Source organism: Elephas maximus, chromosome 2 (genome assembly GCF_024166365.1).
Source record: "Elephas maximus indicus isolate mEleMax1 chromosome 2, mEleMax1 primary haplotype, whole genome shotgun sequence".
NCBI classification, from domain to species: domain Eukaryota; kingdom Metazoa; phylum Chordata; class Mammalia; order Proboscidea; family Elephantidae; genus Elephas; species Elephas maximus.
The window spans coordinates 186537070-186825427 of record NC_064820.1 but is presented as its reverse complement, the minus strand read 5'-3'; the positions used below and the strand labels follow the sequence as shown (position 1 = coordinate 186825427).

The window sequence follows — 288358 nt, the reverse complement described above, 5'->3', positions numbered from 1 at the left end:
AAGAAACCCGAAACTCCACACCCATTGCCCTCGAGTTGCTTCTGACTCATAGTGACTTCTTAGGACAGAGAAGGTTTCTAAGGCTTATGGAAGCAGGCTGCCGCGTCTTTCTCCTGTGGAGTGGCTGGTGGGTTCCAACTGCTGACCTTTTGGTTGGCAGCTGAGCGCTTAACCACCTTGCTATCAGGGCTCCTCTTCCTAGAAGAAACCCCAGAAATCATCTGTACTTTCTCCTTTTCTAGAATAAGAAATTAAGATTCAGACATTTATTAGCTTATCCACACTACGAATCTGACAAATTATGTACAAATTCCTTCAAACAGCCTGAAATCTAAAATCCTGTACACACATGTACAAAAATTCAGTGAGTTTAACTGCAGTCCCCTTCAATTCATGTGTTTACCTTTTGCAAGCACCATCTATACTTCCCTCATGTAACTGTTGGCCAGTATGGAAATACAAAACCAAACAACAAAGCAAAGTTTTTATCTCTGATGACCCCCATGTATGCACACTAACCTCAATGAACATTCTAGGGCTCCAAACTAAAAAGAAAACAGTTGCCATCAAGTTGATTCCAACTCATAGTTACCCTATAGGACGGTAGGCTTTCCAAAGGAGCGACTGGATGACTCGAACTGCCGACCTTTTGGTTAGCAGCTGAGCTCTTAACCACTGTACCACCAGGGCTACTCTGAGGCCCAAGTGAATATTATTTGACCATTTTTCTAGGGTAGTTGCTGACTATTTTGGGCCAACAAGTCAAAGACTGACAGGGAAAAATTAAAGTGAAATTTACATTTAAACTGACACATTTTAACAGTTAACTTTTTTTTTTTCATTAAAATCAATTTCCATCATCTGATACCTGTAAGAAATTCCAAAGGTATCATCAAGGGGTCAGCAATTAACTTTGAGTGACTCTTCTCTGATACTATTCTTGCCCTACTTTAATGCCTCTGCTTTCTAAGAACTTTTTGTTCAGTGGGAAAAAAATCAAAACTGCCAGCTGACCTCTCATTTCCCAATGTATCATAATCTCTCTGTGACCCAGTTTGTATCACTGGTTCCCTCTGCTTTCTAAGAATTTGATAGTTAGAGGAGTCCTTGGGTGGTGCAAAAAGTTAACATGGTAGGCTGCTAACCAAAAGATTGGAGGTTCAAGTCCACCCAGAGGCATCTCAGAAGAAAGACCTGGCCGTCTACTTCTAAAAGATCAACTCTTGAAAACTCTATGGTTTTTCAGATCTACCCTAACACACATGGGGTCGCCATGAGTTGGACTCAGTGGCAACTGGTACTGGCATGGAAACCTCAAATAAAGGTATAAAAACGAAAGCAACACATTTTGAGTTCTGTTGCTCTCACAGCTCCTCTTTGACCCCAGCAAACTTTAAAATAACTTCATTCTTCCCTCATGGATTTCTTCATCTCTCTAGAAATTTCTTGTTTTGTCCGTGGGGTCAAATCAGAGCCAAATAGAAAATTTCTTCTTAAATAACCCCATGATTCCTTGTTAACCCCAAGTATCTCTGACTGCAATTGAACTCCATTTATCACCTCATTTTGGCATCTCTGCTTTTTAGGAATTTCTAGGAGGATGGGAGAAAATCAAAAGCTTCCAAAATGATATAATTAGAAGGAAGTTGGTCCCAGTCTTGTCTCTACTTCACTGCTGACCCCAGGATGATGCCTTTGCAGGTCCTCACAGGTGTCAGAAGATGGAAAGTGTTTTCAATGAGGGGGGGGGGAACTTTACTAAGACAGACATCATTTCTTTTTCTTTTAATAATTTGTCCTTTATTTGTGTTGCAAGGGTGGGTATTTATCAGGCAATTGTTACAGTTGTTAGGTGCCATCAAGTCAATTCAGACTCCTAGTGACCCTCTAAGACAGAGAAGAACTGTGCCATAGGCTTGCAAGGCTGTGATCTTTACAGGAGCAGATTGCCACATCTTTTTTCTGCAGATCAGCTGGTGGGTTCAAACTACTGTGCCACCAGTGCTTCAATTTTTTTTTCTTTTTTATTACATATTTTTAAATGCACTGATCCTGCCTGCACACAGTACCTTAATTCAACTCTTTAATTCAATTTCCTCGGTCACAATGTCAAATTGTGTGGGAAAAAATATTAAAGTTCCCCAAACAGGCTATTTTTTTTTTTTTTTTTTTGAACAGTGCCTTTTATGCATTCTTTGCGTTTCCTGGCAAGGGTGAGTCCTTTTCCAGAAATATCTGCTTTGTCTTCAGTGACTGAAGGTGGCTCTAACCCTCAGGAGCCCTCAGCTCTCAGGCATCCACACATGTTGGTGTACTACTTAGGATTCTGTGCCCTGCAAAGAGAGAGCAGATGACATCCCTTTCAGCACACAAGGTACAGGTTAATGGGAGCACGTGACCTGGAACCATGGAACCCTAGACCATAGACCATGGACACCCATGGCATGGTGCAAAGGCTAGCTTGAAGTCCAGTGGGAGGGGAAGAGGCTAGAAGAAAAATAGGGAATCTGAAAAGTAGTAGAGGAGAAAGAGAAAGAAAATTAGAGTGGGAAAATAGAAAAGGAAAAACATATTTGGAGGGCAGACAGACGTGGGTCCTAGTTCTGGCTCTATGAATTGCTAGCTCTGTATTCGCAAATTGTGGTCAGGGTTATAGAATCTTACAACAGGTGCTCAGTAAAGTGTAGTTCTTATCAAGCTATTAAAGGAGAGCAGGTACAGAAGGGCATACGGTGTTGAAAGCATGCCTTTGCTGCTAGATATTGGTACATCTTTATTTAGCTATGCTTACAACCTCTTGAAAAGCCAAGAGAAGGAAAGTAAGTGGTTGAGCTGGGTAAAAACTAGCCCATGTTCTGTGAACTCCTTGATAGCTTATATATTTATATTCTCTTGCAGAGTTAAGGTGCAATGATTATTTGTAGGCTGGTTACTTTCCCCAGCATTAACCTTGCATTACCAAACCTTGAAAATGTGCCAATATCCAACATTGGCAAGGGTGCAGGGACATAGAATTTCTCATTCATTGTCAACAATATATTCCATACATTCTCTCTCTAGGAGCAGTTTGGTAATGTGTGTTGAATTCTTAAATATATGCATAACCTTTGACTCAACAATTCCACTTCTAGGCCTTCATTTGAAGGAGATGATTGTGGAGATGCCCAGAGATTTTGCTCTAAGAATATTCCCTGCAGTTTCATTTAAAAAAGCATAAATTAAGAAATAAACTCCAGGTTGAACAGTAAAAGATTAACTAAATAAATTCTAGTGTATTCATACAACCCATTGTATGAATCCCAATATATTTGGCTATAAATTTGATGTTTGGAAGAATACACAAAACCATGGAACAAGGCCCATTAAAAAAAATTTGGTTAAAAATATGCTTCTTTGTCATTAAAAATGCACACACATATTTGAATACATTAACACCATTTATCAATGGGCATTAGACTTTTTGGTAACTTTTCTGTCATTTTTTTTGTTAATTCTATTTTCTAAAGTTAGTTTTGTAGCAGGAAAAACAACCAAATTATTTCTTTAAAAGACCAGCTATATTGCCTCTGAAACTACTTCGATTAAAACAATTTGGGTATCCACAGAAACGAAGGGACTATCACATTGGCATGGGGTCAATAACAAGATAACGAAAAATTAATCCACATTCCAGCTTCAGAAAAATGGGTTCCAGTTTTTCTCTAATACACTCACCATCCCTGGGGACAGGAAACGGCAACATAGAGTTCAACCAGGATGCAAAGCTGAGCCAACTGAGTAGTTTGCAAAAAAAAGGAGAACGCTTTTAAGAGCTGGGAGTTTCTTGAATGGTTGACTGGAACTCTCTGATAAGTTTGCCCATCATGTTTGGCAAATTCTTTATACAAAACGAACCAAGGAGAGAGTATGCCGGTCTAGGGGTTCAAGGAAGCCGCGGTTAGCAGACAGACCTCATACAGTTCCTTTTAACTCACAGTTTCTATTTGTCACTGGCGCTCACTGGGAAAGGTGGAAACAATGGTGAAGCTAACTGGAGGGAAGGGAAGAATGGCGCTCTTCTTCCATTCTTTCTTACGCAAGGAAGGTGGGAAAGGGTGGCGCGATCTGAACAAAGCAAGGGTTCCCCAGGGGGTGGTCTAGAATGGGATCTGCCCTTGGGCCCCCGCCCACCCCCCACTCCTCCCCCACCCCCCACTCCTCCCCCACCCCCACTCCTCCCCCACCCCCACTCCTCCCCCACCCCCCACTCCTCCCCCACCCTCCCCCCCCCCCCGCAGCCAGGGCACTCACGTCATTTCCGGACTTTACTGCCTCAGGCAGGCACCAACACGGGAGATTGGTCCCCATACTCCTGTGGTGTGGTGGCCTCTCAGTCCACTGAAGTGCATATTGCCTGTCTAGCCTCTCAGTCCAATGAAGAAGACGATTACCAGTAGCATTCTTTGGGGGTGGAGTCTGCCCTTCCTTCCACCTTCCAGGTTTCAGGAAGAAATTCTGGATGGCCTTCTTTATGCCCCAAATCTCCCTTCTGTGCCAAATGAGACGCAGTTCACATTTTCTGAAAAGTATGGGAATGTTTGTCTCTGGTCACTTTTTACTGCCTACCAAGTTGTTGGTTGCCATCAGTTGATTCCCACTCATAATGACCCCATGTGGCAGAACAGAACAGAACTGCCCCATAGGGTTCTTGGCTGCTGTAATCTTTACGGAAGTAGATCACCACACCTCCCCCGACCCCCAAGAGCTGCTGGAAGGGTTCAAACCTTTTGGTTAGCAGCTGAGGGCTGAAGCATTGCGCTCCCAGGGCTCCTTCCCTACCAGGTTAACTGCATCTACTCTGCCCTGTATGTCCCTGTTCAAGCCTCTAATCTCCAAGATTGCACCCTCCTCCTGCTCTGTTCCTGCCTCTTTATACTTTTGTATTGACATGTATATACATATATGCCATTGGTATATTTTATAATATGCTTACCACCCCTTTCTAAAATGAAGAATTTTTGTTCAGATCTATTTTGAGGAAAGTGAGAGAGAAGGGACACCTTCAACCTTACTCTTTACCTCAAGGTTGAAGCCTTAGACCTTTTAAAATAATGCATTTATTTATTTTAATCTATCTATTCATTTAAAAACTAGATTAAAATCTATCTAATCTATTTTTTAAATAAAAAAGTGCCGTCGAGTCAATTTAAAGGAATAGATAGATTAAAAGAGATACATGCATTATTTTTAATCTATCTATTCATTTCTGGGAAAGCCTGGTGGTGTAGTGGTTAAGTGCTATAGCTGCTAACCATGAGGTCGGCAGTTCGAATCCACCAGGAACTCCTTGGAAACTCTATGGGACAGTTCTACCCTGTCCGATAGGGTCGCTATGAATTGGAATCGACTTGATGGCAATGGGTTTGGTTTTGGTTTATTCATTTCTGATCTGGTTCTCAAAAGTTCATAAGCAGTTTAAAACATCCCTTAAAGAGAGATGTCAGAAGGGGATTGAGAGAGTCTGCAATGTAGTTAAGAAGTCTTGGGTCTTCTGGAGCCGTTTCCTATGTCACGCTGCCCCATTTCAACCAGCAGCTCCTTGATGTCTGAGGTTCTAGGTTACCCCGGAGTAGGTGCTCTATAGATGCTGTCAGCCGCACCTGAGTGCACTCAGGCACTGCAGTAATGAGGCAAAATCACTCCCCTCAGACTGCTTTTCACTAAGGAGAGTTTTGCAGTTGTAGAGTACACCTGCAGTATCTCTCAGATCATGTAGTGAGGAAAAGCAGGTATCACTGCACCCATTTTAGAGATGAGAAACCAGAGGCCCTGAGAGCTTGGGTGCTTTGCAAAAGGTACACAGCAGAGCTGGAAACAGAGTTCAGTCTCCTGACTCTTGATTCCTGCTCTGGCCTCTAAAGTGTGCCACTCTGTCTCAGAGATGGGCACAGCCTGCCCAAGTTCAGCTGGAGCATGAAACCTCAGGGAACAAATGAAGAAGTCCAATGAGACTCTGAGCAAGGGCATTCTGCCCACAGAGCACATGGACAGAAGAGACTAGCTGTAGTAGGCTCAAAAATGTCCCCCAGAGATACCAAGTCCCAATTCCTGGAACCTCTAAATGTTATATGGGAAAAAGATCTTTGCAGATGTGATTAAGTTTCTCGTGATGGAGAGATTATCCTGGGTTATCCAGGTGGGCCATAAGTGCAATCACGTGCATCCTTGTAAGAGGAAGACAGAGGGAGATTTCACAGACAGAAGAGGAGAAAACAACGTGACCACAGAGGCAGAAATTGGAGTGATGCAGCCACAAGCCAAAGAACACCCAGAATCACCAGAAGCTGAAAGAGGAGGAATTTTCTAACTCATTCTATGAGTCCATAATTACCCTGATACCAAAAACAGAAAAAGACGTCACAAGAAAACAATAGGCCAATATCCCTTGTGAATGTAGATGCAAAAATCTTCAACAAAATACTAGCAAACCAAATCTAGCAGCACATTAAAAGAATAATATACCATGACTGAGTGGGGTATTCCTGGATACAAAGGTGTTTTAACATATGCAAATTAATCAAGTAGTACACCATATTAGAGTGAAGAGGAAAAAACCACATGAACATCTCAATAGATACAGAAAGAGCGTTTGATAAAATCCAATCCCTTTCATGATAAAAACACTCAACAAACTAGGAATAAAAGGGAATTTTCTCAGTATATTAAAGGTTATCTATGAAAAAGCCATAGCCAGCATCTTACATAATAGTGAAAAAACCCCTAAGATCAGAAGCAAGGCAAAGCTGTCTACTCTCACCACTTCTATTCAACATTGTACTGAAAGTTCTACCAGGTTAATCAGACAAGAAAAAGAAAAAGGCATCCAGATTGGAAAGAAAAAGTAAAATTTTCTGTATTCACAAGTGATATTATCTTGAATATAGAAAACCCTAAAGAACTCACACACACAAAAAAGTATTAGAGCTAAAAAATGCATTCAGCAAAGTTGTTGGATATGAGATTATTGTACAAAAATTAGTTGTATTTCTATACACCAGCAATGAACAATCAAGAAATGAAATTAGGAAAATAGTTCCATTTACAATAGCATAAAAAAGCAAACAAAATACTTAGGAATACATTTAGCTGAGGAAGTGAAAGACTTGTACACTGAAAACTACAGAACATTGCTGAAAGAAATCAAAGAAGACCTAAACAAATAAAAAGACATCCAGTGTTCATGGATTGGAAGACTTAGTATTGCTAAAATGGCAGTATTTCCCAAATTGATCCACAGATTGAGCCTATCAGGATTCCAGCTGACTTCTTCGTAGAAGTTTACAAACTTACCCTAAAATTATATGGAATCTCAAGGGTCCCCGAATAGCCAAAACAACCTTGAAAAAGAACAAAATTGGAAGACTCTCATTTCCTCATTTTAAAACTTACTGCTGTTGCATATCTCTGGTTCCATGTCCTCTTCTGAAGGCCGCATTCAGAAAAGGATGTGGAACCCTGGATATCATTGCTGATGTCAGATGGATCCTGGCTGAAAGCAGAGAATGCCAGAAGGATGTCTACCTGTGTTTTATTGACTATGCAAAGGCATTTGACTGTGTGGATCATAACAAATTATGGATAACATTGCAAAGAATGGGAATTCCAGAACACTTAATTGTGCTCATGAGGAACCTATACATAGATCAAGAGGCAGTCATTCGCACAGAACAAGGGGATACTGCATGGTTTAAAGTCAGGAAAGATGTGCATCAGGGTTGTATCCTTTCACCATACCTATTCAATCTGTATGCTGAGAAATAATCCAAGAAGCTGAACTATATGAAGAAGAATGGGGCATCAGGATTAGAAGAAGACTCATTAACAACCTACATTATGCAAATGGCACAACCTTGCTCAGTGAAAGTGAAGAGAACTTGAAGCATTTACTGATGAAGATCAAAGACCACAGCCTTCACTATGGATTGCACCTCAACATAAAGAAAACAAAAATCCTCACAACTGGACCAACAAGCCAGTTGTGATAAACGGAGAAAAGATTGAAATTGTCAAGGATTTCATTTTACCTGGATCCACAATCAACACCCATGGAAGTAGCAGTCAAGAAATCGAAAGATGCATTGCTTTGGGAAGATTTGCTGCAAAGGACCTCTTCAAAGTATTGAAAAGCAAAGATGTCATCTTGAAGACTAAGGTGCACCTGACCCAAGCCATGCGGTTTTCAACCCCATCATACGCAAGTGAAAGCTGGACAACTAATAAGGAAGACCAAAGAAAAATTGAAGTCTTTGAATTGTGGTGTTGGCAAAGAATATTGAATATAGAACGAACAAATCTGTCTTGGAAGAAATACAACAAGAATGCTCCTTAGAAGCAAGGATGGTGAGACTGCGCCTTATATACCTCGGACATGTTGTCAGGAGGAATCAGTCCCTGGAGAAGGACATCATGCTTGGTAAAGTGCAGGGTCAGTGGAAAAGAGGAAGACCCTTAAGGAGATGGACTGACACAGTGGCTGCAACAATGGGCTCAAGCGTAACAATAATTGTAGGGATGACACAGGACCAGGCAGTGTTTTGTTCTGTGGTACATGGGATCACTATGAGTTGGAACCGACTAGACAGCTCCTAACAACAACAACTGTTGAATAATTTCTAAGCGTCGGAACAAAGTGAAAGCAATGCTGGGAATTTATTAGTGGATCATAAAATTCTCGAACTGGACAACACACACCATGAGACTGGGTGTTGCACCTGAGATGAGGCAGTATGGGGTTTTTGTAGTCCAAGGAATAAAGAAAGCCAGGGAAGTCCAAGCGGTTTCGATGAATCTTTTGGACATTGATCAAAATGTCTCTTGAAATACTGTCTTCCTCAGAACTGTGTTTGGCTAAGAAGACAGACAATGCAAGTCTGAGGGGCCAGTGTCTGCTGACCAGGTTTCCAAATAGCTAGACACCAGCTTGTCTGGAGTGTGGGGCGGTTAGTTACGTGTAAACTTAAAGAGACAAGCTAGTTATTATCTCTTAAGGTTTAGGTTACTTAATATCTTAAAGGTTTGCCCTGTGAAACCAAATAGCTGTCGTGCCCTTCCGGGCTTGGCATAAGTGACTCCATCTTGTTTTTAGTTTCCACAGCCACACTACAAAATTACAGTAATCAAAACATACTGGCATAAGGATATAGGTAAGGTATAGATCAAAGGAACAGAATTGAGAGTCCGGAAATAAACCTATACATCTACAGTCAATTGATTTTCAACAAAGGTACCAAGACCATTTATTCAATGGGGAAAGAATAGTCTGTTCAACAAATGGTGCAGGGACAACTGGATCTCCACTTACAAAATAATGAAGTTGGACCCCTAATTCACACAGTGTACAAAAGATTATCTCGAAATGGATCAAAGACTTAAATATAAGAGCTAAAACTATAAAATTCTTTTGAAGAAAATATAGGTGTAAATACTCACAGTGGTTTCTTAAATATGACAAAGCATAAGCAACAAAGGAAAAAATAAGTAAACTGGACTGCTTCAAAATTAAAAACTTTTGTATAGCAAAGTATACTATCAGAAAGTGAAAAGACAACCCACAGAACGGAAGAAAATATTTGCAAATCATATATCTGATAAAAGAGTCCTAGTGGCACAGTGGTTAAGTGCTCAGCTGCTAACTGAAAGGTCAATGGTTCAAACCCGCCAGCAGCTCCTTCGGAGAAAGATGTGACAGTCTGCTTCTGCAGAGATTATAGCCTTGGAAATCCTATGGGGGTAGTTCTACTCTATTCTACGTGATCACTCTAAGTCTGAATTGACTTGATGATGGCAATAGGTTTCAGTTTTTATATCTGAAAAGGGTTACTAGACCCTTATCAGATATAAAAGGTTTCAGTAAGGACAGTCAGGAGGGTCTTCATTGGTCCAACAAATCTTACTACTCACTGAATGCTAATAGAACAAAATAAGAGTGGGAAGTATGTGGGTCTTTTGTGCTCTGTTTTATTAGTTTATGTGAAAGATTTCCTAAAAGATATTTCCCAAGATTGTCTTTATACCTCATGGCCCAGGTGATGTGTCCTTGTGAGTCCGGCTCCAGCTGGGTCACATTCTTTATACTGAAGGACAGGGAATAATGGGGTCCAATATTATCTCCTAAATTGCTAAGATGTGGAAAAATTGGAACCTTCACACATTGCTGGTGGGAATGTAAAATGGTGCAGTTGTTGTGAAAACATTTTGGCAGTTCCTAAAAAAGTTAAACAGGTACCGTATGACCTAGCAATTCTACTCCTAGGTAAATGCCAAGAGAGTTGAAAGCAGGTGTTCACTCAGAAACTTGTACACAAGGGTTCACAGCAGCATTAATCATAATAGCCAAAAAGTGGAAGCAAGCCAAATATCCATGAATGGCTAAAAGAAGTGTAGTGTGTACATACAATGGAATAAGGAGTAAAGAGTAAGGAGCCATAAAAGGAATGAAGCACAGATAATGCTGCAAAATGGATGAACCTTGAAAACATTATGCTAAGTCAAAGAAGTCAGACACAAAAGGCCACATATTGTATGATTCAATTCTATGAAATATCCTGAATAAGCAAAGCCATAGAGACCAAGAGCAGATTAATGGTTGCCAGGGGCTAGGCGGAGCCCTGGAGGTGCAGTGGTTAAGAGCTCAGCTGCTAACCAAAAGGTGGACAGTTTGAATCCACCAGCCACTCCTTGGAAACCTTGTGGGGCAGTTCCATTCTGTCCTATAGGGTCGCTATGAGTCAGAATTGGTTTAGGGGCTAGGGGAGCAGGGCATGAGGTCTGCTTAATGGATACAGTTTCCTTATGGGGTGATGAGAGTGTTCTGGAATCAGATAGTGATGATGGTTGTGTAACATTGAGAATACACTAGACACCACTGAATTGTAAGCTTTAAAATGGTTAAATTGGTGAATTTTATGTTATGTGAATTTTACCTCAGTTAAAGAAAACCTTTTCTAATCCTTAGTGACTGTTTTTTGTCTGATTGTTTTATCAGTTGCTGACAGCAGTTTGTGAAAATCTCCCACTGTGCTTTTGGATTAGTCTATTTCTCCTCTCAGTTCTGCCCAACTTTGCTTTGTACATTTTGAAGATATATTTTTTTTTTTTATTAGATATTTAAAAATTTAAATTGTTGTATCTTGCTGGTGACTTGATTTTCTGTCATTCAGAAATGTTCCTCTGGACTGTACAATCTCCAGTGGGCCCATGTAGCTCTAAAACTCACACGCGCACACACATACACGCACACACACACAGGCATCATTTCTAAAATGGCAATGCTGCTGGGTAGGCAGCCTGCAGTTTCTGCCCATGGAGCACGTATTCCTTTATAATAGCCATGCCCTCATTCCTTAGCATACAGTTCACTAGGGCTGTTGTAACCAGTGACCACAAACTTAGTGACTGGAGGCCTTCTCAGGTCTTGAATATGTAGACGGTCCTGGCCATGCACACGGCCTTCTAGATTCTCAGGAATATGCAGGGGCTTCTCAAAGCCTTTATTCCCCAAAGCATCTCATTCCTTATCTTTTCCTCCTAAACTTTGTGGTTAGTCTATTGTTTGCCACAACTGTTATCTATTACTCCAGGTAGCAGCAACTAGTACATTTGCCTGTATATGTGTATGTTGATAAATGGGTCCTAGGTGACTCTTCAGGACTGGAGAGTTCTGAGATAGGCGAGACAAAAGCAAGCCCTTTGAACCGATCCTCCAGAGAACCACCAAACAGGCCAAAAGACTTGCAATTCTTTGTGAATGAGGCCTGTGCTGCACCCTCAAGTACTGGTACCTGTACCAAGAATGCAGGCTATTATTTTCAAGGCCACCACTGAGCTGGGGAGCAGGAGATGGGACCAGGATAAGTTAAAATGCCACAGAGCTCTCTGTTCTTACTGAGATTCATCTGGTTTTCTTCAATGTTTTCCCTTGGTTGCTGCAAGGTTTTGGTTTACTTTCAGAGCATTGAAAAAGTTTATCCCGACAGCTTTTGTCAGCTTCTTAAAATTCCTTTATGGAGGGACAGACTTTTGGAGTTTCTTACTCTGCCATTTTTGCTGACATCTGGATAGAAAAGATTTAAATAACAAGAATAACAAATGAACTAATGGATTTACTGTATTGAATAGGGCATCCAACAAACTGCAGAAATCATATTCTTTTCAAGTGTGCACGGAGCGTTTACAAAAACTGAACACTTGCTGGGTGGTAAAGCAATTCTCAGCAAATGTCAATGGATTGAAATAATACATTTCAGAACAGAAATGTGTAAGTTTTCCAACAGTAGTAGAATTCAAAAAAGAACTTGATAACCAAAAGACAGCTAGAATCTGGCACTCAGTCATTTACTAAACCTGGTTTCAGAGGCGGTCATGGACAAGATGACTTCCTGGGGCTCTGGTCATGTTCATGTCAGAGTCACCAGATGTCAGGATTTGAAGGGAGGGACATTAGAGGCTGAGGTCCAAATGTCACAGAGGGAGCTGTGTTGTGTCTATTTCTCAGCCTCAACCCATTGTCAAGAAAAACTAGAATGCTGTTTCAAGTTAAGTCAGACAGGTTTATTATGGGTTTAAAACAATTGCAATTGGGGAACCACGTAGCCCATTGAAAATGCAACCGGGTAGTCCTAGAGCTGTTTTGTTATACAAGTACTTTTATGGAATAAAAAGAGGAACCAAACCATAAAAAAAAATTCAGGAAAATCAACGAATATTGTAGTAACCACACTCTGGTTAGTGAGTATTCATAGTATAGTTAGTGATTACAGATAGTTTCACAGGGTGCTTACTTACGTCATAGTCACCAGAGAGTTACAAGTATTTTGTCTGTCTTGCAAAACTATCTTGTTGGCAGCAGCACCCAGTCAGCACTCTTCCTGAGTACGTGTATTTTGAAGGATGCAGAGGGTCACTTGGGTAAGACACCTCAGGGCGTATGGTTTCACACCCTGGTTTTGACCATGAAGGAAAAACATGTTTTTCTCAAAAAACAAAGCCGTTAGTCTAGAAATCTTGATTAAAACTAGATAACATGGTCAGCATATTATGCCTATCTCACTGACTACACGGAACGTTGTCTTTTCCTGAGACATGGTAAACCAGTTGTCCAGTTGACTCTGGTTCATGGCGATTCCATGTGTGTCAGAGTAGAGCTCTGCTCTGTAGTCTAAAAAAAAATTTTTTTAAATTGTATTTTTGGTGACAGTATACACAGAAAAACAGGTTCCCATTTAACAATTACTCCATAGTTTTCAGTGGCTGATTTTTCAGAGGTAGATTGCCAGGTCTTTCTTGTGAGGCATCTGTAGTTGGACTCAGACTGCCAAACCTTCAGTTAGCAGCTGAGCATGTTAACCATTTGTTAACCTCCTTCTCAGGCTCAAACCTTCTGTAATCCAGAAAAGCTTGCTTTGCCAGTCATTCTCCCACAGCCCCATGCCCCTCACTGAGAAGTCTAACCCCTAACCTGTATCTTAACATTTTAACACTTCACAGGACTGCTGGCGATCACACAGTTGGGTTTTTAAGTCCTTGCTTCAAAAAACTCATAGTTCTGAGTCGGAATCGACTCGACAGCAATGGGTTTGGGTTTTTTTTTTTTTTTTTGGCTTCGAAAAAAATCTTGTCTTCTCTCCAGCTGGAGGGGTGGGGTGAGAGGGAGAGGGAGGAGTCTTTGGGCTCAGAGGTGATTAAGTAAATTACTTGGTGTAAGAAGTCTTCAAATTCTTGTGGTCTGGGAATCTTTGCAAAGGAAAGAACCTTGGCTTTCAGAGAAGAGCAGCCATGGATATTTTCCAATTTTTCCCCTTCTTTTTGCAAATGTGACAAAATGTTAAGAATCAGTGAGTCTGAGTGAAGGGTGCAAAGGGGCTGTTTGTGCTATTGTACTTTTCAATACATTTAAAATTATTTTATACTCTAGAGTTTAAAAATTTGTTGTTTCATAAACTTGAGTTTTGCCTAAAATAATTTCATATTGAGACCAGGAAATTAAATGATAGTCGAATGTAGAGAATTTGTGTTTGTATGCAAAAACCAGAACCCACTGTCATCCAGCTGATTCTGAGTCCTAGTGACCATATAGGACAGAGTAGAACTGCTCCAGAGAGTTTCCAAGGTTGTAAATCTTCACAGATGCAGAACGCCACATCTTTCTCCCTGTGAGCGGCTGGTGGGTTAGAATCTTTCAATTAGCAGCCGAGTGCTAACCACTGTACCATCAGGGCTCCTTTATGCTTGTATATTGATCTTGTTTAAAAGAAAATTTTAAAGCCTTTTCTTGAGAACACCTGGTAGATCCTTCAGAGGTAACTGAGTTCAGGTGGTCAGTGGTACAGAGCAGGCAACACTGGGTTACCATGTGGGGCATTTTAAGTGCTGAGATCATTTCAGGTCAGCTTCTTTTTCTGACAGTCTTCTATTTCTTTTACTGACCAGCAATCATCTAGAAAGCATAAGGGGCTGACAGTGAGGCCACGAATGGAGGAGGTTAACTATAGTCCATGAAGGGACGCTACATCAGACCAGGTCAAGGTTTTCCTCGCAAAGTTTATTTCCCTCATTTACTATTGTTTCATTGATCCTAGGAGGCACATTTCAACATCTCTGAAGTTGGGATGTACCTTACAATTGCCATTAGCCTGGTAATGGTTGTAACATGTTTGTCACCGTCACATCAAAACCCAAAGGCATCAGTGATGTAGAAATAATCCTAAGGACAAGACTGGAACATTCCAAATGCTGCATCATCAGTGTTTGGATAGCAGAGGATGATATTATGTAAAAAAGACAGACACTGAGGACTGCGTCAACCGAGGTCTGCATCCCAGCTGTCACAGAGGAGTGGGACACTGATGGTTTAGGACTACTTTAACCAATTTCCTTTAATGGAAATTTCCTTTTCTTTTAAAACCAATGATTGTTATAAAACTATAAAGAACACAACAGCTGGCAACTCAACATTTTTCACAGGTACAATTCAATAAAATCATGTTATTACAGCTATCATGTTGTACAACCATCATCATTATCCACGGTTAAATTTTCCATCTCAATAAACACACGCTCTATGCTATCTAAACAGTGCCTCGCCCTTTCCTCATCCCTCCTGCCCCTGGTAACCACTTCTAAACAAATACCTTTGCCTAGTCTAGGTATTTCATGTTAGTGATATGTCCTTTTTTGATTGACTAATTTCACTCAGCCTCATGTTTTCAAGGTTCATCCATGTTGTGGCATGTTATCAGGACTTGCTTTCTCTTTACGGCTGGGTGATATCCCATTGTATGTATGGACCACTTTGTTTATCCGTTCATGTGTTGATGGACATTTGGGTTGTTTTCACCTTGTGATGATTGTGAACAGTGCTGCAGTGAACCCTGGTGTACACATGTCAGTTTGCATCGCTGCATTCAAGACTGTTGGGTATATACCTAAGAGTGGAATTGCTGGATCTTATGGTAGCGCTATATTTAACTTTTTGAGGAACCACCATAGTGTTTTCCAGAGTGACTATATCATTTTGCATATGCTAAAAACCCAAATGTAAAAGGCTTGTTTTATTAAGTATAAAATAAAAATTCTAACTTAGGTGGAAGTTGTGTCAGTTTAATTGGCCAAGTTTTCTTCTCAGTGGTGGGAATAAAAAAAATTGTCTCACGATCCATGGTATTTTAGATCTGATGACTTTACAGTACTGTAGTTTCCTAAACTGAAGAATTGATGCCTTTGAATTGTGGTGTTGCTGAAGAATATTGAATATACTATGGACTGCCAGAACGAACAAATCTGTCTTCGAAGACGTACAGCCAGAAGGTACCTAAGAACCGAGAATAGTGAGACTTTGTCTCATGTACTTCGGACATATTATCAGGAAGGACCAGTCCCTGGAGGGCATCATGCTTGGTAAGATAAGAGGGTAAGTGAAAGAGAGGAAGACCCTCAACAAGATGGACTGACAGTGGCTGCAACGATGGGCTCAAGCATAGCAGCGATTGTGAGGATAGTGCAGGACCAGGCAGCGCTTTGTTCTGTTGGAACTGACTCGGTGGCACCTAACATTTTCCTAAAAAGCAGAAGTAGGCTCGGGCCCACAATATCTCAGTCTCAGGAGGTGTATGGTTATGGCTAAGTTTTCATGGCTGTTACCCCTGTGTGCACTATTGCATACATGGGTATATTCACAGCATATCCACATATATATATATATATATGTATGTATGCCCTCCCACCCCCAATCAGCTTATGTATCTATGTATCCACTCATACATTGTTACTACTGTTACTGCAGGATCGTTATCAGTATTTACTGTCGTTGCCTTTTACTCTTGCGTACCTTTCAGTCTTTCCTTACCTTGCCACGTTGTGCTGATTTCCCCCATATCGTGTATTCTCTCTCCCTTTACTATAGTATGCGTCTACTGTCTAGTGGTCCCCGCCTCAATCATCAAAGAATGTTTGTGTGAAAACCTTGACTTTTTCTAATCATGGCCTCATACAATGTTTGTCATTTTGTGGTTGACTTATTTCACTCAGCATAATATCCTTAAGGTTCACCCATGTTGTGAGATGTTTTGTGGATTCGTCATTATTCTTTAACGTTGTGTCATATTCAGTTGTACCAGTTTGTTTATCCATTCATCCATTGGAGGGCACTTAGGCTGTTGCCATGTTTTTGCTATTATAAATAATCTTGCAATGAACATGGCTGTGCATGTCTATTCGTGTCACAGCTCTTATTTCTCTCGGATATATACCTAGGAGTGGGATTGCTGGATCATATGGTATTCCTTGCTTTTTGAGGAAATGCCATATAGTTTTCCGTAGTGGTTGTCCCATTTTACATTCCTACCAGCAATGTATGAGAATTCCAATTTCCCCACAGCCTCTCCAGTATGACTTTTTTTTTTTCCTATCAGGCCATTACTACCAGTATGAGATAGCATCTCAGTTTTGATTTGCATTTAATGGTTAACAATTCTGAGCATCTTATATAAATGTTGGCTGCCTACATATCTTCTTTGGTGAAGTGTCTGTTCATGTCCTTTGACTGTTTTTGAACTGGGTCATTTTTCTTTTTCCTGTTGAGTTGCTGGAGTTCTCTATTTTCTCCTATACTTCATTGAATCCTGTTTTTAACTCAATCTCCAGGATCTTCCTGACCCATGGACTCAATAGCATAGACAGCCTGTCTTCTTTATAGTTTGAAGACTAAGAGGAAACTGCTTAACCTCTTCAGGTCTGTTAGAGGGAGCAGTGATCTACTACGAATATGTCATATTTTTACATACAGGTGTTTGTAAATGGCAGCTATTATTATAACTCATTAAGATCATCTCTAACATTCCTTTGAGCTTGGAAGCCTCTGGAAACAGCATGATACAATAGTTTGTTTACTAAGCACTTATCTCTCCAGGAATTATGATAGCTTCTTTACATGAATCTCATCTCACATTTACAAAATTCTGAGATAGAGTTGGCAAACTGCATTAACTACTGACTCAATAATTGTTATCAGCACTCCCCCGCCCCGCCAGCAACCTCCGGCTTGTTTTGCTAAAAAAGCTCAAGTTTCATGGAGTGAGACAATGTGCCAAGCCCAGGGGATGATTCTTCATTGTCCAAGCAAATGATGGCAATCCTATTCTTTGCTTATTCATGTTTCACCTTTCTTTGCAAATAGGATTGGACACGTGACCAAGTTCTAGCACTGAGATGTTAAAGAGTTACTCTTCAGGAAACTGTCCTGCCTCATACTTCTTTGTCTCCTTCCCTTGAGCCCTGGTCTGTTATTTTGCCAATGTCATCTTCTGCTAAAATGGAAAAAGCTTGAATTTGGGAACCAGACACACCTGGCTATACATCTTGATATTGTTCTGAGCAGTACAGGCCAAGTTACTTAGCTCTGTGGTGCCTCAGTCTCCTCACTGTAGGACAGGGATAGTATCTACCATAAAGCAATGGAATGAGGAATAAATGGAACGTTGTTGTTGTGCGCCATTGGGTCGATTCCAACTCATAGCGACCATACAGGACAGAGAAGAATTGCTTGACAGCGTTTTCTAGGCCGTAAGCTTTACAGAAACAGATTGCTAGGTCTTTCTTCCACACAGTTGCTGGGTAGGTTCAAACTGCCTACCTTTCGATTAACAGCCCAGCACTTAACCACTGGACCACTAGGGTCCTTAATGGAACAATAAAGGCGTGTAGTTTCTGGAGTCTAAGATAGGGCTCAATAAATGCGATTCTTTATCTAATTAAAATGAACAGAAAACATACCCCTGCCAAGCCAGTAAACTCTCACTCTCACTGTGGTACACAAATCCTATGTTACTTCATGGCCTCCTCTAAGCCCTTTCGGTTTAATACTCAGTAGAAATAAGCGTATTTATGGAAGTGTTTTTTTCCTTTTCAGAGCACTGGTTGTTACAAAGAACCACATTTTATAAGATAGTTGACAAATTTTCTTTACTTGTTTTGTATCCACGTGATTGTAAAAAAGCAAACAGTGCTAATGGCCACTTTGGTAAAAACACACAGTGTTCAAACCTAAGAAGGATCACATCCTTTCGACAGGTTTTATTCCCAGGATATCAAAGCCCTTGGCCATGACAGCAGCTACTGCTTCACACAGCAGCATACGCCACATGTTCACCTTCAGCACTTTCCCTGAGAAGAGAGAAAAAAGAAGGTATTAGGTTTATTTTTCCACTTGAAAATCACTATTAAAGAATCTGTTATTTCTGGATTTTACTGAGAATAATAGCCCAGCCCATAAATGTTTTTGGGCTTTAACTAGGAATACCTTCACCTTACACTAAAAAGAAAATCTAAGAAATAAAGGTATTTCTATTCAAGGAATCGGTTTTTAGCTGATAATCAAGACAATGATAATCTGCAAGATTAGAACTATATATTTTACATTTCTTTATAAAATTCAGAGTTCTTTCCTAGGCTTCACAGTCTGAAATGGTAACTACAAACTGTAACACCATAATCGTGGTGAGATTTTTTTTCCTAATAAAGTTTCAGTTCTCAGGCATGACCCTCAGATGCCAATCTGCCCTGCAGCACATTCATTTAGTCTACTTCATTACCAATTTGTAACATGACACAGAGCAGAAAGCCTAAGGTAAGAAAAGATTTTTTCCAAGGTTGGTTTTCATTATAAAGAAGCCCCAAAGAGTCATTTTTAACATTCTGGGACCTTTCTGTTGGAAATGTCCCATTCCCAGTGGTCTTCCATGGCTTTCTTTGGAGCCTGAAGGTTCTATTCCATGTGCCCGAGGGTGGGGGGACAGACAAAGTGAGCAGAATGTTATTGCTGCTTATATCAGAGCTAGTTCAAATTGTGTCTGTTATATATGATACGGTTCACGGTGCAACTGCTTGGAAAAAAAGCATGTGTTTCCACAAATAAAACACCTTTGAAAACCACTCCCACTTATTAAATGCCTCGATGGTGCCCTATCGCCAATACAGCCAGTGGGTGAGACACTCACCAGTCTGCCGATCTTTCTCCACACAATAACAGCTATCATAAAATTCTGTGAATGTAGTTGCCAGCTCATAGATATAATCACAGAGCGTATGGAGAAGTAAGTCATCTAAAATCTTTTGCAGAATCTCAGGGAACCGTAAAATGCACCGCCCTAGTTTCCATTCCTTCTCATGGTCCAAGATGATCTTGGTCTCTTGAGCAGCTTTCTGGAGCATCTCGTCGTCGATACTGGCCAGACGGGCAATAGACCTGAAAAACCAGTAACAAGAGATGACTGATATAAACCAGAAATTATCATCAATTAAAAGGGAGTTCTTATAAAATGGATGAAATATTTTATTACAGAGCACAGTATTAGATAAAATTAATACTGTGGTCTAAAGCATTTCATAATATTAAACATGGGAGAATATAATCCTTTTACAGGGTCCCTTCCCTGGTACTTAAACCAAGAATGCCTGGGAGAATACCTGCCAGAGCACACAGGGATGGGTTAGGGATTCTAAAAGAATCCCTAAGGTAAAACTTGTAATTCTAAAAGAGAACATATTAGCAAAGATGCTCTCACACAGCAAAACAAATTGGGTAAAAAAATCTTTGGAGCCCCTGAGTATCCACAATCACCTGATTCTAGTGAAGGCATACAACAAGTAAGCAGCTGTATTTCCTCTGTCATCTAGCATTTTGTCAAAGGAGAAGATGTAGTCATTCAGTCGGTTATGGGAAAGATCAGCGTATTTGATACAGCCATAAGCAACAGATGTCTGAGCAGCCTTCAGCTCCTCTGGGGTTAAGACCTTTGGGAAAAACAAAATAAAGACTTCAGAGCTTACTGATCCTGCCTTGGTTTCAGTGTCTCACAGGGCAGAAGACTGAGGCAAGGGGCATCTAGTGACACTGTTTCATCTATAAACTTTAACGAACACTGACATTGAAGTAATACAGTACAGGCCAAAGTACAAAGAAGAGAATAATGAAAGTATAAAACTTATCAGCTCTGCACAATGAAGGATGTTTCTATAAGAAACTTGATTTGTAAAATGTCAAGTATCAGCTTGACTACTCCCCCTGCCCCACCTCATGTAATCAGTAGATGCGAAACTAAAAGGACCAATTAGTAGTTTATATTCATTTCATCCTGGGATTCTGAGGTAGCTTACAGGGAACAAAATAATATAGTACAATAAAAACAAAAAATTAGGGTCAAGTAATTAATTGACAAGACCCTGAATGGTGCAAATGGTTAATATGTTTGGTTGCTAACCAAAAGGCTAGAGGCTTGGGGATACTCAGAAGTGCCTAAGAAGAAAGGCCTGGCAATCCACACCCAAAAATTCATCACTGAAAACCCTATTTAGCACAGTTCTACCTGACACACATGGGATCACCATGAGTCAAGGTTGACTTGACAGCAACTTTTTTTTTTTTTAAATTAATGCAATTAGGACAGGATGTGAAGAGTAGAAGGAAGAACTTATACACTGTTTTGTTAATATTTGGTCATGGACTCTGAAACATTATTAGGTACATATAAGTGATTAAAAGTTTCTGTTCTGGTTTATAGCAGACTAACCCTTAAAGTAACTATTTAACCCAACTATTTAAAAGCGGGATAAAAGAGTTCCAGCCAACATGGCGCCACAGACAGAAACACCACGCCGTCCCTCCACCGCAAAGACCCGGAAAACTAAGTAAAACTGGGACAAATGTCATTCCTGGAACCTGAAGCGTCAAATGAAGAAAGAAAGAACTCAGCCAAGCACCAAATGGAATAAGAAACTGACACAAGACAGACAGTGAGGACAGAGATGTGCAGAGGACCCCAACAGCTAACGCAGCACGGATCCGCCATCTTGGACTCCTGCTGGGGACGGCAGACAGGTAGCACGGTGGGAAAACAGCTTCGCAGAACTCCCAGCAGGAAAGAGCGCGCCCGGCAACCAGCACTATGTGCGTTCCCACCTTCCATTCTCTCCTCGCAGCTCCGCCTCTGAGCTTGCTGGCTGGCTGTGGTGGCTCGGCCGGCTGGGAAGTGCCGCATCCGTGCGGCTTGGATTTGCCCCACCCATGTCGGAGATCAGTGGACAGGAAGTATGGGAAAGCAGTTTCACAAAGTTCCTAGCAGGAGACAGAGCACTCGCTGGACCTGCCCTGCTGCACCATAGCTGAATGACTGACCCTGCCCACTGGACAAGGAGGTGAAAAGTATGACTACAGACAAGCAAACAACAAAGAACACACAGACCGCCTGCTCAGACGTAACCAAATAAAACAAAGAGGCAGGACGAAACAAATCTACAATCAAGAAATGAAGAAAATAACTACCGAATGTCCCAAAGACAGCAGATAATGTCAAAACATAAAAAAAAAAAAAAAACAGGACAGGATGGTTCCAGGTGGTGTCCAAAATAAAACACCAGATGACTTTCCAGTAGAAGAAAAGGCCCTAGAACTACCTGACAGGGAATTCAAATCTCTAAATTCACAGCTAGCCAAGAGTTGAAGCAAAAAGGAAACAGAAGAGAGGAAAAAATAGACAAATTCATGGAAAATACAGATAAAAGCTAGATAAAATATATTAAACAACTGTTTGGAGACAATGAAGAACATCCGCACAAAGAAAGTTAGAGGAGCTATAACCATGAAAAAGGCAAACACTGAGCACTGAGAGGGCAAAAAAATTCCAAGGTCATTTTCCCAATCACTGTGTGGCTGGGTGAGGGGGAAGAGAATCCAAGCAGAAACAAGTGGTCTTACTGAGATAAGGAGACAAGTCAGAGTATGGCATTGCCAAAGAAGCTAGGACAAAAATCCCAAGAGAAGGGAATCCCAGAAAAGAAATGAAAAACTCCGTGAATAAACTTCCTTCACGTTGTCATATGGCTGACACGCACAAGGTGTGATTACAAAAAAAAAAAAAAGTTCAGCAGGAAAGAGAAGCTGGGTGGTTGAAAAGCTGAACAGAGATGTGCGTAGTTGTGTGAGCTGGGGTGCTAGAACTTGGGGGCCTGGCAGTGGAAGAGCACCAGTAAATACTCCGGGCCTTTGGTTTTGAAACTAAAATGGCCAATTCAGGAGGAAGATCTTTGCCCTAGGCAAAAAACAAAAAAAATCATTGCCGTCCAGTTGATTCCATCTTTTAGTGACCCTATAGGACAGAGTAGAACTGACCCATACGTTTCCAAGAAGTGCCTGGTGGATTCGAACTGCCAAGCTTTTGGTTAGCAACTGTAGCACTTAACCACTACGCCACCAGGGTTTCCCTTTGCCCCAGGATGAAGATAACAACATCCAAAACTCCTATAATTTTTTGCCTCACAAAGCCTAGCATCCGATTAAAAAAAAAAAAATGATGCTTGCTAAAAAAGCAAGACCAAATAATTGCAAACCAAGGGAGGAATGGGGTGCAAGAACAAAACAATAGAAACATTGGGGAAAAAAAGACAATAGCAACTTTACAGTATGAAATTGTTTTAAAAAATTATTTTAACATGTTTGTCTCCTGATACAACAAATTGGGAAGGGCCATATGTCTATCCTTGTTAAGATATATATAACCTGAATTTAATCACAAGGAAACATCAGACAAGCCCAACTGAAAGACATTCTATAAAATAAATGACCAGTCTTCCTCTAAAGTGCCAAAGTCATGAAAGTTAAAGAAAGACCAAGAAAGTGCCTAGATTAAAGATAAAGGAGCCCTGACAACTAAGTGCAACATGTGATCCTGGAGCAAAAAAGGGCATTAGTGAGACAAATGGTCAGCCCTGAATCAGGTCTGCAGACTAGTTAATAGTATTGTAGCAACGTTAACTTCTGATTTTGATAATCGTGCTGTGGCTGTGTAAGACATTACTCTTTGGGGAAGCTGTGTGAAGGACATACGGAAATTCTTTGTACTCTTCTGCAGCTTTTTTGTGAGTCTAAAATTATTTCAAAATGAAAAGTTAAACTATGATTAATATGTTCAAGAAATCAGAAAAGATTAACAAAAATGGATAAAAAGTAGCAAAATTCCAACAGATATTTGAAATACATAATAGCAAAATATAACATCTGAAGTAGAAAACATTCAAAATGAACCAGACAGAAAAAAAGTCGGAGTGTAAGAGATGTGTTGTTGTTGTTAGGTGCTGCTGAGTCGGTTCTGACTCATATCAACCCTACGTACAGCAGAACGAAACACTGCCCAGTCCTGCACCATCCTCACAACCGTTGCTATGCTTGACCCCACTGTTGCAGCCACTGTGTTAAGCCATCTTGTTGAGGATCTTTCTTTCACTAACCCTCTACTTTACCAAACATGATGTCCTTCTCCAGGGACTGGCCCCTCCTAATAATATGTCCAAAGTATGTGACATGCAGCCTTGCCATCCTTGCTTCCAAGGAGCACTCTGGCTGTACTTCTCCTAAGATAGACTTGTTCATTCTTTTGGCAGCCTATGGTATATTCAAAATTCTTCGCCAACACCATAATTCAAAGGCATGTTCTAATAATACATGTACTTAGGGTTTTTTAGGGTTCCATTTTTTTTTTTTAAAAAGAACATTGTATCTGAAGACATAATGGCTGAGAGTTTTCCAAAACTAATGAAAGAACACAACTTAAAGGTTCAAGGAAGCTTAGCAACTTCTAACTAGGTAGGAACTTCAAAACAAATAACAACCAAAAAACCCCTAAACCACATTTAGGTACTTCTTAGTCAAAGTACTGAAAATAAAGCCTAAGAAAAGTATTAAAAGTAGTCTGAGAAAAAGAGACATTACCTACAAAGAAGCAACGAGACTTAGCACTGATTTTCAAAAGAAACTATGGAAGCTGGAAGATAGTGGAATGCCATCTTTAAAATGCTGAAGAAAAACGGCTGCCTACCTATAATTCTATATCTAATAAAATACTGTTAAAAAATATAAAGGCAAAATAAGATGTCTTCAGACAAACAAATGCTGACAGAATTTGTTACCAGCATACCTGCACTACAGAAACACTGAAAGGAGTACTTCAGCGTGAAAGTTTAAACAACCCCAGATGGAAGCAAAGAATTACGAAAAGGAATAAAGTATACAGGAAAGGGTAAATACATAAGTATATATAGAATGGGTTATATATAAATTATATATACATAAATACATCATTTATATATAAATATAAATGAATATTGTTTAAAACAAAAACGATAATACAAAATGGGCAAAATACCTGAACAGACCCTTCAGAAAATAGCCAAATGGCACATGAAAAGGTAATCAACATCACTGCTCATCAGAGAACGTACATTTAAACTACAAGCAGATACCGCTATATACTCACCAGAAAGATAAAAAAAAGCTCACAAAACCAAGTATTGGTAAAGACACGGAGCAACTGGAACTCTCATGTATTAGTGGTGAGAATGTATGACTTAAGTTACAACTTTCTACTTGGCAATTTTTAATAAAGTTAAGTGGTAGAATTCTCGCCTCCCATGCAGGAGACCTGGGTTCGAATCCTAGTCAATGTACCTCACGTACAGCTACCCCCAGTCTGTCGGAGGAGGCTTACATGTTGCTATGATGCTGAATAGGTTCCAACAGAGCTTCCACACTAAGATGGACTAGGAAGAAAGGCCTGGCGATCTACTTCTGAAATCAGCCAATGAAAACCCTATGGATCACAGCGATTTGATCCACAGCCAATCATGTAGATAGTGCAGGACCCGCCGTGTTTCATTCTGTTGGGCATGGAGTTATCAGGAGTTGAGGTTGACTGGAAGGCAGCTAACAACATCAACGAATGAGCCAACCCTCTGAACCAGTAATGTAATTCCTAGATATATATCTGAGAGAAAAAATACATGTGTCCAAAAACAGGGTTGAAAAACAATGATCTAATTAGCTTTTCAGTCATAACAGCCAACTCTAATGTCCACTAACAGGAGAATGGATAAACAAAAGTGGTACATTCATACAACAGAAGACTGTTCAGCAATAAAAATAAATTAACTATTGATACACATGGAAAAGAGCACATACTATGATTTAATTTACATAAAGCTCCAGAATAAACACAAAAACTGATCTAAGGTGGAGTTAACTTCGTAGGGTGATGAAAATATTCTGTAACTTGATCTAGGTGGTGGTTACCATGTGTACATATGTGTAAAAATTTATCAAGCTGTGTATTTTACTGCTTGCAAATTAACTTAAAAAAACAAAAACTAGCTGGATTGGTCAAATAAAAGAGCCAAAGCAATTTTTGTCATTAGGCAAACTAAACAAATTGGTCATATGACCAAATTTTCCACTTTTCATCTGACTGTGCTGGATGTGCCTGAACAAAAACCAAACCCACTGCCATCACGTTGATTCCAACTCATGGTAACCCCTTATGTCACAGAGTAGAACTGCTCCATAGGGTTTTCTTGACTGTAATCTTAATGGCACCAAACTGTCAGGCCCTTCTTCTATAGTGCCGATAGGTGGGTTCGAACTGCCAACCTTTAAATTAGCAGTCCACTGCAAACTGCTTGCGCTGCCAGGACTAAAAGGCAAAACTACTTTGGAGATACCAGCGGGGTAGACTTGGCTACCACCTATCGGAAGTAGGGAGAAAAGCTACATTTCATTTTGCCAGCAATGGAAATGGAGCAAGTAGAGAGGATGTAGCTATTACTGCCTACCTTCAAGTTCCCTGCTTGCAAGTTATCTTTGAACCAAACGAGAGTGTCTCCTCAAATGATCTTTTTTTGTGTTTGGCTCTTTCATGTTTATATCTCATTCTATTTTGCTTCTCCTGCAGTTTTATTCTTTTGTTTATGGTAATTGTGTTCATTCAAAAAATATGACTTCACTTGAGGGAAAGTAAAAGACATAAGAGCCTCTGACTCATTCCCTGACTTCTGTGCTACACCCATCTTAAAAAACTTATTAAAAATTTTTTTTATTTTGTGCAGTTTTCATTTTGATTTGTTGTTGTTAGGTGCTGTCGAGTTGGTTCCTACTCATAGCGATCCCATGCACAACAGAACCAAACACTGCCCGGTCCTGTACCATCCTCACAATTGTTGCCATGCTTGAGCCCACTGTTGCAGCCACTGTGTCAATCCATCTCGTTGAGGGTCTTCCTCTTTTTTGCTGACCCTCTACTTCACCAAGAATGATGTCCTTCTCCAGGGGCTGATTCCTTCTGACGACATGTCCAAAATATGTGAGATGCAGTCTCGCCATTCTTGCTTTCAAGGAGCATTCTGGTTGTACCTCTTCCAGGACAGATTTGTTCATTCTTTTGGCAGTCTGTGGTATATTCAATATTCCTCACCAACACCACAACTTAAAGGTGTCAATTCTTCTTTGGTCTTCCTTATGCATTGTCCAGCTTCCACATGCATATGAGGAGACTGAAAACATCATGGCTTGGTCAGGTGTACCTTAGTCCTCAAGGTGACATTTTTTATTTTTAACCCTTTAAAGAAATCTCTTGCAGCTGATTTGCCCAATGTAATGTGTCTTTTGATTTCTTAACTGCTGTTTCCATGAGTGCTGATTGTGGATCCAAGTAAAATGAAATCCTTGACAATCTCAATCTTTTCTCCGTTTATCACGATGTTGCTTACTGGTCCAGTTGTGAGGATTTTTGCTTTATGTTGAAGTGTAATCCATACTGAAGGCTGTGGTCTTTGATCTTCATCAGTCACTGCTCTAAGTCCTCTTCAAGCAAGGTTGTGCCATCTGCATAACACAGGTTGTTAATGAGCCTTCCTCCAATCCTGATGCTCCATTCTTCTTCATAGTCCAGCTTCTCAGATTATTTGCTCAGCATACAGACTAAGTACAGTGAAAGGATACAACCCTGACATACACCTTTCCCCGCCTTAAACCATGTAGTACCCCCTTGTTCTGTTCGAACGACTGCCTCTTGATCCATGAGCACAATTAAGTGTTCTGAAATTCCCATTCTCCACAATGTTATCCATAATTTGTTATGATCCACACAGTCGAATGCCTTTGCAGAGCCAATAAAACACAGGTAAACATCCTTCTGGTATTCTCTGCTTTTAGCCAGGATCCAACTGATATCAGCAATGATATCCCTGGTTCCAGGTCTTTGCACATGTCATCATAATACTTTTGTCTTCTCATGCTGTCCTTTGAAATCTTCTATTCAGCTTGTACTTCACATTTTTTCCTTTTGCTTTAGCTACTAGACTTTCAAAAGCAAGTTTCAGAGTCTCTTCTGACATCCGTTTAGGTCTTTTCTTTCTCTCCTGCCTTTTTAATGATCTCTTGGTTTCCTCATGTATGATGTCCTTGATGTTATTCCACAACTCGTCTCGTCTTTGGTCACTAGTGTTCAACACGTCTAATCTATTCCTGAGATGATACCTAAATCCAGGTGGGATACAGCAAAGGTCGTACTTTGGCTCTTGTGGACTTATTCTAATTTTCTTCAGTTTCAACTTGAACTTGGATACGAGTAATTGATGCTCTGATCCACAGTTGGCCCCTGGCCTTGTTCTGACTGATGATATTGAGCTTTTCCATCATCTCTTTCCACAGCTGTAGTCGATTTGATTCCTGTGTATCCCATTTGGCGAGGTCCATGTGTAGAGTAGCTGTTTATGTTGGTGAAAGAAGTATTTGCAATGAAGAAGTCATTGGTCTTGAAAAATTCAATCACATGATGTCCACCCTTGTTTCCATCACAAGGCCATATTTTCCAACTACCAATCCTTCTTTGTTTCCAACTTTTGCATTCCAATCACCTGTAATTATTAGTGCATCGTGATTGCATGTTTGATCAATTTCAGTCTGCAGAAGTTGGTAAAAATCTTCGATTTCTTCATCTTTGGCCTTAGTGGTTGGTGTGTAAATTTGAGTAACAGTTGTATTAACTGGTCTTCCTTGTACGTATATGGATATTATTCTATCGCTTTCAGCGCTGTACTTCAGCATAGATCTTCAAATGTTCTTTTTGATGATGAATGCAACACCATTCGTCTTTAAATTGTCATTCCCAGCATAGTAGACTATATGATTGTCTGATTCAAAATGACCAATATCAGTCCATTTCAGCCAACTAATGCCTAGGATATTGATGGTTATGTGTTCCATTTCATTTCTGACGATTCCCAATTTTCCTAGATTCATACTTCGTACATTCCATGTTTCGATTATTAATAGATGTTTGCAGCCATTCTAATTTTGAGTGGTGCCACATGAGCAAATGAAGGTTCTGAAAGCTTGACTTCATCCACGTCATAAAGATCAACTCTACTTTGAGGAGGCAGCTTTTCCCCAGTTGTATTTTGAGTGCCTTTCAACCTGAGGGGCTCATCTTCTAGCACTACATCAGATAATGTTCTGCTGTTATTCATAAGGTTTTCACTGGCTACTTCTCAGAAGTGGACTGCCGGGTCCTTCTTCCTAGTCTGGAAGCTCAGGTGAAACCTGTCCACCACGGTTGACCCTGCTGGTATCTGAATACCAGTGGTATAGCTTACTGCATCACAGCAACACACAAGCCCCCATGGTACAACAGACATGCGTAGGGGTCATTTTAACATAGCTCCTCCAAATTCCACACAAACTCAATCATAGCTCTTTCTATGGATGCTCAGAAAGTCCATCACGTTGCCTGCTCTGATGGCTCATCAGGAATTTGGGTGGTGGGTGCTGGCTATTGCGACTACTCCACACATGCCCCCACAGGAAGGAGTTCAGCAAATGTAGACTCTAATGTGGGCTAAAAATCACACCTTCTCAGTCTACAATGTTCTCCCATCATCAGTTGAAAGTAGAAACAGGTGAAATGGCATTAAGTAGCAGAGATACTATGCCACATTAACAAAGGAGGAAAAAGTCATTGCCTTTTGTAAAAGCCAAAAACTGTTATTTTCAAAATATACTCAGCAGTTCACTAAACACACTTACTGTGCAATACAACTGAGCAGCATACGCCTGCCCTACGAGGATTCACTCCTCCAGTTCTCTTGGTGAGAACAAAAATGAGAAATCACAACACAACGCATGGTACACATTATGCAAATAAAGCCTATGATTACCTTGTCTCTTTCTTTTTCCTTCAATTTGTCCATGGATCGTTTCAGTCCTTCTTCCAAAAGGTCCATGAGGCGCACTGTTTCACCTGAACGTGTCTTAAACTTCTTCCTAAAAACATTTAAAAGCCCTGATTCTGATTAGATTCTGAAACAGATCTTCTGACTCAGAAATCTCTGAAATTAAAGGTTTGAGGAATCTAACCATGAACTGCAACATACGCCTGCTTCAAGTTTTCAAGGTATACATTCCCTGAGAGCTACTAGAGAGGGTTTGAAGTCAGTGGTGACACTCACTCCAGTTGGCAACCAGGGAAGGTGCCTAAAGAAGGAAATGGGGTTGCTTTCGAGGGTCTCTCACCTGAGCCCTCAACTCAAAGCATCCTATGCTTCAGGGTTCTTAATAGCACCCTCTAATTGTTTATCTTTAATAGTCCCTGAAAGAGAAATAAACACTTATCCGTTAGTTTGCTCATTTTCCTGGAACACAAAGTTCAGCTTGTTTCATCCTTTGAGAAAAATTAATACAATGGACATTTATTTGTAGAATTGTTTGGAAAGGGAGCAAATTCTTAACTAAAATCTCATTCACATTTCTCTATAAAATGATGCCTCTTATTCAGTGGTAACCAAGCCTGGATACACATTAGAATCAGCTGGAGAACATAAAAGACTAGGATGCCAGGGCCCCATTCAGATCTACTGAAATCAGTGTATCTGTGGATGGGGCCAGGTCACTGATAAGCACTGCCCTGGGTAACTTTACTATAAAAGTGTGTTGAAAAAAGTGGATTTTATTTATTAAACAGAATGGAGGTTCACACGGCTCTATGCACATAATTTGTCTCTTTTTTCCTTTTTAAGTTAAAAATCCTTCAAAGGTATCAAGGGTACAAATTAAGCATGCTTTTCTATCTAACCTACCAAAATAATGGCAATACTTGTTATTAAAGTTATATATTCAGAGCTTGGTTTAGAAAAGACCTACATGCTTTTTATCACAGAATTAAAACTGCTTTATTATTCCCAAAATACATAAACTACTTCTGTGGCTTTCCTTAGGCTATCTATTCCCTGGAGTGTTACCTAACCTCCAGATCCATCTGAGGGATGCCTTCCTTAATGTCTCTAGTTCTCAATTCCTGGTTCCTTCTGATACTCCCTACCTATGCCTGCCTTATATTTTCACTTTTTGCCTGTCTATCCCTCTGACCAGTGGTTCTAATATAAGCGATGCATATCAGAATACAAACAGAGTTTTTTAAAAAAAGAGAGATGCCCAATATCCATGTTAGCCCTAATAAATCAGTAACTCCCAAGACAGGGACTGGCATATTTATTTTAATAGGTTACACAGGAAGCTGCTCTGCTTCAGGAAAGGTCAGGCTTTACGTTGTATTTATACACACACTTGTAGCACCTAGCCAATATCATGAACAGGTACTCAGCAGGCAGTTGTTCAAGGAATAACAGAATGATGATGAAATAAACAGATAAATTATTTATAGTAAAAAACCCGAAAACAGAAAATTTCACTACCAAATTGGCAGAACCTGTTAGCATTTTAACGTAAATATTTTAAATATCATAAACTGCCACTGGTTAACTACCATGTAAATTATTCATCTGAAAAAAGGCGCAAGGATGGTGTAATTACATGGCTTTAAGAGTGCAGAGACAAAAAAAATTATCAAGAAAAGCATACCTTAGCCATTACGCAATGAGTTAAATGCCAAGATACGAATGTTGTGATAACTGTCAGGTATAGAACGTAAACTTGATAATTTCACCCAACTGTCGAACTAATCATCTAAATGTTAATCCGAGTTAAAAAATTGAAACTAAGATACTATAAACAATACTGAATTCTCTGGTTAGTTTTTAAGTACTTTCGTAGGACCATGAACACCATATAAGGACCCAGTATGTCTTGTCTTTTTTTTTTTTTAATTTTTATTGTTTTAAGACAGCACACTCCTTCCGTCCACTCTCTATTTTCATGTCCACTCGGCCAGCTTCTGACACCCTCTGCCCTCTCATCTCTTCTTCAGGCAGGAGCTGCACACATAGTCTCATGGGTCTACTTGGTCCAAGAAGCTCACTCTTCACCAGTATTAGTTTCTATCCCATAGTCCAGTCCAAACCCCGTCTGAAGAGTTGGCTTTGGGAATGATTCCTGTCTTGGGCTAACAGAAGGTCTGGGAACCATGACCTCCAGGGTCCTTCTAGTCTGTCAGACCATTAAGTCTGGCCTTTTTATGAGAATTTGGGGTCTGCACCCCACTGTTCTCCTGCTCCATCAGGGGTCCTCTGTTGTGTTCCCTGTCAGGGCAGTCATCGGTTGTAGCTGGGCACCATCTAGTTCTTCTGGTCTCAGGCTGATGTAGTCTCTGGTTTATGTGGCCCTTTCTGTCTCTTGGGCTCATAATTACCTTGTGTCTTTGGTGTTCCTTCTCCTTTGCTCCAGGTGGATCGAGGCCAAATGATGCATCTTAGAAGCCACTTACTAGCGTTTAAGACCCAAGATGCCTCTCTACAAAGTAGGATTCAGAATGTTTTCTTAATAGATTTTATTATCCAAATTAACTTAGATGTCCCCTGACACCATGGTCCCCAAACCCCTGCACCTGCTACACTGACCTTTGAAGCATTTGGTTTATTCAGGAAACTTCCTTGGTTTAGTCCACTTGTGCTGACCTCTGTGTATTTTGTGTTCTTTCCCTTCACCTAAAATAGTTCTCATCTACTATCTAATTAGTGAAAACCTCTCTCCCTCCCACCCTCCCTGCTCTCCTAATCATCAAAGAATGTTTTCTTCTCTGTTTAAACTATTATTCAAGTTCTTATAATAGTGGTCTCATACAATATTTGTCCTTTTGCAACTGACTAATTTCACTCAGCATAATGCCTTCCATATTCCTCCATGTTATGAAATGTTTCACGGATTCATCATTTTTAATGATGAGTAGTATTCCATTATGCGAATATACCATAATTTATCCATTCACCCACTGATGGGCACCTTGGTTGCTTCCATCTTTTTGCTATTGTAAATAGTGCTGCAATGAACATGGGTGTGCACATATCTGTTCGTGTAAAGGCTCTTATTTCTCTAGCATATATTGCAAGGACTGGGACTGCTGGGTTGTATGGTAGTTCTATTTCTAGCTTTTTAAGGAAGAGACAAATTGATTTCCAAGTGGTTGTACCATTTTATATTCCCACCAGCACTCTATATGTCTTCCAGTCTCTCCACAACCTCTCCGACATTTATTAGTGTTTTTTGGATTAATGCCAGCCTTGTTGGAGCAGGATGGAATCTCGTTGATTTGCATTTCTCTAATGGCTAATGGTCGTGAGCATTTCCTCATGTATCTGTAAGCTACCTGAAGGTCTTCTTTAGTGAAGTGCCTGTTCATATCCTTTGCCCATTTTTTAGTTGCATTATCAGTCTTTTTGTAGTTGAGTTTTTGCAGTATTGTGTAGATTTAGATTTTAGAGACCAGATGATCAGAAATGTTACAGCTAAAAACTTCTTCCAAGTCTGTAGATAACCTTTTTACTCTTTTGGTGAAGTCTTCGGATAAGCATACGTGTTTGATTTTTAGGAGCTCCCAGTTACCTAGTTTCTCTTCTGGTGTTTGTGCACTGTTACTGCTTATGCCATGTATTAGGGCTCCTAGCATTGTCCCTATTTTTTTCCCATGATCTTTATAGTTTTAGATTTTATATTTAGGTCTTTGATCCATTTTGAGTTAGTTTTTGTGTGTGGTGTGTGGTATGGGTCTTGCTTCATTTTTTGCAGATGGATATCCAGTTATGCCAGCACCATTTGTTAAAGAGAGTGTCTTTTCCCCATTTAACTCACTTTGGCCCTCTGTCAAATATCAGCTGCTCATATGTGGATGGATTTATGTCTGGATTCTCAATTCTGTTCCACTGGTCTGTGTATCTGTTGTTGTACCAGTACCAAGCTGTTGTGACTATGATGGTGGCATGATAGGTTCTAAAATCAGGTAGAGTGAGGGTTCCCACTTTGTTCTTCTTTTTCAGTAATGCTTTACTTATCCAGGGCCTCTTTCCCTTCCATATGAAGTTGGTGATTTGTTTCTCCATCTTATTAAAAAATGTTGTTCACGTTTGGAATGGAATTGTGTTGTTTCTATAGATGACTTTTGGTAGAACAGACATTTTTACAATGTTAAGTTTTCCTATCCATAAGCAAGGTGTTTTTCCACTTATGTAGGTCTCCTTTGGTTTCTTGCAGTAGTGTCTTGTAGTTTTCTTTGTATAGGTCTTTTATTTCTCTGGTAAGATTTATTCCTACGTATTTTATCTTCTTGGGGGCTACTGTAAATGGTATTGATTTGGTGATTTTCTCTTCAATGTTCTTTTTGTTGGTGTAGAGGAATCCAACCGATTTTTGTATGTTTATCATGTATCCTGAAACTCTGCTAAATTCTTCCACTACTTTCAGTAGTTTTCTTGAGGATTCCTTAGGGTTTTCTATGTACAAGATCATGTCAACTGCAAACAGACATACTTTTATTTCTTCCTTCCCAATCTGGATGCCATTTTTTTTTTTTTTAATCTAGCCTAATTGCTCTGGCTAGGACCTCCAGCACAATGTTGAATAAGAGTGGTGATAAAAGGCATCCTTGTCTGGTTTCCGATCTTAATGGGAATGCTTTCAGACTCTCTCCATTTAGGATGATGTTGGCTGTTAGCTTTGTATAAATGCCCTTTATTATGCCGAAGAATTTTCCTTCTATTCCTATTTTGCTAAGAGTTTTTTTTTTAATCACAAATGGGTGTTGAACTTTGTCAAATGCCTTTTCTGCATCATTTGATAAGATCATGTGGTTCCTGTCTTTTGTTTTACACATAAAATATATTACATTAATTGTTATTCTAATGTTGAACCATCCCTGCATAGCTGATATGAATCCCACTTGGTCATGAACTATTTTTTTGATATGTTGAATTCTATTGGCTAGAATTTTGTTGAGGATTTGTGCATCTAAATTCATGTGGGATATAGGTCTGTAATTTTTTTGTGGTGTCCTTAACTAGTTTTGATATCAGGGATATGCTGGTTTCAGAGAATGAGTTTGGGAGTATTCCACACTTTTCTATGCTCTGAATACCTTTAGTAGTAGTGGTGTTAACGCTTCTTTCAAAGTTGGTAGAACTCTGCAGTGAAGCTGTCTGGGCCAGGGCTTTTTTATGTTGGGAGTTTTTTAAATTACCTTTTCAATCTCTTCTTTTGCTATGGGTTTATTTAGTTGTTCTAAATCTGTTTGTGTTACTTTAGGTAGGCAGTGTGTTTCTAGAAATTCATCCATTTCTTCTAGGTTTTCAAATTCGTTAGAATATAATTTTTCGTAGTAATCTGACACGATTCTTTTAATTTCAGTTCAGTCTGTTATAATATCACTAATCTCATTTCTTATTTGTGTTATTTGCTTCCTCTCCTGATATTCTTTTGTCAGTTTGGCCAATGGTTTATCAATTTTGTTACTTTTTTCAAAGAACCAGCTTTTGGTGTTGTTAACTCTGTCAATTGTTTTTCTGTTCTCTATTTCATTTAATTCTGCTCGAATTTTTATTATTTGGTTTCTTCTGGTGCCTGAGGGTTTCTTTTGTCGCTCTCTTTCTATATATTCAAGCTGTAGGGAAAATTCTTTGATTTGGGCCCTTTCTTCTTTTTGGATGTGTGCATTTATTGATATAAATTGACCTCTGAGCACTGCTCTTGCTGTGTCCCAAAGGTTCTGATAGGAAGTGCTTTCATTCTCATTGGATTCTATGAATTTCTTTATTCCATCCTTGACGTCTTTTATGACCCAGTCTTTTTTTAGTGGGGTATTGTTCAGTTTCCAAGTGTTTGATTTCTCTTCCGTGCTTTTTTTGTTACTGATTTCTACTTTTATGGGCTTATGGTCATAAAAGATGCTTTGTAATATTTCGATGTTTTGGATTCTGCTAAGGCTTGCTTTATGACTTAACATGTGGTCTATTCTAAAGAATGTTCCACGTGCGTTGGAAATGAAAGTATACTTGGCTGCTGTTGGGTGGAGTGTTCTGTATATGTCTATAAGGTCAAGTTGGTTGATTGGGCATTTAGATATTCCGTGTCTTTATTGAGCTTCTTTCTGATGTCCCGTCCTTTACTGAAAGTGGTGTGCTGACGTCTCCTACTGTAATTGTGGTGTTGTCTGTCTCACTTCTCAATGCTGTTAGTTTGTTTTATGTATCTTGCAGCCCTGTCACTGGGTGCATAAATATTTAATATGGTTATCTCTTCTTGGTGTATTGTCCCTTTAATCATTATACAGTGTCCTGCCTTATCCTTTATGATGGATTTAACTTTAAAGTCTATTTTGTCAGAAATTAATATTGCCACTCCTGCCATTTTTGATTGTTGTTTGCTTATTTTTTTTCCATTCTTTGTGTTTTAGTTTTTGTCTCTAAGTCTAAGGTGTGTCTCTTGTAGTCAGCATATAGACGGATTGTGTTTTTAATCCATTCTGTCACTCTGTCTCTTTATTGGTGCATTTAGTCCATTTACATTCAGCATAACTATGGATAGGTATGAGTTAAGTGCTGTCATTTGATGTCTTTTTTTGTGTGTGTTGTTGACAGTTTCCTTTTCCCACTTAATTTTTTGTGCTGAGCAGTTTATAGTCTTTTCCTCTTTTTCGTTGCAATTGATTTTGTTTTGCTGAGTCTCTATTTTTTTTCTTGTTATTTTATTTTGATGAGTACGATAGTTAGCGTCCTTTGTGGTTACCTTAATCTTTACCCCTATTTAAATTTAAACCTACTTTTTATTTCTTTATATTGTCTTGTTTTGCTCTTCATGTGAAAAATCTATGACTACATTTCTTAGACCCTCTTTGTTTTAATGTTGTCTTCTTTTACATAACGACATCGCAGTTAACCTGCTTTGAGTGTTTTTACCTTGATTTATTTTTGTGATTTCCCTAACTGGGTTGACATCTGATTGCTCTGTCCAGTGTTCTAGTCTTGGGTTGATATCTGATGTTATTGATTTTCTAACCAGAGAAGTCCCTTTAGTATTTCTTGGGTTTTGGTTTGGTTTTTAAGAATTCTGTAAACTTCTGTTTATCTGGAAATGTCCTAATTTCGCCCTCATATTTGAGAGACAATTTTGCTCGATGTATGATTCTTGGCTGGCAATTTTTTTCCTTCAATGCTTTATATAAGTCATCCCATTGGCTTCTTGCCTGCATAGTTTCTGCTAAGTAGTCCGAGCCTGTTCTTACTGGCTCTCCTTTGTAGGTGACTTTTCATTTATGCCTATCTGCTCTTAAAATTCTCTCTTTTATCTTTGGTTTTGGCAAGTTTGATTATGTCTTGGTGACTTTCTTTTAGTATCTACCTTATGTGGAATTCAATGAGCATCTTGGGTAGACATCTTCTCATCTTTCACAACATCAGGGAAGTTTTCTGCCAATAAATCTTCAAGAATTCTCTCTGTATTTTCTGTTATCCCTCCCTGTTCTGGTACTCCAACCACTTGTAGGTTATTTCTCTTGATAGAGTCCCACATGATTCTTAGGGTTTCTTCATTTTCCAAAAATTCTTTTATCTGATTTTTCTTCGAATATATTGGTGCCAAGTGCTTTATCTTCAATCTCACCAATTCTGCCCTCCACTTGCTCAATTCTGCTCCTCTGACCTACTGAGTTATCTAATTCTGCAATTTCATTGTTAACCTTCTGAATTTCTGACTGCTGTCCTTCTATGGATTCTTGCAGCTTATTAAATTTTTCATTATGTTATTGAATAACCATTTTAATTTCTTGAACTGTTTTATCTGTGCGTTCCTTGCCCTGCTGGGCGTACTGCCTGTTCCGGGCTTCTAGCTTGTCATAACTGTAATCGTTTCACTTGGTTTTTTGGTTCTTTGTTGTAAGAAGGTTCACCGGAAACGTCTTACTACTCCTCCACCTTGGCCCCACCTCCCCCAGCATGTCTTTTGATTCAAAAAAACTGCTACTCCATGAAAGAGTCACATATTATAATGAGGAAACGTATGTGTAATGAGATCTCTGACCTCCAGATAATGTGTATCTAAAATTATACCATACCACAGCTAATCTGCCTTGTATATTTAAATTAGGGCTTTTGTGCATTGGCTTTTATGCTTTTCTTACTAGGGGAAAGTCTGATGGAGGACTTTATGGATAGACAACGTTCTTTAAGAAGCTCTACAACCGTTGTATGATGATAACATTTGGGCCTTGTCACCAAATCCAAAATGCCACAGAGTTTAAGAGGCATGCTAATTAAATACCTAAATAATCCTAAAATACTACTGAATGTAAGGCATTCAAATGTGAAAAAAAGGTTTGCCTTTGAATTGATGAATACTGTATATAAATATTTGATTATACTTACATTTTTATTTTATAAATATGGAGCAGAAAATAAGAAATGATTGGAAACTAGAGAAACTGAAAGCATGGGTATCAGTATGTAGGCCTCAATAAACTTAATATATTTGAGAGGAAGATTAAAATCTTTAGGTGTGTTGAAAGCATAAACCTCAACTGGAACCTCAATGAACTTTAACCCTTTGACCAGGTTTTCCAACTGTGAATAAAAAAACAAAGACATTTACATAACGCTTGAAAAAAATTCTTGAATATTTTGTCTGAAACCTGAGGAGGTACTGTTACAGATTTTATGATTCAGATCTGTGGAAATGGAAACCCCTTATAATCTGTTAAGCTTACAGTCTGGCTTTCATCCAGCTTTTGTACAAATTTCCGTAATGGGCTATTCTCTTGGTAGTGATGAGACACAGCACAAAACAGCTCAGTGGGGCTCACCATTATCGCATATTTAAGACTAAAGAAAATTAAGAACTTTCTCATTTCTAGTATTGTATCAAATGAAACATGGATTCTCCCAAAGAAATCTGGGAGGCTGGTATATCATTGACATTTTCAGGTTTTCCAGACTTACTTGTCTTCCCCCAGTACCACACCAAATCCAGCATGGGACACACGAGTCACTTTAGGGTCATACCAACCAATCATCTGAGCAGCAGCAAATATTGTCTGGAAGTGCATGGACTACAAAGGAAAAGAAAAATAAAGTCACTTGCTAGATTTTCTAATAATAAAAACTGATTTAAGGCTCTGTTTGTGCTTAGGAATAAAGGTTTATAAAATTTAAATCATTCACCAATCTTGTGAGGCAATTATAATTATAAAAGCTCTTTTAGTCCCTACATATGGGAAACAGTAAAAGCAAGGCTGTTATCACAATGTCTATGTTCAAAGATGCCACAGAGTTTAAGAAGCATGCTGATTAAATGGCTAAGTAATATTAAAATATTATTGAATGTAAAGCATTTAAATGTGAAAAAAAACTGAATTAAGGCCAGGATCACATGCAATAATTTGAATTAAATTTTAGGTGTGACAACAACCCTATCAGATAGGGAATGGTCACTGAGGTTCAGAGAAGTAACCTTTTCCAGCTTACGACCCCAAGCTGGGAAGTGTCCAATTTGCCTGAGTCCAAACCCTGTTCATTCTTCTAAATCTTGGGCTTTGGGAGAAATTTACACTTTCCCAGTGCCAAATGCCACCAACCCCACCACAGTGTCTGGCCTCCAATCAGACAATTTATGAACATATACAAATCTACAAACTCACTTGTCCATTGTCCACCACATATATAATCATGTCTGCTTTTTCCTCTAATAGTCTTTGTTTAATTGCAGCCAGGTCAGATGTATCATAGGTATAACCTCCATCTGATTTTACTATGGTTAATGGTACAGAATACCCTGGGACAAACACAATCTTTCTGCCATCATCTACTTGTACAAATCCTAGGGGAAAAAAAAAATATTAAAAATGTTAAGAGAACCCTGAAGACATATATATGCTTAGTCATTCTAGGGTATCTATTAGAGCCGATAAAAATCACAACTTTTTTTTTAATCACCACGACCTACTACGAGCCTTGGAAAATGGCTGTCAAGGTTGCTGGGGGTACCTGGGTGTTTTCTGGGCCTACCCAGATATCCCGGCAGCTTTCTGGGCTAATACCACACCTTTGCCCCTGCACTCCTAACACATCACTGGAGCCACCTGCTTGCAGACCCAGAACATGGAAATCTGTGGATTGCTTTTAAGCTGGAGCCATAACCTTCCTCTAAGATGCAATTTTATAGCTGCTTTGTACACTGTACTAAAAAGAAATTAAAAACTACAGGGTTCCAGGAACAAACATGGCAGGATTTAGCATTTGAGTGCGAAGTGGAGAAATGGCTAAAGCAGAAACTGTACAAAGTGAGCCTGGAATACTGTACACCAGAAAACAAGGAACTATCAAAGGCTGTAGGGGTCAAGGGGAAAAAAACAGGACTGCAAATTTGAGGGGGCTATCATTGGCCAAAAATGGGCCAATTTGAGCACTGAAAATAATAAAGGCAGTTGATTAAAAAATTTATTAAAACCCATGAGTTCATAATAATGCTGAAGTCAAACAACTCACTTGTCAGATACCAGGAAACTAACTTATTATTCCAAAGACTGACTAATAATAGAAAAGAATCAAGCATTTACACCGCATGTCTCATATGAACTGTACCTCAGGATAACCAAAATAATTATGTGACGTTCTGCATAGGAGAATTCCAGGTTAACAAACAGAGAAGGAAATGACGGAACACTACCATTTTCTGGCCTCTAATGAAATAATGGATCAAGTAATGAACATCGATAGCTGCTAAAACCACTAGGGGAAAATCTGAAGGGGAACTTAACTTTATGGATATATAAGGATGACAACACCTGGGCCCACTAATTCAGCTTAATATCACAAAAAAACAGCCGACCAGACACTGTTTGCCTTCTTGCAAATAAACAGAGTAAAACAAACAAAATAAAACACAAGCCGGAAACTAATCAAACTTGTTCAGAAAACAGATGATTATATTAAACGAAACTCTATGGAAAATTCTATAGGGAAATGGCCCAGTTTCTTCAATAATAAAAGAGGGAAAAAAGGGAGGGGGAAACCTATGGATTTACAAAAACTTAAAAGATATATAGCAAGCAAATGTAATATGCGGACTTTAAACAAGTTAACAATTAAAAAAATTATGAATCAACTTGGGAAATTTGAATTCTATTTGATATTAAGAAATTATTACCAATATTTTTAGTGTGATGATGGTACCGTGGTTGGTGTATGTGTGCTGATATTTTAGAGATAGGTATGCGAGAAGTTACAGATGAAATTATAGGATGTAAGCAGTGTGTATGGGAAGGTATAGATGAATAGGGTAGCCTAGAACTCATAACTGTTGAAGCTGGATGATGAGTACGTGGAGCTGGGGTCACTATTCTTTCCACTTTTGTCTGTTTAAAAATTTCAATAACAAAAAGTAAAAAAAAAAAAAAAAAAAGCAATAATGCCTACCTTTATCTTCAAATTCCTTTACAACATCATTCATCCTATCTTGATAGAAGGATTCTCCCCTCTCTATTAAAGAGATGTCCAACGCATTATAGATTTTATTAAACTCTAGGGAAAAATTTTGACCAAATAAAGAAAATGTATTAGAATTTAAACAAACAGGAAATATGCATCCTACATTAAAAGCCAATTATTTAGTTAATTGGGACATTTGGAAGGAAGGAAATTAATTACATAAAAAGCATGATATAGAGTCATTACATACAAACTCTATGTTTGGAAAATATGAAAGATACACACCACAAATATTGTCAGTGAGTGGGACTGTAGATAATTTTTCTTTAATTTTTTCCTGCCTACATTTTTTTTCTACAAGGAGTATGTACTTCTGTAACTTTAAAAAACGTAAATGAGAGAAAAAAGCTCTTTCTATTTGAGGATCAAATATTTACTAAAATTTCTTAAGTTTTTCCTAATCTGTACCATTTACCTGTCTGTCTAGCATTACGTACTGTAGCATTATAAAACATTTCAATACCTAGTGCTGCAAATCAGTCTTCTTTTCAAAGATCTACTGATTAGTTTATCCATTTATTCTTTAAAGTGACTTTGTCAAGTTTGCGAATTTTGAAACTGTCTTTAAACTATAAATGAACTTACAGAACAAGGGAATGTGGAATGACACTCCATTGAACGTTCTATTATCTCCTGTTGTATATTTCTGTTCATTTTGGTTTTACACATTTCTTGATACTCTGTTTTACAAATAGGATCTTTTCTGTTCAATTCTATTTTCTAATTAATTTTTGCTGACTTGCCAGAAAGTTAAATCTTGCACCCCCATGTCTTACTAAACTTCCTTACTAGTTGTTTCAGTTTTAGAAAAATATTTTAAGGAAAAAAAATCTATTTCCTAACACTTAAAAGTTTAGAAATGTCATTCGAGGTCAAATAATGACTCTACGAAGGTATATGCAATCGTGTTTGCTACTGCTATGGGAACAAGGAGCCCCGGTGGGTCAGTGGTTAAGAGCTTGGCAGCTAACCCAAAGGCTGGCAGTTTGAATCTACCAGGCATTCCTTGGAAACCCCATGGGGCAATTCTACTCTGTGCTATAGGGTCGCTATGAGTTGGAATCGACTTGACAGCAATGGGTTTGGTTTTGGTTTTATGGGAACAAAGTCCAGAAACTCACCTTGGCGGGAAACATCACAGATGAGCTTCCAAGCTTTTATGATATCTGGATTTTTACTCTGAAGCAGAACCACACACTGATATGCTCGTCTCTTAAACTCTTCCTCTGTATCAAACCTCTTTTTGGATTCCTGTGTTTTAAAAAAAGTCAGGTTTATAAAAAGGTCCAACTTTGTATTTCCAGAGGTAGGGGAAGAATATCATTTCTTGGAAAAGAAAGTGAAAACATAGAACACCAGAACAAGTGCTCTACCTCAGTACTCAAAGTTAAGAACGACGTTACAAATGACTGTGCCAAAAAACATACTATTATTTCTGTGAAATCATTTTTCTTGAAAATACAAAAATTTCACCATAGTCCCCTCTCCACTTTTCCAATTCACAAATGGCTACTTCAAGTACTTTTGTGTTCAAGGAGTGTAATAAAGAGTAGCTAACAGGTACAGATAATTTTTTGGGTGCTCCACTCCAAATATGGTCCCAGATGAGTAATTTTTTTTTTAATTAAAAGAAAATTGTTTTCATTATTTCTATTTTGAAAACAATACGTTTATTGCATGTTAAAAAAAAATCATTGTTAATCCCACACTATTTTTTTTTACTACCAACTAACCAATGATAATATTTTAATGCATAATTCCAGACATAATTTTAAAAAAGTACACATAGATGTATTTTAACAAACACTGGTATATCTTTTCTTTAAATTAATAATGTATTATAAACATTTTCTTGCATTAATAGATCTGCCTCATTATATTCAAAGCACAGAATTCAGAATTCAAATGGATGATCACAACACTATTTTGCCAATCTAACGTCAGTGAACACTTAATTGGTTGTCAACTTTCCTTAGAAAATACCAAGACAAAAACAAACCAAAAGAAAAAAAAAAAAAACCCACAAAAGTTTACTCTTACAATAATCCTATTCCTGGAATGCTATCTGTCACGAGAAAATAATCTTAAGGGAAAAAACCTATAAAATATGTACCTACATATTCAGTAATATATCTATTACTGAAGAGATAAAATTTGGGGAAAAAAAATTCAGCAAAGAGAATTAATGTAAACTACTTTGGTATACCAATCCAACAACACAATGTATAGTCATGCTACGCAGCAACATGAAAAAGTTTATAATAAAATGTCAAATAAGCACAATACTAAAATAAAAAACCACAAGTGATTTAATAAATGTTGGTGAGTGGTAAGTTAAGGAGTCAAAAAAAGCTAACAACATTTAAAATTGTGGATTATGTGTAAATTTATCTTTTAAAAAACTATTCTCACATTAACGTTTCCAAAATACTTAAAATAAAAAAATTAAATAAAAAACACATTTTAATTAACAAATTCCTAACTCCACGTAACGATAGGTAATGTCACAGAACTGAATTTTTAGCATACATTAATAACCACAGAAGATGTAAGTGCACGTGTGTGTGTGTGAGGGAGTGGTGTGATGGCTGCTCCTATATACACTCAAATAGAATGGGTCTCGTAATAAAAGCTAACTCAGTTTTCCAAAGAGGTTAATTCAACGAAATGGCCTTTATTTTCATCTGTGTGATTCAGTCTCGTTATGGCTAAGCCAGTGTACGTGAGCAAAGTTTATACATTTATTAAGTAATTTAAATTCAAGAGTGTCATTTATGTCAGGAGAACAGGATATGGGTGGAACAAAAGCCTTCAGAAGATTAGCAACTTTAACCCCATAGTAGCCTTAAATCCCATTTTAAGCTCCTTAAGGAAAATAATTATGACGAATGGTAAACATACAATTAAGATAATAATAAATGGTATCACACCCTATAAAAGGCCTGAAGATCCCCAATAGGAGGTGAAACTGTTAGATAATCTGGAAATTTATCTTGCAGGTGAGCGATGAGCATGCCAAACTGTGTTCCCCAATCTCCAATGTGGTTTAACCTAGTAACAGAGAACATAAAATCATTTAAAAAATGATAAACATGTTTAAACGAGAAGAATTATATTCCACCAGGAATCACCAGGAAACCCTGGTGGTATACTGGTTAAGTGCTACGGCTGCTAACCAAAAGGTCAGCAGTTTGAATCCGCCAGGCACTCCTTGGAAACTCTATGGGGCAGTTCTACCCTGTCCTACAGGGTCGCTATGAGTCGGAATCGACTCGACAGCAGTAGGTTTGGTTAGGAATCATTAACATTTAAGTGCTAGTATATCACATTTAGGAGCCCTGGTGGCACAGTGGTTGAAGCCCTTGGCTGCTAACTGAAAAGTTGGCAGTTTAAACCTACCAGCTCCTCTGCAGAAGATGTGGCAATCTGGTTTCATAAATAAAGATTTACAGCCTCGGAAGCCCTATGGGGCAATTCTACCCTGCCTATAGGGTCACTGTGAGTTGGAATCAACTCAATGGCAATGGGTTTTTTCTTTTTTTAAATATTACATTCAGTAATAAGTTGTTTACTTCATTGTTTCCACAATTAGTTTGCAAGCTTCAAATGACAGGCAAAGACTATGTCTGTTATGTTTAGCAAGAGCCCACGAACAGCGGCTGCATGTAGCAGGCAGCCAGGATTTGCTGAATGAATGACGTTCCTATCAATGAACCGTGATCTGTTCACTGTGTAGCTAAAGCTGAAGCCAATGTCGTCATTACTACAATTTTATGGAAATTTAACTTTTCAATCAATTATCTTGGTGAATTTAGATCAGTAGTTTCCAAATATCCATGGACAAAATTTTTCAAAATATGCGTCAATCCAACCACTTCTCATCCCTCTTTATCTCATCCCAAACCACCAGATGATTTGTGAAATGGATGATTACGAGAGCCTCCTAACTTATTACAAGAGTTTCCCTTCTTTGCCTAGCTTATTCACAGCAGCCAGAGTAATCTTTCATTAGATCACACTGCTCCCCTAATTAAAGCTTTCGAAGGCTTCCCATTACAGTGAGAATAAAATCGCAATTTCCAATCATGACCTACAAAGCCCAACATAATATTCTTCTTGCCTACTTCTGCCCCTATTAGAATCAAAGCTCTTGGTATACAGGAGGCATTCAATAAATATTTGTGGAATAAATGGGAGAGCTTTTTCCCTCTTCCACCCTCACAGAATCTGAAAAATCATTAGTTCAAAGGAGGGGCCCAGGATATGATTTATTTAAAAAAGTTTACAGGTGATTATGAAACAGAACCAAGCTCAGGAACCACTGAGGGATATTCGCTCAAATGAGACCCTTCACTGTCTACAGAAACCTCTGGACAAAGCCGAGCGCATACCTGAGCACGCTATAGCCTGCGAATTCGAAGAGGCGGCACATGCTCTCTCCTATGATAGTTGACCTGAGGTGGCCCACGTGCATCTCTTTAGCTATGTTGGGAGATGAAAAGTCAACTACAACCTGGGACAGACAATAAAAAAAGAGATTTTGAAAAGGGGATAACATTTTATTCTAATACAAGCACATCCTTTTTTTATTTATGATATCATCCTGTTTTTTTTTCTATTAACTTTTATTGAGCTTCAAGTGAACGTTTACAAATCCAGTCAGTCTGTCACATATAAGTTTACGTACATCTTACTCCGTACTCCCACTTGCTCTCCCCCTAATGAGTCCGCCCTTCCAGTCTCTCCTTTTGTGACAATTTTGCCAGCTTCCCACTCTCTCTATCCTCCCATCCCCCCTCCAGGCATGAGATGCCAACACAGTCTCAAGTGTCCACCTGATATAATTAGCTCACTCTTCATCAGCATCTCTCTCCCACCCACTGTGCAGTCCCTTTCATGTCTGATAAGTTGTCTTCGGGGATGGTTCCTGTCCTGTGCCAACAGAAGGTCTGGGGACCATGGCCGCCGGGATTCCTCTAGTCTCAGTCAGACCATTAAGTATGGTCTTTTTATGAGAATTTGGGGTCTGCATCCCACTGATCTCCTGCTCCCTCAGGAGTTCTCTGTTGTGCTCCCTGACAGGGCAGTCATCGATTGTGGCCGGGCACCAACTAGTTCTTCTGGTCTCAGGATGATGCAGGTCTCTGGTTCATGTGGCCCTTTCTGTCTCTTGGGCTCTTAGTTGTCATGTGACCTTGGTGTTCTTCATGCTCCTTTGATCCAGGTGGGTTGAGACCAATTGATGCATCTTAGATGGCTGCTTGTTAGCATTTAAGACCCCAGACGCCACATTTCAAAGTGGAATGCAGAATGTTTTCATAATAGAATTATTCTGCCAATTGACTTAGAAGTCCCCTTAAACCATGGTCCCCAAACCCCCGCCCTTGCTCCGCTGACCTTTGAAGCATTCATTTTATCCCGGAAACCTCTTTGCTTTTGGTCCAGTCCAATTGAGCTGACCTTCCATGTATTGAGTGTTGTCCTTCCCTTTACCTAAAGCAGTTCTTATCTACTAATTAATCAATAAAAAACCCTCTCCCTCCCTCCCTCCCTCCCCCCCTCGTAACCACAAAAGTATGTGTTCCTCTCAGTTTTTACTATTTCTCAAGATCTTATAATAGTGGTCTTATACAATATTTGTCCTTCTGCCTCTGACTAATTTCGCTCATCATAATGCCTTCCAGGTGCCTCCATGTCATGAAATGTTTCACAGATTCGTCACTGTTCTTTATCGATGCGTAGTATTCCATTGTGTGAATATACCACAATTTATTTACCCATTCATCCGTTGATGGACACCTTGGTTGCTTCCAGCTTTTTGCTATTGTAAACAGAGCTGCAATAAACATGGGTGTGCATATATCTGTTTGTGTGAAGGCTCTTGTTTCTCTAGGGTATATTCCGAGGAGTGGGATTTCTGGGTTGTATGGTAGTTCTATTTCTGTTTAAGATAACGCCAGATAGATTTCCAAAGTGGTTGTACCATTTTACATTCCCACCAGCAGACAAGCACACTCTTTAATAACATAACAACTCAGACAAAAATTAGCTTGGGTTGTAATTCAACTGTGTTAGATTTCCTGATGAATCTACTACTACATTAACTGAAAAAGAATCAAGTTCACTTATACAAATTATCTATTTCGGTGTTACTTCATAAATATCAGTTGGCTTTTCAAGTGCCTTTATAAAAAAAAAATCCTAACAAGACCCAAGAGAAAGGCTACATTTCAGTTATGGTCATAATTTCACACATTAATGATAAAACCTCGATATAAAAAGTGAAAGGCATTCCCAGTTACAGGACTTTCCACACAGTTCTAAAGTATTAATATTTCAATAGAAGGTTGTACCCATACCTTTTTATTCTCTCCAAGAGCAGGTAGCTGAACTCCATTCACCAGGAGACTGGTCAACTGTTCTGATACAAAATCCTTCCTTAAGTGGACATTAATAAAACCTAATGGACAGCAGATGAGAGAAAACATCAGGCAGCCTCATTTTAAATGTCTTTCTCAATTTCACAGCTGTCTCCAGAGCGCTGATCTGGCTCTGGCAAAATTCTCCACGATTCCAATACCACTTGGGGCCTTGACTTCAGCCCTTCTGTAAGCTCCCTATTTCGGCATCCATTTCAAACCTCACCATTCTCCTGAAAACTTCCTACTTAATTCAGGGCCCCTTCACTCTCAGCAAATGATGTTTGCCTCTTACGAGAAAATAGGGGGCCCCTTTGCCAGAGATTTACCTGCCATTATCCATCCATTCTTGCTAATGAAAAAACTGAATCACGGGGAGGCAAAGCAACTCACCAAGATCAGGAAGCTAAATGGTAGCTAAGTCTAGACTAAAACTTCAGTTTCCTAACTCACAACCCAAGGTGCTTTCAACATCTTGTTCAGTACAGGTAGCCCCTGACTTGTGACGGGGCTCCGTTCCGATGACCCTCTTATAAATAGGTTTGATGTAAGTTGAATCCCTTTTTCAGTTTTCACTATTATTACCTTTTATTACCAGCATCTTTATAAATCCAATCTTTTGTCAGCATCAGTGTTGTAACAATGAACTCAAAGTCTTAATGGCTGTTGGGTGCGTGCACAGTTCAGTTGTTGTATGTCATTTGAGTTGAACACTGCCCAACTTTCTATCTGCTAGGACACCCTACACCAACAAACTTCACTGTAGACCCGGCCACAGCCTGCCACATGGCAGTGTTTTGATCAGTAAATGATAACGGCGAACATATGTGAGTGAACATCTGAAAGTGATATCTTCAGCAAATTATGAGCTGCGACACTGTATATGGTACATAACACTAATGTAAGATGTACGAGAAAAAAAGAAAATGGACGGTTTTAAGTGCAGTTTGCTGTAACTCAAACATGTCATAAGCTGGGGACTATCTGTATACAAGTTTTTACCCTGCATTGATATTTAAAAAAAAAAAATTGTTTTTTGTTGTTTAAATTTCAAAAAGGAACTAGCCATCAGTACAACTACATCAGAAGTATAACATACCAGGGCCAGCAATTTCAACTTTTTCAATACACTCATTGGGTGGAAGGTGCTTGGTAATGTTTTCAGCAATTTCTCTTGGGTTAACTTTCTGTTCCTTGGTTCTGAGCATCTACAATACAAGGTAAAAGAATTCATTACACAATAGGTTTTAGCAAATTCCTGGGAAATGCACAACTGACAAAGCCATCAAAAGGCAGAAGCAGAGACGTCCAACCATCCTATAATGCACAAATTTAAGTATCAAGAGTGCCAAGAGGAAGACCAAAGTGCTAAATCCATGATCTCCATTTCAAAACGGGTTGTGGCATACACACTTTTGTTTTATTAAGGCATAACCAAACCTACAGTTACGAAGCCTGGTTTGGCACATCTACATTTCTTACTTTCAAGTCATTGAAGCTGCAATTTCAAATCTGGATGCTAAATACCTGTTGCTGTGGAGCTGACTCTGACTCATAGCAGCCTACAGGACAGAGGAGAACTGCCCCACAGGGCTTCCACAGACGGAATCTCTACAGAAGCAGGGGTGATAAACTGCACTCTCTTAATACCTAACCCTAATGAAGACACATAAAATTACTCAGGAAAAAATCCAGACTCTTTTAGGTTAACTCTCTTCTATTCAGCAAAGGAAAGAAAATCAAAACACCCAAGCCAGAGGCAATTAACCACTAATACATGAGACAATGTTCCTATTAAAAATGGAGAAATCTTTTGAGTGCAAATGAAAGATGTAAGCACCACCTCAAAAACACCACAGTGGCATCAAATATTTGCCAGGCATGCCACCTGATAGATGGCTAGCTTTTAATCGCTGACCTTCTGACACTCACCAATAAGACACAGTGATCCCGAACACACGAGGGAAGTACTGAAACTTAGGGAGTGGTTTGAATCCCAACTATTGCCCTCAATTGCTCAAACTTGTCTGATTTTATTGTGAAAAGGTAACTCTAGGTTTTGAGTAAAAAATCTGTAGTAATAGAAGAACAGGATGATGATGGTATAAGACAGTCTCATATCTTTACACTGACACCTAGAAATTATATGTTTAATTTAAAATAAAAACGGGAAGCATACACCTTTGGGTAATAGAGCAAATTTAAGACCTCGAATTAGCTCCAATTATATGTAATTACTTTATAACGTTATATTGAGAATACATGCAAAACTTAACTAAAAATTCAAATTTGTGTTTTTTTAATTAAAAGCATACATCCCCTTCTCTCAAATTTTTCAGAACTGTTGAAAATGCCCTTTTCACTGAGGATTCAGTTTGCTATTACTTATACGATGATAATGATAGTAATGATGATGATAATACTTAATGAGATCTAATCACCAAGAGTGATACATAATAATACGTCACCTGAGAAATACCCATAGCACTGTTACACTGATAGTCTCCGAACTTGGGCTGTTGACTTGGTGTGACTATCAGAGGTGGATTTTCCAAATCTGGATATGCCACCTTAATGGCACAACCAAAGACCTCTTGTAGGCGGCTATTGATGTTAATCATATTTTTAGTTGGTTTATTCCTTTCTGCTTGAAGACTCTATAGGGAAAGAATGGAAATATGTTAATAAAGTGCTACATAATCACCCAAAACTTTCTCAAATATTCTGAGAAGCCTCCAAATGTCTTGAGAAGAACCAAAAGATAACATGCACTCATAGTGCAATGCTCTTATCTGGGATATGCTGAGACACTGCATAGAATAAGTCCATCCCACAGCATCTACGACGTACGTGGGAAATGCCCTGAGTTTCTTCTTTCTATGTTTGTTTTGTCAGAAGACAAACTGAGTAGGGAGTAAAAAGGGCTGACTGAATCTTCTTTTTAGATATTCTTTCCAAACTCTGAGAAAACAATAGTATAAAATCAGTCCTAAATAACTTCATATCAAATGGTGGAAACCTCAATGGACAGAAACAAATACACATTCTATCAAAACGTTGACCTCTTTAAGGCATGACATGAAAGGGAGCAGCGCTGGTAGTATCAATACAGAAACATCAGAAAAACAGTTTATCTTACTGTTCGATAATCTCCTAACTACCTGTTCTCCTCCTCCTCCTGCCTCCTGTTTCTCATTTTCTTTGGAGTGCAACATATTCATTTAACATGGCTTATAATTACCCCTACTATTGCACTTATCATCTCAAAATTATTTGTCTCCTCACTAGACTTCTGGATGCAGGGAAAGTATCCCGCTCATGGTTCTATCCCTGACACCTACCATAGGAGCAGCCATGTAGTAGGTTATCAAGAAATGGCGAAAAAACATGGACTGAATTATGTCCTCCAAAAAACATGTGTATCAATTTGGCTAGGCCAGGATTCCCCGTATTGTGTGGTTGTCTTCTATTCTGTGATTGTAATTTTTTTGTTAAAGAGGATTGGGGTGGGCCTGTAATACCGTTACTAAGGTCACATCACTGGTCCAATGTAAAAGGAATTTCCCTGGGGTGTAGCCTGCACTACCTTTTATCTTATAAGAAATAAAAGGAAAGGGAAGCAAGCAGAGAGTTGGGGACCTCATACCACCAAGAAAGAAGCATCAGGAGCACAGCACGTCCTTTAGACCCAGGGTTCCTGTGCTGAGAGGCTCCTAGCCCAGGGAAGATTGACAAGAAAGATCTTCCTCCAGAGCCGACAGAGAGAAAGCTTTCCCTGCAGCTGATGCCCTGAATTTGAACTTCTGCCTGCTAGACTGTGAGAAAATACATTTCTCTTTGTTAAAGCCATCCACTTTATTTCTGCTACAGCAGCACTAAATTACTAAGATGATGGTTATATCCCTGGTACCTACCATAGTAGCTGCCATGTAGCAGGTTATTGAGAAATGGTGAATGAACACTTACATGCTTTTTACAGAACACAAATGAAAATACTGCCTACACGAACCACAATTTGGTGTTAACCACAACGTCAGTGATGTGTAGTATTAATGGCAACAACCAAGGAAAGCTAATATTAGAGTAAGGACTGCATCAAGAACCGAGCAAAGCGTTTTATATACATTATCAACAAAATTGAGTTTGTTACTATTATCACCATTTTCAAGAGGGCTAGATTAAGAAACATGCCAAAGGTAAAAAAGACTAAGTGACAAAGTCAGGATTCAAAAACTCAGGTCTACTGAGATACAGAGCCCAAGTTCTCTGCTCCCTCATCATCCCTCTCTGCTGTATGAAAGGCATTATACTCTTAAAACGCTGAAAAAAAATTCTTACTCTTTTCATAAACAAAGTCAGTCAATAATTGACTCCCCTCTGTAGTGACATACTCAAAAAAAGGGAAGACTGCATTTCACAATCTGGAGATCTCCAACAGCAAATGCTAAAGTTATTTAGATATAATCATAGGACCACAAACCTATGATACTAAATCTTAATCCCTGTAATTTTAATGAACAGGGTACAGGTGTGTGCGTACGTGGGTGAATACATGTATTCACCCACATACACATATGAAATCCATTGTGCTTGATTTTTGCACCACGCAATTTAACATTTGATTATAATCAATTTAACACTTTTTCTCTACTTCTTTTATATACTGAAGTCTTTTCTTCCCCAAAATGATAACCTCCACGAAGTTAAAGAATATTACATACAGCATATCTCTGGTGTATCTTGTTAAGCATTCAGAAAACTTCACATTATGAAAAAAAATTACATTCTAAAAATAACACACCTTCCGAGCAAAAAAAGAAAAAAAAAGGATTGAAGACTACTCAAAATCTATGTGATTCTGTACCAAAAGCACTACCACAATAACAATTTTAATTAAAATAAAAAATCATCACTGTTAAGCATGTGGCCAAAGTGAGCCAGGCGAAGAAGGTAGGGATGAATGGGTATTACACACAGGGCTTGAATCCTCTGTGGATCCTTTGTTTTCAGGTGTGTTTGTGGCTCTAGTTTTTGTTTTTTTTTGTTGTGGACCTTGGGTTCAGCGGCTGTTACTCAGTGGGGCAAAAATATTCGTGAAAGAATTAATGTGCCTTTCACGTTACATTGGCAGCATTCCCCTATTCACCAATCACACGTGACGGCTAACTGGCATTACAGACACATGTGTAATAGAATAAACTGTACTTCCTTTTGTATCTTTTCCTTCATAGCTCTTGCACATATTAAAAAACAAAAACAGCTGCCATCAAGCCGAATCCGACTCCTGGCGGCCCCCTGTGTGTCAGAGTAGAACTGTGCTGCAGGGGGTTTTCAATGGATGATTTTTCAAAAGTAGATCACCAGGCCTTTCTTAAAGATGTCTCTGGGTGGACTTGAACTGTTAACCATTACCCCACCCAGGGACTTCCGTGCAAGTATTAGGCATTTAATACTTGCTGAATTGAAATAAAATAACAGAAAAAAAAGTAGAAACAAATGCAGAATGAATGAGGTAATCAGAAAGGTGAAATTCCCGTGGGAAGATTCCATGAAAAGGGAATTTCATGATTCTAGAAGACTCAAAGACAAAGCTATTTCAAGCACAGCAGATCACAAAACTGCTAAAAAAATCCATTGCTGTTTAGTCAATTCCAACTCATAGCAACCCTACAGGACAGAGTAGAACTGCCCCACAGGATTTCCAAGAAGTGCCTGGTGGATTCGAACTACTGACCTTTTGGTTAGCAGCTGTAGCTCTTAACCACTATGCCACCAGGGTTTCCATCACAAACAGGTAATAAAAGAGATTTCATGGGTAGGCAGTCTATGAGTGAATGAGGTCACTCTGGGATAAAGTCATAATGCCAGTACAGCTTGGCCGAAAGCAGTATACGTATACAGAACAATTACGGGCGTGAAGCCACGCTCTGGGATGTGTCATTAGCAGACCTGAAAGACAGGCCAAATAACCCACACACCAACCGAAGCACTTTTTTGACAAAAATGTGATACTAGTTTAGATTAAGAGATCATTATGTAACAAATACAGCACAGGCTACATCGAAAAAAATATTTATTTTGAAATATTAAGCGAAAATGTAACGAATATAAAAATAAGATTGTAAAATAAACAACGTAGGGCAGAGAAGGAATGTAGGTGTATTTTAAAGTATTTTCTTTAAAATAAAAGTAATGACTTAATAATTAAAAAAATACATAATTTAAAAAGGCACAAGCATAAGCTGGTGAAAGAATGTCTCAACTCTACTAGAATCCTACTCTAAAAACAGCTTCAATGCCATTAATTATACTGTTTGGTAAGCCTAAAGCTTACTAAACTAGCCAAACAGTATGAGGTAACATTTCAAAGGGCCCCAGACAACATTAACTTCTCCATTATATGAGCCAACTAATAACTGTCATAAAACCTGCCTAATGCAGAGAAAATACTGGCTTTTTTCTAATTCTGCAGGGTACGCTTTCAGACTTCTCAATGACAAGGGTTTTAAAAGATATACGATGGAAATCGCAGAATAACCCAGAGTACTCACCCTTCGAAGAATATTCAGTCGATATTTTAATTTTAAATTCTCTGCTCGCAATTGCTCCAAATCTGGTGAAGCTTCTAAACAGCCACAGTTTTTCAACCGATCAATTTCAGCAGTCAGAAACTTAATCTCTTTCTCCTATGAAAGAAGTGTAACTTTCTTCGGTCCAATATAATGACTTCCATGACATAAACTGTACCGTAAACTATATTGCCCTATTCCCCCTCTCTGTCAGAGCATGGCAGAGGTGGTTAAGACTGATGGACTTTCCCTTTCAAATACTGTGATTTTTTTTCCTTCAAAGTTTTTACTGAAATCAGAGTATTATCCTTGATATTAAAAAAAAAAAAAAGTATATGTGTTGGGGAAAGAAATAGGAACACTAAGCATATAATGGGATAAACCTCTCATTCCTGGTTTCTTCCTTGTCTCAAAAACTACTTTGATTTAGAGTACTAGTTAAGTTTAAGGGTGACCAACCTGCTTTTAAGGAGCTCTGGCAGTGCAGTGGTTAAACATCTGGCTGCTAACCGAAAGGTCAGTGGTTCCAACCCATCAGCGGCTCCACGGGAGATGTGGTGATTTGCTTCCATAAAGATTCAAACTTGTTGCTGTTGAGTTGATTCCAACTCACAGAGTCCTTACGGGACAGAGTAAAACTGCCCCATAGGATTTCCAAGGCTGTAATCTTTACAGAAGCAGACTGTCATATCTTTCCCCCCTGAAGAGGCTGGTAGATTCGAACCGCCAACCTTTTGGTTTGCAGCCCAGCGCTTAACCCCTGCACCACCAGGACTCCTTTCTGTAAAGATTACAGCTTTGGAAACTCAATGGGGCAGTTCTACCCTGTCCTTATAGGGCCACTATGAGTTGGAAATGATGGCAATGGGTTTTATTCCCAAATTCTATGACTTGGGATCTTTTAAAAAGCAAATGCCTTTTGCAACATTCAAAATAGCTCTAGTACATGCCTTTTGGCTTTTCTGGGACTAAAGGATTTCCCTATTTCTGCCTGTCCTCTTTGTTGCCATTGTCTCAGGTCCTAGACTAGGCTTTTTACTCTAATACCTAAAATTAACGACATGTCAGTTCATCAGGAAATAAAACTTCCAACCCAACTGCAAAACTTAGAAGGAGAGTCCTCACCTGAAATTTCAGAATGTTTAACAGCCAGAAAAAGTGGCCATAAATGAACATGTTTCAGACACTCATCTAATTAAACACTTTTTGAAGAAAATTTCTTAGTAATTCTTATCACAATCCAGTGAAATGATAATTATATCTCCATGCTGACAAGAATATGTGACTCTGAATAGTTAAGGAACTTGCCAAATCACCTGGCTAATTTGTACTTTGAAACTGCTGATTTTGGTTTAAAGCAGCTCCCACAATATAAAACAACTGTAAACTACCTTTCTGTCACCTCTCCCCACCAGGGCATAAAAGATAATGGATCTACTACTTTTTATTAGCTGCGAGTGTTCTCTCCCTATAAATACTGAAGGCAGAAAACTTCCATTTGTCTGATGATGAAGCCTGCTCGGCTTTTTAGGAATTCTTTTGCTCAGTGTCATATAGAGAACGACGGCTGAGCTGCAAACCGGACCCAGGTCTACTGATATCCCACTGACCAAGCTCCCCCTCTCCTCCGTCCCCTAAGAATGTGTGTGTGTGTATATACAGGGAACGGGGCTGTGGACAGATATGCACACCAGATTCCTGCCCATCGGAGACAATGGATTGGGGAGGTCTGGGTGAGGTCGGGACCCTTCACTTCGCTGCAAGTCACAACCACACGGATCTCGGAATAATGAGCTCTTCCTCTCCCACCCTTCCCTTCTCCGTCAGAAGAGGAAACTGGGTTCCGGGGAGAGCGTGCGCCTCCAAACCAGCGCAGGCCCGGGTCTCGAGGAAGCCCTGCCCACGTCTGAGGGGACCAGGACAGTCCCCGCCTCGCTGCCGGCGCCCTCGACGCTCCTCGGACCAGAATCTAGGCCAGTTCCCTTCCCTCCCCGGCTTCCCCACCGTCCCAAGTGGCCTGACCTGCTGCAGCAGCCGCGCTGAGCACTGAGCCACTTGCTCGTCCATCCTCTTGTTAGCGCCTCACAGACCAAGTGGCAGGAAGCGGAAGCGGCTGGTCCTGCCCGGAAGCGGAAACCCCCTCTAGCCCCGCCGTTTGGGTGGCACCAGGTGGCTTCGTCTCTGCTGCCCCCTGGTGGAATCCTGGAGCCACTGCGAGGAGAACCAGCGGGAATGTCTGTCTTGTCTGGAGCCGGGGCTGTAGCCCTTGAATTCCCTTGTTGGGTAAGGGAAGAATAAAGAGGAATCAGATCAGAGTTCCCTTGTGCTTGGACTGCTTGGACAAAGATTCTCTCTCTCTTGAGCCTCAATTTGCCCCTCTGTGAACTGGGCACGGAAGTAACAAAATCAATTCGTTTATTCAACGAGCATTTATTGTGAACATTAATATGCCAGACACTCTTCTAGGCGCTGGGGATACAGAAAAGACAAGACAGACAAGGTCTCTCATCTCCTGGAGGCTACATTCTGGAGTGGAGAAATATAACAGACAATAAAAAAAGTAAATAACAATTTCAGATAATTTTAATTGCCAGGAAAGTAATATGATAAAGTCACTTGAGTCAGAGAAGTCCTCTCTGAGCGTGTGACGTTTGAGTTAAAATCATAAACGGCTAACCTGGAATGTACGTTCTGAGGGGCGGGGATGTTGACTGTCTCATTCACTCTTCCCTGTATTCCCAGTGGCCTGCACAGCGGTCTCTAAATGTTTTTGCTTGAATTTTTTAGAAGAATTAAACAAATTCAGACTCCAATGTAGATTTTTTTAAAAGTTGAAATTTGTATTAGTTTCCTATGACAGCTGCAACAAATTGCCACAAATTTTTGTGGCTTAAAACAACAGGATTTTATTCTCTCACAGTTCTGAAGGCTAGATGTCCAAAATCAAGGTGTTGAAAATGTCGGTTCCTTTTTGGAGGCTCTGAGGGAGAATCTGTTTCATACCTCTCTCCTATCTTCTGGTCGTTATCGGGAATCCTTGATGCTTCTTAGCTTGTAACGCACTGCCGCCTTCACACGGTATTCTCTGTGTGCCTGTGTTCAAATTTCCCTCTTGTTATAAGGACACTAGCCATTGAATTAGGACCCACCCTACTCCAGTACAACCTTACCTTAACTTGACTAATTATATCTGCAAAGACCCTACTTCTAAGTAAGATCTGGGTAAACAAAATTTTAGGGGACATTATTAACTCAGCACGACATCTAAAAATACCTATCGCAATTTTAAATAGTAGCGATGGATTATTTTCTGGCGTGCTATTTCTTGCATAAGCGCTCTCAATATATATTCGTCAAAGCTGCAAACCTGCAATATATGTACATGTATATATTACTCCAAGAAGCTGGTGGATTTCAGAGGGTGAGGTGCCTTTTATTTTATATCCTTCTGTGGTGTTTGAATTTTTTACCATGTGTATTAATTACTTAATACACATGGTAATGGTTTTTTTTTTAATTAATTACTTACATAATAATTGAAAACAAAATCCTGAATTAAAAAAATAAGCACCACCCACCCATACTGAGGCTCAGAGCCAGGGCAGGCCCCCTTTCTCATCTTCCTGTGCACAATGAGAACTCCCTACACAGCAGGTGACTCCTCTGGAGAGAAGGGGGACTGAGACTAAGCCCTGTTGTAGTAGGAAGCTGGTTCTCCCCACTCCTCAAAGCCTCTCTTTGCCCCTTCCCCCATCTGCTGTCAGAGAGCTGGTGGGGAGGCCACCCAGGGCCCCAGGGCCCCTGTGCCTCATTACTTACTAACAGTCAGCATCTCTGTCTGGGCCCAGGGTCATGCCAGCCTGGGCTCTCACTAATGCAACAGGGGCTAACTCAGGCAGAAGGAAGCCATAAAAAGCTTGGGAGCCCTGGAGAGTGGCAGCTTTCCCACAACCTCTCCCAGCTTGGAAGAGCACCCTTGGGACTTAGGTTTAAAGAGCAGAGGAGAGCCTAGCTCAGCCCCAGAGCCCTCCTGACCTTTCTTCCTTCCTTCACCCACTCACTTAGTCATTCAGCAGTCACCAGGCCCCAGGCTCAATACTGGGCGCTGGGGACACAGATGAATTAGATAAAGCCCTTGCCCTACTCTAGTCTAAAGAGAGAAATCAAGTACAAAAAAAATCTTTAAGAAATGGGAGGAAATATACATGGGTTTGTGGTGGTGACTGCAAGGGGGACGTGATTACCGGACTGATGGGTGGTGAGTTGGAACTGTTTCTACAGGTGGTATTTGGGCTGTATCTGGGATGGAGAAGGGTGTTCCAGATGGAGTGTGGCATTCTAGGTGGAGAGAGGGAGGCTGCATCCCAAGCCCCAAGGCCAGGTTGAAGGCCCTGAGGTCAACATTCTCTCTGTCCTTCTGGGTCTGCACTTGGATATAAGGAGTAGAGGGCAGCAGTGAAGGAACCCGGGGCGGGGGGGGGGCACAATGGTTAAGTGCTTGGCTGCTAACTGAAAGGTCGGCAGTTTGAACTCAACAGCCATGCTGCAGGAAAAAGATGTGGCAGTCTGCTTCTGTAAAGACTGAGCACTGGAAACTCTATGGGGCAAATTTACTCTGTCCTGTAGGGCCGCTATGAGTTGGAATCAACTCGAAGGCAACAGGTTCAACGGGTTGGGTAGTGGTGGGGAAAGTGTAGTAGCAAGGTTACTGTCACCATTTCTGGAGCCCTGTGATAGAAACGGAGCCCTGGTGGCACAGTGGTTAAGTGTCTGGCTGTTAGCTGAAAGGTCAGTGGTTTGAACCTAGAGACATTCTTTGGAAAAAAGATGTGGCAGTCTGCTACTGTAAAGATTAGTTTTGGCAACCATATGGGGCAGTTCTACTCTGTCAACTGGAAAGCGATGGGTTTGGTTTTGGGTTCATGACAGAACCGGAATACCCACTGTCTATTTTGTCTTTCTCCTGCTGGTGATGTGAGATGACCTACTTGGTGGCCAGTGTGAATGCAGAGGTTAGGCTTTGTACTAGGAATGCGCTCCCAGTGCCACTGCTCACTCTTGAATTTTTAACTAGGTCAGTAATTCTTAAAAGTATGGGTGGGGAAAAAGAGGAGTCTATCAGAATTTCTAGGGGATAAAGGGGATGTATTAGAAAGAAGCATATTCCATATTGTAATTTTATATTGGGAGGCATGCCATTGTTTTACTAATATAAATTAGAGCAGATATAGCTTTTAAAAATGGGCAGAGGGATTACAAAGTGATACAGTGATAACTAACCAAGGGCATGCAGATCTAGGGAAAACAAATCAGGATGGGATGGTGTGAAGGGAGTCAGAAATGCTGTCTCAGATACACCCAGGTGGACCTCATGTGTCAGACAGTCCAGGAAGCTCCCACATACTGATGGAAAGAAGGGGACAGACAATCCAAAACCTGCCTAAACATCACTGCTCCTTTTCCTATGTTACTAAGAGCTCAGCTTGCTTTTAGCAAGCCACTTCCCTGGGCCTCAGTTTTCCTCATCTGTAAAATGGGGAGCTTGTGCTAGGTGACTGCAGAGAATCCTTCTAGATACATGTCTTAGGTTGGATTTTCTGGAGAAGCAAAACCAATGAAATCCAAATCCGTGAGTCAGGTGTTGGGCTGAAGGCTTCTTCTGACTCATGTGGTTGCAGGGGCTGATGAATTCCAAACTGGTAGGTCAGATGACAGGCTGCTGGCCTACAGGGCTGCAGAGGCTGGCAAGTCCCAGAATTGGCAGGTCAAATGATAGGCTGCTGGCTCAAGTCCCAAGAACTGGAGGTCAAAGGATGACAAGCTGGATGCAGGATCCAGAGAAAGAGTGAGCTTTGCCAGAGTGTCCATATATATTGGCTGTAGGTCACACCCTCAAGGAAACTCCCCTTACGTCAGATACTTAAGTAAGGTGGTGACTCGAGTAAGGGTGTGTGTGGCCTGAGCAAAGTGGTGACCTGAGTCACACTAATCCTACCTCATCAATATATAGATGTTTAGGATTTACAACACATAAAATGGAAGATAATTACACAATACCATGAAATGGAGGACAATTACATCAGAGCACAAAACAGAAGACAATTACACAATACTGGGAATCATGGCCTTGCCAAGTTGACACATAGCAGTAACCATCACAATATAGTAAATGAGTCTTTTCCCCATGTGCTTTCATCATCACTATTTTTGTCATTTGTTCATGTCATCACATCATTTATGTGACATTTTTCTTTAAATTGATTCACTCTTTTCAACTTAAATATAATTCTCATCTTAAGCAATGATATCTGTGAATTCATGGATTGGTGGGCTAGTTATATATATAAAACCTAAGTTATGTATATAATCTAGATATAAATATGTAAGTTATATACAACCTAATGTATGTACAAATAAATGTATAAATATAAAAAAATTAACTCATGCATCACCTAAAATTTTCACGTGTGCCAACAAAGGCACCAATGCCTCCTTTGGGAAATGCTGTACCAAGTCACAGCTGCCTGTAAAGAGTGGAAAACCACTGGAAAGGTCAAGTTGTTACTCAGGACTAGGATTAGAACTTCGGCCTTAGACTCATTCATTTACTGAACAAAGGTTTGAGGGCCTGCCATCTGTGTCACGGTGTGTCCTGGGGCTCAAATAGTGAACAACATATGCATAGTATCTGCCCTCGTGTCTCCAATGTCCTAATAAGCAGACAGACCAAATAAAAAAATTGAATAAATGCAAGTGGCAGAAAGTACTGCAATGCCAACCTTGTGTTCTTTTGTTGCTTTTCTGATTAGCTTCATGTATATTTATCAGGTGCTGTCTGGTTGGTTGTAAATTTATGACTTACCATGTTCTCTTAAATAAATTTGCTAAGGTCCAAGTGCTCTGGAAGAAGCCTTAGTTGTTATTCCCAGAATATACCCTAGAATATAACAACTTCTCCATTCATTAACAATTTAACATCTGTTCGGTACCTAGCGAATCGTCACACCATTTAATAAAGAAGAGTGTATCATTATTTTCACCACCCCTCTCTTGCCAGGACAGAGAAATTCAGGCATCTTTGCCAAAAATCCCAGAGCTAGAAGTAGGTGGAGCCTGGACATGGAGCCCAGGACTCTTGGGCTCTAAAACCTTGTCTTTTTCTACTGTACCCCACAGTGGCCCTAAAGCAATAGAGACAGCAAGCATGCTGACAAGAAATGTCTGAGAGGCACTTTTACTGATTTACACTGAGCGCTGACAATACATTTTTAAAACATGGGCAGTAGTTTATTCTACAGGTGCACTCAAAATGTGCAAAAGAAGGTCTGGACAAAAAGAGAAATTAGAGCAATGTTTGTAAGAGCAAGAGACTGGATACAGCACAAACGTCCACGATGAATGTGTGGTACATCCGTTCGTGGTTGGTAAAAAGAATGGTGTCTGATTAAGTGAGCAAAGGCAAAGGGCAGGACAGTATCTTTCACCTTTCTTTTTAGGTGAAAAAGAAATAGCTTATATGCATGTATAAGATAATACGGAGACGGTGGTGGTTCAGTGGTGAAGTTCTTGCCTTCCATGCCGGAGACCTAGATTTGATTCTTGACCGATGCACCTCATGTGCAGCCAGCACCTGCCTGTCAGTGAAGGCTTGAACAGGTTTCAGCAGAGCTTCCAGGCTAAGACAGACTAGGAAGAAAGGCCTGGTGATCTACTTCCAAAAATCTGCTAATGAAAACTCTATGAATCATGACAGTCTGATCCCCAACTGATCATGGGGATGGTGCAGAACCAGGCAGTATTTTGTTTCGTTGTGCATGGGGTTGCCATGAGTTGGGGGCTGACTTGATGGCAGTTAACCACAACATAAGACAATATATACAACACCCATCTCTGGAAGGACACGGAAGAAACTGGCAATGCAGGATGTTTTTAGGGTGGGAACTGAATGGGTGGGGGACAGAAGTGGGAACACTTAGTTGTCACTGTAGTGAGATGGCTCCAGGGCACACGCTGGGTTTAATCCCAGTTCTCCCACATATCTGCAGTGTGACGTTGTTGTTGTTAGGTGCTGTTGAGTTGGTTCCGACTCATCGCAACCCTACGTACCACAGAACGAAACTCTGCCTGGTCCTGCACCATCCATACAATCATTGTTATCCTCGAGCCCATTGTTGCAGCCACTGTGTCAATCCATCTTGTTGAGGGTCTTCCTCTTTTCCGCTGACCCTCTACTTTACCAAGCATGATAAAGGGACTGGTCCCTCCTGACAACACGTCCAAAGTATGTAAGACGCAGTCTCGCCATCCTTGCCTCTGAGGAGCATTCTGGCCACACTTCTTCCAAGACATATTTGTTTGTTCTTTTGTCAGTCCATGGTATATTCAATATTTTTCACCAATACCACAATTCAAAGATATCAATTCTTCTTCAGTCTTCCTTATTCATTGTCCAGCTTTCACATGCATATGATACGATTGAAAATACCATGGCTTGGGTCAGGTGCACCTTAGTCTTCAAGGTGACATCTTTGCTTTTCAACACCTTAAAGAGGCTCTTTCCAACAGGTTTGCCCAATGCAATGCATCTTTTGATTTCTTGACTGCTGCTTCCATGGGTGTTGACTGTAGATCCACGTAAAATGAAATCCTTGACAACTTCAATCTTTTCTCCTTTTATCATGATGTGGCTTATTGGTCCAGTTGTGAGGATTTTTGTTTTCTTTATGCTGAAGCGTAATCCATACTGAAGGCTGTGGTCTTTGATCTTCATTTGTAACTACTTCAAGTCCTCTTCACTTTCAGCAAGCAAGATTGTGTCATCTGCATAACACAGGTTGTTAATGAGTCTTCCTCCAATCTTGATGCCCGTTCTTCTTCATATAGTCCAGCTTCTCAGATTATTTGCTCAGCATACAGATTGAATAGGTGTGGTGAGAGGATACAACCCTAATAAATACCTTTCCCAGCTTTAACCACGCAATATCCCCTTGTTCTGTCTGAACAACTGCCTCTTGATCTATGTACAGGTTCTCCATGAGCACAATTAAGTGTTCTGGAATTCCCACTCTTTGCAATGTTATCCATAAATTGTTTTGATCCACACAGTCGAATGCCTTTGCATAGTCCATAAAGCACAGGCAAACATCCTTCTGGTGTTCTCTTCTTTCAGCCAGGATCCATCTGACATCAGCAATGATATCCCTGGTCCCATGTCCTCTTCTGAATCCAGCCTGAATTTCTGACAGTTCCCTGTCAATATACTGCTGCAGCCACTTTTGAAAGATCTTCAGCAAAATTTTGCTTGCATGTGATATTAATGGTATTGTTCTATAATTTCTGCATTCAGTTGGATCACCTTCGGAATAGGCATAAATATGAATCTTTCAGTTGGTTGGCCAGGAAGCTGTCTTCCAAATTTCTTGGCATAGACGAGTGAGTACTTCCAGCCCTGCATCTGTTTATTGAAACATCTCAACTGATATTCCGTCAATTCCTGGAGCCTTGTTTTTGCCAATGCCTTCAGAGCAGCTTGGACTTCTTCCTTCAGTACATTCAGTTCCTAATAATTTGCTACCTCCTGAAATGGTTGAACATTGACTAATTCTTCTTCGTATAATGACTGTGTGTATTCCTTCCATCTTCTTTTGATGCTTCCTGCGTCGTTTAATATTTTCCCTATAGAATCCTTCACTGTTACAACTCGAGGCTTGAATTTTTTCTTCAGTTCTTTCAGCTTGAAAAACGCCGAGCGTGTTCTTCCCTTTTGGTTTTCTATCTCCAGCTCTTTGCAAATGTCATTATAATACTTTATTTTGTCTTCTCGAGCCACCCTTTGAAATCTTCTGTCCAGTTCTTTTACTTCATCATTTCTTCCTTTTGCTTTAGCTGCTTGACGTTTGAGAGCAACTTTCACAAGTAGACTGCTGGGTCCTTCTTCCTAGTCTGTCTTAGTCTGGAAGTTCAGCTGAAACCTGTCCTCCATGGGTGACCCTGCTGGTATCCGAATACCGGTAGTATAGCTTTCAGCATCACAGCAACGTGTAAGCCCCCATAGTACGACAAACTGACAGACACATGGTGGGGAGGGTGTGTGACACTGGGCAAGTAATTTCACCTCCCTGTGCCACAGTTTTCTCAACTACAAAATAGGGATGATAATTGTATCTACCTCATAAGGCTATTGTGAAAACAAGTGAGTTAAAAATAAGTAAACCTGTACCTAGTTAAGAAGAGGTTAAACAGTTCCTGGGGATGTAGCGGGGGGAAGGATCTGCTCTGTTTACGCTTTGAGTTTTAGTTAGTATGCAAATATTGGTTATTAAAATAATGAAACTACTTATTACAAGAATACAAGGGTAAAAAATACAAGATGGATTTCGGGGTAAATAACACTTTTTCTCCAGAAGAATTTAAACATTGTATGTGGGTTGGAACTCCCAATCACTCTGCTTCTTTGTGCTGTAGAGCACTGTGTGTGTGTCTTTGGGGTGAGAGGGCTGCACTGGACCAGGGAAGGGTCTGTACACCGGCACTGGCAAGAACAGTCTTCAGTACTTCTGTTCCATCTGGAACTTTCCTTGCTTCCTGATTAGGGATGACAAAGGAAAAGGACCTAAACATACTTTGGAGGCAAATTTTTCATGACATTCATTCATCCATTCCAAAAATATTTGTTAAGGACTTACTCTGCATCTGACAACAAAAAACAAGACAGACAAGGTCCCTGCTTTAAGAGCTTACATTCTGGAGGGAAGAGACAGATGATGAGGATGTAACAAGATTATTACAGAGAGGGACGTGCTCCGAAGCAAACAAATCAGGTTACTGTGTCAGAGAGTGACTGGTTGCGGGGAGGCGACATTGGATGGACGTCCAGGTTGGGGGTTTCTCCAAGGAGGTGAGGCTTGAGCTGAGATCTGAATGGTGAGCTGTATGAAGACGGTATGAGTGTACCAGCAGAAGGGACTAGAACTGCAAAGGTCCTGTGGTGGGAATGAAGAATGAAAAAGCTGGAGTCTGGCTAGCAAGGGGACAGTCAACTGGAAGAATCTTAGCTATCTTAGGAGGGCAGAAACACAACGACTGCCAGTGTTTGTATTACAAAAGATCTGTCATCAAACAGGCAATCAACCGCTGGCCTTATGCACCTGGCAGTCAGACCCAGCAAGGTTTGCTGAGCATCTTTCTTCAGACTTGTATTCTAGTCACCCCGCACTTCTCCCTACCCCCATGCAGACAAGCCACAGGATTTCATGACTTCATTCTTCAAAACCAAAGTTCAAAGTCCCTATAATTAGGACCTCAAGTGATGTGGTGATGCTGTGAAACAGAAACTGAAGTAGAAAAAGAATGGAGATTGTAGAGTTGGAATGGATGTGTATCCTAGCTCTAGCTGCTGCTTCTCTGAGTGACCTTGAGCAGGTCATTTCACAGTTCTGGGTTTTTGTTTCCCGAAGATTCTGGAGAAGACACATGCACGATTACAAGTAGAAATGAATTTTAATTTAGTCTTTAATTTTTTTTTTTAATTAAAGGCAAACAATAACTAAATATATTGGTGGTTTGCCAGTGAGCTGTTTATAGAGAATTGAATGTCACGACTAGAAGGGGCTTTCTGCCTTCCTCAGAGGTAGTCTCCTCCCTATGAATGCTCCGTCAGCTGGAGGACACCGAGGCACACTTCTCCTGGCAGAAGTTGCTCCGCTTAGCTTTTCCCAGGTACACATAGCATGTTCAGAGCTCTGCTTCCTAGCAGCAGAGACCGCAGGGCTGCTAGGGCCTGATCCTTGTTGGGACAGCTGAACAAGCATGAAGTTGTGACTGAGAGGAAAACAATCTATCACTTGTCCTTCAAGTTTTTACCATGCATTGTTCTGATCAGGACTCCCTGACTAGATTCACCAAACCCGCTACAAATAGGGCTAGAGTGTTGCTGACATCTGATGTCAATGAATTCAGGCCCCAAACACCCCCAGGACAACCCCTTCTTTCCCTGCCTCCTGCATCTGCTTCTCTGCAGGTTGGCTTTGTTTTTCTAGGCTGTTGGCCCCATAAAGCCAGAGCTGTGGCTACAGGTAGCTTTGGGAAGAGAAAAATGTAGACCAGGCGATCTGCTCCCATAAAGATTACAACTTAGAAAACCCTATGGGCCAGTTCTAATGTGTCACATGCAGTCACTGTGAATTGAAATCGACTTTACGGCACCTAACAACAACACCAACAACCCTCAGGTAAAGTCCCTAGGTGGTGCAAATGGTTTGGTTTGTGTACTAACCTAAATGTTGGGTTTGAGCCCACTCAGTGGCACCACAGAAGAAAGGCCTGGCAATTTGCTTTCATAAAGATTGTTGTTATTGTTAGTTGCTGTTGAGTCAACTGCTTCCAACTCATGGCGACCCCATGTGTGCAGAGTAGAACTGCTCCATAGGGTTTCCAAGGCTGAGACCATTCGGAAACAGATTGCCAGGCCTACCTTACAAGGCACCTCCGGGTGGGTTTGAACTGCCAACCTTTCAGTGAGTAGTCCAGCGCTTAACCATTTGTGCCATCTGGGGACTCCTTGTAAAGATTACAGCCAGGGAACCCTATGCAGTTCTACTCTGTAACACATGGGGTCATTATGAGTTGGAATTGATTTGATAGCAATGGGTTTGGTTTTTAACCTTCAGGTGAAAATGCTAGAGAAGGACTCTGATTGGCTCAGCTGGGGTCACATGCCCATTCCTGGTCTAACCATGGTACCCAATGGGGTAGACTACTATGACTATCCAGCCTGGGTCATCTGCCCATTGCTGTGGCCATTGCCTTCAACAGAAGAACAGAAAAGGCTGTAGGGTCAGCAAAGACAGCAGTTTCTTTGAAGTACTGAGCTGTGCTGGGCATTAAGGGGCCACAAGAGCAGCATAAGACAATCTGTGTGAACATTAACACTCATATGGAGAAACTGTGACACATACTCTCAATGTGTGGGGTGGCATTTCAAGGAAGGTGAGAGAGAGCATTGGAGACTAGTGTGTTCTGAGATGTGAAGCCATGGAGGGGAAGGCTCCGGGGCCAGTGTTGAGAAGCTGGATTGGACAGTTGGAGAGAGGCCTGACTATTGAGGGTCCTGGAAACCATGTAAGGAAAAGTGGTGGATTCTAGGCCATTGTAGGTTCCTTCTACTTGAAGAGGAACTGCCATGTAGGAAATGTAGGTGTAGGGTGGGTGAGGAGAGTCAGCAGTTAAGGGGGCTCCACTCCCTTGATCACCCGCCACCCCCGTGGCCTGGAGTGGCCACACATATTGGTGCTCCCCATGTGACTCACCATAGGGTATAAGCCTCACCATTCTGCCTTCATCTCTGCCTGGGCTTCATGCACATTATACCACTGGGTCACTCAAATTGCAGTGTGCATCAGGCTTACAGTGGACATGTGCTTACAGTACAGGTCTCCGGGCCCAACCCAGAGCAGGACCTTCAGTGGGTCTAGGGAGGGGTCCAGGATCTGCATTGTTAACAAGCTTTCCCACATGATTCTGATGTAGCTGGCTGTGCAACATACTTTGAGAAAAGTTGCACAGGATAATTTGAGAGAAAGAAAGGAGGAGGGGATGTTGTTCTTGCTATTTGTTCATTAAAGGCTAACTTCCAGCTGTCTGCAGCAGCCCCAGCTAAGCAGGCATTTTAATTCACTGAGCAAATGAGCAGAGTGGGCACAAGCGAAAAAACAACAAAATAAAAAACATTACCAGGAATGGACATGGGTGGGAAGGGGATGATTGGAAAAGGGGAGTCAAAATGAAGCCACTGCTGAGGCTTCCCCTATTCCACTGCAGTTCCCCCCACCTTGCAGCCTGCCAAACTGGTTTCTAACTGTGGTTTGGTCCAACCCTGCTTCGAGCCCTAACCGTGGTTTGAATTTGGCACTGAAATTCCCGCACACGAGCAAACCAAGACCTTGGCTAATGCACAGGACCTGAAAAGCCATGGCCCAGAACTTGACCCCGGACCTGAACTTTGCCATAGAGGCAGATGTTCTCCAGCACACGGCTGCATCCAAGCCCATTTGTAAAGCGAAAGTTCCCTTCCTTTACAAATGACTCAGCACCTGGATCTCCAAATATGGACATAGGAGAGATCGAGGTGTCAGATTTTGGGTGCCAATCCTGCCCCCTAGGGACTGGAAGGCAAAAAGCTCCAAGCTCCCCTGGGGCTGGGAGCTCATGGTCTTTCTGCTGCTAGGCCCCACATTGCTCCTTGTTTGCGCAAACAATAAATTTCCACTTTCTGTTTCCCTTAAAACTGCTCGTGTGGCATCTGTCTTATTTCGATGGGCTCATAGGACAGGGTGAGAACACTCATTCAGTTACAAAAACATTAGAAAACACAGATGAGGTAAGGGATGGGGACAGAAAAGAGAGAGAGAAATTCTTTCAGAAAGGCCACTTTATTGATGAAGATAAAACTGCATGGAGTTCTCCACAGCCCTCCCCTCACTTCAGTGGCTTCACTGGGCATTTGGGGCCAGAGTGGGCAGGCCTGTCGCCAACACAGGTGTGAGGTGCTCAGCCAGCTCTGCCCTGCCTGCTCCGAGTCAGGCGGCCAAGTACAAACACATCACAGCTCATAAAAATTCATGGGTGCACCTTGGAATCCTCCAAATGGTTCCTGCACATTTTTTTTTTTTTTTTTAATAATATTGTACAAAATATGTTAACTAGGAAAGGTCAGCTGTGCTGTGATAGCTGCAGGACGTCCTGTTAGGATTAGCATCCCCCACGCATACTTATTGCAGTAAAATCTCTAAAAGATAGAGCTGTACAAAAAAACAAACAAACAAAAAAAAAACTAAACAATTTTAAGAAGAGCAGCAACTTAACACTGCTTTAGTTCATTTAAATTTTCTTTCCCAAAAATACATTCCTAAATATACAAACTATACAATCTGGACATTTTAATGCTGGTTTTTTTTTTTTGTTTGTTTTGTTTTTGTTTTTTAATAATAACAAGAGGACCCAAACTAAAAAAATCTGTTCGTCTTCAAACCAACAAGAGCGCTAGAGGACGCGTGACTCAATACCTTCATATAACACCACATAAATAACTTTAGCCACAGTCAAAGTGTTCACAGCGTGGTCAGTGGAACAAAAGAAATACTTTTCTGGTGATTAGACGTCATCTGCAGAGAGGGTTGGGATATTCATTCGTGGCCGGGTGAAAAATGCCATCTTCTCCCTATAAAAGACACCATCCATTAGAGCCAGATTTTTCAACCTTCCTCTCTGGACATTTGGGATAAATAAGGCTTGGTTTTGGGGGACTGTCCTGTGCATTGTAGAATGTTTAGCAGCATCCCTGGCCTCTACCCCCTAGATGCCAGTAAAACCTCCCACAGTCATGGCAATAAACAATGTCTCCAGACATCGCCAAATGCACTCTGGGAGGCAAAATTATCCTTGGTTGAGACCCACTTTTAGGGAACCTATTAGCTTGAACAGCCCCCTTCGGGGGTGGTTCTCAGAGTTTAAAAGGGTCCATGTGCTACTTCTGGAGTCCCTAGGTGGAGTAGATGGTTAATATGTTTGGCTACTAACCAAAAGGTTGGAGGTTCAAGTCCACTCAGAGGCACCTTGGAAGAAAGGTTTGGTGATCTACTTCTAATAAACCAGTCATTGAAAACCATATGGAACACAGTTCTACTGAGACACACTTTGTCTCCATGATTTAGAACTGACTTGACGTCAACTGGGCCACTTCCAGCATTTGGCTGTTTTAGATTCCCAATTTGTTAAAAAGTTAAGAGATATTCCAAACATGGTTATAAAAATTACAGCATATTTTAAGTTTATATTTCACAAAGGAATTTTTTTTAGCGCATGCACAACACATGTACCTTACTTGAGAACATCACAGTCTCAAAGCCAGACCCCCTGTGAATAGGAGGCCCAAGCCAAATGGTCTTCGGGGCCCTCCTGTGATATGCCTGGGTCTGGTACGACAAAAAGCACCTCCCTGAGATGCTGGCAGGCAGCACGCAAAGCCAGGAGGCCCAGCAAGCACCCGTCACCCCCAGGCTTTTTTATTATTCAGCCAATCCTCCACAATTACCAGTGATGGAAATGTTCAGAGGAAAGGCCAGAGCAGGTGGCTCATTCATTAAACAAGAGGATCTAACAAATTAGCTGGAGTTGTGTGGGGACTGATAATGACAGCCAAGGGAAGACACTGCAGAGCTCATAGATCACCAGGGATGGCTTAGCAGAGGATACACATCTGTTACAGAGAGAGCTGATGCTCTGCTGAACGGGAACAGTGGATGGAGAACAGTGACACCTCGAGAAGGAGACAGAGGTTGGTGGGGAAGGGAAAGGGGGGGTGGCCAGGTGCCGAACTGCCTTACCTGAAAGACTGCACTTCTGGGGGCTCCTTACAGCTTTGGCCTCGAAGCCTGTGGACGTCCTTGGCAGCTGCCCTCATCATCTTGTCTGTCTGCAACTCACCCTTGTGCTCGGCTCGGTCCATCTGTAGGGCCAAGTAAGCAAGGCCATGAATAGTAGAGAGCCCAGGGAGAACTTTCTATCACAAATGAGGAGTCTATCATAGTCAAAAGGTCTGAGGGTCACGTGGACACTAGTGTTCATTGAGTATGATTCACAATGGCCAAAAAGTGAAAACAACCCGTGTCCATCAACAGAGGAATGGATAAACAGTACATTATTCAGCCGTAAATAGAAATGAAATTCTGATTCATGCTACAGCATGGATGAACCTTGAAAACATTACGCTGAGTGAAACAAGTCAGGTACAAATATTATATGATCCCACTTACATGGAATGGGGCCCTGCGCTTAAGCATTTGGCTGTTAACTAAAAGGTCAGCAGTTTGAAGCCACCAGCTGCTCCTTGGAAACCTATGGGGCAGTTCTACTCTGTCCTATAGGGTCGCTATGAGTCGGAATCGACTCGACAGCAATGGGTTATATGGAATATCTAGAATAGGCAAATGCAGACAGAAAGTAGATTTGTGGTTACCTGGGGCTAGGGGGAGGCGGATAGGAGCCCTGGTGGCGCAGTGGTTAAGCACTCGGCCGCTAACTGAAAGGTTAGCAGTTTGAACTCACCAGCTGCTCCACAGGAGAAACATGTGGCAGTTTGCTTCCATAAAGATTGACAGCCTTGGGAACCCTATGGGGCAGCTCTACTCTGTCCTACAGGGTTGCTATGAGTTGCAATTGACTGATGGCAGCGGGTTTTAGAGGGAGGGGGAAATGGGGAGTTACTGCTGAAGGGGCACTGAGCTTCTGTTTGGAGCGATGAAAACCTTTTGGAAATGGACAGCTATGATGGTTGCAGAGCATGGTGAATATAATCAATGCCACTCAATGGTTAAAATGACTATTTTTTTTGTTGCGTATATTCTACCACTATAAAAAAAAAGATAATAATAAAAAAAAAGTCTGAAGCTCACACAACAGGCACCCTCCCTCTTCCTGTTCCACTGTGGGATCCGCTTTATTCAGAATGATCAGGGGAAGTGAGCATGTCATCTGTCCGACTGGCCATATTTTTGGGGACAGGGAACCGAACGACTGCATGGATCAGAAATAAGGAGATGAGGGCTGCCCAGAGAAACGTGTATGGCCTTATCTAATCCACAGGGCTAACCAGGTAGCTGGTTTAAAACAATATCTTCTATTTTATAGGTGAGGAAACTGAGGCTCAGGCATGTTAAGGAATTGCTTTAATGTCAAACAACTAAGAAATGGTAGAAACCCAATCCTAAGTCATGGAATTGGGCACAAGAACCTTATATATGACATTAAACACCTTTCTCTCGATGCAAACTTACATACGCATTTCTGAGAACAAACCACAGGCAAACCTAACACTAGAAAACATTGCTCGCACAAAGAATTATGGTAAACAAAGTCGTCATTTAAATGGTTTTTTTTTTTTTTTTTAGTAGAAGGTCATCATACAGTCAAATTTTTGTAGTTCATTTTTTTTTTTTTTTAAACCAGGGCATGTACGTACTTGGTTTCTTATCTCTTTTTGCCTTCGCCACCGGGAAGCTCAAAGATAAAGTTAACGCCCAAGTATAATTAGGTTACTTTAGGTTTGGGGTATATTTAATTCCTTCTTCCCCTTAAAGCTTTCCACATCTCTACCTTCCCTTAAGGCTCTTATAACTCTGTTTATAAGTATACAAGGTATAAATAATAAATTAGAAAGAAGTAAACATTTTTGAAACTTCTGAATCGCCAGAGTCAAGTTGCAGCTCCCATACTAGCACAGGCTGAAGACCAGGGCCACCTTGCCCTTCCTGCCCTAAGATATCACTGCCTGCATCAAGATCTAGGACGTCAGGTTGGAAGGCAGCTGAGGGGCACTCACAATAAACCAGGCTGACACCCTCTGTAAAACGCTCTGCGCGAGGCCTGGCAGTGTGCAGAGAGATCTAGCAAAGGCCTGTCATTCCTCACATGGGTCGTAATTGGGAGTACCAAGGCAGAGACGAGAGCAGGCTTACACTCCTGGGTGTCCTGGTCAGCACAAAGCCCTGGGCATGCTGGGCTCCTCTCCCCTTTGGAAATGCCTGCTCTGTGGGACTGCATGTACAGGCACCAGGACGGGGCAGAGTCCTATCTTGACTCTGTTAGAACATGTGTTTGATGAAGGACCGCATGAATGAACAAACTGTACATACTAAGGGCTTGCACACATGAACATGTAAGTACAGCAAGAGGGTCTTGCAGTCAGGTTAAGAGTTAATAAGGTTTACTGAGCAAAGTGTGGAATGAGGGGCCCTGGAACACACTCAGTGGGCCACAGAATTCTAGGACCAGTTAAAGCTCTGGCCTCTCTTCCTCATGGCAGGGGTCCCCTCCAAGAGCAGAACATGCCTGACTCCCTTGTCTTTTGGGGCAGCTACTCACCCGCTTTTCCAGCATCCTTAGCAGCAGCCGGAAGCGCTCGTCCTCACGTAACCACTGAGGCAGCTCCTTCTCCCCGTGGCTCTTGGCTTGTTCAAGCTGCTTCTTGAGCTCCTTCAGCACCGAGATCTCCTGAGTCAGCTGGCTGTGCCAGGTCCTCGTCGCCTGCAGGTCCAGCTCGAGGTCCAGTGAGGTGCGGATCAGGCGCTCAGTGCGCAGAGATTTGATGGATGAAGGCTGTGAGGGTGGTGAAGACACTGGCCCGTTACAAGAGGCCTCCAGTCACATGAGCCTACACTACCCTTTTCTCTGAGACTGCAAATGCCCTCCATTAATCTGCAGGCTCCCGCTCCTTCAGAAACGGGGTTCACCCTTCCCGTGAAAGCCGGTCTTGATTTCTCCAAATTACATAGCTCAGCATTTACTGGGTATTTATCATGTCCCAGGCATGGTCCTAAGAGCTTTCCTTTGTTGATCTCATTTCCTTACTTTCTTTTTTATTGTAATTTAGATGAATGTTTACAGAACAAACTAGTTTCTCCTCAAACAGTACACACATTGTTCTGTGACATTGGTTAACAACCCCACGACATATCAACACTCTCCCCTCGCAGCCATGGGTTCCCTATTAGCAGCTTTCCTGTCCCCTCTTGCCTTCCAGTCCCTGCCCAGGGCTGGTGTGCCCCTTTAGCTTTGTTTTGTTCCATGGGCCTGTTCAGTCTTTGGCTGATTGGTGAACCCCAGGACTGACCTCATTACTGAGCTGAAAGGGTGTCCAGGGGCCATACTCTCAGGGTTTCTCCAGTCTCTGTCAGGCCAGGAAATCTGGTCTTTCTTTTTGAGTTAGAATTTTGTTCTACATTTTTTCCAGCTCTGTCGGGGACCCTCTATTGTGATCCCTGTCAGAGCAGTCATGACCTCATTTCTTTTTCACAATAACTCTATGAGTTCCCATCCTAATTGCACAGATGAGGGAGGCTCACAGAGGTTAGTCACATAGAGAATACACGGGAAAGCTGAGATTCCAACCAGGTCAGTCGGCTCCAGTACCCTGTGCCAGCTTCCCTACTCAATGCCTTTAGCGTGTACACTCTCTATTAACGGACTCTTGTCACTATCCTGCTCTGAAATTGTATACTAAGTGGTGGTCTGTCCTCCCTGCGGGCAGAAGTCACGTCTTCTGGGTTTTGTGTTTTTGTAATGGGCATCTGGTATTTTCCCCTGCCCAGCTTTCACATCTCCATTCTTTTAGTAACGGTGCCCTCATCTTCCTTCGGGGACCCACTTCTCTTCTACTCTCAATCCCCACAGTATGTGTGGGGTCTCAAGGATGGGAATGTCATGACCCAATCCTGGCCAATCAGAATCTCAGTGATGGTTCAGGGGTGTGTATGTTATCCAGGCCCAGTCAATAATACACAGTTTTGCTGAACTACTTGGAAAAAAGGCAATTTCTTTACACAGAGGTTGCTAAGTCAGCAAGACACAAACCTGGAACTGATAATGGTCTTTACCATTATATAGGGTGACCCTGTTTAAGAATTAAGCTATATGGAAGGAGCAGGGCTACGAGAGGGAGATTGAAGCCTGATGACATTGTTTAACCCCTGGATCAATCCACGCCTGAAGCTAGTCCAACATCCTGGATTTTCCCATTAAATGAGCCAATAAGTTCCCTCTTTTATTTTTAAGCTATATTGGAGTTAGTGTCTTCAGTTACTTGTATGTAAAAGGTCCTGATTAATATAATCAACAACTCCCCTGTTTCTACCAATAAATAGTAATGATTTAAAAACAATAACTAAATGACTATTGGAGGCAGAATTCTAACCTGGTTCCCTCAAGATTTCCACCCCTGGTATATATATCATTGGAGCCCTGGTGGTGCAGCGGTTAAAGTGCTTGGCTGCTAACCGAAAGGTCAGTGGTTTGAACCCACTGGCCACTCCTCAGGAGGAAGATGTGCTAGTCTTCTTCTGTAAAGATTTAGAGCCTTGGAAGCCCTATGGGGCAGTTCTACTCTGTCCTGTAGCATCATTGAGTCAGAATCAACTGGATGGCAGTGCAGTTTGGTTTTGGTTTGGGTATATAGGCCCTGTGTAATCCCCTCCCCTTGAGTATGGGTGGGACTTGTGAATATGTGAATTGTGAATATGATAGTCACACCCCTGACGAGGTTACACATTGGCTGACTTTGAGTTAATCAAAAGGGAGATTACCTTGGGTGGGTCTGACCTGATCAGGAAATCCCTTAAATGAGGGACTGGGTCCTTTCTAGAGACAGAGATTTTCCTGATGTCCTTGAAGAAGCAAACTGTCATGTCAGGGAGAGGGCTATGTGGCAAGGACCTGAGAGTGGCCTCTAGGAGCCAAAAGTGGCACCAGTACCTAGCAAGAAAACATAAGGAAATGAATTCTGCCAACAACCCGAGGGACATCTGGTGTTGCAGGGACTCTGTAGTACCAGCCAGCTACAGCAGATGGGGTGGGGTGGGGACCTGGAGTAGGCAGCCTGTCACCTGAGGTCATGTCCACATTCCCCTACCGCCACTCCCTTCTGCTCTGCGTTCTCCCTTCTGCTCTCCTTAGTTCCTTCTGGAGACTTGCCTGAGGAGAGGGAACACCAGATAGTATTAGGCAAAGGATCAACTCCTGATTCTGTCAGCAGGCAGAGGTCTGCAGGGGGGCTTCCCCCTTTTGGCACCCCCTCCCTTCTCTCTTGCTCTCTACGCCTTTGCTTTCTGACTCTCTGGCCCCTGAGTTGCTTCTGGTTCTGCAAACTCACCAGCCTGCTTTAAAGTCTGTGCTGAAAGCCCAACTCACCATATCCTGCAGCTCTGACTGGTAAAAGACAGAATCAGGAGTTGGTCCTTTGCCTAATGCTACCCCCTCCCAGGGATCCCCCAGATCCCTCAGCATAGTCTCCACAAGGAAACGCCAGGCTTCTCTGCAGCTGGTAGCCTCGTCCCTGTGTGTTTCCAGCTGGTCCTGGAGAAGCCCATTTACACCTCCCTGCTTCACAAGGTGCCGCGAGGTACCCAGGTCCTCTGTGGCATGAAGGGCTGTCAGAACCTGTAAAGGCCAGTCAGCTGGATGACTCTGAGCAGAACCTCACAGGAGGTGGGCTCCCATCAAAGCACACTCTCTGATTGGTGACTGTGCTGTTTTGGTTGGTTAGTTCTCAGTGACTCTGATTTCTACTCAGGAAGACAAGGCCAAGTTTTCACACTCCTAATGTCTCTTATTTGTCATGGTAATAATGTTACACTTACCCTTTGTCACCTTCCCCAGAGCCTGCATAGATAGGCCTTACAGTTCACAAACTTCCATTTGCAAATACTACCACACTTGCAAGAGCAACATTCTCCAAACCAGTGACTGAAGAGAAACGGTCAGACATCAGGGGGTGTGTGTGGGATGGGGGCACTCGGGAGGAGAAGACATACAAATAACTTTGAGGCGACACTCTTACCCGCTTCATTCGGACGCTGCGCCGCTCGAGAGAGTTACGAACGAAAGGGGGCTTTTTGGACAGAGTCGAGCTGTCACTATCGCTCCGATTCAGCTGGAAGAGAAAAGTCGTGGGAAGTTAAGCAGCACAGCCAGAGTACATTCTGGAAGGTGCACTGGGCCAGGAGGGAGGTCGGGTTCCCCCCTCAGCCCAATCCTTCTCTCCTTGTGCAAACGTTGCAGGATGCAGGTTTCATTCTGACCTTCCTTTTCTAAGTAGATATTTGTTTAGCAGGTTTTATGTGTGATGCAGGAAACCCTGTGGGACAGTTCTACTCTGTCCTGAAGGGTCGCTATGAGTCAGAATTGACTCGAAGGCAATGGGTTTGGTTATTTATATGTGATGCAAGGAGCCCCGGAGGTGCACTGTTTAAGCACTCGGCTGCTAACCAAAAGGTCAGTGGTTTGAACCCACCAGCTGCTCTGTGGGAAAAAGATGTGGCAGTCTGCTCTCTGAAAGATTACAACCTTGAAAACCCTGTGGGGCAGTTCTGCTCTGTCCTATAGGGTCATCAGGAGTCAGACTCAATGGCAATGAGTTTGGTTTGATCTGTGATGCATGCTGCTACACGTCATACCCAAAATGCTTCATTCAATCCTTACAACAACCTCACGCGATAGAAACATCATGACTTTACAAATGAGGAGACAGAGGCTTAGGGATTACAGAAGCCGCCCAAGGTTAGACAGCTGCACGGAAGGCACCCTCGTGGTGCAATGGTTAATCGACTCGATGGCACCTAACAACAACAAAGCAGCACAGCTGGGGCTTGACATCAGGTAGTGTGACTCTTGGGCCGGTACCAGAGATTACCAGGATATATTAACCTCTGGACCTACTACAAAGGGCCCTGGGTGGTGTGAATGTTTTGCACTCGTCCACTAACCTAAATATTGGCAGTTTGAACCCACCCAGCAGCACCGCAGAAGAAAGGCCCGGCAATCTGCTTCCATAAATATTATAGCCAAGAAAACCCCATAAGCAATTCTACTTTGTAACACCCGGGGTCACCATGAGTTGGAAGCGACTCGATGGCAACAATTTTTGGGCCTACAGTGCAAAGGCCAAGAGCCCTAGTGGTGCAGTGCTTAAGCGTTTGGCTGCTAACTGAAAGGTCAGGTTGGAACCCAGCAGCCACTCTGTGGGAGAAAGATGTGACAGTCTGCTTTCCTAAAGATTACAGCCTTAGAAACCCTATGGGGCAGTTCTACCCTGTCTTATAGGGTCTCTATGAGTTGGAATACACTTGACAGCAACAGATTTGGACGCGAAGGCCTATTTGCATCGACTCTTCCCTGTCTGCCTACAGAGCCTTTACTGGCTCCATGGAGCCACTGTCAAGATTGATTAAATAAAAAAAAAAAAAGGCAAGTGGGGAGGGGAGAATGAGGAGTGGTGATAGTCGCACAACACAGTGAATATAATTAATGCCCCTGAATTATATACTTAAAATGGGAAACTTCATGTTGTATGTATTTTATCATAATTTTAAAAAAGCTAAAGAAAAAAAGTAGCCTTAAGGCAAAGCCTCAGGGACCATCTCTTTGGAGAAGACGAGGCAGACAGGGTTTTCAAGGGTCTTGCAGAACACGCCTCTTTTCCCTTCAGAATCCCTCCAGTTATTTCCACTTATATTCCCCACCCACAGTCAGAGGCCAGGGCTGTGTCAAGATGGCACTGCCCTTCTACTGAGTGTGTCCCCTAAAGGACGACAGGAGAGGAGGAGGAGGACAGCTCATCCTTGGAGGTGGGGGTGGGGAGGGGGCCTCTTTCTAGAGTCAGGGTCCCACGTTGGTGCAGTGGCCACAGACCAATGCCACAAAGCCTGTTCTGCCAGCTGTCAGCTCACTGCTGCAGGTGTCTCCTGAGAAGCTGTTAGTGGCATCATTTTTGTGGTTATCAAGAATCATTAATGATAATGGTATCAACAGTCCTGCTAAGTTGATGAACACAGTAACCCCAGGGAGTTCACTGATGAAACAGCTACTGTGCTAGCTAGCGCCTCAATAAGAAGTAGAATGATAGTGACAATAATCACAGCCACAGGGACTGAGCACCTATGATGGGCCAGGTGCTTTCTTGAAGTTTCTCAGACATTCTAACACATGAGGGAGCTGAGGCCCAGAGAGAGAGTCAGAAGCCTTGATAATCGTTCAGCAGGTGAGCATCAGAACAAGAGTTCAAGATCCAGTCTGTCTGCCTCCAAGGCCATGCCCTTTCCTGGCCTGAAGGCTGCACCCAGGATTCAGAGATAAAACTAATGAGCAGACTGAGGGATGGGCCATCCTGACAACTGGGTGGATTCAGATAAAAGGACTGGCTGCCTACCCTGCCAGAAAGGGCTTATCCTACATTGTTCTCATTCAAAGGTAGCACTTGTAGAGTATGTCATGTTGTTAGATGCCTTTGAGTTGATTTCAGTAGAACTGCCCTATAGGGTTTTCTTGGCTACAATCTTTATGGAGGCAGATCGCCAAGTCTTGAACCGCCAACCTTTCTGTGAGCCGCTGAGTGCTTTAACCACTGTGTCACCAGGGCTTCTTGAATAGGTGTCATACCAGCACAAAATATATATAGGACAATTGCTCCTTACATTTTAGTTTACATGTTATAAAAGAGCTTTGAAAGCTGCAATAAGTCCTTGTAAAGATATTTTAAAGCATTTGATCTCAGACATGGTAGAAACTGTTGCTTTGTTATTTCCATTTAATAGCTAGGAAAACTAGCTAGTTTAGGACAAAGAAGGCCTACAACTCAAGGGCTGTATTTATCAGGAAGTAAACCAACAAACGTAACAGCATTGCTGTTAAATACACAGGTGTTGTGGGAGAGTTTTAGGGAGTGTCATACATTATTAACCCTACCCTTATGGACTTAAGGAAACCCTGGTGGCACAGTGGTTAAGTGCTACAGCTGCTAACCAAAAGGTTGGTAGTTTGAATCTACCAGGTGCTTCTTGGAAACTCTATGGGGGTAGTTCTACTCTGTCCTATAGGGTCACCATGAGTCAGAATTGACTCGACAGCAACAGGGTTTTTTTTTTTTTGGTATGGACTTAAAGTCCAGCAGGGAAGACCAAGCCAGGACACTAACCAAGTGACACAGGCCATGCTGAATTCCAGAGAAGGGAGATGCCCCAGCAGAGTTCACATGGTTTGCAAAGGTGTGTCATCAGGTGAGTGGAAGGGGCTCCTCTCATTCAAGCTCTAGGAGGCCAAAGGAAGCCCCTGAAGAGGGGGCTCTGAGTAGGAGCATGATTGCAGGCTTTGGGGTCAGACTCCTGCTTTGCCATTGATTAGCTGTGTGACCTACAGCAAAGTGCTTTCACTTTCTGAGTCTTAGCTTCTGTATCTACGAAATGGGTTAATACAACATGACCTGAAGTATTGTTTCGAGGATTATGTGACACAGAAAATATCTGTGTGTACGTGTGTAGCTGCTGGTTAGGATTTGAAACGGTATCCTGTGGGTGGGAAAATCCCCATCTTCTGAGTCTTGGTGAAAGGTAAAGCCCTCCTCCCACCAAAGAGGCTGCAGTCACTGGAGCCTTGTAGCTGTCACAGCCTCCCTTGCAGCTAGGGGCTCTGGAACTGGGCTCTGCCAACTGAATGCAACTGTCCAGACTTTGAATCACGACTTGGTTGGTTGAACCAGATTTGCTGTTACTGTGCCTCTCTGATTTAACCAGGCCACTCTCCTTGTTGCATGAACACGCCACGTTTGTCAGTATCTCAGGGAGAAGTCCTGAGTGGCAAGTAGTGGCCAAACAAGCAGCCGCCAGTCTCTGTGACAACAATAACAGAAGCCCGGTGGAGGCATCTAGTATGGAGTTCCTGAGGCAGGAGCGGGACAAGCTGGATGCTAGGTTCTGCACAGCATTGGCGGTGTCCTCACCCGAATGTCTCTTTGGTATAATTCTGGCTGGGCTCTGGCCTGCCTTGTTCCTCTGTGATTTCTGACACTGTCTCTGAAGCCTTGTGGTGAATATGTGGGTATCAATTTCCTTTCCAAGAATTTCTTTTCTGCTTCTACTGCTCAGAGTCTGTTTCTGTTGCTGGCAATTAAGAGCCCTGACCAGTGCAGGATTTGGCTTTAGGAAGTGGAGTGCTGTAAGTAACAGACTGGGTGGGACACATGGAGCTGGCTGACCAGTAGAGGTAAGGCTAGGTGCAGCACAGGCCCTAATATTCCTGGTTGGGAATTTGATGACCCTCAATTTGTGGGTGCAAAACAGAGGGTTAATTGTTACCTGTTGTACCTTGGGAAAAAAGCCCTGGCGGTGCAGTGGTTAAAGCACTCGACTGCTAACCGAAAGGTCGGCAGTTCGAAACCACCAGTGGCTCCGTGGGAGAAAGATGCAGCGGTCTGCTTCTATAAAGATTTACAACCTTGGAAACCCTATGGGGTCACTAGGAATCGGAATCAACACGATGGCAGTGGGTTTGGTACCTCTAGAGACAGACTGCATGCCTATGGAGTTTTAGGGGAAAACGATAGGAAAAAAATCAGGAAGTTTAACTGTTGGTTTCTTCTTGCAGCCTTTAGTAAAGCTTTCTAAGAAAGCTTGGGTTGCAGTGGGCCAGTCAGAAAGCAAAGAAGGAAAAAATATGGCTTTGCTAACAAAGGCCCTTTCTGCCTGTGGCATGTGATCCACCTTGATTGGGCATCTCTTAATTTGCAGCCTTGCAGCGTTGGGAAAAAGAAAGTATCTTAACTGATGTTGTTATTGGTTGCCATCAAGTCAGCCCCCGACTCATGGGGACCCCATGCACAATGGATCAAAATGCCGTCTGGTCCTGTGCCACCTCTGCGCTTGGCTGCAGGTTGGACTGTTGTGATCCACAGCGTTTTCACTAGCTGATTTTCAGAAGGAGATGGCCAGGCTTTTTTTCTAGTCTGTCTTAGCCTGGAAGCTCTGCTGAAGCCCGCTCAGCATCATGGCAACACACACGCCTCCCGACAGGTGGGTGGTGGCTGCGCTTGAGGTGCCTCGGCTGGGAGTTGAGCCTGGGTCTCTCACACGGAAGGTGAGAATTCTACTGCTGAGCTACCGGTGTCTCATTATCTCAGCTGATACAGATAATAAAACATGGGAGGTGCCCAGTATAGACCTAGGTGTGCGATAGATGCTTAATAAACAGGACTGGAGCTCCTTGTTATCCCAGGATGCAATTCCGGAAAGGGCCACTTAAAGTGAATCCATTCCAACGGGGGACCAGAATTTTTGAGTAAATATTAGGGAGAAGAGTCTGATTGGCCTTTGAAGAGAAAAACACTTTACAAAAGTTACCTGATTTTATATTTTCTATTTAACAAAATTACTATCACACTCTAATTCTGATAAAAAAGAATGAATCAAACACTGATTTCTTCAGGTGTGATTTTCCTGACCAGTGACGTTCTATACTCTGTACCCGATTTCCACTGCACGTTCATAAAGGTGATAATTTTTGCGAAAGTATCCTAAGGGCTTTTCTAAACCCTTCAAATTATTCACTTTTGAAGCACTGACTGGATTTTTTCTCTTCTTCAGTTGTGAGCTAGCTTAATTGCAAGATCCTTCACCTGTGATTCATGAAGTCCCCAGCATCACATTCAACGATTTCAGGAAATCCTGTGCCTTTTACAAGATCTACAGCCAACACATACTGCATTGGCACTCTCTGCTGATGCTTACAACTACAGTTAACTAAAGGTTTGACCCGGAAGGGAGAGGCTTAGCTTATTACTAGGAGGGACTGCAGGGAATATTTCAGTGGGGACTAGAGAGGTGCAGAGCCCTGGTGGCATGATGGTAAAGAACTTGGCTGCTAACCAAAAGGTCGGCAGTTCAAATCCACTAGCTATTCCTTGAAGACCCTACAGGGCAGTTCTACTCTATCTTACAGGGTTGCTATGAGTTGGAATCAACTTGATGGCAATAGCTTTTTTTTTTTTAAGAGAGGTACAGTGGTGGTTCAGTGGTGTAATTCTTCCCTTCCATGCGGGAGACCCGAGTTCAATCCCGGCCAATGCACCTCGTACACAGCCACCAGCTGTCTGTCAGTGGAGGCTTGTCGTTTGCTATGGTGCTGAATAGGTTTCAGTGGGGCTTCCAGACTAGGATGGACTAGGAAGAAAGGCCTGGTGATCTGCTTCCGAAAATTGGCTGATGAAAAACCCATGGATCGCAACAATCCAATCTGTAACCAATCATGGGGATGGCGCAGGACGAGGCAGCATTCTGTTCCATGGTATACGGGGTTGTCATGAGTTGGGGGCTGACCTGACAGCAGCTAACAACAACAATTTGATACGTAGCTAATAAATTAGTAAAAGTTTTCATGTCATGAAGAAATTAGCTTCTCTACTCAATATTATAATTGTAGGCCTTGGATGCTGACTACTCAGTTATTGAGAACCCCCTCTCCCACATAACAACAGACAGGTAATATAGGTAAGGTTGATACAGGTAAGGTTCCACAGGTCTTTTTAATATCAACTTCTATGGCGACTTATTGGAATGCTCTTTATGCTTTGAATTAATGGCTCTATATGGTGGAGGGGAAGGAAGTATGTTGACAGACATATCACTTAAGCCCAAGACTCAGGTAATGTATGCATATCTTTCCTGCACCATCCCCATGGAAGGTGGGGACCTTCCATGTGTCCCCAGCAACCAGCATGGTACTCTCATACTTGGTAAGTGTTCAAACCCTCCATTCACTGTGGAACGAAGGAAAGTGCACTGGCTTAGGCTTGGGTAGAAGAATTGAATTACAAGGTGAAGGTGTGAAGGAGCAGAGGCCTAGAGCAGGGTCTGTAAACACCAATGGTGCCTGTAGGAGCAGGTGGGGACCTTACTTAGGTAAAGTTGACCAGGGGGAGGCCAGGGTGAAATGGAAAGCGTCTCCTCTCCCTCCATCGATCTGTGGCAGCCACCACCACTGCTCAGCCCCAGTCAAGTGTGGCCACAGGAGGATGTGTGACCCATGATGCCAGGGAGTCCCCTTTCTTCTAAGAAAAGGTAGAATTTCATGTGAAATCCAATTTTAATGTTGTTAACTGCCCCTCCTAATTTTTAAATGTTGGCAACTAATTTATTGTTAACTGCCTTTCCTAATTTTTAAATATTGGCAACTAATTCAATTGAAAAAAACAAAAACCTATGACCAAATAAGACATGTCTGTTGCTATTTTGCAAACTCAGGCTGCACACAAGAAACTCTGTGGAGGTGGGAAAGCAATGTCTGTTCAGGAACAGTGAGTGGTCAGTCTGATCTCAGCAAGTGGGAAGGAAGAGCAGGGTGTGAAGAAGGAGGAGGTGGAGAGTCCCTTGGAATAATAACATTGACCATGGACTGGTTACTAGGTCCTTACAGACTTTAACTCAAGCCTTAAAACAACCCTGTGAAGTCAGTCTATTAACTCCAGATGAGGAAACTGAGCCTCAGTGGATGCCCGACAACGATGAGGGTGAGAGGAATTGGGGTTTGTACCCAGAACTGTGTGAGACTGAGGCCTCTCCGGTGCCCCCAGAGAAGCAGTGCCCTGGGAGGAGGACAGTATCACACACTTGCTTACCCGGCACACATACTGGCTCTGGGGTCCAGGGGAGAAAGTCTTAGAGCGGATGATGGTGCTCCCTCGAAGAAATGGCCCTGTGGATGGGGTGCCCACCCGCCGGTCCTTGGGCCGCACCACAGTGGGGGATGGGACTGGAGTCTCTGTGTTGGTCTCTTTGTCCACCTGAAGAAGAAATCACAACTTTGAGGCCACCAATCTCCCCAAGTCCTCAGCCACTTGCCCCAGAGCCACGGGGCACACTCCCAGCTCCTCTCTGCTCCTGTCCCTCACCTTTGGCCTACAGAGCCAGGGGCTTCCTCAGCTCTAGCCTTGCTTGATTAATTCAGTTCAGCCCAGCCTAGCCAGAATGGCACTGAAGGCTGGGCCTGCATTCCCAATGACACCTGTGAGTTGGAGCTAGTGGGAGCATGTATCGCCCCAATCAAAACCACGTGAGCAGTGGAGGTAACTTATGTACGGATGCCCTGGACTTCACATCCTAAAGACCTGTGTGCCAACCAAATTTTGGTAGAATCACACCCAATGCCTCAACTACCCCGCCAAGGAATTGCAGAATGTTTTCTTGTAATTATGTAGGCAATCAGCAAGTATAGTTTTTATTAGAAAGGAAAGATTTTCCATTTTCCTTTCACCCCAGTCAACCAGGAAAAGATAAATAAACACAGCAAAACGCTAGGCTTCCGTTAGTCTAAATAGAGCCTTTGTGAAAAAGGTGCTCCCTTCTGGCTGGAGAAATTGCAGAAACAATGCTCACTTTGTATGGAGCAGTTAAAAGGCCCCAGGTTCTCCTCCAGGTGCTTTGCCAGGCACCTCTGTGCAGTGCATAGCCTGTACCTCCACCCCCAGGTGCCTTGCTTAAATATAACAGGTGCTCTTCTCTTTTAGGAGTCCAGCAGGTGGGAGGAACACAGAGATCTTTATGGGGAATGAATCCTGTTACAACATGTAACCCTAGTGCAGCAGGGAAGCAGGAGGCAAAGGGAAGTTGATTGGAATCCCTTTTCCTATTGCACTTGGGCAGGCTCAAATGAAGAAATACATCCCTTCGAAGCCTTAGAACCCATCTGCAAGGTGGGCATTATTGTGCCCATTTTAACCTGTTGCTGTTGAGTCGGCTGTGACTCACAGTGACCCTTGAGGGCAGAGTACAGCTGCCTCATAGGGTTCCCAAGGCTGTAAACTTCACGGAAGCAGACTGCCACATCTCTCTTCCATGGAGAGGCTGGTGGGTTCAGCTTGAGGGATGAATTGATCTCCCTAAGATTATACCGTCAGGGAATAGCGGAGCCAGGATTTGAACCCAGACCCATCTGATTGCAAAGCTTGGGCTCTGTCCAGAGAAACAGGGGACTGCAGAGGGCAGGAGAGATGACAGGGGCAAGCCTGCCTCTCCCGGTTTACTGTCACTGAAATGATCCAATGAACAGGCAGGGACACTCCCATACAGCCTTCTACAGGCTGCCCCATTTAAGGCCTGCTCCCTGACTCTGGAAGATGGGATCTAGCCCCAAATCTCTATTGACTACTCAGGCTCCAAGGCTTGAGGACTACTTCCCTAAGACAGCACCTCCCACCCCAGCTCCCTGTCCTCCCTACCTTTAATGCTGCTGGGCACTCGTCCACATCCAGGGAAGCCTTCTCAGTAAACACATCTTCGTCTTCATCCCCCTCATCCTCCTCTGCCTCATTCTCACTGGTCTCCTCATCATACCTCCTGTGATGACAAAGGGGTTTGCCACCCACTCAGAGATCACTCTGCCTCTGCTGACCTGCCTTTAAGTGAGTCAAAGGCCAGGTTTCCAAGCCTTTTCAAGACTCAGGACATAGTCTTGAAAAAATCCATTTTAGGGCTGCTGTAAGTTGGAACCCGCTTGACAGCAAACAATTTTTTGGGTATAATTTATATACAGTGAAACCTGTGAGAGCCGGAACTCGACGGGACTGCCTTGTTTTTCCAGGTCTCGCAAGTTCTCCACCTTTGACAGGATGCAGTCTTACCACTTTTCTATCACTTTCTATAAGTGAAAAGTATTTGAGTTTTTCTTCTCTGACGGGTTTCTCCTTACATAGGTTCCGACTTTTGCAGGTTTCACTGGACAATAAAATGCATCTATTTTTAGCGTACGGTTTCTTGCATTTTGACCAATGTATTCACCTGTGAAACCACTACCACAATCAAGATATAGAATATTTCCATCGCCCCAAAAGCTTTCCTTGTATCCTTTCCCACTTAATCTTCCCAGCTCCAGCCTCCAGCCCAGGTAGCTGCTGATCTGTGTTCTGTCACTATAGATTTGCTTTTTCTACAGTTTCAAACCCATGAAATGAAGCAGTATGTGCTCTTTTGTGTCTGGCTTCTTTCACTAGCATATTTTTGAGATTCATCCATGTTGCTGCTTGTGTCAATAGTTTCTTCTTTTTTGTAGCTGAGTAATATTTCACTGGGACTCCCTGGGTGGTGCAAATGGTTAACATGCTAGGCTGCTAATCAAAAGGTTGGTGGTTCGAGTCTACCTAGAGGTATCTCAGGAGGCTTGGTGATCTACTTCTGAAAAATCAGCACAGCTCTACTCTGACCCATGGGTTGCCATGAGTCAGAACTAACTCCGTGGAAACTGGTAATATTTCATTGGATGGATATACCACAATTTGTTTAGCCATTCTTCAGTACATAAAGATTTAGACCATTCCCACTTTTTAGCCATTATGAATAAAGCTCCTATGAATACTTGTGTAGGTATGTTTTCATTTCTCTTAGGCATATACTTAAGAGTGGAATTGCTGGGTCATATGTAAGTACGTTGTTGTTGTTAGGTGCTGTTAAGTTGGCTCTGGCTCATAGTGAACCTATGTACAACAGAAAGAAATACTACTTGGTCCTTTGCCATCCTCCCAATTGTTCCTATGTTTCAGCCCATTGTTGCAGCCACTGGGTCAATCCACCTTGTCGAGAGTCTTCCTCTTTTTTGCTCACTCTCTTCCAAGCATGATGTCCTTCTATAGGAACTGGTCCCTCCTGATAACATGTCCAAAGCACATGAGACAAGGTCTTGCCATTGTCACTTCTAAAGAGCATTCCAGCAGTACTTCTTCCAAGACAGATTTGTTCATTCTTCTGGCAGTCCACAGCACATTCAATATTCTTCGCCAACACTGTAATTCAATTACATGAATTCTTTGGTCTTCCGTACTCATTGTCTAGCTTTTGCGTGCCTATGAGGCAATTGAAAAGATCATGGCTTGGGTCAGGCAGACCTTAGTCCTCAAAGGGACATCTTTGCTTTTTAACACTTTAAAGAGGCCGTTTGCAGCAGATTTGCCCAATGTAATACATCGTTTGATTTCTTGACAGCTGCTTTCATTCCATGGGTATGAATTGTGAATCCAAGTAAAAATGAAATCCTCCACAACTTTAGTATTTTCTCCATTTATCATGATGTTGCTTATTGGTCCAGTTGTGAGGATTTTTGTTTTATGTTGAGGTACAATCCATACTGAAGGCTGTAGTCTTTGATCTTCATCAGTAAGTACTTCAAGACCTCATCACTTCCAGCAAGCAAGGTTGTGTCATCTGCATATCGCAGGCTGTTAATGAGTCTTCCTCCAATGCTGTGCTACGTTCTTTGTATAGTTCAGCTTCTTAGATTATCTGCTCAGCATACAGATTGAATAAGTACGGTGAAAGGATACAACCCTGATGAACACCTTTCCTGATTTTAAACCACCCAGTATCCTATTGTTCTGTTTGAACAACTGTCTCTTGGGTCTACGTACAGGTTGCGCGTGAGCACAATTAAGTGTCCAGGAATTCTCATTCTTCGCAAAGTTATCCATAATTTATTATGATCCACACAGTTGAATGCCTTTGCATAGTCAATAAAACACAGGTAAACATCTTTCTGGTATTCTCTGCCTTCAGCCACGATCCATCTGACATCAGCAATGATATCCTTTGTTCCACATCCTCTTCTGAAATCAACTTGAATTTCTGGCAGTTCTCTGTCTATGTACCCCTGCAACTGTTTTTTAATTAACTTCAGCAAAATTTTACTTGCGTGTGATATTAATGATATTGTTTGATAATTTTTGCATTCTGTTGGATCACCTTTCTTTGAAATGGGCACAAATATGGATCTCTTCCAGGCAGTTTGCCAGGTAGCTGTCTTCCAAATTTCTGGGCATAGATGAGTGAGTGCTTCCAGCATGGTATCCTTTTGTTGAAAACGTCTTAATTGGTATTCCGTCAATACTTGGAGCCTTGTTTTTCACCAATGCCTTCAGTGCAGTTTGAACTTCTTCCCTCACTATCGTCTGTTCTCGATCATATACTACCCTCCTGAAATGGTTGGACATCTTTTTGGTTCAGTGACTGTGTATTCCTTGAATTTTTTCTTCAGTTCTTTCAGCTTGAGAAATGCTGAGCATGTTCTTCCCTTTCGGTGTTCTAACTCCAGGTCTTTGCACATTTCATTATAATACTTTTCCTTGTCTTCTCGAGCTGCCCTTTGAAATCTGTTCAGTTCTTTTATGTGATCATTTCTTCCATTCACTTTAGCTACTCTATGTTCAAGAGCAGATTTCAGAGTTTCTTCTGACATTCATTTTGGTCTTTTCTTTCTTTCCTGTTTTTTTTTTAATGACCTTTTGCTTTCTTCATACATGATGTCATCCCACAACTTGTCTCGTCTTTGGTCATTAGTTTTCAATGTGTCAAATCTATTCTTGAGATGGTCTCTAAATTCAAGTGAGATAGACTCAAGGTCGCACTTCAGCTCATGTGGACTCGTTCTAATTTTCTTCAGCTTCAACCTGAATTTACATATGAGCAATGGATGGTCTGTTCTGCTGTTGGCCCCTGGCCTTGCTCTGATTGATGATATTGAGCATCTCCATTGTCTCTTTCCACAGATACAGGCGATTTGATTCCTGAGTATTCCATCTGGTGAGGTCCATGCATATAGTCACCATTTATGTTGCTGAAAAGAGGTATTTCCAATGAACAGGTTGTTGGTCTTGCAAAATTCTATCATGTGATTTTCGGTGTCATTGCTATCACCAAGGCCATACTTTCTAAATACTGATCCTTCTTGTTTCCAACTTTCCCATTCCAATTACCAGTAATTATCAATGAATCTTGATTGCATGTTTGATCAATTTCAGACTGCAGAAGTTGGTAAAAGTCTTCAATTTTGGCATTATTGGTTGGTGCATAAATTTGAGTAATAGTCTTATTAACTGGTCTTCCTTGTAGGCATATGGATATTACCCCATTACTGACAGTGTTGTATTTCAGGATAGATCTTGAAATGTTCTTTTTGACAATGAATGCGATGCCGTTCCTCTTCAATTTGTCATTCCTGGTGCAGTAGATTATATGACTGTCAGATTCGAAATGGCTAATATCAGTCCATTTCAGGTCACTAATGCCTAGGATAGGGAGCCCTGGTGGTGAAGTGGTTAAGAGCTCAGGCTGCTAACCAAAAGGTACGCAGTTCAAATCCACCAGTCGCTCCTTGGAAACCCTGTGGGGCAGTTCTACTCTGTCCTATAAGGTTGCTATGAGTCAGCATCAACTTGACGGCACATAACACAACAACGCCTAGGATATTGGTCTTTACGCATTCCATTTCATTTTTGATGACTTCCAGTTTTCCTAGATTCATACTTTATACATTCCAGGTTCCAACTATTAATGGATGTTTACAGCTGTTTCTTCTCATTTTGAAGTGTGTCACATCAGCGAATGGAGGTCCTGAAAGCTTTACTCCACCTATGTCATTAAGGTTAACTCTGCCTTCAGGAGGCAGCTTTTCCCCAGTTATATTTTGAGTGCCTTCCAACCTGCGGGGCTCATCTTCTGGCACCGTATCAGACAATGTTCTGCTGCTATCCATAAGGTTTTAACTGGCCAATTTTTTTGAAGTAAACTGCCAGGTCCTTCTTTCCAGTCTCTCTTAGTCTGGAAGTGCTGCTGAAACCTGTCTGCTGTGGGTGACTTTATTGGTATTTGAAATACCAGTGGCATAGCTTTTTTTTTTTTTTTAGCTTTCAGCCTCATAGCAACAACCAAGCCACCACAGTAAGACAGTCAGATAAGTGGTGGTGCCTAAGTATAAATTTATCTTTTTAAGAAACTGATAAGCTTTTTCCAAAGTGGTTGTGCCATTTTACATTTCTATTAGCAATGGTATGAGTATTCCAGCTCCTCACTTAGACTTGGTATTGTCAGTCTTTAAATTTAGTCATTCTACTGGGTCTGTACTGGTATTTCTTTGTGGTTTTAATTAGCATTTCTCTGTGGGGATCTTTTCATGTGCTTATTGACCATTCATATACTTCCTTTTGTGAAATATCTGTTACAATCTTCAGCCCATTTAAAAAAATGTGCTGTCTTTGTATTATTGAATTGTAAGAGTTCTTAACATATTCTGGATATAAGTCCTTTGGCATATGTACATATTGCAAATATTTTCTGTAGGCCTGTGGCTTGACTTTTTATTTTCTTTATGGTATTTTCCAAGGAACAAAGGTTAATTTTGAAAAAATCCAATTTATCATTTTTTTTTCTTTTATGTCTTCTGCTTTTAATGTTCTAAGAAATCTTTGCCTACCCCAAGGCTGCAAAGAACTTCTCCTCTATTTAGGAATTTTTATAGTTTCAGGTTTTACCCTTAGCTGTATGATGCATTGTAGATTAATTTTTATACATGGTGTAAGATAAGGGTCAATGTTTATTTTTTTTCCATTTAGATATCCAATTGTTCCAGCACCATCTGTTGAAGAGACTTTACTTTAGGCAGTACTCTCTCATAATTATCATTTCCCCATGGACTCTAGGGTTGGACATATTGATGTGGCCATTGGACTATATTTGTTAATAGTGGAGTCCCGGGTGGCAGGAATGGTTAATGTGCTTGGCTGCTGACTGAAAGGTTGAAAGTTTGAGTCCACTCAGAGACAACTCAAAAGAAAGGCTGGGTGATCTACTTCCAAAAAATCAGCCATTGGAAACCTTATGGAGCACAGCTCTACTCTGACACATATGGGGTCAATGGAGTCAACTTGCAGGCAGCTGATTTTTAAGTAGTAATTTATCTCTATTCCCATCTTTATTTCTCAACAATGTTCATAACTGTCAGTCTTGTGATCGGTATGAGACGGCATTACCACACTGAGAGAATAGAATTCTAGCCAAAGGCAAAGAGTTTGGCTTCCAGTTATCTACCTCAGTGTGACTGTGGATAAGCACACTAATTCCCTTAGGATTTGCTCAACAGGGAAACTAGATCTTGGATCTCTACTCCCAATGTTGTGATTTAAACCTCCCCTGCACTTAGATGGAACTTCTTGGATGGAGGGGTTTTTGCTCTCTTTTTGGTATTGTCTATTGGTAGATAGCCTTGCTATCTACCAATAAAGAACCATTAAACACGTGATTACGCAGGGAGCAACCTCACAAAGGAATTCTGCAGAGCCGCATTAATCAGCACTTATTGAGGGCTTGATATGTTCCTGTGCTATGCTGAGGCCTTACCACATTGCCAAAAGAGAATATCTCCATTTCACAGATGGGAAAACTGAGGCTCACAGAGCTGTCCTGCCTTGTTCAATGTCACAAGGATGCTAAGTGATAGGGCCAGGATTCCAATTCAGGTTTGCGCAATTCCACTAAATGCTCAACCTCTATGGAGTCAATTTTTTTTGACTGTGAATTTAATCTAAATATTTCAGTAAAGGGGGAAAAACCAATCTCAATTGTAAAGGGACAAAAAGACAAATTAAAATAGACAATCTCTTTTCATCCATTGGCATGGTCTAAAAAAAAAAAAGGGATACAATCAAGTGCTGGTGAAGGTACAGTAAATAGGCATACCCCTGTGGGAAGTATAAGTTAGAGCTGAAGTCAATTTATCAGTATCTGTTAGTTAGGATTAAAAGTACAAATTCTAGATTAAGTATAGTAATTTGATTATGTTGAGTATTAGAGAGGGTGTAGGATAATTTAAGCGGTGTCCCTGGGTGATGGACATGCTCGACTGCTAACTGAAAGGCTGGAGGTTCAAGTCCACCCTGACATGACTTGGAAGAAAGGCTTCGCAATCTACTTCCAAAAGATCAGCCATTAAAAACCCTATGGAGCACAGTTTTACTCTGACACATGTGGGGTCGCCGTGAATCGGAGTCAACTCTATGGCAGCTATTTAAGAAGCTCTCTCAACCCTTGTTGGTAGAGCATTTACTAGTACAACCTTATTGAGAACTAGTCTGCAATGCCTGTTAAACTATGAAACGCACACAGTCTAGGACTCAGAAATTCCTGTCCTCAGTATCTGCCTTAAGCAAACAAACACACAAGTTTCCAAGCAAACATAAGGATTTTCACTCTACCCTTGTGATTATAGTCTCCTGTATTTTCTCATATGCTTAGAGTTTTGTTTTGCTTACAAATCTTAAGCAGAATCCAGTCTTCTGATTACATGCAGTAAATAGACTGGAAAAAAAAAAAAAATAAAAGAAGGGACCAAAAGCGGTATACAGGGCCCTGGGTACTGAGGGAGAAGAAGTATAAATTAGAACAGGGGCCAGTCTTTTAGAGACCTCCACACGTGACCCCAGCACTGAGCAGGCACCGCAAGGCTAGTTAACATTCCAGGACCAAAAGAAGCCTCCAGTCTGGGGGAGGGGACTGCAGATGGATTTACCCCAGTACAGAGGCTCTGGGATCCCCAGCTCTCTTTGTAAGTCAGTGTCTGGAGAAGTTTGAATGGCAAGGGGTGGAGAGAGAGGGGGCCACAAAGGGAGAGAGAACAGAAGGCAGTTGCTAGGAGTTGGCATGAAAAGTCTCAACACAAGCTTGGAATTTGGCGGAAACCACTGATCTTGTGCCAGGGTTTTGGGAGACAGGTCCTGGGCCTATTTCCGGCATCAGACCTTCGCCTGTGTAAATCTCGGCACAGCTGAGCACAGCAGTAAGCCAGAGAGATGAGAAACGGAGACAGAGTGAGGTGGGGGAGAGAGAGGGAGAAAGAAAGAGGGATAGAGAAAGAGAGGCAGAGAGAGAGGAAGAGAGATGAGAGAGGAAGATGGGGGGAGAGAAAGGCCAAGGGAAATAGAGGGAAAAAATGAAAGAAAGAGAGGAGGAGCAAAGCGAGAAAGAGTAAGAGAGCTAGAGACAGAGGCAGAGAGAGAGAGAGGGAGACAGCAAGAGAGAAGAGGGTAAAAAAATAGAGAGGAAGAAAGAGAAGGCGAGGAGGGTAAAGGAAGGGAGAGAGCGAGAAAGAGAAAGAGGCAGAGAGAGGAGGGGACAGAGGAGGAGAGAGAGTGAGAGAAAGGCAGAGAGAGAGAGATTGAGGGGCTGAGGCAGGGAGAGAAGGAAAGATAGAAATTGAGACAATTAGAGAGAACCCTAAAACAACATACAAAAATTCCAGAAATCTCGCCATACTCTTTATCATAACAGAATAGCGAAGGACAGTAAAATGGGCCGTCAAACTACAGCCTGTGGGCCAAACCCAGCCCGCCGCTTGTGTTTGGACAGCCCAAAAGCTATGAATAGGTTTTATATTTCTAAAATGGCTGAAAGAAAATCAAAAGGAGAATAGTATTTCAGGATGTGCAAATAATATGAAATTCAAGCTCCGGTTTCGCTGGAATGCAGACGTGGTCACTCATTTGCACAGGTCTTTGGCTGCTTTCACTCCACGATGGCAGAGTGAGTGGCTGCGGCAGAGTCTGTGTGACCCCAGAAAGCAGAAAGCATTTACCATCTAGCCCTTTACAGAAAACATTTGCTGACCCCTGGAGTGAAAGATATCAGGGAAGAACTCCTGAGACCAAATGTCTAAGTTTGGGGCTGTACTAGATAAATAACACTGTCGTTGTTAAGTGCTGTTGAGTCGATTTTGACCCCATGTGACAGAGTAGAAATAGCCCATAGGGTTTCCTAGGCTGTAATCTTTACGGGAGCAGATCATCAGGTCTTCCGAAGAACTGCTGGGTGGGTTTGAACCGGCAACCTTTCAGTTAACTGCCAGGCACTTAACAGTTTCACCACCAGGGCTCCTTAGAATAATAACAGAGAAGAGTTACTGAGTGCTCTCTCTGCGTCAAGGGCTGTGTTAAATGCTCATCATGTGTAATTTTATTTAATCTGCTAAACATCCCATGATGTAGTGACTATTTTTTCAATCTCTATTTCACAGGGGAGGAACTGGAGGCTTACAGCAGCGATCTCAGCCCAGGCTGCACATTAGAATAACCCAGGGAGCTTTGAAAACATACCGATGCTCAGGCCACACCCAGACCTCAGATTCCACAGTAAATTGATTAAGCTAGACTCGGACTTCACATCTTTCTGATTTCAAAGCATACCCACTTGAGCCCAAATTATACTTCCTCCCAAATGGCAAGATTCATAGGCCGTAGCCATTTCCTCTAGATGGTTTTTACCCTCTCCCTTACAAGGTAGCAATGATCCTTCCTTTTTTTCCTAATAATAGTTTCTACTATTATTACTACTATTATTCTACTATTGAGTGTCTGCTATGTACTTTGCACTTAACCTTCGTTAAACCAAAAAAACAAACCAGTTGCCGTCAAGTCGATTCTGGCTCGTGGTGACCCCATGGGTGTCACAGTAGAACTGTGCTCTACAGGGTTTTCAATGGCTGATTTTTTGGAAGCAGATCATTGGGACTTTCTTCCAAGATGCCTCTGGGTGGATTCAAACTGCCAGACTTTTAGTCAGTAGCTGAGTGTGTTAACCTTTTGCACCACCCAGGGACTCTAATTTTCATTAGTGGCTTTAAACTTAGTTGTTCCCCCCCCCCGCCCATGACCTTATAAGTTGGTATCATTTCCCCATTTTCCATTTGAGGCTCAGAGAAGGTTAGAATGACCTGTCTAATGTGGGAAGTCAGGACATTGGTTTCCCTTGAGGGGGAAGGGAGTGACTGGAAAGGAGAGTGGTGTGTGCTTCCAGAATGCTGGTATGGCTCCCATTCATGATTTACTTGTTGGTTACATGGGTAGTCTGGTCTCTAATTATTCATTGAACTGTCTACTTATGTCGACTTTTCTGCATATATGTTATATAAAAAAAAAAGTACTTCAACAAAAAGTTAAAAAATGCTTTGCCTAAAGTTACACAAAGTATGAAGAAGTCAGGATTTGAACCTGATTCTAGATCAGTGGAGCTACCAAATGAGCCTTGGATTGCCTCCTTCTATTCCATCAGGGAGAAAGTCTTGCTTTGGCCGTGGTATATGTTTAACATTGGTGAAACACTTCCTTTTGAATAGCGGGAGAGAAGATCTCAGGGCTTAGTGCCTTAGCAAATAATATATCTAATTGGACTTCAATAATATTGCTTTGTTTTCATTCATTTAATTTTTTAGTTACCTTCTGAGGCAGATTTGGCTTACTGTGAACCCAATATCCATTCCTAATTTCTTTCTTACTAACAGAACCCTGATTTATGTACCTAACAGACCTTATTTCCCAGACTCCCTTGCAAGTTAGGTAAGCCATGAGGCTAAGCTTGGCCAATGAGAAACATGAAGTTGCTGGGTGGAACTTTCAGGACTACTCCTTTGTTAGAGGTACATAGGCACACCCTTTTGTCCTTCCTCTTTCCTGATGCCTGGTGACCCAGCAGCCATCTTGGGCTATAAGGCAGCCTTGATGATGGAGTCACACAGTAAGGAAAAGAGAGTAAACAGAAAGAGGGAAGGTGACTTGGTTCCTAGAACACCATGGAGCTACCAAATGAGCCTTGGATTGCCTCCTTCTATTCTTTTTATGCAAAAAATAAATAAACTTCCATCTTATTTAAGTCTGTTATTTCTATATTCCTGCCCATCAAATGCAATTCCTTACCGAGACAACTATAATTTGTTGCAAATTACACTTAACTTCCATTTATCGTAATATAAAGTTTCTTAAATTTTTAAAAATAAAAATAAATGTAAGAGCATCAAGGCAAAGATTAATGTGAAATGTTACATAAGGTTACATGGGAACCACTGTACCAGGCTATATACTGCCTGGTTGCCTGTAGAGCAGTTCTCAGTTTTCCCAGGGGAATCCTTCTCTTGATTGCCCTGGTGTACAGGGATCTCATTCCTGGGCTCAGGTCCAAGCCAGGCCAGTTCCTGAAGCCCAAGGGAAGCTCGCTCACCAGCTGTCTTCCAGGGTCCGCGTGCTGCTCCTTTCCTCCTGTCTCTTTTCCAGCTCCACTGCTGTCTGTTCCAACAGAGCAGATACAGCATCCTGTAGAGACAAAGGCCGATGGGTTCATCTGGTGTACCATGAACTCTGTCCTATCTGGCAGGAATCAGGGTTTCTCAGAGCTGTGACTCTCCCCATGAACTAAGGGTAAAACTGAAGACCAGAGTGGTTAAGTGTCTTGCCCAAGATCACTTATAAATTAGAAATCCTGCCTTTAGCTCTTCAAACTGGCAGTTCTCCAGGGACTAACCGCTGTACATATAGACCTACTCAGCAGAATTTTAGAAGACAGCAAAGTTTAGTAGTTAAGTGAGACAGAATTATAGACCTCTGGATATAAGGAGATCATAGTGTAGTCAGGGAGACCAGCACGTGAGTTATCACTAACAAAACAATGTGATAAGGGTGATGAGAGAGATAAGCATCAGATATATGGGGACAGAGGTGCAGTGGCAAAGTCAGCTTGGTTGTTGCATTCTGGAAAGCCTTCCTGGAGGAAGAATATCTCCATTGAAAGAGACTTGCAGTAGGAAGTCTGTGACTTGAGGGAGTTGTTTAACCACTCTGAGACTCAGTTTCTTCTAAAAGCTACTACAAAAGGTTATGAAGATTAATTGAAAATACGTATAAAAGGTATCCAGAAGAGTACCTAGCATGAAATTTGCACTCAATAAACGGCAAAAACGGGATCCTGTAAATTTCTGAGCACATGGTTAACTTGCAATTTTCCTTGGTAGTGTGGGCCAGAGTCTGGATAATTCTTGAAATTTTCTTCAGGGGAAGGAAAAAATGAATTGAAATTGATTGAAGGCCTGGAATTTGCCAGGTAGTTTTCCATGGCTTACGTGTAGTATCTTATTTAATTTTTGCAGCCATCCTGAGAGTAGGGTGTCACGGATTGAACCGTGTCCCCCCCAAAATGTGTCAACTTGGCTAGGCCATAATCCCCAGGATTGTGTGGTTGTCCTCCATTTTGTGATCTGATATCCTCCATTTTGTGATGTGTTGTAAATTCTAGCCTCTATGCCTGTGGTTATGATCCCATTTGGGAGTGAACTGTTTGTTACATTAATGAGGCAAGAAGAGGTCATGTTAATGAGGTTTAGGGTGGAATGTAACACCCTTACTCAGGTCACAGTACTGATCCTGTGTAAGAAGAGTTTCCCTGGGGTGTGGCCTGCATCATCTTTTATCTTACAAGAGATAAAAGGAGAGAGAAGCAAGCAGAGAAGGAGGGACCTCCTACCACCAAGAAAGAAGAGCCAGGAGCAAAGCATGTCCTTTGGACTTGGGGTTCCTGCACAAAGAAACTCCTAGACCCAGGGGACGATTGATGACAAGGCCCTTCCCCCAATGCCGACAGAGAGAGAAAGCCTTCCCTTGGAGCTGGCTCCCTGAATTTGGACTTCTAGCCTCCTAGACTGTGAGAGAATAAATTTCTGTTTATTAAAGCCATCCACTTGCGGTTATTTCTGTTATAGTAGCACTAGATAACTAAGACATAGGAGTCAGTATTCCCTTGAGAAATGGAATGAGGAAACTAAGGTGCCTGGGGATGATGCTATTTACCCAAGATCTGGCATTAGTAAGTGGGGAGTCTGCTTTCCTGAGCTTTGTCAGCTTTGACGGCTCACTGTCTCCTTTTTGGAGTGAGAAAGACCTAGGTTTGAGACCTATCTTTGTTGCTTATTACATGTATGTCCTTAGATTACATGTTAACCTTTTCGAGCCTTGGTAAACTGCGTGTAATAAATAGGACAGTGTCTAACATGAAAGGAAATGCAGAAAATGATAATGACAATGCTGCATGAGGAGGAAGAAAAGGAGGAGGAAAATCATAGACTTAATCCTTACCCCTCATCCTTACCCATGTGGCCCAGCCTATCCCCTCCATTGAAATCCTAGGCAGTGACTGTGCAAAGTAACCAAGTACTGACAGAGGGAAGAAGCACTACAGAGAATAGCAAGACAACCTGGATTCCAAACACATTCTATTTGGCTTTTTGATACGGCCTGGACCCAGGAATAGGACCCTGTACTCTGCGATACTCTATGCCCAAGGCAACTTCACTGTTCAGCTGAGATCTGGCTAGTCTACTTGGCCAGCAGATAGAGGAAATAGTTTAAGGATATTTTAATAGGTTAAAAGGTACTGCATCCAAATGAAAACAATACATATTTTTAACCAAAAATAGGCAAATGTGAGATGAACAATTAACATTTATCATGCACTGACCAAGTGGTCTTTACATGTATTTTTTTCATATCTTCCTAATGATCATTCTAGGCTCATATTAGACATAAAAACAGAGGCACAGAGAAGTAAAATGAGTGACCCCTGCCATCCAACTAACACACCCAGATCTTTTGACTCTAAGGCCTTGTCCTTCCCATGACTTCCTGCTGCCTCTTATATAAGACCCCACTGTATCTTGCAGAAGTCCTGGTGGCACAGTGGTTAAGCTCTTGGCTGCTAACCGAAAGGCTGGTGGTTCAAAACCACCATCTGCTCTGCGAGAGAAAGATGTGGCAGTCTGCTTCTGTAAATATTACAGAATTGGAAACCCTTTGGGGCAGCTCTACTCTGTCCTACGGGTCACTATGAGTTGGAATCCACTCGATGGCAACGGGTTAGAATGGGTATGTATCTCGCAAGCGACAGTGGTGGTTCAGTGGTAGAATTCTCACCTTCCACGTGGGAGACTTGGCTTTGATTCCTGGCCAATGAACCTCATGCACAGCCACCACCTGGCTGTCAGTGGAAGCTTGTGTTGCTGTGATGCTGAACAGATTTCAGTGGAGCTTCCAGACTAAGACAGACTAGGAGGAAAGGCCTGGAGATCTACTACTGAAAAATCAGCTAATGAAAACCCTATGGATCTCAACGGTCTGATCCTCAACTGATCATAGGGATGGTGCAGGACCAGGCATCATTTTGTTCTGTTGTGCATGAGGTTGCCATGAGTTGGGGGCTGACTTGACGGCAGCTAACAACAACAATAACAAACAATATATCTTGCACGTAGTAGGTTTTCAATTAAGGTTAATTTTCTATTTTTCATAGGCTTCTCCCTACATCTCCAGTTCATTAAAAAAATCCTAAGTTAGGGTTTTCATCAGGCAAGTTCAGTGAGGAAAACCCCAAGGCTACAAGCAAAGTACTGAAGGAAACAAAGCGTATAAGGGGAGCCACCTGTCCTTTAGCAGAGCTCACTCCTTCCCTGTCCTCCCCTCCCTCACCCCTAGACCACCCTCTATTCCATTTCCCAAACTCGGGTGCCCAACCATCTCCAGTCCTGGGAGAAACTTCCCCATTCCTGCATCTAGGGGCTGGATGTGTGGGAGGAAGGAGCAGAGCTGGGTCCAAGCTCACCGTGCTTTCAGGTCCCGGGGAAGGTCTAGTAGCTCCCACTGGTTTAGGCTCTCTGTTTTGTTTCTTCAAGTATTTGTAGCTCAGGAGGTTGTACCAGCGAGTTGACCTCTCCCCAGACCGGCAGACCTCAGCCAGGCTGATCTGGGCGCCTCCCTGTCAAGGATGGAAAAAGGGAGAATATCAGCAGGGAAGACAAGGTGTTCTGGGGAATTTGGCTCCTGGAGAAAGTATGGAAAACGCCACTCTAGGTGAGACGGGAAGTGCCTGGGTGCTGTAAGCAGTTAACACGTTTGGCTACTAACCAAAAGGTTGGCGGTTTGAAGCCACCCATTCATGCCTCGGAAAAAAGGCCTGGTGATCGGCTTCTGAAAAATCAGTCATTGAAAACCCTATGGAGCACAGTTCTATTGTGACACACATGGGGTTGCCATGAATCAGGATCCACTCAAAAGCAATTAATAAAAAAAGGTGAGACAGAGGTTTTCTGGGAGGAAGAAAGGGCTAGTCGCCAACCACCTCCAACAGCTTACTCCTTCACTCACTTACACACGTACCCATTCACTGACTCACTCACTCACCAAATCTTTATTGAATACCTATCCTGTGTTAATCACACTGAGTACCAGGTTCATTGCTAGGTACTGGGGATAAATGATGGTCCCCACATGGTCCCACCTTCTTAGAGCTAACAGTCTCCCAAGGAACTCAGACATTGAAAAAGTAATTCACTACGAGTCAGATAAAAATTGCTTGACCTTATCCATAATAAGAGAGAGAAAAACCATAGTGATATATCATTTCTCCTCGAGCAAATTCACAAAAATTCAATAATTTGATATTACACTCTGTTGTTGGTGAGGTGATGGGGAGATAGGCCACTCTCTCACCTTGCTAGTGGAATGCAAAATCCAGAAACTCTATGTAAGAAATGTGGTAATATCTAGTAAAATTATGGATGCATTTTATCCTTTGAGCCAGCAATCCCATGGGTGTGTGTGCATTGCACAGGTAGACCTGCTCAAGTACAAAATGACCCATGAACAAGGTTATTCCTTCTGGCCCTCTTTGTAATAGCAAAAGATTTTAAACTACTCAAGGTCCAATAATAGGGGACTGGCTGAATAAATTATAATGCAATGCAAGGAGGACATCATCTTAGGTGAAGTACAGGGCCAAAAAGGGCATGGGAGACCCTTGGTGAGACGGATTGGCACAGCAGCCACTATGGTGGACCTGAATATGCTGGCGATCCTGAGGATTAGGCAGCATTTCATTCTGCTGTATATAAGGTCACCATGAGTTGGAGTTGACTCAATGGCAGCTAACAACAACAAATGAAAAAAAAAAAAAAAGAGGAGGATCTCTATGTACTAATGTGAAAAGATCTCCAGGCTATACAAGGGGAAAAATAGCATGGTGCAGAACAGAATACATTGTTGTGTTGTTACGTGCTGCTGAGTTGGTTCTGACTCATGGTGACCCTACGTACAACAGAACAAAACACTGCCCAGTCCTGTGCCATCCACACAATCGCTGTTATGCTTGAGCCCACTGTTGGAGTCACCGCGTCAATCCATCTCGTTGTGGGTCTTCCTCTTTTTCTCTGACCCTCTACTTTTCCACGCGTGATATCCTTCTCCAGGGACTGGTCCCTCCTGATAACATGTCCAGAATACATAAGATGTAGTCTCACCATTATTGCTTCTAAGGAACATGCTGGTTGTACTTCTTCCAAGACAGACTTGTTCATTCTTTCTGTATATTCAATATTCTTTGCCAACACCACAATTCAAAGGTGTCAGTTCTTCTTTAGTCTTCCTTATTCATTGTCCAGCTTTTGCAAGCATGTGAGGTGACTGAAAACACCATGATCTGGGTCAGGTGCACCTTAGTCTTCAAGGTGACATCTTTGCTTTTTAACACTTTAAATAGGTCTTTTGCAGCAGATTTGCCCAATGCAATGCATCTTTTGGTTTCTTGACTGTTGCTTCCATGGGTGTTGATTGTAGATCCATGTAAAATTGAAATCCTTGACAACTTCAATCTTTTCTTTACTTATCATGATGTTGCTTATTGGTTCAGTTGTGAGGATTTTTGTTTTCTTAATGTTGCGGTGTAATCCGTACTGAAGGCTGTGATCTTCGATCTTCATCAGTAAATGCTTCAAGTTCTCTTCACTTTCAGCAAACAAGGTTTTGTAATCTGCATAATACAGGTTGTTTGTGAGTCTTCCTCCAATCCTAAAGCCACGTTCTTCTTCACATGGTCCAGCTTCTTGGATTATTTTTTCAGCATACAGATTGAATAAGTATGGTGAAAGGATACAACCTTGATGCACACAATTCCTGACTTTAAACTATGCAGTATCCCCTTGTTCTGTTCCAACACTTGCCTCTTGATCCATGTACAGGTTCTTCATGAGCACAATTAAGTGTTCTGGAGTTCTCATTCTTCACAAATGTTATCTATAATTTGTTATGATTCACACAGTCAAATGCCTTTGCCTGATCAATAAAACACAGGATCCACCTGACATCAGCAATGATATCCCTGGTTCCACGTCCTCTTCTGAATCTGGCTTGAATTTCTGGCAGTTACCTGTTGATATACTGCTGTAGCTGCTTTTGAATGATCTTCAGCAAAATTTTACTTGTGTGTGATATTAATGATACTGTTTGATAATTTCCGCATTCAATTGGACCATTTTTCTTGGAATAGGCATAAATATGGATCTCTTGCAGTCGGCTGGCCAGGTAGCTGTTTTACAAATTTCTCTGCACAGATGAGTGAGCGCTTCCAGTGCTGCATCCATTTGTTGAAACATCTCAATTGGTATTTCTTCAATTCCTGGAGCCTTGCTTTTCACCAATGCCTTCAGGGCAGCTTGGACTTTGTTGTTTTTTGCTACTTTTTGTACAAAAAAACTAAGGGAGGTGTCATAGATAGAATTGTATCCCCCCAAAAATATGTGTCAACTTGGTTAGGCCAAGTGTGGTTGTCCTCCATTTTGTGATTTTCCTATGTCTTATAAATCATAATCTCTGCCTGTGGTTAAAGAGGGTTAGGGTGGGATGTAACACCCTTGTTCGGGCCACATTCTTGATCCAATGTAAAAGGATTTTCCCTGGGTGTGGCCTGCACTTTTCATCTCTCAAGAGATGAAAGGAAAGCAAGCAGAGAGTTGGGGACCTTATACCACCAAGAAAGCAGCACCAGGAGCATAGTGCGTCCTTTGGACATGGGGTCCCTGCGCCTGAGAAACTCCTCCACCAGGGGAAGATTGAGGACAAGGACCTTCTTCCAGAGCCGACAGAGAGAGAAAGCCTTCCCCTAGAGCCGACACCCTGGATTTGGATTTGTAACCTACTAGACTGCGAGAAAATAAATTTCTCTTTGTTAAAGCCATCCACTTGTGGTATTTCTGTTAAAGTAGCACTAGATAACTAAGACAGGAGGTACAAGAATATATATATATATATCACCAATTTTGAGGTGCAAGGGACAGTAAACATGATCATATGACCATATTTGTAACAAGACATAATGGAAAGATATGGAAGAAACTAATCAATGTGGTTCTTTATACAGGGACTGGAGAGGAGGTGATGAAGTGGACTGGGGGAGGCAGGATTTTTCTTTATTAAACCTGTCTATGTAGTTTTTCTCTGAATCATGTAAATGTGTCCCTTAAGATGGAAACAAACTGAAACAAATTAACCTCACTGAGTATAACCTCATAGATAAAGGATTTATTTCAAGTGATTTAATATTTTTACTATATTTTTACCATACATTCTTAGCAGAAAGACCTACAAAATAATCTTAATCATTCTTCAGAGGCTTTATTATTTCCATATGCCCTCTTTAGGGAGCCCTGGTGGCACTACAGTTAAAAGCTTGGCTGCTGACTGAAAGGTTGGCAATTTGAACCCACCCAGCGACTCTGGGGTAGAAGGACCTGGTGATCTGCTTCAGTAAAGATTATAGCCTAGAAAACCCTATGGGGCAGTTCTACTCTCTCACATAGGGTTGCTGTGGGAAACCAGCACGAAAGCAGCACCAAGAGCAGAGTGTGTCCTTTGGATACAGGGTCGCTGCACCTGAGAAGCTCCTTGACCACAGGAAGATTGAGGACGAAGACTTTCCTCCAGAGCTGACAGAGAGAGAAGGCCTTCCCCTGGAGCCGACGCCCTGAATTTGGATTTGTAACCTACTAGACTGTGAGAAAATAAATTTCTCTTTGTTAAAGCTATCTACTTGTGGTATTTCTGTTAACGGCAGCACTAGATGACTAAGACAAGCAGTGAGTAAATGGAGGAAATAATAATGTTGACACTTTACTTGTCCAGCACCAGCTTCCCTAAAATGGGGAAAAATACCTCTTACCTGTGGGGCTGTAGTGGCAACTACAGTCAATTCAGGTATAAAGTGGCACATTTTAAGTAGCTAGAATATATGTAAATATATACAAATACATGCGTATCATTCATTTATTCATTCAATAAATATTCCGAGTCCCTCTCAGACACTGGGGCTGTGGAAATACTTGAGACATGATTCTGCCTCCAAGGGCTCACAGTTTCCTGGGAGGGGGAGCAAATACCACAGACATTACAATTCAGAATACAGCAGGCTATGTCTAAGGTGCAAAGAGAGGTAAACACAATCACAGCTTTGAAGAGTAACACCTCCATTAGATTATACTGAATTCCAATCAGATACCGTGTCTATTTTGAGCTGGCTTAAAGGTATGAATGTTGTCTACCTAGATAGACTGGGTCTCGGGGTGGTACAAATGGTTAACATGCTCAGCTGTTAACAGGGAGGTTGGAGGTTCAAGTCCACTCAGAGGCACCTTGGGAGAAAGGCCTGGTGATCTACTTCTGAAAAATCAGCCATTGAAAACCCTCTGGAGCATAGTTCTACCCTGACACACAAGGGGTCGCCATGAATCAGGGTCAGTTTGATGGTAACTAGTAACTTGAGACTGGATGCACTGAGGGCATTGGCGTATTCACTCATTCACCATTTATTCATCAAATGTACATTTCCTTAGTAGTGTTTATGTGCCAGGCACTGTTCTACATGCTGGAAATACAACAGGGTTAGGGCAGATCAATGCCTTTACTCCCATGAGCTTCCATTTGAGTCTGGGGGAAACAGATAAACAAATCAGTAAGTGAACTAAATCTTGTGTTTCATTGAATTTAAGATTCCATCAATTACAAAGTGTACTATTAATTTTAGGCCCCACTATAGGATCACTGGAAACCCTGGTGGTGTACTAGTTAAGAGCTACGACTGCTAACCAAAAGGTTGGCAGTTCAAATTCACCAGGTGCTCCCTGGAAACTCTATGGGGCAGTTCTACTCTGTCTTATAGGGTTGCTACGAGTCAGAAATGACTTGACAGAAATGGGTTTGGTTTGGTTTTTTTTTAAGAGAGAAAAACAGTTGCCAATTAAATGATGACCAGCCATCTTGATTTCTGAGATGGTAAAATGTGAAAAAAATTGTATCCTCAATCTACAAGATACAGTGGAATATTTGTTAGATGATGAAAGGTGCTAAGAGAAAAATAATACAGAGAAAGGGGATAACAGGGGATATGGGAGTGGATGGGGAGCACAATTTTAAATAGGGTAAAGACGACCTCACTGAGAAGGTGATGTTTGGGTAAAGCCCAGAATAAAGCAGGGGAGTGAGTCTTGCCCATTGATATCTGGGTGAAGAGAATGCCAATCAGAGGGAATAGCAAATGCAAAGGGGAGGGGGTGTGCTAGTGAATTTAAGGAACACAAGGAGGCTGGAGAAAGAGTTTTGGAGATGAAATCCAAGAGATAGCAAGGGATCAGGTCCTTAGGGCCTTGGAGGCCAGTCAAAGGACTCAAGTGTTGATCTAGAGGAGACAGAGCCATTGTAAGGTTTTAAGCAGAGGAGTGGCATGCACTGATTTCTGTTTTCATAGGGTCACTACTGCTAGTGTGCTGAGAAAGATGAAGTGCAGAAGCAGGGAGATTAATGCAATAACCAATGTGTGAGATGATAGTGCCTTGGATCAGAGGAATTGGTGAGAAGTGGTTAGCATCTGGGCATCTTTTGAAGGTGGAGCTAAGAGCAGTTAGGGTTGGGTGCAGGGTATGAGAGAAAGAGAGGGGTCATTCAGGATTCCAAGGTCTCTGACCTGAGTGATAGAAGATGCGGTTGCCATCACCTCAGATGGTGAAGACACAGGAGGAAAGATCAGGGTGTTCTCGTGGACATGTTAGTTTGAGAAGCCTATTAGACATGCAAGAGAAGATGTTGAATAGGCAGCTGGACATAGGAGTTGCGAGATGAGCAGAGAGGCCTGAGAGATATATACTGGGATGGTTTTGAAGATGTGAGAGGATGAGACCACCAAGAGAGTGAATGTACATACTGAAGGGGAGAGGACCAAGAACTGAGCCCTGGGGCACTCTGACATACTGGGGTCAGGCAAATGAGGAGGAATCAGCAAAGGAGAAAAAAGAGAGAAGCCAGTGATGTGGGAAGAAAGCTGCAGAGTGAGGTGTCCAGGAACACAAGTCAGGACAAAGGTCGTTGAGGAAGATGGAATGGACAATCAAGCCAAACACAGCTGACAGGCTGAGAAAGGTTAGGATGGAGAAATGGTCACTGGATTTAGCAACAAAGAGGTCACTGATGACCTTGAAGAACACCTTGATGAGTGGAGTGATGAAGGTGAAAGCCCAGTTGGAAAGGATTCAAGACAGAATGGTAAACAGGTCTTTCAAGTCTTGTTATAAGGAAAAGGAAAGAAGCAATTTAGTAGATGGAGGTGGAAATGGTGTAAAGAGGTTTATTTGTTAAGCATGGGAGCAATGACAGCATATTGGTATATTGATGGAGTTCCTGGGTGGTGCAAACAGTTATCATGCTAGGATGCTGACCGAAAGGTTGGTGGTCTGATTCTGCTCAGAGGCACCTTGGAAGAAAGGTCTGGCAATCCATTTTCAAAAAATCAGCCACTGAAAACCCTATGGAGCATAGTTTCACTCGGACACACATGGGGCTGTCGTGAGTTGGAGATAACTCGATGGTAACTAGTGTTTTATTGGTTTTGGTATATTGATGGGCTAGATCCAACTGAGGAGGGAAAATTGAAGCCAGAGGAGAGAGCAAAAGAATAACTGTTGAAGTGATGTTCTTGAGAAGGGATGGAGAGATTGGTTTTAGAGAGGAGTGGGGAAGGCCCATCCTTAGAAACTGGAAAAATGGCAGAACCTATAAGAGCTCTCTTCTATTCTCTCATGGAGAGAGAAGTAAGGTCATTGGCGGAGAGTAAGGATGGAGGAAGAATTACTGGAGTTTTTAGGACAGAGGAGAAGATGTGAATTAATCATCTTGAAGACTGGGAGGGTAAATGGTTTAGGGAAGGGAATATAATTGCTGGGCAGCATTAAGGAATCATTTGAGGGTAGTGATCATCTCAAAACAAGAGTCCACAGCATGGCTGTGTGTGTTTCTGTCTAATTGCACAGTGGAGAGGAGGTGGGCGGTTCACTCTGTCAGGGTTGGGGCTCTGCCAAGAGAATGAGAAAGAGACAGGGGAGAAAGAGAGCATGGGAGGGAGGCGTTGCAATGATTGACTAGGAATATAAGTAGAACCTGGGCAAGGGGGCTGCCTTAGCACCAAGGGCCCGCTAGAAAGCTTATGATCATTGCTATGCCATGCTGAAACACTTGGAAGAACTGTTGTCTGTAACACTGGTCAAGACAGATCATGTGTTCCCAAAACCCATTATCTAGGCCTGGGGACATGAGAGATGCTCATGGTAACCCCCTGAGAGGAACTATAGTGGAGTGGTTGCACATAAGGAAGTTGGAATCTGTGTTCATATCCAGGCTTCTCCACTGATGAGCTGGGAGACCTGGGCAGATTACTTAGTCTTGATCCCTTATCTGTAAATGAAGGGAATACTCGTACTTCTTCCTAGGGATGTCGTGAAGATTAAATGAGATATTGCATGCAGAGTTCTTAACCCAGCACTAGACATATAAAAACTCTCAACACTGGTACTATTGTTGCCTGGCTGATTAAATGGTTTAAAATAGACACAGGATTCCACAAGCCCGGCAGTGCAGGGGAGACTCTGCATGGATCAGACAAGCCCTTTCTCCTCCTGTCTCACTTCCTTTCCTCCTCCAGCCACTAAAACACAACAGCCTGACACTCTGTGTCCCCATAGGATACAGGAAAGTAGGTTTCCCACTGGTCACAGATGGAGACTAGCCACAGCCCGATGAGTGCTTTGGCTGCTACCATGGCAACCAGCAATGGTCAGACTTCAATTAAGAAGGAGGAATAAAAGGCATCCAATTAGGAGAAGAAAACAGGATTGATTCTCTTCTCGTTTAGGAATACCCAGGGCTGGGGAAACGCTTCACCAGGGAAGCTGGGTTTGGAAAAGCATTCTGCTCTGTCATTCAATGTTCACGCTTGCCAAACCCTTCAAGTCACCACCCTACCTAACTGCTGACTAAGATCTCTGTGTGCTCCCAGGGGGCACTGTGCTGACTCCTCTGTGCCCACAATGAAAATACTTATCCCTGACAACTAAACGGTATGAGGGCTAACAAAGCCCATCACTTCTTTGGACTCATCTGTAGGTCACAACAAGCCCCTGAGTTAGCTACATATCCCCATGTTACAGACGAGAAACCTGAGCCACATGCCCAAGGCCAGACTATGAGTAAGTGGTAGAGCAGGAACCTGTATTCGGGTCTGTGTGACTCTAAGGGCACAGCTTTCTCAGGACATGACTGTTCCCAGGGCTGCTTTCCCTCCTATCCTGACCCCTGCCAATGGGGTGAGGAGGAAGAAGTCGGCGCAGCTCAGTTCCAAGAAGGGGACTAGCAATCGCCCATTCAGTAAGCACCTACTATGTGTCAGGCATGAGAGTAGGTACTTTACATGTACTGTTTCACTTAATCCTTGTAACAACTCTTCTAGTGGGCATCAGGTAGCCATTATCGTTCCCACTTTACAGATGAGAAAACTGGGAATCAGAGAGGTTAAGTAACGTGCTCAAGGTTACCGAGCTACGTAGAAAGTGGTAAAGGTGGAATTTGAACGCCTGTGTGTTTGTTCTTATTATCCTGTGCTTCTTGTCAACCTCAAATGCTCTAGAGTAAAGCTGTCGTATGTGGCTGTCATCTTCCAGGGTTTGGCAGTTTAAGAAGCACCTTCAGGTCTAATACTCTTCCTCCCAGGAAAGGTGCCCCCCCACCCCACACTGCTGAGATAAGTCTGAGAACAGTGTTCACCTGTGGAGGAGTCTCTCCCTGGGACCTAAGATGACCTTGACTGATGCTACAGCTTGTGTCCCCTTCACACCGCCTCATTGAAGCTCAGGGTGAACCAGTCCCCAGAAGGATGGGGAGACAGGTGGATGGACAGGTAGGCAGACAGACAGACATGGTCCTTACCAGGCACTCCTCCAGATGGCTCCTGTCAGTGGTACAGACATCGACTCTTAAGGTCTTCTGGTGAAGGGCTGGGTAGGACACAGACACCCAGAATACCTCATTGAACACGAGGGAGTCTGAGGCGTCCAGGGGCCGGGTCCGGAACAGGCAGGTTGTGCTTTCAGAGCAAGGAAGGATAGCCACGCGAACGTTCCTAGAGGGAGACAAGAAACGCAGGAGCTTGGGTCAGCCCGGGCTAGGGGCTAATGTGTTGGGTTAAGCAGATGCTGAAAATCTCCAAGAAAACTACAGTGAATGAGCGTTGTAGAATTTCTCAAGTTACATCAATATTTGTGAGGGAGGTAGGAAGCGTCCTAAGGATAACACCTTGCTCTTCCTTCCCCTAAATCCTACCAAACCTTAGAATTTCAAAGCACTTGGAGCCTGAGGCCAATGGTGTGCAAACTTCAGTGTGGAAAAGGATCACCAAAGTTCCTTGTTAACATCGAGGACTCAGTGTTCACTGAGCGAAGTTGGCCCCTCTATATGCTGCTGGCAGAAGGGCAAAATGCTGCAGTCCCTGCAGAGGGCAACTAGCTAATTCTAAGAAAATTACAAATGCATTTGCCCCTTAACTCAGACATCTCACTTCTAGACACTATCCCACAGATACCCTTGCACAAGTACCACTGAGATGTGGAGAAGGTTCTTCATTCTGGCACTGAAAACAACCCAAGGGTCCAATCTGTCTTCCTTCTTTCCCCATGTTGCACCCCCAGTCACTTGTTGGGTGCAGACCACAAAAATATAAGTTCCTGTCGCTGCCCTCAAGACCTTATGGTTTAGTTATGTCTCACTTCTAAACACCATCCCACAGATACCCTTGTGTAAGTACCACTGAGATTTGGAGGAGAAAACCTGTAGGCATACAGATAAGTGCAATAAAACATGACACCAGACTACAATGGGAAGAACCAGCATGCGGACCATGCAGGTGTTTGCCATACTATTGACCTCAAGGTAGGAGAAGCACAGTGATTGGACTTAACCCTTGAAAATGACAGAATCTGACTCTTTGTAGACAAAAGGAGCCCTGACCGTTCTTCTGCATGAGGCTTGAAGTTCATGAGGACAGGGTCCATGAAGGCTTTGCTCATCACCTTGTTCTTAGTGCTGGTCTGTCGTAGGGGCTCAGGACACATTTATGAAGAAAGTGAAACTGTCCACAGAGTGCTTCTCTTCATAACCAGCATGTCTGTCATCATGCCAGGGTCCACATTAGGAACATCGACATTTTACATCATAGTGGTGGTAGTGGTGTTAGTTGCTGTCAAGTTGGCTCTGAGACATGGCAGCCTTATGTATAACAAAATGAAAGGCTGCCCAGTTCCGCACCACCTTCATGATCATTGGTATATTTCGGTCTATTGTTATGGCTATTGCATCAATTCATGTTATTGAGGGCTTCCCTCGTTTTCCCTGATCCTCTACTTTACCTAACATCATGTCCTTTTCTAGTGATTGGTCTTTCCTGATGACCAAAGTAATGGAGTCAAAGTCTCCTCATCCTCACTTCTAAGGAACGTTCTGGTTGTATTTCTTCTAAGACTGATTTCTTTGTTCTTCTGGCAATATCCTTCGCCAGCACCACAGTTCAAATGCATCGATTCTTCTTTCTTTTTTATTATGCAACTTTTGCATGTATATGAGGCAAATGGGTAGACACACCTTAGTCATCAAGGTGACATCTTTGTTTTTTAAAACTTTACAGAGGTCTTTTGCAGCAGATGTGCCCAATGCACTATGTCGTTTGAAGTCTTGACTCCTGCTTCCATGGAGGTTGATTGTTGATCTAGTGGAAGAAATCCTTGACAACTTCAATCCTGGTAATACGCACTAAATACCCACAGTAGGTCACTGTCAAAACAGAACAGCGCAAGTACGTGCTCCCCGTGGATGACAGGCGGAGAGTGAGAGGATACTACACAGCCCATGCAGCAACATACTCACACTTTCTGGTCTTGCTGCAGCAACAGGGCAGAAAGGTTACTCAGCTGGATGATTAATATTGCAAATTGCTTATTCTTCTCATCATACCTGAAATGAAAACAGGCATATGGAACACCCATTAGTAACCCATTTCTCTCTCATGCTGTGTCTCTTTTTTAATCATCAAAAGATGTGGCTGTTGGCTGCTCTGGGGACTGTGCTGAGCAGAGAGCATAGCTCAGTGCATCAATGCCCAGCAAGAGTGCAGGCCCAGGGAGGTCACTCATCTGCATTTTTAAAGGGAAGTTAGAAATTTGTGTAAAATGTCCTGTTATTTAAATGTTGGTGATTAATTCATATTAAAAAACATTTAAACCATTCTCTGTCAAAAGAAACACACACACACACACACACACACACACACACACTTGCCTAGCCACCAAATCTGGGCTGCAATTCCCAGAGGACAACTTCTGCCCATGTCACTGAGACCTGGACAGGGATGGGAGAACACAAATGCCACAGCAATAAAGAATAACTAGAAGAAGTCGGGAGGTCTTAGTGCTGGTTCTACTTGGTATACTGAGGCAAGCCATCATTTCTTCCAAAATCTCATTTTTGTCATCTGTGTAATGGGGAGCTCAGAGGTAGGAAGGAGTTGGTATTCCTTTAGTTAGAAGCCCACGACTGCCAGCAAGCCCTGCTGGTTCTGCCTCCCTTACTGGGCGGCCATGAAGGTAAGTGCTGGTAAAATGGTGGCCACCAAGAGGGGACACTGGCCAGAAGGCCCTCCTCTCTGCTCACCCTCCCTCCTCCGTCTCTTACTTCAGGGCAATCTGAACTCGGCTTGCACCCACTGCCTCTGATTCATCACTGTCGCAAACAGCCGCTTCTGGAGCACCCAATCTGAAAGGCAACAGGAGAAACGGGCGGCGGGGCTCAGGAGTAGTCTCCCAGGGGCCCCTCCCCACACTTGAGCGGTCTGACATCCCAGCAATCCCATAGGCGGGCTTGGTGTATTCAGAGTTCCCAGCCTACGCGGACCCGGAGCCAGCACCCACCTCTGCACGGAAGCCTCATAAACACCACTGTCACCAGCCACAGACTCGTCTGACACTGCAGCTGAGACACAGGCCACTTTGAGGCCACACCCTTGGGCTACATTCACAACTGGAGGAGGAGGAAAAAGGAAGAATGGAAAGATGGGGTTCAGTAACCATGACGGTGTCTTTGCAACACACTGTCTATTCACCCTCCCGTGAAATTCCAACCACCCTTCGAAACTCTAAGGCCAGGTCGTGCTTTGCTTTGGGGCGGTGGAGGTGTTGCGTATGATTTGTGGTTAACATCCCAAACTCTGTGGTCGAACTGCTTGGGTTCAATTCTCAATTCTACCACTTGCTGCTTTATGACCTTGGGAAGCTGATTGGAAGTTTTTAATCCTAGATTCCTTATCTGTACAATGGGGATAATAAAGCCTACCTTACAGGACTATTGGGAGGACCAAGTGAGACCTTATAGGTGAAGTCTTCATATAAGATTGGTGCCGCACATGTGCCGTACAAAATTCATTACCACTTTATCCTTACTAGGGAAACCCTGGTGGCGTAGTGGGTAAGTGCTACAGCTGCCAACCTAAAGGTCAGCAGTTTGAATCCACCAGGCACTCCTTGGAAACCCTATGGGGCAGTTCTGCCCTGTCTTATAGGGTCGCTATGAGTCGGAATTGACTTGAGGGCAACGGTTTGATCCTTACTATGGAGTCCCTGGGTGATGCAAATGGTTAACACATTCTGCTGCTAACTGAAAGGTTGGAGGGTTCAAGTCTCCCCAGAGGTGCCTCAGAAGAAACATCTGGCAATCTACTTTTGAAAAACTAGCACTGAAAATCCTACGCAGCTTGGTTCTACTCTGACCTACATGGGGTCACCATGATTCAGAGTCAATTCAATGGCAGTCGGAACTGGATTCTTCTTATTACTATCATGTCCATCACTAGGATGATAACCTTGTAGATCCAACCCTACACTTATTGGGCAAGGGGAGAAAAGGAGAAGCTGTAAGCATTTGCTCTCCCACTCAGCCTATCCTATCCCACCCCTAATTCAGCTCTTCCTCTTCCCTGCCCTTAACGGAGGCCCTTGAAAGCCTCTGCCCGGGGCTCCTAGCTGGGCATGGGGCACATGTCACTCATTCCTTTGTTCTTCCCCAAGTAATGAGCAGGGCACCTAAGGAGCCCCAGTAGTGCAATGGTTAAGCATTTCAGCTAATGGAAAGGTCAGCGGTTAGCCACTGACCCATTAGCCACTCCGAGGGAGAAGAGACCTGGTGATCTGCTCCCATAAAGATTACAGTGTAGGAAACCCTATGGGACAGTTCCACACTGTCACATGGGGTCGCTATGAGTCAGAATCAACTTGATGGCACCTGAGAACAACAGTAGAGCACCTAATGGCCCTTTATTGCAGGATCAAGCTACAACAGTGAATAAGCCAGCTCCTGCCCCTGTGCAGAGGGGAGGAGCAGATTCAGGCCTTTCACCCTTGCAGCAAACACATGCAGGCACTGCTGAGCACCACGCACTGGGGACAGATTGGCGGAGGACAAGAGCTCTTGGGGTGGAGGTGCACAGAGCCCCTGGGCTGTGGCAGGCCGGCAAAAGCGAGCTGGGAGAAGGCCATGCTCGCTGCAGGGAAGCTGAGTGGCCATATGGGAGCAGCTTTCTCAGTCTGAGCCCCACGCCTGCTGAGCAACACCGAGACCTCCCGCCTGCCGACCCACGCAGTTCTACCCTCCACTAAACCACTTAAGGAGATTAATTTGTCTGCTTTCTGAACAACGGCACTAATCACTTCACCTGCTTAACACCAGCGCTCAGCCGGGCACTGCTCACTGGCAGCAAAGGCTTCTGAAGACTGCAGGAAGGAGATGCCACCCTGAGGCCCGTGCTGGGTCCAGCCCGATGTCCAGTCTCTGTCCACAAGCCCCAAGTACACTGTGGGGGACTGGAGGGGGTCTCTCTTCAGGAGGAAGCTGGGGCTGAGTGTCCCTGACTTGGCTTAACTGCCTCTAGACACGCAGTATCCTGAACCCTTCTTGAACCTCATTAGATTTTCCACCTGCACCTCCCCTCTCTCTGGGGAACAATTTCCTGAAGCTTGCCACCTGCTGTAGTAGGAAGCCTGTTTTTATTTTCATCTGAGAACACTCAGCCATAGACTTCCTTCTTAATGAGGGAACTCCAGGGGTCTCCCTGACTCCTCTGCTAAGGAAATCACTGCTACTCACTCCGCAGAGCCTTTAATTAACCAGGAAAGCTCACCACCCCCTTCCGCCCGCTGACCCTTGCACAAGAACAGATAATTCGGGGCACAGCAGCAATGCTCCTGCCCATTCCTAGAGCCTTAAGGATATGATGGGTCTGCCTTAAGGATATGATGGTGGCCTCAATGGAGCCAGGACCTTTGCAGACAGAACCTGGCACACGTCACAGCGTGAGTTCTGAGGTAGGCTGTCCTGGTACTGATCCTGGCTCTGTTACTTCATAGCTATGGGGCTGACCTTGGACAAGTCATTTAACCTCACTGTGCCTCGCTTTCTTCATCTGTAAGATGGGGATAAAAATAGCACCTACCTCACAGGGTTGTGGTGAGGCTTAAATGAATTAACAGGTAACAGTACCTGCATCTTGTACATGTGTACTTAATAAATCACAACTATTGTTGTTCTCAGAGGTGCCAGGAAGACCAAGGGGACCCCAGGTGAGTTCGCCAAGTACTCTACTCAGCCCTGACCTCCACTCCCGAGGCCAGATGGGCTTGGAAGGGCTAGCAAGCATGGTGAGTCTCAGGAGTGAACACACTGAGCTTCCTCTCATCCTGAGAGGAGTGCGTGATGATAAAGGGGTTGGGCTCTGCTGTTAGAAAAATCCGAGCTCCAATCCCTGGTTCCCTCTTGCTGGCTTGGTCACCTAGGGCAAATGATGAACCTCTGTTTCCTCATCTGTGAAATGGGCATAATAGAAGTAGTAACTATCTGACCATATAAAGCACCTGAACCATTGCCCAACACATAATGCCTCCCCAGTAAATATCATGATTTATTATGTGATTGCTGCTAAAGATGAAGAACTATTCCCCAATGAATCTCAGCTGTCCTCATTAGCATCATGTTTTATTTTGAAGACTCCAACTTGAATATCAAAGTAAGAATGTTCTTTCTGACTCCAAGCAGAATGTGAGTCAGATCACATTGTTCTGCAATAAGAACAAAACCCAAGCCCCCTCCACGGCTACCGGGCCTTCCATGGCCGAGACTCTGCCCATTCTCCAGCTTTGTTGGGTGAACCCCACTTCTGACTCACGACTGCCCTGCACCTCTTTCACAAGGCCAGCTTTTCACAAGGTGGTCTCCTTCTCACCATTCAAGCTTGACCTCAGAAGTCACCTTCCCTCAGAACCCAATCTGAACTGGCAGCCCCATCCCCGACGTGAAAGATTCCATCCCCTTTCCCACTTGACTTCCTTTATTGTGCTTATATTGATCTGGTTGTATGCTCACTGCCTGCTGCTCCGCTTGAACCTAAGCTTCCTGGGAACAGGGGCCTTGTCTGTCTACAACACTGCATCCCTAGGGACTAACTGAGGATCTGGCACATGACATGTCTGTTGAATGAATGAATCCATGTACATCTCTGAGCACAAGACCTGGTAGCTTTAGTAGGTACTTAATATCTGTTGAATGAATGAATCTACGATGAAAACCACTTAGCGCAGGACCTAGCCCACGTTGTTGCTGTTAGCTGCCACAGAGTCAGCCCCTGACTCACGGTGGCCCCGTGCACAGCGCAATGACATGCTGCCCGGGGCTGGGCATCCCCACAATTACCTGCAAATCTGACTGTTGTAACTCACAGGATTTTCACTGGCTGATTTTCGGAAGTAAATTGCCATGTGCCTCTTCCTAGTCTAGAAGCTCTGCTGAAACCTGTTTAGTATCATAGTAACATGCAAGCCTTCACTGACACATGGGTGGCAGCTGTGCATAAGGTACATTGGCCAGGAATTGAATCAGGCTCTTCTGCATGGAAAGGTGAGAGAATCTACCACTGTACCACCAATGTCCCCATAGCACATAAAAACCAAAGACCAAACGTGTTGCTGTTGAGTCAACTTTGACTCATGGCAAACCCATGTGTTGCAGAGTAGAAGTGTGCTCCATAGGGTTTTCGTGGCTGGAATCTTTATGGAGGCAGATTGCCAGGCCTTGTTCTGCAGCACTACTAGGTGGGTTTGAGCTGCCAACCTTTAGGTTAGTAGCTGAGCACAAACCATCTGTGCTACCCAGGGACCCCCATAGCACATCAAACAAAAAACAACCCATTGCCATCGAGTCGATTCCAACTCATAGTGACCCTACAGGACAGAGAAGAACTGCCCTATAGAGTTTCCAAGGAGCGGCTGGTAGATTTGGACTGCTGACCTTTTCGTTGGCAGCTGAGCTCTTAACCAGTGAACCACCAGGACTCTCCATAGCCCATAGTAAGAACTAAATAAATATCTACTGAATGAGTAAATAAATGAATCTGGTACCTAAAAAGCAGTCAACAAATGTTGACCATAATTATCAGCGGGGGTCTTTGCTCAGGCCTCAGCACAGAGCCTCTCTTCCCCTCCTCCTGGTCTCCCAACCCCAGATGTGGTGCTGTCTACCTGGGCCCAACCGTTTGCCATCCGCTCCTGGCTCCTCCAGCCGGTACCTCTCCCCGGTGCCACTGTCAAGGCTCAGTTCGCAAAGAGTGGCACTCAGCTCTGCGTCTTCAAAGTCCAGCGGGCTCAGGAAGGCGTCTCCAGCCAGGAGGGGGTCAGAGATTAGAGGGGAGCAAGGCGGGGATGGGGAGGACAGGGAGGAGCGGGGAGACAGGGAGGTCATGGACTTCGGGGTGCCAGAGAGGGAGCGCAGGGCCTGCAGGCGGCCACCCGCCTCTGCCTTCTGGGTCTTGGCCACCTCGTCCTCATGGATGGTGGTGATGCAGCCTGAGGGCCGGAAGCCCGTGGCCCCCTCCAGGAGCAGGAGCTCCACCTTGCTCTGCAGCTCCGAGTCCAACTGCTCAAAGGGGTCGTAGTAGAGGTCGGTGAAGCTGGCTGAGGTGGAGGAGTCCAGGCTGGAGGCAGCCAGGGAGCCCCGGCTGGATGTGAGGGAGCCAGGGCTGCTGCCTGAGGACAGGGACTGCATGCTGCTGGAGAGGCTGGGGGACAGGGGGAGATGGAGGTGAAGTTTCCACACCTGGGACTTCCTTCCTGGCTCTGAAAAGCACCTGGGCACTGGACTCTCACTACAGCCTCCAGAATGGATAACACACCCCCATTTTCACTGAAGAGGAAACTACCACCCTGAGAAAGTCCTGTAATCAGAAAGTGGCAGAGCTGGGAATTGAGTCCAATTGGCTATCTTAAAAGAAACTTCTTCCTCTAAATTTTCCCAACTTCTACGGGCTACATTTCATTTTTGTGGCTGTTTTCCATATCTGAATACAAACTGAATCAATATTTTCTTCCAACCAACTCACTTTATATACTTTAAAACATTTATTTTAAAAGGAAACTTAACATTTTAAGTGTATTTTGAAAAGCAGTGTCACTTTACTACAAATAGAAGGAAACCATTAAAAAATCCAATGAAAACAAAATGTTATTAGGCTCCGCTGCGTACTGTTGTCTGCCAAGGCGCAGGCCTGAGGCCTACCCTTTCTGTTTCATACAGGTGAGTTGGCAGGTATTAGAGAGTATCTAAGACACACTAGCACCCAGCTGGGACCTTCTCTTCTGTGTTATCAGAAGAAATGAGGAGGCTGAGGACCCTGCTCCTGGCTGTACTGATCTAAGCCCAAGTCAGCTAGACTAGACACCTGCTGTGCTTCTAAATGTCCACATTCAAGCCACAAAGGACAAGAGGACAGAGCCGGGACAGTCCACCTCAGATGCCTACGTGTGGTCATCTCCAGGGAGTAAACACTCCACTGCCCACCACTCACCTTTTCAGCTGAGAGTGCAGAGTTGCTACCTGCCGAGTGGCTTCCTCCAGTTCCCTCACCAACTGGTTCCTCTTACCGTTCAACTTTAACCTGAGGGGAGAGAAGCATGAGGGGGATGCCTCAAGGCATTATAGCCCTCTCCCTGCCCCAAAGAAACACAGACCCACAGGTACATAACCAAGAACTTCTGGGAGCATTTTACCAGGGTGTTTGAGTGCATATATATATAAAAAAAAACCTATAGTAATTGCTATATTCATCACCTACTATATACTACATACTAACCTAAGGAGCCCTGGTGGCACAGTGGTTTAAGTGCCTGCTGCTAACCAAAAGGTTGGTGGTTTGAACTCACCAACCACTCCATGGGAGAAAGATGTGGCAGTCTGCTTCCTTAACGATTTACAGCCTTGGAAACCCTACTTTGTTCTAGAGGGTTGCTGTGAGTTAGAATTGACTTGATGGCAGGGGCTTTGGTTTTTTTTATGCTAGGAACCTTACTACATTGCCTTAAACCATTCTCAGAATAACCCTGCATGGAAAGAATGATTTTTATGGCTCTCCATATGAGGAAATTGAGGCTTTGAGAGTTAAATAATTAATGCCACAGAATTAGTTGCAGAATTGGGACTCCACTCAAAGTTCCTTTCTTTCCTTTCTCCCTCTTTTCTTCCCTTCCTTCCATTTACCCCTGCATCTGTCTATCCACCCATCCGTCCATCTACCATTCCATATATCCATTCATCCTTGAACTACTATTTACTGAGTGCCTACTGTCCTTGGCACTGGGGATAAAGTAGTGAGCAAAACAACTTGCTTCTGCTCTTGTGGAGTTTATATTCTACTGGGAAAGGTGCGAGGGATAGGTATTAAATAGACAAACAAGTATTTAATGAAAACACTGTGGTACAAGGTCCATGAGAAAAAAAGTACAGGATGGTAGAAAAGAACGTAAGTAGAAAGAACTCATTTAGACTGGCACATGAGCCTCTCTGAGGAGGTGACTTTGTGGCTGAGACTGCTGTGCTCACCGGTGTCTGTGCTTTCTTCAGCTGCCCGGCTCACAGCTAGACCACCTTTCCCAGATTCCCTTGTAAGTAGATAGGGTGGGGCACGTGACCAAGGTCTGGCCAATGGGATGTGAGCAGAAGCACTGTGCATCAGGACAAAGTGGTTAAGAGAAGTGGGTGTGCCTAACCCATGGTCCGTTGGAAGGACTCTTAATGCCTAAAAGAGGAAGTGCCACAAGATGGGAAGAGCCTGCCAATAGGATGCTATGTAGGCACAAAATAACTTCTATTGTGTTAAGACACTGTGATTTTTGGGGTTGCTTCTTGCAGCAGTTAGCTTGTTCTGCCTAGTAGAGAAATTTAAGCTGATCTAGTGGACAAACAGGAGTTGGCCAGGAAAAGCGCAAGGGAAAGAGCATTCCAAGCAGGGAGTTTAAGAGAATTTTTCATTTTAAGATCACCATGGCTGCTGTGAGGAGAATGGACAGGCAGCTACAGACACTGGAGGGAGCAGAGTTAGGGTGGCTGCAGTGGTGTAATTGAGAAGGTCTGGAATAGGGTGGTACTGGAAGAGATAGAGAAGAGTGGATAGACTGGATGTGGGGGGTGAGGTGAAGGGAGTAAATGAGGAAGGCTATGAAGTTATTACCATGAACGAGTGAATGGATGGAGATGGCACTTACTGAAATGGGAAGGTTGAGGGGAGAGAAGAGTTCCATGGTGTATATGTGGACATGAAGGTGGAACAGGTGAGCAGTTGAAAAGCTGGGGTTCGCCATTACGTGGATCACCACATGAACGAGACTACTACTTTTGGGTGAAATATAGAGGTAAACTAAAGGTGGGGCGGGGACCGAGCTCTGAGTATATACAACATTCAAAGGTTGAATGGGCTAGCAACTGTCAGCAAAGCAGCCTGAGAGAATGGAACCAGAGAGCCCAGAGAAGCTAGCTTAGTACGATGGAACATCACAGAACCTGAGAGCAAAGATCTGCACCCAGCCATGTCTGATACTAGCACCCAACTCAATAACTACCCTCCTGGAAGCAAAGCCCTTGCATTTGGAAGAGAACTCTGGATACAAGCCCATCTTTCAGACCCCAGTTTCTCCCAAAATCCCCCACAGAGGACAGCTTGGGTAGGTCCACGGATAATGTTGCTCCCTTTTACCCTTGGAGTGAGCCCCCTCCTAAGGTCCCAGGATCTGATAAGGAAAAGGCCCACCAAACAAGCCTGTGCCCTCATAAACTCATGACTTGGATAATCTTGTGTATCTACTAGATCGGAGATTGTCAGTGTGTTATCCACAGAACAGCTATATCAGAAAAGGGGAATTAAAATGCATATTCCTGGGTTCTACTTAGACTCACTGAATCAGAATGTCTAGGGACAGCTCTCAGGAATCTGCATCTTTATTAAGCATTACAGGTGATTTTTAGGCACACTAAGGTTTCTGAGCTGCAGCACTGATGGGGGATTGCAAGAAGGCAGGGGTTGTGCCTTGCTCACCTAGCACCTAGCATGGTGTCCCCCATATAAATGTGCTCAACAAATTATTTGCTGAATGGATGATTCTCGCCAGTTGAAGTAGCCAAAGTTCACCTGCTTTTCTGAAGGACCTGGACATTAAATCCCCCATGGACAGATGCAGTCTACTGTTGGCCCCTTATCCTCTGTGCCATCTTGCTGGAGAGGAACTTGCTGACCCTGTTGCTCCATGGATTAGGGGGTGTACCTTAGAGCACAGCCAACCCAGCCAGGAACATGGAGTAGGGTTTAGTTTCTACAGAAAAACCAAACCACACTATCCCTCCACCAACACGACCAGGTCTGAAGGCAGGTCCGGCAATGAAGACAGGAGCTAGCTCTGTTGTTATTGTTGTTGGGTGCTGTTGAGAAGATTCCAACTCATAGCATCCCATGTGACAGAGTAGAATTGACCCATAGGGTTTTTCTCAGCTATAGTCTTTACAGGAGTAGGTTGCCAGGTCTTTCTCCCACAGAGCCGCCAGGTGGGTTTCAACTACCAACCTCTCGTTTAGCAGGTAAGCATTTAATTATTGTGCCACCAGGGTTCCTTGGAGCTTGCTCTAAACACATTGAAAACCAGTGAGGGACCATGGGGTCTGTCCCTGGGCAACTCTACCCATGAAATTCCAGACAAGGCAGCGGGAGCACCAGCCGAAGCAGCCGTGGAATGGCTCTTGGCCAGCTCCATCCTGGTGATGCTCTCATAGAATCCCACCTGGGCCTGGCAGGACTGCAGCAGGCCTGGCAGATGGAGCAACATCCTTGACTCTCAGTGGGATGTACCAGGCTGTGAAACTCGTCAACTGTCCATAAGAGCAGTGTTCTGAAAGCATGTGAGGTCTGGGGTAAGAGAGCAGTTAGGGTTGCCATTTCCACCTTTCTTTTCCTCTTCTTTGTGGGGGAAAACCCAGAGGCATATTCTGGGAGTCAACACAGAGTTAATGCCTTTTTGGAGCCCTGGTAAGATGCTGGGGGAACTAGGGTTTGGGCTGCCCCGATGCTCTGAGCCTGAGATGTAGCTACCAGCAGCACCTCACAGGTGGCGAGCCCTCCTCCAGGCAGTGCTGGGCTTAGCCTGCCATATGGCATACTTGTGGGATGCCCTGCACAGGCTGGGTGGCCAAGAACACATCAAGTGTGGAAGCAGCCAGAGGTTCCAGAAGGTGGGGCTGGAATTCCCCAAAAGCTGTAATTCTGCACCTGGAATGCTGGTTAAAAATGAAGAGGCTGGGCTTCACGTCAAGCCTGAGGAATTGGCACCCGGGGTTGAGCTGGGGTCTTTGCTCTCAGAAGTATCCTGTCTGTACACCAACTTTGAGAAGCAGAGGGAAGGGGGCCGTAGGGTTGGAGAGGAAAGCCGGGGGCAGGGTGACGGATGTCCGGCTATCTGTGATTCTGACCTCATTTGGGATGTGAGTTTGACAGCCCTGTGGTCTGCCTTTCTTGGGTGTAGCCATTCCTATCCTTCTCCAAGGCACCTTGGATGGGAGAACCCTTTGCGTGAAGGTGAGAAGCATAATAATCGCATTCTGAGAGAGCATGCACGAGCGAGACAGATAGACCCAGACTGACACACATATACACAGGAACAAAGGAGAAAAAGAGATTCAGAGAGAGAAAGCAAAAAGACAGAACAGCAGAGTCAGAGGGCTGAACGCAGTCAGAGAATCATGGAGCCAGACGCAAACAGCTGCAGACACAAAGACCCCAGGACACCTTTCTCCTCTCTCCTGAAGGAGGCTCACAGAACAGCGATGTCCTTACCCTTCCCGCGGGCTCTCCCTTCAGGCTTCTCTTAGGGCACCCTTACTGCCTTCCCTCACGCCCTCTGGCTTCCCTACTATTGCATTCCCCCCTCCCCCCACCTGTGAGGACCCTGCCCTCCAGGACCTCCGAGTGGCCTGCTCAGTTATTGCCGAGGAATGGAGGAGATTCTGGCTCGCTGAACTGGCTGTGTGAACTCACTACCCTAAGAGAGCAATCAGACTTTGAAAGATGGGGTTGAGGCAATAATAAAAGGCCTTCTGAGTGGGCAGCCGCCTATAGCAAGCATGGGCTCTGGAGTCAGCAAGCCTGGGTTCTAACCCCAGCTCTGCTACTGTGTAATACTGGGCCAGCCTCAGTTTCCTCATCTGTGAAATATTAGGGTTAACCTCGGATTGCTGGGAGGTTGAATGAGGTGCTACAGGTTAAAGGGTCTGGCATACAATGGAAGCTTTTCAATGTAGCATCTCTAAGTGGGTCTCTAAAAGAACCTCCAATTCTAGTTTCAAAAAAACAAAATTGTTACAGCAGGGAAAAGCCTCAGTTCACAATCTGGCCCCAACGCCTGCCTCACACTATCTAGGTATTTAAGGATATTACCCTCTTTTTCCCTGTTAGGCAACGGAAGCCCATAATGACTTGCTCCATGTGCCTTTGCAAGTGGGTGGGAAGGGTGTCTCTTTAACCCAACAAGGGATAAGGCTGCCACGAATCTGTCACGTTCAGCTGGTGGCTGTGAGGATGATGAAACAGCTAAGGACTTCCCAATGGCAGCTGCAGGATCTGGGAGCAAGTGAGAGACCGAGGGGACTGCTATAAACAAAAAAAACCCCAAACCTACAGAGGTCAGGAAATGCATGCAAAAGCCCCGTAAGGGTCTGTACAGGCCAGCTAACCAAGTATTCTTTCAGCTAACTCTAAAAGCCCCAAGGAATCCAGATGCAGGCCTTGTCCCCAACATGCCTAGCCCCAGGGAAAGGAGGACGGAGGGTCTCAGCGCTAAAGGACTGAGAAAGGAAACAGAGAATAGCAGAGTCAGAGGGTTGAACACAGACAGAAAATCATGGAGCCAGATGCAAACAGCTGCTAAACACCAATTATTCAAGCTCTATCTTTCTCTTGGAAGCCCTGGTGGCGTAGTGGCTAAGTGCTATAGCTGCTAACCAAAGGGTCGGCAGTTCAAATCTGCCAGGCACTCCTTGGAAACCCAATGGGGCAGTTCTACTCCGTCCTATAGGGTCGCTACGAGTCGAAATTGACTCGACAGCACTGGGTTTGGTTTTTTTTGATCTTTCTCTTTCTCCTTTTACTTGTTGGAGGGACAGGGCTAATCAGACATTCCTTTCAGTAGAGGTTGGAGGAAACAAAAGCAACAACCACACTTCGGGTGTCACTGTTAGCAGTTCTGATAAAGGGCTTGGTGGGGGGAGATGCCCTACCATTGACCAGTCAATGGATTCTTTGATGTAAGTCACCAGAGACCAGGCAGAGGCTGGGTAACTGGGCACACCTGGAACCCTGCAATGTGCAGATGGGACTGACCAAATCATAGGGTGGTATGCAAGCTGGGTTCCTTACAGCTGAAAGTTTTCCTGAAGTCTTTGGACCTATGATGAGTGATGTAGAGAAAACATAGCTGGGCACGTAGAAACCCTGCCCTGCTTCAACCATGCTTATGTGCTTTATAAATTGGGCTTCTGTCTCCTATTTCATGGGAAAGAGAAATTCCTTTGCTCATCCCTACCCCCAGCACACACATATGTTTGAAAATCACTAGCTTTAATTCTAAGCTCTTTGAAGGCAGGGACTCTGCTCATAAAATCTGCTGCCAAAAAAATAGACAATAACTAGATTTGAAGGTCATCAGGGGCAGGAACCATGTCTTATTAATTTCTGAATACCCCAAACTTCCTTGCACACAGAAAAGCTGCCACAAAATGTGCATGGCAAATGACTGACTGATGGAATGAATGGATGAATGAATGTGAAGCTGGGAATTGTAGGACCTACAGTGTTGTGCTCAGTGCAATGTGCATGTGGATGTTGGTGGAGACACTGAAGAAAACAAAGATACTCACCTCCAGCATTTATGTTACCTGCTTGGCCTCACAAGCATTTCTCTTTGCAACTCCCCATATAAGTCGGAGCTTTTCAAACTGAAAATGGCCAGCCCTTATCATGTGGCACAATCAATTTAGTGGGTTATGATCAGCATTAAAAGATATGCAATGTGAGAGAAAATATCAGAGGACTATCATATGTAGAAAGTGAACGTACTATTTTGTGAAACTTTTGTATCTTGGGTCACAATATGAGTCACTGCCACCAAGTTGGAAAACCACTGCTCTAAATTATGCAGAGTTTGTGGGTGGCACAAATGGTTAAGTGCTCGACTACTGGCCAAAAGGTTGGTGGTTCGAAACCACCCAGAACCGCCTCAAAATACAGGCCTGGTGATCTGCTTCCGAAAGGTCACAGCCTTGAAAACCCTATGGAGTAGTTCTATTTTGCACACATGGGGTCATCATGAGTTGGAATCGTCGACGACAGCTAACAACATCAACGTATCTTCCTTTAGTCAGAATATACATTTCTGAAAACCTGAACCTAAAAAGATGTTTTGATAACTCATTTCCCAGGATAGCTGGTGCTCTGGGTGGTAAATCATCTTCCCCTGACATGCTACTTTGGAAAGCTGAGATAGCTCTATGTGAAGCTCAGGTGAGCCAGGCTGTCTCTCTCACTTCTTCCCTCCCCACACCAGGGGCTGGGGGACAGACAGTCAGTGAGGGAGGTTCCATGTGCCCCAACCCAGCCCCACCTCTCCGTCAGCGCCTTGCTCTGGGTGTCCCGGGCTGCCTGCAGGTCTTTCTCTAGCCGTTTCCGGGCCATCTCCAGCTTTTCCACCTCCCCCTGTGTCCACTTCCGGGGGCTGATGAAGCGCATCTCCTTCAGCAGCTCCTCCTTCTCATTGATGAGGATCAGCCGGTCCCTCTCGGAGTCCAACACTCCAGGCCAGGCCTCACTGTCGAGCTTGGCCAACTGTATCTTCAGGTTGGCAATCCTGGGGTCGGAGAAGGGGAGAATGATTGGTATGCCCACAAACAGAGCAAGCATACGGTATCAGATTGCCTTTCCAAGGTTCTAGGGTACAAGGAACTATGCCATCCTCAGGGCAATCCTTGACAGTTACTGTTCTCCTTTTGATCAAGGAACATATCTTTATCTAACAGACATGTGTGAGAGCTGACCATGGGCCAGGCAGTGAAGTAGGCTCTGTAGGGATGGGGGCACAGAATGAACAAGACATGGACCTTGCCCTGAGGGACACAGCCTGGCACCATAGAGAGTCCTGGATTCCATACCAGGCAATAACCACTTATTGATTAGCTATGTGACCTTGGCACGTCACTTCATCTCTCTGGTGGGAATAAGAAAGGCTCCTTCCTATGAGGTTGTGGTTGAGGGCTTTAGGACACAATTCATAAACTCCCCAAGCACAGTATTTGGCATGTAGTAAGACAATCAATCAATCAATAGTCAACAAATGTTTCTGCTATAACTGCCATTATTACCTAGTTTGACCATTTTTCAGGTGTGTAACACTGGGCAAATTCCCTGAGCCTTTAGACAAGAAAGCAATTACCCTTTGGAATTGTGGTGAAAATTGGCAATAATATATTCAGACTGTCTGGCACGTGACAGGTGTTGAATCAACAGCTGTCTTGGACCCACAACTACAAAAAATGCTATAATTACTAACCAGGTGTCCTCCATTCAGAGAGTGGCAGTGGCACGGTGTGAACTGGGGTTTTGGGGTCAAAGGTCTTGAACTGGAGTCCTGGCTTTGGCTTTCTTGGTAAAAGGGACCATTTCTTAAGAAATGAGCTTGGCATCACAAATATCTATTACAGTACCTGGTACACTGCAGTCACTTAATAAATGTTAAAGGAAGGAGCTGGGAGCCCTATCCCTTAGCTTCTCTGAGACCCGGTGTCCTCATCTGTAGTATGGGGAGAATAATGGTACTGAGGGGGTGTGTTATGAAGACCTAAGGAGAACATATTGTTAAGAGCTCTTTATAGATTGCCAAGTGTTATATGGAGACCTGGTTGTGCAATGGTTAAGCACTTGGCTACTAACCAAAAAGTTGGTGGTTTGAACCCACTTGGAGGCTCTGCGGAAGAAAGACCCAGAGATCCGCTCCAGTAAAGATCACAGCCTAGAAAACACTATGGGGCAGTTCTAACCTGTCACATGGGGTTGCTATGAGTCGGAATTGACTCCATGGCACCTAACAAGTACAATAAGTGTTACAAGGCTGTTAGGTATTATTATCATTAGACCAAAATAAGATTCACATATAACTAAGAGCATTGCTGTACATAGCTAAAAACAATCATGATGTGATTTTTTTATCCCATCTCTAAAGGGTGGATAAGACTAGAGTCTGTAACCACACTGGACAGATGTCCAGAGAGGTTCACAGAGAAAATATGCAGCTGTGCAAACTAAGAAGTCTCTAGAACCCTAAAACCCATTGCCATCAAGTCAATTTTGATTCGTAGTACCTACAGGACAGAGCAGAACTGCCCCATAGGCTTTCTGAGGCTGTAATCTTTACAGGAGCAGACTGCCACATCTTTGTCTCGTGCAGCGGCTGGTAGGTTTGAACTGCCGACCTTTTGGTTAGCAGCCGAGCACTTAACCACTGTTCCACCAGGGATCCTTGGACACCTAGGGGGAGTTGAAATAGGGTATAGGACATTTGGTTTTTTGTTTTGTCTTGTTTTCTCCTCCTCCCTGCCCACCCAGAATCCAATTCCTCTTTCCACTGACAATATTCCAATTTTTCTTTGGGGAACCACTTCTCCTATACTTTCAAATCACTTGGTTCCCACAAAGCTGACCTCAATACCCTTCCCAAAATTAGAGCACATGACCCATGCCTGGATCTTCAGAGAAATCTAATTCCCCTAATCCCTACCCTCCAGCACCAACTGGTTCGCCCAGGAAGGTCAGTGAGTCTCAAACCTAAGACTTGCTAAAACTGTTGGGAAACTAGGTTTTCTAATCTGGTAGTATAAAGCCTAGAATTTCTGGGGGTCATCTTGCCACTTTGACAGGAAAGCCTGCTTGAGAATGAAGCAAACACAAACCAAGCAGTTTGGTGAAAAGGAAAGAGACTGAATATACGGACTATCATTTGAGTCCTGGATCCAGCTGTGCCTGAAGCTGGTTACTCTAGGACTTTTTTTTGGAGTTCTATAAGTCACAAATTCCCTTTTTTGATTCCTCTGCTTTTTATAAGATTTCTGTCATTGCTACAATGAGTTCTGCTGCTCACACAGAGTTGGCAGAGTGGTAGAGCTGGCACTGCCACGTTCAACCCAGCCTGGCTGAGAAGGTCCATGATCCAGGCAACTTAGACTAAGGAGGGATGGATACAGTAAGGTTGGCTTCATTCACCACCACAATGCCTGGGGGTTCTTTCCCAGCAAGGCTGGCTTAGCGTATAGGAAGATCATGGACTTATAGCCAGATCATCCGGGGTTCGAATGCTGACTCCACCATGTGGAAAAGTCACAGAAAATCTTGGAGCTTACCTTTTCCTCTCTACCATGGAGATAATAAGACATAACTTATGTTACAGAGTTGCTTTTAAAATTAAATGAGATGATGTATGTACGAATGTTTTAGCACAATGCCTGGCTCATAATAGTTGCCCTAAAAATGACGGCTTTGATTATTACTTTAATTTCATGTACGGCAGTAGAAGTCAATACCTAGGGTTCTATGAAGCCAGGAAACATCTAACATCACTGGGGTCTACACTTTGTAGAAGCACAAGAGACACCAAAGCAGGAAGTTTCCATAGTCTTTTTTAGCCTGTTGCTAAAACTTGTGCCCCTTCAAACCAAGCTTCAGTTAGAAACGAATAATGGTGATAGTTGCCCAACACGGTGAATACAATTAATGACACTAAATTGTACATGTGACGAACGTTGAAACAGCAAATGTTTGGTTATATATATATTTACCACAATAAAAACCAATTAACAGTTTACAGGATCGCTGGGAAAACCATGATTCTAGAAACAGGAGCAGGGAAGTGGAAAGGTAATTAGGCTTTGAGGGCACACAAATCTGAGTTCAAAGCACAGTGCTACCCCTTATTTAGCTAGGAGTCCCTGGGCTAGTCATGGCCTCTGTGAGCTTCAGAGAGGTTTAAAATATGAGGGTTCTAATACCGATTTTTCCTAATCCTTGTGAGGATTAAGTAAGATGAGGTGTGTGGAAAGCCAGGCACAGGGCAAACACTCTACAGTAACAGTCATTATTATTGGATGCACCCACCCCCAATGCCCAGCCTCCAATTACCTCCTCTTGGCCTCTTCATATCGAAGGCGCAATCTGACCTTCTCTGCCAACTGATTGTTGCTGCTGGTGCCGAACTGGAGGAGAAGAACAAAGTCTGGAATTATATGGCTATTGTGGCCGGTGCTGAATTGGGTTTCCAGAGCTCACGAGAGACTTGGCAGCTTGTGTGGGAGAAGCAGCTAAGAATAGCCCCCAACTACTGGGCTGGTTGTAGAGATCTCAGGGAAGCTAGTTAAACAAAATATTTTCTTTCTTTTAGGTCATGGGAAGAATCTCAAACTCAGACATCTCTCGCTTCTAGGAGAGAAACCAAGGGCCCAAAATATCAACTTGTCGCCCCAAATGGCTTGAAGCCAATTCAAATCACAGAAGTGTAGGGGACAGTTGGTGAGGAGGAAACAAGGGCAGCCAATAAACAAGAAAGCTATTCTGGGGACACTGGGGAGAGGGACAACCAGAAACTCAGGGAGGCTGCAATTAGTCATGAAACACTAGGTGAGTAGGGAGAAAGTTTTGGAGCTTGGAAGGAGGTACACAGCTTCTTCACAAACACTCCAGCCCTGCAGGCAGAGTAGGGGAGCAGGGACCAGCCCAGTTCACTGTGCTAGTCTGTCAAGAGTACCAAGAAGCTACAAGGCTCAGCCGATCACACACTGACATAGCTTCTCTTTGCAACTGGGAACACGGCTACAGAAATCAGACAGGAACAGGATTTAGCCATGGAGGCTGGGAGGAGGGTTTGTTCAAAGTCGCCTGCTCTACAGAAACAAAAGCTTTCCAAAGTTATAGATTGCCATGGATCACCCCGGCTCTGGCTGATGTGTTCATGAGCTGCAGGCGGCTCGACGGCGCTTTCGCTATTCATTACTATTACCAGATGGAGCTTTTGAACTGGAGTCAAGCAGCTGTCTGAAAGCTTGCATGCATTGTTTTGGGACTTACAGGAGGAAAATATCCTCTGCCTTCCAGCTGGTGAAAAGAAAACAGAATGGAGCTGCACAGTAGTATGAAAGAAACCAGAGAAAGACACGCTGACCTTCAAAAATGTTTTCTGTGTTAACATCTAGGGATGCAAGGACTTGGGCAGCAATACTCGAGACCATGGAGCCAGTACTGACTCTTCCCCTGCACCATTATCTCATATCATCGCGGGGCCAGGAGGTCTGCAGGGAGCAGAGCCCCAGAGTTAGCTGCCAGCCCCACAGACAGCCACTGGCAGCTCCTTGGGTGAGCAAAGAGGAGGTATCGATAGTCATTTCCCAGACATCTGTTTAATGGGATTACAGCAGCCTCCCAGATGCTGCCCCAAGGAGGCTCCCAGGAGCACCGGTTGCCTACTCACATTTCCTGAGATGTCTGTCTGGGAGCTCACGTCCAGGTACTGTTTCGGCAGTGGAAAGCCGGAACTCTCCAGGGAGCTGCTGCTGGACCACAGGTCTGAGTGGGACCCTCTGTCAGTATGGAAGCCGTCCTTCAGCATGGCGAGGCTCTGAAGAAGGGGAGGGCAGGGTTAGCAAGGCACCTGTCTTGAGGGGGAGGTTCTGGGTCTGCCACCCTCCACTTGCTCTCCTTGTCACTTCTCCTGATTTAGAAACTCATGCTACTCATTTTCACCTGTGATAAAGACCGAGCAGCAAGGGATAACTCACTATGCACCAGGCACTGTGCCAGGCCCTTTACATGGGACAGACTGGTATGGACACTGGTTCTGGAGCCATACTGCTGGAGTTGGAACCCCTACGCTGCTGCTTCCTTGTTGTATGATATGATCTGTGCCTCAGCTGTCTCTCCTGAACAATGGGAATAATCATAGGTCCTACCTCAGAGGCTATGATATTGATTAAATGAGATGACAAGTGTAAAGCGCTAGTACAGCCAATATTCAGTAACTGTCAGCTTTATATTATCTTACTGAATCCTGACAACAAGCCTGCAAAGAATAACCTATGGTTATCCCCATTTTATTGACGAGGGAATTGTTACGTGGAAAAGCTGGCAACTGACAGAGTCAGGATTCAGACCTGGTCTATCTGACTGAAGACTCCTGCTCTTAACCACTACATCGTAATAGGGACATGCCTCACTGTCCACTAGTGCCTTGTCTAAAGTGTGTCATGGAGCATAAAGCACCCTTCACGAAGTCAATTACAGCCTCTGAGTGTCAGGCTCCTCATCTGCAGGTGGGAGCAATAACAAAATATCTCAGAGGTCAGGGCAGTTCCTGTGTGGGAAGGTGGTATGTACTGGGTGAAGAGAATGGGCTTATAAGTCAGATGTTACTGGGTTTGAATTGTGACTCCACCACTCACTCTCTGAGTTTTACATCTTTATCTTTATATTGGGGATATATGAGACATGATGCATGCAAAGTCCTTGGCCCCATTGCCTGCCTGGCACATTAAATAATACCTACGATTATTTGTTTAGTTCCCACCAGCGTTGAGTCGGCTCCAACTCATGGAGGCCCCATATACAACAGAATGAAACATTGCCTGGTTCTGTGCCATCTTCATGATCGTTGGTATTCTCAAGTCCCTGGTTGTGGCCATGTATTGTGAGTGTCTTCCAATCTACGGGGCTCATCTTCTAGCATTAGATCAGGCAACATTCTGTTGTAATCCATTGAGTATTCACTGGCTAATTTTCAAAAGTAGATCTCCAGACTTTCCTTCCTAGTCTTTCTTAGTCTGGAAGCTCTGCTGAAACCTGTCCACCATGGGTGACTCTGCTGGTATTTGAGGTATTGGTGGCATGGCTTCCAGTATCACAGCAACATGCAAGCTACCACAGTATGACAAACTGACAGACAGGGGGTGGACAGAGTCAGTACATGCTATTAAATGCTTATAAAGATGCTATATTTCCATGTCAAGGTTAGCGATGTTGAAGCCACCTTCATCCCTTTGGTTCTTTGAAAAATAAGTCAGTCGACTAGAGCTAGAGGCAAGGGTAGAGCCTTTGGACTAGGTTAGATAGCTCCTGTTCCAATTCCACCATTAATACCAGCTGTGTGACCTTAGGCAAGTTACTTACTGCTTCTGAGCCTCCATTTTCTCCTCTATAAAACAAGACCAAAAGCCCAAGGAGACTAGCAATGAGAACTCAGCAACCTATGAAGCACATCGAAATAGCCCATATAAGCCCTGGCACATGGGGGAAATCAAGCCCGTGGAGACAGGCCCCCTTACCAGGAATGTGTTTACCTTAATGAGATCTTGCTTTTCTTTTTCTCCACAGGTGATGGCCTTTTTGATGGCTTTTGTTTCTTTCAAGACAGCCTGGGCTTCATCCAGTTTGTAGCTGCCCTGAGCATCAGACATTTTCTTATCGATTCTAAGAGACAGGTAAGGGGAAAGGTCACACAAAGACATGGCCAGGGATGGGGTTTCCCCAGGGGCAAAGCACAGAGCATAGCATTTTGATTCCATTCCTTTCTCTGTCCTGCACGCCCTCCCCCTACCCAGCTCCCTCCTGTGAAAAAAAGCACAGAAGGTCCCCGTTAAATTGCGAATGCACCATAGTGTATAGCTGCAGCAGTAACACAGCTGTTGAAGTCCAGGGTTTTTGCAATGTTAGCTCTTATAGGAAGCCTTCCCTGGTCACCTCTCTGTCTTCCCGGTATGGCTGGGGGTTCCTATGATGCATTGCACATAGCTGAGACACTGTACTCATTACCTGGTGTGAAAATTAACAGTTTTTCTGGTAGTTTCTCTGATTTAAGGAGCCCCAGTGGCACAGTGGTCAAGTACTCGGCTGCTAACCAAACGTTCAGTGGTTCGAATCCACCAGCTGCTCTTCGGGAGAAAGATGTGGCAGTCTGTCCTGTAAAGACTGCAGCCTTGGAAACCCTATGGGGCAGTTTTACTCTGTCCTATAGGGTCACTATGAGTCGGAATCGACTTGATGGCAACAGGTTTATCCCTGATTTGACTCAGGCAAGCTTGGGAACAGGCAGGGGCGGGGTTGTATAAGTCTGAGTAATTTTTGTATCTGACACAGAATAGTCTTTAACCGTGGGTTTCTCAGCTTCAGCACTATTGACATCTTGGGCTGGATCATTCTTCATGGTGGTGGGGGGCTGTCCTGTGCATTGCAGGGTACGTAGCAGCATCCCTGTCCTCTACCTACCTGATGCCAGCAACACCCTTCCTCCACCTCATTATGACACCAAAAATGTCTCCACACATTGACAAATGTCCCATGGTGGGCAAAACCACCCCTGGTTGCAAACCACTATCTTTAATAAGTATTGTTGAATTAATGGACACAAGGAAGAGAAAGTTAAAAGGATGGAAAAAATCCCACCCCTACTAATTATTAATAGTGAGACCTTGGGCATGACTCTCAACCACAGGCACCTTAGTTTCTCCCTCTAAAAAACTGGGATCATGTCATCTCCCCTGCCTATGTCCACGGATAAAGGATGGGAAATCGTGTGGTCAGTGCAGAAGGATGGCACAAACATAAGGGATTCAAATAATTCTAGACTGGAGAGTTTATCGGCTTATCCAGGTTCTATACACAGGTTCAGGGGCATTGGTGGTTCAGTGGTAGAGTTCTTGGCTTCCATGCAGGAAACCTGGTTCAATTTCCAGCCAATGCACCTCACGCGCAGCCACCGCCCATTTATCAATGATATGATGCTGAACAGGTTTTGGTGGAGCTTGCAGGCTAAAATAGGCTAAGAAGAAAGGCTTAGAACAGGCAGCATTTTGTTCCATTGTGCACAGGGTTACCATGATTCAGGGGCCTACTTAAAGGCAGCAAACCACAACAGAAGAATACATACAGGTTCATTTTGATGGGAAAAAAGGGTAAAAAAGAGTGAAGGGTCTTGGTGAAGTTTTCTGAAGGTCAGACCAACCCAGAGATAGTGGGGAAGGGAGGACCCTGAGCCCCTGAGAAGGGAGGGCCGTGGTGTGGAAAAGGTTCTGAGGGCAGAGATCAATTTTAACTGCTTCACATTTTTGCCAAAGGCTAGGCCTGAAGTTTGAGTCCGTGGTGAAGAAAGGAAGCTTTACAGTCTGAGGGAACACCACAAACCTATTATTTAAGGACGATAAACCCCTCACAGGCATTCCTTTCTGGTTTTGTGCTACAGGCCCAATTGTCCTGGGCTAAAAATAACCTGAGTGGGGAATCTCTGGGAGGAGGAGGACGGATTTTCATCATGGTCTCATTGTCCATGCCTCTGAACAGAGGAGAGATGGAGGGAGCACGGTCTCCACACGGCCCTCCCCCTTCCGTTATTTCAGCCTCTGTGGAGAGAAAACAAAGCCCCACTTATGTCTTTCCACTAAAAATAGTCTGTCTATTCCCTTTGAGGACGTGGGCCTGAGCACGCCTGCCAGGTTAGCTGAGACGGGTCTCAGATTTAGTCTGAGAAATTAGTCTAATCAGAGTTTTTCCTGTCAGAGTCTTGCCGAAGATGCTGTGTGGAAACAAGGCTCCCCCACAGCGAGTGTCCCGGACAGAAGGTGGCCTGGCCCCAAGTGGTGAGAAGGGGGAGATGCCATTTGCTTGATCATGTCCAGGGGCTGGGGGCTGTGCCCGGCTGTCCTCTGCCAACAGGATGGGACAGAAGCGGTTTGTCTGCTGGGCCCCGGGCTTGTCCACCAGCCTCTACCTGATTTCTCTCAGGGGCCTTAGCAACCAGGCTCTGGAATTTGGCTCCAGAGAGCAGCTTGGAGAGGGAACACTCTTGGGCTGGAGCGGGGAGAGAAAACAAAGGGTCACCATTATGTGTTCAGTGAATGAATCTTTTTTTTTTTTTTTTTTAAGGGAAAGAATACTTGTGTGTGTGTAGGGGGGAGGAGGGGAGATGCATGTATTTCAGGATTTCCAAATCACGCAGCTGTCCTTTCTCTCAGAACTTGGGAGATCCACACACCCAGCCACCACAGGACAGCCAGAGAAGCAGGGCAGAGGCTCTGAAAGCAGCAGCTCCTGTTTGTCTTGTCCAAACAGCTCTTACCTGGGTAAGGGGGTATGTACAAAGATGCTGCACTGCATCTCCCACTGTGACAAGACATCAAGTCTCAACTCTTTCCTATTTACAAGGGCTCAACAATGCTGACAGGACAAAGGCCTAAACTTTTGTGTTGATTTTTCTTTCCAGTCTCTTCTAAGAGCTATCCTTCAATTCTCATTAATGTTTCTCCCTTCCTTCCTTCCTTTCCTTTCCCTTTCCCTTTCTTCCCTTCTTAAAGCTAGGATTACTGGCCAAGAATAGAATAAGTGAATGAGCCCCCCCCACCCCCTCTCAGTGTTCTGCAAAGAGAAGTAGGAGTGACTAGATCATCCCCCACTCATCATTATCATCATCTCGTTGCTGTCCAGTTGATTCCGACTCATAGCGACCCTATACGACAGAGTAGAGCTGCCCCGTAGAGTTTCCAAGGAGTGCCTGGTGGATTTGAACTGCCAACCTTTTGGTCACCATACCTAACTCGTAACCACTATGCCACCAAGGTTTCCAACTCATTGCTGTCGAGTCACTTCTGATTCACACCCTGAAAAGGAAGGATCCCAAGGGAGATGGAAAGTTGCCTTATGTTTTCTGGGAATGGGAAAGGGTGTTGTCTGCATGATGCCAGGAAGCGGGCGTTAGAGCATGAATTTCAAAATTCACCAGTTCTGGGTTCCAATCCCAGCTCTGACATGTGCTAGCTGGGTAGCCTTGGGTGTTTTTTTGACCCTGTCAGTATCCTCATCTATAAAATGGAGCAGAACATAAACTTCTCATAAGGGGATAAAGAGGGTGAAATGAGGGGACTGATGTAAGTCTTTACCCAACACAGTGTCTAGCCCAGGGGGGATGTATAGTTCATTTGAGTTCCCTTCCCAAGTCCAAGCAAGCAACTAGCTAGAGGTCATCATCACTCCACCCTTCACTTACTAAATCTCTTATTATGTGCCAGGTACTGTTACACACTTGTGTGGTACGATGGATCGCTTTTGTGTGGCCTTTCTAGCCATGGTCTTGTGACTCCCATCCAAGTGATTGGGCAGGACTGTGTTATAGGGTAATTGTGGCCCACCAAAGGGATTGGTCAGTTTTTGCCATCCTGCTGGGCTTGAAATGAGCCACCCCAGAGGCGGGAAAGAGAAGAGCCTACCACCACCCAGAAAAGAGAGACGGGGGGAGAGACCCACAGGAGATGGTGCAGTGGGCTCCCCGGCCCATGAAGCGAGAAAGCTGAGTGTCTCTGGGCAGAGACTAAGGGCCAGGGAGAGGCATGCCTACAAGCACGGCTGGGAAGAGGCTGTTTGATGGAAGAACTGTATTCTTGAGTGTTTCTGAGCCTGACTTGTGAACTGTTACTTCCCTAATAAGCCCCATAATAGTGAATATGATCTGTGAGGCCATTGCAATGAATTATCAAACCCAGCAGAGAAGTAGAGAGTGTCGTGGGAGGGATAATTGGTGTCAGAATTGGTAAAATGGCCGAGAAAGGAGGCATATAGGCCTCTTAGGAATCAGCCTTGGGCTGTTGGCTCTTGATTGTCCTCCCCGCTTGTGAAGTTAGAGGAGGTCAGATGCCGACCCCATGCCATTTTTACAACTTGACATGGATTTTCCAGTTTAGTCTTTACAAACACTTATTTTTCAGATCAAAAAACTGAAGCTCAGAGGTGTAATCACCTTTTTATGGTCCCAGAGAATTGGGATTTGAACCTAGGCCCTCTTGCCTCTTGAAGCCACGTTCTTAACTCTTTGTGCCACAGGTTTGCACTCAAGCAGACACCTTCTTCCACCCTAAACTCACAGCCAGGCTTCCGGCTAAGGGCTAAGGTGCGTGGGCTGCCAGAGCTGCGATGGAGTCTTATCTGGGCCTGATATCAAACATGGGCAGAGGGAGAAAAAAGGAGGCTTGTCTTTGGGATTTTAGCATCGGCTTACCAAAGGACAAGAATTTTCAATGCTACTACAGGGTGACAAAGTGGTAAAACAGGTTTGCGGTGGCTCTGAGAATAATGGGAAGTGTTCTAACCAGAAGTTCTTGAGAGTTTCAGGAGGCGGGTAAAGGGAGGGAACATACGTGGGCAGTGAGTTGCCCTTCAACTATGTGCTCAGAAGCTGTTCCATTAGCAGGAAGTGGAGGACTCATACTATTGCTTTACAGGTCAGAAATAGGAATTTTCTAAGCTTACACTATTGCCCTGAGTAGTCCTTGGAGCTACTGAAGATTGCTAAGAAGCATAAAACATAGTCCCTGCTCTTAGGGAGTTTAGAATCAGGTTTGAGAGGTGGGATTGGCATGCATATATATATTAAATGTAACTTTCATATGTGTGTATATATATATATATACATACACACACATATGTAACGTTGTTGTTAGATGCTATTCATCTTCATTATTGTTGGTATGTTCAGGTCCATTGTTGTGGCCACTGTGTATTTTAACTGTTCTCCAACCTAGGGAGCTCATCTTCCAGCATTATATCAGCAATATTCTGTTGTGATCCATAGGGTTTTCACTGGCTAATTTTCAGAAGTAGATCGCTAGGCCTTTCTTTCTAGTCTGTCTTAGTCTGGACACTGCTGAAACGTGTTGGGTGACCCTGCTGTTGTTTGAAATATCAATCAGTGGTATAGCTTTCAGAATCACAGCAACGTTGGCAGCCACCACAGTACAACAAACTGACAGACAGGTAGTGGAGATATATATATATATATAAACATATATATATATAAACATATATATATATATAAACATATATAAAGCCATAATTTGTAATACAAAAAATTATTACACACAATTTATAATATAAAGATATAAAGCCATAATTTCTTATGCTGTGTGTTGTGTTGGATTCATGGTACCTACCCCAGGCAATGGGGCATGTGGGATGACGTGAATAAGACCCAATTGTCTCCTCGACAGATGGCCATTGTTCCCTCAATTTATAGAGGCTGGTGATAGATATCCAAAGACTTAGGGCTGTGGCCACTGAGTGGAGGAGTGGATTTGTAGTTCAGGGGATGTGGAAAAGGTACAGTCAGGGAGAGAAAAAGCCAGTGACTATAGAAACCTGAGAATCTAAGCAAAAATACTCTTGGAACAGAGAAATCCAGTGGGTGTCCTCCCTGGAGCTTCTGAGATGCCTACTAGGTGACCTTTGTAATGGTCATCCAATGAGAGCACATCAGAAATACTGAACACAGACTCACCGAACAAGTCTCAGCTATATCTCATGGTTAATAACAACAAGCTAGTATTTATAGAGCACTTACTATGTGCCTCGGTTTCTTTATCTATAAAATAAATAATAAAAAAAAAAACCAAACCCATTGCTGTCAAGTCAATTCCGACTCATAGAGACCCTATAGGACAGAGTAGAACTGCCCCATAGAGTTTCCAAGGAGCGCCTGATGGATTGGAACTACTGATCACCTGGTTAGCAGGCACGCTCTTAACTACTACGCCACCAGGGTAGTTAAAGAACATTTCTTAAGAAGGTAAACAGAATTACCATAAAAAAAAACCCCAAAAAACCCACTGCCATCCAGTCGATTCCGACATAATTACCATATGACCCAGCAATTCCACTCCTAGATATAGATACCTGTTATGGATTGAATTGTGTCCCCCCAAAACATGTGTTGTAAACCCTATACCTGTGGATGTAATCCCATTTTGGAATAGGGCTTTCTTTGTTATGTCAGTGAGGCCATATCAGTGTAGGGTGTGTCTTAAGCCAATGCTTTTGAGATATAAAAAGAGCAGATTAGGCACAGATGGGGAAGAGAGATGCCACACCACATAAAGATCACCAAGAACTGAGGAACGGAAGCTGAAAAGATACAAGGACCTTCTCCCAGAGCTAGCAGAGACATAAATCCTTCCCCTAGTTCTGGTGGCCTCAATTTGGACTTCCAATGTGCCAGCTGAAAAAGTAAATTTCTGTTCATTAAAGTCACCCCCTTGTGGTATTTTATTAGCAGCACTAAGAAACTAAGACAATACCCAAAAGACTTGAAAGCAACTACGCTACTGGACACAAGTACATCAATGTTCATTGCAGTACTATCCACAAGAGCCAGACGGCAGAAACACCCCAACTGTCCATCAGTAGAGGAATGGATAAAAAAACGTGATAGACACACATAAAAAAATGTCCCAAACCCATTGCCATCAAGTCAATTCCGACTCACAGTGACCCTACAGGACAGAGTAGAACTACCCCCATAAAGTTTCAAAGGAATGGCTGATGGATTCGAAGTGCCAACCTTTTGGTTAGCAGCTGAGCTCTTAACCACTGAGCCATAAAAAGAAATGAAGTCCCGATACATGGTATAACGTGGATGAACGTTAAAAACATTACGCTGAGTAAAATAAGTCAGTCACAAAAGGACAAATATTGTATGAGAAAAACTTATTAGAGGTTACCAAGCGTGGGTGGGCGTGGGAGGGGGAAGTTACTGCTGAAAGAGCGCTGAGTTTTTGTGAAGGGTGATGGAATAATTTGGAAATAGTGGTGATCGTGGCACAACATGGTGAATGTAATTAACGTCACTGGATTGTACACGTAAAAAAGGTTAAAATGGCAAATGTTTTGTTACATATATTTTTACCACAATTAAAAAAAAAGAACTTTCCTCATAGAGTTGCTTTGAAGACCAAATGAGAATACCCATGTAGAAACACTGGCTCAGAAACCTGCTCAACAAATCCTAGCTGGTATTATCACAACAATGACAATGAATACTTCGGTTTTCAGGAAAGAGGAGGACTGTATCTTACTTGCCTGCAAGTCAGCTTCTGAAAGTGAAAATTACATTTGATTAACGTTATCCTGGAAACTCCATAAGTCACCCACAAAGTACAATGTATACGGCATTGTGCATTCTTATCCAGTAATTTACTTGTTCGTGCAATAGATCATTGTGTTCCTTCAGGGGAGCACTAGATGAAGTAGTTGTTCATTTTTATGGGCCATGGGAAAAAAGGGTTTTTTTTTTTTTTTTTTTGTATGTACGAGACTCCACTGGATCTACTTAAGGAGACAGGTACACAGAAATGCTCAACTGTATTTGTCTATGCATGGAAAGAAAAACTCAACCGGGTAGAACAGACCCTAAGGGCTTGAGAAGTTCAGAGGAGGTGAGAACTCCATGGTTGGAAATGATCCTCCTCTTTTCTCTTTTCAAACCCCAACCTTGGATGACTATGTCTTCAGTAAATGTCAGTGGAAAAGAACTGGAATTGAACAATTAGAGAACCACGTTTCCAGAGGGGAGGAAGGAGGAAGGGGGTTGAAGGAGCGGGAGACAGAGGAGCAAAGGACAGAGAGGGTAGGAGGGGAACATGGGCTGCTCCACCGGGCAAACAGACTTACTTCTGCAGGGTCTGAAAACCACGCTCCTTGAACTGTAGCTCCTGCTGAAGGTGAACCATCTCTCTCTTCAGCTTGTTGACCTAGATGGAAGAAGATCACACACGGGGCTGGATCTAATGCCAAAGTCGAGCTGCAGGCTGCCTTCTCCCAAAGGAGCAGGTAAGCCACAAACCCAGAGTCCCCCACACCCCCTGGATAATACAGGGATAATACTTTGGACCACACTGGTCACAACACCCCAGCCCTCACCAATGATGGCCTTGGCCTCTCTCTACAGCTTCCCATTCAGTCAGCAACCCAGCTCAACTTTCCTGCAGGTCCTCGCAGCCAGTCATCACTCCAGGGAAACAGGAAGTGGAAGGGAGCTGACTAACCTGGGATAGAGCTTGGCCTTCCCATTTCCTAGCTGTGTGACCTCTCTCAAGCTATCTTGCTTCTCTGAGCCCTCCTTTCCTGTTCTGACTGATTAAGGATGACTGCATCCCTAGGGTCGTGTATTGCTTAAAGCAGATAATGGGTATGGGAGTGCTTTGCCTACAGGTGAGAAGCAATATGGTAACTTTAAAGGCAAGACGAGGGCTAGGAAGAAGTTTTCCCAAAGATGGCCCAGGAGCCAGATCCAGTCTGCAGGAATGATTTATTTGGCCTGTACCATGTTATTTGTTTTAAATTAATAGTTTGCTAATAATTAAATATTGAGAGATTTCATGTAATGAGCCCACATGTACAGTTCCTCTCAAAAAGAAAAAATCTGAAAGTCTGGCAATACTGGGTCTACATTCCAGCATGAGCACAAGAGATTAGAGCTGAATTCAGCTACCCATTTAGACAGGGCACATCTCGCTAGGTTACACAGTCCCCCCTACTCCCTACTGCCTCACACCCAAGCCACTCCCCATAATAATGTTTTCTTTGCAGGCATCTGAGTTTATGGCTCTTACTTGGAGTTTAATTAAACCAGCATTCAAAATACTGATTGTACCTTGAGCAAGTGGCTTCACTATTGTGCTTTAGTTTACATATAAGTAAAATGGGACTAATGTCTATCCCTCAAGGTAATCAGGGGGATTAAATACGATAATGTAGAATAAGCAATAGCTAGAAAGACAGCATACTATATTTGAGAAAGACAGCACACTATGTTAAGAACGTTGGAGTTAGGCTTCAGTCCCTTGTGTCCTTGTGTCCTCGAGCAAATTATTTAGCTTCTCTAAGCCTGTTTCCTCATCTTTAAAATGCAGATAATGATAGCTACTTCATGGGGTTATTGCAAAGACATGAGATAATACACATGACGCATTTAGCACGGTATATGGTGATTGCTTATGAAATGGTAGCTGCTGTTACTATTACTACTGCTTCTACTACTGCTGTTACTATTGTCAGGGGCAGATTAACCAGTAAGCAAGGTACGCACTGGCCTACTTGTGTTTGCTTGCTAATCTGTAGTGTATAACTTCACATGAGTGTGTGCCTTGCTTATTTGGTAATGTGTCCCTGATAATTGTTAATATTTAGGGTCTTGTTACCAGCACTGGATGCCATGACCGGCTGAAGCACCTATTGTGACGTTCCAGATGGGTTAGTGGCCTGAGGCTACCTCATTGAACCCATTAATGGCACAGGTGAAGAGGCCATACCCGGGATTTTGCAGTGGCAATTTCAGCTTTCAGGATCTCAGGGTCATATTTAGAACTGGATGACGAACCAGAAACCACTGTAATGAGAAAGAAAAAAAAAAAAGATATTTGAGTAGAAGAAACACATTTTGGCAAAGATGGCTTATTTGGCTATCTATGTAAACTCACAAAGTACTGACTAATTGTGAACAACCAAAATGTCCAACCAAGGGGGATTTGTAAAATAAATGCGGTAGATGAAAAACATGGAGACTACGCAAGGCATGTGATTTAAAATGATGGCGCGGAAGGATATTTGATGACAGAGGAAAATGTCCCAAACGTTTTCTTTTTTAATAATTTATTTTTTATTGCTGTTGAGAATATACACAGCAAAAATGTACACCAAGTTCCTACATGTACAATTCAGTGGCACTGATTACATTCTTCAAGTTGTACAACCATTCTCGCCCTCCTTTTCTGAGCTGTTCTCCCCCATTAACATAAACTCACTGCCTCTGTGGTTCCTATCTAATCTTTTGAGTTACTGTTGACAGTTTGATCCCATATAGATAGATCTTAAAAAAGAAAAATGCTCAAGGCAAATACTCGTTACTAGTTAAGTTAAACTATTGTTCACTTTTAAGACGACTTCAGGGGATATTTTTGGTTTAAGGTTTAAAGATTATCTTAGGCAATAATTTCAGGGGTTCATTCAGCCTCCCTGGCTCCAGAAAACCTGAATTCCGTGAGAATTTGAAATTCTGTTCTGCATTTTCTCCCTTTTGATCAGGATTCTTCTCTAGAATCTTTGATCAAAATCTTCAGTAATGGTAGCCAGGCACCCTCCAGCTCTTCTGGTCTCATGACAAAGGAGGCAGTTGTTCATGGAGGCAATTATCCACACATCCATTCCCTCCTTCTGTTCCTGCCTCTCCTTCTTCCTCTGCTGCTTCAGGTGCATACAGACCAATTGTTATGCCTTGGATGCCTCTTGCAAACTTTTAAGACCCCAGGCACTATACAACCAACTAGGATGTAGAACAGAAGCACTAAATACGTTAGTAGGCCAATTCTGAGATGTCCCATGAAGCCATGACCCTAACCTCCAAACCAAGGAACCAAATCCCATGAGGCGTTTCGCTGTACATAAGCATCCTCAGTCTACTCTGTTTTTGTCATTGTTGTAAATATACCTATCGCACAGCTTTCACCAATTCAGCTTTTTACTGGTGTACAACTTATTGACGGCAAATGTATTATTAATCAGGGGTACAACCCTACCCTTAATCAATGTGATTTTTCTATCACCATAAACCAAAACTCAGTACTTCATACTTCATAAGCAATAATTCTGCCACTTCCTTTCCCTCTCTCCCTCCCTAGACCTCCCCCCCTCAAACCACTAATAAACTTTGGTCTCTATGCATCGCTGTTCTTGTCTTTTTATATAAGTGAGGTCATACAATATTGGTCCTTTTGTGACTGACTTATTTCACTCACTCATCATGTTTATGAAAATTGTAAAGAAAAAATGGTTCACAAAAATTGTAAAGAATAATTTAAATTAGAAAAGATAGATTTTATATGCACACATAAGCATTTAAAAACGACTGTAAAGAAGTATATCAAAGTGGTAGCACTGGTATCTAGAAAGCTAGATATGAATGATATTAATGTTCACCTTTGTATTTTTCTATCCTTTCCACATTTGCTAACATGAACATGTCTTTTTATAACCAGAAGAAAATACTAAACAAGATTTATTGTTTTACAGTATTAATGTACATTTGAAAAGGAAAAAAATTACCCATAATCCTATAACCCGAGCACAATTATCACTTCCCCAGGTTGCCTTCCAATGTTTATCCACAGTTCTACATATGGTTGTAGCCTTATTGCATTTATTTTTAAAATTTACTAATTGATGTCCTGAGAAAAGGACCTTAAGACTTACAAAAATGAAGGCAAAAAGTAAAAAGCCCTGCCAACACCCTGAGTTCAGACTTCTAGTACCCAGTACTGTGAGAGAATAAATTTCTGTTGTGTATCACTTTGTGGTAATTTGTTACTGCAGCCCTAGGTAACTAATACACTAGCTACTGACTTTAGTAGTATGTTCTTTAACCTTTCTGAGAGCCATTTTTCTCATCTGTGAAATGGGGATGATAACAGCTATCTCACAGGGTTATTGGACTGTGTAAATGACAATGATTGCAATCATACACAGTAACCTCTCAGTAAGTGTCAGCTACCATTACCTGTCAGGAACAAGTGCCAAGTGTTGTGGATACAAAGATATATAAAACCCTGTCCTTGCCTTCCAGTTTAGAGATTAATATGCTTGTGTGTGGCAGGAGAGCTGAACAAGAAAACAGATAATTTAACGTGGGCTGATCAATGCGCATGTAAGTACAGAGAGCCACAGAAAGTGTTCTGGAGGAGGGAACATTTGAATTGGGCATTCATGGATAAGTAGGAGTTCGCCAGATGAATGACATTCTAGGCTGAGTCACCAGCAAGTGCAAAAGGCACGGGTTATTTGTTCTTTTCAGGAAAGGGCAATTTGTTCAGGATGCCAGGAATGTGGGAAAGAGAGGTGGAAAATAAATGAAAGAAACAAATGTAATGACAGGTCAGATATATACTGTGGCACATGACTGTGAGTGACTAAATGTTGGGCTGTATGAGTGCTGTTTGTTTCAGTTTGTCTTAGTTTCCTAGGGCTGCTATAACAAAATACCACAAAGTGGTTGGCTTTAAACAACAGAAATTTATTGTCTTATAGTTTCTGGAGGCTAGACATCCAAATCAGGATATTGACTATGTCAGTTCCTTCTGTAGGCCTCTCTTCTAGTTTCTGGTGGCTGCCAGCAATCTGTGGCGTTCTTTTGCTTGTAAATGGATCTTCACGTGCTGTCTTCCCCTGTGTATGACTGTGTTCACACGTCTGTTCTCCCGTTTTATAAGACACCACTCAGAAGGGATTAGATCAGGACTCACTCTAATCAGTATGGCCGTGTTTAACTTAACTGATTAAAAAAAAAAAAACAAAAAACTCTATTCCCAAACAAGGTCACATTCATAGGCACAGGGATTAAGACTTAAACATGGTTCTGGGGGGACACAATTCAATCCAACAACATAGTTGAACCCTGAGGTGATCAGCCCACAGTCCATCCCTTCTGCTGACACCACCCTCCCTCAAGCCCATCCTACCAAAAGAATTTTATATCTGGATAGGATGTTAAAGACTGCTTTATCCCACTTTTTTATAGTGTTTAATTTTTGTTTTTATTAGCTTTATATGTGAATACAGTTGAATAGTCCAACATAGTATAAAAACCCCTTGCCATCGAGTCAATTCTGACTCAAGGTCCCTGTAGGACAGAGTAGAACTGCCCCATAAGGTTTCCAAGGAACAGCTGGTGGATTCGAACTGCTGACCTTTTGGTTAGCAGCCGAGTTCTTAACCACAGCACCACCAGGGCTCCAACACAGTATAAGGTTTGCTATAAAAAACAGCATTCCCCAGCACTTGCCCCTACATCTTATACCCCAAAAGAGGAACCACTTCCAACTTGTTCAACCATTTTGTTGGGTGTCTATCTGCAGGTCTCTAAAAATACGTGTTTTTTGCTGCTGCTTGATTTTTTTCAGTTGTAGGCATTATTTATTCACATCCCTTTATGGAGGATGAGAATTCAGCTGCCCTTCTTTCCCCAGCCCCTACACCACACACTGCATCCTCTCGTCTCTCCATCCTTCTAAGAGATATTGCATAATTTCGGTGGAAGTAATATTCAATGTTTGCATTATTTTGACTCTGTAAACACTATTTGCAGCGAAGTTATGCAGTCGACTTTGATTACTTTTCCATTCCAGCATGCTTTTTTTCTTCTAAGGTTAATAATTGTCATTTTTGTGTTTGCTTAGTTTCTACAGACTTATCACAAATTCAACCATGCACTTTGCCAGTTACCTAAGTCTCCTCTTGTGGGGTCCAGACCAGGAGGCGTTCTGCCCATTTCCTTTTTTTGGATCTATTTCACCCAGGCCTCTAACCTGCCTCAGTGTGAGCGGTTGCCCTCACACATGGCTGCCCTCCTATGATCCCCCTTCACAGTCTGGGTATCCTCCCTGCCTCTCTCCTGAATATCATGTCTGCTTCTTTTTGGTCTACTCCTCATTCTGATGGAATACAATCTCCACTAGCTTCCGGGGAAAGGAAGCATGAAGAAAATTAACTTTTTGAAACTTTGCATATATAAAAATATCTTTATTCTATCCTAACTAGTTGCCATTGAGTTGCCTACAACTCATGGTGACCCCATGTGTCTGAGTAGAACTGTGCTCCATAGGGTTTTCAATGGCTGATTTTTCACAGATTGCCAGGCCTTTCTTCCGAGGCATCTCTGGGCGGACTTGAACCTCCAATGTTTCAGATAATTTGTTAACTATTTGCAACTCCCATGGACTCCCAGAAACCCTGGTGGCGTAGTGGTTAAGTGCTATGGCTGCTAACCAAACGGTCGGCAGTTCCAATCTGCCAGGCGCTCCTTGGAAAGTCTATGGGGGCAGTTCTACTCTGTCCTATAGGGTCACTATGAGTTGGAATCAACTCGAAGGCACTGGGCTTGGGCTTGGGCCTGGCATGGACTCCTATTTTATCTTATACTTGATTAAAGGTAGCTTCACTGGATATAGGGTTCTAGGTGGGAAATGCTTTTCCTTCAAATAATAAAGGTATTACATCACTTTTAGGATTCTAGTGTTCTGTTGAGAAGTCTAATTATTCTCAGTCCTGATAATTTTTGTGAGTGACCTGGTTTTTCTTTCTGAAACCTTCGAGGATCTTGACTTGTCCCCAGTGTTTGAAATTTCACAATGATAGGTTTTGGTGTGAGTCAATTGTCATCCAAGGGCCCTCAGTGAGCCCTTCCAATTCTGAACACTCATCTCCTTCAGTTCAGAGAGATATCTCTGAATTCGTTCATTGATACTGCTCTCTGTTTCCTCAGCTCTATCTTTCTGGAACTTTTATTACTCAGTGAGTAGATTTCCTGGCCTAGTGCTCTCATTTTCTCATTGTATCTTTGCCATACTTTTTGGAAGCTTTCCTGAGTTTTATCTTTCAGTTTTTCCACGTAGTTTTCATTTATAGGATCATATTTTAACGGCTCTTTTTTTGTTCTCTGAAGGTTCCCACATTCTCTCTCCCACTGGGGTATCTGGTTCCTAGTAAACTTTCAATAAATAATTATTTTAAATGGTGGTAAAAGATACCACACCAAAAGCCATCAACGTGTTCATCACAATCTACTAATCTGCTCATTTGGCCTGGGACCACAGTTTTTATTTCCCTTCCTTCCCCCCTCCCAGACCTTTACAGAATTAAGCTGCATACCTGATGCCACTTCATCTGTAAATGCTTAAGTACCTAAGAACAAGGACGTTCTCTAACATAACCACGTCATTATTACACCTGAGAAAATTCTCCAAGTGTCTGAGAACGTCTTTCATGGCTCCTCTTTTCCCCAATCCAGGATCTAGTCAAAGTACAAAAAAGGCACAAGACAATTTGGTGGTTGTACCTCCTTAGGCTTTTTTCATCTAGAACGGTTCCCTTTCTTTTTGCTTTTTCTTGATATTGATTTTTCTTGAAGAGTCCAGGCCAGTTATCTTGCAGAATATCCTACATGGTCTCTTCAGGATTAGATTCAGATTAAACATTTTGTCAAGCATCTTACTCCATGTTTTAGTGCATCACATCAGAAGGGACATGGTATCAGTTCATCTCCTTATTGGTGATGCTAATTTTATCACCCGTGTAAGGAAGTGACTTCAGATCTCGCAAATGTATATTTTACCCTTTGAAATTAGTAAGTTATTTGTGGGGTGATACTGAAGCCCCTATAACAATCCTGTTCCTAAAAATAGCAAGGTTTGTTTTACATACATTTATTTCTACTACTTTTTTGGACTGTGGGACTTTAAAACCAAAATAAACAAACCCATTGCCACCGAGTCAATTCTGACTCATAGTGACCCTATAGGACAGAGCAGAGCTGCCCCATAGGGTTTTCAAGGCTATAATCTCTATAGAAGCAGACTGCCACATATTTCTCCCAGGGAGCAGCTGGTGGGCTAGAACCCCTGACCTTTCGGTTAGCAGCCAGGTGGTTAACCACTGTGCCACCAGGGCTCCCTTGTGGGACTTCAGAGGAAAGAAAACAAAAACAAACAAACAAGAAGGCCTCAAAACCTTCTACCTCTTTGAACCTGAGTTTCAACAGAGATAATATCTCCCTTCCAAGGCTGTGGTAAGGATTAGTCCTAAAACCCTCACAGCAGTCTCTAGAACAGTGTCTGACACACAGAAATAGCTAAGGAATGTAATCCGGTTCTTTTCTACAGTCCCTGGGATTCTGGGGTTTTCCTGAGTCGCCAAGAAAAAGGGCAGGGGCAGGGGCGGGGACAGTGAGCGGCCCAGCAGGGTTTGCCCCGTCCTGCTCACAGACTGACCTTCTCACAGTGAAGGCTTCACACGGGATGAGTGTCAGGTGACTCAACCAAGCCACAGCCATGCTGACACCATGATCTGATGCTGGTCCCCGGCCTTCAGTGAAAATGATGGGGGGATAGACAGAACTCGGTTTGTATCTGATTTCTAACCATTCACCAGCTGTAAGACTCTGGGCATAGGATTGATTGATCCTTGCTAAGCCTCAATTTCCTTATCTGTAAAACCCAAAAAACCCAAAGCCATTGCCATCAAGTTGATTCTGACTCATAGTGACCCTACAGGACAGAACAGAATTGCCGCATAGGGTTTCCAGGGCCGTAATCCTTACAGAAGCAGACTGCCACATCTTTCTTCCGCAGATCGGCTGGTGGGTTATAACCACCAACCTTTTGGTTAGCAGCTGAGTGCTTCAACCACTGTGCCAGGGATATTAATTTGTACTTGCCCCATAGAATTGTTAGAAAGAGCAACTGAAATAACATTCAGAGCCTAGCAGAGTGCGTGATATATAGTAAGCACTCAATAAATGCAAGAAAGGATCGGTTAGTAGAAATGACGGTAAAAGACAAAAAACTTCAACACATTTGAAAAGGTCAGGGTGTGCAATGAGATCTACTGACCCAACACCACATTTGCACTGGGAATAAAGGACTGGGGACTCTGGCAAATCTGTTCTCATCCTGTGGACACAGGGTAAACACGGAAGATAGGAGCCCTGCCCTTATGAAGTTTATATTCTAGTGGAGAAATGCTGTTAAACAAACAGATGTATTGTGATGTGTGCTACGCAGGACATAAACAGAGGCGTGACAGAGGCTAACGTTGGGGAAGAGAGGCTTTTGATAGTGTTGACAGAAGAAAATATCTCAGAGGAGATGACATGAGGAAGAGACTTGAAGGTGTGAAGGAACCAGTCATGCAAACTGATGGGACAGAGAGGCATTCTAGGAAGGGAGAACAGCAAGTGCAAAGGCCCTGAGGTGGAAAAGAGCAGGGTATGCTAGAGGAGCAGAATGGGGGCTCAGTGTGTCAGGAGTGTAGAGAGTGAGACCACCGTGAGATGAGGCAGGAGCAGCAGATGGGGGTCTGATCACACAGGGCTGTGCAGACCATGGAAAAGAGCAACAGGAAGCCACTGAAGGGTTTTCAATAAGGGGATATGTGATCTGTTTGGTATTCTGAGATATCTCAAATGAAATGAAATGAAATAAATGAAAATGGCACATGAATTATTCCAGGGCATGGGTAGAAATAAGAACAACAGCAGAGAGGATGGTGGTTTGAACCAGGGGTAGAGATGGAGGAAAACAGGCAAGTTTGAGAAGTACTGAGAGACAACATTGGTAGGACTAAAGGCACCCATTCCCTGTTCCCTGCGATAGTGGTGGTAGGGGTACTGGCAAGGGAAGGTACTCACAGCTGACCTGGGAGCCCAGCTTGTGCTCCCAGACGGCATGCAGCTGCTGATACTCCTGCTGTGCAAGCTCCAGGCGTTGCTGCTTCACCTGGTAGATTTCCTTTTGTGCACTCAGGGCCTCCTGGGCCACCACCAGGTAATCCTTCAGCATGTGCTCCTGCTCCCGCCGCCACTGTACCCGAGGATCCTCAATCTGAGTGGTTTCTGAAACAGACCCCAGAGACCTTAGGTGAGCACTTCTCAAATATCTGTTGGGTTGATAGCCTGTGGAATCCACTAACAGAAAACAAAAAGCATGATAAATAGAAAAAAAACAATAAATGTAAATGAGTAAAAACCACTTATTAAACAACAGAGATGCTCCATTTTAGATTAAGCATACAACAAAAATAAACCAGAGTAAATTTCTAAACCCAAAGTCAATCTCTGTCTAAGGACACCCAGGAGAAGGAACATATTTGAGTTCTAATGTAGACAGAATGTCCTGAGGACATTATAGGTGTCCAGGGTCATTTCTTTTGGTGAAGAGTAAAGGAAAATAAATTAATGTTTTGAAGAATGTAGCAAAATACGTACCCTATACATATGCCGGAAGTGTAAACTGCAACAGCCTTCCTGGAGGGCAATCTGACGATGCATATTAAGAGCCTTCAAATGGTAATACCCCTTTACCAATAATTCCTGTACTAATTTATTATAAAAAATTTTTTAAGTGCAGGCAAAGGTGCGTTTCTATAAAAACCATAATAATAATAATAATAGCTTATTTAATATTTACTGTATGCCAAGAACTGTTTTAAGTACTTTATATTATTTACTCCTTTAATTCTTATACTAACTCTACAAAGTAGACTCTATTATCATCCCCATCTGTACCAAAGAGAAAACTGAGGAATACAGAGGTGAAGTAACTTGCTTCAAGTCACACAGAAAGTAACTGGTTTAATGATATTTATACAATACACTATTATTTAGCCATTAAAATACGTCCTTGAAGAAAAAATAATAAAATAGAGAGGTGCTTATGATATAGTTGTGGGTAAAAATGCAGGGTGTGATCCTGCATAAATAATTTTGCTACATAAATCAAAATAAACATGTACATTCTCAATAAGACTGGGAGAAAATTTAGCAAGATATAAACAGTAGTTATTTCACGGTGTCCAGATACTGTTTTTTCATTTTTTTTAATTTGTTTTTTCAGTTATGTGTATAATAAACATGTTCAGTAATAATTTGGGGAAAAAAAAAAAAGAGAGAGACATTTTAGAAAAGGCACCTGGCAGCTGAGCAGACATGGAGGAAGTCAAAGCAATGCCAAAGAGTCAATGTCCATGAACTGTCTACTCCTTGGTCACCTCCCAGTTGGTGGGTGAAGGTAGGGGTGATAGACAAGCCAGAAGTCATATAATTAATTATGGCCATGTGGAAGGTCTACCCTGTAGACAGGTTTTGCATAGCCCAAAGTGTTTTATTGATTTTGAATTGATTACTGGGATATAAAAATAGGGAGAATTAGCCATTAAAATCTTGATTTCTGGCTTTTTTTGATCATTCAGAAGATTTACCCGCCTTGGGTCCACATGCCTGGAAATGTGAATCAATATGCCACAGACTCCAGTACTGTTGGTTAGCTTCACGCATTTATGCCATGTGAACATCTGAGTTTGTACTTCCTGAATTAAGCCCTTTACCTCTCATTCCTCCTGAATAGGTCCAAATGAGCATCTCAAATGGGGTATGGGGGTGGGGGGAAGAATGACTTAAGAGGCAGCAGAGCCAAGTTCTTCTTATCCCTGCCAATAATTGCTGTGCTACAATAGGCATGTCACTTAACCTCTCTGAGTCTTCTTCTGCATCTATAAAAGGGAATACTGAGCCCTGCCTTACTGCCTTCCAGGAAGCTGTGAAGTACATATGTCCGGGTAAAGTAAACAAATGATGGTAAAAGTAAACCCAAATGATTGATTAAGACCAGTTTTTAAATTGTCTGAGAATAGCAATTATTCAAGCCCTTTCTCCTCCCTTCTTGTGGGAAAGGAAACAAGGTCTAAATAATGCTAACGGCACAAAATTGCTTCAACCAAATACAAGGGAGGAATATTTGCAAGAGAAGGATAAATAAATAAATAAAGAGGGGAATGGAGTATTATTCAGACATAAATAGAGATGAAGTCATGATACATGCTACAACATGGAAGGTAATGTGGTAGTATCTATTAAAATTTAAAATGTGTATAACCTGTGGCCCAATAGTTCCTCATTTAAGAGATCTTCCCCAGGGATAAACCTTGAAAACATACTGAGTGAAATGTCAGACACAAAAAGACAAACATTGTATGATCACACTTGTAAGATGTATCTCGAACAGACAAAGGCATAGAGACAGGAAGTAGATTAGAGGTTCCCAGAGAAGGGGAGAATGCGGGGTTATTGCTTCATGGGTACTGAATCTCTGTTTGGGGTGATAAAAAGGTTTTAGAAATGGATAGTGGTAAAGGCTGCACAACAGGTGGATGTAATTAATATCACTAAATTATACAGTTAAAAATGGTTAATATATACATTTTGTTATCGTTTATACAATAAAATTAAAAAAAAAGGGAAGGGAGAAACTATAAACTTGGATGAAGGACAGCTGCTGTGGGGTCCAACTCCCATCAGCAGGTAAAGATTCCCCATTTCTGGTGGCCCACGCTCCTCTTTATAGTATGAATCAACATAGACAGATGGATGGACAAACAGATAAGCACAACACACACCCCCCACACTGCAACACTGATTCTCAACCTGGCTGCTTATTGGAATTACCGTAGAGATTTCAACTTAACTGGGCTACACGATGATCCGGGCCATTACTTATTTAATTTAGATCAGCAGCATTTAAATTAAAAAATGCATTCATTTAAATAAAATGCATATGTAGCTCGATACGGTTTGACAAATGTATACACCATAAACTCACCATTGTGAGAAGAGGAAAAACAGCCCCCTTTTCAGTTTCTTACTGGTGTCTTTTGAAGTTTTTCATATGATGAAGCCCAATTTATCAATTTTTCTTTTGTGGTTAGAGCTTTTCGTGTCTTGTCTTAAAAATCTTTGTTGTCGTTAGGTGTCGTCGAGTCGGTTCTGACTCATAGCGACCCTATGAACAACAGAACGAAAACACTGCCTGGTCCTGCACCATCCTCGCCATTGTTGCTATGCTTGAGCCCATTGTTGCAGCCACTGTCAGTCCACCGCATCGAGGGTCTTCCTCTTTTCACTGATCCTCTATTTGACCAAGCATGATGTTCTTTTCTAGGGACTGATCCCTCCTGATAACATGTCCAAAGTATGTGAGACATAGTCTCGTCATTCTTGCTTCTAAGGAGCACTATGGCTGTACGTCTTCCAAGACATATTTGTTCATTCTTTTGGCAGTCCATGGTATATTCAACATTCTTTGCCAATATCACAATTCAAAGGTGTCAATTCTTCTTCGGTCTTCCTTATTCATTGTCCAGCTTTCTCACGCATATGAAGCGATTGAGAACACCATGGCTTGGGTCAGGCACACCTTAGTCTTCAAGGTGACATCTTTGCTTTTCAACATTTTAAAGAGGGTCTTTTGCAACCTATTTGCCCAGTGCAATGCATCTTTGATTTCCTGACTGCTGCTTACATGGGTGTTAATTGTGGATCCAAGTAAAATGAAATCCTTAACAACTTCAATCTTTATTTATCATGATGTTGCTCATTGGTCCAGTTGTGATGCTTTTTGTTTTCTTTATGTTGAGGTGCAGTCCCTACTGAAGGCCGTGGTCTTTGATCTTCATCAGTAAATGCTTCAAGTCCTCTTCACTTTCAGCAAGCAAGGTTGTGTCATCTGCATAATGCAGGTTGTTAATGAGTCTTCCTCCAATCCTGATGCCCCATTCTTCTTCATATAGTCCAGCTTCTCAATTACTTGCACAGCCTACAGATTGAACAAGTATGGTTAAAGGGTACAACTCAGCCCCACACCTTTTCTAATTTTAAAGACGCAGTATTCCCTTGTCCTGTTTGAACGACTGCCTCTTGGTCTATGTATAAGTTCCACAGGAGCACAATTAAGTGTTCTGGAATTCCCATTCTTCACAATATTATTCATAATTTGTTATGATCCACACAGTCGAATGCCTTTGCATAGTCAATAAAACAAAGGTAAACATCTTTCTGGTATTCTCTGCTTTCGGCCAAGATCCATCTGGCATCAGCAATGAAATCCCTCGTTCCATGTCCTCTTCTGATTCCAGCTTGAATTTCTGGCAGTTCCCTGTTGATATACTGCTACAACCATTTTTGAATGATCTTCAGCAAAATTTACTTGCATACAATATTAATGATACTGTTCGATAATTTCCATATTCTGTTGGATCTCCTTCCTTGGGAATAGGCATAAATATGAATCTCTTCCAGTCAGTTGGCCAGGTAGCTGTCTTCCAAATTTCTCGGCATAGATGAGTGAGTACTTCCAGCGCTGCTTCCCTTTGTTGAAACATCGCAGTTGGTAGTCCGTCAATTCCCATAGACTTGTTTTTCACCAATGCCTTTGGTGCAGCTTGAACTTCCTTTAGTACTTTTCCTTACCCTAAAACCTTGAAAACTTTCTCCTATGCTTTCCTCTAGAAGTTTCATAGTTTCAGCTTTTATGTTTAGGTCTATGGTTCATTCTGAGTTTATCTCTGCATACGGTGACAGCAGGAGTAGGAGCCGAGGTCTATTTATTTTTTTTCCTTAGGGATACCAGTTGTACCACCAAAATTTGTTGAAAGCATGATCCTTCAGGCGTCAAGCTCCCTAAACGCTCTTCTATCGAGTCGATTCCTACTCATAGCAACCCTATAGGACAGACCAGAACTGCTTTACAGAGTATTCTTTACAGAGATTACTTTACAGAGTAATCTTTTACAAAGACAGACTGCCACATCTTTCTCCTGTGGAGCAGCTGGTGGGTTCGAACTACCAACTTTTCAGATAGCAGCCCAGCACTTAGCCACTGCACCACCAAAAACCAAAAACCCACTGCCTCGAGTCGATTCCGACTCATAGCGACCCTAAAGGACAGAGTAGAACTGCCTGATAGGGTTTCCAAGGAGTGCCTGGCGGATTTGAACTGCCGACCTTCTGGTTAGCAGCTGTAGCTCTTAACTGCTACGCCACCAGGGTTTCCACTACATCACGAGGGCTCCTTAAAAGTGATGTATTAAGTGGCTCTAAGGTGATGTGTTAAGTGCTGTTTTTTCTAAACTAGTCCTACTCTGAGATGGTCAGCCCACAGCCCAACGCTTCTGCTGACCCCACTCTTCCACAAGTCCATCTCAACAAAATAGACAACATTATTCCTAGCTTACACCTTAAAGATTACCTTGGCCAGCATTTTTCAGCTCTCGTTTTTATTAAAGTGACACACGGACATAGTTTAATAGTTAAGCATATTACCAAGTTTGCCACACAAAATATTCCCCGCCTCATTCTCCCCCAAGTTCTCCTTCCCAAAAGGCAGCCACTTTCAACATTTTTAGCTGATTTAGTGCAGCCATGGTTGAGTTCCCCTTCTCCATACTTCCTTTGCCTTCCCCATACACTCTAAACCTCTGCCTACAAACACGTCCCACATACATCCTCATTATAGCATAGAGGCTCACCACACTCATACACTCTCTATACATTCCACACCCCGCCTCCTGTATACACCACACACCTGCTTTTACACACCCCATGGCTAACAATACTGTATTTTCCAACAGTTTTAACAACAACAACAAAAAGCAATTGTCTTAAAAATAGCTAGACATCTGGAGAACATTCAACCTTCATACTATGCAAAGGAACACAAATTAAAAACAGTGAAGTACCATTTTAAACCTATGACTCTAGCAAAAATAAAAACAAATGAAAATAGTTCTATATTGATAAAGGTATGGGAAAAATGGTACCCTTATTGCTTGTGGCCATACAGACTGATACAATCCTTTAGACATACTCATCAGTCTGGGAACATGTACCAAAGCCTCAAGAGTGTTCATAACATTTGACCCAGTGATCCTACATTTGGAATATTTTTATCTTCAGGAATTATCAAAGAAAGAAAAATCAATATGCCTAAAGAATTTCCTCACTGTGTTATTTATATACAGAATGGAATACTAAATGGAAATAACCCAAAAAGTCACTAATAAGGGCATTATGGTACATTCATTGTATGTGTTAAAATGTATTTATTCATCTATTTGCTGTATTAAAAATGTGAAAATTATGTAGCATCCCTCCAATACTCATGACATAGTATTAAAAGAACAAAGCAGAACACATAACTTGAGCACTGATTAAAACCATATAATTATGATGCCTGTGAACACTCAGTGGGAATATTTAACACTGACATTTGAAATAATAAAAATGATTATATGCTGCAAAGAGTTGTCTATATTTGCTGTTTCCAATTCCTCACTTTCCAATTTTATTTTTTCTTAATTTAATCTACTTTGTTGTTGATGAGAATATATACAACAAAGCATACACCAATTCAACAGTTCTCAATGAATAATTCAGTGATATTGATTACATTCTTCCAGTCGTGCAATCATTCTAACCCTCCTTTTCTGAGTTATTCCTCCCCCATTCACATAAACTTACTGGCCCCTATGGTTTCTACCTAATCTTTCAAGTTGCTGTTGTCAATTTGATCCCATATAGTTCTTAAAAGAGCATAATGCTCAAGGCAGACTAAATGAATAATTTCTTTTTATAAGGATCAGCACAAAGCTGGTTCCTATGTGGCAGCGGTTAAAGGTGTCCCAAATATCCAGCTTTTCCAAACTGCTATACCACTTCATCATCTCTAACATCAACTACTCCCTCTCCCCTCAATACTCCCCTCAGTACTCTCCCTCCTGTCTTTGGACTCCATAATTCTGTAATTGGAGAAGCTCAAAATCATTAGTCAGGACCAGGCCAGGGGCCAACTGCTCAACAAACCATCCATTGCTCATATGCAAGTTCAAGTTGAAGCTGCAGAAAATTAAAATAAGTCCACGAGAGCCAAAGTACGACCTTGAATATATCCTACCTGAATTTAGAGACCACCTCAAGAATAGATTTGATGTGTTGAACGCTAAAGACTGAAGACCAGATGAGCTGTGGAATGACATTGAGGTCATCATACATGAAGAGAGCAAAAGGTCATTAAAAAGACAGGAAAGAAAGAAAAGACCAAAACGAATGTCAGAAGAGACTCTGAAACTTGCTCTTGAAAGTAGAGTAGCTAACGTGATGGAAGAAATGATGAAGTAAAAGAGCTAAACAGAAGATTTCAAAGGGCAGCTCAAGAAGACAAAGTACTGTAATTGTGGTGCCATGGATCGTATTTGTACAGCCTTTCTAGCCATGGTCTTGTAACTTCCACCCAAGTGATTGGGCAGGACTGTGTAGATATGGTAATTGTGGTCCATCAAAGGAATTGGTTAGTTTTGCCATCTTGCTGGGATTGAAATGAGCCAAGCCAGAGGTGGTAAAGAGAAGACCCCACCACGACCAATGAAAAACAGCCAGGAGCCAGCACGTGTTTTAGACGGGGGATTCCTGTGCTTAGAAGCTCCTAGATCCAGAAGATAGTGAGCTGTAACCCTGAAGACAGAACTGGCAGCAGAGACCTGGCAGTAGAGACCCAGCAGCAGAGAACCGGCAGCAGATACCTGGCAGCAGGAGACAGCAAAGTGGGCTTCCCAGCCCATGGAGAGAGAAAGCTGAGTGTCTGTTGGCAGAGGCCTAGGGCCAGGGAGAGGCATCCCTGAGAGCACAGCTGGGAAGAGGCTGTCCTGATGGAAGAACTGTATCCTTGACTGTTCCTGAGGCTGCATTGTAACCTGTCACTTCCCTAGTAAACCCCATAACCAGGAATACAGTCTGTGAGTTCTGTATGGCCATTGCAATGAATTATCAAATCCAGAGAAGTAGAGAGTGTTGTGGGAGGAATGGATGGTATCAGAACTGGTAAAGACGGTGGTGAGAGGAGGCATATCTGACCTCTGCCTCATAGAAATCAGCCTTGGGCTGTTGATCTTGATTCTCTTTTCCCGTTGTGAAATTAGAGGAGATCAGACAGTATCCTCCACGCTGTTTTTACAGTTGGTATCAGGTGTGGGATTCTTTGCAATGGCTCCAGACTCATGGAAGCATGGAACTTTGTAAGAGAAAGAACGAAGGGGCTTCGGAAGTGAAACTTTTGATTCCTAGATGGTTGCTTTTATTTTTGTTACCTTTCATGGCTGAAAGGAATGTTCTGCTGTACCTGAAGGGAGAAAAGCATGGAGCCAAAGCCAGGTCAGATAAGCAGGATGACTGATAGGGGGACAGGGTTGACTGGTTCCACCCAGCCAGAGCCCCAAGGCCATATGCATATGAATGGGAAGATAGTTAAGGTGTGGAGAAGAAAAGATGCAACCTGAATGTTTTAAAAAAGGGTTACGTGTTTAGGATTATGTGTTTAATTCAGTGTACTATGGATATTGAATGTTTCTCCTACCTAGTGTTGTAAAACCAAAAACAAACCAAACCCAGTGCCATCGAGTCGATTCCAACTCATAGCTACCCTGTAGGACAGAGTAGAACTGCCCCATAGAGTTTCCAAGGAGCACCTGGCAGATTCGAACTGCTGACCCTTTGGTTAGCACCCGTAGCACTTAACCACTATGCCACCAGGGTTTCCTAGTGTTGTAAAGCAGACATAAATGTATGGTCAAAATAAATATTGGGTGTAAGTTTTTTTTTTCTTTATTACAGATTACAAAGAGAGTGTAACTCTACCTTCAGCCAATACTTGATTGGCTATGCTACAAGAGGAACTAGGATTTGTGGAGGGAAACACAGGCTGTTTCAGTGGAGTGGCTCTGCGTATAGAGTGGGGGCTGATGTTGAAAAACCTGAGCCCCACCCAGTTGTGCATTTGAAAAGAGATGCAGAACCGCCTAGAACTGCTAGAATTGGAGAATTGCATTTGAAGGCAGGGCCTTCAGAAGGAAAACAAAAAGTGTCTGTTTGCTTTTTGAATTTTGAGCGAATGGTTTGCTGTTGAATGCACCGAGGCAAGAAAAGTCAGTGCCCATCAGAAGGAACCCCCTTTCAGGACTGAAAGTTAAAGGGAGCTGGCAAGTAGACAGCTGTGGTGACCACCTAGGTCCATTCAATGAGTGGAAGTGGGGGAAGTGTAGCAATGAAGAGACTGGCTGAGTTTGGACATGTCCCGTTGACACCTGTTGACCCAGTCCATGCGGGCTAGAGATGAGAGAGTGAGAGGATGGGCTGGCTAATCAGAAGTAAAAGGAGTTGTTGGGCTCCTGATTTTACAGGTGGAACCCACTGACCTAGCCCAAGGGCTAGTGATGAGTGTAAATGGGCTGTATGAAGTACCAGGAGATGTGTCTGAACTCTTGAGCCTAAGGCTGCTATCCATTGTGATCTAGCTTGGATGGCTAGGGAAGAGCTGACCAGAACCCAACCAAATGAAGAGAAAGATGTTTGACATCATGAGCTGGTATTAAAAAAAAAATCCATTGCCTTCGAGTCAATTCCGACTCATAGCGACCCTATAGGACAGAGCAGAACTGCCCCACACAGTTCCCAAGGAGTGCCTGGTGGATTCGAACTGCCAACCTTTTGGTTAGCAGGTGTAGCTCCTACCACTATGCCACCAGTGTAGATTGCGCAGTTTGATGGCTTGCTCTGGGCTGGACTGTGCTTTTGGATGGAGATGCTCAAAGTTCCAACCTAAACAGAAGATTTTTCAAGACCAAGGAAAAAGCTTGTCTCCTCAGAGTACCAGTTTGAGAGAGATGGACAATTTAAACATTGGCTATCTAAAACGGAGGGAGATAAAGGCGTGAAGGGGCTGGATTACATGCTTCATGAGTGTGCTTACTTTAAATGAGAGGGCATGGGAGGACCCCCACTGAATAGATTCCTCTTTTCCTGATAGGTCCGTGGAAGAAAGGGTGAGGGAAGATGCTGATAGGATTATATGTTTCACTTGTGAGTGTTGCTTGTTAACAGGCTTAATTGTGATTGTAAAAACTGTAATTGGCTGTAACTGTGTGTGAAAGAGTGGACTAAAGTGGAGGCACTGCTGGACTGGAATATAGTGGCTGCACCTAAGGTCCCTTAAAGTTTTTGCTATGCTGATAGCCCGTGAGGCTCTGAACAAGGGAATAATTTCTCTCAGTTAAATTTTATCAGGCACCAAAAAGGGTGAAGATGAGATGACTCTTGGAGAACCTGACCAGATTAGATGGAAACCTGCAGCAGACCTGAGTGGCTAGTACCTGAGTAACCTCACCCTGTGAACTCTTTGCCCTATTGCAGGACTAATTGTTAATGACTATTTTGTACTGGTAAAATGATTGGGAGGAGGAAGTTATCTTCCAAGTATGAAAGAACCATGGCTAGAAAAGCCAGGGGATGGCCTGCGGTGCCATGGATCGCTTTTGTGTGTCCTTTCTCACCATGGGTCTTGTAACTTCCAACCGAATGATTGGGCAGGACTGTGCAGATATGGTACTCGTGGCCCACCAAAGGGACTGGTCAGTTTTGCCATGCCGCTGGGCTTGAAATGAGCCACCCCAGAGGCAATAAAGAGAAGACCCCACCACTACCAAGGAAGAAGAGCCAGGAGCCAGCATGTCTTTTGGACCCAGGATCACTGAGCTGAGAAGCTCCTGGACCCAGGAGAGAGAGAATGAGCTGTAACCCTGAAGATGGCGAGAAGTGGCGGCAGAGACCCCACAGGAAGGAGATGGCTCAGTGGGCTTCCCAACTCACAGAGAAAAAAAGCTGAGTGCCTTTGGGCAGAGGTCTAGGGCCAGGGAGATGTGTTCCTGTGAGCACAGCTGGGAAGAGGCTGTCCTGATGAAGAACTGTATCCTTGAGTGTTCCTGAGCCTGAATTATAACTTGTTACTTCCCTAATAAACCCCATAACTGTGAGTATGGTCTGTGAGCTCAGCGTGGCCACTGCAATGAATTATCGAATCCAGCAGAAAAGCAGAGTGTGTCGTGGGAAGGACAGTTGGTGTCAGAATTGGTAAAGATGGTGGAGAGAGGGGGCACATCTGACCTCTGCCTCATAGGAATCAGCTTTGGGCTGTTGGTCTTGATTCTCCTTTCCCCTTGTGAAGTTAGAGGAGTTCAGACACTGCCACGAAGCCATTTTTATAATGAAATGTGCAAAGACCTGGAGTTAGAAAACCAAAAGGAAGAGCATGCCCAGCATTTCTCAAGCTGAAAGAATTGAAGAAAAAAAATTCAAGCCCTGAGTTACAATATTGAAGGATTCTATGAGCAAAATATTGAACAATGCAGGAAGCATCAAAAGAAGATGGAAGGAATACACAGAGTCACTGTACTGAAAGAATTGGTTGATGTTCGACCATTTCAATAGGTAGCATATGATCAAGAACCAATGGTACTGAAGAGGTCCAAGCTACATTGAAGGCAATGGTGAAAAACAAGGCTCCAGGAATTGACGGAATACCAACTGAGATGTTTCAACAAACAGATGCAATGCTGGAAGAGCTCACTTGTCTATGGCAAGAAATTTGGAACACCTGGCCAACGGACTGGAAGAGATTCCTATTTGTGCTCATTCTAAAGAAAGGAAATCCAACAGAATGCAGAAATTATTGAATAATATCATTAATATCACACCCAAGTAAAATTCTGCTGAAGATCATTCAGATATGATTGCAGCAGTACATCCATAGGGAACTGCCCGAAATTCAACCCGGATTCAGAAGAGGACATGGAACCAGGGGTATCATTGCTGATGTCAGATGGATCTTGGCCAAAAGCAGAGAATACCAGAAAGATGTTTACCTGTGTTTTATTGACTATGCAAAGGCATTCGACTGTGTGGATCATAACAAATTATGAATAACATTGTGAAGAATGGGAATTCCAGAACACTTAATTGTGCTCATGTGGAACCTGTACATAGACTAAGAGGCAGTCGTTCGACCAGAACAAGATGATATTGTGTGGTTTAAAATCAGAAAAGGTGTGGGGCAGGGTTGTATCCTTTCACCATACTTACTCAATCTGTAGGCTGTGCAAGTAACCCAAGAAGCTGGACTATATGAAGAATGGGGCATCAGGATTGGGGGAAGACTCATTAACAACCTTTGATATTGCAGATGATACAACCTTGTTTGCGGAAAGCAAAGAGGACTTGAAGCACTTACTGGTGAAGATCAAAGACCACAGCCTTCAGTATGAATTACACCTCAACATTAAGAAAACAAAAATCCTAACAACTGGACCAATAAGCAACATCATGATAAACAGGAAAAGATTGAAGCTGTCAAGGATTTCATTTTACTTGGATCCACAATCAACACCCAGTCAAGAAATTTAAAGATGCATTGCATTGGGCAAATCTGCTGCGAAGGACCTCTTTAAAGTGTTGGAAAGCAAGGATGTCACCTTGAAGACTAAGATGCGCCTGACCCAAGCCATGATATTTTCAATTGCATCATATGCATGTGAAAGCTGGACAATGAATAAGGAAGACTGAAGAAGAACTGACGCCTTTGAATTGTGGTGTTAGCTATGGCTAGAAGGGTCATATTAAGTAATTCACTGCACTGCGGGATACCCCCTGGCCCTTCTAGCTATTGGCCCTTTCATCCTTGAAGAGTTAATTTCCCCTTCCCAATCATTTTACCAGTTCGAAACAGTTATTAACAATTAATCCTTCAGTAGGGCAAAGAGTCCTCAGGGTGAAGTTATTCAGGTACCAACCCACTCACATCTGCTGCAGGTATCTATCTGATCTGGTCAGGTTCTCCAAAAGTGGTCTTGGCTTCACCCTCTGGCCTCTGATAGAATTTAACTGGGAAAAGCTTATTACCTTGCTTTGAATCTCTCTCGAGGTATCAGCATAATACTAGATTTCTCCCGCTACATAACCCATTTATTCGTTCCTTTACCTTCAGCTATTATTTCTCCTTCCTTCCATTTGTCATTTATTTTTGACCAAACTTACTGCAACAGCAGCCAGTCCAGATTGCTGGTAGTAAGACCAGTCTAGCAAGTGCTTCCCCCTCAGTCCATTCCCACTCACGTTGGGTAGGGCTACATAGATACAACACTAGCGGGCTATTTCCACCACTAGGCAATACAGCCATATTCACTGTCATCCTCAATTTTGCCGGATGGGGAAAGGTACAATCCATCTCATCAGGCCCTTGGGAATTCTGGCACACAGGTTCAGGGTTAAAGCTATAGTCTCTTGCTTAGGGATCACCCCTGCTTCTAGCACCTGCAGATGCATCCTTGTTCCTGGGATTGCAGCATCTGGTGGGAAAAAAATCAACTTTAGATGATGCGGAGAAAGACTGTAGAGTGTCACTAGGGTCCTCCCCATCTCCGTTTCCCCAGGACCCCCAGAGAAGCACAGGAATCTGTCTAGTGTTGATCTTCACTTTGCCCCCTCATGTCAAGTGTGAGCATACACTTGTGAAGGCTTGTGAGTCAGACCTTCATGCCTTCATCTTCCTCCTTTTGACACCAGCTGTAAAAATGGTGTGGTGGACACATCAGACCTGCTCTAACTTCACAAGGGGGAAGGTGAATCAAGATCAACAGCCCAAGCTGATTCCTATGAGGCAGAGGTCAGCCATACCTCCTCTCTCCAAACTATTTACCAATTCTGACACCAGCCGACCCTCCCACAGCACCCTCTACCTCTCTGCTGCGTTCGATAATTCGTTGCAATGGCCACACAGAACTCACAGACTGTACTCACAGTTACGGGTTTATTAGGGAAGTTAACAGGTTACAATTCAGTAATGCATTGCAGTTCTTTGATCAGGACAGCCTCTGCTCAGCTGTTTTCATGGGTACACTTCTCTTCGGCCCTTGGCCCCTCGGCCTGGCCTGTTCCCTGCTCGGGCAAGTGTTACAAAGCTCTTTAGCTCTGTCAGTAAGTGTTTGGAGGCACCCCACTCGCCAGTAAGCCTTGGCCTGAAGGCGCTCAGCTCTCTCGTTGAGGGGTTGGCACATCCACTGTAACCGCCTTGCTCTGTGGGCTGGGTAGCTCACTGCAATGTCTCTTGCCAGTCTCCTGGTTCTGCTGCTGCCGTTTCTCTGCTGCTGCTTTTCACCATCTTGTGCCATCTGGTGTTACAGCTCTCTCTCTCCGTCTCCTGGATCTAGGAGGTTCTCAGTGCAGGGATCAATCACAGGTCCAAAGGATGTGCTCCGCTCCCATCTCTTCTTTTTGGTGGTAGTGTGGTCCCCCTTTTCCACCTCTGGGATGGCTCGTTTTAAGCCTAGCGGGATGGCAAAACTGACCAATCCCTTTGTTAGGGTTTCATACACTTTATTTGCACGGTCCCACCCCCAAAATGGTACCTTATTTACATTATCAGTAAGCTATCCAATCCCCTTAGTGAGCTACAAGCACCTCATTTGCGTAGTCTTACCCAGTTGTTTGGTGGGGATTACAAAGACTATGGCTAGACGGGCCATATTAAATAATTCACTGCACCACATAGACATTTTTTACTAGCTAAGCTAAACCATTGTTTGGTTTTAAGAAGACTTCAGGGATATTTTTGATTTAAGGTTTCCGTCCCATTTTATTTTAAACTCACTCTAGTCAGGCTTTTGCTCTCCAGTCCTCCTCCAAAGCTGGGTCACCGGTGTCACCCATGTTGCTAAATCTATTGGTCATTTCTCAGTCCTCATTGCACTTGATCTGTCATAAGCTTTTGACATAGGTGGTGACTCTCTTCTTCTTGACATGCTTCCTTCACCTGGTGGCTTCTTGGCACTCTTGGCTTTCCTCCCACCTTTCTCGTTGCTCCTTCTCGGAGTCCTTTCTGGTTTTCTTCTTCTCTCGTTGCCTTAATGCCCAGACACCCATGGCTCATTCCGTAGTCCTCTTCTCTCCTTGGTCTTTAATTATACCTTTGATGATCTCATCCAGCTTCATGTCTTTAAATACTATCCATGTGCCAACAACTGTCAAATACATATCTTCAGCCCAGATCTCTTTCCCCACTCCAGGCTCCTATGTTAAACTGACCAGTGACATCTTCTCTTGGATGTATAATAGGCATCTCAAAGTCAACATGTCCAAATGAACTCCTCCTGCTCTTCCTTCTCAAACCTACTCCTCCCACCGTTTTCTCCATTTCAATTGATGGAAACTCCATTCTTCTAACTGCTCGGGCCAAATAAGTGTCATTCTTTCCTCTTTCTTTTACACCTCACATGCAATCTATTGGAAAAGCCTATTGGCTTTACCTTGAAAACACATCCACTTCTCATTACCTCCACTGCTACCACCCTGGGCTGGCGCACCGTTGTCTGTCACCTAGACCACTGCAGTTGTCTCTCACAGGTCTATTATCAGCACAGAAGCCAGAGAGATCCTTTTAAGATGTAAGTCAGATCATGTCAACCATCTGTTTAAAACTCTCCAATGGCTCCCATCTGATGCAGTGTAAAAGCCAAAGCCTTAAGAGAGACTACCGGCTCCTACTCAATCTATGCCCTGCTGCCCTCTGGCCTGGTGTCCTTCTCCCTTCCCTTCACTCGTTCTTCTATATGCACATTTGCCTGCTTGATATTCTTTTTTTTTTTAAACTAATATTTTATTTATTTATTTTTGGAGGCAAATACATAACTATACATAACCATTCACAATTTCTACATGAACAGTTCTATACTGGTTATATACTTCACATTGCCTCACCCTTCTATCTCTACCCATATTGTTTCATCACCATTAATTTAGGCTCTCTGCCCCTTAAAAATTCTTATCTGTGCTTTAGATTAACTGTTGTCAGTTTACACTCATATAAAACCAAAAAAACCAAACCCACTGCCGTCGAGTCGATTCCAACTCAGAATGACCTTGTAGGACAGAGTAGAACTGCCCCACAGGGTTTCTAAGGAGTGGCTGGTGGTTTCGACCTGTTGACCTTTCAGTTAGCAGCAAAATGCTTAACCGCTACACCACCATGGCTCCATATGGATAATTTTTTTTATAAGAGTGCTATACTCGAGGCAAACATTCTTTATTAATTGGGCTAAGGAGAGCTTTATGGGATAGTTTTGGTTCAAGGTTTAAAGATTATTTCTGGGCATTAGATTTGGGGGCTCCCCCAGTCTCAGTGGATCTGGTAAGTTTGGTTTCCATATGAAGTTCTGTTCCATGTTTTTCCTCCTATTGATTAGGATCCATCTATTGGGTCCTGGATCAAAATGTTCAGTAATGATAGCCAGGTACCATCCATTTCTTCTGAACTCATGGTATTGGAGGCAATAGTTTATGGAGGCAATTAAACCTGATGTTTATTTACTTCCCTGATTCCTGAATCTTTTTCTTCCTCTGCTATTTCAGGTGAACAGAGACCAATCATTGTATCTTGGGTGGCTACTCGCAAGCTTTTAAGGTATCAGTCACTACTCACTGAACTACGCTTCCTTCATATTATTGCACAAACTAAATATAATCCCAGCTGAGTGCTTTTGCTCTCTCTAACCTCTCTCCTTGAAATGCTCTCTCATCTCCTTCAAGTCTTAGCTTAAATCTCATTTTCTCAATAAGGTCTTCTTCCCAGTGACCATATTTAATATTGCAACCTGCCACCACTCCTCCCCCACCACCCTCAAACACACCCCAGCCTACCTCAGCCCCACACTCTGCTTTCTCTTTTCCCAAAGAGCTGATCATTTCCTAACATACTCTACAATCTACTTATCTTGTTTATTGTCTGTCTCCCTTGCCAAAATGAAAGCTCTATAAGGGCAAAGATCTGTGCTATTTCATGCTCTCATGTATCACAATCCCCTAGAACAGTGCCTGGAACACAGAAGGTAAATATTTATTGGTGGAAGGAATGTTAATGATGGATTTATGAGCAGTTTGGTGTTCAGCGGTAGTGTGTCTATAACTTTGGATGAGGGATTTCAGATAATGACCAATACACACACATGAAACTAGTCTGAGTCCATGGGGCTGAATATCCAGGACTTGGTGGCCACATTCATATTGTATTTGTCTCACTGGTTCCATCTGGAGTGGTGGTGCCCTTCATCCAATGAGGCCACCTTCCAACCCAGAGGAAATCAGCAGCTTGCTAGCCGGTGAAACCACCAGTCATTACCAGCTAGAATGCTTCTTGCTGTGGCTCCATTTACTCACTCCCCATATAGCCTAGTTCTGCCATCAGACCCTCAAGAATAAACTTCTGCCACTGTCTGCAAGCCCTTCCTCCCTCCTATTTCTCTAACAACTCCCAGCAGCACCTTAGAATCCCTCTACCCCCATCAGATTTTAACGAAGGGGATGCCCTCAGCAATTAGACACAGGGAAAGACTGATTAGGGTTCCTGTACATCAGTGTTTAACCCAGCATCCCATGCAACCATCCAAGCATTAACCTCATTCCCCATACACACTCAATTAGGCATATTTACTTCTCATTATCCAATAAGCAATCACGAGTGCTAATAAAAACCTTTGCCACCCCCGACAATGCAATTAACGCCATTAGCTGTCTCTCAGAAGCTCTTCTATGCTTTGGTGCCAACAACAGTTCGCTCATTAATCCATTTAGCCATGCATTCATGCACGTATGCCCTTTTTCATTTAGCAAAGGTTAAGTGCACACCTACTATGTGCCTTGCCAAGCAAAGGGTTGGGATTCAAGAAATGCATTAGACACAGTCATTACTCTAGATGAACTCACAACAATGGGTAAACGGTTATAACAGAGTGATGAGGTGCACAACATAAGTATGGCCGGAGCGTTACTGACACCCAGAGGAGGAAGTGGTCAGAGAACAAATTTGCTCCTCCATGGCAGTCCAAATCCCAGTTCTGCCACGTTTTAGCTCTGAGTCTTGAGTAGTTAGTCATTGTCGTTACCTGTCATGGAGTTGGCCCCTAAGTCATGGCGATCCCCTGCACAACAGAACAAAACATAGAACAAAATACTGCCCAGTCCTGCACCATCCCGATGATTGGTTGTAGATTGGACTGTTGTCATCCACAGGGTTTCCATTGGCTGATATTTGGAAGTAGATCACTAGGCCTTTCTTCCTAGTTTGCCTTTTGTCTGGAAGCTCTGCTGAAACCTATTCAGCATAACAGCCAACCACAAGCCTCCACTGACAGACAGATGGTGGCTGTGTATGAGGTGTGCTGACCTGAAATCAAACCTGCGCCTCCCGCACGTAAGGCGAGAATTCTACCTCTGAATCACCACTGCCCCCACCGATGGCACACCCCACAGGGCAGCCGGGAGGATTAAATGAGATAACACATATCAAGCACCAAGCACAGAGTGTGTGCTCAGTTAACAGGGGCTGTTAGGACTTGCTGCCATATTCTCAGCCTTCAGACTTTGCCAGAGACTTCCCCTTACATTCCCTTCCTCCTCCCGCCTGAAAGGGTAGAGGAAATCCTATAGTTCCTAAGGTTGAATGGGAGTCAGAAAGATCTTTCTTCTGCAGACACGGACAAATGGGGCAGCAAATTGCCAAAGACAGACATGGGCTTAGCCAAGAGGAGGCACAGTGGGTGAGGCCCCAACACATATCAATTCTCCCCAGAAGCGGCTCTGCTACCTGGGCTCCTGCACCTGTCAGGCCACATGCTTCCCCATTCCCAACTGATTCTGCCATCATAGTCTCAGAGACAAAGCCACTAGGACCCTTTGTTCCGGATTAGGCTACTCGGATGGCAGATATGAAGTGAGGGTGGGCCAGAAACACACACATTTGAATCAACAACTCCACACTATGGACAAAGACACATACATGGTGCTGTGCTGGGGCTCTGGCTGCTCAAAATGGCCTGGAAATGACAATGCTAAGTCTGCCTTTTATGGAAAAAAAAAAGAAATACACGTAGAAATCAATATATGTAAAAGAGAATATATGCACACATTCATTGGAGCCCTGGTGGTGCAGTGGTTAAGAGCTTGGCTGCTAACCAAAAGGTAGGCAGTTCAAATCTACCAGCTGCTCCTTGGAAACCCTATGGGGCAGTTCTACTCTGTCCTGTAAAGTTGCTATGAGTCGGGATCGACTGATGGCAATGGGTTATATACATTCATGCACAAACACACATCATAGGGAAATTTCTGGAATGACATGAGAAATTGTTAGCATGGTTTCCTTTGTAAAACTGGAAGTTTATTTTTATATGAACACACATGATGTCTCTATCTAAATCTATACAAAACAAAATACAATCTGGCTTTAAGAGCCCGTGCAGGTAGTTCTTCCAGACTCGGAGGGGTGAAGTGGGGAATTGGAAACGTAGGTCAGACAGGCACTTACTGGTGTTGTGGTCAATGAAGTAATCTCCAACCTGTGGGTCATACGCCTCTTCCCATCCCAGTGGCAGCTCATCACTAATGCAGTCAGCAAAGGTGAGTGGTTTGGTATACCTGGCAAAGGAGAGGAGAGACAGACTCTATCAGCCCACAGTTGCCAAGCCCCTAAGACTCGCTGCTTCTCTTGTCCTGTCGGCTCCTCCCTGCCGGCCCTGTAACTCCAGCTCTGGCTGTCCCCGTTATCCCTGGGAAGGCAGACACATGGCAGCAGCAGGATGAGATCACCCCAGGAGGGAGGCAGAGAATCTGAAGTCCAGTCCCAACTTTGCCATGAACTTGACAGTGATTGAGGAAATCACTTTCCTCTGGGCCTCTGTTTCTGCATCCCTAGGTGATGGGTTTACAGGAAAGGGCTCTAAGCTCCATTCTTCCTCCTTGACTCTGACTCCAGCCCTCTCTGGCTTCCCTACTACTTGTCTACTCACCCCTCAATCTTCCTCCTGGCTCTATTCCCTGCTTGTCATGCCCACTTCCCCTTTGGAAAGCTGGCTAACTATAACGTTTAGAATAACAGATGTCCCATCCTGTGAATTTGGCCAATAAGCAATATTTATTTGCCTCCCGAGCTCGTTCCCAAATGCTTGTGCCCACTGTTGTCCTCCCCTAGACCATCCAGGCCAAACTGGCCTCTTAGTAATAACCACCCCTAGATCTCCAGTCCGGGGGGAGGGTAAAGTAGTGGTAATCACCCAGCCTTGGCAGCTAAATTAATCAAACAAACAAATGATTAAATCATCTAGCTAGATTACCAAAGCTTGTCAAGGTTGGAGAAATAGATCACAAACTATATGGCAAGTATTTTAGCCTGTGTATGGGGAGCAAAAGGAGCCCTGGTGGTGCAGTGGTTAAGTGCCCAGCTGCTAACCAAAAGGTTGATGGTTTAAACTTACCAGATGCTCTTTGAGAGAAAGATGTGGCAGTCTACTTCTGTAAAGATTTACAGCCTTGGAAACCCTATGGGGCAGTTCTACTCTGTCCTATAGGGTTGTTTTGAGTTGGAATTGACTCAATGGCAATGGGTTTGGTTGTGTGGGGTTTTTTTTTTTTTTTTTGGGTATGGGGAGTCAGAAATCTAGGTACATGAGAGTCAGCCTCAGTTGCCCATCCAGGGAGCCATTTGGTTTCTCCCCATTGCTCCCTCTGCCTAAAATACACATGCTAATATTCTCCCACTTCTCTAGGTTTCCTGCTGTTATTAGTTGCCATTGAGTCAGCTATGGCTCCTGGCAACCTTATATATAACCAAATGAAACATTGCCTGGTCCTGTGCCATTTCATGATCATTGGTATGTTTAAGTCCATCTCTGTTCCCTACCCCCTCCCACTTCTGGAAGTCCACATGGGCTTTGCTTCACCACCCTTTATAAAGACTGGCAAACTGAAGCACAACGGAACAGGAAGAAAGATGACTGGGATGAGGTCTAGAATTCCTGACCATGAACTTCCTTCCAAGCCACAGGAAACTATCCTCTCTTTTATGCTGTATAATCTCCTTCCCTCTTGAATCCATTCTAAATCAAACTTTAAAAAACATATACAGGGAAAAAAGAAACCCTGAAAAAGAGCCCCTGGTGGATAGAAGTTAGTGTGTCTCATGTACCACTGCATATCCAGGGTCTGGTAGGCTGTTAAAAATATCTATTGACTGAATGGATGGATAGCCCCAAAATTTCTGTTAGCCAGTACTTACTGCTGCATTGTGGGAGTTGGCTAGTTTCATGAACAGACTAATAACTAAAAAAGGAGGAGTCAATAAACATCACTTATTAGCTGTGCTGTTTTAGCAAATAACTTAACCTCCCTGGGCCTCAATATTTTTACCTGTAAAATGGGCATAATAATAACTTTCCAGGTCGCTGGCTAGGTTAAACAAGATCATTTTTGTAAGAACATTTAACACAAATTCTGGTGTGAAGCACTAAAAAACAAATTCATTATTGTATCCACTTCCCAGAAGGGGAAACCAAGACTAAGAAAGACTAAATAACAAACTCAACGTCTTGTATCTAGAAAGCGACAGGACTGGAATTATACCAAAGGAGGTCTGTCTCCAGACCCCCCGCTGGGAGCTACTAAACTAGTTTCTCTTAAAAGTTGACATCTTCAACATATCTCCTGAGCCCTTGGAAGATTACCAAAAACTACTAACTTGGAGTAAAAGGAGGGAAAAATGGGGAAGAAAAGGATGATGGGAACATTCCTCATACCAGCTCAAAATGCTCTTCATTCAAGAGCACCAGCACTAGACAGTCTGGGTTAATTTTCGCAAAGCCATCTTCAGCCCACCCCACCACTACCACACCCCACTTAGACTGATTCAGAAACAAAAGGGCACTTCCCTTAGGGCCTCCCCTTCCTCAGACTTCTCTAAGTGGTTCATTCCTTCTTCCTTGTGGAGAATGGAGACCAGAGACCAATAGCCAAATCTTGTCCAATATCATTTTACCCAGCAAATCTTTGAAAGGGTCTCTGAAAAAAAGCTCCACACACAGGCATACCCCTCCATGGTGAGTTACCGTATTACCGATGACTGAAAAATTTATGAGAGAACATGTACACTCGGACCATCACAGAGAGATTCTCTTTCTAGTGCATTCCTCTCCCTGCACTCTGCCTGGAGAAGTGCCTCCGGTCAGACTGGCTGCAGAGAATCTCAGAATATACAGTTTGCAGCCCAGAAAAACCAAGACAAGTTCTCTCACTGGGGATTAATTAAACCATTTTAATCAATGGTGTATCCAAACAATGGAATCCGATGCCCTGAACAATTGGTGCTCAATAAATATTTGTGGAGTAGGTTAATACAATAGTGAAGATGTAACCCATTGAACCTGTTGCCATCGAGTCGATTCTGACTGACAGTGCCCCTATAGGACAGAGTAGAACTGCCCCATAGGGTTTCCAAGGAGCAGCTGGTGGATTCAAACTGCCGACATCTTGGTTAGCAACCATAACTCTTAACCACTTTGCCATTGGCTCCACCAATGAAGATGAGGGATGAAAAAATAATGAAGTGCCTGTTTAGGATGATGGAGAAATTCGGGAACAGTTAATGGTGACGATTAAACAACATGATGAAGGTAATTTAATGTCACCGAACTGTACATGTGAAGCCTGTAGAAATGGCAAATGTTCTGTTACCTATATACTTTCTCCACAATTTAAAAAAGAAAGAAAGAAAAAGATGTCTAGTCATTATCCTGCCTTAAAACATATATATCAATTGATCATTCGCTTGAAGTAGTTCCGGAGATGAAGTCGTTATGGAAATGTCTAATAACTTCATAAAGGGCAGCAAACTGGCGTTTAGGAATATAGTCATGAACCTTGGTCTACATACTGCACATATCTATCCTGTTTAAGATGTTTGGACTTGGCTTTATGTGAAAATTAAAAAACACAGAAGCAAAAATTACCTGACTATAAAAAATAATGATGGAGTGTTCTATACTTCACTAACATGGAAGGATACTCCCAGTATGTGAGAAAAACTACCTTGTTGGGGGCAGAAGAGCCACAGGCTGTTGTTACAGTATGATGTTTTGCCCAGTGTGTGTGCATTTGTGTGTAGAACAGCAGCTGGAAGGCTATACACTAATATGTTATCTGGGTACAGGGATTTTAATTATTTTTTCCTTTTAAAATTATGAAAAAAAAACCCAATTTCTCTATAACGCTCACATATTAACTGTAATTAAAATATATAATAATTGCTAAATCTATGCCTAGAAAGCATGCTGTGTATATCATGTACTTTCCCTGGGTAGTGGGCACTCTTACCCACCCCCATCCATTTTACAGATGAGAAAACGTGCTCAACATCACATAGCTGGTAAAAGGCCACAGGTAGATCCTGAAGCCCCACTGTCTGATTCCTAAGCCTGAACTTTGCTAATAAAAGTGAACAAGACCAAATGAGTCTCAGAACAATCCAGAAAACAGAGTAAGCTATGCCGGAGGTACAAATGATGAAGCTGGACTATAGGCAAGACTGTACCAGGCAAAAGGCGCTTGAGCTTCAATGTAGTTGGTACCCTCAGTTATTTATGCCTGGGTGTAAAGATATTCAACATACGTGGGTAATCCACAGCTGCTCAGTGAAAAGGCAAACATGTTTCAAAAACCATCAAGGCAAGTGATTCACTAGGTTCTCTGTGTGTGAGGCTGGGAATGGGGGCGAGGGAGAAGTGGGCTGAAACATCAAAAAATGCAGCGCTTTTCCAGAAAGCCATTAACCCCACTGACTGACGTCGCCTTAGATGTTGAGAAGTCAGAACTCAAATAAATATGAGCTGCAAGTATCAGCAATGAGACAGACATGCGGATTATCCTACCGGGCCTGAGATGCTAAATCCCTCTTACAGTGAATGCAGACATTGTCTCCAACAGGGATAAAGGATAGTGAGACAGAGGATGCAAAGCTGGAAGGGGAGAGCCAGGGGAGAAAGGAAGGCTTTGGGCTTGATATCCAGAGTCCCCTTCAATGCGATCCTGGAGGGCGGGGGTAGGGGGGGAAGCTGGAGGGCCAAACTCCTGACACCCTTTCCCATTTAAGTCCAATCCAAACTCTTCCATGGGAAAGAAGAAAGCTTCTATGGGAAGACTCTGCAACTTACAAGGAATCTGGACAGCAAGATTTTCTCTGGAACAAATGCCAAGAGGGAGATGAATTATTCAGTGTGCAGAGAGGTGTCATTTAGAGAATTGGGATGGAAAGAAGTGCTTTTAGCTGCACAAGGATTTAAACACACACACACACACACACACACACAAGCATGTATACATACATACACACATTTCCTGCAGTCCCCCCTTGGAAAACCGTGGGTGCTTCTCTAGCCTACGATGGTTCACCTCGGACAAGTGCCAAGAATGTGAGCTGGAAAGAGATATCTGCTTTCAGATCAGAGGTGGCGAGAGTGCTTGGGGGTCCACCTAGAACTCCCAGCCCCCACCCTCTGATGAAGCGATTCACCCCAATCCAGTCTGGTCTAGCCCCTGCTTCCAACCTCTCCATGTCCTGAGCTGCTTAAAACCCCAATCATGCAATCAAATGACCCAAATTCTAGAGGGGTGAGAGCAAGGGAGGGAAAGGTGCCAAGCAAGAACCAGTTTTGCCTCTTCTTAATTACAAATCTCTGGAGGAACACAAACATTCCTGAATGTTTCACAACAGTCCCTCCTGGAAAATCGGCCCGGATATGTCGTCTTGGAGACAGGTAGGTCCTGCCAGGGTCACCCTACAGCAAGTACGTGGGCTCTGCCAGGAAGACCGCCCTGTACACCTGCCCGGGAGCTAGAAGCTCCCACAGGCTCCCTGCCCTCCTCTCAGGAGAAAATCATCACTGGGCAACATGATTGCTTTCCTATGGGCCTATGGGAAAGGGGTAGGGAACATATTGCCACGGCTGGCATCCGGCATTCAGGCAGTGCGTCTTTTCTAAGGAAGCAGCCCAGAGAAGAAGCGGAAAGCCTTTTGCCAAGTCTAACACTGGGTGGTGATTCTCTTGGGACTGAAGAGCGTGTAGCGTATCTTTCATTTTCCTAGTCTTTCCCCAGCAATCCAAATGCTTCCCACAGTAACCTCTTTATTGCCATCCAGCAGGATGCTGGCCCCTGAAGCTGCTCTCTCTGCAGGCCAGCTGGGCTGAATCACTTTCTAAAGGGCCCTCCAGACTCCAGGCCAAGAACTGTCCAAACTTTTCAGGCAAACTTCTCCCCGGCCAGGCACAATAGACAGGCCAGTTCTTCCTGCCCCAGGGTGTTTCACACACATAGTTCCCATAGCTTAGATTTCACAACCCCTCCTGATTATACTCTTTCACCTCCGGGCTGCTGCAGTTCCTTCACCTTCCCACCACGAAGGCTGGGTGAACAGGAAGAAAGTGCAATGGGGTTTAAAGTTCCTTAAAAAAAATGCCTACTGGTGCTCCATGACTATGACTCATGGAGACCCCACGTGTCAGAGAAGAACTGTTCTCCAGGGGTTTTTCAGCGCTGATGTTGGGGAAGGAGATTGCCAAGCCTTTCTCCCAAGGCACCCCTGGGTGGACTTCAACCTCCAACTATCTACCTCACAAATTCGTTAGGAGCGTTAAGAATAGGATTAGGTGCATGGCACACAGTTGATCCTTAATAAACACCAAGCTCAGAAGTGGCCGAGAGAGACAAGGCCCTGCCCTTACATTCTAGTGGCGGAGACACACCCCATCCAGGAAGTAAATCAACATGATTACTTCGGAGAGTCTCACATTATTAGGAAAATTAAACAGGCTGGTGGGTTCAAGTTTAAAGGAGGGGGGGTGGCCACTCTGAGAAGGTGATCTTTGAGGGGGGCCTGGACGGTGAGGGGAAGCCTGCCATGTGAAGATATGGGGAGGGAAAGGCAATGAAAATAGCAAGTACAAAGGCCCTGGGGCAGGAATGATGTTGGTGAGTTTAAGGAATAGAAAAGAAAGCCAGTGTGGCTGGAACGCGGTACACTGGGTGAGGAGTGAGTGATGGGGTAGAAGCAGAGAGTGGCACAGGCCAGGTTTTTAGGGCTTTGGGGCCCCCAGTAATCTCAAACGATTTTGTTCCTCTAAGCACTTTCTCTGTGCAGAGCTGTGTGCCAAGTGCTGAGGAAGGTGACTGGAGTGGCTCTCAGCCTCACCCTCATTTTCCTCCTCTCCCCCTCATTTCAGTCAGTCCACAAAACAACAAGAATTTATGGCTTGGACACAGCAGGCCCAGCCCTGCCCTAAGCACAATGAGGGGTCGGACATTTGAATAAGCTTGTTTCTGCCTTCAAGAAGCAGCTGGTCTGGCTTGAGATACAAGGGTTGCACTTAAGCATAACAGACAGTGAATAATTCCTGTGACGTTCGTTCAATGACAGTATATGTGGCTGTAATGCTACCTGAGGCTGTGAACCACAGGTAATTAGAAGTTGCAGGGATATTTAATAAGGTGCTAAGTCAGCAGTACCGCAGCTAAAGGCATCAAAGTCAGGGAAGGATGGAGAGGGAAGGAGTCTAGGGAGGAAGACAGAGAACAGTTTCATGATTAATAAGAAGGCTGGGTAGATGTTACCCACAAGGCTCAGGAATTGGATGCTGGGCTTAAATCTATGTTCCGCCTCTTCCTCAACTGTGGGGGTGTTATGTAACCACGTTAAGAGAAGTTTTCATCTCTGTTAAACTTATGAGAAGTCCCTATCTCAGAAGGGTGTTGTGGGGATCAAATGCGATAGCCCATATAAAGTCCTTAGCACAGGGCCTAGGACATAGTGTTGTTACCCTGTTGTTAGCTGCTGTCTAGCCAGCTTCAAAACAAAACCTCGCCCGGTCCTGTGCCATATCCATAGGGTTCTCACTGGCTAATTTTTAGAAGTTGATCACCAGTCTTTCTTGCCAGTCTGTCTTAGTCTGGAAGGTCTTTTGAAACCTGTCCACCATGGGTGACCCTGCTGGGATTTGAAATACTGGTGGCATAGCTTCCTGCATTGTAGCAACATACAAGTTACCAGAGTACGACAAAGTAACAGACGAGTAGTGGGGCATATAATAAACCCACAATGAATGTGGGTATTAACATGAGCAGCTGAGAAACTTGTGTGCTCTGTACACTGTGAGAAACATGTCACCTTTCATTTTAAGCATCCAACATATTAGCTATCATCACCACCGTCACCACCATTCTTTACCCCAGGAGATAGAGTGGTTAAATCACACAGGTTCTAGAGTCAGCTATCTGCATTCCAAGACAGGTACTGTCACTTAGTAGCTCTGTCCTCTCTGGCAAGAACTCTCTCTGACTCTGCTTATTCATCTGTAAAATGGGAACACTCACAGTAACTGCCTCATTAAAATGAGCTGTGTTGAGCACATGGCACACAGTTAGGGCTCAACCAACATTAGCTATTGTCTTAGTCATATAGTGCTGCCATAACAGAAATACCACAAGTGGATGGTTTTAAGAAAGAGAAATTTATTTTCTCACAGTCTAATAGGTTACAAGTCCAAATTCAGGGCACCAGGGACCAGGGGAAGGCTTTCTCTCTCTGTCAGCTCTGGAGGAAGCTCCTTGTCCTCAATCTTCCCCTGATCGAGGAGCTTCTCAGGCGCAGGGACCCCGTGTCCAAAGGACACATTCTGCTCCTGGTGCTGCTTTCTTGGTGGTATGAGGTCCCCAACTCTCTGCTTGCTTCACTTTCCTTCTGTCTCTTGAGAGATAAAAGGTGGTACAGGCCACATCCCAGCAAAATCCTTCTACATTGGATCAGGGATGTGGCCTGAGCAAGGGTGTTACATCCACCCTAATCCTCTTTAACCCCAGGCAGAGATTATGATTTATAATACATAGGAAAATCACAAAATGGAGGACAACCACAGGTGGCCTAACTAAGATGACACATATTTTGGGGGGACACAATTCAATCCATTACAGCTATTATCATGGGTTCGGTTTATATCCCTGTTGTCATAATGGGGAAACAGAACAGGTTAAATCCTTGTCCAGGCTTACATAGCTGATCAGCCTCCTTTGCTGGAGGAGCGGAAATTTCTTTTTGGAAATTAAACTGGAGAAGGTAGGAGATGGCAGCTGGATGGACTTGGTTCTCATAATTAGAGGGAGAGTCGGTGCTGAAGCTCTGTCAGCTCTCCGAAGGAGGCATTTGTACAGGAATTCCCAAGTTCTCTTTCTCCTCAACACGCCCTCCTTCCTGTTCCCCACTGTCAAAACACCCGTCTCAACATTCTGGTTTTTTGACCCCCAGATCTCGTTTCTGAACTTTGGTTGGGCTGGTCTAGCCAGCTTTCCAGGCCTAGTCACTCCTACTCCTGGAATTCTTTTATGGGGAAGAGAAGAGGAGGGAGAGCCGGAGGGAAGATTCCAGACGCCTCCCACCTTCCCCCCACCTTCTCACTGGGCCCCCGCAAGCCAGTGGCTCACTCCCTCTGCAAATCTCAGATGTTGTCTTCACTTAACCCCTGCTGAGTTCTGGGGATCATACACCTGAGCCTTGGGCCTGTTTCCTTCCTTTGCCTCCATCTCCATGTCTCTATGCCTGTTCATTCCCTGATACTGTACAGTTTGCTGACCCAGTGGAGAATTTGGGCTGTTAGTGCTCACAGTATATCCCCTGCTGGACTTTAAGAAGCATTGAGAACCAGATCATAGATTTGAATAGGCATGGCAAACAGACTACCCGAGGGCCAAAGTCGGCCACTACAATAAAACTTCATTTCTAAAACAGAATCAGCATGCCTTTGGGGACAGGCCCTCTTTAGTTGTGCATAGTCCCCACAGCTCTCTAATGTGTTACACCCATCTCCTGACCTATCAAGAGACAGCATAGAGTAGTGGTTAAGAGCACAGGGCCCTGGAACCAGACTCCTTGGGTTTGAATCCAGGCTCTGCCATTTTCTAGCTTGTGACCTTGGGCAAGATATTTAAACTGTTTGTGGCCCAGTTTTACCATCTGCAAAGCAGGAATAATAAGTATACATATCACCATGTGCCAGAAGCTGTGCTAAGCACTTCACATATACTCACTTCGTCCTTCGAACAACCCTTCCAGGTAGGTGCCATCCAGACCTACCCCACAGTGTTTCTGAATATTCATTGAGATAGTACATGAGACTATATGCTCGGCATACAGTGGGTGCTCAAAAAATGTGAGCAATTATTATTATTTACATTGCTGTCCAACCAAGCGCCTTCTGTAGAGATATTAAAGAATGTTAAAACTGAAAGCGGAGGAGTGGTGGTCCAGCGGTAAAATTCTCGCCTTCCATGTAGGAGACTTGGTTTCAATCTGGCCAGTGCGCCACATGTGTAGCCACCACCCATTTGTCAGTGGAGGCTCGCGTGTCGCTATGATGCTGAACAGGTTTCAGCAGAGCTTCCAGACTAAGATGGAAACTTACTTCCAAAAAATCAGCCAAAGAAAACCCAATGGATCACAACGGTCAAATCTGTGACTGATCACGTGGATGATGCAGGACCGGGCAGCAGCGTTTTGTTCTGTTGTGCATGGAGTCACGTTGAGTTGGGGGCTCTGGCCCTAACCCCAGCTACCTGGCCGGGGAAGCTGGTCCTTCTAGAAACTGAATTGGCCTATGAGACTTCACAGATGCTGCCTGACCTAGGGCCCCTCCCATTACAGTATGGTTTAGACATACCACTGGAAGGGGAATAAAGAGATTTGGGTTCAAGTCCTGGTGTGGCCACCAGCCTTGCCATGCCCTCAGCCAAGCAGCCTTTCTTCTCTGTGCCTTTGCTTCCCATCTGCAAAGTGAAGGGACAGGGATACAACATCTCTCAGGCCCCCTTTGCAGTTTTAACCTTCGCAGGTCAAATATCCGATCTGTCTTCCCAAAGGTCGAGAGCATCGTGATGACGGAATGAAATTATATATAATTAAACAGCTTTCACTGAAGGCCAGCTAAGTACTGGGCTCTATATAAACCATCTTATCTTCATAGCATTTCTGTGAGGCAGATACTATCACCCCTTGTTGACCACCAAGGAAACTGATGCTTATTGGTAATAGTAATTATAAAACATCTACATTTCATCGACTATAAAGTACCAGGCACTGTTCAAGGCACCTAGTTGTTGTTAGCTGCTGTCGAGGTAGATTCCAACTCATGGCAACCTCGTGCACAGTAGGATCGCACCACTGTGATCCATAGGGTTTTCATTGGCTGATTTTCAGAAGTAAATTGTCAGGCCTTTCTTCCTAGTCCATCTTAGTCTGGAAGCTCCGCTGAAACCTATTTAGCATCACAGCAACTAGCAAGCCTCTACTGACGGACAAGTGGTAGCTGTTCATGAAGTGTACTGGCCAGGAATCAAACCCAGGTCTCCGACATGGAAAGTGAGAATTTTACCACTGAACCATCACTGCCCTCCAAGGTACTTTATGTAGACTCGATTTCACCAATTCTAAGATATGCTTTTTTTTTTTTTTTTAAACATTTAACACCTCTGTAATGGGGATGTATGTTACCACTGCTGACATGGGGCTGTCACTGCCTGTGCAAGTACAACATCAAAGGCAACAGTGGGAAGAATGGGTGTCATAACAGCCCTGGAGCAAAATCCCAGAGACAATAGTGGAGTACTTTTAACCCCTAGGAACTAAATGGTTGTGGGGAGAAGCGGAGGAGGCGTTGTTGAACAGACAGGTTTAGCAACATTCCCCAAGCAGGAGTCAAAAGTAGGCTGACTCTACATAATTGCCGAGCTGGCCTCAGAGCCCAGCACCAAAGGCCTGAAGTTCCTTTGTGGTTCCCTTTCACAACACTGCATCACCAACACTCATGAGGGCCCAAAGGACAATATTAAAAGCTCAGACATCATCAACAACTCTGAGTTGACAAGGATTAGAAGATGTTTTAGGAACACTGGAACTAATTTATTTTGCATGTATACTCGTTTTTTGATTGTTATTTGCCTAAAAGTGATCAGTTAAAAAAAAAAAAAACCAAGGTTTGAAAGATGTATTTCGACAAGTATAAAATAAAATTTCTAATTAATTAAAAAACTGTAGACCATAGTCTAATTGCAGAGTTCTTTCTTTCTTAAAAAAATTAAACAAAAAAAACCTGATGCTATCGAGTTGATTCCAACTCATAGCGATCCTACAGGGTAGAGCAGAGCTGCCTCAGAGGATTTCCAAGGCTGTAATCTTCACAGAAGCAGACTTCCACATCTTTCTCCCATGGAGCCACTGGTGAGTAATGATTTAGGAAATAACATGGCTGTAACAGCATGCTTGTCCGTTTTCCCACTTCTGTCTATTCTGTCATTTCCTTAGACTCAGACAGACATGGCTGTGATAACACGCTTGTCCGTTTTCCCATTCTTACTTACTCTATAATATTTCTTTAGACTCAAACAGACGAAACTCTGGCAACATGCTCTGTCCACTTCTCAACTTTTGTCCTTTTACACATATGCTGAATAAAACTTTCTTTTTACTTTTCTAAACTTAGAGATGTTTCTTCCCCTACAACACTTAGAAATTGCTGGCCTTTCTGTTAGCAGCTGAGCGCTTAACCACTGCACCACCAGGGCTCCTTCTTCCTTTCTTAGTGGTACATAAAACAACGGCGCTTTAAAAAAATCAAGTGTTATGTTTATTTGCAATAATCCCAAAGTGGAAACAATCCAAATGTGCGTTGCATCAATAGGTGAACAGATAGGCAATTGTGGTATATCCATACAATGGAATACTACTCTGCGATAAAAGAGGAATGAACTATTAATACACGCAACACCATGGACGAATCTCAGAAACATTACATTGGGTACAATAAGCCAGGGGAAAAAGAGACTATACTGTATGATTCCATTTATATAAAATTCTAGAAAATACAAATTAACCTACAGAGACAGGAAGCGTATCAGGGTTTGCCTGGGGGCAGGAGTAGAGGGAGAAAAGTATTACAAAGGAGCGCAAAGAAACTATTGGGGGTGATGGCAATGTCTGTTATATTGACTGTGGCTATGGTTTAATGGGTATGTGTGTATGTCAAAACTCATCAAATTCCATGAAAATATGTACAGTTGTGGTACTTTAGTTATACCTTAATAAAGTCGTAAGGAAAAAAACTCTTTGAAATGCTAGATTCAACATGATATTAGCTCACTAAAAATAATCTAAGCACTATTATTAGTTCCATTTTACAGATGTAGAAACTGAGGCACAGTGAGTGACATTAACTGATATACCCAAGGACACCGGGCCTGGGCTGCTATTTCCCCACTCCCACGAGAGGACCAGATGTAGTGATTGCCAATGGGCCTTTCAATCATGAATTTTCATGACTGTGTCCCAAGGACTTGTCCAAGGTCACTTGGCCACAGAGGAGTAGCTCCTCCTGGGCACCCAGGTTTCCTGGCTCTTCCCCTAGTTCCCCTTCTCCACACTCGCCCATTCTCTGAACACACCTGATTGTATACAAACTCAAGTTTGAATCTCTAACTTGAGCAGTGCATCAGAATCCCCTGGAGGCCTTGTTAACCTACAGATGGCCAGACTCACCCCCAGAATTTCTGATTCAATAGGTTTCCGATTCTGGGCTGGCCAAGAATTTACATTTCTAACAGGCTCCATGTGATGCTGATGTGGCTGGTCCCAGCACCACATTTTGGAACTATTAATACAGAGAGAATTCTACCTCAAAACTGCAGGGACTTTTTTTTGTAAAATATATATAACGAGAAGTTTGCATTTTAACCACTTCTAAGTGTACAATTCAGTGACATTAATTACACTCTCCATATTGCGCAACCATCACCACCATCCATTTTCAAAAGTTGTTCATCAAACAGAAACTCAGTATGCAGGGACTTTCAAAAATGTTATCCAACATTTCCAGAAATCCCTCTCCTTCCCTTGGTGGTGCAGTTAACCCGCTCAACTGCTAATAGGAAGTTTGGTGGTTCGAGTCCACCCAGAGATGCCTCAGAACAAAAGACTGGCAATCTACTTCTAAAAAATCAGCCATTGAAAACTCTGGCACAATCCTACTCTCACACACATGCGGTCTTCATAAGTCGGAGTCAGCTCAACTGCAACTGGTTTAGTGGTCTCTGTCTGTCAAAGCTTTCTGCTTCCTGTCCCACCATGCAGGACTTAGTCATGGCCACATGGCCACCTTACCCTCAGCACGGCCCCACAGGAAGACTGTATCACCCCTTCCACCAGTGTTTGCGAAGCTGCCGTTTCACACAATGTCTTGCCCAAGTTTGTGTGCCAGTGAGCGCAGATGTAGTGTTTGGATCTGTTCCCAGCACCCAGGTTCTCAACCACTCTGCTTCCCTGCCTGCAGTAGGCCCTCCCAAACCAAAAAACCCATTGCCGTTGAGTCAATTCCAACTCGTAGCAACCCTATAAGACAGAGTAGAACTACCCAATAAGGTTTCCAAGGAGTACCTGGTGGATGTGAACTGCCAACCTTGTGGTTAGCAGCTGAACTCTTAAACACTATGCCACCAGGGTTTCCAAAATGAAACCCATTGGCATTGAGTTGATCCGGACTCATAGTGACCCTATAGGACACAGTAAAACTGCCCCATAGGGTTTTCAAGGAGTGGCTGGTAGATTTGAACTGCCAACCTTTTGGTTAGCAGCTGAGCTCTTAACCACTTTACCACTAGGGCTCTGCCCAGCAGGCCCTCAGTGGGCCTTATTTCCTCTTTTCCCACAGTAAACCAATCCCCCTTGCCTTTGCATCCATTTGCAGACAGAAGGCCAAGCAGGGTGGGTTGACTGCTCCTGGCCCACTGTCTCCACAGGCACTCTTGTTTTGCAGGTGCAAAGCTGGACCACAAAGCCCACTGATCCTAGCTCTGCAACCCCCAAGGACTTCCCTGATGTCCCTTGTTCCTTCATATTAATACCTGTCATCTCAAACCATAATGCACATGGATTACGTCTGGCCAGGCCCTCCAAACTCTTCATCTTGGCACCTCTCACCACCTCAGCACTCCCTGGGCAGCAGACAGAGGGCAGTCCCCTAAGTTGCTCACTCGGGTTGGGTCAGGACTTCCTGATGACTTTTCTGGAAGCTACAGCCAGCATGTCTAGGAAAACCCAAGTCAGCAAGGCCCAGCCGAGTCTGGGGATTGGAAAATCTGCAGACCCATAAGTGTTTGCTGATCGCATCACCACGGGCTGACTAACCTAGCCCAGGAGCTTTCCTTGTCTTTCTGGCCAACTGCTATCTATTTTTTTTAAGACCACATCAGCAAACAGTAACTGATTACAAAGAAATTTTGCACAGTTGTTAAAAAGAAAATGGTTTCACCTCCAAAAAGCGCAACTTTCTTTAAGGGTGTATTTTTCTCGCATCATTTCGTTTTAAAGAAGAATACAAACAGAATGTTGTTCCTTGAGGGGAAGCCCTACCTGCAGGTCAACGTTAAACACTAAAGTTCTCTAAGCTGAAGGCAGCTGAACGAAAGTCAGCAATGAAACAGATAAGCAATTAAAACAGATATTTTGAGAAGCCCTGGGAAGAGGCAGATCTACCATGAATTATTCATTCCTATGGCTACGATGACTTGTGGGCATTGTCCTCTTTGCCTCCATTCTCCTCCTCTTCTACATTCAATCACTCAAGCACAGAGAGGGAACACAATACCCTGGCCCTAGGATACGGGCTCCTGCGCGTACACCCCCCCCCCCAAGGAAGCCAGGTTGCCACTCCAGATGGTGAGCCACACAGAAAGAAACTCACAGGTTGGCAGACGCTTTCAGCTCCAGTGCCAGGGGAGAACATACGAATTTCCAATTGGCCCAAGAAGTGTGTGTGTGTGTGAGAGAGAGAGAGAGAGAGAGAGCACATGTGCACTGCAACAGAGAATATGCAGTATTTCTAATATTTCATAAGCTTCCTAGCTGTTCTGCGGTTACTTGAGCAGCTCAATAGGCAATGGCTGGGATCTGGGCCACCAGCTGCTCCCACAGTCCTCTCTATGATCCACAGAACAGGAGAAAAAGCATCAGTGAGACCCCCACTGAGCCCACTCACGGTCTGGGCATCAGAGGAATGTGCCCAGCAGGCTTGGTGGAAGCCATGGCACCCTGGACTCTGAAGCCATCAGTCCTTCTTGATGCCCAACATAGGAACAGCTCTGTGATACTCTATCTTATGTCCATCTGTGTGACGTTGGTCAAGTCCCTTTCCCTCTGTAGGCTTCAGCTCCCCCATCAATGAAGTAAGAGGTTTGGGCTCCATCTCAACTAACCCTTCCAGGTTACCTTCCCTCGTGCCATTTTGCCATCAAAATGTAGCATGGGAGACAGAGCTTTAGCTCTGGACCAGTGTCAAAGGACCAGTGGCAAAACTTTTAGGGAAGAAAAACAACAGCAAACACATGCTCAGTTCTTTACACATATTATTTCCTTAAATTCTCACCATGGTCCAGTTAAGTGGCTCCTATCACAACGAGGCATTGGTGTTCAGTGGTAGAATTCCTACCTTCTATGCAGGTGACCTGGGTTCAGTCCTGGCCAACGCACCTCATGCACAGTCACCGCCCATCTGTCAGTAGAGACTTACATGTTGCTGTGATGCTAAACAGGTTTCAGTGGAGCTTCCAGACTAAAACTGCCTAGGAAGAAAGGCCTGGCAATCTACTTCAGGTCTTACTATAACTACCCCGAAAGTGAGTAGAGATTGCTGACTCCACATAATTGGGTGGCCTGGAATAGGGAATATTAAAAATAACATGAAATTTGAAACTATCCCCCCAAAACCCTACTTTTATAGAGTCTGGTAAAAAAGAAGGGGGAGGGCCTATTTTTGCCCTTAGCTTACAAACTGGCAACTAGGAATGCTTATTAGGAACATTGCTGGTAAGGCCGTGGGAGAGGAAGTCGCTGGTTGCAGAACACAAGAAGGAAAAAAATCACGTATTAGTGTGGTGTGATGGACAGTTTTTTTTTTTTTTTTATTGTGTTTTAGGTGAAGATCTACAGTACAAATTAGTTTTTCCTTCAAAAATTTATATACAAAATTTTTTTGTGACGTTTGTTGTGATCCCTGCAATGTGTCAGTACTCTCCCCATTCCCTTTCACTCTGGGTTCTCCGTGTCCATTTGTCCAGTTTTCCTGTCCCTTCCTGCCTTCTCGTCTTTCTTTGGATGTTGCCCATTTGGTCTCATATACTTGAGAACTAAGAAGCACTTTCCTCACGTGTGCTATCGTTTCCTTGGATAACTTTTATATGGCCTATCTCACCATGGTCTCATAAAAAAAAAATAAAAAAACAAACCCGTTGCCAATGAGTAGATTCTGACTCATAGTGACCCTATATGGTCTTATAAAAAAAAGTCTTATAACTCCTACCAAATGACTGGTTGGTAGTATGCAAAAGAGGGGCTTGTGGCTCACCGAGGGGATTGGACAGCTTGCTAATAATGCAAATAAGGTGCATGGCACCCTCGTGGGGGCGGTATCATGCAAATAAGATATATGGAACACTAACGAGAGGATTGGTCAGTTTTGCCATCCCTCTAGAGTTAAAATGAGCCATCCTAGAGGCAGACAGGGGGACCTCATTACCCCTAAGAGGAGATGGGAGTGCAGCACATCCTTTGGAGCAGGGAACCTTGTGCTGAGAACCTCCTAGATCCAGGAGATAGAGGAACAGGGCTGTAATACCAGAGATGGCCCAAGATAGCGAGAAGCAGCAGCAGCTAAGCCAGAAGACTGGTGCGAGACAGTGCAGTGGGCTTCCTGGCCCATGAAGCAAGTCTGTTACAGTGGGTGTGCTGACCCATACAGCAAGAGAGCTGAGAGCCTTTGGACAGGAGGCTTGCTGGTGGAGTGAGGTGCCTCCAGGCACTTGGTGGAGCTAAGCTCACAGAGCCATGGAGCGAGAGAGCTGAGCTCCTTTGGGCATGAGGGTTACTGGCAGAGTGGGATGCCTCTAGGCACTTATCGGTGGAGCTAAAGAGCGTTGTAACACTTTCTGGAGTAGGGCAGAGGCCGAACTGAGGGGCCAAAGGGCCGAGGGCCAGAGAGAGGCCTGCCTACAGGCAGAGCTGAGAAAGAGGCTGTCCTGATTGAAGAACTGTATCCTGAGTTGTAACCTGTTACTTCCCTAAAAAACCCCATAATCATGAGTATTGTCTGTAACTGTAGGTTTTGTGTGGCTGTTGCAACAATTATCAAACCCAGGAGAGAAGTAGAGAGTGCTGTGGAAGGGACAGCTGGTGTCAGAACTTGTAAAAAGGTTGGAGAGAGGAGGTATGTTTGACCTCCACTTCATAGGAATCACCCTTCCACTGTTGATGCTGATGGTATTCTCTCTCCCCCTCGTGAAGTTGGAGGAGGTCAGACACCTCCACAGCACCATTTTTACAGCTGGCATCTTTAATTGTTAATTTTATATGTCAGCTTGGCTAGTCCACGATTCTCAGTATTATTCTCCATTAAATGATCTGATGTAATTATCCTCCCATAAGTAATATAATTTAATGTGATCTTCCATAACTAATATAATGTAATCACCTCCATGACATCATCTGATGTGGTCAACCAATCAGTTGTAAGGGCAATTTCCTGGGGGATGTGGCCTGCACCAAATATGTATATATATGTAGAGAGAGAGAGAGAGAGAGAGCCCCGGTGGTGTAAAGGTTAACAGCTTGGCTGCTAACCAAAAGGTCGGCAGTTTAAATCCACCAGCTGCTCCATGGAAACCCTACGGAGCAGTACTACTTTGTCCTATGAGTCAGAATCAACTTGATGGCAACAGGTTTGGTTTTTATATATGGACATCTGGCAAAGCCTGTTTGCTTGCTCTGGATTCTGTTTCTGGCTCGTCATCATCTGACCTCTGGTTCTTGGGACTTGAGCCAGCAGCTTATGGTTCGACCTACTTATTTGGGGTTCGCTGGCTTCTGCAGCCCTGTGAGCCAGCAGCTTGCCGTCTGACCTGCTGATTCTGGTTTTGTCAGTCCCTGCAACCACATGAGTCAGGAGAAGCCTCCAGCTGATGCCTGCCCCATGGACTTTGGGGGCTACCAGTCTCCACAACTGTGTGAGCCATTTCTTTGAGATAAATCTCTCTATACACATATACACGCTTCACTAGTTTTGGTTCTTTACAGAACCCAGCCTGTCTGAAGTGGAATTTGTCGCAATGGCTCCAGACTCATGGAAACATGAGACTTTGTAAGAGAAAGAACAAGGGGTGTGGGAAGTAAAACTTATGATTCTTAGATGGTTACCTTGGTTGTTATCTGTAAGGGAGCTCAGAGATGTTATGCTATGGCTGAGGGGAGAAGAGCCGCATCTGGAGTGCCTTGGGGCAAAAGTCAGGCAGTTAAACAAGATGATTGATAGGAGGCCAGGTCTTCTAGTTCCACCCAGCCAGAGGCCAGGGCCATATGCATATGAATGAGAAGATAGTCAAGAAGAGAAGATGAAACTGTAATGTTTTAAACAGGTTGTGTGTTTATTTGAATGTACTGTGGATACTGTTTTTCCTACCTAGTGCTGATGGAAATGAGTATCAGGTATTATGGATTACAGAGAGCATGTAACTCTGCCTCCAGCCAACACTGGATCAGATATGCTAAAAGGGGAACTAGCAGTTGCCTGAAAGAAACATGGGCTGTTCATTTCAATGCAGTAGCCCTGTGTATAGAGTACTGGCAGGTTAGGTTGAAAACCTGAGCCCCACCCAGAATCATCCCAGTTAGGATATTTTCATTTTAAAAGGCATACAGACCCACCCAGAACTGCTGAGAGAACAGGAAATTTGCGTTTGAAGGAAGGACCTGCAAGGAAAAAAAAAAAAAGACTGTTTTGGCTTTTGAATTTCAAGCGAGTGGTACCCATCAGAAGAACCCCCGTCTAGGACTTGAAGTTCAAGGGACTCAGCAAGTAGATAGCCTGGTATGCTTGCTTGTGATGGCCACCTGGGTCCATGGAATGAATGGAAGTGAGGGAGGCACGGCAATTAAGAGGCACACTGACAACTCTTCAGACAGGGATTGGACTGGACAATGGGATGGAAGATGATGTCGGTGAGGAGTGGGCTTCTTGGATCAAGTGGACGCATGAGACTGTGGGCAACTCCTGTCTGGAGGGTAGATGTGAGAGCGGAGGGGGTCAGAAGCTGGCCGAATGAACATGCAAATAGAGAGTGGAGGAGGGGGTATGCTGTCTCGTTACGGGGAGAGCAGTTAGGAGTGTATCAAAAAAAACCCAGTGCCCTCGAGTCGATTCCGACTCATAGCAACCCGGTAGGGCACAGTAGAACTGCCCCATAGAGTTTCCAAGGAGCGCCTGGTGGATTCAAACTGCTGACCCTTTGGTTAGCAGTGGTAGTGCTTAACCACTATGCCACCAGGGTTTCCAAGGAGTGTATCGAGGGGTGTATGTAAGTTTTTGTATGAGAGACTGACTTGATGTGAACTTTCACTTAAAGCACAATAAAAACTATAAAAAAAAAAAAGAGATGAGCTGAGTTTGGACTTGTTCCATGGCATCCATTGACCGAGCCCACAGGGAGTAGGGATGGGAGAGAGAGAGAAGGGCTGGCTAGTCAGAAGTGCAGTGAGTTGTGTGGACTCCTGAGCCGATGGGTAGTGCCCAGTGACCTAGCCCACAGGGGCTAGGGATGATAGAGAAGGGGCTGGCTGGTCTGAAATGCAGGGAGATGGATGGACTCCCCAAGCTTACGGCTGGAACCCACTGACCTAGCCCACAGGGGCTAGGCATGAGCTGACCAGAACCCAACTGAATGTAAAGATGTTTGACACCATGAGCTGATGTAAACTACTGGAATTTGATGCCTTGCTCTGGACTGGACTTTGCTTATGGATGCAGGCAGTCAAAGTTCCAACTGGAACAGATGATTCTTCAGACCAAGGAACATGCTTGTCTCCTCAGAGTGCTGGTTTGATAGGGATGGGCAACTGAAACTTGTCTATCTAAAATAGTGGGAGATAAAGACATGAATTGGCTGGCTTACATGTTTTTGTGGGTGTGCTTAGACTCAAAATGAGGGGGACAAGGGAGGATCCCCACTGAGTAGGCTCTCTTTTCCTGACAGGTCTGGGGAAGACAGAGTGATAGAATATGCTGATAGAATTATATGATTCAGTTGTGAGTGTTGACTGTTAACAGGGTTAACTGTGATTGTAAAAACCATACCCGTAGAAGCAGTAACTGTAAAAGAGTGGACGGGGTGGGGGGGGGGGCGGGGGGAGAGTGCTGCTGGCCTGGAGTACAATAGCCGAACCTTAAGTCCCTTAAAAGTTTTGCTATGCTGATACCTTGAGAGAGGCTCAGAACAAGGCAATAATATTATCTCAGTTAAATTTTATCAGAGGCCAGAAAGAGTAAAGATGAGATGACTTTTGGAGAACGTGACCAGATCAGATGGATACCTGCAGCAGACCTGAATGGCTGGTATCTGAGTAACCTCACCCTGAGGACTAATTGCTAATGACTGTTTTGGATTTTGGATTGGTAAAATGACCGGGAGGGGGAAGTTATCCTATAAGTACGAAAGGGCCAACAGCTAGAAGAGCCAGGGGATGGCCTGCGGTGCGATGGATCACTTTTACAAGGCCTCTCTTGCCATGGTCTTATAGCTCCCACCTAACGACTGGGTGGGTGTCTTAGGCTGGGTTCTCTAAAGAAGCAAAACCAGTAAATCCTATAAGTATACAGAGAGATTTATTATCAACTAAATGGCACACACGGTTGTGGAGGCTAGAATGTCCCAAATCTGTGGGTCAGGATAGAGGCTTCTCCCAATTCACACAGCCGCAGGGGCTGATGAACCCTAGATCAGCAGGTCAGAGAGCAGGGCCCTTGCTCACAGGCTGCAAAAACTGACGAATCCCAAGATCGGCAGGTAAGACCACAGGTAAGCTGTTAGCTCAAGTACCAAGAACCAGAGGTTGGATGAACAGGATCCAGGTGTAGGATCCAGAATGAGCAAAAGCCCACAAGCCTTGCCAGAATGTCCATTTATACTCAATATAAGCCACACACCCAAGGAAATTCCCTTTCAACTGATTGGCTACTCACAGCAGATCCCACCATGGAGGTGATCACATTATATCAAATCTCATCATGGAATTGATCATGACATCATACAACTGTCAAACCACTGAGAATCATGGCCCAGCCAAGTTGACACACAACTTTAACCATCACATTGGGAATATGCAAATGAGGTGCTTATGGTACACCAAGGGATTCGATAGGTTGCTAATAATGCAAATAATGTTCCATGGCACCCTTGTGGGTATGGGACCATGCAAATAAGGTGTATGGAACAATAACAAAGGGATAGGTCAGTTTTGCCATTTTGCTAGACTTAGAATGAGCCATCCCAGAAGTGGACAGGGGAACCTCGCTATTACCAAGAAGAGGGGAGAACAGAGGGTGTCCCTGCAGTAAGAGCCTCCTAGACTCAGGAGACAGAAGGGGAGAGCTGTAATATCGAAGCTGGCACAAGACTGCAAGATGTAGCGGCAGAGAAATGGCAGCAGCAGAAATCAGGAGACCAGTGAGAGATGGTATGGTGGGCTTCCTGGTCCACAGAGCAAGGCGTTTACAGTGGGTGTACTGACCCATGGAACAAAACAGCTGTGTGCCTTTGGGCATGAGGCTTACTGGTGGAATGGGATGCCTCTGGGCACTTATCGGTGGAGCTAAAGAACTTTGTAACACTTGCCCAAGGAGGGCAAAGGCCGGGCTGAGGGGCCAAGGGACCAAAAGCCAGAGAGATAGTCCTGCTTGCAGGCATGGCTGTCCTGATCAAAGAACAGTATTCTGAGTTGTAATCTGTGACTTCCCTAATAAACCCCTTAATCGTTGTCTATGAGTTTTGAGGGGCCATTGCATGGAATTATCAAACCAGCGGAGTAGAAAGTGCTGTGGAATGGACTGCTGGTACTAGTACTAGAATTGGTAAAAAGGTTGGAGAGGAAATATGTCTGACCTCTGCTTCATCGGAATCTGCCTTGGGCTGTTGATGCTGGTGGTGACTCTCTTTCCCCTCCTGAAATTAGAAGAGGTCAGACACCTCCGCCACACCATTTTTACTTCCGACAAACTGAAAGAGATGATGGTTTCTTCGAGCTGAATCCAAAAACAGCAGTCACAGCTGATGAGGCACAAAGCAAAAACCAGAGAAGTGACCAGTTCTTAAAACGGAAGGGTCCTCAAGAACTTCATCTGCTTGCCTTAGAGACAAATGCAGTAGTGATTTGCTGCTGTTCTCAACCTACTGAGGTGGAAAGATTTATGCACAAAGATGTTCATCGCAGCGTTATTTATAATAGGAAAAAACAGATACAGCCTCAATATCTGTAGGGAATGAATGGCTGATAAAGTATGGCTTTAACCATTTGATGCAATGGTTTGAAACCAATGCTCAGGAAGCATTTTGAATGACAGAATTAAAAAAGAAACAAAATAGCAGGATACAAAATTGCACACGCAGCATAATATTACATGCTTGCAAGAAAGCGGGAAAATGACTGTAAGGAAAAATGCCAAATTGATGACAGTGTTTGCCTCTGAGTGGTGCAGATAAGGTTTGAGCTTCTTCTCTTTTTTTCTCCCTACTTTTATAGCCAGAGAAAAGACAAAAGACAAAAACAAATGAATGAATCTAAAAAAAGCCCTGAGAATATTTTTCTACCCAACTTCAATCCTTCTCTTAAGGACCTCATACTATCCCTTCATAAAACAATCATTCCAAAATGAATGCCAATTTTCTTCTTATAGAAAAATTAAAAATGTAGAAAATATTGAAATACTGAAAGCAAACAATAACCATGAATAGCAGTTACAGGACTGCTGCTTAAAGTGGGGCCATGAAGCTAAGTGGAGGACAATGAGACTCCCAGCATGGACCTGGTCCGGCTACCAGGAGTAGAATGGAGTCTGCTCTCTTGGGCCCCCTCCCCTAAAGCCCGCACCGCCCCTCTCCACCCCCGCCCCCCAGGAGGAACTAGCCTGGGAGGTTGTCTAGGGATTGTTGTGAGAGGCTCTGAGGAGACTTGGGAAGTTATTTCTAGATACTTCTCCCACAGGCATCTGGGCACAAAGCTCAGAAAAAAATATAAACTGCCACCGATCAACCCAAATTACAACCAATTTGGTTTTGCTGGAGGAATGCTGGTAGAGGATAATAAGTAGGGGGCAGTTTGGAATATTTTGTGTACCAAACAGGAAGCTGATATGGATCAGATCAGCTATGGTCAGACCATGGTTAGAACACTCAATGGTAGAAGCTATTAAAACTTACACTCACCCCTCTCATCCCCTTGTGCCCTGAGAATGCTATGGCCTGAGAAAAATGGCTGGTCCTGGTTAAGTTTGGGTAAGTGGGTCTCCGAGGTGATACAGGCATTGGTGGCTCAGGACATGGCTCTGAGCCCACTCAGTGCATATTCCATGCTATTTCACACCCTTCCATGCTTTTGCCTTTGCTGTTCCTTTTTCCCAGAATGTCTTTCTCTGGGCACCTGTTTATTTGGGGCAGGGGTTGAAGAGGCATTTCTTTACCATATGTACTTTTATTATTTGTTTATGTGTCTGTCACCTCCACGAATTTCATGAGGGTCTGAGGTGTATCTTATTAATTGCTGTAACCTCAGCATTTTAGAGGTGTGGGCATCACATGAGTGTTCATTGAACGAATAAATGAACTCACAAAAGGACAAACAAGGAAGGAATATTCCACTGGAATTCCCAGTAGGGCACACAGCTTGGCCCCCTACCTTCCAAGGTTTGCTTGTTCTAACAAAGAGAAATTTGTGATTGAAGAAATACCTTAGGCTCTTCAAAGAGCTATTGCATTCTTGACCTTATGATTCTCAAACGACATCACGACAGCAGCAGCATTGCCATCATTATTATTCCCCCATCTTACAGATGAGCAAACTGACGCTTAGAGATCTTCCTAAACTGACAGGGCTCCCAGGTCCCTGGTTTGTGCCAGGACTGAACATGCGTCATCTAAGCCAGGCCCAGTTCTTGGTCCCCTCCACCACGAACTGTCTCAAAGGGCCTCCCCCTCGTTCACAGCTGGTATCTGGAGAAGTGTGCCAAGAGCCAATTCTCCTTGCCCTGGGAGCAGATAATCCATTGGGTAGCTGACGGAGGCCTCTGTCTCCTACTCCTGTTTCATTCTCATTAATATAACTGTCACCATGCATGCAGAAGCAAAACTCTCTCCAGCACATACATTTTGCAACCTCTGCATAAAAAACCAAACTCACTGCTGCCGAGTTAATTCCGACTCACAGCAACCCTATAGGAAAAAGTGGAAATGCCCCACAGGATTTCCAAGGCTGTAATCTTTACAGAAGCAGACTGCCACAACTTTCTCTCAAAGAGTGGCTGGTGGGTTCAAACTGCAGACCTTTCAGTTAGCAGCCAAGAGCTTTAACCACTGCAATACCAGGGCTCCTCCAGCCCTTGCATAGCTGCTCAAAAATCTTGGCGGAAGGATGTTAACAGCTGATGGTAGAAAGGGTCTTGGTGGATGATCTATGTTGTTACTGGTCATCAAGTTGGTCCCTGACCCCTGGTGACCCCATACACAATGAAACAAACTGCTGCCCACTCCTGTGACATCCTCATGAACGGTTGTGGATCGGACCCTTGTGAGCCATGGGGTTTTCATTGGCTGACTTTCAGAAGGAGATTGCCAGACCTTTCTTCCTAGTTCATCTTAGTCTGGAAGCTCTGTTGAAAACCGTTCAGCATCATAGTAACACACAAGCCTCCAATGACAGACAGGTGGTGGCTGTGCATTGGCCAGGAACCAAACCTAGGTCTCCTGTTTGAAACGTGACAATTTCTACCATTGATCCATCAATACCCTCTGGATGGTCTATCCAAAAAAACCAAACCAAACTTGTTGCCATTGAGTCGATTGTGACTCTTGGCTACCCTACTGGACAGAGTAGAATGGTCCCACAGGGTTTCCAAGGCTGTAATCTTTATGGAAGCAGAGTGCCACATCTTTCACCTGTGGAGTGGATGGTGGGTTCAAACCGCCGACCTTTCTGTTAGCAGCCGAGCACTTACTATTGGGCCACTAGGGCTCCTTGGGCGGTCTACAGGCTTCAGTCATTTGGGAGCCACTGCTGGCTCCATGACCACATATGATCCCCAGTTCAGAATAAAGTGTGGATCAGAGAACTCTCCCAGCCCAGCTGACTTGGAGGACCTTGCCTGAAACTGATGTATTAGGGCTTCTTTTCCATGGACACCAACACACAGGAGCCCACAGTGCTTTGGAATCACAAAGACTGGATTCCCCAGCTGGCAGACCTTGGGCAAGATTTTGCCTCTGTGGGCCTCGTGCAGCAAGCTTCCCAGCATAGAAGAGGGCTCAAGAAAGTGAGTTTCTTTGCATTCTTCTAATTTCTCTGCCAAATGAAGCCTTCCAATAAACATGCTCTTCAGCTATGTAATGACTCTAATCAGTAGCAACGCGGTAGCCAGGGTTCCTGGTGGAAAAGAATATGTTTGGATATAGCACCATCTTATGAACCCTCCAGGCAAGAACCCTACACAGATGGGGGAACTGATCCCTAAGCTTTCAGCTTTCATAGTCAACGGCCTGGACCTTCCCCTGCTGGATTTCTAAAAGCCCCCAGATGTCTCCCATTTATTGTCATCACGGTCCCCAAAGAAAACATTGACATCTCTTTCTCCCATCTCCTCCCCCCTTCTCTGTCTTTCTCAGCCCTTCCCTCTCTGCCTGTTTCCCTTTCTCCCCATTTCATAGGTTCCTCCCCTTGCTTCTCCAGCTGTTCAGGCTTTTTCAGCTCTTTTATCCCATCTTTACTGTTCACTACCCTTCATAATAAAATAAAATAAACCATCCGTCCAATCTTGCCACTCTTCTGCTTAAACCCCACCAAAGTCTTCCCACCAAAATGAGAATGAAATCGTACTCCTTTCTGTGGCCTGCACAGGGCCTCCAGGACCGGCCTCTCTGGCCTTACTTTCTCCAATCCTCACATTGCTCCAGCTGTATTCCTAACTTGCAGCCTCTGCTCAGGCAGTTCCCAAACCCCAGGATGCTGATGCTGGCCCCACCCACACACACACCCACTTTTTGCATGGTTGGCTCCTTCTGTCTTTTAACTCTTGGTTGAAACGCCATCTCCTCCAAGGGGATTTCTCCAGTAGCCTGCTCTGAGTGGCCCGCCATTCCTTTCAATCACTGTATTTATCCGTTGGGGTGCTGACCGTCTTATCTGTCCCGCTCAAATGGCGCTGCACCTGCCTAGCTCACCACTGTCTTATTATCATGGAGCACAGGGCCTGGGCCATAGCCTGTGCTCCCCACGGTCTGCTGAATGAATGAAAGGGCAGAGGATTTGGGCCGGCTCCTCCCTCTCCATGGGGAAAGGCTTTTGTTTCGGCTGTTTTGCTTTTCTCTCTTCCCTCCTGAAGTAAACTCCCTGAGCCCAACATGTATAAAGCCAGCACTAGACTCCTACAAAGAGTTTTGGGGGGAACAATGCGCAGTCCAGAATCTGCTACAGACCACAGACTTCTTCATCCTGGAGCTCAACACCCTCCATACAGCCAACGGGAGACTGGAACTGACCACACAACAGGCCCTGAGGACACTCCCTGGGAAGGCTTGGAAATGCCAAAACCAAACAGGATCTTGAAGCAGATGGAGCGGATTACATGGGCATTCCAGAAACCCTGACCCACAGACTGGCATAGGGTCAGGCTGCCAGGCCCTGGAATTGGGTCCGTATTGAACACCCAAGAGTTCCATTAACTTTAGAAATGATTACTTATTTTTGTACCTAGGGCAGTGCTGGGTACACAGATTCCCGAAACATGTAGAATGGAGAAAGAAATAATGAGTCTTTTAAAATATATTTCAAAAATTTATTCAAATATTTAAAATGCTGCTTTTCCTTAGAGAAAATGGAAACCAAGGAGAAGAGATTCTTATGTCTGCTCCACTCTATCAGCGTCAATATCAAAAAACAAAAGATGAAAAAACATTCACTTTTGAAAGAGTCTGAACTAATTAGCAAATATCTTTTATATGGCTACCATACACCCAGCTCAAGTACTAGACATGAGCTTAAGTCAGCTGGAATAAACACATAAACATATTCATTCATACATGATAAACCCAGTGCCGTCAAGTTGATTCTGACTCATAGCGACCCTATAGGACAGAGTAGAACTGCCCCATAGAGTTTTCAAGGAGCACCTGGCGGACCTGAACTGCCGACCCTTTGGTTAGCAGCCGTAGCACTTAACCACTACGCCACCAGGGTTTCCACATATAGTACATATTTAAGAATGAAAGCAATAAAGAAATAGTTCAACGAAACTTTCATGAAAAGTGCCACATGATTCACAGTAAGGAGAGATCCATGTTCCAGACTACCCCCAGGTGGCTCTGTACAGGAAGCAGGACTCAGCCTGGGTCCTGGAGGGCAGTGATGTCTATGGTTAATGTACTCAGCTACTGACCAACAGGTTGCAAGGTTCGGGTCCACTCAGAGGTGCCTTGGAAGAAAGGTCTGGCAATCTACAGCCTAAAAATCATCCATTAAAAACCCTATGGAGCACAGTTTTACTCTAACACACATGAGGTCATCAGGATTCGGAATCATTCGATGGCAACTGGTTTTCTAAATAACATGGTATATCTTCAACTTTTTCAACCACACAATGTGCAGCAGAGGAAACTAAGTCATTGAGAGGTGCCAGGATTGGCTCGGTGACACACAGCTAAGGAGGAACAGTCTTCAAGACAAAGGTCCACCGGCAAAGGAGGTCGGGCTGCTGGAGGATGGAAGGCAGTAGGGCAGCAACCCAGATTCTTTGGGGGCAGAGATGAGAAGGAAGGCACTGCCAAGGCTCTTCTAGAGCATCTTTCTGCAGCAGCACCCCAGAGAGAGGCAGAGGCTCTGCAAGGTCAGAGCAGGGCTAGTGCATGTTTGCACATTAGTAGCACCTTGTTTCTTTATTTAAGAACTTCACACGCAAAGGGCAAGAACTCGCCGCAGGGTCTGGAAGGAGCAGCTGGGACTGGAAGAAAGAGTCTGGAAGGAAGAGCCAGGCTGCCACAGGCTATCTCCGGGGAAGCCTGGGAGGAGGCGGAAGCTCAGTCCTGGCCTCTTTTTCAGGCAAGCAGGGAAGGGAGTTAGCAAATCTGCTGAGATGAGTCTGGAGGGTTTAGTGCTGCCAGGTAGTATAGGAAGGAATGTCCCGGGCCTGGAGAGGAAAGCCAAACTTCATAGGAGGGCCACAAAAAGACACAGAAGGGTTTTCAAAGTAGAAGGGAGGTTTGCTTAGTGGTGCAGAAGGAAGAAATGTAGGTTTTGGAGCAGGAAGGCCTGGGTTCAAATTTAAGTTCAGTCATTTACCAGCTGAGGAAGTAACCACTTCATTTGAGTTTTCTCGTTAGTAGTACATGCAGTCCCTGGATTAAATCGAATTGGTATGTAAGTTGGAAGAGTTAGGTATGGTTAATATCTAATGTCGGTGAGTCAAACGTTTGTCTTAGTATACTGCGTACAGTGTTCCTTTCTATGCATAAAAAACATTAAAGAAACACTTCCAGATACACTAAAGCATCTTAACATAATAATACAGTAATAATAATAATAACATTTTGATGCTCATCACAAAGTAGTGTCCTTTGTTACTACAAACCATTGTATGTACCTCAAATTTTTAATATAATATGCTTTATGGGGATTAGTTGTACATAAGTCAGAGGTTCATAACCCAGGGACTGCCTGTAATAACAATAATTTTAAAAAACAAAACCAGTTGCTATCAACTTGACTGTGACTCATGGCGACCCCGTGTGTGTCAGAGTAGAACTGTGCTCCATAAGGTTTTCAAATTGTTACCGGAATAAGGTTCTTACCTCTCACTGGTCAAGAATGAGCAGGTAAGGCACGTAGAGTTTTCCACATGAGCAAAGCTTTATTAAAGAGGCTTGCAAGCGGAGATGAGGAGGGCCTACTGCAATGCATACCCTCATTTCACAGAACAAAAGACAGGCCCGAGTTTTTAAAAGTTCTTGGGCAGGAAAAGATTCACGTTTAGTCATAGGCACAGGTAGGGATATGTTAACTAAGGTGCACACGCGGCAGCTCTCCAAGATGGCTTCTGTCCTGGAAGCCTCTGGGATTCGTAGCAGGACTTATTACGGGGTGTTGTGCCTGTGCCTTCTCTCGCTCCCCGGGTTCAATTCCCCTGCTGGGGCTGTAGGCCCTCACTGCCCCTGCTGGAGGGGCACAAAGCAGTCACAGGCGGATGTTCTGTGCATGTCCCTGTGCCTGGTTTTCTCCAGCTGCTTCTGAAAGGCAACTTTAAAGAAGTTTGCAGCCTATTTTTAGATACCCTGCCCCATCGTTTTGGGGAATGGCTTTGTTTCTGTGCCCTGGCCCATTTCTTGTTACTTTGTTTGCAGATTTGGAGGCCCCTCTGTTCTCTGTCTTACTAAGTCTCTAGGTTCTACACTCAACCCCCTATTACCTCCTTTATAGTATAGCCTATTTCTCTTTTACTTGCTTCTCCTCTAACCACACCAGTCTCTTCTCTATTTCTCAAACAGGCACCCTCTGATCTCAGGGCCTTTGCTCCCTGTCTTAAAATGGCTGACTTTTCAGAAGTAGATGACCAGGCCTTTCTTCTGTGGCACTTCTGGGTTGACCTGAACCTTTAACTTTTCAGTTAGCAGCACCACCCAGGGACTCCTATAATAATAATAGCTCTCATTTATAGAGCATTAGTACGCACCAGGTACTGACCTAAGGGTTATATAGATTAATTCAACTGAATCCTCACAGCAGAACTGTGAGAAGATACTATTTGTTGGTACAAACTGAAAGGTTAGAAGTTCAAGTCCACCCAGAGGTGCCTCGAAAGAAAAGCCTGGCAATCTACTTCCAAAAACTTCAGCCATTGAATACCTTATGGAGCACAGTTCTACTCTGACACATGGGGTTGTCGTGTGCTGTAGTTAACCAAAGGCAACTGGTCTGGTATTTACCTTCTAGACGGAAACTGAGGTGTGGAGAGGTTGAGCAAGTTGCTCAAGACCCTACCGACAGCTGGTAAGTGGCAGAGCTGGAATTTGAACCCACCCAATCAGGTTCTGTGCTCTTAACTACCATGTAATTTGTAAAATGTGGAATAACAATATTTTAAAGAGTTATTTTGACAGTCGGGGGAAAAAAAACCATGTAAAACTTTTCGTACGGAGTTGGGGCTCAATGAATGATACTTGAATAGTTATTAAAAACCGAAAGCACAACTCAAGCACCCAGGGAAAGGAAATACTTGCTAAGGGCATGCTATGTGGTTCTTATTTTGTAAATGTTATTTGATCCTCAGTAGATAAGAGCTACGGATGCTAACCAAAAGGTCGGCAGTTCAAATCCACCAGGCGCTCCTTGGAAACTCTATGGGGCAGTTCTACTCTGTCCTATAGGGTCACTATGAGCTGGAATCGACTTGACAACAATTTTTTTTTTTTTTTTCTAGAGTAGACATCCCATTTTTCAGATAATGAAACCGAGGCTCAGGAAGGTTAACTCACTTGAAGTCACATGGTTGGGAAGTAACTGGGATAGGAAGCCAAGTGTGTCTCAATTCTAAGTATTCAATAAATGCTGTGGAACAACCTTTCAAAAATTGTGTTATTAATGTTCATTGATCCCTGGCCACATGCCAGGCCCTATGATAAGCACTTGACATGTACGGTCTCATTTGCAGCTCCCAACCACCCTTGGATGTATGTACACTGATTATCTCCAGTTAACAGGAAAGGAGGTCCTTCAGCTGGGAAGGAGCAACTCTGGCATCTGAATCTAGTGGACCAGACTCTAGAGCCTGTGTTCCTTCTAGCATACTAGCTGCCACTCCAGGGTGACTGGGCAGAGAATGGGAGCAACCTGGGTGTCCTGGGTGGAAAGGGCACAGAGAGGGGACATGCCACTGGGCAGACATCCCGGTCTCAGCTCTGAGTGGAATGAGCTTGTAGCGGGTCACAAGAAGAGTCTATTGAACAGTACCATTTTGATGTGAGTATAAACTGGCCACTTCAGAGTGGGCAGGTGGCCTTTGGTACATGAACAACGTACCTATGTTGGCCTTCTTGCCTCACCTTCCTGTCTTTGCTCACTTGTCCTCTCTGCCTGGGGTGCCTTACCTTCTTTAGAGGTCAATATCCTCCCCAGGGCCCAGGTCTACTGCAAATACCATCTCTCTCTGTAGCCTCCACCAGGTCCCCAGGGGAGCACCCTCTTCTGATTTCCCACACACTGAGTTTGGACTCTCCTGTTCCTCACTTTCTATCTTGTGGTGCTTTTAGTTCTGTCCTAGAGCATAAGTTGCCTCAAGGCAAGGTCTACATCTATTCATTTCTGAATCCACATTGGTATTGTACATTTCCCATGTGTACACAATGAATTTAGATGGTACACAGATGACTTCAGGGGGTATACATGCAAGGCTGGAATAGGTACTGAATCTCTTAGTGAGAAAACTATTCCCTTTTCAATTACTTTTGAGTATTTCAGGTTCAATCAAGACGAGTGTCTCTGTGTAGTGCTAGTGTGTCTTTAGCATCTCCAACATTTGCCAGGGCCCAGGCTCAGGGCCTTCCCATGAGCTATTAGGAATTGCTAACATCATTCTGCTTCTGTGGGCAAAAATTGTGAGGAAGATGCACCAGGGACTGAAGTTTGGGAAACCCTGATTTAACTTCTTGTCTGTAATGTCATGGAAATTCAATAAATACTTGTTGAGCAAACAGATGAATACCTCAATGAGAAGAATGAGGGAGTACGTAAATGAATGAATGAATGATTATGACAAGGATAGATTCTCCACTTCCTTTCCGTCCTGCTCTGCCCTTGGCCAGATGCCCTTCATTTTGGGGCTTAAATGTCAGGGGCTCAGGTAATGCGGGGGTGTCAGCACAGAAGAGGAGCTCTCACGCTGGGACCCAGGGACCAGCATGGGAAGGTGTGGAAGAAGCGGCACACTGGGTTTTTGCTGCTAGCTCCCGTTCCCTCTTCTTCGGGTGACAGCACTGCAAATTCCCTGGGGAAACCACCTCTCCACGACTCTCAGTCTAGGTGCTTTTGGGGAGAGTTGATTTTACCCCAGCTCTAGAGATGGGTACTTGAGCTGGGCCTGACCAAATAGCTCATTCTGTGCTCTTAAACATCGGAGGCAAGTGGCCCAATGAGAGCATCTTAGTCGTCTAGTGCTGCTATAACAGAAATACCACAAGTAGATGGCTTTAACAAAGAGAAATTTTTTCTCTCATAGCCTAGGAGGCTAGAAGCCTGAATTCAGGGTGCCAGCTCCAGGGGAAGGCTTTTTCTGTCGGCTCTGGGGTAAGATCCCCGGCCCCCAATTTCCCCTGATCAAGGAGCTTCTTGTATTAGAAATATTTCATAGTCTAAATAAATTACATAACATATACAGTATGTATTTATATCTTAAATTTTTTTTTGTTTGTTTAGGGTCTTTCAGTCTAGGAATTTTGACTAAATCAAGAATTTCGTGAACTGTGTCCATGATTTTGACAGGAGAAAAAAACCCACTTTCCAAAACTTAGGATAATATACTGCACTAAATGGATTTCCAGATCTTCACTTGCAGGGAATATCACATAGTGACCTTGATAAAAAAAAAAAAAATACCGCTTATAAAATGTCTTGCTTTATTGTGTGGCATGACAGGGAGGTACCATGGAATAGGCCGATGGTCTGTCTGCAGAGCTAGGACTAAGAATGGCGGAGCCAGGGGATACATCTACTTCCAAAGTGACTGCACAGCAGCCTGACATTAGAATGCCGGATTATGGCTTAAAGCTTCAGTTCACTTTAAAACTAAAATGTCAAGTTAGAATGTTTCACTTAACTTGCGCTAGCGCCATCTTTAAGGAAGGTGCCATGCTTCTAGTACTGCTTTCTTGGTGGTCTGAGCCTCCCCTGTCTCTCTGCTTGCTTCTCTCTTTTATTTCTCTAAAGACATTGACTTAAAACACAACCTAATCTTGTAGATTGAGTCCTGCCTTATCAACATAACTGCCTCTAATCCTGCCTCCTTAACATTTTAGAGGTAGGATTTACAACACATCAGATGACAAAATGATAGACAATCACACATTACTGGGAATCATGGTCTAGCCAAGTTGACACACATTTTGGGGGGACATAATTCAATCCATAACAAGAGTTAATCCCAGGATTTGTGTCCAAAGCATGAAGAAAAGAGATCTTTTCTTGCCTTGAATTCTAGAAGACCATCAGCAGCAGCAGCAGGCAGAGTCAGGAGATGCTAAAACTGAGTCCTGATGATATGACTGAGCCCGTGGACCTACCATCGACCTCTTCAGTATGTGAACCAATTAACTCCACTAGTATTTAATGTCCAGCTTGGCTGAGGGCTTCTCCATGAGGTCCTGGAGAAATGACCTGGAGTTGGGAAGTGAAGCAAGTGTTTTAAGCAGCTGAGATGGTGAGATCTCACATTTGGGAGTTCTGGGAAGCTGGAATCAATGTGATTACAGCCCTCTTTGCCAGATGAAATGTCGAGTATTACTTTGGGGAAACAAACAAGGAGGTTGTTGCTGGTTGCAGAGCTGGGGCTGGTAGAACTGCTGAACAATTTGTTCAAAAGCAGGAGGGCTTGGAATATCCCATCCCAGCAGGCCAGAGGCAGTTACCCCCACCCCAGCCCTGCTCTGCCTTCTGTTCTGCAAACGGAAACAAAGGGAGGAAGAGTCAGTTAAATGAGGTGGAGAGAAGGTAACACTCTTTGAGGACCTACTATGTGCTGAACGGCAGACCTGGCTGTAAGTTCCAGCTTGTTTGGCCACTCATCATCTGTGTGATCCTGGGTAAGCCACTGTGACAGGTGTTCAGTAAATATTAGTCAAAGGAAAAAACAAAGTCTGCCAGCAAGGCTGTGCTGAGGGGAAGGCGGAGGGCTTTTATAAAGAAAGAAAAGGAAAGAAAAAAAAAGATTTCTTGAGCCTGAATTTGGAAAACAATAAAGAACAACAACAAAACAAAACAAAAACACCTCCCTACAGTGGTAAGGTAGTGGTTGTTGTTAGCTGTTATCAGGTTGGTCCCAACCATGGCAATCCCAAGGACAATGGAACGAAATATTGTCTGGTCTTGTGCCATCCCCATGATCACTTGTGGATCAGACTCTTGTGATCTAGAGGATTTTCATTGGCTGATTTGTGGAAGTAGATCGCCAGGCCTTTCTTCCTAATTCATCTTAGGCTGGAAGCTCTGCTGGAACTTGTTCAGCATCACAGCAACATGCAAACCTCCATTAAGTGACCGGTGATGGCTGTGCACGTGGTTCGTTGCAGGAATTGAACCCAGGTCTCTGGCATGGGAGGCGAGAATTCTACCGCTAAACCACCAATGTCTCATACAGTTGTAAGGTAGGGAATGCTATATATAAAATGTGATTTCAGGAGGCTTGTTCAGAAACAGGGGAGTATTATAAAAGTATTATAGGGGAGGAGAATTGGGTAGGGGTGTCGGGAAACCCAGGTGGCCAGTGGCTGAATGACCTGCAAGCCCCTAGGATACAATCATGGGGACTCAGTGCTGAAAAGACCTTTAGAAATCGTTGTGTCTAGCCATTTCATTGCGGAGATGGAGAATCCGAGGCCCAAGAAGAGGGAGGTTGACCATGGTCCCTCAATGGCAGAGCTAGGAGTAGAACTCAACTTGCTCTGTCATTTCCCAACTGTATTACCTTGGGCATGTCAGTTAACCTTGCTGTGCCTCTCTTTTCCTCTTCTGTAAAATGGGGATAATAGCAGGCACCACCTCACAGAGCTATTGTGAGGATCTCATGACAATGTGTGTAAAACATGGGGGGTTATGGTAGGCACATACAAAGCACTTAAGGCAATGTTAACTACTATAATTTTTAGACCACTCAGAAACCTTTCCACCAGGAGAGAAACCTCTTTCTTCCCATATATATAACCAAAGAGCCCAGACCGCGGTTTGGGGGCTGGAACCCCTTGCCTCGCCCCAACCAAATTCCTTCTAGGTCATATTCAGACAGGGCCCTCTTAGAGCCCTTTCCTGGGCTGATCATTTCTTTCTTTGTGTTTCTTAAGCGGACCCTGACCAGTAAACTGTTCCCTGATCCTCTGTCCCCGGCCTTCCGGATGGAGCCTTCATATTTCCTTCTTGGAGAAGTCCTTGTTTGTGATGGCGGTCGCCCCAGCTGGCAAGTAAATGTGCCTCTCCTCAGGCCTGTCTAACACTGAGGGGGGATAAAGGCAGGCCTGTGCTCATGGCCAAGCGCCCACCCCGCCCCGGAACTTCTCATGAGGTGTGCTTCAATGGAAGGGACACTGATATGTGGCCTTTTCTGCAGCCAGCAGTGCCAAGTCAGCTCTTCTCATCCAGCCATGAATTAAAGGAGAGCTGGGTACCTGCCCAGGCGGAATGAAGCCTGCAAACATCCTGGGGGATGTGCCTGTCCTTGGCAGAAACATAGCAGAGAGGGTAAGGAGGATGGCTCAGGTCTTCCTGAGCCTTACCCTACCTGAGCTTGTGTGTACATGCACACACGCATACATACACAGAGTCCCTGAGCCCAGTGACCAGCCCCACCACCTGCCTGCTGTAAGCCCTGGGCATGTCATTTCACCTCTCCATGCTGCATTTCCCTCCCTGTCAAATGGGGCTGACAGCAACACCTATCTCATAGGGGCTGGGCAGGAGCAAACGAGCTCAGGCATGCCAGCTGTTTGCACAGTGCTTGGAGACCATATGTGCTCACAACTCTGTTATCATGGTTGTTGTTGTCATTAGCTGATCTTAAAGTGAGCCTTGACTCATGGTGACACCATGTGCAACAGGATCAGGCCACTGGGATCCATAGGGTTTTCACTGGCTGATTTTCAGAAGTAGATAGCCAGGCCTTTCTTCCTAGTCTGTCTTAGTCTGGAAGCCCCACTGAAACCTGTTCTACATCATAGCAACATGCAAGCCTCTACTGACGGATAAGGTACAATGGCCATAAATTGAACCCTGGTCTCACGCATGGAAGGTGAGAATTCTACCACTGAATTATTAGGATTAGATATGTCAAAAAATGAAATCACCTCCTTAGCAAGACTCTTCTGACCCTCTGGACCAGGTCATATCCCTGCTTGCAAGGCCCATAGCCCCTAGTGTGTCTCCTGCAGAGCTCTTCACAATTACTTACAGTGTTTTCCTGTAGGCACTGACCTTCATGCGGGCAGTGATCAGGTCTGTCTAGATCACTGAAGCATCCCCAAGGACAGTGGATAGAATAATTCCTGTCACAAAATGTGATGATGAATACACAGGTTTTTTTTGGAACTGACATTGCCCAACAATGACATGGAAAAATTCTCTGTCTGCTTTCAGCCAAGCTAATAAATAAAGTAGATCCTCACATAGATTCCTCTTCACCTTCTTCAGGCTCCCCCCTTGATGCCTGAGGGTGAGGACATAGAAGGGAACGTGAGGGCTGTGTTCAGATCCGGGCATGAGCTGACAGAATAGCATAAACAAGACTTTAGTTCCACTTTAGCAAGGGATCTACGAACATGAGCTAACAGAAAAGCCAAGGGCTTCCCAAGACCAGAGCCTCCAAAAAAGGTACACGGATGTCCTGCAGCAGCAGTCGGAACTTCTGGAATTCCAAACTCTTTCTCCTGGTTGTGAGGCAAGAGTGAGAACTGGAGAAAGCAAATCTGAAGGACCGAAAGGACCTGACTAGGTGGGCTGAATAAACATACCTGTGGAACTGCCTCCCTCCTGGGTTCTGCCCTGGAGGGTATGTGGCCCCTACCAGTTAAACCAACCACTCACTGGCGTCTTTTTCCTCAGGAAAGTGCACTCAGGTGCTCTGAAATCATGTAGCTGAACTGGAGAGACCCTGGTCTTGGACTCAGAGGAGGACCTTTGGCACTCAGGGCCAGCTGCAATGAGTGAGAATTGTCAGTCCTAAAGGGTATTTCTGGAGGCCCCATCAGGAAAGAAAGGAGGAGCCCACAGTATAAGACCAGTGTCCCAGGTTCAGAATGGTTTTCTTGTGACTAGGAAAACAACGTCTGTCATAAGACAGGGGGTCACAGGCTCATTTCCTGCCTGCTTAGCAACCCCTGCCTTTCATGGTCCCTGAGACTCTCAAGGGACCCTCAAAGCCCTGTCCAGTGCTCCAGCATCAGAAGGAAGACCTCTGAGGGCTTGGGCAGCACAGTGTCTGACACTAATCGAATGGTTCCTACTCAAACCATTTTACCTGGGACCCAACAAACATCCATGGTCCCATTAAAAAATAAGGCATGTCCCCAAAGGTCAACATTTACCCTAAAGCACAGATGAGAAGATAAGGGGGCAGGACAACTAGAGTACTGGAAACGGAACAGCCAGAACACAATGAAAGAATGCTGACACATTGTGAAAAATGTAACCAATGTCATTGATCCATTTGTGTGTACATTATCAAATGGGAACCTAACTTGCTGTGTAACCTTTCCCCAAAAGCACAATGTTATTTAAAAAATAAATAAATAAGGCATACTGGGCAATAATTTCCAAGAACCACCACCAATTTACAGAACAGCTTCAGTCAAAGAGCATACCAAACCTGGGCCCTGGGAGGTCCCCAGCTTTTACTTTTTAACTACTTCTAACTTGTCACACAGGTTTCTCAACAATGGTTCACCTGAATTCCTCTGCTCACAGCGAAGCAGGGGTTATTCAAATTTTCTGCATTTATTTAACCTGTCAGCAAGCATTTCAGGTATGCCTACTAGGAGCAAGGCATGTGCAAAGTACCTCACTGCAGTGCTTTTGGACCTGAGAAATGCAGGTTCCTAACCCCAGGCCTGCTGATTATTTTTCTAAGAAAGCTTGCCCTCTCCACACTCTTTCCTTCTTTGCTTCTTATATCAGACACCAGGCGTCTGATTAATCTCAGGGAGCTGCAGGATCTTGGTGCTGGAGAGCCAGGGCTCAGGGGATTCCAGTCCAATACTATTTTTTTTTTTATTACATTTTATTGTGCTTTAGGTGAATGTTTACACAGGACATTAGTTTTCCACTCAATAATTGGCGCACAAGTTTTTCCGTGACATTGGTTGCAATCCTCTCAAAGTGTCAGCACTCTCCGCTGCCACCCTGGGTTCTCTGTCTCCATTCATCCAGTTTCCCTGCCTCTCCCTGCCTTCTCATCTTTGCTTTTGGGCAAATGCTGCCCTTTTGGTTTTGTATAGTTGGTTGTTCTAAGGAGCACATCCTTCATGGGTGTTACGGTTTATTTTATAGGCCAGTCTATTATTTGGCTGAAAGGTGGCCTCCAGGACTGGCTTCAGTTTCATGTCAGTGGGTTGTCTTAGGGCCACCATAGTCTCAGAGGTTCCTCCAGACTCTCTAAGGCCAGGAAGCCTTGTCTTTTTTACAAATTTGAAGTTTGTTTTACATTTTTCACCCATTCTAACCAGAACCCTCTATTGTGATCCTAGTCAGGGTGGTCAGTAGTCATAGCTGGGCACCATCTAGTTCTTCCGGTCTCAGGTTAGAGGAGGCTGTGGTTCAAGTGGGCCATTAGTCCTTTGGACTAATTGATTCTCTGAGTCTTTGTTTTTCTTTGTTTTCCTTTGCTCCAGACAGGAAGACACCAAGAGTTGTATCTTAGACAGTCATTCATAAGCTTTTAAGACCCTAGATGCTACTCACCAAACGAGGGTATAGAACATTATCTTAATGATCTGTATTATACAAATTGACCCTGAGACGATAGTCCTTAGTTTTCATGTGAGTAGCTCAGACCCACAATGTGTTTGGTTATGTTTAAGAAGTTTCCATGACTATGCCCCCATGTGCTCTATTATATATATGAATATACACGTAACCCTTACAGATATGTATGTGAGAATATCTACAACCATACCTATATATGTACACAGGTGTACTCCCGTATATCCTCCCACACCTACTTAGCATACATATCTACTTTGGTATCCACTCACAGATTACTGTTTGTTACTACTGTTGTTACAGAATTGTATATAATATTTACCGTAGTAGCTCTATATTCTTGCATACCTCTTAGTGTCTTCCTTTGCCTTGGTCATATTGTGCTGATTTCCCCATATTATGTATTGCCTTTCCCTTCACCAGAATTAACACGTGCCTACTATCTAAGTAGTGATTCCCCCTCCCTTCCCTTCCCATCCCGGTATCCATCAGAGAATGTTTCTTTCTGAGTGTAAACCTATTCTTGCCTTTTTATAATAGTGGTTGTATACAATCTATGTCCTTTTATGATCGACTTATTTCACTCAGCATAAATGTCTAGGTTAATGTCCTCCAGGTTCATATATGTTGTGAGATGTTTTACAGATTCATTATTGTTCTTTGTCATTGCATAGTATTCCATTATATGCATGTACCACAGTTTGTTTATCCATTGACCTGTTGATGGTCACTTAGGTTGTTTTCATCTTTTTCCTATTGTAAACAGTGCTGCAATGAACATGGGTGTGCATATGTCTATTCATTTGATGGCTCTTATTTCTCTATGCCTTCCTTGGAGTGGGATTGCTGCATCATATGGTATTTCTATTTCTAGCTTTTTAAGGAAGTGCCATATTGTTTTCTATAGTTGGGTCTATCATTTTACAGTCCCACCAGCAGTGTATAATAATTCCAATCTCCCCACATCCTTACCAGCATTTCTTATTTTCTGTTTTTTTTTGATCAGTACAATTCTTGCCAGGGTGAGAAGGTATCTCATTGTAGTTTTGATTTGCATTTCTCTAATGGATAATGACTGCATGCATCTCGTCATGTGTTTGTTAGCCGCCTGAGTGTCTTTGGTGAAGTGTCTATTAATGTCCTTCGCCCATTTTTTAATTGCATTGTCTTTTTGTTCTTGAGGTTTTGAAGTTTTCTATATATTTTAGAGATTAGACCCTTGTCAGATATGTCATTGCCAATTTTCTTTTTTTCCCAATCTGTACATTCTCTTTTTACTCTTTTGGTAAAATCTTTGGATGAATGAGCATTAAGTATTTAATTTTTAGGAGGTCCCAGTTATCTAGTTTACCTTCTGCTGTTTGTGCCTTTTTAGTTATGTTTGATGGTCTATTTATGCAAAAAATTAGGGTTCCTAGTTTTGTCCCTATGTTTTCTTCCATGAACTTTATTTTTTAAGGTTTAACCTTTAGGTCTTTGATCCATGTTGAGTAAGTTTTTGTGAAGGATATGAGGTATGGATGCTGTTACATTTTTCAGCAAATGAATATCCAGTTTTACCAGCACCATTTGTTAAGGAGACTATCTCTTCCCCATTTAATGGATTTCAACCTTTTGTTGAAGATCAGCTGTCCGTAAATGGATGGATTTAGTTCAGGGTTCTCAATTCTTTTCCTTTGCTCTATGTGTCTGTTGTTGTACCAGTACCAGGCTGTTTAGGCTACTGTGGCTGTATAGTATGTTCTGAGATTGGGGTGTGTGAGGCCTCCTATTTTGTTCTTTTTTTTCAACAGTGTTTTTACTTATTCGAGGCTTCTTTCCTTTCCATATAAAGTTGGTTTATAAGTTGGCTTATATTATGTTAGTTTTTCCGTCTCATTAGAGAATGATGGAATTTGGATTGGGATTGCATTATATCTATAGATCGCTTTGGATAGTATTGACATTTTCACAATGCTGTCTTCCTATCCACGAGCATGGTATGCTTTTCCATTTATGTAGGTCTCTTTTGGTTTCTTACAGTAGTGTTTTGTAGTTTTCTTTAATAAGTCTTTTATGTTCCTAGTAAGATTTATTCCTAGTATTTTATCTTTTGGGGGGGCTTTTGTAAGTGGTTTTGTTTTCCTGTTTAGAGTTCTCCTTGTTAGTATAGAGGACTCCACTGATTTTTGTATGTTAATCCCATACCCTGTAGCTTTCTTGTGGAATCTCTGGGATTTTCTACATATAGGATCATATGTGAATAGGGATAGTTTTACTTCTTCCTTACCCATTTGGATGCCCTTTTATTTCCCTTCCTTGCTTATTGCTTTAGCTATGATTTCCAAGTACAATATTGAAAAACAGTAGTGATAAAGGGTATGCTTGTCTGGTTCCTGTTCACATGAGGAATGCTTTCAGTTTCTCTCCATTGAGGATAATGTTAGATGTTGGTTTTGTATATATGTCCTTAATTATGTTTAGGAATTTCTCTTCTGTTCTTATTTTGCTGAGAGTTTCTTCAGGAATGGGTGTTGGATTTTATCAAATGCCTTTTCCACGTTGATTAAAATGATCATGTGATTTTTTCCTTTGTTTTGTTTATGTGATGAATTATGTTGATTGATTTCCTAATGGTGGACCATCCTTGCATGTTGTTGTTAGGTGCCATTGAGTTGGTTCTGAGTCATAGCAATCCTATGTACAACAGAACTAAATATTGCTTGGTCCTGTGCCATTCTCACAAATGTTGCTATGTTTGAGCCCACTGTTACAGCCACTGTGTCAATCCATCTTGTTGAGGGTCTTCCTTTGCTGACCCCTTACTTTACCAAGCATGATGTCCTTCTCCAGGGACTAGTCGCTCCTGATAACATATCCAAGGTACGTAAGATGAAGTCTCACCATCCTCACTTCTAAGGAGCATTTTTGGCTGTACTTCTTTAAAGACAGATTTGTTTGTTCTTCTGGCAATCTATGGTATATTTAATATTCTTTGCCAACACCATAATTCAAAGGCAGTAATTCTTTTTTGCTTTTCCTTATTCATTGTTTAGCTTTCACAAGCATATGAGATGGTTGAAAATACTGTGGCTTGGTCAGGTGCACCTTAGTCCTCAAAGTGACATCTTTGCTTTTTAACACTTTGGAGAGGTCTTCTGTAGCAGATTTGCCCAATGCAATACGCTGTTTGGCTGTTTGATTTCTTGACTGCCGCTTCCATGCACGTTGATTGTGAATCCAAGTAAAATGAAATCCTTGACAACTCCAGTATTTTCTCTATTTAGCATGATGTTGCTTATTGGTCCAGTTGCGTGGATTTTTTGTTTTCTTTATGTTGGGTATAATCCATACTGAAAGCTGTAATCTTTGATCTTTATCAGCAAGTGCTTCAAGTCCTCTTTACTTTCAGCAAGCAAGGTTGTATCATCTGCATACCACAGAATGTTAATGGATCTTCCTCCAATCCTGATGTCCCATTCTTCGTCATATACTCCAGCTTCTTGGATATTTGCTTAGCACACAGATTGAATAAGTACGGTGAAAGGATATAGCCCTGGAGCACATCCTTCCTGATTCTAAACTATGCAGTATCCCCTTGTTCTGTTTGAATGACTGTCTCTTAGTCTACGTACAGGTCCCACATTAGTATCATCGTATGGTCTGGAATTCCCATTCTTCACAATGTTATCCATAGTTTATTATGATCCACAAAGTCAAATGCTTTTGCATAGTCAATTAAAACACAGGTGAACATCTTCTGGTATTCTCTGCTTTCAGCCAAGATCCATCTGTCATCAGCAATGATATCACTCATTCTACATCTTCTTCTGAATCCAGCATGAATTTCTGGTAGTTCCCTTTCAATGTACTGCTGCAATTGTCTTTGAATTATCTTCAGCAAAATTTTACTTGTGTGTGATATTAATGACATTGTTCAATAACTTCCACATTCTGTTGGATCACCTTTCTTTGGAATGGGCAGAAATGAGAATTTGTTCCAGTTCGTTGGCCAGGTAGCTGTCTTCCAAATTTCTTGGCATAGACGAGTGAGTGCTTGTATCTATTACTGCATCCACTTATTGAAACATTTCAATTGGTATTCCATCGATTCCTGGAGCCTTCTTTTTCGCCAATGCCTTTCATGGCATCTGTTCCACCGTCGGCCCCTGGCCTTGCTCTGACTGATGATATTGAGCTTGTATATCGTCTCTTTGCACAGATGAGGTCAATTTGATTCCTCTTTATTCCATCTCGCAAGGTCCACGTGTATAGTGGCCATTTATGAGGTTGAAAACAAGTATTTGCAGTGAATAGGTTGTTGGTCTTGCAAAATTCAATCACGTGATCTCTGGCGACGTTTTCATCACCAAGCCCATATTTTCCAACTTCTTTGTTTCTAACTTCTCCATTCCAATCACAAGTAATTATCACTGCATCTTGATTGTATGTTTGATCAATTTCAGAGTGCAAAAGTTGGTAAAATGCTTCAATTTCTTCATCTTTGGCATTAGTGGTTACAGCATAATTTTGAATAATAGTCATATTAGCTGATCTTCCTTGTAAGCATGTGGATAGTACCCTATCACTGACAGTGTTGTGCTTCAGGATATCTTGTACTTCCTGGCATACTTATTATGAATCCCACTTGGCCACGATGTATTATTATTTTGATATGCTGTTGAATTCTATTTGCTAGGATTTTATTGAGAGTTTTTGTGTCTATATTCCTGAGTGATATTGATCTGTAATTTTCTTAGCCTGGCTTTGATATAAGAGTTATGCTGGCTTCATAGAATGAATTCAGGAGTATTCCTTCCTTTTCTATGTTCTGGAATAGTTTAGTAGAATTGGTGTCAACTCTTCCCTGAATGTTTGGTAGAATTCTCTAGTGAAGCTGTCTGGGCCAGGGCTTTTTTTGTTGTTGTTGTTGATCTTTGTTTTTTTTTTTTTTTAACGATCTCTTCAATTTCTTCTTTTGTTATGGGTCTGTTCAAATTTTCTACCTCAGTTTGTGTTTGTTTAGGTTGGTAGTGTATTTCTAGAAATGTGTCCATTTCTCCTAGGTTTTCAAATTTGTAGGAGTACAGTTTTTTTGTATTTTTTTTTTTAATACTCTGTTATGGTACATTTTATATCAGATGGTTCTGTTGTAATGTTATCCATTTCATTTCTTATTTGAGTTATTTGTATCTTTTCCTTTGTCAGTCTGGCCAGTGGTTCGTCAATTTTATTGATCCCTTCAAAGAATCAGCTTCTAATCTTATTGATTCTATTATTTTTCTGTTTCTTTTATTTCTGCTCTAATCTTTATTATTTCCTTTCTTCTGGTGGCTGTGGGCTTCTTTTGCTGTTCTTTTTCTATTTGTTCGAGTTGTTGGGTTAAAGTATTGATTTTGGCCCTATCTTCTTTTTTGATGTGTGTGTTTATTGCTATAAATTGACCTCTAAGGACTGCTTTTGCTATGTTCCAAAGGTTTTGGTATGTGGTATTTTCATTCTCACATCATTTCAAGAATTTTTTTTCATTTCATTTTTATTTTTTTCTATTACCTATTGGTTTTTAGGCAAGGTATTATTTTGTGTGCATGGTTTGATTTTTTTTCCTTGTTCTTCCTGTTATAATTTCTAACTTTATAGTGTCATGATCACAGAAGATGCTTTGTATTATTTGTATGTTTCTGAATTTATTGGAAACTTGTTCCGTGGCCTAAAATATGGTCTACTGTGGAGAACAATCCATGTGCATTGGAAAAGAATGTGTACTGTGCTGCTGTTGGGTGGAGTGTTATGTATGAGGTCAAGGTGGTTGATTACGTTATTTAGATCTTTTGTATCCTTGCTGAGTTTCTTTCTAGTTGTTCTGACCTTCAGCAAAAGTGGTGTGTTAAAGTCTCCTACTATTATTATGGAATTATCTATTTCTCTTTTCAATACCATTAGAGTTTGTTTTACGTACTTTGGAGCTCTGTCATTGGGTGTGTAAATATTTATTATTATTATGTCCTCTTGGTGGACTGCTCCTTTAATCATTATATAATGCCCTTCCTTGTCTCTTATGCTGGATTTTGCCTTAAAGTCTATTTTATCAGAGATCAGTATTGCCACTCTTGCTCTTTTTGGGTCACTGTTTGCTCGGTATATATTTTTTCTCATCCTTTTTGATTTGTAGCTTATTTTTGTCTAAGATGTGTCTCTTGTAGGCAATTCAGTCCAATACTCTTGTAGGTAGGAGTCTTGGTGGCACAAACGGTTAAGCACTTGTTGATAACCAAAAGGTTGGCAGTTTGAACCCACCCAGCTACTCTATGAGCGAAAGACCTGGTGATCCGCTTCTGTAAAGATTACAGCAAGAAAACCCTATGGGACAGTTCTACTCTGTCACATGGGGTCACTGTTAGTTGGAATCAACTTGACGGCACCCAATAACAACACTCTTGTAGATGCCTCCCTCGGCCATTGATTCTGTTATGAGATGGGGCCAGCCATTCCTCCCTTTAAAGTTGGAGCTATGTAGAACCTCTTTGGCCACACAAAAGACCCTGAACGTAGGCGATGCTCTTATTTCCAGCCCTGATGTGGTTCTGAAATGCTTCCTACCTGCTGCAGCCTCCCTTACCTTAGGTCTTAGACTTGGAGTGTCACTGAAGTTATGAACTGGAGCTCCACAGAAAAATTTGTCCACAGATGAGTAAAAATTCTGGTGAAAACCAAGAACATGGACAAGAACACTTGGCCATAAAAACAGTTAACACTTGCTGAGGGTGTGCTATGCTTCAGGAACTCTTTACCTCAGCCTCCTCACTTAGTCCTCATGATATCCCCACGAGTTAGGGATTAACATCCCCTTCTTCAGATGGGGAAAATTGATGCTCCAATAATTTAATTCAATTATTTTATCAAAGGTCACACAGATTATATAAGCAGAAGCTGGGATTCAAACTCAAGCTCTTTGACTCAACAGCCAAAATTCTTAATCATGGGAAACTTGTAACTGAATATTTATTATTTTGATTCCTCTATTTAGAAGCTTTGAGTCCCAGAGTCGCAGAGTTAAGCATTCAGCTACTAACTGAAAGGTTGGAGATTCAAGTCCACTCAGACAGAGTCACCTCGGAATAAAGGCCTGGTGATCTACTTCCAAAAAAAATCAGCTATGAAAACCCTGTGGAGCACAGTTCTACTCTGACACACATGGGGTTGCCATTAGTTGGAGTTGACTCAACATCAACTAGTCAGTTAGAAGATTTCTTAGGGATGCAAGACTCATCAAAATCTGAAAATTTAGTAAATGACTGAGCACTTATAAAATCAGTGCCTACACAAATATCACTCTTCATTGAATATCTGTGCCCAGCCCAGCCCATCAACATTTTTATCGATTGGTTGGATGTACTTAGTATCTGATAAAGCAATGCTAACGCAGTGCACATCAAACGAAAAGAAAAATACCTAACGTTATAAAAAACGCAGGATTTCATGAAGTCAGTGAAAGTGATGTTGAAGAATGACTCAAATCATACCCAAGGAGTGGCAGAGTCACTCAGTGAACAACTGAGGAGGAGAAAATTCACCAGGTTGAAGAAGAGACAACAGGCCTTTCAAAAGAGAAGAGTTTCAATGACAATAAGGAATTTGAAGAGAACCTTGGGAAAAATGATAAAGCCCTTCCCAATATTTGGCAAAAAGGACCTTCTTTATGAGTCTTAGGCAAGGTCAAATGAGAAGAGAAAGCTGTCTTTTACCACTATTATTATGTCATAATAATTATGCCAAAAATAAATAAATAACATCTTGCTTGTACTAAGAACTAAGGAATAGTTGCAACTATAACCTTAAATTTTTATAAATGTAACACAAAACACTCATTGTCATAAGTTTTTCAAATAAATTCTAAATTAAATTCCCCACCCCCACCTGTACCGCTAGCAGTAAGGAGCCATGTTTTGAGTGTTTACTATGAGGCAAGTACTGTGCTAATTAGGAGACCCTGAGTAGTGTAAACAGTTAAGCACTGAGCTGCTAACTGAATGATTGGTGGGTCGGACCTACCCAGCTGCTCTGTGGAAGAAAGACCTGGCAATCTGTTCCCATAAAGATTATAGCCTAGAAGCCCCTACGGGGCAGTTCTACTGTCACATGGGGTCACTGTGAGTTCAAAATAACTCAAAGGCACCTAACAACAATAGCTCTGAATAGTTTCTATAAACTTTTAGTGTCTTTTAAAGTGGTTTCTGTTTTAAACGAAACCTCTCCTTGAACAGGAACCCTGGTGGTGCAGTGGTTAAAGTCCTTGGCTGCTAACCAAAAGGTCAGCAGTTTGAACCCACCAGCCACTCCATGGGAGAAATACGTGGCAGTCTACTTCCGTAAAGGTTTATAGCTTTGGAAACACTATGGGGCAGTTCTACTCTGTCCTATAAGGTCGCTATGGGTGTTCTCCTTGAGTAAGAGCTTTGTCAAGCCCTCCTGCTTTCTGCTGTGAGAAACACATAGCTAAGGCTTGAGCAATAACCTCCATCTCAAAGGTGCAGAGAGCTTTCACTCTTCACAGAACTGTCCCATCTATTGTTTCATCTCATGCTTTAAAACTACAGGAGTTAAGGAATCTGAGTCCTGTTATCCCATGTGTGTATATCCCACATTATAGTTTATAAAGCCCTTCTCATATCCACTCTCTCATCTTGACCCAAAGGCAATTCTGCTATGTTGATTGTTCTTAGTTGCTATCGACTCGATTCCTACTTGTGGTGAACCCACGTATGCAGAGTAGAGCTGCTCCACAAGGGTTTCAAGGCTGTGATCTTTCAGAAGCAGATCGCCAGGCCTGTCTCCCAAAGTGCCTTTGGGTGGACTCGAACCCTCAACCCTTCAGCTAGTAGTTGAGTGTTTAACCAGTTGTGCCACCCAGGGATGACTTGTCAATTCTGCTATTGTTGTTGTTAGGTGCCGTCAAGCTGGTTCCTACTCATAGCAACGGAACAATGTACAACAGAATGAAACACTGCCTGGTCCTGCGCCATCCTCTCAATCGTTGCTATGTTTGAGCCCACTGTTGCAGTCACTGTAAAAGTAACACTTGCATTTTACAGATGAGGAAACTGAGGCTCAAATTTCAAGAACTTGCCCGAGGTCCCATAGCTTATTGGTGGAAGCTTAGGACCGGAACCCAGGTTTTAAAATACTTATTCTTTTCCCTGGGATACCCAGCTCTCTCAAGCTTAGTGAGGATAGATGAGAGTCTTGTAGGCTAGCAAACATTTTTTCAGGCCAATGAATTCTTTTTAGAAGCTATCTGCAAGGCTGCCTTAAAACACTCAAGCATATCTCCTTTCCTTTCACAGAAACAATGCAAGGTCTTCAAGTGTAACGGTGATAATTAATACATTTCCATGACCTTCTCATGACTATTCTGGGAGGAATATAAGCATCAGAGGAGCTCTAGTTCCATTGTTCAGAATTTTTGGGCCTTGCAAGCCACTGTTTGGTTTGCTGCATGATAGCTTCTTGCAGCCACAGTGGGTTTAGTTGTAGCAGAGTTCTCTAACACCCAAATGAGCCAAGAGAGAAGCACATGAATTACTGAGAAATGCTATCAGTGGGAAACTGAGTGAGGGGGAGGGGGCTAGAAAAAAACTTCCGAGAGACTAGAAAAAAATACCCAACTGAACTGGAAGCAAACGTTCAACTCTTGAGGTATATGAGTCAGCAACACCTTTGCAACCATCTCTGCACAAGGCTGCAGGACAAGCAGCTAGGTGTGGTGGAAGCAAGGAATGAATGTTCTAGAGTCAGGCAGACCAGAGCTGTGCCACTGATGAGCTGTGCAACCTTGGACAAGTTACTTTCCCTTTTTGAGGCTCAGTTTTCCTCATGTAAGATGGGCATCACCACTTTCACCTGCTGTGCAAAGCATATGAGACGATGTGGATACACAATTAGCATGGTGCTCACCTCATGGTAAAGAATTAAAATATTAAGGCTGTCATGAATAAATCAATAAGTGTTAGGTCTCTTCATCCAGAAAGTATTTCTATGTCCTGTAGCACAGGGGACTTCATGACCTTCAAAACCATGACTACAGGTTTATGCAAACGGGAGAGGGAATGAAAGTTAGGCAGGTCTGAGGGATTCAATTTGTGCAGTGGGAAATGCATGCAGACCCCTGGGCTCTTAGGGCTGGGAGGGTGGTTACAGAATAAAAATTCTAGGATCCCAATCATTCCTTGGAGAGTATAAATGGGAAAGAATTGGTTATCGTTGGAACTGAAAGCCCTTTTTTGCTCCGTCTGGTGCCCATACACAGATATTTGGCAGTAGGCACTTAGACAAGGCCTAGTGCCCCAAATCAAACCAAACCAATTGCTGTCGAGTGGATTTCGACTCATAGCAACCTTGTAGGACAGAGTAGAACTGCCCCATGGGGTTTCCAAGGAGCACCTGGTGGATTCGAACTGCCAACCTTTTGGTCAGTAGCTGAGCTCTTAACCACTGTGCCACCTCTACTGCCCAGTAGGCTGGAAATGCTCAGGATCTCTACAACAGTGCCCTCAATCCATCCACAATGTGGTCTGTTTTCTGCAGCACTTTCATCCTCTCATTCCCTACTCAAAAGTTATCTCCAGTGACTTCTGGTCATTGGAGACCTTGGCTAGGCCTTCAAGGTTCTCCCTCATCCACCCTTTGGGTGCACTCTCCCATTCCATGAACCTTCTCCTCCACACATCTGGCCTAGTCATTGTGTCCCACCCAAGTGCGTCTGGTACCTTCCCACCTCAATGTCTTCCACAACCCCTCGCCCCATCCCCTGCCACCTCAGCTTCTGCCTTTATAAAGCCTACAAAACCTTCAGGGCTTCCAAACAGTCCACAGGAATCTCTCTCTGTTTGAACACTGCCATCATGAATGCAACCCCATACCAAATTTCACTGCTTAAAATTTAGTTGAACTGTAAGTTCCTGGAAGGCAGGTGTCATGCCACATACTTTTGCGATTCACCCACAGCACTAAGCACTATGACTTGGACCTAGCCAAGCACCTGCCAATAGCTCTATCTTCCACTAGCTGCTTACTTTGGACACGTCATCAGAAAAGACCAATGGCTAGAAAAGAACATCATGGCTGGTAGATGCCCAGTGACAATGATGGATGGATTGACACAATAGCCTTGATAATGGGCTCAAACACATCAACGGTCATGAAGATGGCACAGGCCTGGGCAACGTTTTATTTTGTTATATATAAGGTTGCCATGAGCTGGAGCTGACTTCATGGCAGCTAACAACAACAACCTCCCACGGCCCCTTCCCTGTTGAGCTCCATCAAATCCCCAGAACAGAAACCCCAATCTTTACGTTTGCTCTCTCCCTTTCTCTGTGCTAAACAGTTCAGAATAAAACCATGCTGGCCGGACTTGGGCTGTGTCTCATTTTCCCCCATATCCTGAAGTCTTTCAGTAGCTCCAGCACAGCCCTCCACTCTCCACCGCTGAGACCTCCCCATGCCAGGGGTGCCAATTTCAGCATCTGATGAAACACTTGGAACCAGAGCCTGGGAACAGAAAGCTGTTTCCTCCCATTACATGTGTCAGTGCGCCACACAGACCTGCGGCCTTGGCTCTGGGGACTGAAGCCTGCTGGCACAGGGCAGTAATCGAATGGCTCTAAATGCATAGGGGTGGTCTTAATTGGCTAACGATGGCCAGTCTCCACCCATCTGGGTAAATGGGGGTGGGCTCAAAAGCTGCTAGTAAGAGATAACAAGGGCTTTCTTCTGCCGCCTGTGGATAAATCACCAGCTTCTCTTTATAGCTCACTGAAGAAGGGGTGGGGGGAGGACCTGACTCCAAACCACCTGGCAGGGGATATCTGATGACTGAGACCTTGCTTCCCCCACACCCCCCCAAATCCACTTTTCATCACCAAATGACACCTGCACCCCTTTGAAGAGGAATGGATATTCCCCCCCATTGGAAACACCAGTTACCTGGAGGGAAGGAGATGAAAACGCCATGCCAGGTTTACATCTGAAGCATACCAGCCTTTTGATGTTTAAGATGAGAGGTGGAGATTGAAAGCTGGGTTTTTCAGACTGAGACATTAGTAATGAACTGACAGCAAGACATGTTCTCGCCTCGTGCTTAAGCTAGACAGATTTTTCTCAATTAACGCTGGCCCGGTTGTCGTTTGTTGCCATTGAGCCCACTTCGACTCATGGTGACCTTCTGTACGATAGAATGAAATGTTGCCCAGTCCTGTGTCATCCTCAAGATCACCGACATGTTCGAGTCATTGTAGCTGTTGTGCCAATCCATCTCACCAAGGGTCTCCCACACCTTCATTGACCCTCTACTTAACCAAATATGATGCATTCCCTCTAGTGATTGGTCTTTTCTGATGATGAGTTCAAAGCAAGCCAGTAGGATGATATTCTGTTGTGATCCATAAGGTTTTCACTGGCTAATTTTTGGAAGTAGATCACCAGGCCTTTCTTCCTAGTCTGACTTAGTCTGGAAGCTCCACTGAAAATCTGTCCACCATAGGTGACCCTGCTGATATGTGAAATACAAGAAACATAGCTTCTAGCATCATAGCAACACACAAGCCACCACAGAGTACCACAAACTGACAGATGGTTGGTAAACACTGCCCCCAGGACCCACTGCCTACTATGGGTGCTAAGTCAATGCCTGACCTCTGAAGGATGAATCCTACTCTGGAGGGCTTGCATCCCGATAAGGCTGCTGCTTTCCTTCCCTCCATTTCCACCTGGTTAGCACCTATAGCCCCTGCAGATCTTGGCTCCAGTACCTCTCCTATATGGTAGCCTTTCTTCCCTGCTCTCCCTGATGATGGCAAGGCCCAGTCTCCACAAGCTGACTTGCTAGAACCTCGTACTATAACCCTCAATACAGTTGTCAGGCTAATTGTTCCATATGTCTTCGATTATTGTACTCTTGCCTCTCTATTCCAAGAAACAGTTAAGACTCATACTGGCAGGGAGAGTCCGCTTTGGTTTTCCTCGTATCTTTGGCTCCTCACATAGTGCCTGCTGCATCGTGAGCTTTCAGCAGAGGTGCTGATTAAGACTGCAGGCTCTGCGGCTGGACTCTGAGTTCTAACTGTGGCTCTGTCACTCAGTAGCTGAGTGACCTCAGGCAAATGACTTAACCTTTCTATGCTTCAGTTTCCTTACTTGTAAAATGAGGTAAGAATAGTGTCTACCTCATAGTGCTGTTATAAGGATTAAATTAAATGTATTATTGTTATCTTGAACTCCCTTTTCCTAAAAATGATCAGGTATTATACATAAATCAAAGAAACACAAACTAATAAGTAGATGATTGGTAGAGACAGATAAACTTCCATGAGGGAAACGGGGATGTCTGTTACCTAAACTATACAACTAACTCTTCTTATGCATCGATTATGACCTGAGCCCTCAGCTAAACGGTTTATATATAGTTCATTATTCCAACCTCATAGCCCAGTGAGGTAAGCACTCTATTTTCCCCACTGTACGGGTGAGGAAACTGAGGCTTACTCTAGTAACTTAACTTGCCTAAGGTGACATGGCTGGTAAGTGACAGAACCAGGCAAAGTTCGTGCCCTGAACCAAACCATCACATATAGACAGAACAGTATGCTGCAAACCCAGAGAACCCTACTTGGCAAAAACTGAAATACAAAACAATGTTCTCCTTAACACCAAACGGGAGTATCCGCCTCACGCCCTGCAGCCTGTCTCCCCCTAGGACACGGGCAGTGGGACAGCTCCCTTCCTTTGCTCTCAGAAAGTCTGGCTTCTACAAAGAGCCCAGCCCCAGCATTGCTCCTTCCAGGTCAAGCTCCTTCTTTCGTGTAAATTCCGTGTGTCCTTATGCCTGCTGGGGGAGGGGAGGGGGAATCAATGGCAGGGGCCCTGGTCCCTATAATGGCCAGGCCTGGTCTCTTAACTCTTCCCAATATTTTTTGAACAGCAAAAACCCCTCCCACTTCATACTTTTAAAAAAGTAACTGAGATCCTGTCACTTCCCTGTTAAGGGCTTTCCAGTGGCTTTCCATTGCATTTACAGCAAAATCTACAGTTACCAAGGCCTGACAATCCCTCACACCCATCTCTGTCTTCCTCCCCAAAACACCTGCTGTCAAGTCGACTCCATCTCATGGCAACCTCATGTGTGTCAAAGTAGAACTGTGCTCCATAGGGTTTTCAGTGGCTGATGTTCAGAAGCAGATCACCAGGCCTTTCTTCTAAGGCACCTTTGGGTGGACTTGAACTTCCAACCTTTTGGTTAGCAGCCGAGTGCCTTAACCATCTGCACCACCCAGGAACTCCAGTTCCCACCATTTTCTCCAAGGCTCACTCTACTCCAGCCGCTTGGAACTTGTTTCTAGCTTCGCATTCCAGCATTCTGACCTTGACAGAGTTCCCTATGCCAGGAATGCTCTCCTCCTCTCTCAGCATGGCTGGCGCCACCAGATCCCAGGTTAACTGTCACCCTTCCAGGAGGTCTTATCTAACCGAGCCATCTTAATTAGGTCCCCTCATTTATGCTCCACCATGGCTCCCTTTTATTTCTTTCGTGGCACTTTTGACAACTGGCAGTTATATGTGGTTTTCGTTGTTGTTGTTGTTTAGTAATTTAATTCCTTCCCTTTCCCCCAACTAGACTACAAGATCCATGGGAGCAGGGATCACGTCTGTCTCATTCATCACCAGGCCTGCACAGTAGGTACTTAACATCTATTTCAGGGATTCTCAATCTCAGCACTGTTGACATTTTGGTTGAGGTAATTCTTTGTTGTGGGGGGATGTCCTCTGCCCAGTAAGATGTTTAGCAGCATCACACACCTGCTAGATGCTAGGAGCATCCATCCCTCATTTTGAAAGCCAAAAATATCTCCAGACATTGCTAAATGCCCCCTGAGATGGGGCACAAAATCTTCCCCAGTTGAAAACCATGACATATTGAATGACTAAATAAACCAACAGTAAGGAACACAGAAGTCACCCCAAAGTGTCATACAGTTTGAGATGGGATGTACAAACACTGTGAAGGCAGTGATCCCCCTATGTATAATAGTGGACAGTAGGGGAGAGTCACAAGACCAGGTCTTTACAGGACCCCGACAATTTCGCCACCATCAGTTGGTATGGACAGCTGGGCAGCTAGTTAGGGGAGTTTAGGGTAATGCTCCTTTTTTACTAGGATGTAACCTTGATCTTTATGTAACCCAAGGTTATCTATCTCAGTGCCAATTTCTCAATGAGGTCATGGCACATTAGAAATAACAGGTACTTTTCAATCAAGATGATTAATAATGGCTAATATTTATTGACTGAAGACCTAGTGGTGCAATGGTTAGGCACTTGGCTGCAAGCTGAAAGGCTGGCGGTTCAGACTCAGTGGCTCTATGGGAGAAGGATCTGGCAATCTGCTTCTGTAAAGATTACAGCCAAGAAAACCCTACACAGCAGTTCTAATTTGCACACATAGGGTCGCCATGAGTTAGAATCGACTTGGTACTCAACAATGATAACAACCCAGCAATATGTATCGAGCACAGTGCTAAGCACCTCACATACATCCCCTAGTTAATACTACAACCTGAGGTCGGCATTATCACCTCCTTGACGCTCATGAGAAACGAAGCACAGGCAGGTTAGGTTTCTCACCCACTGTCTCAAGATGTGAAGCAAAGGTGCTGGGATTTGACCCCACAAATGTCTTGCATTTACTACTAATTTCTAAGGATTTCCTAGTAAGTCAGAACACCAACCGCACGATTAAAAAGATGAATGTCATCTTCATCCCCTATAGTTAAGTCAGTCTAAACACCCAGGAAGGACACTCTGGGGCACAGAAACTGATCCTTCTGACTTGGGATCTGAGAAAACTGGGAACCAAGAGCTACAGCTTTTTAAAAAGGAGAACCTACCCTGCCTCTAAGGGGCCCTGGTGGTTCAATAGTTAAGGGCTTGGCTGCTAACCAAAAGGTCAGCAGTTTGAACCCATCAGCCAGGGGAAAAGACCTGGTGATCTGCCCCCATAAAGATTTCAGCCTAGGAAACCCTATGGGGCAGTTCTACTCTGTCCTACTGGGTCGCTATAAGTTGGAATCAACTCCACAGCACGCAACAACAGCCTGTCTCTTTTCTTGGACCCAAAATTAGAGAAGCAGAGATGACTGAGTACATTGGAAAGGCCTTTGGAAACCACCTGCTGCTACAGTTTTCAAACTGGGTTCTGTAGAACCCACAAATCCAGGCATGATGGAGGCAGTGAGGAGGAGGCAAAGGGAGAGTTTCATACACTAGGGTTCAAGGTCAGATTCCATTTGAAGAAATACCTGCATTGCTAAAAAATGCTTGAAATCCCTGACAGAGTCCAATGTCCTCACGTTACAGATGAGGAAACTGAGGACCAAAGAGGAAAAGTAATTTGCTCTTAGCCACACAGACTCCCCTGCTCCCTTGGGGTGGGGTGGGGTGGTGGAAAGCCAGGACTTTGCAGGCAGATGGAGCAGTGTTTGACCCCTGATTCTGCCACTTAACCAATTTCTCTAAGCTTCAGTTTCGTAATCTGAGAAATGGGTGTAATCATACCTCCCTCATCAAGTTTTACAAAACATTAAATGAGCTAATGAATGCAAAGTGCTTGAAGAACTGTAAGTGGTCAGTTGCGGGAGGTCAGTGCTCCTTAGAGACAGTACAGCAGTCAGAACAGAGGCTTTGGAGGTACTAGGTGGACCTGTGTTCAATTCCCAGAACTTCCACTCCTAGCTGTGTGACTATAGGCAGATCATTTCCATTCTCTGAGCCTTCATTTCCTCATCTGTTAAAGTGGCATAATCAGTCCTCGCTTACAGTAGTGCTGGAAGACCCAGGTCTTACGAAGCCTGCAAAGTGCTTAGCACATTGCCTGGGATATAATAGGTGCTCAATAAATGCTTGCTATTATCATCATACCACTTTCAACTTGTGGGACACCTCCTTAGGGAACTGCTGCTGGAATGTTTCTTCGAGCGCACAGGGAGTAGCCAACAGGAAACTCCAGTCCTCTGGGGTGTGTAATGCTGAGAAATCTTGGAAGATTCACCTGCGCCAGCAAGGCGCAGGTCTGGGTGACAACTGGAGCATGACTTGGAAGCCCCCACGGCGCAGCCGTCTCAGATGGAATGTGTTGCATGATTACACCTTTTATCGATTTTTTTTAAGAGAGGGAAAAAAAATAAATAAAGGCAAGAACTTCAAGGTCAGGTTCACTTCCCTGCAGGCTCCTCCTGGGCTGAAGTGAAATTTCAAGAATGCAGCCTCTGGGCCCAGTTTACATTCCCACCCTCTTGGTATCCAGGATACCAGAGGGACCTGTCGCATTCCATCCCACCAATGGACCTCCTTGGTGCCTCCCCTGCTGGGGGCAGGGCCTGCTGCTTGTTCTCGGGAGAAGTGTCACTGCTTAGCAGAAGGGTCATCGTTTGCTTGTCCAATGCGTATGTTCAGAGCTCACTGGAGCCAGGCACTGGGGACACAAGCCAAGCCAAACCAAACCAAACCCACTGCTGTTGAGTTGATTCTGACTCATAACAACCCTATAGGACAGAGTAGAACTGCCCCCATAGAGTTTCTAAGGCTGTCATCTTTATGGAAGCAGACTTCCACATCTTTCTCCCAGGGAGTAGCTGATGGGTTCGAACCACCAACCTTTTGGTTAGCAGCCAAGTTCTTTAACCGCTGCACCACCAGAGGTCCTTCACTGTGGACACAGTTTATGGTAAAACAGCTGGAGCCCCTACCCTCAGGGAGCTTGCAGAGCAGTGAGGCAGAAAGAGAGTTATGCAAATAGCTGGGCGAGTCTACAAAGCAGCAGCACACAGTGGTGTGAGACTCTGTCTAGGTGGTCTGACCTAGTCTGGAAGGGTGGAGAAGACTTCCCTGAGAAAATGATAATTAAGCTCAAGGATGAAGAATGAGTATGTGCAAATAGGTGGAGAGAAGAGAGAAGATTCCACGTAGAGGGAACAGCATTGCAAAGGCTCTGCAATCAGAAGGTCACAATGCCTTTAAGACCTGTTGCCAGAGTGCAGCGGGGAGTAGGGGAGGCGATGGGGCCAGAGAGGCAAAATTACAATCAGACAGACACTCCGTGTTCTGTGACCACTAGGGCTCCGAACCGGTTTGAACCAGTTCAGTCATGGCCAATAGAATAAAACTGGAACAGACCTGAATTTTTAGAATTTGGGTGTCTGGGAGGATAATCGGAATGGGAAAAATGACAAGTCAAAGCCCTGGAATGGAAGACTCGGAAGAGACGTACTGAACCCTTTCAGGAGCCTGATGCAGGAGATTGGATTATTGGCAGGACTGTGGTGAGTGACACACATCCAAAGCTGTGCAGTTGGCCGCCAACTCTGAGTGGGGCACTGCTGTTTCCGACTCAGCTCAAAATCCCATGGGCAAAAGAGATTTGGTTCCTGTGCAATGCGTACGCTACCCTTGTTTTCTAAGAGGGAGGTTCGGTTCCTAGCAGGGCTTTGACTTATAATTTTCCCCCTTCCGGTCATCGTCCTGGTTCACACAAATTTTAAAAATTTGAGTCTATTCCAGTTTCACTTCCTCGGCCATGACTGAACCAGGAAGAACCAGTTTGAAGCCCTGGTGGCCACACGTGTTAGGGTAAGCAGACTTTTAAGTAAGAACCATGGCAAAGTAGCCAAGGTTTTCTGCAAGGGGTGGCACGATCAGACTGTCTCTACAAGAATGTTGAGTAAGAGCGTCTTGGAGAAGTGAGTGGAGGAGACTAAGATAAGAACCGAAGACACAAGTAACGGAACTGTTACGGAATGAATTGTGTCCTTCTAAAATATGTGTTGAACTCCTGGCCTTTGTACCTGTGGATGTGATTCTGTTTGGAAATAGGGGTTTCTTTTGTTAGGTTAAAGAGGCCATACAGTGTGGACCTTAAACTTAATCACTTCCGAGTTATAAACAGACCAGAATAGACATGCTGTTGTTGCTGTGTGCCTTCGAGTCGATTCCGACTCACAGCAACCCTATAGGACAGAGTAGAACTGCCCCATAGGGTTCTCATGGAGTGGCTGGTGGATTTGAACTGCCGATCTTTGGGTTAGCAGCCAAGCTCTTAACCACTGTGCCATCATGGTTCCAGAATAGATATAGAGACACACAAGCAGGGGAAGCCAGATGCCATGTGAGAATCATCTACAAGCCAAGGAACCAAGGAACACCTAGGGCCACCAACGAGGAAGGAATTAACAGGGCCGAGGCCCTGATTTGGACTCGTAGCTTCCATAACTTTGAGAAAATAAATTTCTGTTCTTTAAAGCCACCCACTTGTGGTATTTGTATTACAGCAGCACTAAGAAACTAAGACAGAGACTTTAGTAGCAGTTCCCTTGTCCCCAAGATGATGGACCTGGGCTGATGGAAGATGGAGGGGGGTGCAGAGGTAGAAGGTGGGTGGGCCATCCTCTTTCCAAATGTCTCTGTCCCACACCCACCCCTCCCAGAAGGCCCTAGCAGTGTACCAACACTGAGCTTGGTTTCTGGACTGACACCGTTTCTGAGCAGCCTCTCTGGGTGGCAAAGGTCACAGAGGTGCTGCCCATTATTAGGAATCTGATAAATTTACACCTGGACTTACATAAAAGATCAGTCCAGGCAGGGAAAACCATTTTCCCTACTGAGGGCTCGTAGGACTGGATCTTAAAATGGCATGTTCTCAGCCATAAACCTATAAAACGATGGCCGAGGATTGAATTGACTCACAAGTTTCTCAAACACTTCTAGTGCAAAATGGACACTGCCTCCAGCCCCAGAAGGGAGAGGACGGTGTGCAGATGTTTGTTTGCCACATACACAGGGGAGGAGCTCCAAAAATATTTGAGGAAGGAAGGGAGAAAGGAGGGCAAGAAGATAGCTGGTTAGTTAATTGGTTAGTGGCTTCTTTGGAACCCTGATGAACCTGGTAGATTTCTTGGTTGCCTGAACAGGAAGATGCTAACTGGCTTTCAGCCTGAGTTAGATGCTGCCCAGCACCTGGGGTCCCACCCCCAGAGTCTGAGGTCAGGAGGTCTGTGGTGGGGCTTGAGACTCTGTAAAGGGTTTTCTCCAGGCTTTTTTTTTTTTTTTTTTTAGTAAAAACAGAACTATGCTCCATAGGGCTTTCAATAGCTGGCTTTTCAGAAGCAGATCACCAGACTTTTCTTCTGAGATACTACTGGGTAGATTCAAACCTTCAACAGTTTTTACAGTTAATGTGCTTGGTTGCTAATCAAAACATTGGAGGTTTGCATCTACTCCGAAGCACCTTGGAAGAAAGGCCTGGTGATCTCCTGAAAAATCATCCATGGCCAATGCTATGGAGCACAGTTCTACTCGGACACTCATGGGGTTGCCATGGGTCGGAATCAACTCAGTGGCAATTTTTTTTTTAATAAAAGAAAAAAAAAAATCACAGAATATGATGAGAAGTTAATAAAAAACAAAAACCTTTCCTCTCCTCACCCACTAACGCAAACCCCTGAAGTAGCCTCTGTTAATATTTCCTGTATGTCCTTTCAGAAATGTTCTCATGAACATACAGCATACATATGTACCCAGCATACACACACGCACACACACGCATACACACTGATCACATACACACACGCATACACACTGATCACATACATACACGCATACACACTGATCACATACACACACGTACACTATACTTCACCGAATCTAAGAAAGCTTCACAGGATTATTACAGGTACATCCAGGAGGGGGAAACATTGCCAGTTAGCTACAACCCAATGCTTTCTTTACCTTAGAATGCTTATTTTTATTGAAAAACCTTATTTAAATTTATTTAGACATAAAAATTTTTTTTTTTTTTATCATATGGCTGTCTTTTACGTATATAAAAAGATGAACATGCATGAAATGAATTAGTTAAAATGTTCACAGAATTGAACCCTTTTCAGCTCTCAGTCCTGGCACCTGTGTTTTTCCTCACAGTGTGATCCTCCATGTCACTGAGGGTGTGGAGGCGATATTTCTTGAACTAGTGGTTCTGCTAGTATCTCCATTATTTCTCTTCCATGCCACTGACAATGACTTTGAGTTTTGATTCTGGTGTATTCTTGATTGTACCAGAAGATGTCAAAGAAAGGGTTTATAATAAGAACAAAGGTTTGTATCCCATGTGCAAATGGTCCTTAAATGGTTTGCTGACTGAAACACAGAGTGACCACAGCTATCTAGTTAGTGGGAACAGCAACTAAGTTTGAGCAACGAAAACTATGACCAACAGCATTTATAAAATTTATCTCCAGTTTGAAGATGTTCAAATGTAAAAAAAAAAAAAAAAAAAGTTAATCTTAAAACCAATGAATTCTCTATAGTACATATACTATCTCCTTCAGCTCACTCTCACTGGGGAATGCAAACTCAGGTGACTACCTGGCCAGGCAGGTAATTAAACAAGCAAGAGGGCTAGGTGGGGCTGTAGTGCCAGGTTCACCTCCCACCAAGTCACACCCACTCTATGCATTCCATACACTCACAGTGAGGTAAGGTGAGGTGAGTAACAAGGGTGATCCAGAGGAGTGACAATCAACCACTGCACTGAGCACACACAATCCTAGTTAATCCTGACAATTCCGAGGGCACCTATTGTTAACTCCATTTTATGGACAAAAAAACAGAGTCTCAGAGAAGGTGAATGCCTTGCCCAACTCACACAACCAATTAAGTGGCCTCCCTCCACAGAATGTTCTAATTTTTCAAGGTTTTCTTCCAAAAGTGTGTTTCTAAGATACAAATCCACCATGTGTCTGTCAGTTTGTCCTTCTGAGGTAGCTTTCGTGTTACTATGATGCTGAAAGCTATGCCACCGGTATTTCAAATACCACCAGGGTTACTCATGATAGACAGGTTTCAGCAGAGCTTCCAGACAAAGACAGAGGAGGAAGAAGGACCTACCAGTTTGCTTGTGAAAAAACTGGTCAGTGAAAACCTTATGAATAGCAGTGGAACACTCTCTCAGGGCGGAAGGCACTCAAATACGACTGGGGAAGAGCTACCTCCTCAAAGCAGAGTTGACCTTAATGGTGTGGATGGAGTCAAGCATTCAGAGCCTTCATTGCCTGACGTGGCATGAATCAAAATGAGAAGAAACAGCTGCAAGCATCCATTAATAATCTGAACGTGGAAAGTACGAAGTATGAGTCTAGGAAAATTGGAAGTCATAAAAAATGAAATGGAATACATAAAGATCGATATCCTAGGTATTAGTGAGCTGAAATGGACTGGCATTGGCCATTTTGAATCAGACAATCATATGGTCTACTATGCTGGGAATGACAAATCGAAGAGGCATGTGTCGCATTCATTGATGAAAAGAATATCTGAAGATCTATCCTGAAGTACAGTGCTGTCAGTGTTAGGATAATATCCATACGCCTACAAAGAAGACCAGTTAATACGACTATTATTCAAATTTAGGCACCAACCATTAATGTCAAAGATGAGGAAATTGAAGATTTTTACCAACTTCTGCAGTCTGAAATTGATCGAACATGCAATCAAGATGCATTGATAATTACTGCTGATTAGAATGCAAAAGGTGGAAACAAAGAAGGATCAGTCAGTAGTTGGAAAACATGGGGTTGGTGATAGAAACGATACCAGAAATGACATGATGGAATTTTGCAAGACCTATGACTTATTTATCACAAATGCCTTTTTTCAACAACATAAATGGCAACTATACACGTGGACCTCACCAGGTGGAAAACACAGGAATCGAATTGACTACATCTGTGGAAAGAGATGATGGAAAAGTTCACTATCATCAGTGAAGGCCAGGGGCCGACTGCAGAACAGACCATCACCTGCTCATGTGCAAGTTCAAGCTGAAGCTGAAGAAAATTAAAACACATCTGTGGGAGCCAAAGTATGAACTTGAGTATAACCTACATGAATTTGAAGACCATCACAAGAATAGATTTGACACATCGAACACTAACGACCAAAGACCAGATGAGTTCTGGAATGACATCAAGGATATCATACATGAAGAAAGCAAAAGGTCATTAAAAGGACAGGAAAGAAAAGACCAAAATGGATGTCAGAAGAGACTTTGAAACTTGCTCTTGAACATAGAGTAGCTAAAATGAATGGAAGAAATGATGAAGTAAAAGAGCTGAACAGAAGATTTCAAAGGACGGCTTGAGAATATTACAATGAAATGTGCAAGACCTGCAGTCAGAAAACCAAAAGGGAAGGACACGCTTGGCATTTCTCAAGCTGAAAGAATTGAAGAAAAAAATTCAAGCCTTGAGCTGCAATTCTGAAGGATTCTATGGGCAAAATATTGAACGATGCAGGAAGCATCAAAAGATGGAAGTAATACACAGAGTCACTGTACCAGAAAGAATTTGTTGATGTTCAGTTATTTCAGGAGAAAGCATATGATCAAGAACTGATGGTACTGAAGGAAGAAGTCCAAGCTGCACTGAAGGCACTGGCAAAAAACAAGGCTCCAGGAATTGACAGAACGCCAAATGAGATGTTTCAACAAACGGTTGCAGTGCTGGAGGTGCTCACTCATCTATGTCAAGAAATGTGGAAGGGAGCTACATGGCCAAGCAACTAGAAGAGATCCATATTTGTGCCCATTCCAATGAAAGGTGGTCTAACAGAATGCGGAAATTATCAAAAATATCATTACTATCACATGCAAGTAAAATTTTGCTGAAGGTAGTTCACCAATGTTTGCAGCAGTACATCAACAGGGAACTGCCAGAAATTCAAGGCAGATTCAGAAGAGGACGTGGAACTAGGGATAGCATTGCTGATGTCAGTCGGATCTTGGCTGAAAGCAGAGAATACCAGAAAGATGTTTACCTGTGTTTTACTATGCAGAAGCATTTGACTGCGTGGATTATAAAAAATTATGAATAACATTTCGAAGAATGGGAATTCCAGAACACTTAATTGTGCTCACACAGAACCTGTACATAGACCAAGAGGCAGTTGTTCGAACAGAACAAGAGAGTACTACGTGGTTTAAAATCAGGAAAGGTGTGCTTCAGGGTTGTATCCTTTCACCATACTTATTCAATCTGTATGCTAATCAAATAATCTGAGAAGCTGGACTATATGAAGAAGAACGGGGCACCAGGATTTTAGGAAGGCTCATTAACAACCTGCAATACGCAGATGACACAACCTTGCTTGCTGGAAGTGAAGACTCGAAGTACTTGCTGATGAAGATTAAAGACCACAGCGTTCAGTATGGATTATACCTCAACATAAAGCAACAAAAATCCTCACAACTGGACCAATGAGCAACATCACGATAAATGGAGAAAATATTGATGTCAAGGATTTCATTTGCTTGAATCTACGATAAACGCCATGGAAGCAGCAATTAAAAAATCAAAGGATATATTGCACTGGGCAGGTCTGCTGCAAGATATCTCTTTAAAGTATTGAAAAGCGAAGATGTCACTTTGAAGATAAAGGCGTGCCTGACCCAAACTATGGTATTTTCAACCACCTCATATGCATGCAAAAGCTGGAAGGCTGAAGAAGAATTGATGCCTTTGAATTATGGTGTTGGCGGAGAATATTGAATATACCATGGACTACCAGAGGAATGAACAAATTTGCCTTGGAAGAAGTAGTCAGAATGCTCCTTAGAAGAACAGATGGCGAGACTTCATCTCATGTACTTTGGACATGTTTTCAGGAGGGACTAGTCCCTGGAGAAGGACATCAGGCTTGGTAAACTAGAAGGTCAGAGAAAAAGAGGAAGACCCTCAATGAGATGGACTGACAAAGTGGCTGCAACAATAGGCTTAAACATAGCAACAATTGTGAGGATAGCGCAGGATCGGGCAGTGTTCTCTGTTGTACATAGATATATATGAGTCGGAACCAACTCGGTGTTACCAAACGAGGTTCAAATCGGAACTCAGAAGTCTTTTTCCTAGAAAGAAACATACAGGTACATATATATACATACAGTTACACACACACACACGCACACTGTTGTTAGTAGCTGTTGAGTTGATTCCAACTCATGGTGGAATCACGTTCAGAAGCAGACTGCCAGGCCTTTCTTCTGAGGTGCCTCTGGGTGGGTTTGAACTGCCAACCTTTTGCTTAGTAGTCAAACGCTTAGCCTTTTACACCACCCAGGTACTGTGATACATATATATATACACAAATACAGATAAATATGTATATTTTGTATTTACATATCTATACATATATATTTGTATTTGTGTATACGTGTATATATATATAGCACTGGGTTCTGGGATATATATATATATACACACATATACTGGAGCATGTCGGTGGTGGCAATGGTTATGCATTTGACTACTAACATTCACATATATAGCAGTGCAGGTCCCAGGCTGATCCCCAAGATCCTCCTGTTCAATGTATCATATTCCTGAGTGTAGTGAGGGGGATCCAGCCAAGGGGTGATAAGGGAATAGAGACTTTTCTTTTTGTATCCCTTTGAAGAAAATAAATTTCTAACCAAAGCCACAGTTTTTATAGAATATTGCTTTACATCATTTCACTTTCCCCTTTATTTATTTTCTGCTCTTTCTACTATTGTTTTGCCCCCATCCTCCCATATTCATGCACTGACCTTCCCGCGCTAGAGGAAGAAAGCTGGTATTCCTAAGCCCTCCTCCTTTCCAGTGGACAGTGGGCACAAGGTCCAGGAATTTGCAGAATCTGGCAAAAGGCTCTGTCCACTAATTTCCAGGTTCATTAGCAGGGCTCCTTAATTATAAACCTTCCTCCCCTCTCTCCCCCTACACGCCCACCCCTCTTCCCCAAACACCTAAAACAGCAGATTAAGTTTTAACTTTTGCTGGCAGGACACCTGCTTCTGAAATTCCTCCTCCCCCTATCTCCTAGGATTTATAACTCATAAGTAAACATTTACACTGGTTAAGATTTACCAAAAGGAAGTGTGGCCTGGAATGCTTCCTTTGAAGTTCTGTCTCAAGTGAAGAAAGAGCACTTTTTAAATGTATAAAATGAGAAAACAGCTCATGTAGGAAGGAAAAAACTCAAAGCCTTCTCTGAGTGATGCCTGACTTGGGGCTCAGCATTAACTAGGCCTCCTTGGTTTTTCCTTGGGCCTTGGTGCCAGCCTAAGTTAAAGCCTAACTATAACTCAAAACGGAGTCCCTGGTTGGTACAAATGCTTAATGTGCTTGGCTGAAGGATCAAGTCCACCCAGAGATGCCTCAGAAATGAGGCCTGGGGACCTATTTCTAAAAATCAACCACCGAAACCCCTATGGAGCACAGTTCTACTCTGACACACATGGGGTTGCCGTGAGCCGGAATCACCTTCATGGCAACCGGTACTGATATAATTCAAAATAGCAGGTCTCTTTGCTCCAGTGTAAATGGGTTCTTTGTCTACAATGCAATCAAGCGGCCTCCTGGAAACTCTGGGCTAGAACTTTCTTCCTGACTGAGATACTACCAACAGGGAAGAAAGAAAAGAGTACCTTACAATGGGGAAACCAAAGCGTAAGTAAGGCCAACACTATAGATGGGAAAGATCCCAGTGCCCACCACTTCTGCCAGACAAAGCTGATTTTCTCATGCTTTATTGGAGGAGGGTGCAGCCCACAGAGGGTGGATGCTGGCCAAGCTGACAGGTGAGGGCCAGATGCCGTGCCAAACAGGGTCAGCAGACAATGAGGGTGGCAGGGACTTTTGGGGAAAGGGAAGTGAAAAAGTGTCCCACACTCACCCCAGGCTTACTGGTGCATATTCTTGTAAGCTAATGGAAACACTCTAATAAGATAAAGAGGGATGAAGTCACTATATGATGTACATATGCGATCAGAACCGGCTACCCCTTTAGTAACAGCACCTAAGGTAGAATCAACCAAGAATATCGACCACATAGGGGCAAGTCCCAGGCACTTGTTGTGCACCAACAAATGAAGGAAGAGCCAGTGAAGCAAGGACTCACCGGGAAATATCATCATAACACCCAGCTATATTTGTGGTGGTTCTGTAGTAGAATTCTCACCTTCCATTCATGAGAACTGGGTTCAATTCCCTGCCGACTCACCTCCTGCGCAGCCACCACCCATCTGTCAGTGGAGGCTTGCTTGTTGCTGTCATGCTGAGCAGGTATCACCGGAGCTTCCAGACTAGAAAGAAAGGCCTGGTGATATACTTCTGAAAATCAGCTAATGAGAACCAATGGAACACAGTTCTACTCTAACAAATACAAGGTTGCCATGAGTTGGAATTAACTCGATGGCAACTGGTAAAGTTTGTTTTGGTGGGCAGTGGTGGTTCAGTGTTAGAATTCTCATCTTCCATACAAGAGACTCGGGTTTGATTCCTGGCCAATGCCCCTCGTGCATAGCCACCACCCGTCTGTCGATGGAGGCTTGCGTGTTGCTATGATACTGAACAGGTTTCAGTGGAGCTTCTAGACTAAGATGGACTAGGAGAAAAGGCCTGGCAATCGACTTCTGAAAACCAGCCAATGAAAACCCTACGGAGCACCACGGTCCAATCTGTGACTGATCATGGGTAGTGCAGGACAGGGCAATATTTCATTCCCTTGGGGCTAGTCGTAAGTTCAGGGCCGACTAGGCAGCTGGTAACAAACAAGCATTCTAGGTACTTGCTGACTACCTGCATTAGCAGCTTAGTCTTCACTACAGTCCACATTTTACAAATGAGGTGACTAAGGCTAACTGGCCAAGGATGTCCAGGATGCCACTGCACTATACGTTGTCCAATGGAAGAGGTTTATTAAAAGTAGCCTGAGCGATACAGTGAAAGAAGCACTGAACTTGGGCTCCAAAAATGTGGGAGGCCTAGCTCTGCTCTGTTAGCTGGGTGACCTCGAGCAAGTCACTCAACCTGCTGCAGGTGGTTCTGACCCCACTTTTGCCCTCAGCTGCAGCATTTCAGTGGTTACGCTTTGGAGGAAGCAGACCACACCAACCCACTAGCTCTAATTTCCTAAGTGATCTATCCAAGTATTTGATATACCATCAGCATGAATGTAACAAATTTTGCAAGGAATATTCTTGTAGGCCAAGTTTCCTTGATTCTGGGTTTCCTATAAAGAAGGAAGTGTGTTCCTTCCAACATGAGCTTATAGTTTCATTACAGAAAACTTCCAGAGTTGGGAAAAAAGTCAGCTTACCGCTACACCTCACCATTTGACAACTTTGGCTTTCGTTAAGCAGATATTTATAAGCACTGGCCCTTCATGCTTCTTAAATTCAATGCTATCAGCATGGCTTAGCTTTACTTGGAAGGAAAAGCAAATCCGGGCATTGAACATCAATCTTTTTTTTTTAATTTTAACAGTTTTAATGAGGTATAATTTACATACAACAAACTGCATATGTTAAATACAATCTGATGTTTTGACATATGTATACACCTATAAAACATATGTATGTATCTATAAAACCATCACCATAATCAAGATAATTAACACATCCATCACCCCAAAAGTTTCTCCATACCTTTTGCTGCGCATTAGTCTTGATGCTTCTGGCTTCCCGGCTTCTCAAAAAGCCACTATCACGTGCAGAGAAAGACCCTGACCCTGTTCTCAATTCGATCCAATGTCCATAATCACAAACCCATTTCTTTGCACTCCTAAAGCTCAATTTCCTGATTTGTGAATTAGGGATGAAACTATTTCCCTCACAAGGTTGTCAGTGAGGAGCTGATGAGGTTGCAGAAGGTAAAACTCTTTTAATTATAAACATTCCAGCACTTACTATGTGCTGGGCCCTTTAACACACTATCTGAATGAATCAATATTGGACATGCATGTCAGAAGCAAACACAAAAATACAGGGCACTGTGTGAACAGATCAACAAATCAACAAATGAAGAAATGGAGGGAGGAAAAGGGGGAGGGAACTGGGAAGACCAATGGGGGCCCTATATGCCAAGGAGTTGCTGGTTTTCTGTGGGCATTGGAGAACCAGAAGAAATTTCTACTAAGAGGAGCCATTTACTCTGGAAAGCACACTGGAAGAAAACTCCAAAAGTAGGTAGGTACAATGAGGGATTGCTGGGGAAAAATGCTGCAGTCTGGCCACCCTGTTAACTGACTGTTGCAATGGCCAATGCAAGAATGATGCCTCAACTCGTTGAACTCAACCACCAAAGGGTCTAGGCAAGCTCTAGATTTGCAAGGCTAAACTCTCCCAGGGGCTTATCTTGTTATACATCTCTTCATATGTGAACTAAAACTGTCACGCCAGAGCCCTGAACCCCTAACTCCTATCCCCATACTCACCTCACTACCTTAAAACAAAACAAAAACAAACCATTGCTCAAGTAGAATGTTATTGCATGAAAACAATGCCATTCTTTACTATCCAGGCACACCCTATCCATGGTTTGAGCTTCTCTTCCTCTAGGGAGTTTTTAATTATTACTTACAAAATACCCAGCCCCCTCCCCTGCTCCACCTGGTGCTGACTCCATCCCTTTCAATATCTGAATGGCAGAAACCAGCCTGAGGCTGAACACTGCCATCTCCTCCTGTGTCCCAGGACACCCAGAGTTCCCAGTGGCCAACACTGACCCCATCCATCACCCCAACACCCCAGCACTCTTCAACTTCAGGGAACATGACTTCGAGCTCTGGCATTACATGTGAGCTTGGCAGGTTCCAGAAAAGACTCTGGCTCCTGTCCAAGAGCCCCAGAGACTGTCTTCTCACAGGCAAAAGGAGAACAGAAGCTGAGCACAGAATGAGGCTGTAGAGTTCAGCTGGCTTCTGCCTACTTTTGGTCTTGTCACTGACTCAAAGGAGATCAGGCCTGGAATGAGGAAACTCCCTCAGTCCTTACACTTGTAAAGAGCTGGGAAGCCTGCTCTACTGGCTCCAGTCATTTATTCATGCTTTTTGACCTGTTATCAGGTGTGTACACATTTAGGATTGCAATGCCTTAATGAATTGGTATATTAGTATAAAAGGTCTCTCTGTGAATCTGGTGATATTCTTTGGTTTTAGTATACTTTGTCTGATATGAATATAACCATTTCACTTTTCTTTTGATTACTATTTGTATGGCATATCTTTTCCTGTTCTTTTACTTTGAAACTCTCTGTGTATTTATATTTAACGTGACTCTCTTGTACATAGCACATACACTTGACCCTTGCTTTTTTTTTCCCCCCAACTTGAAAATCCCTGCCTTTTAATTGGAGTGTTTAGGCCAATTACTTTTAATGGCTGATTGATAGGGTTCTGTGTTTTACAAGATAGACTTGGCTCCTGACCTCTCAGAGGTTACAGTCTAGAGCAAGAGTTAGTGGCAAACTATGGCCCGCAGGCTAAATCCATTCCCTGGCTGTTTTTGTAAATTAAGTTTTATTGGGACACAGCCATGCTCATTCATTTATATATTGTCTATAGCTGCTTTCATGCTACAGAGTTAAGTAGTTATAACCAAAATGGCATGGCCCACAAAACCTAAAATATTTACTATACAGACCTTTATAGAAAATGTTTGCCAAGGGTAACTTTTGGGTCTCAGTATCCCTTTATACTCTTAAAAACTGAGGATCCTAATAAGCTTCTGTTCTACGTAGGTTTTATTTATCATAACAGAAATTAAAGCTGAGAAAATGTGAAAATATTAATTTATTAGCTCATTTGAAAAGAACAATGATAAACCCATTATGTGTCAACATAAATAACATCTTTATAATTACACCCACTCCTCACTTATTGACCTGGTTAGGTTCCTAAGACCAGGTTGTTATGTGAAAATTGGAGTTATGCAAAAATGGAGATGACTACATCAGATCACAAAAGGGAGGATGACTACATCATTACATAACTGCCGAACCACTAGGAATCATGGCCCAGCCAAGTTCACACACAACCTTAACCATCACGGCCAGAGTTACTCTCGCCTCGCACTTTGATGTCCGTCACTGCTAGACATATGTCGTTAATGTGCAAAATAGTTGGATAGTAGGTTTTTTACTATTGTCCTAAATGTGAAATGTTGGATAATGAGACAGTCAATAAATGAGGAGTAGGTGTAATTATATTTTCTAGCCCTCCAAAAATACTGGTGAGAAGAGTGGCATTATTTTACATTTTTTTGCAAATCTCTTTAATGGTTGGCTTGACAGAAGACGCAATCGCTGGTTCTGCATTCAATCTGTTCTAATATCACACATCATATAGTCTCTGGAAAATTCCACTGTACACCAGTGAGAGGCTGAAAAACAGACAATTTCTATTATCAAGTTTTGACCTAGCAGGCCCCTCGAAGGGATCTTGGGGACTTCCAGGAACCACACTTTGAGAACTGGTGGCCTAAAAGGGTCCTAGGCTGACATGACACAAAAATAACAGGAGGTGCTTACTAATTACAACTGAACAACTGATTTAAAGGAAAAGTACGGGAAGGTACTGTAAGGGAATGGAGACACAGAACCTGACCTCCTCCAAGGAGTGGAGAACAATTCCTTAAGAAACTGACTTAAGCTGGACCCTGAAAGATGAGTGGGAGGTTCACCAGGTGAAGGTGGGGAGAGGAGGAAGTTCTCCCTTCAGTACTCTCCTCTGCTGCCTCGCTGAGGAGATCGGGTTAGGCTTCAGAGAAGATCAGAGACAGGGATCACTTTCTCCCATGACATCTTCCCTAGGGGTGAGTGACCAAGTCGGAAAGCCGCTCTGGAAAGCAAGGGCAAATTGTTTTCCAGGGTCCCTCTGACACTCCTGGAATTAACCTCAATGGTGGGAAAAACCCTGGTCCCTCGGGGATAAGGATGAAGTCCCACCATGTGGAGGCCCAAGGGATACAATTCAGAGAACGGATATTTAGGTCCTTATAATGCAGTGTTCAAACAAAAACCCTTAGCTAACTGCCTTAATTTAAGGCAACTGGGAACCATTCAGCATCCAGATGGTTATTTGCTCTAATAATTATTGGTTGAAGGACCCATTAGCAGCTACCTCTCCACTTAATTTCCAGGCCTAGTTCCCATTTCCTGGCCGCCAGCTCTGCAAACAGTCACTCTGAAAACCGGACGCTGTCAAGCTTCAGGATGGATAGCAGAGGCTGCACTGTTCTTCTCCCTGAAATGCTCATGCATGTGTTGAGAAAACCCACTAGGCTCCAGCCACCATCTCACCTCAAACACCCAAGCCCTTTGCCCCACTGAAAAGGTCTATGCAGAGAAGAAAACCATCGGTGGATGACGAAGGTAGCAGATTCTAGCTACTCTTCGCTGAGAGTAATGATGCCCAGGACTTAGCAGACGCGTACAGTGCATCTCACACCGTTCTATGGGGTTCATTTGTATTAATTCATTGAACCCTCACGGTAACCCTAGGAGGTCAGCTCAATCGTGGTTCCATTTTACACAGGGGAAATTAGACACAGAGAGGTATTGTGACTCACCCAAAGTCACAAAGTTAGTAAGTAGAGGAGTCAGAATTAAACCCAGCCAGTTTGGCTTCTGGAGTCCCAGGGTGGTGCAAATATTTAACATGCTCGGCTGCTAACCAAGAGGCTGGAGAATTGAGTACACTCAAGAGGTACCTCAGAAGGAAGGCCTGGTGATCTACTTCAGAAAAATCAGCCCCTGAAAGCTCTGTAGAGGACAGTTCTGCTCTGACACACATGGGGGCGCCATGAGTTGGAAGCAACTCAACGGCAACTGTTCTGTTTTTCCCTTTTTTTAGTTTGGCTTCCAAGACTCAGTCCTTAAACATTATACTCTACTGCCTCTCTGGCTCTGGAATGACATGAGAAGTTGGTTTTTAAAAATAGTATCTGTGTAATAAACCTCAGAATGTTTATTACGATAATTACAATAGGTATTATCTTGAATAAAAATCATCTAATAAAAAATTTTGAGCTGATTCCATTTCTGGACTTCTGGAACTGAGAGAAATTTGCAAATAGATTAAGTGCTATGGCCTCTCCTTGGTCTGCATGTCAAGCCCAAGAGTTGATTCGCGGGCTTAAACTACTGGATTCTAATCAGAGAGTTAAAAAAAAAAAAAAAAAATCATTCTTTGTGAAAGAGAACAGGAACAAAGGGCCAATAATCCCAGGGGTTGGACAATAAAAGCTGGATCATTCAGTGTAACATGGCCCTTCGATCTCTGCAGCGCTGCATTCTTTTGGCTACCTATGAACATGTTCTCAGAAAGCCCCGAGTCCAGATCGCAAGGATTCTGATGACCTCACCGGGCTATTGCCTTGCACTGATAACGCTTCACTCAGCACGCCATGGTCTCTCACAAAGGCAGGCGGCATCTCCGAATGAAAATGGGGACATTCAGGAGCTGTGTTTCAGGAGTCATTAGCAATTAGACCTAACTTGCCCACTAGTTTTTTTTTTTTTTGTCCCTGTATACTGGCCTCTCCTTCCCACACAACCCTACCTCTTTCTCCCTCCAGTGAGCCAGGGTGCTGGGAATTCTGGAGAGAAGGACTTTTTCTCTCTGGAAAGGCTTCTGTGTTCATATTTCCAAATAGCTACAAACCCTAAGCTTGTCTCATCTGCCAGCTTGTTGTATTGTAGGGGTTTGCGTATTGCTGTGATGCTGGAAGTTATGCCAGTGGTATTTCAAACACCAGTAGGGTCACCCATGGTGGACAGGTTTCAGTGGAGCTTCAGACTAAGAAGGACTAGGAAGAAAGGCCTGGCGATCTACTTCCAAATATTAGCCAATGAAAACCCTATGGATCACAACAGAATATTGTCTGATAGAGTACTGGAAGATGAGCCCCCTAGGTTGGAAGGCATTCAAAATACACAGTGGCTGCAACAATGGCCTCAAATAAACCAACGGAAGTGAAGATGGCGCAGGATAGGGCAATGTTTCATTCTATTGTACATGGGGTCGCTAGGAGTTGGAACAAGCTCGATGGCAACTAACCATAATGGATCCTAAGAAGGCAGGGGACAAAGAAGGAAATCAGAGAGAAGGCACTGTCTGGAGAAGGCCCTGGGTTCAGTGCCTGGGAACCTCTCAGACAGAAAGCATGTGCTTGGTGGGCCATCACAACCCCAGCTGCCAACCACAGGGCCACACCTCCTGTCCTCGCCACTCTACAGAGTAGAGTCTGTGGATCCAGGAAGGAGGCAGGAACTTCTTCCAGCACCTGGATTCCAGTCACTACACCTGGAAAGTGCGAGTACTTAACTGACTCTCAAATCAGGATACATACACAAAATGCTCAGAGAAAAGGTAGTGTCTACTCCATAAGAGTTTGTGACGCTACAGGAGCACATGCCAACCACCTTGGGAAGACAGTGCAACGTTAGCAGGCACACAGGCTGTCTTAGTCATCTAGTGCTGCTATAACAGAAATACCACAAGTGGATGGCTTTAACAAAGACATACTTATTCTCTCACCATTTAGGAGGCTATAAGTCTAAATTCAGGGTGCCAGCTCTAGGGGAAAGCTTTCTCTCTCTGTTGGTTCTAGGGGAAGGTCCTTGTCATCAATCTTCCCCTGGTCTAAGAGGTTCTCATTGCGGGGACCCCAGGTCCAGAGAACGTGCTCTGCTCCCAGCACTGCTATCTTGGTGGTATGAGGTCCCCCTGTCTTTCTGTTCTGCCTCTCCCTTTTACATCTCAAAGGAAACTGATTTAAGACACAACCTAATCTTGTAGATTGAGTCCTGCTTCATTAACATAACTGCCTCTAATGCCTGCCTCATTAACGTCACAGAGGATGGGAAAATCACATCAGATAACAAAAACGGTGGATAATCACACAATCCTGGGAATCATGGACTAGCCAAGCTGTCACATTTTTGGGGAGACACAATTCAAACCATGACACAGGCCACGGGGTCAGAGAGCCCTAGATGGGCTCCAAACCCTCCTGCCACCGAGCTGTATGACCTTGACAAGTTTCCTAACCTCTCTGAGCCTCAGGTGCCTCACCTGGAAGCTGAGGACAAGTGAAATAGTTGTTGCTGCTAGCTACAGTTGAGTTGGCCCTTGACACATGGCAACCCCGTGCACAATGCCCAGTTCTGCACCATCCTCCATGATCGGTTGCAAATCAGACCACTGTGATCTACAGGTTTTTCCTTGACTGATTTTGGCTAAATGGCTAAATTCCTCAGTAAATGGTGGCAAGCACTACCTTCTCCAGCTGAGGGTTTCCAGAGCATCAAATGAGATTTTTGAACTTTATTATCATCTTATAATTTTTCGAATGTGAAATCTTGACTAAATGAGAGCTCTGTACTCTTCCTCCTGGAGGCAAATCGTGTGTAATTGGGGGAGATAAGAGAGAAAGGGAGTGGATTCAGAAATAACATCTTCAGGAAAAAAAGCAGGAAAGAAACCCAGTAATTGCCTAAAATCTTGTAACACCTGACTCCTGAAGGATTCTGACAGAGCCCACATTTAACTGAAACTGGATGCCTCCCTTTCGCTAATTCGAGAAGCATTAGTTGAGGGCCTTCTGTACTCAGGTCGTCCGCCCTGACCCACTCGCCTGCAATTCAGCCAGCCCTTTTTTTTTTTTTCTTTTCAACAATCCAGGGAAAGGTTGTCCCCGCTGTGGACTGAGAGACCAGGCCACCCCCACCCGCATCCTGACCTCACACAGTAAGAGGTCAGTCTGTCTGCTGCATCCGAGGTCCCCTGTGGTGATGGAGGTCTGGGCTGACCCTCAGAATCTCCCCAGGCCAGGCCTGGCCTTTTCAAAGCTACCCTCCCAACACATACACACAGAGAAGGGAGCAAGATCAGAGGAGCACCCCAGACTGGTCAAGCAGGTTTAGTGGTGCTAAAGTTGTGAAGAATAAGGAAATGCAGTTTGTTTTTCAGAGCTAGGTGACGGGCAGCAAGCTTTGGATCACAAGCACCTGGCTCCCCTCTCCCTTCAACAAAGTGATTAAGACAGCCCATCTAGGGCTTCTGGTATCTTTGTTTGATTTCTGTTGGGTCAACAGTTACCAGTTCGGCAAATAGCAGTTCCAAGCCTCACACAAAAAAACAGGCTAGCAAGTTCTGAGATACACTGGGGAAAGGACTCTTGGGAGTTTCATGGTCTGATAGCTCTATTCTTTAACTCCTTCTGCCTGAGAAGAGAGAGCCTTAAGCATTCTAGCTGCCCTCGCCTTGGGGTCAGCTTGGGGCTAGAAAATCGTCCCTTAGCCATTTTTTTTTTTTTTTTTGCTACATCAGGAGGAAGCCCAAGCTGTGGAGACTTGCTGAAATGTAGATAAGGAGCTGGACTTCCACTGGGGAAAACTGGCCCCAAATGGAGGGGGGGTGGGGGGGGGCTGTGCACCCAGGCCAATCAGAGCCCTGGGCACTCCTCAGACCCAATGCTTGCCCCCTGCCTCCAGAACCTGACCTAGGAGTTTGTTCAGGCTAACCAGGAGAGGGGTCAGAAGGTGGCAGCTTCTTCATGAGAAGCACTCACTTGTCACCACTCCACACTGTGGCTTCCTGTTACCTAGCAGCCCCCTTTACTTGTTGTTATTAGCTACCTTCAAGTTGGCCCCTGACTCCTGGTGACCCTGTGCACAAAGGAACAAAACCCTGCCCAGTCCTGCACCATCCCTGTGATTGGTTACAGATGGGACCTTCATGCTCCATAGGGTTTTCACTGGCTGGTTTTCAGCAGATCACCAGGCCTTTCTTCCTAAGTGCCCCTTAGTCTAGAAGTTCTGCTGAAACCTATCCAGCATTACAGCAACACACAGTACCCCAGTGACAGACGGCTGGTGGCTGTGCATTAGGTGCGTTGGCCTAGAACTGATCTCAGGTCTCCTGCACGGAAGGCGAGAACTCTACCACTGAACCACCCCGTGCCTCTACTAGTATCCCCCCTATATGGGCAAAACTTTGTGCTAGGCCTGGGGAGACTCAACAGGGTGCTTCATAATTCAATAGAGAAGGCAGGCATGAAAAAATGACAACTACGTGGCAGATCTGTGTTCGAAGGACACACAGAGGGTCCCCTAAACAAGATGGGACAAATATGGCAAAGGAGAGCTCCTGGGAAGAAGTAGCGCTTTAACTGTAGTTGTCTGGGTAAAGCAGTGCGAGGGGCAGTACCAGGCAGGGGTACATGGAGTTTATGCAAAAGAGAAGGCCCAGCGGGTAAAAGGAGTCAGAGGTTTTCCAGTTTAAGGCATATTGGAAATCATCTGGGCAGCATATTACAAATGCGAACTCCTAGAAGCCCTGCTGAGAACCCAAAAACCAAACCCACTGCTACTGAATCAATTCCAACTCATAGCGACCCTACAGAACAGAGTAGACCTGCCCTATAGGGCTTCCAAAGCTGTAATCTTTCCAGAAGTAGACGGCCACATCTTTCTCCCCCAAGAAGCTGGTCGGTTCGAGCCACCAACCTTTCGGTTAGCAATTGAGTGCTTAACTGCTGCACCACCAAGTCTCCTCCACTGAGACTGTTGTTGTTGTTAGGTGCCCTCAAGCTGGTTCCAACTTACAGTGACCTTATGTACAACAACCCTATGCCTGGTCCTGCACCACCCTCACAATCGTTATGTTTGAACCCACTGTTGAAGCCACTACGTCAATCCATCTCATCTTAACCAAACAAAAAAACCAAACCCAGCGCCGTCGAGTCGATTCCAACTCATAGCGACCCTATAGGACAGAGTAGAACTGCCCCACAGAGTTTCCAAGGAGCGCCTGGCGGATTCAAATTGCTGACCCTTTGGCTGGCAGCTGTAGCACTTAACCACTACGCCACCAGGGTTTCCCCATCTCGTCCATCTCATCTTAGGATTCGGTAAATTAAGGTAAGGAACTCTGGTGGTGCAACAGCTAAGCGCTCAGCTGCTAACCAAAAGGCTGGTGGTTCAAACCCACCCAGCCGCTCCGCTGGAGAAACACCTGGCGATTTGCATTCATAAAGCTGACAGCCAAGAAAACCCTATGGGGCAGTTCTACTCTGTCACATGAGGTCACCGTAAGTCAAAATGGACTGGACAGCACCCACCCACAACAATGAGTTTAAGGTGGGGGCCCAAGAATCTTCATTTTAAAGGACCTCAGGAAATTCTAACCTAAGAGGTCTACGGACCACACTCTAAGAAGCCTTGCTTTGTAGGAATGGAAAAAAGCTGTTTGCGCCTTTGATGGAATATTGGTTTCTTTTCCTGGAGTGTTCCCAAAGGGACTTTGGACAGCTCTCTAGTGACTTGTTCTTCAGTCATTTTATACAGACATACAGACCAACATCAAACACACAGGGAGGGCGGTGGAGGGAGCATTATCTCAGGAATGTGTCGGGCGGGGTAAGGTCCACACTTAACGCTGAAATGCTGTTCACAGCTGAAATGCTGTTCACAGGCGAATCAGGGCCTGGAGGTGGCAGCTTCCCAATCAAGATGGGAAAGCCCTTCGGAATCTGGCCACACCTTCTTGTCACCCTCATGCTGGGAAAGGCCAGCATTCCACGGGGCTTCTTAGCCTCTTACAGGTTTTCTCAGCAGCCCTTGGTAGCCTCACCGCCCCTTGGGTCTCCAGTCCCCTCACCAGGAATCTGCCCTCTGCTGCTCCATTGCCACCCCAGTCCCAGGCTCATCTGGGCATGTATGCAGGGCCCTGGTTCAACCAACTTAAGCCTTGGCCTAAGGCAGAGTTTCTGCTAGACCCCAAACAGCAGTATTTCTGCCCTCCTTATGTTTCCTCAGGCCCCTGCCTGGAAAGCTTACCGCTGTCCTGAGTTACTCCTTGCCTTGCTCTTGCCGCTGTTCTCTGAGGATGACAGCCCTGACCCTATGATCTCTGCGGAGTGCCTGGCAAACCACCCACCTCCTCATTACCTGTTAGAGCTGACAGGTACTCCCCTTCTGCCAAAATTCACACCTTCTGACTGCCTATGTCCCCTGGAGGCCATGTTCTGCTGCCCTGGTTGGACTTCCCCCCAAAGCCTGTATTTGCTCTGACCTTTGGCACCTGACCCCTGTTGGGCACACACTGAGGCCTCAGGACCCTGCCTTTTCTCAGCAGGTCTGGTTACCTTCTGACCCAGTCCCATGGTCCCACTCCTCCTTCAATCCTTTGCCCTGTGTGGGGCACAGGGAACATGCTGAGAAGCTCCTTTCCCTAGATAGTGTTTATAACTGGCTGTAAAAATCCACTGTTTACTTGATACCACAACTATGCGGTGTGTTCTAGGTCAGTATTAGTAAGAAGACAGTCAGCCACTGAACCAAAAAAAAAAAAAAAGTGCTATGCAAACAGAAGTAGTGTTGAACTGTCAGTGCTGCTCAAATGTTACCATGTATGTGACTCATCGGGGCTCTGGTTAAAATGCAGAGTCTGATTCGGCAGTTCTGGGGTGAAGCCCTGAGATTCTCCATTTCTAACAAGCTCCCAGGAGGTGCTCATGTGCTGGTCCACAGCCTGCACTTTGAGTAGCAAGACAGCTATTGTCGATTGCTGTGGAGTCAAGCCTGACTCTAGGTGACCCCATGAACAAGGGAAGGAAACACTGCTTGGTCGTGGTCCATCCACATGATTCCTTGCAGATCAGGCAGTTGTGATGTATAGGGTTTTCGTGAGCTAATTTTAGGAAGTAGATCACCAAGTCTTTCTTCCTAGTCTGTCTTAGGCTGGAAGTGCTGCAGAAACCTGTAAAGAATCCTAGCAACATACAAGCCTCCACTGACAGACAGAGGGTGGCTGAACATGAAATGCAATGGCTGGGAATTGAACCCGGGTCTTCTGCATGGGAGGTGAGAATTCTACACTGAATCACCAATGATCTCATGGCAAGATAGCAGAGGTCATACAAATGAATGACAGGCCTAGCTCTCTAGGAGTTTGCCACAGGAGACTGAGGTGGGGAAGCACGACTCAGAATAGAACTTGTGCTCAGATCTAATAAACGCCAATCAGAAACAGTACCACTCATCTGTTAGTTTGTCCTACTGTGGTGACTTGCGTGTTGCTGTGATGCTGGAAGCTATGCCACCATATTTTAAATATCAACAGGATCACCCATGGTGGACAGGTCTCAGCAGAGCTTCCGGATCAAGATAGGCTGAGAAGAAGGATCTGGTGATCTACTTCTAAAAAATTAGCCAGCGCAAACCTGAATAGCAGCAGAACATTGTGTGATACAGTGCTAGAAGATCAGCCCCTCCGGTTGGAAGGCACTCAAAATATGACTGGGGGAGAGCAGCCTCCTCAAAGTGGAGTTGACCTTAATGAAGTGGATGGAGTCAAGCTCTCGAGACCTTTCTGGCTGATGTGGCACCAGTCAAAATGAGAAGAAACAGCTGCAAACATCCACTAATAATTGGAACTTGGAATGCACAAACTATGAATCTAGGAAAATTGGAATTTGTCAAAAATGAAATGGAACACTTGAAAGTAGATATCCTAGGTATTACTGAGCTGAAATGGACTGAGATTGGCCATTTTGAACCAAACAATCATAAGGTCTATTATGCCGGGAATGACAAATTGAAGAGGAACGGCACTGCATTCGTCGTCAAAAAGAACATTTCAAGATCTATACTGAAGTACGATGCTGTCAGTGATAGGATAATAACCACATGCCCAGAAAGAAGAACAGTTAATATGAATATTATTCAAATTTATGCACCATTAATGCTAAAGATGAAGAAATTGAAGATTTTTAACAACTTCTGAAGTCTGAAATTGAGCAAACATGCAATCAAGATGCATTGACAATTATTGGTGACTGGAATGCAAAAGTTGGAAACTAAGAAGAAGGACTAGTAATTGGAAAACGTGGCCTTTGGTGATAGAAAAGATGCCAAAGATAGCACGTTGGAATTTTGCAAGACCAATGACCTAGTCATTGGAAATACCCTTTTTCAACAACATAAATGGATCCTGCCAGATGGAGTACACAGGAATCAAATAGACTACATCTGTGGAAAGAGACAATAGAGACGATCACTATCATCAGTCGAAATAAGGCCAGGGGCCAACTGTTGAACAGATCACCAATTGTTCCTATGCAAGTTCAAGCTGAAGCTGAAGAAAATTAAAACAAGTCCACAAGAGCCGAAGCACAACCTTAAGTATATCCCACCTGAATTTAGAGACCATCTCAAGAATAGATTTGATGCACTGAATGACTGAAGACCAGACAATTTGTGGGATGACATCATACATGAAGAAGGCAAAAGGTCATTAAAAAGAAAGGAAAGAAAGAAAAGGTCAAAACGGATGTCAGAAGAGATGCTGAAATTTGCTCTTGAACGAAGAGTAGCTAAAGCGAATGTTAAAAAGGATCATGTAAAAGAGCTGCACAGAAGATTTCAAAGGGTAGCCCAAGAAGACCAAGTAAAGTGTTAAAATGAAATGTGCAAAGACCTGGAGTTAGCAAACCAAAGGGGAAGAACACACTCAGCATTTCTCAAACCAGTAGAACTGAAGAAAAAATTCCAGCCTTGAGTTAGAATATTGAAGAATTCTGTGTGCAAGATATTGAATAACGCAGGAAGCATCAAAAGAAGATGGGAGGAATACAGAGTCACTGTACAAAAAAGAACTGGTGGACATTCAATCATTTCAGGAGGCAGCATATGAACAAGAACCAATGGTACTGAAGGAAGAACCCAAGCTGCACTGAAGGCACTAGCGAAAAACAAGGCTCCAGGAATGAACAGAATACCAACTGAGATGTTTCAACAAATGGATGCAAGACTGGAAGTGCTAACTCGTCTATGCCAGAAATTTGGAAGACAGCTACCTGGCCAAGTGGCTGGAAGAGATCCATGTATGTGCCTATTACAAAGACAGAGGATACAATGGAAAGCAGACATTATTGAACAATATTATTAATATCACACAAAAGTAAAATTTTGCAAAAGATAATGAAGAAATGATTGTGGCAGTTCATCGATAGGGAACTGCCAGAAATTTACACCGGATTCAGAAAGGACGTGGAACGAGAGATACCATTGCTGATATCTGATGAATCTTGGGTGAAAGCAAATACCAGAAAGATATTAACCTGTTTTATTGACTATGCAAAGGCATTTGACTGTGTGGATAACAGATTACAGATAACATTGCGAAGAATGGGAATTCCAGGACACTTAATTGTGCTCATGTGAAACCTGTACATAGACAAAGGGGCAGTCATTCAAGCGGAACAAGGGAATACTGCATAGTTTAAAATCGAGAAAGGCGTGGGTCAGGGTTGTGTCCTTTCACCGTACTTATTCAATCTGCATGCTAAGCAAGTAATTCGAGAAGCTGGGCAATATGAAGAAGAATGCAGCATCAGGACTGGAGGAAGACTTATTAATAACTTGTGATATGCTGGTAACACAGCCTTGCTTGTTGAAAGTGAAGAGGACTTGAAGCACTTATTGATGAAGATCAAAGACCACAGCCTTCAGTATGGAATACACCTCAACATAAAGAAAACAAGAATCCTCACAACTGGACAGATAAGCAACATCATCATAAACAGAGAAAAGTCTGAAGTTGTCAAGGATTTTGTTTTACTTGGATCCACAATCAACACCCATGGAAGCAGCAGTCAAGAAATCAAACAATTCATTGCACTGGGCAAATCTGCTGCAAAAGATCTCTTTAAAGTATTAAAAAGTAAAGATGTCACTTTGAAGACTAAGATGTGCCTGCCCCCAAGCCATGGTATTTTCAACATCTCATATGCATGTGAAATCTGGACAACCAATAAAAAAGACTGAAGAAGAATTGATGCTTTTGAACTATGGTGTTGGTGAAGAATAGAAGAAGCAAATCTGTCTTTGAAGTACAGCCAGAGTGCTCCTTAGACCGGAGGATGGCAAGACTTTGTTTTACGTACTTTGGACATGTTATCAGGAGGGACTAGTTATTGGAGAAGGACATCATGCTTGGTAAAGTAGAAGGTCAGGGATAAAGAGGAAGACCCTTAATGAGATGGAATGACATGGTGCCACAACAATGGGCTTAAACATAAAAAGAATTGTGAAGATGGCACAGGACTGGGCAGTGTTTCGTTGCGTTGTACACAGGGTAACTACCAGCTGGAACTGACTTAAGGGCACCTAACAACAATAACAACAGCCTTTTTTGTATAAAGCAAAGACTCTGAGACTTGAAGACATTAAGTAGCTTGCCCAAGTCCACACAGCTAGTAAGAGGCAGAGCTGATCCATAAAATGGGTCTTGAGAGGTAGCAGAGAGCATGATGTGAGTCAGCTGACAAAAAATAATGGAGAGAGGGCCAGGGAGGTATTGTGGCATCAGTTTCTTGTGGCCACCTAGCTGTAGCCACCCAACATTGTGTGCAGCTATTCCCTTCCTTAGAGTCCTGTGAGATTGCTGTAACCTCAGGGCAGTCCTTCTTTTCTAGAACATTCTTGTTGGGCCTCTGTTCCTTTCGACCAGGGGAGACTGATTCAAAGTAGATTCCTTCCAGCCAGGGGTAGGAGGGAGACAGGGATGAGGAGAGCCTCATGGAGCAAGTGGCATCAGGCACTGGCCAGAGAGGGGATGGAGGGCTTCAATGGATACAGGTGAGGCTGGGGCAGGAGGTTCTACGTGGGGAGAATGTCAAAGTGCAGGGCATGGTTGGCCACTAACTGCCACTAACCCAGGTGGGCTAGAAGCAGAGGACCAATGAAGAGAATTCAGTTAACAATAGCTAACAATTATTGGCACCTACAATGGCGTTGGGCCTTCTGCAAAGAATTTTACATTGTTTATTTAATTTAATCCTTATAAAAATTATACGAAGCAGAGGATATCCTTGTTTCTCTTAGAAAGTACACTGTAGTATTTAGTGGTTTAGAGACATGATGTCTCCAACTTATTCTTAAATGGTTTCTTAAAAGGAGAAAGGGAGACTATGATAAGGCAAACGGGGCAACACTGTGAAAATGGGTAAATCCGGATAAAAAATAAGTGACAATTTCTTGTACTGTTTTTGCAACTTCCCTGGATGTTTGAAATTAAGTCAAAATTTAAAAGATACCAAAAGCGCATAGGAATAATTTTTTGAAACACCCTTAAAAACAGTATAAGGTAAACACTATTACTATCCCCATCCTATAGATAAAAGAGAGTGTGACAAAGCACGAGAGAGTTAGAAAATGAGAGAGGGACCAGCTTTAAGAAGCTTTGGTTGTCAAGCTCAGAAGTATGTCCCTCAGAGTGAGTTACTAAAGGGTTCGAGGAGACAGGCAGTAGAGGTAGGTTTATGTGAGAATAATCTGGAAGCAGACCACAGGTTAGACAGCAGAGTGGAGAGGCTTCTCATCTGGTCTGTTTTCAACTAAATTAACCTCTGTGGAAGTAAACACAGAAAGGATGTGAGATGTCAGAGCCTGCAAAAGAAAGGGAGGAAGAACTTGGCAGCTAGACTGGGGGGGGGGGGAGGGTAGGAATAATCATGATAGATGTTTCTAGAAACAAGGGTTACTTCTAGGGACGAAAACTGGGTAGATGGGGACCAGGTGTGAGGGAGACCTGCATTTCACTGCGTGTTTCTTTGACCTTTAGAATTTTGAACCACATGTTTCAGTCATTATAATGGTCCTTTCTCATGATAACGACAGGAAAGGCAAGAGGCAAAGCTGTTTGTTTGTGACCAGGACTAAACTCGGTTTTTCAGTTTTAGATTTGTTAAAGTTTGCTGAGCTTGCCTGGACACTGAAATGATGCCCAGCAGGTAACTGGAAATAGGTACATGAAGTTTCACTGAAGAGGAGTTGGCTGAAGGCTTGGGGACATAGGAGACTGCTAAGAAGACAGCAAGGTCCCTTACCTTCTCTGGCTAAGAATGACCCCCAGTAAAGGAAGAGGGTCAGCAACACTGTGAGATGCTACAGGGAGGTCAAGGAAGATACCAGTGGGTGGTCTCATGCCATTCTGGACCTTTGCTCAGAGGATGGGGTGGACGGAGGAGGGATGGGAGGTGCTAAAGCATGAATGGGCAACATGGAGGCAGCAGGTATGGAATTACTCTGTTCTTTGGAGGAAGGGGCATGGAGGTGCGGGTGTAAAGACTGAAGACTTATTCTTGGTGAGGGGACATGTCTTAGTTATCTAGTGCTGCTACAACAGAAATACCACAAATGGACAGCTTTAACGAAGAGAAATTTATTTATTAATGTATAGGAGTCCAAATTTAGGGTGCTGGCTCTAGGGGAATGCTTTCTGTCTGTGTTGGCTCTGGAAGATGGTCCTTGTCTCTTTAGCTTCTGCTTCCAGGCAACCTTCACGTGGCTTGGCATCTCTCTTCCCCCATCTATTCTCTGCTTACTTGTTTAATGTCTTTTATATCTCAAAAGAGACTGACTCAAGATATACCCTACACTAAGCCTGCCTCCTTAAGATAACAAAGACAACCTATTCCCAAATGGGATTATAACCACAGGCATAGAGGTTAGGATTTAAGACATATTTTTGAGGGATATAATTCAATCCATAACAGGGCACCTGAGCATACTGTAGAAAAGTAAATGGAACCCTAAAGAAAAAAAGGATTCTTTGATGTGAGGACCAAGAAGTAGGTAAGCATGTAAAAAAAAAAGAGGAGGCTAAAAGGATTCTTGTCCTGGTTTGGGCTCTTGGATGATTTGCAATTTTGAGCAAGTCTATTCCCTTGGTCAGTGGTCCTCAAACTTAAGACTACATCAAAATCACTTGGGGTTCTTTTCACAACTGTGGGGTCTGGGTTCTACCTCCAGGCATTCTGATTATGTCAATTGGAGTCAGAGCCAAGAATCTGTCTTTGAGCCACTCTCTTTGGAGGTTGTCAATAGATCACGCTGCTTCAGGAAAAAAACATGGCTCCTTCACCAAAGTCAAGAAAACACACTGCTTGTTGCCAATATGGCACCATGAACTCCTGACTGGAGTAATGAAAACCTAGTTGAAGAGGTAGAGAGGTGATCACTATAAACCAAAACTATTGCCATTGGGCCAGTTCCAACTCATGGCAATCCCATGTGTTACAGAGTAAAACTGCTCCATAGGATTTTCTTGGCTGTAATCTTTATGGAAGCAGATTGCCAGGCCTTTCTTCCACAGCACCACTGGGTAGGTTCAAACCATCAACCTTTAGATTAACAGCCAATTACAAACCTTATTGAAAGTTAAAGGCAAATTCAGTTTTTCTGACTACAGAACTTTATAGCTTGACCTTTGGTGTTATTTAGAAAGCCTATTATTTTCCCCATCTGTAATTATTTTGTTTAGGTTTTTATTATTTGCCTCTAAGCTTCAGAAGGGACCACGTCTGTCTATATTCACTGCTGTACTCCCTTCCTAGCACAGTTCCTGCCAGGAACCAAACATGCAAAGGCAACAGCACTTCTTGAGGTTTCAACTGTATCCAACGTGGAGCAGAAGAGGAAGGCTATCCAGGCCTTGCTAGGGCCACTTCCTGCTCAGTGAAGCCCAGCCTGAGGGGACCCACATGACTTCTAGTGAACCCCAAACAAACACCTTGGAGGATGGTCCATGAGGCCAGCACACTGCAGACGAAGCCCACACACTGTTGAGGTACCAATGAGCCAAAGGGGAACTTGGTTATTGCTAAACCTTTCACGACAAAGTAATACGAGCAGAACACAGTTTACAAGCAGGTAGAGCAAAGATGCTGATCACTACCATGGGGCAGGGACATTTCAAAGAAATCAGCCCTTGGAGGGATTCTGAAAACTGGAATATACCCAGGAAAAGAGCTCACTTACCCAGCTCAATGACAGATGGACATTGCTAAAATGGGCGTAGAACTAGGAAAGGCTTGGATCTCCAGATAGACGCTGAGTGACAGGAGGAATCACAGTAGTGGAAGAGCTCTGGGCTTAAATTACTGCGACTAATTCAGGGTTCCACCACCATTTGTCAGTTTATCGTACTGTGGTAGCTTGCATGTTGCTATGATGCTGGAAGCTATGCCTCTCGTACTTTAAATACCATCAGGAAAAACAAAGTACCAGCAGGGTCACCCATAATGGACAGGTTTCAGGGGAGCATCCAGAGTAAGACAGACTAGGAAGAAGGGCCTGGTGATCTACTTCCAGAAATTAGCAAATGAAAACCCTATGGATCACAGCAGTCTATTGTCCAATATAGCCCTGGAGGATGTGCCTCTAGATTGGAAAAGGCACTCAAAATATATAGTGGCCGCAAGAATGGACTCGAGCATACCAACAATGGGCGGAGGTGGTACAAAACCAGGCAACATTTCATCCTGTTGTACGTGGGGTCACCATAAGTAGGAGCCTATTCAATGGTAACTAACAAGAACCAACAACTCAGTGTTGCTCTCCTTGACAGCCTGGTCTGACCTACAGGATGGCTGAATGGTGAAGAGTATGCATTTTGGGACAGACAGAATGAATTGGCCATTTATTAGCTGTGGGTTCATGGGCATGTTCTCAACTCCTATAAGCCTCAGTTTCTCCATCAGTAGAGATGGTGACAGTTTTTACCTCACAGGGATGCTATGAGAATATGGATGACACACTTAAAGCCTATAGCCCAAGGCTTGGCACAATAAAGTCTACATAAATGTTAGCTATTATTAGTTCTTATCCACAGGCTATGACTTAATGTGACAGCACTTGAGGGAGTTGGGATCAGGAGCACCCCCACTCTCTTGGGATCTTAAGGACACAAGAGTTGCATGAAATCCAGATTGGGTTCTGCTAAGGGGAAACTGCAGGTGAAAGGGAAGTCCAGCCCCCATGCCTACAACTCAAAAGTAGTTTAGACCAAGTTATTTGTGGCGCAAACAGTTAAAAGCTTGGCTGCTAACTGAAAGGTTGGCGGTTTGAGCCCATCCAGCAGCTCTGCGGGAGAAAGACCTGGCTATCTGCTTCTGTAAAGATTACAGCCAAGAAAACCCTATGGGGCAGTATTATTCTATCACATAAGGTCCCTACAAGTCAGAAAAGACCGATGGCACCTAACAACAACAACAACACTGCCCTGGGAGGTGAAAAGATTTTCATATTTAGGCAAAGATGAGCCCAAATCTCTTTGATACTTAACCCATCAGGAAAGAAATCACAAGATCGGTATGTAGGATCTGCTGCTACGATCTACTTCTCTATCGCCCGTAACTATTTTTTTTTTAATACTTTCTGAGTCATCTCAGTTTTTCTGAGTTGAACTGTGTAAATCTTATTTTAAACACGATATCTGACATTCATATGGCACTTTGGCCATTTATAAAGTGCTTTCACATAATCTCACTTCAACTCCATAAGCACCTGTGAGGAAGGCAGGTGAGCTGAAGGCACCTGAAGCAGGGGTTCTCCACTCTGGCTGCACCCTAGAATCGACTACATGACTTAGAAAGCCCGTGCCCAGGCCACATCTGACCGATTAAATCAGAATCTCTGGGGGTTGGCCCATTAGTATTTTGGCACTCCCCTTGGTAATTCCAATGTACAGCCCAAGTTCAGACTCAGCAATGGTTCCTATTGTCTGCCAGCTCCAAATGGACCCTCCCAGTCTCCGTTGTGGAAAGGAGATCAGGGTCACTATTCCCCATTCCAGACCTCTGGAGACGAGGGCTCAGGAAAGACAAACCAGTTGTCATCGAGCCAATTCCAACTCATGGTGACCCCATGTGTGTCAGGGTAGAACTGTGCTCCAAAGGATTTTTAGTGGCTTATTTTTTTGAAAGTAGATTGCCAGGCCTTTCTTCTGAGGCATCTCTCGGTGGATTCAAACCCTCAGCCCTTTGGTTAGCAGCTGAGTACAATAACCATTTACATCACTCAGGGACTCTCAGAAAAGGTAAGTGATTTGCTAAGAGGAAGGGCCAAAAACAGAATCCAAAACTCCTGACTGGGGAGCATTCATCCCTGAGTTAAGCGTTCCTCTGGTGCTGGCCAGTCACTGAACTAGACATTAGCGAAGAGTGGAGAAGATACAGGTAATCCAGTAGGGAAGACAGACAAGTAATCACAACAGAAGGTGCTAAGGGGGTCTAAGCAAGGGGATAAAGAAGCCTCTTCTAAACCATGGCTTTGAACCAGCTGTTTGGTTTCACCCCCTGCTGAGAATCTGTATTTTCACCCCAGATATACTGAATCAGAATCTACATTTTAACAAGATCCCCAGGTGAGTCTTATGTTTCTTATATATACATAAGAATTACCTGGGATCTTGTTAAAATGTAGATTCTGATTCAGTATATCTGGGGTAGAAATGAAGATCCTCAGCAGGGGGTTGAACCAAAATGAACCAGTTGGAAACTCTGTTCTAAATTTCATTTGTAAGTGAAATCTTGATGAGAAGATGTCAGGTGATAGTGGGGGCCTGGAGAAGAAAGTGTGGAGGTCCAGCTTGGCCATTAAGTGTTTGGACTGGTCTGACAAGAGACTGGTGGAACCCCTGAGACAACGGCCGTTAGACACCCTTCAAACTTGGAAATGAAATCACTCCGGGAGATCACATAATAGCCCTACAATAGACAGGCTTATAAAATGAACAATAACACCAGTGAGGAATGTACACCTTAGTCAACTATATGAGACCTAAAGGGCAGCATTTGCCCAAAAGCAAAGTTCAGAAGAAAAGTAGGGGCAGGAAAGTGGGGCAAATGGACACAGGAAACCCAGAGAGGAAGAGGGGGAGAGTGCTAGCACATTCAGGGGTTTGCAACCAATGTTACAAAACAAGCTGTGTTTAAATTATTGAATGGGAAACTAACTTGCTCTGTAAACTTTCACCAAAACAATAAAATGTTCAAAAAAAAATGGAAGAGTTTGGTGATGATATTAGCTCAGGTAGCGAGCACTCAAGGAGGAGGTCAAGTAGAAGTAGCTTGAAAGTAATGACTTGGGACACAAGAAACTGAGGCAAAAAATTCATAAGCCAAGTAAGACCTCTTCAACTGGCTGCATATACCTGGCTTTAGAAGAATCTTTTATACAAGGCCAATGGTTCACAGATTTGAGGGGATAACCCTGGAGGGCTTAATAAACCAGGACTTTGAACCAGTTCAGTCCAGTTCGACTCTTCTGCTGAGAATCTGCATTTCCACCCCAGGGATGCTGAATCAAAATCTACATTTTAATGAGATCCCCACGTGATTCTTATGGATACATTCTTATGTGCACATGAGGATCATGTAGGGATCTTGTGAAAATGTAGATTCAATACAGTGTATCGGGGTGGAAATGCAAACTCTCAGCAGGGGTTCAAACCTAAATGAACCAGTTCGAAGTCTTGTACCTTACTGAAGGCATAAAGGTCTTCTAGCTCCAAATCTAGGTTCTCACCACCACTGCCAACAGCTGTCATGGACCAGCCTGTCTCTATCTTCCTAAAAAGGGTCAAGGAATTCTAGAAAACACAAGCCCCTGGTCATAATGCAATTATCTGTTTCACTGTTTGCCTGTCTCCTTCCCCCAGTGATACCCCATTGCAGCAGGGACTTTGCTCTGACTGCAGCTCTGGGACCAGGGCTCGGAGCCCAAAAGGCAATCCATAAATACCTGTTGGATAAATGGCCAACTCCTGGCTGGGTGGGACGTGATAAACACCAATGCCCTTCTGCACCACCGCCATGCTAAAACCTACCAGGTTCTCAAACAGTGCCAGGGTGGAGGGGCGGGGGGAGGCTCAGTACAGGGACATGCTATTAAAGCAGTTACAAATTAATTCCAGTGCCCTCTGGTTCCGGCATCCCCCGTTGAGCTCTTCCATGACAACTGTAATGCATTCCCCCCTGCTTCACACACAGTCCTGCTGCCAGCTCACTGGCAAGAGTCACTTCACTCCAGAAATTCCAAAGAAGGGTTTGCCTCCGATAAGGCCAGGAGGGAAGTTTATTGATTTATTTATATAACAAGTGACGCCATGGTGGTTTTCCAGCACTAATGTAAACATGGCTCCAGGTGAGCCTTGGCCCATCCAAAAGAGACTTGAAATAACAAGGAGGACACAGGGTCCTAGCTCTCTCCAAATGCACAGGAAGGTCAATTAACCTAAATGATGGCAGCTCCCATTGGAAAGCCTGATAAGCCCTAAGCACTTTACGTATCAAATGTCCTTTCATCCTCACCACCACCCTCTGGGCTCAGCAGGTCCTACTCTTAGCCTTGTTTTACAGGTGAGGAGGAATTTGTTCGAGGTGACTTACTATTCGAAAGCAACAGAGCTGGGACTTGCTGCCAATGTCTTCTGAAGATCTTTATGATGCCCTTACCTATTGCAGAAAATAGGGCGGTGTATCAAACAAATAAGGAGCCCTGGTGGCTCAACCGTGAAGCGCTTGCTGTTAACCAAAACGTTGGCAGTTCAAACCCCCCCAGCTGCTCTGCGGAAGAAAGACCTGGCAATCAGCTTCCATAAAGATTTCAGCCTAGAAAACCCTATGGGGCAGTTCTACTCGGTCACATGGGATTGCTATGAGTCAGAATCGACTCGATGGCAGCCAGCAACAACAAACCAATGTTTGGCTGCAACCACACCAACATTTTTCCTTCCTAAGGTACATTCGCTGACAGGTGTTTCTGCTTATTCCTCTGTAGTTAAAAAGGTCCCTTTCCCTTTTATCCCCCTTTCCTTCCTGCCTTCCTCCCTCCAAATGCACTGAGACTGCAGAGGTGGAAAAAGCAAGGCTTTGGAATCAGACAGACCGCGATTCTGATTCCAACTTTGCCTCTTCTATCCTGTGTAACCCTGAGCCTGTCACTTGACTGCTTAGCCTCAGTTTCCCCCACTTGACAGAAATGACATAAAAATATCATGAACAATAGTGTTTGGAAATGTTATAATGATGTGTTTGGCACAAGGCAGACCCTTGATAAAAATAATTAAGAATAGCTCTCCCTGGGTGGTGCAAATAGTTAACACACTTGGTGCTATCCAGAAGGTTGGAGGTTCGAGTCCACCCAGAGGCAACTCCAAAGAAAGGCCTGGCAATCTACCTGAAAAACCAGCCATTGAAAGCCCTATGGAGCATAGTTCTACTCTGACACACATGGGGTAGCCATGAGTCAGGATCAACTCGAGGCAACTGGTACTGGTATTATTAGCTTCACCCTTATCATCAGGTGATAGTCATTGTTCTTGCAATGATACAAAGACAACGCACTTCTGAGGAATTTTAAGGAATTACCGGAATACGCAGTGAAACACTAACGGCGACTCAACTATCCAAGAAAAACCACGACAGATGCAGGACCGGGAAGGTGTCCCAGGGTCATCTCTTCCATGCAGCCACCTGATGTCTGTATCTTGATATTTTATCCTTCCAAGTCAGGTACCAGCCAGTGGATCTGAAGGGCTGCCCCAGTGATGGATCAAACAAGTCGTCACCACGGGGCTGAGAGGAAGCCAATGTGCGGAGAGCGAGGCTGCAACCAAACCAGGCCCAGCAACAGCAGGCAGCCGGCTGGGGAAAGTCAGCAGCTGCCTGTTGGCCGGGTGTCCTTGCTGCCAGAGAGTGATGAATGGGGCAAGGGAAGAAAAAAGCCAACAAAGGTGTCCCTAATCTTGATGCAGCTTCATTTTTTTTCTGGCTGACCATTGAGAGAGAACTTAAGCCTCAGTCTCTTTTCTTTGGCAGACATTTGAAACTGAAAGATCCCGTTTCTTCCCAACGGTGAGATGTCATGGGTAGACACATTGAGGAGGCAGTTCAGGGGGGCATGAGAGCCCCTGCGCTTGTCTTCCCCCTCCTCCTCCCCACTCTATGCTACCCCCTTTCCTGTCCAGCACGTTCTTTATAGAATATCCTCTCTACACAACAGTAAATGCCTGTCCCCTTCTTGCTCTCCCCGCCCCCATTATTTTGGCAAGAGGTTTTCTGTTCAGGAGCCCGGGGCTTAATGGCCTGCTGGTGAAGGTTAAATAACAAAACGCCACTGTATCCAGTTTCTTAGTTTTCTCTTCTTTTATCTCACTCTGAAACAGGGATTCAAGGCAGCGGAGAAGCTTGTCAGCAGCAGCAACCAGAGTCTTTCCCTGTTCTACCACAGGGTGCATGGCCGTCTGACCCTCTCTGTGCTGGGAGAGGCAAGGAGGGCAGAGTTGGATCCAGCCCTTGGTTGGATGACTTTTCACACATACTCAACCCATATTCAGCCCTCAGTCCTGTCCAAGTGGAAGCGCTTCCTTCAGCAAGTAGCTAGAGATGATGACAGGGATGCCATCAGCCACTTCAAGTGCAGGGCCCCTCACTGAGCACGGCATTATGGATCCCTACCACCTGAATGGAGCCAGAGTAGGCAGGAGAGAGCTCCTGACACTCAGCACGGACAGCCACGTGCTCCCGGGTGGGCACCATGCAAATGCCACCAAAACCCGGTGTCATGGATTGAATTATGTCCTGCAAAAAATGTGTATCAATTTGGCTGGGCCGTGATTCCCCAGTATTGTGTGATCTTCCTATATGTTGTAAATCCTGCCTCTATGATGTTAACGAGGGTGAATGGGCAGCAGTTGTGTTAGTGAGGCAGGACTCAATCTACAAGATTGGATTGTGTTTTGAGGCAGTCTCTTGAGATATAAAAGAAGCCAGCAGAGAGATAGGGGGACCTCATACCACCAAGAAAGCAGCACCAGGGGCAAAGCGCGTCCTTTGGACCTGGGGTCCCTGCGCCTGAAGTGCTCCTTGACCAGGAGAAGACTGATGAGAAGGCCGACAGAGAGAGAAAGCCCTCCCCTGGAGCTGACACCCGGAATTTGGACTTTGAGCCTACTTTACTGTGAAGAAATAAATTTCTCTTTGTTAAAGTCATCCACTTGTGGTATTTCTGTTATAGCAGCACTAGATAGATAACTAAGACACCTGGCCAAGGCTTCTTCCAACCAGAGAGCTCAGCAGCAACACATCAACCACCTTCAACTCCTGCTTATTCTAGCCTTCTCTCCCCTGACCTGCACCTGAGATTGGAGTTCCTACCTTCCTGGTAACGAACGCAACCCGATTCTGTTCTCTTCAAAAGGGCAGTGTTTCTCCCACAGCTACCTGGGATCCCAGGGGATTGGAAAATCAGGTCAGTTTGGCTAGGCCCTCTCCCAGAAGGGGCAGGGGTGATGACAGAGAGTAGCTGCCTTGGCTACTAATTCCCTGGCTGTTGGAAGCATTTTCCCAAGCGACTTGGAAACGACTTTGAACTCCCTGCACACACTGCATCCTTCAAAGAGTTTTTCTGCCTCCATCTCTGTTCTCTCCTCCCCAGAGCTCTGGTTAGCTGGCTGCTTCCAGAAAGCAGAGTTTGTGCCAAACAGTCTCTAAGCCACCATGAGCAACTCACTGGCTTCTCCAATCAGGTTTCTTGGAAACATCTCTTGCTGAGATCCATATTGGGTTTGACCATCTTAGGAATAACGGGTAACTCTAAAGTCCACGTCCACCTGAATGTACAGAAAATGAAAATCCTCCCAACTGAACCGATAAACAATATCATGATAAATGGAGAAGAAGTTAAAGTTGTCAGCGATTTCATTCTACTTGGATCAACAATCAACGTCCATGCAAACAGCGGTCAAGAAATCAAACAACATACAGCATTGGGCAAATCTGCCACAAGCGACCTCTTTAAAGTTTTAAAAAGCAAAGATGTCACTGTAATGACCAAGGTGCTTCTGACCCAAACCATGGTCTTTTTTTGATTGTCTCATACACATGAGAAAGTTGGATAATGAAAAAGGAAGACAGAAGAACTGATGTATTAGAACTTTAGTGCTGACAAAGACTGACTATACCAGGGACTCCAAAAGAAAGAACCAATCGGTCTTAGAAGAAATACAAGCAGAACGTTCCTTAGAAGTGAAGATGACAAGATTTCAACTTGCTTACTTTGGATATGTCATCAGGGAGACCAATCACTGGAAAAGGACGTCATGGTTGGTAAAGTAGAGGGCCAATGAAAATGAGAAAAAATGCTCAATAAAATGGACTCAAACATACCAATGATCATGTAGATGAGGCAGGACTGGGCGATGCTTCATTCTATTATACGTAAGGTCGCCATGAGTCGGAGCTGAATCAACAACAACTACAGTCCAACTTGTCAACAGGGTATTCTGGAGCCCTAGAATGCACTAATGAGCTGGGGCAGTGCAAGACCGAGTGGTTTCAAGAGTCAAGCCACTTCGGGTCTAATCCTGGGTACATCACCTACTGGTGACCTTGGGCAAGTTACTTAACCTTTCTAAATCTCAGTTTTCTCATCCGAAGCTCCTTATAGTACTAACCTCATATGGTTCTTGAGAGGAATAAATAAGGGCCCTGATATATATATAAAATGCTTGGGCCAGTGCTCAGTACAGGGTAAATATTCAAAAAAAAAGTTATCATTTAATATTTTATTCCTTTATGGTTTCTCAACAACAGTTGCTCCATGGGAGAAAGATGTGGCAGTCTGCTTCCGTAAAGATTTACAGTCTTGGAAACCCTATGGGGTGGTCACTATAAGTTGGACTCGACTCGACGGAAATGGGTTGGGTTTGGTTTTATATGGGTCCTCAAAGTCTCTTATTTTTTCTGGTTATCTATATTAGTGTTTTTTTAACTTTATTTCTTTTTTAGTACATGGCAGAAGATGTTCCCATGTATGGCAGAATCCCATGGAATATATAAATCTTAAATCTTAGAGAAGAAAAGCCCTCTAATAACTTATAAAGCCCCAATCTATAGCTATTACTTGATCATTAAGAGCAGAAACATGGAGAATAGAGGCTTTAGGTAAATTCTCTGGCAGGTGGATTATAAGTCCCGCTTAATAAAGCACATTGGAATATAAATTGGTGGGAAACGACAGTGGTCTGAAGATAACCTTATGGGTCAAACGGCCAACCTTTCAGTTAGCGGCTAAGCACTTAACCACTGAGCCACCAGGGCTCCTTTACTTGATTATAAGAGTAGTAACTCACTTGCCATCTTTGGTACTTTAACCGTTCAGCATAGAGCAACTTCTTATGACACAGACCACAAATTATCGTGATACTATGAATGAAACTCTGGTCTATAAATCCAAAAGGATTATAAAGAATTACTCAGCCACGGGCATAAAGCATACCCAAATTATTTCCATGGATCAGGAGAGCCTGGATCTGACTTTTAGGGAAAAGGTTACATGAGAGAAGAGGAAAGGAGTAGCTTCAGGGTTGCTTGCCATTTATTTTCTGTGTGACCTCGGGCAAGTCACTTGACTCTGAATCAAGGGCTGGACTTCATGACCAAAAAGGCCTGTTCCAGCTCCAAACTGCTACCGACTCAGGTGGAAAACCAGCCTCCAGGGGCAGATTATCCAACAGCAAGGTAAGCAGGGTGTTTACCTTGCTCACCACATCTTCTGTAGCGAACAATTTCACATGTGGTGAAACCCATCCTAAACTGTTCACCACAGATTGGTAAGTAAACCCATGTTTACCTTGCTTACTGGGTCATCTGCCCCGTCAGGGATTGTAAATTTGAAAACAGGCTTTGATTCTGTAGGAAGGTGCGGTGGGATTGGCAGAGGGACAGATGCCAGCCGTACCTAGAAACACAATCTTCGATGTGGTGAAAAAAAAACTGAAATTGTTCACTACAGATGATCTGGTAAGCAAGGTAAGTGCCATGCTTACCTTGCCTACTGGATAATCCACCCCTGCCAGCCTCCATTTGATTTAGATGTTTTGCAGGTACTTTCTAGCAAAAGTTAAAGGAACTTGTGTCCCTGAGCACGTCCTGCATGCCTGGCTCTGTGCTAGCTGCCCTGCAGCATTAGCTTAATTCGTCTTCATAACATTCCTTGACAGTTTATGTGCCTCTCCCCGTCAAATAGAAGACAAAACCAAACTTCAGAAAGAATATGTGCCATCAAGGTCACTCAGGTAGCAAGTGGCAGATCCAAGATTCCAGGATTCAGAGGCTCGCCCTCTTTCCACTGTCCACATTTGCTCTCTTAATTAACCCTTGTCTGTCTACACCAGAATGGTTGTAGGTAACTGAAATCATGCCTGTCCCAGCTCCATTTTCCAAGGCCAAGTTCATCAGGTGGTGGAGCAGAAGTCTTGATTAAGCAATTAATTCAGCAGCAAGCCGAGTGGTGCAATGGTTAGAAATGTGGGTTTGAGGTTAGCCTGCCTGGTGTTCACATGTCAGCTCCACAAAAGCTTGGCGGCTTTCACTAAACTTCACCTTCCCTCCTGAACCTCTGCTTCCTCAGGCAGATAACTGTGCCTATTCCTAGGGTTGTTATGAGGATTTAAAAAATAATCCATGTAAAGCTCCCAGCAAACCACTTGGATATAGTAAATAATCAATATTCCCTATCCAGCTAAACGATCAGTTGCTGTGGCAGTCAACTCACGGTGACCCTGTCTGTTCAGAATAGAAATGTGCTCCACAGGGTTTTCAATGGCTGTGATCTTTTGGAAGTAATCACCGGATGTTTTTTCCGAGGTGCCTCTGGGTAGATTTGAATCTCTGACCTTTCTGTTAGTAGTCAAGTGCTTAACTGTTTGTGCCCCCCAGGGTCTTACCTAGCTAAATAGGAGGGTATATAGGCGGTGATGAGCAGTTTCCAAGTTACACCACAGCAGGAGTTATGAACCTGGGATCCTTAAACCTCCTGAAATTAGTGACAAAAACTGTGTTTGCATTTTGCTCTTGTAAGAGTCCTGACTTTTGTCAGGTTCTCATAAAGGTCTGTGACCAACATGAGGTTCCTGACTCAACTTCATACAATAAAAATTGTTTCTGAAATAAGATGAGCAAAAGCTCCTCCTCAAGCCATGAGAGAAGTTGCTGAGTCCTCTAAGCCCCAGTGCTTGGCTCAAGGACCCAGAAACTGAGCCCAGAGTTCCCAGGTGGTTCTTGGAAGGTCTGAACACAAACCGCCGAATGAGCAGGAATCAGGCTTCAAGAACCTTCTCTGGCAGAGCCAGTTCCAGTGATCCATTCTTCCTCAGAGAACAATCAGCCTATTTGTTTTTGCACACCACTAGGCTAAACACACACGGAACGCTGGCCCTTTGCTGGGTGCTCCCAGCAGCACCTGGAGTTATTCTGAAAAAGAGCACTACTCTGAGGGGCTGTGCCCCTGGTTCCCAAAGGACTTGTCACCTTCCCAGACTGGCCACGCCTCGGTAAGAGCCTGAGGTGCTGCCGGAGCCTTTGGCCCAGTGGGCATGCCCCAAGCTGCCCACTGGACTCTCTCTGGTTGTTGGGACGACCGTCCTCTGGAATTTTGGCCTCCCAGTCGTCCCCTTGGTGAGAAGGGGAGAGAGTTGGCAAGGCAGGCTGCCTGGCAGCTCTTCGAACCCCCTGGTGAAAAGGAAGCTGAAAACTGGATTCCCTACCCCCAGCAGCCTCCACTCCGGACAGCACACAGAACAGCTCAGCCCCAGGGGCAGGAATGTGCCAAGACATTCTTTAGGGTTGGTAACCGGAGACGCTATTTTGTCTTCAGTGGCTAAGAAATCACTTTCCTGACTGAATAACCATTTGACTGAGTTCTTTTAAATTCAGGGGAATGGGTGGGTATCTCCTTCATTCAGGTAAGGAAAAAGCTGAGACACACACACACACACACACACACGGTTGATGAGCAGAACACACACACACACACACACACACACGGCTGATGAGCAGAATGTTTTCAAAGTTTTTTGTTTCTTAGCATTAACTAGTCCCAGAGATGTAATTATCTAGGCAAAATTTAACACTCTGTCCTGCAGGGTCACTGTGAGTCTGAATCAACTTGATGGCAACAGGTTTTGTTTCCCCTCCCCCCCAAAAAATTTGGCTGTTAAATTGGCTGTTGTTAAATCTCTCCCTTCTCCTTCTCATGGCCCCATCCCCATCCTACCCACTCCAACCCCCCATCTTGCTATGGAGGCAGGAGGGTTAAGGAGAGGCAGAGGGGTCTTATATCCGAGAACTGGCAGGGTCCTTGGAGAGCATCTAATCAATTATCTCCTCAGTGGAGAACCTGTGCCTCAGAGAGGTCAAGCAATTTGCCCGAGGCCACGCAGCCAGCTGTCCACACTGCCTAACACACTGGGCAAGATGGAAATTCCAAAGACCCACAGTGGATGCCCTCTGATCAGCTCTTTCCCCAAACTTTCAAAGTTGGTCTACCACGACAGTGATCCCCAGGGTTGATTTCAAAACTCCCCAGCACCCCAAACTCAGGGCCCTCCCACGAGCCCTGTGTGGTTGGGATGACTAGGATGTGCGAAGATGCAGAAATAAAAAAAAAAAAAAAGAAACAAACAACAGCAACAAAAAAACACAGACACTAAATTGCAAAATGAGGAAGGTGCCACTTAGGTGCCAATGTATCTTTAACTCCTCTCCAATGCTTGCCAATCTGCTGGGAGAAAAAAAAAAAAAGGCTGAGCAGGCAACAGTATCTAGATAAAATATAATGGCACTAGTTTGTTTTATCTTCACTGTACTTTTTAAGGTGACCTTCTATTATGGCAATAGACACTATGTTTCTCATTTGTGAAAGTGGTACAAAAATTTTATGAGTTGATTTAATGCCAGATATTAAGTAAACAATAGCAGAAGTGGCATGTGAACACAGCAAAAAACCATGAAGGTAGTCCCAACTGCTCTAGCCAAGTCAGTTTTCCACAGAAGCTACACACCTGCCCTCTTCCGAGGGACAAGAACTATTGTTGTTTGGGAAGCTTCCAGACCTTCTGCTATCCTCTCAGAGTCGCATGACTTGGGGCAAGTTAGCAGTGCTGGGTGTGGTCCTCAGACCTCCAACTTCTAACTCAGTGGCCCAAGTTCTGAGGAGGATATGTAAACTTGAACTTGTCTCTATCCTAGGGCGGGGGGTAGGGGGGGAAGCAAACCCATTGCCATAGAGTTGATTTCAACTCCTAGGCCCTGAAGGACAGAGCAGAACTGCCCTACAGGGTTTCCAAGTAGCTCCTGGTGGATTTGAACTGCTAACCTTTTGGTTAGCAGCCACAGCTCTTAACCACTCCACCACCAGGGTTTCCTATGAGAGGACAAGGAAAATGGGGCCAAGGAAAGACTGCTCAGCTCACCAAAGCGGTAACAGAGCCCCTGGTGGCAACTGATCCTGAGGGGCTCAGGGAAGAGAAGTGTGTGAGGACCGCATACTTGGAGGAACTTTTGAGCTGGTAAAGAACTTGGTGTTTGCAGAGTGGTGGAAAGATCAAAATATTTGAGCAAATCACACCACTGGGCCTTCAAATTGTCCCATCCCTTCCAGCTCTTAAGATTCCCACTATTGCTCCTTCCCTTCTAAGCAAACTATTAATCTGACAAATAGGGAAATTGAGAATCAGAGGCTAAAGCAACTCTTCCCAGCATTAAACATTTTCTTCCAGGTTATACAGTAATGAGACATGCAGCAAGCTGTGGAGCAAAGAGAAGGCATCCGATGAATGAATGAATGAATGAATGAATGAATGAATGAACGAATGGAAGTGCTTGCAGAAACTACTGGGAATCTCAATCCACATTTTCCTCTTTTTAACTCACTACTTTCTACACACTCCACCCTGGACCTCTGGGGTCCACAAGAAGAATCCAAATAACTAACACTGGCTGCTTTACAGGCACCTGACCCCCAAGGTCACACTGACCAGGTAAAAGTTATACATTCCTGAGACACTCTGAACTCTCTACAGACCATATCAGCAAAGGACAACAAAGTGGACTCTGTGGGTGTCCTCTAGGACATACATGGGAAGGGGGAAAGAGTATGCAATAAAATGCCCAGCAGTCAAAACCAGAAGAAAGTCTGGAGAGCTAAGCGACAGAGCCATCCAGACTCCATCTGCCTCAGCAAAAAAAAAAAAAAGCTGTGCTACAGCCAGCCTGGTGCCCACCAAGGTCAGGACGAGCTGGTGCAGGGCTGAGGAGCCAAGGTTCCCAGAGGGAAGAAACGGAGGAGAAAGAGGTGATGGGCTGGCCTTTCCCGGAAGCCTCTCACCTCCATCAACGTCCTAACAGCTTCCAAGTTGCAGTGAGGGAGAACTAGTCTCCCTGATCTGCCCTCCCTAGCTCCTTCCTTCCCTTTCCATCCTCGGCCTCCAGGCCCCCTGGCTGCTCCCTACTCTTCTCAGGAGCACCTGCCAAAATGCACACTCCAAGCAGCCTTCCCCTCCTCCAGCAGTCTCCCACTGAATCCTGGGTCACTACCACCCCCTCTAAACCAGATGCTTCCCATCCCCCCAGATGCTGGGGAAAGCCTCCCCGGGAAGCCCCAGCCTCAATCTGCTAAGTAGCTCTCCCGCCCCCGCCCAACCTCTTCTACTAAAGGGGGCACGGGGCGGGGCTACAGTTTAAGGTCAAAACTCCGAGCAGGTGCCGGTTGGGGCCTAAGACTTCCATCTGGTGGTGGCGGTGGGGGCAGCCTGGGCCAGCTCACTGGCCGTCCCCTCCTCCCAGCAGCCCACCAGGGCAGGAGCGGCGCTCCAGAACGGGCTCAGGGGCAATCTGAAGAAAGGGGTTTAGGCTTGCAGAACTCCGCTGCCCCCCCGGCTCCAGGGCAGACTCTAAGAAGCGTGTCCCTCTACCCAGTCCCGGCCGGTGGCCCCTGGGGCAGGTGGGGGCGTGTGCCGGGGTGTAGGGAGGGACATCCCGGAGTCCTACCTGTCCCGCGGGTCGATCCAGCTGGTGGTGCGGCTCGTGTGGTCTATGTAGTAGACCTTGCCGTCGAAGTCGCGCGCCTCCTCCCAGCCCTCCGGCAGGGGCAGCTCCGGCCGGGGCATCTTCCCGAGCGCGACCCGCGCTCCCCCATGCAACTCCTGGCCGCCTTGGAGACCACCGGCTCAGCGGCTCCGGCCGGCCATCTCTGGCTCGGCCGGCCGCCGAGGCACCATGATCGGAGGGAGGGTGGCCGCAGATGGGGGGCCCTAGTGGGGACCGGCCGGGGTGGCGCCGCTGTCCATGCGTCCCTGCGGCCCCGGCCCGGCGCCACCCGCTTCTCCCGCTGCCGGCCTCTCACGCTGCCATGTGCGCCGGCAGCAGCTCGGTGCGGGCCCGGGTGCGCGCCCAGCCGGCAGGGCAGAGCGAGCCTAGCGGAGCTGCCTGCCCTCCTCCGCAGCGCGGCGCGCTGCGCCCTCCCCGCCGCCGCCTCCCGCCGCCGCAGCTTCTTCCCCCGAGCCGGGCACTGTCCCCTCCTCCGGGCTCCGCCGCTCTGCTCTCTCTGGGTTTGCGACTTCTGCCTCCGCCAGGTGCGGCCCGGGCGGTGCAGGTAGCCGCGCTGCCCCGGAAACGGGAGGCGGAGCGCGGAGCTCCTGGGTTCCCGGGTCCCCTCCCCGCGCCCAGCGCCTTGAGGGCGGGTCCTAGGGCTAGGGACGCGCCCCCTCGTGGGACAGACCGAACCACCGGCTACTCCTTCGCTGCTCTTGACAGGGGAAAGGGAGGACGCCCCTTACTCTGACTCTGGAGCCCCCGGAGGCTAGAGCAAGACTTGCCTTACCTCTGCTTCCCAAGGCCCCTGGCTTTCACCACCCCGAGTGTCCAGGCTCTTGGCACAGGTGGCCCCAAATCTCACAGCTCCCTCCTTTCTTTGCTTTGTGGACTCAGGAGTCAGGCAAGAAGTGGTTAAACGGAAACATTCTTGCAAATCAGCGAACATAAGTTTTCCAGGATCTCGGGTCCCTTCCCCCAACATGGCCATCTGTCACCCTCATATTCAGTCCTTCTCCCCACTCAGTTTCAGTCCCTACCCCACCCCACTCCCGTATTGCAAATGTAGCTCTGTCTCCTTAACCAGAAAACCAAACCCGTTGCTGTGGAGTCAATTCTGACTCACAGCGACCCCACAGGACAGAGTAGAACTGTCCCATAGGGTTTCCAGTCGGCCTGGTGGATTCTAACTGCTGATCTTTTGGTTAGCAGCCCTAGCTCTTGACCACTACACCGCCAGGGTTTCCTCTGTCTCCTTAAAATTAGAAGTGCTTTGGATCTCCTCCCCTGGGAAGGGTTCCAGAGGGTGTCAGGGAAACACTTTGTAAAAGTAATAATAATGATATTGTTGTTAGCTAAATTGAGTGCCTCCTTGTGCCAGCCTGTGGGCTAGCAGCTTCACATGCTGTTGTCGCCTGTCATCCTTTGAGGTAGTTATTATGTTATGGATTTGCAAAAGAAAAAAGAAAGCAAAGTCCAATTTTTTTTTTTTTTGAAAATTAAAGAACTAAAAGAAAATTAGAGACAGAATGTTTTTTGAGAGATTAACAAAAGTAAAAAAGAAGTAGCATGATTGAATTAGGATCGATCAGCTTTGCACTTGGACATCCCCTTGATGGCTATGTTTTCCAAGTATGTGTTTAACCTTTTTATTTTTTTGGCCCAGAGCATACGATGGAATCATGGAAAACTGGACTGGAAGAATGAAGCCTGGTGTGGTGGATTCTCTTATCCCACGTCTTCCAGAGGAGCAGGCAGCCTGTGCCACCTGGGCCAGGTGTGCTGAGCAAAGGAGGGAGTCCCATGTTTTTGATCTCATCCCCTCTAGATAGGGAAGACCCCCCTACGGTGAGCTCCTTACCGCCAAATGCCTTTCTGCTAAGTTAGCTATTTCCCTGGAGCCAGGCCTATGGCCACCTTGCCTCCTTTCCTCCCTTCCTTCTTTCCCTCCTCCCTTTCTCCCTTCCTTCCTCCTTCCTTCCCTCCCTCCTTCCCTCCTTAAGTGTCAGGCACACGAGTCCAGGAACATGGGCCTGAGGCTGGCCCCTAACCACCCCAAATTAGGATTTCCCTGTTCCTTTAGGAGAGGTTCCCACAGCTGTCTATTTTCTCTGCCTGGGATAAGTTTTCAGTATATAAAAACTTTCAATTATTGTTTTGGGTAATAGCCCAAAAGTAAAGCCAACATGATACTTAGTGTCTCACATACATGATGTCATTTAATCCTCATAACAACCCTCTAGAGTGGGGGATACTATTATACCCATGAGAAAACTGAGGCTCTAAGAGGCTGGGTTGTTGCCCAGGGATACAGAACTAATGAGTGGCAGTGCTGAGCCAGGTGTGTCTGACTCCAGTGCCCATGCTCTCAACCACGAAGCTATACTCCTTTTATTATTTTTGTAAATTACGTGTGTGTGTGTGTTTTTAGATAGTATTTTTGGTGAAGGTTTACACAGCAATTTAGGTTCCCCTTCAACAATTTCTACACAAGTTGTTCAGTGATATTGGTTATATTCTTCACAACATGTGAGCATTCTCATTATTTCCATTTTGGTTCCGTTTTCATTAATCGAACTTCCCTGCCTCTTACCTTCTCATCTTTGTTTTAAAGTAATTGCTGACTGCTTGGTGTTATATAGGTGATTTTTTTTTTTTTAAAGGAGCACAGTGCTTTTGGGTGATATTCATTATTTTTTTAGCCAATTTGTTATTTAGCCACAAGCTGACCTCAGGGGTTAATTCCAGTTCAAGATTTTGAAGAGTATCTCAGGGCAACAGGGAGCCCTCCAGTCTCAACCAGTGCAGGAGATCTGTTTTTGTTGTACCTTGTTTTAGGAATTTGAGGTTCTCTTCCACATTTTTTTCCCATTCCATCAGGATCCATCTATTGCGGCCCTGATTTGAAGGGTCGGTAGTGGTAGCCGGGCGCCATCTAGTTCTTCTAGTCTCAGGTTAGCTAAGGCCATAGTTCATGTAGACTATTTGTCTTGTAGACTAGTTTCTTCTTTGAGGCTTAGGTTTCCTTCTTTCTCTTTTGTTCCAGACACGTAGAGACCAATGGTTGTATCTTTAGATGGCTGCTCGCAAGCTTTTAAGACCCCAGACACTACTCACCAAACTGGGATGTAGAAGATATGCCTCTGTTGACATTTGCTTCAACATCTTTGACTAAGAGCAAGAGCTCTGAAATCAGACTGTTCAGGTCCCAAACCTGCCCTATTTTCTAGCTGGTGAGTCTCAGTCTTAGGTCTGAGGAGAAAAAAAAAAATCACATGATAATATCCACCCCTGAGCCCACTGCCATCAAGTATATTCTGACTCATAATGACCCTATAGGACAGAGTAGAACTTCCCCATAGGACTTCCAAGACTGTAATCTTTATAGAAGCTGACTGTCACATTTCTCTCTCAATGACTGGTGGGTTCAAACTGCCAACATTTTGGTTAGCAGCTAAGTGTTTAACCATTGTGCCACCAGGGCTCCTATCCACTCCTTAGGGCTTGCTATAATGGCTAAGTGAGATGATAGCTGTAAAGGGCTTGGTACTTTGAGCTACCATCTCCAGGGCCCCGTTATGGTACGTTTGGATTACCATGCCTGGTAGCACGCACGCCTCTATTAAATGTTGATCAGTGAAGTGTTTCCTGTTCAAAACACAATGCCATGTCCTTTCCCCTCCTGAAAATTGTGCATGGCTCCTTGTGATAGCCCTCCCCATTGCTGCTTTCATCTTGTTTTCCAACCAAGCTTTCTCAGTGGTTGGCATTGGCTAAGAAGGGAAAACACCTCGTAGGCTGCCAAATCCAACTTTCTTTTTAGTCCAGGTATGCAAGCCACTAGCGTTTCAAAATGGCTTGTTCTTTTAGACCTTTAGACCTGGGCTGCGAAGAGACCGGAGTAGATACTGACTCCTTAAGGCCTTGATCTGTTCACCCTTCTCACCTCCCACCCCCACCCCACAACAAAAGAATCCTAGGTTATCTCCCAGAAGCTGCAAGCTGGGTGAGGTAATAAAACAGATGACTGCCTGCCCATGTGATGGCGGATGAATCATCCCCAGGCATTCTGCAAGGAGGCTGCGGGCAAACGTGAAAGGGATTAAAGGGTAAAGCCAGCTCAGCCATGTGATAGGCTGAGTGGACGTTATTCCACAGGTGACTGAACTTCAGGAATCTGAAGACAAGAAACCGAGGTCTCTCTGGGCCTTCCTCCTGGGGCTGTAGCTGGCCACCTGTTGGACAAGATGGGCATGGCCAGTGTTAGAGCCAAGCAGAAGGAGTGACCGCAGGCCTAACCCTTTCTTCATTTGCTTTCACATCTAGGTGACCCATGGGAGACACCTGCGTCTGAGACAGGTTGTCTTGTTTTTAAGAAAGAGTCCCACTTAAATCCTTTCCCCATGGTGACGGGAAAGAAGAAAGGCTGTTTTCCACACACATTTCAGAGAATTCAGGGAAACAGGCGAGTATGTTTCATGGAGAGAGGTGGTAAGGAGGAGAAATTAAGCTTAAAAAAAGGAACAGAGATGTCAGCAGCAGCTCACTCCTGTTAGCATGTGCATTCTTCAAGGAAATGGAGGCTCAGGACACCTCTGCTGAGATTTTTCTTCCTACTCCATGCCTGTGCCTCCCTACCTCATGCTGGCTCTCCCACATAGCTTGGGGAGCGATTGAGCAACAATGTACCCTCGCTTTAGTCCTGCATTATTTGAGGATCATAACTGCACCATTAATTGTTTTTCTTCAATGATGGGAAAATGTCCTAAGCCAGAGGATGTTAAGGTGGAAGAAACCTTGGCAATATGAGAACCCAGGCAGTAGAGATCATTTCTTATTCATCTCTGGGTCCTCAAGGCTTAACACAGTGCTGGCAAATAAAGTAAATCTAGCATGTTGTTGTTAGCTGCTGTTGAGTTGGCCTCCAACTCATGGTGGGCGACTTTATGCACAAATGGGATCAGACCATTGTGATCCACAGAGTTTTCATTGGCTGAGTTTTGGAAGTAGGTCTCCAGGCCTTTCTTCCTAGTCTTAGTCTGGAAGCTCTGCAGAAACCTGTTCAGCATCATTGTAACACGCAAGCGTCCACTGACAGACAGGTGGTGACTGTGGATCAAGCGCATAGGCTAGGAATAGAACCAGGCCTCCCACATGGAAGGTGAGAATTCTAACACTGAACCACCACTGCCCCCTTTAATCAAGCATAGACTAGTCATTTTACAAACAGGGAGCTGGAGTTTATATAAACAATGACTCACTGCCCCAGTTCTTCCCGGTCCCATTTTACAGACGAGGAAAGGAAGACCCAGAGAGGCAAAATGACTTTTCCATAGTCACACAGTAAAAAATAGAGCCAAGGTTCAGCCTCAGCTCCTTCCATTGGGTTTTTAATTTTCTAGTGAACAGCCAGAATTGCTGAATGCCTAGGAAGGAGGAACTTCAGGGCAACAGTCTGGTTGGAAGGGGGTGGAGGAGTAGGTAGGAGACTAGTCTTGAACTCTTGCTTTTGTTTGGGTTACATTTCTATTTGGAATGGTTGGAGAAGGCTCATGGAGGTTGGGGAGCCAGTCTAAAGCCTGCGATAGCCAAGCTTCAGTGAGAGAGCAGCACTGGGATGGGGATTTGAATTCTGAGCTGAAGAATCCAGTGGACCAACCTGTCCCTCGGCAGCTCTCCTGGTGCTGTCAATAAGACCTGCTGGGGTTTAGATCCAAGGAGCTGAGCTATGTCCATGCAAGGAGGGGCACTTTTCTCCCTCTGTTGCCTGACTCCTCCTTCTCCACCTTTTTTCCTTCTGGCACATTCATCAACTAAGCTGGATTTCTCCTGGACAAGAGGTCACCCTGGGGCTGGCAGGAGAGGTTGAGCGGCCACTTTCTTTCTGACTCTCACATCAGAGTCCTCTGGGTACTGGGGGCTGGGAGCTGTTTTGTCTTTGAAGTTTCACCAACTAGGAAATGAATTATGCACTGAAGGAGGAGGTGGAGATGAGATCTCAGTTCCAAGGGTGCGGGTACGGAGAGGAGAAAGAAAGTGGGAGTGGGAGGAGGTAGTTCCTGCAAAGCCGTGCTTTTCTACCCTCCTACCCCACCAGCAGAAGCTGAGGCCTGGTGGGAAACAGGGGTGGGGGTGCAAGTGCGGTAACCTGCAGGCTGGCTGAATTGAAACCTCTCTGGGGTATTTATAGAGCTTGCATCGCCATGGTACCGAGGCGCTTAAATTAAACTCCAGCACAAATGCTTAGAAATGCATTGGAGGAAATGCACCTTACCTGCCCACTGTGCACTCTTTGACCTCCCCCCTTCAGAATTTCACCCCCTTCTAGATGAGCAATCTAAGTGAACGCTACAGGCTACGCAGCAAGAAGGGTGTAGAGTTGGGGCTTAGGCCCAAAGAACCTGCCTCAGCAGGGTGCTGTATGGAGTGGAGGAAACATGTGCAGAAAAAAAAAATCTGTATCTAAAACTTGGCTCTGCATCTTGGTTGATGTGTGACTTTGAGTATGAGATTGCATCTCTCTGACCCTCAGTTTCTGTGTAAAATGAGAGCAACAATACCCACTTCGCTGTCAACCTGTGACAACTGAATGAGATCATATAAATAAAGTACTTAGCTCAGTTACTGAAACATAGGAGGCACCCTTTATAGTTCTTTTGCTTCCCTTCTCAACTGGTTATTCATTGATTCAACAAGACTGTCTTGTCTGCCTACTGTGTGCTGGACAATGTGTTGAGTGCTTGGGATACAAAGGTGGTTTCTGAAGCTTGTGGTTTAATAGGGGGAAAAAGGTTGCCATTCAGTCGGCTCTGAGCCCACGTGTATGAGTAGAACTGTGCTCTGTGGAGTTCTCAATGGCTGGTTTTTCAGAAGTTGATCATCAGGTTTTTCTTCCAGTGTACCTCTGGGTGGACCCAAACCTCCAACCTTTCGGTTATCAGCTGAGCACATAACATTTGCACCACCAGGCCTACAATAAACAAGTCTTCAAATGAATAGATCACTGATAAATAACATGAAGAAAACAAACAGGGCTTTAGACAGAATTTAATACTGTGGGGATTGATAGAGAATATCCTTTAGACAGGGTCAGAAGAGAAGGCCTTTCTGAAGAGGTAACATTCAAGCAGAGAGCAAAGGTGGTCGGCAATCGAAGAGCCAAAAAACATGCATTCCAAGCTAAAGGAACAGCAGGTACAAAGGCTCTGAAGATGTGGTATATCCTAGATTCCAAAGAAGGAGCCCTTGTGGCACAATGGTTAAATGCTTAGTTACTAACTGAAAGGTCAGCAGTTTGAACCCACCAGCCACTCTATGGGAGAAAGATGTGGCAGTCTGCTTCCATAAAGATTACAGCCTTGGCAAGGTCATAAAAGCTTCACAGACACACTTGAACTCCCCGAGGGACCAAGTTACTGGGCTGAGGGCTGGGGACCATCATCTTGGAGGACATCTAGCTCAGTTGGCATAACATAGTATGTAAGGAAAACGTTCTACATCCAACTGTGGTGAGTAGCATCTGGGGTCTTAAAAGCCTGTGAGCGACCATCTAAGGCACATCTACTGGTTCCATCCCAGCTGGAGCAAAGGAAAATGAAGAAAGCCAAAGACACAGGGAAAGATTAGGCCAAAGCACTAATGGACCACAACTACCACAGCCTCCACCTGATGGAGTCTAGCACAACTAGATGGTACTCGGCTACCACTACTGACCGCTCTGACAGGGATCACAATAAACAGTCCTGCACAGAGCTGGAAAAAAAAAGTAAAACAAAATTCAAATTCACAAAATTAAAAAAGACCAGATTTTCTGGCCTGACAGAGACTGGAGAAACCCCGAGAGTATGGCCTCCAGACACCCTTTTGACTCATTACTGAAGTCACTCCCGAGGTTCGCCCTTCAACCAAAGATTAGACAGATCTGTGGGGCAAACAATAACACATGTGAGGAACGTGCTTCGTGGTTCAATCATGTATGCAAGACTAAACGCGCACACCACCCCAAAAGCAAAAACGAGAAGGCAGAAGGGACAGGAAAACTGGATGAATGAAACTAGGGAAACCGGGGTGGAGGGGGGAGAGTGTTAACACATTGCAGCGTTGGCAACCAATGTGACAAAACAATTTGTGTATTAATTGTTTAATGAAAAAGTAATTTGCTCTGTAAACTTTCACCTAAAGAACAATTAAAAAAAAAAAAAGTTTATAGCCTTTGAGGTACTATGGGGCAGTTCTACTCTACGCTTTGAGTCAGAATCAACTTATCAGCAATGGGATGGACAAGATACCAAAGGAGTTTCTGGGCGGTGCAAATGGTTAACATACGTAGCTGCTAACTGAATGATTGGAGGTTTGAATATACCCAGAGGTGCTTCAGAACAAAGGCCTGGTGAGCCACTTCCAAAAATCAGCCATTGAAAACCCTATGGAATACAGTTCTACTCTGACACACATGGGGTTACCAGGAGTTGGGGGGGAGCAACTCAAAGGCAACTGGTGGATACCAAAAGGGCCCTGTTTCCTTTTTTTTTTAAACCCATATGAGTTTGTTCTCCATGGGAACACCCAAGTTAGCAGGCAGTTACCCTAACATCCTACAAGAGTCTTTTACCCCAAACTCATGGCTTCCTGCATTGTCATCTCCACCACGATCCATGAGAACCCACTCTGTTCCCCTACCCCGGCCACTCAGCTGTAGTAGCCTGTAAGAGCAGGGTAGAGCCTGATAAAGGTTGGATGCTTTGCTTACCTTGTCTTTAGTTTTTACAAGTTTAATTATAATGTCTCTTGATATAGATTTCTCTGGGTTTATCTCCTTTGGGATTTGATCGGCTCTTGGATCCGTAATTTTGTCTCCTGTCAAATTTGGGAAGTGGTCAGCCATTATTTCTTTGAGTACTTTTACAGTCCACCATCTTTCTCCTCTCCACCCAGATCTCCGATCTTTCATTAGAATCACATACATAGCTGAGGCTTTGTTCTTTATATTTTCAGTGTTTTTCTCTGTTGTTCAGATTGAATAATTTCTATTCCTCTATTGTCCATCCAGTGCATTGATTCTCTCCTCTATCCCCTCCGTTCTGCTCTTGAGCTCACCCACTGAACTTTTTATTTTGGGTACTGTACTTTTGAGTTCTAAAATTTCTGTTCGGTTTTTCTATTGTTTTTATTATTTATTTCTTTACTGACACATTTTAACTCTTTGCTGAGGCTGTTTTTTTCATTTGAGCTAGTTTGTAATTGCTTGTTGAAGCATTTTTTATCATGGCTGCTTTAAAATCCATGTTAGAGAATTCTGATTTATCTAATGTTAATTCTAACATCCCTGTCATCTCGGCATTGGCATCTATTGGTTGCCTTTTTTCATTCAGTTTGAGATCTTCCTGCTTCTTGGTATGACAAGTGATTTTCAATGAACACCTGGGCATTTTCATATTATATTCTGAGACTCCAGATCTTATTTGTCTTCTGCTTTAGCGGGCTTTTTTCTGGCAGGGGGAGGAGGACCCTGCCTTGCTACAGCCAGGTGGAGGTGGAAGTCCATTTCCCCACTTGCAGGCAGTTAACACCAGACAGAGAGGGTCCTCATTACTGATTGAGGGGTGGGGCAGGGGCTCATTACTGCCAGTGGCTCCGTATTTGGCCTTGTCTGACACGACCCCAGTGGAGGAGTGGAAATGCCTCATTAGAGCTTCTGGAGAGTGGACGTCTAGGCTCCCCGCACAGCCATTGCTGGCATGGGTCGGAGCGAGCCACAGCTTTTTCTGTAGCGTTTGGTAGTTATTATCTAAAAGTTTTCTGTCTTGCTAGGCGCTCTCTTCCTGGATCTTTGGCTAGAGAGACAAGGCTTTTGTTGGAACTTTTTTTTGTCTGTGCCAGTTGGTATTTCTGAGTTGTCTGCTTCCCTAACACCCAGTTCAGCATATTTGAGGTAAAAAGAAAACCAAGGAATTCACCACCACCGTGTAGTTCCTCAGGCTCGGAGTTCCCTAGTCATCTGCCTCTTCTCTCCACATCTCAGAATCTTCTTACGTTTGTTTTATCTATAATGTCAAAGGATTTGGGTTGTACTTGTTAGTGGCAGTCAAGTTGATTCTGACTCACAGCGACCTCATGTGACATTTCGGGAGTAAATCCCCAGGCCTGTCTTCCGAGGTGCCTATGGGTGGATTTGAACAGCCAACCTTTCGGTTTGCAGTCCAGCACTTAACCATTTGTGCCACCCAGAGTCTCCTTTGGTTGTATGGTGAAACCTGTGAAAGCCAGAACTTGGACGGGAGTGCCTTTTTTTCCAGGTCTCTCGAGTTTTCCACCTTTGACAGGGTGCAGTCTTACCACTTTTCTATCAGTCATTTTAGTGGAAAACATTTTTTTCTTTCTTTGATAGGTTTCTGTCTTACATAGCTTCCGGCTTATAAGGAAAAGTATGTCTCCTCCATCTTCCTGGAAGCAGAAGTTTGTTGCTTATTCTGAGTCAACAAAACATTTCAATGTGCCTAAGCTGGAATTCTGCCCTTTTCCTCAAACTAGCTTCTGCTGTTCTCCCCCCTCTATGTTCCTACTATTCATCTTCTCTACAGTTATGCAGGCAGGAAACGTGAGGATTCTCTCTTCACAGCCTCTCTTATGCCTCTCCCTTCTTTTTGACCTAAGCTGAAGCTCAGTTCCTTCTCATCCTTAGTCATTTCAGTGACATCTTACTGGGTCTCCTAACTTCTGTTCCCACCAATCTACTCCTCCAGTATATCTCCTAATCTAAGGCAAGCATCCACAGGTAAATTTCTCGGGGTTAAAACTTAAAAAGGGTCTCTGAGCAAATACACTTGGGAAATGTTGGTTTCAATAGAGCACAGAGATCTCTATCGTGGGATCTCTGAGTTCTCAGTGTTCCTATAGCCATGGTGAACAGCCAAGAAAACAACACAACCACGGAATTGCCTAAACTTACTTGACGAAAAGATCCCTGAGGCATCTCTGGAATACAGTGTTCTAGAAGAAGGGTTGGCAAACATTTTCTGTAAAGAACCAGATAGTAAATATTTTTGGCTTTGTGAGCCACACAGTCTCTGCTGCAACTACTCAGCTCTGCTGTTGTGGTGTGAAAGCAGCCATAACCAAAACCCAGCTGCCCTCGCGCTGATCCCGACCCATGGTGACCCCATGTGAGTTGTCATGGATTGAATTGTGTCTCCCCAAAACATGTGTCAACTTGGCTAGGCCATGATTCCCAGTATTTTATGATCGTCCACCATCTTGTCATCTGATGTGATTTTCTCATGTGTTGTAAATCCTACCTCTCTGAAGTTAATGAGGCAGTTATGTTAATGAGGAAGTTATGTTAATGAGGAAGGACTCAACCTACAAGATTAGGTTGTGCCTTAAGCCAATCTCTTTTGAGATATAGAAGAAAGAAGTGAGCAGAGAGACACGGGGGACATTATACCACCAAGAAAGTAGTGCCAGGAGCAGAGTGTGTTCTTTGGATCTGGGGTCCTGGCACTGAGAAGGTCCTAGATCAGGGGAAGATTGATGATAAGGACCTTGCTCCAGAGCCGACAGAGAGAGAAAGACTTCCTCTGGAGGTGACCCCTGAATTCAGACTTCTAGCCTACTAGACTGTGAGAGAGCAAAGTTCTGTTTGTTGAAACCGTCCACTTGTTGTATTTCTCTTATGTTTGCACTAGATAACTAAGATATGTATCAAAGTAGAACTGTGTGCCCCATGGGACTTTCAATGGGCTGATTTTTCGGAAGTAGGTCACCAGGCCTTTCTTCTGAAGTGCCTCTGTGTGAACTTTAACCTCCAACCTTTCATTTAGCTGCTGAGCATGTTAACTGTTTATACCACCCAGGAACTGAAAGCAGATGTAGACAATCCATAAACAAATGGTCCTGGCTGTGTCCCAATAAAACTTTATTTACAGAGACAGGCCAGTGGCCCACATTTGCCCCCACCTGTTCTAAACATTGTTTTGATTATAGAGATCTGGGCATCATGCTGGATTTCTCCCTTTTCTTTACTCTCTGTCTGTTCTTTTTGCAAGAGCCTTGGCTTCTATCCCCAAGATCCATCTTGTACCTATCTGCTCCCTTCTTCCCATCTCTACTCCCACTACCTTAGATTCAGGCCACCATCGTCTGCACCTTATACAGCCTTTCAGCTGGTCTTTCCCTGCTCACTTGCCCCGTCATTCTACACAGTGCCAGGATGATAGTTGTAAAATGAAAATCCAGTCATGTTACACCCCCTTGGTGGCTCTTCACTGGTCTTAGGGTAAAATCCAAATGCCTTACTGGGGGGGTGGTAGGGTCCAGTTTGGCTGGCCTGGGCCCACCCTCCCAGCCTCAGCTTCACCCTACCACCCCTCAAGCTGTACAGTTGAGCTTGTGTTTGTGCCTTGCACATGTTCAGCTCTTTTCACCCCTGGGCCTTCACACAGATTGTTTCTCCTGCTGAGAATACTCCTCCTCTGTCTTCAGCTGGCAAATTCTCCTTCTTCAAGTTCCAGTGTAGGCGTGACTTCTTCTCTCACTGTCTGAGCTTGGGTTGTGTCCCTTGGTCTACTTTACCTGACCATTTTATTTCCCTACTCCATCTCTTTTTTTCTCTCCCCTCCAGCCTGTAAACCCTGTGAGGGCAGGACTGGTTTGTGTTTGTCTTGCATCTTTAATGCCTTAAACAGGCCCAGCTGAGATTAGGTCCCCCGTGGACATGGACGTGTGCCAGAGGGCATGGATTATATCCTGATCAGGGCCTAAGACCCCAGTGACACCAACTTTTAACCAGTTTTCCTTCTTGTAGGGAGCAGATGGCATTAATCTGTTGGGATAAGTAGGAGCCCATATGCTGTTCTAAGAAATAATTTGTCCATCTGTAGTTAGGCAAGAGAATTATGCAGCATCTGAGGGTCCTTCATGGAAGGAGTTTTTCTTTTCAGTTTGAGTCCAAAAGTTCTTTCTCAAAATATCTATTGGAGAATTATGCTTACATCTTTTTAGAGAACTCTCTTTCTACCCAAAGATTAAGAAGACACCAATCTTGGATTACAAAAAAAAAAAAAAAAAAACTGCAAAGAACATTCTTGGGACAATTGACGAGAATGTGAATATGGAATGCACTTTAGATAATATTATTGCATCATCGTTAAATACCTTGGGGGTGATATTAGTATTGTAATCTTGCAGGGGAGTTTTCTGGTTCTTAGAAGATATAAGCTGAAGGTTTTAGGAGTAAAGGGCCATGATGTCTGCAACTTGCTTTCAAATGGTTCATCAAACTTCTGAGAGTTTCAGAGGGAGGGAAGAGGAAGCAGCAGAGAGAGAGAGAAAAAGAGAAAGAGAGAGAGAACGGCCATCTAAGATATAAATATTGGTCTGTACTCGTCTGGAACAAAAGAGAATGAAGCAAACCAAAGACTTAAAGAAGAAACTAGTCCACAGGACAAATAGCCCACACGAACCATGGCCTCATCTAGCCTGAGAACAGAAGAACTAGGTGGTGCCTGCTACCATTACCAACTGTTCTGACCGGGGACACAATAAAAAAGGTCCTGGATAGAAAGGGAGAAGAATGTAAAACAAAACTCAAATTCTTGAAATAAGGCCAGATTTAATGGACCAATAGAAGCTAGAGGAACCCTCAAGACTATCGCCCTAAGATACCCTTTGAACCTGGAACCGAAGCCACTCCCGGTGGTCACCTTATAAAATAAACAATATCACCCACGAGTACTGTGCTCCCTTAAATAATCAACTATCTGAGACCAAAAGGTCAACATTTACTCTAAAACAAAGATGAGAGGATAAGGAGGAAAAGGGAAGCTGGATTAATGGGAACAGAACAGACAGAATGGAAATAATGAGAATGTTGACACATGGTGAAAAATGTAATCAACGTCATGGAACAATTTGCATAAAAAATGTTAAATGGGAACCTATTTTGAGAAAGAGAGAAAAATGTGGCAAAAATGTTGACAACCAGTAAATAAGAATATAAAAAAGTTACTGTATTTTATTCAACTCTCATCTCATTTAGCACAGTGTCTGGAATGGAACACACCTTAATAAATGTTGGCTGAACTATGAAAACAAGAACAAAAGCAAATAAAAAACTACTCCATTGCCTAACTTGCATTGAATTGCTTGAGATGATTTATTGACTTCTTATCTATTAATTTCTGACATTGGGCTTTGAGCAGCTTTATAACCACAGAACGCAGTAAACAGCCATCTGTCTTCTGGTGAGCCGTGTAAACTGAGCTCCAAATATATTTCATTTTTGTGATTGTTAGTTGCCTTCTAGTCGCCCGACTCATGGTAATCCCGTGTACAACAGAAGGAAACATTGCCTGGTCCTGCACCATCTTCACTATCGTTGGTGTGCTCAACTCTATTGTTGTGGCCACTGTGTATTCTGAGTGCCTTCCAACGGGGGGCTCATCCTCTGGCCCTATATTGGACAATATTTTGTGGTGATTCATCAGGTTTTCATTGACTAATTTTTGGAAGTAGATCATCAGGCTTTTCTTCCTAGTCTGTCTTAGCCTGAAAGTTCCACTGAAACCTGTTCATCATGGGTGGCCCTGTTGGTATTTTCGATACCGATGACATAGATTTCAGCATCATAGCAACACAGAAGCCATCAGTGTAGGACAAAACTGTCAGATGGGTGGTGGATATTTCACATAGCTTAATATGTTTATAGTTAAAATCTTTACAGAGGAAAACAAACAAAAGTTAGGGGAGAAACATGCCTACTATAGTCCAAATAAGGTAAAAGAAGCCTGAGTTTGGATGTAACCAGGGGTCACAATTTTTGGCCTAACCGATAATAAGAGGGATGGAGGCCCTCTCCCATTCATCTTCCTGGACAGTATTCTTGATGTCCGTGCCAGACTCAGCTCCAGGTGGCATGTAGCCCCTCTGAGGTTCACTCCCATCACCTAGCTCAAGGACCAACATCGTCTGGAAGGCTGAAGACTGGCACCTGCAGCAATTAACAGGCTTAAATCTACCAGCCGCTCCTTGGAAACCCTATGGGACAGTTCTACGCGGTCTTATAGGGTCACTATGAGTCAGAATCAACTTGACGGGAATTTTTTTTTTTTTTAAATCTTTATGGGGGCAGATTGCCAGGCCTTTCTCCCTCAGAGCCTCTTTTGGTTAGCAGCCAAGAGTTTAACCATTGTGTCACCAGGGCTTCTTGGTAAAGTTCTAGGTTAATCTAAATGGTGGTTAGTATTCCTGTGGTTCTGAGACTACAAAGACAAAGGAATCCCTCATCTCCCCAGGCTCTAGTACTAGACTCAGCCCCTCAGAAGAGAAACTACTTTCCAATCTGTAAGTTAACAAGTAACACAGATGCCCCCAGGAGGGGCAAGGTCCACCAGGGTGCTATAGGTGAGTGTCTCAATTAAGCAGGGGAATTATTGGGGGAGGTGGAAGGCAAATTCTGCCTCCCCGGGAGCCACCTGGCCTGGACACAGTCCACTGCCTGGAGTTTACTCAGCAACGTCCTCCCACCGCAGGGAAGCCGGGCACTCCCTTCTTGCAGGTGGAGGAGAAGCTCCCCATCTGTGCAGCATCGTCTGGTGAATAGCGAACTGGGGCTCCATCATCAGTGGAGCTGGTGAGCCAGAAAGATGGCAAGCAGATTGAGTTTGTTTGCTGGAGAAACAAATGAACCAGTGCCTTTCTTCAGGGCCACCGACTTGTCCCTCTGGATTACCTGAGGAGGAAGCCAGTGTGAACTTGAAGTCAGAAGCCTGGGTACCTGCAAGTCTGCCGTGGAGCAGACTCTCAGACTCCCAGTAAGTCTTTGAGGAATGAATGAATGAAAGTACATCATGACTGGTGAAGCATTATGCCGAGGTACGAGACTGCCACTAGACACTAGGAGTTGGCTGTGATCAGGAGCTGACCCCTTCAACTAACTCATCAGTTTCAACTTGTCCATAAAGGTCAGCTAGGCTAACTTCTTCCCATCCCACTCAAGCCCCAGGACCGTGAGTATGGCCTGTGTGTTTGGGCCAGTTTTTGTTTCATGCTGGGAGTGGGGGACGGTGTGTATCTGTGCACACAGACCTCTGCATAGCCAACAGAGCAGGTGGCATGGCTGCAGAGGGCCTGTGTTGCTAAATCCAACAAACAGGTGACATTCTTTTGTCTCCCTCCCCTTGCAGTGCCCTTCGGCAGGGATGCCAGCCTGGAAAACAAACACCAGCTCACCTCACACATAATCGCACACACTTCATTATGCTTCTCCCCATGCCTCCCCATCCCAAGCTCACACATATTATGTAAAACCTTCCCCCGGTCAAACACTCATGTTGCGCCTCCTTTGAGGAAGCACCTTGCCTTGGTTCTCTACAGTTGCCATCATTCCACAACCACACACACACGCACATTTTAGAGAACCAGTTACTGCACAGGGGACATTTGGGCTCCTGGGCTGTGGCCCCCACAACACCATCTCCAGGCTACCTCCCTGTGTACTTTCTCCCTTATGGGGAGAAGGGGAGGGCAGCCTTAGTTTGAGTTCCCAGAAAATAGACTCTGAGCTGGAGATGTGGTACAGGACATTTCCTAAGAGAGTACTCCGGACTGAGGAAGCAGGATTGGCAGAGGGAGAAGTTAGACTGTGATATTGTCACAGCTGCACCCATTGGGAACTCTGGAGCTGGGATAACTCTTCAGAGATGTCCCTCACTGAGGCAAGCACTGAGGAAGAGTTGATACTTTGTACCCCACTAGTCACTGGACGTGGGATTCCCCTGGCGGGGGTGGCGGGGGATGACCCTGGACCTGGCAGCTCCCTTCAAGGAGGGCAATTCCTGGGAAGTGCTCAATAGTGAGGGGTCAGCAGGCAGCATTCCTGCCAACTGGGGGAATGAGCGCTTCGGTTCTGAAGAAGGGGATCTGGGTGGTCCAACCCACCACAGGGGCAGTCCATATAGTGTCCCAACAGTATGTGAGCTGGTCAAACATGTCGTCTGGAAGAGTGTATAAAACGTTCTCTTGCTGCTCCTACCACCATGTTTGTTTTTTTTTTTAATGGTGCCAAGCTTGAGTTCCCGACCCTTAGGTGCCAAAGTGTCCATATCCTTGAGGTCCACAGGGAAAGCTGTTGTCTTGTGGCTGTCCTCTTATCATGGGTCTTTGGTATTTTTATTCTTTTGTGTCCTCCCATCCTCTCCTCTTGACCCAGTCTCATCAGAAGTGTAATTAGTGGAGAGTAATAAGCTCTCAAAAAGAAAAGACCCAAAACTAGTTGCCGTAGAGTAGATTCCGATTCATGGTGACCCCATGCGTGTTAGAATGGATCTGTGCTCCATAGGTTTTCAATGGCTGATTTTTTCAGAAGTAGATTGCCAGGACTTTCTTTCAAGGGCACCTCTGGGTAGGCTTGAACCTCACACCTTTGCACTGCTCAGAGATTCCAAAAAAAAAAGAATAGGCCTGATTTGTTTGCCAGTTTCCTTGGTGTAAATACTCCCACCGTGGCCAGCTTCAAGCTACTGATACAATGTCACTGAACACAGAGTTAGGAAGAGATGTGTATATACTCAGTTCTTGTTAGTTCCAACACAAGACTGAGTACAACCAGGGTTGAGGGTTAGAGGCATTGAGGTGGGGCCTGTGCTAGACCTCAGTAGGGGATGGGCCTGTCTTCCCTCTGTGCTTAGTGCCTGGGCTTGCTGGGGTGTTTGATGGGTTCCACGTGGTCTCCATCCCGTTTCCTTCAACGGTTTCCCATTCACAGACTTGCCTCTGAGAATGTGAATCTCATTTCTTTATGTGCCTCTCCTTAGTTCTTTCCCTTTGCCCTGTTCCCTGCTGGAGAATACCAGGGCCTAGAGTAGTGGGTGGCAAAGAGGGGGAAAGGGGCCTTCACAGGAATTATTCTGTCCTCAGGATAAGAGTCCAAACCTTTGGCAGAGCCCAGGCTTTCCGTCCTGCGGGAATCTTTGACATGCTGCTAAATGGAGTTCTTCTGTTGTCCTACGGCTAAAATGGTGCCAAGATTTAGGAAGTGCCAACTTTGTAGAAGTGCTTTACCCCTGGATCTCATTTAGTTTTCATAACCACCATAGGAGGGTTAGCATTTTTTACCTCCATTTTATTGATGAGGAACCTGGGTCTTAGGAAGATTAAAGATCGTCCAAGACTATGTAGCTAGTGTGGAGTAGAGCAAGCTTCAGACCCAAATCATTGACTCCAAAGTACATGCTAAAAACCATTTTGCCGTATGTTCTCTTGTGAG

General features: G+C 43.8%; 2 protein-coding genes across 3 annotated transcripts; both read right to left on the bottom strand.

Annotated features, from left to right (window-relative positions):
- Positions 1 to 18478: 18478 nt before the first annotated feature.
- RARS1 (arginyl-tRNA synthetase 1) lies at positions 18479 to 56205 on the bottom strand. The gene is made up of 15 exons (XM_049874286.1): positions 56117 to 56205; positions 54077 to 54211; positions 49994 to 50182; positions 48625 to 48733; positions 47466 to 47566; positions 45498 to 45619; positions 44037 to 44157; positions 42228 to 42357; positions 41035 to 41139; positions 39258 to 39436; positions 38560 to 38669; positions 29569 to 29674; positions 20153 to 20325; positions 19530 to 19777; positions 18479 to 18696 (listed from the first exon to the last, which is right to left on the bottom strand). The coding sequence occupies exons 1-15, from the start codon at positions 56159 to 56161 to the stop codon at positions 18587 to 18589; spliced, it is 1983 nt and encodes a 660-aa protein (XP_049730243.1). The 5' UTR covers positions 56162 to 56205; the 3' UTR covers positions 18479 to 18586.
- Positions 56206 to 68497: 12292 nt separating this feature from the next.
- WWC1 (WW and C2 domain containing 1) lies at positions 68498 to 270689 on the bottom strand. Of its 2 annotated transcripts, XM_049874283.1 has the most exons (24): positions 270055 to 270121; positions 235593 to 235674; positions 169125 to 169234; positions 149753 to 149956; positions 141831 to 141907; positions 140191 to 140270; positions 132048 to 132177; positions 130187 to 130333; positions 128845 to 128918; positions 125285 to 125527; positions 118159 to 118248; positions 116837 to 117372; positions 112187 to 112295; positions 111951 to 112031; positions 111147 to 111233; positions 109158 to 109350; positions 99688 to 99840; positions 96265 to 96356; positions 85683 to 85800; positions 84084 to 84248; positions 76482 to 76574; positions 73013 to 73246; positions 70477 to 70598; positions 68498 to 69311 (listed from the first exon to the last, which is right to left on the bottom strand). In XM_049874283.1, the coding sequence occupies exons 2-24, from the start codon at positions 235643 to 235645 to the stop codon at positions 69245 to 69247; spliced, it is 3258 nt and encodes a 1085-aa protein (XP_049730240.1). In that variant the 5' UTR covers positions 235646 to 235674; positions 270055 to 270121; the 3' UTR covers positions 68498 to 69244. The 2 variants fall into 2 exon arrangements, with proteins under 2 accessions (XP_049730240.1, XP_049730239.1); XM_049874282.1 differs by lacking the exon at positions 235593 to 235674 and having other exon boundaries at positions 270055 to 270689.
- Positions 270690 to 288358: the final 17669 nt, after the last annotated feature.

Coding starts and splice junctions, on each gene's coding strand:
- RARS1 (XM_049874286.1), bottom strand. CDS start 56,161: ATGGACGAGCAAGTGGCTCAGTGCTCAGCGCGGCTGCTGCAGCAG. Junction 48,734..49,993: donor GTGCTATGGGTATTTCTCAG/GTGACGTATTAT, acceptor CTTGTATTGTAG/ATGCTCAGAACCAAGGAACA. Junction 41,140..42,227: donor CTGTGATGTTTCCCGCCAAG/GTGAGTTTCTGG, acceptor ATTTTTCCCTAG/AGTTTAATAAAATCTATAAT.
- WWC1 (XM_049874282.1), bottom strand. CDS start 270,173: ATGCCCCGGCCGGAGCTGCCCCTGCCGGAGGGCTGGGAGGAGGCGCGC. Junction 130,334..132,047: donor AAAAGCAAGATCTCATTAAG/GTAAACACATTC, acceptor CCCCTTCTTCAG/AGCCTCGCCATGCTGAAGGA. Junction 84,249..85,682: donor AGTGCCCAGCAGCATTAAAG/GTAGGGAGGACA, acceptor TTTCTTCTTCAG/GTGGACAAAGAGACCAACAC.